Source organism: Tyto alba, unplaced genomic scaffold, assembly GCF_018691265.1.
Source record: "Tyto alba isolate M040663 unplaced genomic scaffold, T.alba_DEE_v4.0 Super-Scaffold_1, whole genome shotgun sequence".
Taxonomy (NCBI): domain Eukaryota; kingdom Metazoa; phylum Chordata; class Aves; order Strigiformes; family Tytonidae; genus Tyto; species Tyto alba.
In genome coordinates this window covers 21,352,788-21,604,376 of record NW_024881261.1, presented here as the reverse complement: position 1 = coordinate 21,604,376, position 251,589 = coordinate 21,352,788, and the positions used below count along the sequence as shown (strand labels likewise).

General features: G+C 41.2%; 8 protein-coding genes across 17 annotated transcripts; 2 read left to right on the top strand and 6 right to left on the bottom strand.

Moving 5' to 3' along the window:
• Window positions 1-5,696: 5,696 nt before the first annotated feature.
• ELOB (elongin B) lies at window positions 5,697-14,095 on the bottom strand. Its single transcript, XM_042807247.1, has 2 exons — window positions 14,071-14,095; window positions 5,697-6,079 (listed from the first exon to the last, which is right to left on the bottom strand). Exons 1-2 carry the CDS (start codon window positions 14,093-14,095, stop codon window positions 5,697-5,699), a joined length of 408 nt encoding a protein of 135 aa, XP_042663181.1.
• Window positions 14,096-19,058: 4,963 nt separating this feature from the next.
• Window positions 19,059-31,208, top strand: LOC104366786 (neuropeptide Y receptor type 4-2). 4 transcript variants are annotated; one of them, XM_032981964.2, is made up of 2 exons: window positions 19,059-19,222; window positions 26,274-31,208. In XM_032981964.2, exons 1-2 carry the CDS (start codon window positions 19,200-19,202, stop codon window positions 27,262-27,264), a joined length of 1,014 nt encoding a protein of 337 aa, XP_032837855.1. In that variant the 5' UTR covers window positions 19,059-19,199; the 3' UTR covers window positions 27,265-31,208. The 4 variants fall into 4 exon arrangements, with proteins under 4 accessions (XP_032837855.1, XP_032837853.1, XP_032837852.1 ...); XM_032981962.2 differs by having other exon boundaries at window positions 26,012-31,208; XM_032981961.2 differs by lacking the exon at window positions 19,059-19,222 and adding an exon at window positions 20,939-21,022 and having other exon boundaries at window positions 26,012-31,208.
• Window positions 31,209-54,463: 23,255 nt separating this feature from the next.
• On the bottom strand, window positions 54,464-69,019 carry ANXA8L1 (annexin A8 like 1). Of its 2 annotated transcripts, none has more exons than XM_009973768.3 (13): window positions 68,572-69,019; window positions 68,415-68,461; window positions 64,021-64,111; window positions 63,661-63,755; window positions 62,395-62,508; window positions 61,466-61,556; window positions 60,766-60,845; window positions 60,078-60,137; window positions 59,463-59,556; window positions 57,555-57,650; window positions 57,249-57,307; window positions 56,254-56,376; window positions 54,464-54,871 (listed from the first exon to the last, which is right to left on the bottom strand). In XM_009973768.3, exons 2-13 carry the CDS (start codon window positions 68,433-68,435, stop codon window positions 54,815-54,817), a joined length of 981 nt encoding a protein of 326 aa, XP_009972070.1. In that variant the 5' UTR covers window positions 68,436-68,461; window positions 68,572-69,019; the 3' UTR covers window positions 54,464-54,814. The 2 variants fall into 2 exon arrangements, with proteins under 2 accessions (XP_009972070.1, XP_032838066.1); XM_032982175.2 differs by having other exon boundaries at window positions 68,415-68,464; window positions 68,572-69,018.
• A 9,662-nt stretch (window positions 69,020-78,681) lies between these two features.
• Window positions 78,682-152,024, bottom strand: ANTXRL (ANTXR like). 2 transcript variants are annotated; one of them, XM_042788234.1, is made up of 18 exons: window positions 151,913-152,024; window positions 135,790-135,861; window positions 135,578-135,649; window positions 133,318-133,399; window positions 133,181-133,214; window positions 131,045-131,124; window positions 130,860-130,928; window positions 130,583-130,663; window positions 130,420-130,480; window positions 123,460-123,558; window positions 121,086-121,155; window positions 119,848-119,926; window positions 115,447-115,542; window positions 114,739-114,777; window positions 111,608-111,706; window positions 109,748-109,915; window positions 108,498-108,578; window positions 78,682-83,913 (listed from the first exon to the last, which is right to left on the bottom strand). In XM_042788234.1, exons 3-18 carry the CDS (start codon window positions 135,643-135,645, stop codon window positions 83,683-83,685), a joined length of 1,437 nt encoding a protein of 478 aa, XP_042644168.1. In that variant the 5' UTR covers window positions 135,646-135,649; window positions 135,790-135,861; window positions 151,913-152,024; the 3' UTR covers window positions 78,682-83,682. The 2 variants fall into 2 exon arrangements, with proteins under 2 accessions (XP_042644168.1, XP_042644163.1); XM_042788229.1 differs by lacking the exon at window positions 151,913-152,024 and adding an exon at window positions 147,847-148,562.
• Window positions 152,025-152,250: 226 nt separating this feature from the next.
• On the top strand, window positions 152,251-175,698 carry ZNF488 (zinc finger protein 488). 4 transcript variants are annotated; one of them, XM_042786858.1, is made up of 5 exons: window positions 152,251-152,376; window positions 152,999-153,044; window positions 165,335-165,557; window positions 169,675-169,903; window positions 171,536-175,698. In XM_042786858.1, the coding sequence occupies exons 3-5, from the start codon at window positions 165,339-165,341 to the stop codon at window positions 172,795-172,797; spliced, it is 1,710 nt and encodes a 569-aa protein (XP_042642792.1). In that variant the 5' UTR covers window positions 152,251-152,376; window positions 152,999-153,044; window positions 165,335-165,338; the 3' UTR covers window positions 172,798-175,698. The 4 variants fall into 4 exon arrangements, with proteins under 4 accessions (XP_042642792.1, XP_042642788.1, XP_032857641.2 ...); XM_042786854.1 differs by lacking the exon at window positions 152,999-153,044; XM_033001750.2 differs by lacking the exons at window positions 152,251-152,376; window positions 152,999-153,044 and adding an exon at window positions 152,409-152,559.
• Window positions 175,699-178,718: 3,020 nt separating this feature from the next.
• Window positions 178,719-195,947, bottom strand: RBP3 (retinol binding protein 3). Of its 2 annotated transcripts, none has more exons than XM_009969068.3 (4): window positions 192,778-195,947; window positions 185,173-185,363; window positions 182,270-182,412; window positions 178,719-180,416 (listed from the first exon to the last, which is right to left on the bottom strand). In XM_009969068.3, the coding sequence occupies exons 1-4, from the start codon at window positions 195,823-195,825 to the stop codon at window positions 180,088-180,090; spliced, it is 3,711 nt and encodes a 1,236-aa protein (XP_009967370.2). In that variant the 5' UTR covers window positions 195,826-195,947; the 3' UTR covers window positions 178,719-180,087. The 2 variants fall into 2 exon arrangements, with proteins under 2 accessions (XP_009967370.2, XP_032857639.1); XM_033001748.2 differs by lacking the exon at window positions 178,719-180,416 and adding an exon at window positions 180,423-180,883.
• A 10,148-nt stretch (window positions 195,948-206,095) lies between these two features.
• On the bottom strand, window positions 206,096-210,321 carry GDF2 (growth differentiation factor 2). The gene is made up of 2 exons (XM_009969069.2): window positions 208,979-210,321; window positions 206,096-207,275 (listed from the first exon to the last, which is right to left on the bottom strand). Exons 1-2 carry the CDS (start codon window positions 209,322-209,324, stop codon window positions 206,335-206,337), a joined length of 1,287 nt encoding a protein of 428 aa, XP_009967371.1. The 5' UTR covers window positions 209,325-210,321; the 3' UTR covers window positions 206,096-206,334.
• A 3,288-nt stretch (window positions 210,322-213,609) lies between these two features.
• On the bottom strand, window positions 213,610-227,694 carry GDF10 (growth differentiation factor 10). Its single transcript, XM_033001802.2, has 3 exons — window positions 227,142-227,694; window positions 220,714-221,621; window positions 213,610-215,299 (listed from the first exon to the last, which is right to left on the bottom strand). Exons 1-3 carry the CDS (start codon window positions 227,452-227,454, stop codon window positions 215,108-215,110), a joined length of 1,413 nt encoding a protein of 470 aa, XP_032857693.2. The 5' UTR covers window positions 227,455-227,694; the 3' UTR covers window positions 213,610-215,107.
• Window positions 227,695-251,589: the final 23,895 nt, after the last annotated feature.

The following is a 251,589-nucleotide window of genomic DNA, read 5'->3' as shown; positions in this document are numbered from 1 at the left end:
ACTGAAATCCACTGAAATCCATTTACTCCTGAGATTCTTGCTTTGTGCTTAAGTTTGCCAGTTTGAGTCCCATTAGGTCCTGTCTGAAAATTATCCAAAGACTGGGACCATTACAAATCCTGAGTTATGTCAGATGGACTCTACCCAAGCATCAAGGCCTTGAGAGGAAGTTTAAAAAAACCAGGGCATTATTCTACCTCATATCTTACAGGTACCATCCATGTACAAACAGGATTCATGTTTACAGACATGAATCTTGCTGTTTACAGCAGGTGGAACATTCAGATTCACAGCCTGTCCCAACAACTAACAGAGAGAAGTAAAAAAGTTTGCCTGCCAAGAGAAGAAGGTATTTGTGAGGCCATCCTGATTTGTTATAGCAGAATGGAGTGTGGACAGATAATTTTGAAGCTTGTGTAATAGTCTTTAGCCTTTTTTATACAGCATAAAGGAGATATTTTTCTCTGTTATTGACATCCTGGCAGCAAATGCAATTTGAGCCCCACCCACAAAGAGGAGCCTGTTTTCCTACTAGCTTTCTTCTTGCTGTAATAAGCTGCCTTTACCTCAGACTTCAGCTCCCTAATTGGTTTAAGCCAGTGCATGGTTTCCTGCTTGCCTCTAGATACTGCCTGCCTTATTCTAGCACCAAAATTTTGTTTTCCAGTGTTCTGGTCCAACTCATTGTTCTGGATGAACAGCCCCAGCTCCTTCAGCACCTGCCAAGGATGCTGAAGTTGAGGTAGAATCATTCTGAAAGTGCACCCACATACTGGCACATACAATCACGATTTACCTACCACAAAGCACATGTGTTTCTCGGGAAAACTGGCTGACAACGTGACTGTAAGCAGAAATTTTAGCTTGGCTCTTCTGTTTCTGTTTTCCACTCTCACCTGCTTGGAAAGCTCAAGACCTACTGCTCACAAAACTATCCATATTCAGTGACATTGCTTGGGAGACACTGTTGCCAACAACAGCTGGGCCATGAGGCTGTTTACATCCCTTTGCAAGCCTATGCTCAGACAAAGCATATTTGCAGGCATCTTCTAACGACACCATGCCTAGCACAAACTCCAACACTTTGAATTTGAGGCTAGAGGACTTGAAAATACTTTCTGAGAAACTACTGCATCATGGTGCATGGGACTTGTAGGGTTGCTATTTCTAGTTTCCATCAAAAGAGGTGACACAGGAAGATTAGCAACATGGATGGAGTAACACCTTTTACTAGGGCCTGTGGCAATAAGACAAGGGGTAACAGTTTTAATCTAAAAGAGGGTACATTCAGATTAGATATAAGGAAGAAATTATTTACTGTGAGGGCGGTGAGGCACTGGAACAGGTCACCCAGAGAAGTTATGGATGCCTCATTCCTGCAAGTGTTCAAGATTGGGTTGAACAGGGCCTTGAGCAACCTGATCTAGTGGAAGATGTACCTGCTCATAGCAGGGGCTGCAGAATTAAATGATCTTTAAGGGTCCCTTCCAACCCAAATCATTCTATGGATGTCTTTCTGACTGCAAGAGACTTCCAGGTTCAGTTGTAAGGCATGTCCATGGAGAAGACCAAGACTTCAGTAAGCTGTGACCAAAGGTTTACTTACCTTTTTAAGGCTGAGTAGACATATGCACTCAAATTACAGAAAAGCCAGCCCAAACCAGCACTCCTACATGATACAGACCTATTTAACCACATTTTAAATCCACCAAAACACCTTTCTCCAGCATCTGCCAAGTCTTGTTATGATACATGGATCTACCCTGTCTGCTATGAAGAAGTACGAAAGATTAATTTCACGTCTAATCCAAAAAGCCTCCAGGAAGCAGTCTGGTCACCTCTTGTTTGCTGCAATTTTCAACATGGAAACAGCTGATGTTACCTGTTACATCTAGTTTTGGAACACCAGAAGCACAGCAGGGACTTGGCTCCCTTCTGTAGCAAGGAATTTAGCTGTGGGAGGATGACAAAACCCTCAAAATTGAGAAAGATACAGAGCATACAAATCTCTTCTTTGCTCTTCCCACTTTTGCCAAGTGATGTTTTGTCTTGTCATTTCACTACTTCAACACACACACACCTACAACACTCATACAAAGAATACATCCCTCCACCCTCAAAGCTTTAGATCATAACACCACTAGCTCCACATAGTGGAAAGGAAACATTGGCAGAAGAGTTTCCTCAATTATCCTGACATGTTTAAAAGACTTTGCAGAAGCTTGGAAGGCAGCACAGCTCAGACAGAGCAGAAGTAGTTGTGTGCTCTCTTGTCTGCACACAACTACTTCCCTCTCTCCACCTGGTAGCACACAGCTCTCTTGTTAGTCCGGTTTGAAAGAGAGGCAGTTTTGGGTAGCTGGCCCTCTACTCCCAGTAATTCTTTTCAAGGAGAGTCTTTTGAGTACTTGAAAGGTGTTCTTGCACTGAAAATGAAATCTAGTGCTTAGCCTAGCAACTAACAAGTCTTCTAAACTAAACACAAGAACACATATAAATCTAATGGAAGTTTTCATATTAATCAGTGTTTATGAGCTAAAACTTAATGGTTTTGTACACATTCATGTTTTGTTTCCATTAAGATTTTCACCCCAATCTTAAAATCTAACTTAATCACAAACAAGGAAAGTGTATATCTCATTTACATTATGCATACCAAAGAAGCTAGAGATTCGCAGTTCACATTCTACTTTGTGCCAATTTAAAAAACTTAGATAAACTCAATTCATTACAATTTCACTTGTGCACTTTGCTCTTAGTTATCTCTTCTGTTGTTATGCAGGAAAGTGTACACTGGCACTTTTTGAAATCCTGAAAGTTTCTGTTCAAGTCTAATATTTTGTGCATGTTTCCCTGGGCCAAGCTATGGTTTATTTTAGGGCAAACTTACTGGCTTTATAACAGATAATTACATGAAACTCCATAACATACAAATCATATGACCATTCTAAAATACTCAGCAAGACCAGGTTACTTTCACACTCCTCCTCACTCCCCAAAATTCTGTTTTCACATTTCATTTCTTTCAGCGTGTAAGTCTAAACCATTGACCCATGCTTTTTACACTTCTCCAGGGCTTCAGTGACTTTGCATAGCCAATACTTCAAGTAGATCTCCATGAAGGAGCACTGATAAACTGCAGTCCTTTGCCACAACAATATAACCTCCTTCACAATATCCCAGTATTTTCTCTACTGTAATTCCAGAGGCTTCCATTGCTGCTCTGGCCTGCCAAACAAAGATGGGGCAAATATACAGAGACAGAAACAAGAAGTTTTGTTTAACAGCTAACTGTAACAGCTCAGAGACTGTGAAAGATTTAATTTCCTAAGCTGTATAACATCAAAGTCACTCAAGTCCACTGTATGGAGAACAGGGTAGCTGGACTGGGCTGAAATACCAGCTTGGGACTGTGAAGCTTCCCTAACATGCTATCCTGATCCAAGTTACAACCTTATTAGAGTACGGCTCCCTGAGGTGCTTTGCTTCCCTTTCTCAGTTCCTAGTTTGGGACTTGCTTGATCTCTCCTAACAGTCCTATCCCTTAGTCTCCCTGTCCTGCACATGGAGAAAGCATCCCAGGGGCTGCAAGAGTTTATTTTATTGGGGTTTCCCTGCTCCTGAACAAAGGGATGCTGTCCTGCACACCAAAGTTGATGGTCAAGGAGAACTGAGTAAGGGTCTGGCTTTGTATGGTGTTAACTAAAAATTCTTTAGACTCCTGAAGTCATAGACTGGATTATTTAACAAAAGTCTCTTTTTCCCAGCTCAGTCATTTGTTTCTATTTGTGGTATTTGGCTGTGTAAGGCAGACTGTTGAAAAAACTAATTCAAAGCTTAAGAGCATTGTCTTCTAATATTAACAGCAAATTATACAAATGGGTTAGGTAAGAGATCAACTCTGTAATAAGTTCAGCATCTGGTTTGGCTACATGGCTGGTCTCAGGCCTATGTTTTTAGGATACAGTTATTGTTAAGCAGCCAATATCCCTCATTAATGTCTCCACTTTCTTCTCAGTATCTCTTTTAAGTGAGGGACTCTTCCCTCTCTCTTCTGTAAGAAGGGATTCAAAAGTTAGAAGGATCAAAATTCTATCAGAAATGGAGACTGGCATGACAGTATTCTTTGCTTAGTGCTCACTGCCTGTCAAGATTGCTGTAACTACAGCCCAGCTACATTAGTACAGCTTATTTATGTACAGATACAACAGCTCTGGAACTTTCTTTTTCTGTTGTTGCTAAGGTTTTCATTTGTTCTTTTTTCCTCTTTCCTATAAACTCACTAGTCACTAGATGACATCCTAGTTCTATCACAGTGGTCCTGAGCTAGAAGGACTGCATGCATAAGTCAGAGCTACAGAGAACACAAAAATCTAGATCCTGATTCAGCTCAATTTCTGTTTGCTCCAGTGAGGTTTAAGAATATAAGTGGTATTTTAGAACTGTCTGTATATCTAGTCTATATCCAAGGAGGTATTGTGGATGGGGCGGAGTAGTTCTAAGAGTGTTTTTTGAACTTAGACATAGACTGGCCTACCCTTGATACAGAAGAAGGAAAACTTAGCAATAACACTACCTCTGAGTTTCATTCAGGGAACAGATGCACTAACTCTGATTGTTAGCAGAGAAAAAAAAACGACTTTCCCTTTGCAGCACAGCAGTATGAGTCTAGTCAGATGTGATGGCTTGTGAAAACATCACTGGGTATAAAAGGGAAAGTCTAATATTAATTCTGAAATAGGCTGGTTCATAGAAAAAAATAGTGTTGGGTTCAATTCTGTTTGGGAAGAAAAGTGACTTCATAAGCTTTCTTAGCAACAGAATAAATGATAGGACCAATCACATGCTTTAGAGCTTGTGGTAAGTAACTTCTTTCTTACAGAACTCTCAGACTGAAGCTTTATTATATTAGTTTCTGGCTATACTGCCCTTTTTAAATTGTATTTTTATTGCCTTTCAAGAATGGAGAAGGCAGATACCAGAAAGTAAATTCCTAATCCCTTGAAGAAAAACCTTTTCTCAGTTGATAGATGTTTTCAGCAGTCCATGTCAGTAACCATACTTAATGTCAGATTTACAAAGTCATTGATATGCATTATATTACTGCAGCATCCCTAACTTTGAAGGTAATAACCTCCATTTTCTAGCCTTAAATCTGCTCAGATCTTAAGGTTATAGTCTTCCTAAAGATTTTGCTACAGGCAGGACTAGAAGTTCCTTCTACACCCCTGTCCCTCAAGATTCCCAGCCAAATGCCTTAGAGGCACTACTGTCATGGGTCAACATGAAGACAGGGAAACAAATGCTTATATACCAAGTTAGTCTGTGCAACATTTCTTCACCACACCCCCACCCCCACCAAAAAAAAACCAAACCACCAAACAACAAAACAACCAAGCAGCTCAGAGCTGGGCATTGGCTAGAAGAAACACAAATGGCAGAACATGCATTTATAATTCAGGAGGTACACACATAACCAGCTGCTGCTACCATTCTCCTCCAGCACTAATTTGGGAGAAGGATCCCACAAAACAGTTCTCTTGGCTGTCTGGACACTACAGCACACTGACATCATGTAATTGAATTGCAATGCTTTATTGGTCAGATAGACACAGCTGTAAGAATGTTGATGGACGCAGGATACACAGACAAGACAAGCACCCTGTCTACAAGAGGAAAAACAGGAGATGCTGGTTTTAACACAAGGCTTGCTTACTAGAGCTTTTACCAGACGCACATGACTTCATGACATCAGGTAGCTCTGAGGTGCTTGGGAAGGGGTCAATGCACAGTGGTCCAAAGGTGCCATTGCCAGGTCTGAATAGAGCCAAGCCCACCGTGGCAGGAACATGAGGATGGCAGCTTTGGCTGCTTAAGCCACAGTCTAACAGAGTCCTATGATCATCATCCAGTAGCTGGTTATCTTTGTAGAGACACTGCTCCTCTGGTAGCTTCTTCAGTATTCCCTCCACCATCTTTTTCAGCTCATGCACAGTTGTTGTCTCTTTAGCCTCGGTGAATATTGTTGTCTTGTGGCGGTGAGTCATCAAGTAGATATCCGTCACTAGCCTAGTGATTCCTGCAGACCTCTCTCACTGGGAAACTTCAGACCTCTTAGTGAGAAACCTGTATTTTCAGGAGTAGCTGAAGTCAAGACAAAACTGTCATTAGATGAATGGATCCAATGGGGACAAGGAGGGCAAAAAAAACCCTACAGGGAGCTGCTCTCCTAGACAGACCAGGATCCTCATGCTCTACACAAACAGTGCTGTTAAGTACTTCATGACTTTTCTGTTTCTAGCTAGATATCATCTAGCAAGCAGCTTTTAACACTCTTAATGAATATTTGTATTACTTTAGCTTCTTGCCTGGAATTGTTTCATCCTCAGTTCACTTTGGGCCATGTGCATCTACCTGATATTTCAGGAGGAGCCAAGCATGCAGCTTTGAATGCATTCAGCACAGGAGAATGCAGCACACAAAATTATTATACTTTGTTGGCTTCTAGTCAGGCAAGAGGAAAGGACTTATCTGGCTCCTTCACATGTTCAGTAAAGACAAGAAAGCTGATAAATACAAAAGAATTGAGAGTTGTCAAACTAATGGACAGTGTTAAGATATTTTAGCCTCCTACTGCAGTTCCAGGAATTTAGTTGTCAAAATAGCTCGTTGCCTAGCACCAATACTGATAGTGAAGACTCAGCTTAGGAGTAACTCTTCTTCCTCAGAGTTTTGCTAGGGTGGAAGAGGATCACACAAGAGTGGAGTGGGAGGGGAAATTAGGGCTGGTAGCATTAGCTTAAAAGGGAGCTCTTTAAAGCCCAGCCATTTTAGGAGTACTTTATGGTAGTACCAGTGCAGTTGCTTGTCACATGTGGAACAAGTCACGCCCAAGAGGCTAAAGGCTCACTTCAGCTCTGAAATGCTCAAGAGGGTTAAGAACGTTTTTCCAGAGCTGCCATTACTAGTTACCACAGAGAAGTTCAGGGCCAACATGCAGCTGTCTACATCTGCACCCACAGACACCAAGCCCTAATCCCAGACCCCTTGAAGAATAGCTACACTTCAGGGATTTGGACTGCTCTTGCCTTCGGGATGGGAGGGGTAAGGTCCAGAGGTTCACGAGCAGTTACTCCTCCCCCAACTCCTAACTGGAACCCCCTCAATAAGTGGAGCAAGACACTCCTCTGGATGAAGGCAAGCAGTGGCAGTGGTCAGCTACCTGCAGGCCTGTACTGCTGAAAGAGAGAACTCTTGCTTGCTAGGACAATGAGAGGGGAAAAAATATTTAACCGTGTTTTTCTCTGCCATCTGCACTTTGATGTCACTGGCACATGCAAGCTTTTCATGATGGACCTAGGCTAGATTTAATGCCTCGTGTGGTCATTCAAGCTAGATTACACCAAAGATAGCAGCAGATGTAATAACTCTGTTCCTCCAGTATTTTTTTCCTGTCTAACAGGAAGACAGACAGAGGAAGAATTCCAGCCTGGCAGAGCCCAGTTCACCCATCCCTGAGCAGTGACCCAGGGGCACTGTCATCTAACTATGGCCATTAACTATCTCGTCATGCCAGCTCTGACATATCTGTTCTAGCTGAGGTTCCCTGTGCTTTGCAGTGTACTCTCCAGGAGAGGGAAGAAAGGAGTAGAGAGATGTCATGCGTGCAGCATAGACAATAAAACAAGAGGGAGCTGTTCTGGACTCACACTCAGGGCTTATGCAAGGACTAATTCCTGCTGAAGGCAAGGGGTACTTTGGGATCTAAATAAGTCTGTGGATTGAGATCAAAACTACCCCCTTCATAACCCTAGTACTGAAGGAAGGCAAAACCAATACTTACCTCTCAAAGGTAGTGGAGGTGTTACACTGCCTTTGCGTTATGCATTTCTGATGAACAGTTTAAAGAAAAAATTCAGGCTTTCTACATGAACAACAGTTAGAGAACTAATTTTTTGCTTCAGAGGGAGAGTGTTCATAGAGGCAAATCCAAGCTGGACAAAAGGAAGCATGCACATAGGCTAAACAACTTAAACTGCTTAAGTTTAAAATGAACAAACCCCCCACACATAAAAGAGACCCAGCTGCCATCAGCCCCAGACCAGTAAAGGTGTGAACTGATGGGGAAAGAAAGAGAGTTACAGAAATGTCTGTTTAAAACTTCCATTAGGGAAAGGATTTGGACAGGGTGCATTTCCATAACCTAAAAGCATCAGGAAGTCAATCCTGAATCCCTCCTGCAGAGGGAAGACAGTACCACCCACCACAACTGCTGGCCACACTGATGCTGCTGTACACCTGATAAGTAGCAAACTATATTCTCACTGACAAGGGCCAGGTCACACAGGTGGTACTTAAGCCCATTTGATTTCCTAACAGTTGCACACACATTAGTTAGGGTTCTGCCTAATGGCTCACTCAGGTGAGTTCAGCTAAAAATTGAGGCAATCAGTTGTCAGAGCCAGAAGAAACATTAGTTTCCCTTACTAGCTTCTCTAAAACAGATTGACATGAACCATTTGGAAGTCAGGTCAGATTTATTCATGTGCTTTAATCCAGTTTTGAAGCCCACCAGAATGTTTAGTAATTAAGCAGTATGTTGATGTAGTTTTGAATCAGGAAACACAAGGTGAAGCAATAAACATCCAGCAGATTATGTGTAAAGTCACTGAATGCTACTGAAGAAATATTTTCAATGTGAGCAAGTGTTAAACAAATTATGGAATTGATACTCTAGTCAGAGCCTTGGTCATCTAGAGCCACCATTCAGGCACCCCTCGGGTTCAAGGGAGGACAGCAGCCCATGCCCTTCAACTCCAGACATCTCCTCAGAAAATTCAGAATCCTTCTAATTGGCAAAAGCTTCCCAGGACAGAATTGCCTCCTTGGTTTAGCACAGAGTCACTATTTTATCTAAGCCCCTACATTATTTGACCAGTTTAGTTCGGCAGCTTCCCTGACAGACACAGAAGCTAGATAAAACAGGGCAAGGCAGTTCTGGATGTTCCTCTCATTGCTTCATGGACCTCAAGCTGAGGAGACCCATACATTAACTGCTGCCATACCCCCACACCCAGTGAAGGAAGTTGTTTGACTTAAGTCAGCATGTCTAGAGATGGTCTGCAAGCCCTTCCAGAACAATAGACCCCAAGGGAGAAGTTAGAGGGAAAGGCAGCAAGCAGTCATATTGTCCATATCTCAGAGGCAATCAACCTTCTCACCCATCACAACCATCAGCTAGGCAAGCTAGGCTAGGACAACTTAACCTTCCCTTAACAGAGGAACCCCCAGAGGACACTTGCTTAATACTGCAGCCCAGAAGGTAATTTAATTTACATCTGCACAGCAGAGAATCCTCTCTACTCCTTTGTTACCCATTTAACTTAGAAAACCTTGTTTGTCTCAAGAGGAAAGTTCCAAGCAGGTCAGCAGGAACATGAAGAGAGACAGGCCTCTGTTCTACTACAGATCCCATAGACAACTCACTCAATATTACAGACTTTCATAAACATTCTGAAGTCTGCAATCTAAGATGCCTTAAACTTCCCCCCCGCCCCACCTCCTTTTTAGGAAAAAATGCACACAACATGCTTTAATATACACTTCAGGTTAAGAAAGTAGAGCTACCAGGCATTTCTGGCTGCAGCAGCCTTGGTCACACTACACTTCAGTTTCCTATTTTATACATGTGTCTACCTGAGAATCAGCAATTGTAAGAAAGTTATTAATAGTTATTTTTCTCCAAGGAATAAAAGGATAACTAACTAATTAAGTAAACTAATCATCTTAAGTAAAAGAATAATTTAGAACCCACTGTGTCCTTCAAGTCAGAAGTTGCTTGTTACCTTTCCCCTTGCAACTATATTCTTATTAGAGATATTATATATTATAACACTTAATTCTCCTCAAGAGACAGCACAAGATTTGTCAAGTTACAGGAGGTACGGGGCAGAAGTGGCTCTGGCCTCTAATTATACTAGACCCTAATTAAATTGTCTCAATTAAAATAAAACCAAATTTACATGACATACTTAAAGGCTTAGTAGTGTAAGAGCTATGTTATACTTTCACCTTGTTGCTTCTAATCATTAATAAAGTAATTTTGAACAAATCATTTTCTTCAAATATAAATTAATTCATTTAAGGATTGCTAGAGGAAGAGTATTTTTCAAGGCACTTCATTAGATACTACAACTGTTTCCTGCAGCAAAACTACACACAGAGAGCATTATTTACCAAAATCACAAGATTAATACTAAACCCAACAGCTGCACTGTAAAGCTAAAAGAAAAGTACAACAAAAGCTCTAAAGCCTCTTGCTAAATACACACAAACAAACAAAAGGAACTTACATAAATCGGATCATCTGTCACAACAAACAACAACCACCTCCTTCCCAACTGTCCCTTTACTCTCAGTCCCTTAAGAGAGCACACTCATTCTGCCACTGCCCAGTGCAGCTTTGTTTCCTCTAGCTATTTGTCAATCAGTGGAAGCCAACAAGTTGTCTAATTAAACCCAGGTGTACTGAAAGAGCCAAGCTAATGGAATTAATGCAATTTACCATGCTGGAAATCCTCTGGTAACTTTTAAAACTTGTTATGTCTATGCTTCAATTCAGTAAAGCATTGAATTCCTACAGCCCCTGATGCAGCCACAGGGATCTGTGCTAGTTTTCCTGACTAGTTTTGAGATGCAGCCTCGATAACGTGTGTTGCAACAGTCTAATGGCATAAAGACCTGTACACATATGGCAAGATGTGCACTGAAAGAAGTGTCCTTATTTTACTGTGGCAGAAACAACGCTGCAGTTGATGTCCAATTCCAGCTGTGTTAGAGGCAAGGTATGCATATGGTGAAAGAAAACTATGACTTTTTCTTTCTTTGTCTGCCTCAATCTGTAGCATTCATGTTGTTGCTGTCAGGAAGTGAGCTATGAGTGACAATCATCCTCACTGTTATGTTTGTTTCTGGACTAAGACAATGCACATCTCATCTCACTTTTGCTGCCAATTGCTGCCAAAAAGGTGCTATCTGGTAGTGGTGATCTGCCTCTGTTCCCCAGGGCTGGCTTTGCTTCAGCAACTGAGAGATACAAAACTACAGCTAGTTCCTGCAGGTCACTAAATATGGGCAAAATAATGTGTCTCATATTAAATAATTGAAATTATAATAAATCAGCCTGAGAACAGTGGACTCTCCACACCACTGCACTGTATGAATGGCCTGTTCCATACCTGGGGGCGATGTTCTTGTAGCAGGTCAGCCGAACAATAGTGACCTGCTGCCTTGCTCAGCATGTGCCCTTTCCCCACTGTTCCTTGATGGCCTGCCAGTTCTGGATGCATAAGTTTCTGGGGGTCAGACTCTTCCACTGACACCAATACTAATGTGGAGTAACTAGTCTATCTACTGGAGTTTCTTCAGATTTACACCAGCACAATGGAGATCAAGATGCCAATATACCTCAGTGCACAAAACAAGCCTTTGCAAGACTTTTTGAGGTGCCACCTTCTGATCGATGATTGGAACAGGTTAGAGTGTCCATTGGCACCTAGGGTGCTTACATTTACATCATCTCTCTTTGCACTGACCATTGTTTCTTCACTGTATATAAAAACACACTACTCTCCATTATGAAATGTGAGCAGCCCACGCAAGTATGGTAAGTTAGCAGCTTATGGTGCGTGTGTGTGTGTTTATGTACACTGGAAGTATTTTTTAATCTGAGTTTATTGGGAATAATAGGACTCATCCTTAATTCTGTGCAAGTTAGTCTGCTAGACCTTTGAAAAAGCCACATAATTTTAAAGAAAGATTCTTGTTTCTTTTCTAGAAATTCTTGCTACTCTTTTGCCTGATCCTTCTCTTCTCAAGGACTCTGTGTGATGCTCGCTGTTACTTTAGACCAGCCAGCAAATATGGTAAGAATGACAAATATACTAGACATCCCTGAAGCATTAATTCAGAGATTCAAAGCCTTTTTTTTTCTTAGAAATGTTGGAATAGTGTAATACATTCTTTACTGAGGAATGATCCAAACAGCTGTGTACTCGGGAACCAACCTACCTGGAGACATCTCTGGACACACAGAGAGAGACTTTATCCTGTTCAACAGTTACCCTCTGGGCTGATATATAACTGAAGTCACTGCCCATGTGGCAAAACCCATGTACTTTTAAGCAGTGTTGACTAACCTGAGGCGTGTACCTGACAATAAAAACAAAGAAAAGATAACACAGCTGGTGTTTAAATTCAGTTTAGCAGAGCAAGTTGAAGTCTAATAAGAATTGGGGAGGAGGGAGAAATTAAAGTCTAGACCTGTACATTAAATATGAGAAAGGGAACCAAGATCCCACTGTAACCACAAGCAAAGGCATTTCTCAGATCCACTGCAATAGCAGGGTAATGCTTCTCTGGTATGTGACTGTTATCACTTTACCACTTTATCATGCCATGTCATACACTCATGTACACTTCAGGAGCAAAGACGTGGTATCTTTTCTGCAGAGCACTGGGTTAGATTCTTCCTTGGTGTCACTCTACAGAAATCAATGCTTTGATTGCTAGTCCACAAACATAAGATTGTGGTCTATATCTATTGTTATGTGTTCATATTGATCTAGTGACTATTATTTTCTGGTGTGTACGTGCAGGGTGCCTTTCAAACAGAAACCTCTATGTTTTTGGTGCGGTGTGGAAGACTGAAGATTGTTACCAATGCAGGTGTAAGATGACTGCAATGATTTGCTGCAGCTTGTAAGTTCACCCAAATTATTGTTTGCTTATTCAGGAACTGGTTGAAATGTTCAGACTAAAAAAACCTCACTGAAAACATGCACTGGAATTTCATACTCACATGAGCAAAATTCCTCTTCCTGTTTCCCAGTTAGCTCTAATCATAACCAAACAGAATAATCTGGCAATCACATAGACTTCTTTGGGAAGAAACAAAATGAAACAGTTAGGGTCTTTCCAGCACACAGCTCTTCCTCATCACCTAGTCCTCCTTTTGATTCTGACTGTAACTGGGTTTATGGTTCCCTTTAGCCTCTGTTTTCTTCCTCCTTCTATACAGCAGCTTGTCTCCAGATACCTAAACACCCCACAACACACATATGTGTGGGCTCCTGCAGCTCTGCGTCAGATCAGTGGCCTGCCTGCAAGAATCTAATCAGGCCAGAGCTGCTCCACATCCATCCCATGCTGCCAAGAGCCAACCCTTCCTGCTTATGAAAACAGGACACACATGCCCTGCTCTGATAATTTGCTTTCTACATCTTCCCATGTGTTGCTGTCTCATGGGTGGTAGGTGACACATCAAAGACAGCTGTGTCTTCCTGAATATAGTGGTGTGAACTGATTCTCTCCCCAGAAGGCTGGAAAAATCCTTTCTGAGGTGAGGGAGAGAGTCCTAAAAAGGGTCTGTGAGGAAGGATACAACCTAAGGAACTTTTGGTAGGAAATATTCCTGGTTGTCCTCAGCCATAACAGGGATGGAGTCAGCCCGTGCTGAGGCTCGGCTCGGCTGGGAAGTATTTAGGCTGGGGTGATTCAGCACTCTTTAAATAATTTGTTATTACCAAGGAGGTCTTAGTTTGAATGGGGAAGATGGAATTAATGACTATTTTGTGTCTGTGTGGGAATTTATAGCAATGCTTTACAGAATGACTAGTGAAAACTGCATTTAAACCAGAATAAACATTGTGAGATCACTTCATCTGTTAAAAGCCATGATCAGAGCCCTGTGCTCCTCCTACTATAAACCACAGTGCTTGTATTAATGGAATCCATGAGCCGAATCGATCCATGATGTAGCTTGCTCCAGGATGGCTGTTGCCCAGTAAGCATCCTTCTCAGTCCATGTCTTGGTTGATGGTTTTTACTTTGCCTTTCTAAATGACAGGGTTTTAATCCCCAAGAACTATGACCGGGTGAACTGTGTTGGCCTGTTCCACAAGAAAAGCTGTTCTATCCGAGTGGTGAAGAAGACTAATCCTGACATAAGCTGCAAAGTCTACAATGGAGTTGGTTAAGACCACATGATGTATTCTCCTCTTCCACACTTACCCCAGAAGTTGAACATGATCTTCATCTTTCCTTTAGAGGAAAGCAGCAAAGCAACATGGTTTCAGGAGAAATGGGTTCGTCTATTGACTTTCATAGCTCTACTTGTGCCACACCTATCTCACTTCTGACACTAGGTGGTTTGTCTTATAGCACACATTTGTAACCAAGCTTTACCACAAATAACTTTGTGACTTTTTTCCTGTTGGGATCCAGAATTAAATAAATTTTCATATACATCAAATCACTGCTTTTTCTTCTAAATAGTCACTGATTGGTCTTGTTGAAAACAGAAGAATTCATGGTGTCTGTAAATGTTTGTAAATCTAATTATTGATTTGGAAATGATCTAGCTTTTAGAGTAACAGGTATTACATAAATTGTTGCCAAACAAATGGATTCATTATGCCATTATGCTAATTGACATTCCCCCAAGAACACATATACTAGAAGAATGGGATGAAACAAAGCAGAAAACAGTCCTTTGAAATCCTCCTCCCACCCTGGTCCCTTGTGTGAGTCAATCCATAAACGCAGATGCACAAGGGAACATATTCTCCTGAAGGTGACTGGTATATGGCAGAAAAGGCAGGCCCATGCCCGAGACTCCAACCTACTGCAAAGAAATGCCATATGAATAGCTCAGTAGCCTTCCATACCATGGTAGGATTTCCTGCAATAATCTTTTTGGGATCAAAGTCCACTGACAAACAACCCCATGAAAGCTGTTTGTACAGAAAACCTGGACTATAAAACATGTTTAGCCAGTAGACTTCAGGCACTACACTGTGCCTGGTACAAAGTTCATGAAAGTAGTTTATATGAGAAATATTCTATAAAATATATTTAGACAATATTAAGAGCAATTATAACAAGAGCACTGTACAGCTTAAAAGGCCCAGATAAATCATTTGAGTATGTTCAGTTTATTCAACACTGACATCATGGGTGTTTTCTTTGTCTGCCTTTCCTCTACCTTGCTGAATGAAATATTTCAGCTGATGGAAACAACAACTTCTTTTTAGTATCCACTGTGGAAAATCACAGTCACATAGTCTATTTTCAAGTGCAGTGATGAGAGCATACAAGTAGAAAACCTACACACACTAAGGAAAACAGCTTACCAAAGGTTAGAAGAAAACCCATCCACAGTACTACCAAAAAGTCATTAAGGTGATTCCAGGAAGCAGGTAAAATGAGAAATGTAGTTTCTTAAATATTTGGCCCTCAGGATTAGTTAGAACTGGCTAGTAGCAGCTCCATTTGATGCTATCCTCCTGTGCCTTCTTGCGAGTAACGGAGTGGACATCACTGGAGCTGGCTATGACCCTTCTAAACTGTGAGTAGCAGACACTGGAGACACCCTCACTTTTCTACTTGCTGAGGGTGGATCAGAGGATTTCACCCAGTTATATATATATTAATAAGGAGATAAATATAGATATAGACATAGATAGAGATATAAAGGGATCATGCTATCAGCTTCCCAAATGCTAGTTACATTTATAAGAGCCTGCCTAGAGGGCCCTGAGTAACAGGGATACTTTTCTAAAGGTTTGAACATAATTTAAGTACTTTAGAAAAATCTTTGGGAAGATACATCAGTTTCATAGCTCCCCTCATGGAATTTGTGTTATGAACAAATTGGATAAGGCTGAAAATTGTTACAGTATAAATTCCACTTCAGAGAGAGGTAGAGATTCTGACAAAATAAAGGCAAACCAAACTTGTGCAAAATACCTACAAGGATACCATGTAGACCTGATAAGATTAGCATACATGTACTGTTCATGGTGCATTTTCTCTATATGCTTTCATCATCAAGTACCTAGTACTATTGCTTGTGGACACTGTTCCTTGTTTAACAGTGCCAAGAGAGAGCAGGACTTCAGATGTTGAACAGCAGTGAGATTTGTTAGATGCACTGTAGGAGAACTGGCCTCTGAAATTGGCCTCAGAGGAAAGAAAGAGACAGAACATTAGAGGTCCATTAATGAAGGCTGATATGGCTGAAGATTTGACACAAGAGCACTGGAGGAAACCCTCAAAGCATTCAGAGTGCAGCTGTAATACCACTGCTGTGACAATCCTGTCACTCCCAGGGAATTGCTTAATTGCACACAATGAACATTTGTTGGTAGAGGTCTTGCTGTCATCATAACCACATGCAGGAAGACATTATTTGGCCAGAGCAGAGAGGACTATTTCCCCATGCACCTGTACCCTCTTGAAATGCATTATTTCCATGGAGTCCAACTGTCTTATGTAATAAACTGCAGAGAAAACAGGACAGTTCCCCAGTGCCTTCACATAACAGGAGCACATGCTGAGAGCAGAGAATGAGAGCAAACCTTCTTATTGCTCTGTGGGTAGTAGAACAACCACATGTCATGCCAGCTACAGTTTCTTTACTTCATTCCCTATCAACAGTAAACAGGGGCTGGTCCACTGGTTGCTAGAATCAATGCAAACCTACTGATATGAACAGAAACAGCCAGTCTCACCAGCACATGACTAGCAATAATTGGGACTACAGTACTGCCACATTGCTTCCCAGCAGCAAGTGTCCTGCGTATAGAGGAATTTACACCCTTATTCAGACTCATTCAAGTACTGCTTGTGCATTTTGCAAAAGTCTGAATGTGTCAGGATCCTCACAGCAACTCTCCACAGATACCTGTCCAGGAGTCCCCACTGTATCATGAAATTAAACATGGCCAGATTCAAACCAGCCACCTCTGGGTACCAACATCCCTTTCAGCAAGGTGCTGAACCAAGTCTACAAGACCCACCTGGATGAGGAAAGAGGCATCTGCATCTTTGTCTTGCTGCTGTTCTCACTCCAAGCTAGCTCCAATATTGTCCCCCTCTATGCTATGGTCCAGACACCTACTAAATGGCAGCTCCAGCCCCACCACATCTCTTGGCTTACACTCACCAGTTGCAGTGTGCTTGTAAGTCCCAGCTACACAGATTAGTGCAGGGTTGGAATGACCCAAGTGCTGCTCTCACATGAACTTGTTAATAGTAAGCATTTTCACCCTGTAGTTTGGAGGCAATATGGAAAGGATATGTGTTACAAGGACTCTAATGCATCCCCATCCACCTCACCAAAAAATGGCCAGAACCTTGCTACAGCAGTTCATCCTAAAAATCTGTCAAAAAGAAATTCCCAGATGCCATAGCAAAACATTGGTGGTTAGGTCATTTCCTGACCCCTGGGCAGCAGAGCCGTGATCAGTCTTTCAGGAATAGTGCTACAGCTTTTTACTGTTGACTGTAAGAAGAGAGCAGATGCTAATTTCCTAGTTTGCAGGCTCTGTCCAAGTGTATGACTTAAGAGAATAAAAATGACACAGAATATTTTAAAATGTTTGGAAGGTGTGGAGATAAGTCTGGCTGATGAATGCTGCAAGCTGAGGGGGATAAGAACAGCTTCACAAATCAAAATACCCCTCAGTAAAAGGACTGTCTGTTTCCTAGTGGTTTTCCTCCCCTTTCTTTAATGTTTTGAACAGCAGAACAAATAGACATATGATAAATAAATTAAGGAAGAAACAGAAGTGAACAGAACAGCTAAATAAATCTCTTCAGCTTTTCTGGCTCCAGTAAGATAGGGAGTTTATACTTCCTAAGGAGCTGGCAAGAGGCTCGAGATCTGTGTGGGCTGATGCCTTCTCAGCTGAAGCACAAACTTCATGTACTTTTCCCTAACCAGATCAGAAAGGTTGCCTCCTTCTGAGGTGCCTGGGTAAAAGGGAAATGCTGGGATATGGGGTGCTGGTTCAAATTAGCTGGTAAATAAAGCTCCTGAAAAGGACGATGATAAAAACTAAGTAATACAAAATAAGAAGCAGCTCAAGCATGCCCTGAAGAAAGAATCAGTAACTAAGGACAAATCTTCAGTCTACACCATTCATTACAGATTCCAGTTTTATGCTTCTCAGTGTCATAAGAAATGCCAAAATACCCTAGAAAGACCTTAATTATTCCTGCTATGCTTTGATTATTTCTCTAATGACAGATAACAGCTAAGTTCTTGAAGTAGATGAGCACATCTGTAATAGCTGGTACCAGAAAAAATGAAAGAAAGAATACAGTACAAATGAAAAATTTTCATAGTTACTTTAGTTGCTAAGAGCTTGCACTTATTTTGATAATGAAATGTTTGATTTCTGTTAACATACTACATGCCTAAAAATGAAAACATGTATTTGCTATAACTATTTATCACACCTTTAGAAGAGCCTCAGAATAGCATTAGCCACTGGACTAGTTAAGTAGTTGACTATAGCTTAAAACCCACCTTAATCAAAGAACAAAATTTCTTTATTCTGATATAGCCCTTGGAAATATTATATTTGTGTATTTTCCCAATGCAAGAGAAAAATTTGCAACTCTGATTTCTGCCTTGGTTTTTCATGAGAAAGACCTGGGAAAAATCAAAGAAAACTGGCACTTCTGCAAATCCTTCTTTTCCTCTATTTCAAATTTTCTCAGTGCTCTTACATTTCTAAGCTCTTTGCCTAAGTTACTGTTTACGTCTACCCTTTTCACAATTTAAGAACTTGTAGACTGGATCCTTCTAAAATAAAATTTCAATATTAGTCTGTGTTGGAATGGAAAAATTGAGAAAGTAGATACTGGCAATCTTTTCATATGTATAATGCAAAATTCTCTTTGAGCCCTATGGAAATCTTGCCTCAGCAAGTAGAACAGGACTGGGCTCTGTTTCTGTATTTTGTCCCTTTGCTTTAGTGTACTTCTACCTGAATACACACTTATGTGCAGCATGGATGCATGCCGTGCTTCAGATAACTTCACAGCTCCTTGATGAAATTGCTGTTCCTCTCAAGTACCTGTAGAATTACTATATTTATATAACAGCAGAGGGAGCCAGAACTTCAAAGTCAGACCAGACCATAATCATAAAGCAGAATTCATTGGCTAAGCTGAAGGGAAGGAAGGAAGAAGAGGGGGAGAGAAAGGGGAAAGGGAGAGAGATGTCACCCAAATTACCTACAGAAACAGTGAGAAGAGCATCTCTTCTGGATTTTTAGGACACAGAAGACCTTACTTTGCTACTACAACATTCTTTTTTTCTTCCAAGATAGAAATGTGAAGCAACAACAATGACTTTCTCAATCAGTAACAGGTAAGAATTTTCTAAATTATCTATTTCAGTCTGATAACAACTCAGATCTCTTTATTAAAGTTATCACTTTTGATTATAAAAATTTATTCAACTTTCACTTGAGTGACTAACAGCTGATGCCATCATTGTTAATCCTCTTCCTGCTCAAATTTTCCTCTGCTTTGGATAATGACTGATTTCTAATTGGAAATTGTTAAATAAAGATTCACTGAAACTTAACCTAAGATCTAAGACAAGAGTTATATATCAGAATCTTTTAAGGAAGAGTTACTGAGTAGTTGCTATATTGATATAATTTAAAGAAACAAGTTTTAGAATAACATAATATTGATTACAAACAGTTCATTTATGATTCTTCATTCATTTAACTATTAGGGTAAACAAGAAATAATGAAAAGTATTCAATTAGCATTTAAATTCTAAAACTGATCCATTGATATTGACAGGGACATAAAATTTAAATTCAAGGGAAGCCATGGATTTAAAGGCTTTGTGCATATTCAATTCCTAAAAGTAAAGAATTCTTGCACTGTCCTTCAGCTCCATGAAAATGTAGATTTCTTTATGGTTTTAGAACAACACAGAAACAAGGGCAGAAATTTTAAGTGAACTTGATCCAAAGTCCACTATAATCAACACGCTCTGAATGTCACAAGGCAAGGAAAACAGCAAGAAATACCTTATTCTCTTTGTCTGCTTTTTAAGCTGTTATCCATCTCTGTCAAGTGACTTGTCTGCTCCTCTAGACCTGTACAGCACCAAGCACAAAAGGACCTGTTCTCAATTAGTTTTTTAATACCACCATAATAAACATTAATGTAATTATTAATGGTAATAATTTAGGAAGAAGGGTTATAAAAACAAGGGAGGCTTTTGTTGTTTACCATTCAGCTTTGATTAAGGCTGTGTAAACAGTTGCTTTTATCAGTCAGTGCCTGAACCAAAACATTAAATGTATAATTTTGAAAGACTGGATGTTTTTGAGGGAAAGAAGTCATTTTCATATGCAAAATAATAATTAAAAAAAGCCATTTTGGTATGAACACAACATTTTGCTTCATTGGAAACAAAATAATTGTAATCCTTTTCTGAGATTTTTTTGGTAAACTGAAGGGCTTGAACCACTGTACAGGAGATAATACCAAACCTGGTGTTTAATCCAGTGGATCCCAGTGGTTAGCTGGGTTCTTCCTCCTACATCTGATTCAGAAAAAGCATTTGAAGGGACATCTTTCAGCTTCACGAAATGTCCACAGGATATGGGTACACTGAATCAGCATTTTCTGCCAAAGTAGGTGACTATGTTTGACAAATGGATCCAGTCTGGCCTGTCATGAAAGACCCAACCCTTGTATCTACTGAGCAGAGCTTTTCAACCTTTCAGGGTGAAACAGGGAGATGGCAGCTTCTTTGGGGGATCTTTGCGGTTCAGGTGTGCTCCCTGCCACCTTGCAGTGTCACAGAGAGCCTTCCTGATTACCACTGGTCACTGGAAAACTCTTCTTACCTCCTAGTCCCTGAGACTTCTTGTTCCTCACCCAGCCTGTGCAGTTGCTGGCAGTACACATCATATCACTCTCCAGGTATCCTAACTGGCTGTCTGCTAAAATGCCCATTACAATGATTTATGGATTCTCCAACTCCCTTGGTAAAGATCACCTTTGTAAATTTTTTTTTTTTTCTTTTGGGTACAGGATAAGTCACAATGGCCTTTACTCATAAGGAATCAGGGACTACCATTCTCCAGTCTGCTGACCTGCTAGTCACATTTTACCTTTGTAAGCTGCCTCTGTGTCTTTGGTAAGGTTGTTAAGATTTTATCCAGAAAATAAGAAGTTAGAGTAGATGCTTTTGTAAAACTTCCTTGATTTCTGCAGGATCAGAGAAAGTTAACTCATAATGTAAGTTCATAACCCCTAAAATGTTTCCTTCTGAAAACTTGCAGATATGAGAGGGGGAAAAATATTAATTTTCCTGGGTATGTATATCATCTTCCCATGTTACAGATTTGTAACATATTAATACACACAATTTCTGCTGTACCCTCATTATGCAAGTTTTAGAAATCTTTAACATATATAGCTTTTTCAATGACTTAAGATAGTTGCCTCCAATATTTTTGCAACACAGAAACAAAAATGAAGAGCCCACCATTAATCTTCATTGTATCAAATCCCTTATGGATTTAACATTGCTGGGGGATGTCTGTGCATATTCAGTGCCAGGTTTCCTCTTCTAGTTATGTGTTGCCCTCCTTGGAACCTGTAATGATAACCAAACTATTTTTAACCTTTCTCTAAGATGTAAGGCTAAACAGGGAAAATCTATTTTACTGTGATAGTGTCATTGCCAGCAAAAAGGGGTTTCCACTACTCGTCAGTCACTACCACCTCAATTAATATCTGCATTATGAATTTCAGAGTTCTGTTAAACTGCTGCTTTGTTTCTAGTTTAGGAGATACAAATGATAGCTATTTTACTCTGGATAATTGCTGTAATTCTTTAAATAAGTAATATGATCACTTCATGTCTTTAGGAAACGCTTCTCTCGGGAGGTCTTATAGACTGAAAGCAGTAAACATGGCTTGAGCAACTAGTTAAGTTCTGAGCTAGATAAATAATTGATTCTAAGTACCAGATCATGAAGCCAAACACTGCAAATATTTTTTTTCTTTGATTTATGTCTGATGTGGAAATTGATACACACTGTCCATCACAACTATGAAGACTGGTTTTGATTACAGGGAGGGGATGATCATGATTAGCTTTGCAAGAATGACCCACCCTTTCCCAGTGAGCACATAGAGCACAGCATCAGTTGCACCCCTTGCTTTATTCTGCTTCCAGGAAAACAGTTTTATAGTGCTTTTCACAGTATGCCTTCAAGTCCAGAGGTCTCTCAGAAGAGCAGTCATACATTAACTGCTTGGGGCCACTTATTGTCTAGCAGTCTCCTTGAAACCCACTGAGGATTTAATTTTCTTCCCTGTCACGTTTCTAGAGAATTCCCTTTCCTTTGAGGATTTTTTCTGGGAAATACAGTATACACCCTGGGGCAAGGCTTTCAAGCTGACTAGTGATAGTTGGTTTCCTTTTTTTGAGACAAACTGAATGACATTTGTTAGTTTAGAAGGCTATGCTGTTCAGCAAGACAAACCCTTCAATCCTTGCCTGCTCTTCTTCCTTGCTCCCAACACAGATAACAGTGATGAAAGTTTATAAAAGATGTAAGTGGGGAAATTTAACTTACACTAGGATCAAAGCTGAAAGTTCCTTCTCTTTTCCCTTCTGTATACTGATAATATGGTACAGACTTTTGTGGCACTCACTTTTTAGATCTCATTATCTCATCCTGCATCAGAGAAGCAAGCACTTGCTTTTTGGGCATGTTAGCTTTTGTTACTGACCTCCTTCCTGAAGTTAATTAAGGATTCTGAACAGGATTACTCCTTCCTCTTTAAAAACAAGCAAGCAAGAAAAATCAATCCAACTTTTCTCCCCACTCCCTTGCAAACTGATTTATGAGGCATGCTTCTTACTCTGACAAGCCAAATAAGTATTGCTTCACTTTCTGGAGACAAAAGCTGGGTTTTTTTAGCCCATAAAGTTTTTGCTATATTTTACTTAGTAGTTGACAAACCTTCAATATGGTGAGGGGACTAACACCCTTGTTCCCACTGCATTGGTGATTCAGTATATTAGCTAACATTTGATTCAAATATCTAAGCAGAATATGTACATATTGCTTATTATTGGCTCTTAATTTATACCAAACTGAATGGCAGTCAGACACCTTGAGATAGCACAGCATTTGGCAGTGACTAAGCTTGAGAACCTGCTATTCAAGGATACCATAATAGGACACATAAGTATAAGGTCCTTGCAACATTTATTTTTCTATTTTTCTAGAATTGCTTTTACATTATGGTTGCCAGAATAAGAAATACAGAAAACTATGGGCCTAGCTGATAGAGGCTCTGACTTTTCCCAAGATCTCGGGTTGGCAGGCTGTTTTAAGTACTGCATAGTGCTGCACAGGTTCCCTTGAGACACTGGAAAACTCACATTTCACCTCCCTCTCTCAGTCCCCTTATCTGTGATAAGAGGGTGACAATTCCTTACTTACCTCTGGGCAGTATCATGAGAATGAGTGCCCAGGAAGTGCTTGACAGTCACCTTGTGGGAGACACTATGGAATGCAAGGTGTTAAAAGAGAGGTTGCTCCTAACCCAACAAAATGCATTACAGAGCCTTCAGATATACTCTTTATCCTCACCACGTTTGCCATCTGGGACAAACACACAGTCGCATCTGGCTTTGTCATTCCTCTTGGGAACGTGCCCTTTAAAGCTGTGGGATCTGGATTCTGCTCTTCAGGTGGCTTCACTACTTACTTTATTTGCTTCAACATTATTAGTTCTCACTGACACCATGGCATGTCCAGAAGTGTCTGGGACCCTTGAGAGGGCTTACTCAGTGGGACACAGATGCTTGTAATAACTCAGCACAAATTTTTCAAGCAACAAGAGAACACAATGTGTTTGTTGTTGAGGATACTGTAGCTAAGGACACTAGCCTGGGACTGTAGTAAGAAACTGATGTGTTCATTTACAGCAGAGTTTGTTTTTCCTGTCCAAATGCCAAGACTGAGCTCCTTTGACTGGTATCAAACAGTATTGCAGGCTGCCGATCCCTTTGCTGTTTCATCTGCATCACTTCCACTGGACAGTAATCAAAAGCTAAGGGGCTGGTTGATGGTTTTCATTCTATATCCATTTTCACACTGGAACAGACTATCCTACCCTCCCCATATGTGACCATGCAATCCATATATCTTCATTGCCTTTTCTTTTAGTTCCAGAAAAGAAATCAATCTGTTCATATGAGTTGAGTAACAACACAAAAGTGAGTGGACAGAAAGAGCCATACTTATATTCACAACTTGAAAAATTTCCTTTGCCCTTTTAATTAAGATTTAAATTACTGAGCAAATGAAAGAAACAGAAGAAAAGGTTACTATATTTTACTTGTGTGACTTTCTTGACTGTCTCAGACAGACAGATACAGATATCAAAGCAACAAAAGACTCGACTGTACTAATTTTTGCTGATCAAGCAGAACAATGATCTCAAAACTTCTTTTTATTTACTGTACGCTGTTGTTTTGTTAGTTCCTGAGAGGCAACATCTATAGAAGCATACAGTATCATTCATAACTAGAAAGACATGTCAAACAAAAAATTGTAGGATGGTGGGCACTTTTTTGTACATTACTGGTTACCTTTATGCATGCAGTTGTTCAGCAGTAAATGCTACTCCAAGTGGTAAACTCACTATACCGTTTTATTTATGTATTCACATCTTGACCGCTTGTTTTTCTGAAGCTCAGAAGTTTTTCACAACACCACAAACTTGTTTGAGTGGCATTTTATTGCTGAGGAAAGGGTCACGTAATGGGTAAATAGTGTTGTTCCCTAAGTATTTATTTATTTTTCACATTACAAGCCTTTGTACAGCATGAAACTGCCTCTGGCCTGAGGAGAACTTCCAGCAGAATCAGATTTTTTTTTTTTATTTGATTCCTGGACATAGAGGATTTGGCCTCTAGGGTCAGGATTACAAAGCAGGCTCTTCTATGGCAAATCACAACAGTCTCCCAGGAGCCATCTGGTAGAGTTCAGGCAGTCCTATGGCTGAGATTTCTAAAAGTGTGCAGCCCCAATTAACTCTGTGCGTTCAGCTACCTTGGATCCCATTGAAAATCCCAGCTCTGGGCTTACAGCAGTGTTTAAGAAGCAGACCCATCTGCCTGTGCAGGAACAGTATCCAGAAGGCATCACATACTATTACAACTCTTGAATTCTCTTGGTTAAAAAACAAACAAACAAACAAAATTATGCTGAGCGAGAATCGATAAGAAGCTTCTCATAAGGAATTAAGGGACTTGTCAAATTAAGAGATTTGTCAAAATCACCCACTCTTAAAGCCAAAACCAGGAGACTGGACTATATTTCTGATAAACCCTGTGATGCATGCATTAGTGACCCAGAGGGAGATATCAGTGCTTAATGGGCACTGGAGTTCATCCAGAATGGGGAAGCAGGACATTTGGCCTGCAGTTCCCATGACCTATCACAGCTGCATAGAAGCTGAAAAATGTTGAAATGATTTTGAATTATTTTAGACTTTTTCAAAATTGTCCCATCCTCCTGAAGATACGAGCCTGATTTTTTGCATGGTGATTGTCTGAAGCAAGTGTGGGTTCTGGCTGCAATCACAAATGCATTTCACAGATTAACTCACATAAAATATTGCAGTGTTGGCTTTATGCACCTAATATGACCTATTTTTCACACTGATGTTCAACTCAATTGAAGGTAAATGCAGCCCCACAATGTGTCTTCTGCTCAGTTTTGGATCAGAACCTTGCAAAACCAGAATTACAAACAATTTTTACATCTAGGTGTGTTTTGATCCAACTTTCTTGAATCAACACTCTACTGCATTAGTGATGTTCAAGATACTAAACTGAGTTAAGTAATTAAGATGTTCCTAAATCCATGGGACAACCTTACAATAAGCAAACACAGACATAATTCAATAGAGTTGCACAGACATCCATACCACATTTTAGCAAAGGGTTCCATTTTATGATCTAATAAACTATATAAAAGGGAGCTGCAGAATATACACATAATCCCTGGCATTTAGTTACGTGTCTCCCCCTCTAGCCTTCTGACTTATTTCTTGTAGCATAACTAAGCATATTTTTTTTTCCTTTGTTTTGCAGATATACCCAGATCTTCCACAGCCAAACAGAACAGATCAAACCTTTTTTTTAGGCTGGCTCTAGAAGACCCAGATTCTGTTTGACTATCACCTTTTTGGATAAATATTTTGGGGTTCAGGATGAATAAGACAAGGGCTATTAATGATGGTTTTCCTTTCCTGAACAGTAAGAACTGGAGCTCAAACAGAAGCTTCCCTGTGCACATTTCTAATCAGTGCAGGAACATCACTGACCTTACTGTCTTTCTGGCCACCTCTTACAGCTTGGAGACTGTCCTCGGCATTGTCGGAAACATCTGTCTGATTGCTGTCATTGCGAAGCAGAAGGAAAAGGCCAATGTCACCAACATTCTAATTTCCAACTTAATAATTTCAGACTTGTTTATGTGTCTTGTCTGTCTACCTTTCACCATTGTTTACACCATGATGGACTACTGGATATTTGGGGAAGTCATGTGCAAAATGACCTCTTTCACTCAGTGCACATCTGTGACTGTGTCAATTCTTTCCCTTGTCCTGATTGCTCTGGAAAGACACCAGCTCATCATAAACCCTACTGGCTGGAGGCCAAGTATCTCCCAAGCCTATTTAGGAATTGGAGTAATTTGGACTTTAGCATGTCTCATGTCTCTGCCCTTTTTGACCACATCCATCTTGTCTAATGATTTGTATGAGCAGCTCTCACACATCATGAATTTTTCCACTGACAAGGCCATATGCATTGACTCATGGCCTTCTGAGCAACACAGACTTATCTACACTACCACTTTACTGCTCTTGCAATATTGCATCCCACTGTTCTTCATTATACTTTGCTACCTGCGTATCTACTTACGTCTACAAAAGAGAAAGGACATGTTTGAGAAGAGTGAATATAGCAGTCGAGCACTTCAGCTGAGAAGGATAAATATTTTGTTAGCATCCATGGTTGCTGCTTTTGCTGTTTGCTGGTTACCACTGCATGTTTTCAACACCATTGTGGACTGGAATTACAAAATCATTTCACCTTGCTACCATAATCTGATCTTCTCATTGTGCCACCTGGTAGCTATGGCTTCCACCTGTGTCAACCCTGTTATCTATGGTTTCCTAAACAGCAACTTCAAAAAAGAAGTAAAGTCACTGATTCTGAGCTGCCAGCATAATTCAGTAACTGCATCAATGGAAGAATATAATCATTTGCCTTTATCCACCATGCAGACTGAAATTTCCAAAGGGTCACTGGTGTTGAACTGCAGACATAATTCTATTTAGCTAGAAGAGGGGTGCACTGACACCACACACAAATTATTAGCTGTTGGTATAAAAAGCAACTGGTGATTCCCTAGCTGGGATGTGAACAGGAACCCATTGCTGCCTGATTTTTGGAAGAACAGGCAAAGGAATGTTGTAAATGTATATAGTAGCTCCTATGGTACACAAGTTGTTCATGTCATTGAGATGGTACAGACATTGAGACTGGGCTGATGGATACACATCTGCTCTAACAAATCAATAATTAAGTGGTGGATGCACATAGACTGACATGGGTTTCATCAGCTAAGATCACATCGCTACCATGGCTGTAGTAGAAACCCAGACTTCCAGTTTCAGCACTGCAGGCTGCTAAAAGTTGTATTAGAGAAGACTCTTTTTCAGTATTAGTAAGATTTTTATGCACAGCTGACACACCAGTGGAACACAGATATGTAAATACATACATTTTTGTGCTTTACTAACTCTCACAGACCATTAGGTAACAGTAATCTTCCAGCAGATCTAGTTCACATCAAACAACTGGATGCTTGTATGAAACCTCTCTCTGTCATATACGCTTCGGAATAGCCATTGCCTCTGCAAGTAGGAACACAGAACAACGACCTTGGTATGTAAAGACATCAGTTACTTATTGAAGGATGGTGGCAAATGAAAATGTTACTCAAGGGATTAAACTCTTAAAACACATTGAGAAGGTGCTGAGCATTATTTTTAAGCAAACGAAAAACAGTTGTAGATCTACATGGAAATGAGTCTGGTTGACTTTGTAATTCCTGCTGCTATCAGTCACAAAGCTCTGCAATGCTAAAACTGCATGCCATGGTGGTACTAGACAGCTGGATTACTGGAGTTGTTCCACACCACTTGAAGATGTCACTTCTGCTTCAGAAGTTCCTTGGTACTTTAATTGCAAAGTATCTCATTCCCAAGGTCAGAACAGACAAAAAAAAACATGTTGTAGAAACCATGTCTTTTCAGAGTGGGTACTCTCCCAAAGAAATAAGCATATGCATGGAGGCTTTCAGTTTCTCGTTAAAAGAAAACCAGATGTCAGATACCAGTCCCACTTGCTGTCATCAGCAACAGAGATGGAGCTGAAATTTCATCCAATCAGTAGAAGGTCAATGAAAACACACATGGAATCCAGGTCAGGTTGAAGCCACGGTACATGTAAATAGGTAGTATTGTCAATTGCTCTGCTGAAGTGAGGGTCACGTCTTTTCACATCTGCAGTATCTTTAGTCTTTGTCCACAAAACCTACAAACCATAAACTCATTTTTAACCTCTGGAGCCAGAGACATTGCTCAGTGACTAGTGAGAAACCAAGAATTAGCTATGCCCAAAAAGCCTATAGTGAGCAATGGATTGAAAAACACAAAAGACAGCAAGTGTAAAAAGGAGAACTACCAGGTCAATGACAAAGAAATATGGAAGCATATTTTGTAGCAGGTTGTTAAACTGACCTTAGCAGAAGACTGGACTAGGTGACCATCTGAGGTAATTTCCAATCTGAATTATGCTATGATAAGCAGCCATTAGTCATAGTTGAGTTGAAGTAAAGTTATGTTGAAGCATAGCTGAAGTATAGTTACACCGACAGCTAGAAATCCCTTAGCTGGAAGCTCTCTGATTAGACAAATTGGTAAATAGTTAGGTGATGAAAAAATTCTTCCCATGTTGTGATCTGACAGGCAATATGGATGTTGGACAGAGTATTTAAAGACAAGAACAAAACTTCATGCTATTAGGTAGCAAGAGCTATCAACAAGCATGAAAACGTATCCTCAGCTGGCAAAAATGTGAGTTAATCCCTTGCCATGAGCTGGGTAAACAGAAATTGGTGGCAAAATTTAAGCTTGGACTCGAATTCTTATGTGCAAAGTCTTAAGGCAGAAGTTGTTTTGATGCAGTCACCCTTCTAATTCTGGGCAGAATCTGTATATCACAGTAAGAGTTCACATGCAATTACCTTTTGAATCTTCCTCAATTATCTGGCAAGACATTTTTACTTCTTTCAAATGGACCTCTGCTTTCTTTTTTTGTTATTTGCCACAGTAAGATGTGAAGTTGTTTCTCTTGATTTGCATGCAATGTAATTTCTAGACTGGATATTGAATCTGTTAGAAACAGAAAAAGAGGACTCATTTTATCTTAAATGCAGCTTGAAACTTGTTACTGTAGCTGAAACTAAAGCTGATACAACCATGCGATGCTGAGTAGTACAAAATACAGTAATTCCTCATCAAATTGATTTATACTGAAACTGTGTTGTATTATTTGAGGACTTAAATACTGCTTAAACTTTGTAGTGTTTTTGTAGTTAGGATCAATTTCATCCAATTAGCCTTGAGTAATTCTGCTTGTTTCCTGCACTTGTTATAATTCCAACATTTAATTAAGATGTGTGTCAAGCTATCATAAAAATACTCTGTTAAACATGAACATAGAAGATTATCTGATGATCTTACGTATACAACTTTCCAAGCACCAGTATCGTAAATGGAAACACAAATACCTTTAGAATTTGTACTTCCATGAACATCTTTGTTGCTAGTTGTAAGTGAAAACTTTTTGATAGAGCACTTACAGTATGTCAGAGACCTGCCACTAGAGATATGCATTGGCATTGTGCATCAGGTCCCAGTTCTTCCTGCAAAGGGTAGAAATACCAGTGGGGTCTGACTGTTTAACTGTAATTTGTGTGATCATTTGTATCCATGATTACAAGTAAATATGTAAAGCAAGCAGATCCAACTTCACAGTAACCCAGACAGACATAAGAGGATATAACTTCCTCTAGTGATTAAGGGAAGTGTCACATTTGAAGTCAAGTACTGTTTATTGCTAACAGACTTTGGACTAGATAAACTAAAGGATCTAAACACTAAAAGCTACCAAACCGCACCCATACATCTAACTGAAAACATGCAGATCCTCAAAACTCCCAACAAGATGCTGCCTGTCCATTTACTTACATCCCATTCTGAGGTACATGTTTTTCATCCTCTAAAATTCCCTAGGTAACTAAACAAACTTTAGAGTAAACTCATAAAAAAAAAAAAACAAAAAAACAAAAAAACAAAAAACAAAACCCAAAAAAACAAACCAAACCAAAACACCAAAACAAAAAACCAACCTAAATTCCAAAGGATTAAGCATCTATGCCATGTGTAACCCCTAATCTTTATTTTCATACTAGTTACCCTGCTGGCACAAATATCTATAACAAGAAAGGTGCTTTTATCACCACCTCTTCATTCTGTGTGAATATCAAGGCTTATGCAGCTGTTCACAAATGCAGTAGAGGATATTATGATGCTAGTTTTTAAGAACTCCTCTAGCAACTGTTCCTTGTTCTCTTTGAAGGCAAAGGTACAAAGCTGGGTGCAATTATACCTGCATGGTTGAAAGAGCTTTTTTGTTTGTCACTTTGAGGCTTTAATGCAACCAGGGTGGGCTATGTCTCTCTGATACCAGAGGGTAACCAAACCAGAATAGCTCACTTCTTAGATATGAACCTTATTTGTTATTTACAAATGGATAAGATGTATCGAGCATTTTTGTTTTCATTGTATACAGTGATGTTTTTGAGTCTGCTCTTTACAAAGTTCTGCTACTGAGTTACAAATACAATGTCGGGGAAATATGCAGGAGTTGTGCAAATCATGAGTTCATACAATTCTAAGATGTTACCTAGGTTTCTGGGTTTTATTTTTTTGTTGTTGTTGTTGTTTGGTTGGTTGGTTGGTTTTGTTGGTTTTTTTTGTTGTTGGTTTTTTTTTTTTTTCCTCAAGCTTTTAATAATCCTGATTGTTGTGATGTGTTGTAAGAAGATGGTAAGATTTTCAGATCAAGAAAACTACTTATTGCTGTGATATAAGTGGCACGCTTTAGGGACTTTAATAATAACAAATAAAGTAATATTGCCTGTGTTATTTCACTTCTCTGTGCCTGCTTCTGTAAAATGGCATAAAGTACATAAAAGTTAGTTGAGAACTAAATCTTATCAAGAGAAAATAAGTTATCCAGTATGATAAGAGCCATTGAAATATGAAGGATTAATAGCTTGATACATTATTCCAAAGAACAGACAATGGTGCAGCACAGCCAACCAAGGAGGAGATGACAGGCTAAGTATCAAAAATTCAACATAGTACATTGGAATCTTCTGATGCCAGAACTCCATTCATCTTCGCTAACTTCCCAGGTTTCACAGGAAACTGGGTCTTACTTGGCATACTGTCCTGAACCTTGACCAGACACACAACCAGAAGCCCAACCTGAAAGTAACCGAGACTGCTGAGATGAAAACTGATGTGGGACACTTATTGAAAAATTACTGAACCTCAGAAAAGCTTTGACTGAGTTTAAATAATTGCTAAATTTCTGACCTGGGTTATCTGCCTTGACAGAAAGTAAACTAAGGTACTAGAGATGACCATAGGTTGTGCTATAATCAGGTTATGTTTAGTACCTTTACACACAAAAGGAAAGAGTGCAATAGCAGCATATGCTACCTGCCTGGCATGTTGTTGTATGTCAAATGTATAATATAATCACCAGAAGCTGTTGGAAATGATGTTGTGTCAGCAGTCAGGCTCTACACCAGAGGTTTGCTATTTGCAAGTGCAGTGTACACACAGATATGAAACATGACAATATAAGAGAGCTTATCGTAAATTAAGACATCACATCCTAAGGACCTTTAAGGATTTCTTCTACTTTGACCTGTGTGTCTTCCTACAAGATCACCTGACATTGCTTTTAGAGTCCATTCTTTTCAAATTTCTAATTCATTAAATTCTGGCCCGATTTTCAGGCCAGTATTCATTTCAATGGAAATTGTTGTTGCTTAGCACCATGGGTACTCTGGGTTTACAATTTATGAGCATCAACATCCATGTAGCTTTTATGACCTTCCCTCACTTTCTCCGTTTGCTTTACAAAGTCACTTCTTTGAACTCAGGAAGTCATAAATAGAGTAAGCTTGAGATTTATACTTTCGTATAATGTCTTTTCCTGCCAGACAACACTCATTAGGCCTTAGTCAGAATTGTTTTGTTGTCCTTCCAATAAATGATTAGTAAACAAGAAATCCAGCAGCAGCATAGAGATTATATGATAGAAATCTGTGATGAAATTGAATTAGTGATTTTATTTTTTTTAGATCTTAAATTGATGAGACCCTACCAACCATTTGTAAAAAATACTCAGTTAAATAGTGCTATAGTATTCATCCCATATGATAGAAAATACTTTGTTCATTAGCAACTATAGTACACATTACTAGCCATAATATTTAAAAAATTTACTTATAGTACACAGAAAATAGAGCACTGCACATTTTTTTCTACCTATTGGCAAAATATGATGGGTTTTGTTAAACAGTGACGTAAGAATAATATGAACAAGTATATGAATAAGTATTTTTTTGTAGAATACCACAAATGCAAATACAGCCTAATTTTATTAGGCTCGAGATGCAACCTCTGGCAGTAGAAAGATTTTTATCAGTCAAAAAGCCATGATGACATACAGAAAATGAAACTTGCACTTTAGCTCTTAAAAACATGGCTAAGTTTTGCCCTTAAAGTCACAGATAAAAATTTTTGTCCTTTGAATATCAGAATATAGCTCATGAATTACTGTGCCCTTTAACCAGACTATAGCAATACAAAGTCTTCCCGTTGGCAGCTAGTGGGCAAATACATCATTCATACATATTTGTCTTGATCCCATTTTATTGCAAAGTGACCACATGTAAAATGCACTTGTCCTGTGTTATGCCTGCAGTAATGAGCATTGATTCATCTAGTTGATAGTCTAAAAGTAATTACATGTACCATGCATTTCTTTAATTTCAAGACAGATTGTAGAAAAGTTCCTGATGTCCTAAAGACCAATGTAGCCACTTTCTGAAACACACTGCATAAACAGCAGTGACACAGCTGAAAAACACTGGAAAGTCCTGGTCTCCTCAGCATGTACATTAAACTCACAGGAATCAGAGTCAAGCAGAGAGTTTTGTTTAAAGTAATGGCAAATACATGGACTGCTTCAGGAGCATAACATACACATGACCCAGGGCCTGTGTTTTGGGAGGTCTCACAGGATTCAAAGATAGCAGAAGCTGGCTGGCACCATGGTTAATACTTTTTAAAGCTGATGAAAACATCTAGTGACACCTGTTCTGTTTAAAATTCAGTGCATACTCAACTCCAATCATCAGAAATACAGCTATACCATTGCAAATTGTGAAGTGTCCTTTCATAATAACCCACATTTCCACAGAAGTCCACATGGCACATGATACAATGCACTTAAGCACGCATAACTTTACACCAAACAAGCTAATCTTCACTAGCAGACCAAGAGGTCTGCTATTAAATTTACAAACTGCTAATATAGTTCCACTCCCTCAGAAATTGTCTATGAAATATGGGTCTTAATAGGATTAATATATTCTCCATGCATTGCAAGGGAAAGCTTCATGACAGTGTAGTTGCATTCTGTGTCTGGGTGAGTTACAGTAGGGCAGAGAGGTTCTAAATAAGGAGTATCTTACTATTTGCGGGAAGGAAACAGGGAATTATTTGGATGAAACAAAAGGAAGTGTTTTACTGGTATTCAGAGCAACATGCAATATATCTGCAAACAAAACCCTGATCCCACACATGCTCAACTCTTTGCACTGCAAAATGAATATATTAATACCAGATTTGTGAAAGTTAAACTTAAAGTGAGGACAATATGAGGCTTTATGCTTTAAAACTTTTTTCACTGATTAGTTTTCCAGAAACCATAATTGGTTAGAATAACAGTATGCAAAGCAGTTTAGGATTAATATATACATAAAATGAATCATAAGCCCATATGATTTCTCAAGGTCTGAGCCATGGAACAAGTGTACAGTATACATTTTAAAAATCATTCATTAAGAAAATCCACTTTGCCAATTTTCAAGCAATGGTTTACAAGGATGAAAAACAGTCCCTTATTCTACAAACAGGTTGAATGCAGTAAAAAACTTGCTTATACTTGAAATTATTTTTGGAATAGAAGTAGCTTGGTTTTAGACTTCCTACTCTGCAGTACTTCCTAGATTAACACATTAGCCTCACTAGAAATAACAAAGAAATAGTAATGATAAACTCTGTGAAGCATGCTTGAATGGACTGTAAGTAAATGGTATGATGTGGTACAGTACAGAACAGCTAACAGCTTAAGTATAGTAAGAAGGAATGTGACTATTTCAGCCATCTCAATGCAGTATTACTTTTTACAGATAGAATTCACATGAGAGAGGTAGTAGCAGGTATCTGTAGGCACAGAGTTTATTTGAGCATAAGGAGCAGATTTAAGATACTAACCTTAACCCTCTTGTATCTAGGAGACTACACAAAGTCTTTATTAGTTTTTTTAGACCTGGAAAAAAATCAATTGAGGCTGTTGCTATGATTTAGCCATCAGCTGAACTGGCTGCATTCATTGTTGCCTCTGTAGTCTGTAATAGTTAGGGAATGAAAATAATCAGTCATGCTTATTTTAAGCATGCTTATCAGTGGCAATCTCCCATTTTATACTAAGAGCAAACGACATTTAATATTTCTTTTTATAACTAAATACAAATGAATAAGAGGTATGGGACCAATAAGTAGTATCATCTTCCAGGAACATTCATTCTTTTTTTTTTTTTTTTTTTTTTTTTTTTTTTTTTTTTTTAAATAACATTTATAATATCTATTCAGGAAAACATTGTCAACTGTTTTAACAGAAGTTTACCAATCACTGCCCTGTTAGGAAAGAGTATCTGTGTTGCATCCTCTGTTAACATGCATTAATTGTGAATAACTACTAGCAGCATCTCCAATGAGTTCCAGGTCTCCTAGTGCCATCATGGTACACAGAAAATAAACATAGGCAACTACAGAGAACTCAGTTTCCAGCTTCAGCAGCACACTGTCTTGGACACTACTGGGTGTTTTCCTACATGCCACAAGCACATGCATGGATATGCACATGCATTCAGTTCTGCAGACACAGCCACAGAACATGAGGCAGCAATGATGTGCAGATAATTAACTCCTGGGAACAGAATACACTAACAAATTAAATAGGTTTACTCCTTACCTTTCTCTTTTCAGAGCCCTGAAGATACAGGTGGATAATTTTGCTTATCTAACTGTGCTACAAATACAGTGCTCTGCTACTACAGAAGATGTGTAGGGAAGTGAAGGAGGGTCTCACATGCACTGCCCTAACACTGCCTCAGCTACTCAGCAGCCATATAGGAGTATAGGGGAAAAGTACTGGGTTTCCCAAGCTGCTGATGCACATGTAATGGAACAGATCTTTGGGGAAGCACAGACTGGGCCAAACCTGCTCTGCAGACAGCATCAGAAACTGGGAAGGTGAATGGCTCATCAGTGGTGATGAGACCAATGTGATTCTGGACATGACCACAGTGGGATTTCAAGTGGACCAGGGAAATGGCACAAAACAGAGATCTAAGGTTAGGAAATGCTTTGAGGATCTCACACTGGAATATAGGTGTCTAAGCCCCATATAAAACTAATAGTAAATTCATCTCCAAGATGACATGCTGAAGTCATACAGGGAGTTTTCACCTGAGCAGGTGTTGAACTTAGTCCTACACCAGTACACTAATCAATAATCCACATTGACCTTAACCAAACTCGAACCTCTGAAAACAGCAGCCCCAGCATCTTCAATCCAGAATAGACTCAGGGAACAAGAGCACTGAAGAGGAGATGGGGCTATACAAGGTGACCTGAATAAGAACGAACAGACACACAATTAGAACAAGTCCCCTTCTTGGGCAGTCACTTGATTTTATAATTAACTTAGTCTGAATGAGTTCATTTCTTGAAGGGTTTGTAGTACTAATGAGCCATCCAGCCCCTGAGGAACATGTAGCTGTGCAGAACTTGATGGATATACTTTCATGCAATTTTAATTCTTATTTGTTCAACTGTTATACTTCCTCACCTGCACCTAAAGAAAGCATACCTGTTTTATATGTTCTGCCTCTCTCCATGAGAAGAGTACCCAGGAGATATAGTCAGCTGAAGATAGAAGCCTAATTTCTTAAATTTATCATCAGATAACAGATATTCCTGCTTTCATCCAGAGACAGATTGAGTCAGTGTGCAATTATACAATATGCTGGATCCAGGCATCATACTGTTCTCTTCCCAGCTTTCTCCCCATCCACTTCATCATCCTATGTGCTGCAACAGTACATCCCAGCAGAGCTGGGAACTGGAGAGCTGAACTGACATGCATTTTAAAATAACACTCAAAAAATAAATTTTCTTTTTTTTTTTTAGAATGTTTGTTATTTTTAACCTTATCTTACCATTGATCCTGTTAATGCTGTGGGCCTATAAATAGTTGTATCACCACAAGTAAAGAGATAGTGACCATGTAGCATGGAAAAAAGCAGAGGAGGGGGAGTCCTGAGGACTGAGATTTCTTAAGTCATCTTCACCAAAGTCAACATTGTGCCTAACTAGACTCTCCGTCTCTGGATTTGTTCTTTACCCATACTGCAGGGAACATGGTCAGAACCTTCACAGAATCACGGAGCAGCTGAGCTTGGAAGGGATCTCTTGAGGTCATCTTGTCTAACGCTTGAGCTCAAGCAGGGTCACCAAACACAAGTTACCCAGGACCACATCCAGATAGGTTTTGAGTATCTCCATGGATGGAGATTCCACAACCTCTCTAGGCCATCTTGTTTCAGTGCTGCCATCATGCACAAGCAAATTTAACCCTCCTTCAATCTCACTGTCTTAAGCTACAGTTTAATCATATAAAGACCAGTATGTCTGCTCCAAATATGATGGGATGTCACAGATTTATATCAACTAGAAGTCTGTCCTGTAGTTTGTTTTCTTTCACTCCATGTTTCTCACTAGTATTTGAAATCGCAAATTCAGCCCTAGTTCAGCTGCAGGCTGATATTTCCCATCTGGGGTCATGTTAGCTCATAGACCAAGATGGAGTCTTAGGTTTGATCACAGAAGGTGGGCCTAAATTTCAATAAGAAGTTCAAAGACACCAACTTGCATGATTCTGTTTCTTTACAACAGCAGCTTTTGTTTGGTGGTGGCCTCTCATTGGGCAATACTGAATGTATAACCACAGTAACATTAACTTCAAAACCTAAGATATAACAAATATTTTTTTTTAATAATAAATAGATTACTTATTTTGAAGTATGAACAAAAGCTCAATGACACAGTTTTATGGGTAATTTGTTTGAACAACTCCCCCTTTAAGACCTGTTACTTGTTGCTTTATTTCATATCCTTGCAAATACCTTCATAATTAAAATGTTGTGGCATTTTTCTCTTTGCCAGTTATATTTGTCAGAGACCTTTTTTCCTGTTGGTTATAATATGAAGTTAATGGGTCTCATTTGCCAGGGTATTCTGGTGTAAGGACATGGCAGCTAACAGCAGGTGTGAAAGTCGTGTCTGATACTTTCACAACAGCAGGATCATCCTTGTCTTCTGTTACTTTAAAGAGATCATCCCTGCAGCTGTTTGAAAAGTGCTGCACTCTGAACCTTTAGGGAATGGACTGGATGCATCAGAACAGCAATTGTCAGATTATCTTTTCCTCTGCTGGGGTCTTATTTTTTAAAAGCAAGTTTTTTCCTAAGCTGCCCTGATTAGATAGTACTAATAACATTAAGATAAATTGGTTCCTTGGGAGATGTTCCAATTAAATGGCTATCCTAATTAAGCACATCCTGATTAAGCAGAAAATTCTATAATTATAATAATAGCATGTAATAAAAACTGGCCCATAGTTTTGTTCAGAGAGAAAGCATTTTGCAAGCCTTATTTACAGGAAGCACTTTATCCAGAATTGAAACATGACCAGCTCTTGGGTGAAATGCTACATCTGTTTAACAATGTTCAGTAGAACTAAACAGTCTTTCAGAGTAGGAAAAATTCTACACCATACTGACAATGTAGACCATGTTATGATAAGGCAGACGGTACTCCACATTTAATTTGCTTTAAATCTTTTAACTGCTCTTAGAATTGCTGCAGTATTTACAATTGCTGCAAATGATCACAGGTGTACTCAAAAGTGCATTTTATAGAAGCTTCTAACACAAAGATTTAAATTTCATACTAAATGGAGGAAAAGTACGTACCACGTGTTCAACTGTTTTAAGCGCTGAAAAAAACCTCATTCCTATATTAGCACCATGGACTTTTCCCAGCTTACAATATTGAGGAGAGTGCAGCACAAGAAGCCAGGTACAATATGGTAGAAGTACTAATGAGAATAAACTAGCAAGTCCATTTTCCCCAATTTAACTGTAAAGCTGACCCTCTGCAATTATTACAAAGGTATAGCATGTTTTTTTAAGTGCTACTGTGCCAGAGGGAATTCCTACTGTGTGTTTTGGATGCTGTTTGTGTTCCAGCTTGCATAATTGTATTTGGCTGGCTCAGTTCCTCTCTGGATCACAGTGAAATATGACAGCATCATTTTTTAGTTTGTCTTGCACAGCACTGTAGAGAAGATGTTAAGTAACTCTCAGTACGTAATGAGAGTTGGATAAACAAGTCTGAACAAACATGTTTAGTTATTTTTTTTTCCAATTCTTAGTGACCAAGGAACAGAAAAAAGCAGGCAACATGAAGCTCAAAAACTCAGAAGTGCAAGCTGTTGAAAAAAAAATAACAAAACCAAAAAAAACCCAGAAGAGTGAATGCATATATAAGCAGCCATGAGCTGGTAAATTACTATTGAACAGAAAAATTGGCAAAGTCCACCACAAATAATTATTCCAGGAGTGTGTATAATGACGCACTACATCTTTCGTAATTGTTCTGCCATTGTCACATCTGAGCACTTGAGTGCTATAGAAATACTGCAATATCTGTTTATTCAATATTAGTTTAATATTGTGTGAATGGGGAGTATTTAAGCTACACACCACAACCCTCAGGAACAGTCTGATCCCTGCACAGACTCAGGAATATTTATAATGGAAGTCCACATGGTGCACTGAGGTGCTGCTCTTCACAACATTAGTGTAGATGCCTGAATCCACCTTCTGAGGTACCATTATAAGATACTGTAGTGTCCTTTGGAAAAAGCTTTGGTTGCTGATGCTGCTAGATGACAACATAGTGCTAATCTTCCAGCATTACAGTGAGCTAATAACATGATGAGGCTGCTATGAGAAGCGCAAATGCAATCTGATGATGTGTAGAACAACATAATTGCAATACCTGACAAAAGTTTTGCTATGCAAGGACCTAATGTTGAATACAGAGACACACACTGAGGAAAGATCTACAGAAACCAGGACAAACTTCAAAGTATGATTACTAGTATCAGAGAAACAGCCAATCTATATACCAAAAATGACTAAGAGAACTTTGCTATTCAGGCTGCAATTGACATTTGTACCTACATGAGGCAAATTATATCAGAGAGAAAGAAAAGGCAGTTCAGGTAAAGGGGCAATATTATCGTGAAAACAAGATAATGCAGGTCTTGAAACTGAAATACTTTCATTGAGGTACCTCCTAACCGTATTATCTTTAAGAATAAAGCCTGGTTAGCCAGTAAACAAGCTTACCTGGTGCGGTAACATATGATGCTGTGGGCCAGCTCTTACAGTCCTGTGCTCTGCTGCCAGGTAGTTATAATATCAGATTGACCATTACAATCTCAGTGCCAGACTTGCTTAAAGTCTTCTTTGTTTATCCCAGCCTACCAAGTCGCTAACCTTTCAATGCCTCAATATGTCTTTCTGTGATGCACAGATAAAAAATTAGCAATTTTGCAGAAGCTACTTGTGGGCCAACTTCCCCAAGACAGCATTAGTTTTGGTTACACCCCTTTTTTAAGGAACTAGCATAAATCTTTTATCACTTTGCAGCAGCACAACAAGCATTCCTTATTCCCTTCAAGTAAGGACAGGGAATTTTTCTTTTTGGATAAAAACATACATTAAAGCTTCCAGATCACAAAACAATTTTTTCTGTAAGTAGCAAGGGTCTCAAAATAGAACACCTAAGAAACAACCAACAACAACAGAGAGCTTTTATTTACATCTTCAACAATCAGTACTTTATGGGGAAACACACCAGGTTTCATTAACAAATGCTATACTAGTTCCCTATCTCTTTTCATACCTTCCCCAGCATCTTACCTGAGAAGCCCATGTCCAGCCCCTTAAATACCATAAAGGAAGAGCAAGTCTTCTGGGCCCCTCCCTAGCAATTAACGCTCAATTAAATCTTAGAGTGGAATTATATGAAGTTTTATTTTCTCACCTCTCCATGCCCTGATGTCTCAGGTGGTGATTTTATACCCAGGTGTTCCCAGTAAACTGCAATCAGTGTGCTTTCTCATTTTATGACTTTTTTTCAGCATTAAAGATAGTAGAAGTGCATCATACTTAAAAAGCTATTTTCTGCAAAACATGGGGCAATTTTTTGCAAGCATTAATAAAGCCTCACAACAGTCTTGAAAGCTGGGCAAAGGTTATGATAGATGAACTGGCAGCTACCCCAATAGGGGAGGTTAGAAGAGTGTTTTATTTTAAAAAGCCTATTTCCAGGCTGTCAGGACTTGCCCAGCCTTTGGGAATTAACATCTCATTGAATTAAAACCAGATTTTAAACTGCTGTAAAGCAGCAGAACACCATGAGAGTCAGTGAAATGGGCTTCACTTGTGCGAATGGAAATGGCTTCTGCAACTCTATAAAGTCATTATCATAAGAGAAGCTGAGACAAAGCTCAGTCCCCATCCAGTTATAACCAATTTTGAACCATCCTGAAGTATACTTAGCAGGTTATTTCTTTCTTTGTTTCACTCATGCATCCTGAATTGGGAACTCAGGCGTGAATAAATGTGTTATTTTTTTCTACATATACATCATCAGGTGAATCTGTGTTACAAATTTCTTTTGTTCTGTCAAAATAGTGATCCTTTTCCATCTACTGTAAGTTAAGGTCTGCTCAGATTTCCATTCCTAAGTAATTCTGTCCTTAAATCTAAGTAATTTTGTCCTTAAATCAGGATTTTGTTTTCAGAGGAACCTTGTAATTTGGAAGTAACCTTAAAAACGCTGTCCACTATTCATGCGAACCTTCTATTTTTTTCTCCAAACAATATTTTTTCTTACAGTCTAAAGATCAAAGTTTGTTTGCTCCTAAGAGTACCACTTGCAGGATGGACAAAGGCTAATGTTCTGTTATCATATTACAGAAGACATTGTGAAGGCCCTGTTTTCTTCAACAGGCCTTCTGTTAAACTGAAAGAGCTTAAAAATTTAAGGTGAATTTTCCTGCCTGTCTTACACACATGTGGAAAATGGGGCCATGTTCCTCCACATGCCATGACAAAAAAAAAAAATAATAGTAGTATTAAGATGATGATGATTTTTATTATTATTATAGCAGTTGCCTTGGGAAGAGGCATGAAGGTCTAGAAGTTTTACTTCTGAATTAAAACCTCAGCCAGCATAAATTGGGCTTTCAATTTGTTTTCCAGTGACCTGGGTCCAGACTTTAGGAGGCCTGGTGCTAATCGCACTACAGATAGCAGTGTTCATGGTTCTGCTCTTCTGTTCATGCAGACTGAGTGACTGGGTGCTGCTTTAGTTGAACTGTCCTCAACACGTCATTTCTGTGGATCATATCTGCCAGGAGGAGTGACAGATACATGGAGTTTATGAACTAGTCACAGTATGTATGTTACCAGTATTACCAATCTCACAAATGGGACTCTAAAACACCCTTAATTATTATGCTGTTTTTTAAAAAAAATTTTTGGTGTACCCAGACAACACCAACAACATCTGATCACATTGCCTGGGCTGTGTCAGAGCTGAAGTAGAAGCAGAATTCATATTGCATAACTCTCCAGCCTCTGTCCTAAACAATAACACATGGGAATGACAAGCTGAGCTCTCTGAGTGTGGTCAAGACTGCAGAATGGGAAACCACCTTTAGGACTGTGTCTTGGTATTCACATGGAAATCATTTAGGCCTTTAGAAGTAGAAATCTTGTATATGTTTACAGGGCAGACATATAACAAAATCTATAGGAAAAGCAGGACCCAGATAGTGATCTGCCAGAGCTTGCACTGGCAGATCCTTTCAGATGGTCCCTTCACACTGTTGTGATTCAGCATCTTCTTCTGTCTATTTATTATGACAAGCATTTTATACACATATATATTTATTATTAGAGGTGCTTAGCCCCCACACCTCTTATTAAAGTAAATGGGAAAAGAAAGTTTTGTGCAGCTCTTTCTTCTGACCATGGGTCATGATCTTGAGAAGATGTTAACTGGGCCCCAGCAATCCAAGAGAACTTCAACAAAATCCATGGTGCTCAGTCCTAGTGTTGAATCTGTCCAGACAAATCAGCTACCAGGACTGGAGCCTAGACAATCTTAGATGTTAATAAATCCTTTTAAAGTGAGCCATTTCCGGGGTAAGGTTTCAATTTCCTTCTCACACAACATCAAGGTCTCATTGGTAGCCACATGCTAAAATTAACAAGAAATACAAGTGTGTTTTTTCAAATGGTTTACTCTAGAGGAAAATTATAAATATTTTAAGAGTTATGTTGCAACTTCAGCTCGAATGTCTTGACCTCTGGGATTATTTAACTTTAAGACTGGATGTAATAACTTCACCCTGCCCTCAAGACAGAAGTGTTATTGTGCCTGGTAAGATGTCTGTCTCAGCACAAACTTTTGAGACTTCAGAATATAATGTCTCCACTGATCATCAGGTGAGCGAAGTGTCATAACAAGTGTTACAACAATGATTAGTGGGACAACCTCCCTCATTAAACCTGCTCACAAACAAATATTTTAAAAAATAATTTTGGCTTCTCTTCAAAAGGCTGCTGTCCCTTGCAAAGTAGGACCTGTGGTGGTGGTAAACTCTCAGTTCCTTAGCTGGCAGCTCACAAAACCTACAGGATATATGCAGACATACAGCTATTTAACTGGTGTGGGAGGTCTTTCAGGTTATTTGTTACATTGCCACCTCATCAGTTAGCTTCACATGTCAGGTCCTTACAGGTCACCTTTGCATGGGAAGAAAAAGGTAAGCATAACTAACTTTATTTATACATTATACACAAGTCCTGGAAAAAGGTTGCTTACAAACACAGATGATTTGAGAGTTATGTGAAACAGACCAAATCTTAAAACTCAGTTCCCAGGGAGCAACAAGCCTCAAGAGCTGGTTCCAAGTAGACAGAAAGGCAAATCATGCCACGGCACTATCCAACAGGGTGGCAAGTTCCTTTAGAGCTCAAACTCCATTGCCTGATTCAGGGAGCATCAAAACCTAAATAAAGCTGTACCACATGGTGGATCTTGCCCTCTACGTTTCATAAAATTTCTTACCTTCTAATCGACTTGATGTCTGTCAAAACCTCCAGTTCTAGGAAGTGAGGATTTCAATTTACCCAGAATACAGAGAGCACAGGGACAGTGACAGTACAAACTCCCATTTTCCTGACATTGCTGCCATTCTTACTCTGGGAATGGGACACAGACCTACCTTTTCTTGGTCTCTTTGACACTCATGTCACCTTAGGATTGATTTTGATGGAAGTTGTTTAGATTAGAGTCTGCAAATATTTACCTGGATCCACAATAAAAGAAGGAGATGAAGTTGCCAGAGTACCAGCCTTGGATCTGGGAAGATGTGATTTTGTTCACTGCAGCCTCACAGGTTTCCTGTGTTACAACAGGCACAGCCAAGCCCTGCTGCAGGGAGTAGCAACAGTCCCCATATTCACTCAGTTCTAGACTCTGAAACAGAGGTGAAATTTAACAAGACTTTATGCATCAAAGGAAGTATTCAGATACCACAATAGAAGTGTTGTGTAAATACCTCCAAGTAACAGCAAGAGATGTTTGTTCCGCATGATTATCATCATGACATCCAAAACATACTGCATCAGATTTATTTGTCAGCAAAACACAATCACAAATACATGATGCCTTTCAAGCACTGTGACATTCACTTCCTGCAGATGTCTGGAAATGTTCTTAGATACAATATTTGCAATTAGCTTGCTGATGAAATTAGTGCTCTGAAATGGTTAGTTTTATATATGCCCATGTTGCTCCCTTTGTGGCTATTACTGCTTTAACCTCTTTGAGGCCGTGGCTGAGAGCACTTTGTCATGTCTGCTGTATTGAGAGTGCAGGTCAGAAAGAAACATAAACCAGTGCAAGCAGAGAGAAGTGGAGTCCCCAGGTGGGTGATTTTCCTGGAGCTCTGATGAGATGCATCCTAAGCCCTGCTCCACTGCTGATCCTGAACTGGTCATTCACCTCTGTTTCTGTCTCAGCAAAACAAGGACAGTGCTACTTACTGCCTTTCATCCCTTCTGTCCTTGGCAGAGGATATGCCATGGGAGAGCTCAGTCTCATCAGCGTTCCCAGTGGCCAGTTCTGGCACCTCCTTTTTGCATGAGAAATCAACATTCCTGACATGTGCTGCCCTGCCCCTCTCATTTATCCAGCCAGAGGGTTTGGGGCATGTGTTCAAAACATTCAGAAAAAATCCCTCCAACTACTGCCCCTGAATTCCCCCAGGAGAACCCTCCTGGTGCACAGACTGCTGAGGACACCTGCCCCTTGTCTGCAGACTGGAAGAACATCAGTGAGAGAAATGATCCATCAGGAATACAGGTACCTCATAGGTCACACCAGGGATCTCAGGGGGTCCCATACATCAAGGGCACAGTTGCTTCAATGCAGTTTGCCACTGTTTAATTGCTTTTTGCCGTTCGGATGTGTGAGAGCAGGGTCTCTTCCATAGGAAGCAACCAGGAAACTCTGAATTTAATTAAGCTTGTATTCTTACTCTCTTTGCACCTAAGCCCATCAGTGTCTTGGGCTGGTTTTCACCTGTCACTGACAATAAAGTAATTTGCTCATAACAAACAGCTTCTCATCTGAAAGAGGACTGGTATGAATCATAGCGGAGGCATGAATCAAAGAGGACTGGAATGAAAAGCCGATGCTCATTTTTGAACATTGAATTATTCCCTGATTAATTAATTGGCAGTGGCTTATGGCTCTATCAGTAGGACATGCTCCCTGGAAGAATGACACATTTCTGAGAAATTCTCAACAGACACAAGCATGTATTATCGATGAGCTAGGAGAAAATCATCTGGCTCTTGTTACAAACCCGAGGTATAAATCACTTTTGCTGGAAGGTCTGCCAGTCTTTCTGATTATGGCTTCACTCTGAAATAAATTTCTCCTGAGGCAAAGGATTCAGTTATGGCACTAGCCTACAGTGTATAAGAGATCTGTAATCTCTCTCCTTGAATTTGCTTCAGACACCATAGGTGATCTTAGACAAGACATGTTGAAAAAGGTTTCCCATGCCTGCTGAGCTGAAGTCCCATTTTTAAAAGCACCTATATGGGTGCAATATCAAAACCCAAGGAAGGCAATCCAGCGGGCTGACTAGCATGGCCCTCCCCTCCGTTCACCCCCCTGTCTCCCCTGTGGTGGTATTGGCAGTCTGATGATCTGATCAGGGCAGGGGTCTGAGCCAGCAGGAAAGGAAGGAGGCAGGTTTGTTGTTACTGAGCTGGAGAGCTCCCTGCTTGCCAAAGGGGATTTCTCCCTTGCATTGGCTATGATCTCAGGCTAAACTGATACAATTCCCTTCCTAGGCAAAGAAGTGCTAAGCTAGTTCTTTTGCTGTTAGGGCTGGCATGTGGTCGGACAAGGCCTGGGAGCAGTGATGGGCAAGAGTACATGGCTGGGAGCAGGGAAGGAGGAGCGAAACATCTTGTTTTCACCATCAGTGAGCTGTTCAGTTGATTCAGGCAACCCCTTAAAACAAATTTGCAGCCTCAGGCTACAAATACCAAGATAAGTTGTCTGCTGATTTGTCCCCAGAACCAGCTCATCACTGAGTCAGGTAAGTGCCAAAGAAGTACATCAGGTCTGGTAGGGCAGCAGGTAGCTAGCACAGCAGCTAACCTGTATCATTAAACCACATCCTAAACCATGTATTTTCCCCTTGGCTAGATCTACCACCTGTCCCATACATTGCATGATTTTTCTGTTTAAACTCAGCCTTGGAGCAGGAGCTTCCCCTCAACATGCACTTGTGCAATGCCCAGCACCATGGGGATCTGATCTTAATTGTATGCTTAGAGATTGTAAATACTCTTTAAGTAGACTCACCAAATAAGAAAAGCGTTCAATTGCTGTCAACAATCCTGGCTACCCAGTAGTGTTCCCCTTCACTGCAGTATTTGCAGACTTACTTTGGAGAACTTTTCCATCTTCTCCTGTTTCCTGCAAGGGTATTATCTGTGCTTGCAAGGATTCAATTAATGCCATTGATGTGGAATGTTGTTCCATTCATCACTGGCTACTGCATCTAATGAATAGGATAATCTAATTCTCCCCAAATAAATATGACACCAAATTAAAAGAGTTCATAAACAGCCTCCAAAATGGAGTGAGTTTGTTTCAATTTACTGCCTTTTAAATTGCACTGGATCCTTCAAGTACCAACCTAGCTATAAACAAGTTGGTGACTGAGTTTGAAAGTTTATTCTTACTAATGTTTGCCTTTATTTATACTAGAATTGAGTATTAGTATTAGCTGGAAAAACAGCAAAATGAAGGTCGTCCAAATGCCATAGTTTTCAACCACAATTTTCCTAAACTAGTGAGAGCGCTTTAAGGCACGATGTATTCTAGACGACTATTTTTTGCTGTGTTTACTGTCACTGAAACATTTAACAAAGTGGTTATGACCTATCATTAGAACCATGTGAAAAATTCACCAGGAAACGAGAAAAAAGTAGTAATGCATACTGGGTACTTGGCTAGTTCAAGAAGATATTTCTCTCCCTATCTTTCATCAAAACGAAACCAACAGTTCTTCCAACTTTTTGCCTGGTATCATTTTACTTGGCGTACAGCTCTTAGACAAATGATTACATATGTGAATACAGATGATCTTGTCAAGCTCTTTGAATTTAGCCTGGTTTTCAGTATCCTAGGCTGTCTGACCAGCCTTTCCAGTAAATTTGGCAGGAAAGAGATACTTAGTGTAGCTGTGGATTTCATACAGGATGATCTAGATGAAAGAAGAAGAGAAAGGAACTATAGACTTAGTGTGGTGCTTACAAAGTATATCATATTGGATCATCAGTTCAACTGTGGGCAGTATCTGGTACTTCAGAAGAAACTGATGTTGTGCTTTACTCCTTGAAAATTCTATTTATTTAACAGCTTCTATCGTGAAATCTGAAAATTTTCCTGAAATTAATCAAATTAGCCTCATTACAGACAGTCCTGGGAAGTAAAGATCTATCTCTACCTGGCTTTTACAGTTAGCACATTACTCATGGTAACATAGCTCTGGCTTAGAAATCCAGAGCTATCATGTTTGCAGAGCAGAAAACTACCTATTGCTGGGATTTTCTTTCCCTCCCACAAGCATGACAAGCAGTGAGGAATAAGTGGATTTATCACAGAATCATATAATAGTTTGGGTTGGAAGGGACCTTTAAAGGTCATCTAGTCCAACCCCCCTGCAATGAGTTTGGACATCTTTGGCTGGATCGGGTTGCTCAGAGTCCCATCCAGCTTGACCTTGAATGTTTCCAGGGATGGGTCATCTGCCACCTCTCTGTAAAACCTGTTCCATTGTTTCATCACCCGCATCATAAACAATTTCTTCCTTATATCTAGTCTAAATCTACCCTCTTTTAGTTTAAAACCATTAACCCTTGTCCTATCACAACGGGCCCTACTAAAGAGTTTGTCCCCATCTTTCTCTTAAGCCCCCTTTAATTATTGAAAGGCTGCAATAAGATCTCCCTGGAGCCTTCTCATTTATATAATGATTTTCAAAGATTGCAGGACATTTTTCATTTCAGCCCTAGACTCAGCCTTTAATACTCCATATGTGTGGCACAGAGTCTGAAACTTTTTTCTGCCCTGCCTGCAAGGAGAGAGCTAAGGCTGAGATGGTGACTGCGTGGGGATAACCATGAGATCCTGTTGTATTTAAGCAGTAATTTCTTGTATTAATATGAATGAATGACTTGATCTTAGGGAAAGCAGTAGCTCTGTTTATTTAGTAAAGCATCTTTTTTTGAGTCTAGGATACCAGAGTATTGAATTAATATTCTAGTATTTTAGGTTAGGGGAAAAGAATTCTAAATAGTTAATAAGTTTCTGAACAATAAGCTGTGTTTGAAATTGTTCAGCACAGAGTGTGAATAAGTTTCTGCATCTTCCTTTTGCTACCCTTCTGCTGCAAACTAGAAAGTTGACCATGACTTAGAATTTCTTACAAAAATATTTCGTGTTCATGGTTTATAGTTGCTACATAATAAAGTAATGAAGTAAGGTTGAGACCCTGGCAACTGTGGAAAGGGAAGGCTAAATGACTAGCACAGGAAGGTAGCAAAACTGTTGAGTGATTCTGGTATGCTTCGTAAGTCTTGAACAGGGATTTCCGACAAGGCTAGAAGTTGACGTCAGCTGTACTCTTCCTATTTCTTCTAGTCTAGATGTTTTGGGATCTATTTAAACTCAGAATTTAGTCCCACAACGTTGATCTTTTCTGTTGGAGAAGATTGCTAGTGCCATTTAAAGCAATGACTCTTCCCTCCCTTTTGAAAAACATCAGCTTTTATTATGGCTAAAATAAAGGATCTTTCAGCTCAGTGGCTAAACCAAGGAACTGAAGGGGAAACTGGTTCTTTGGCTTAAAAGAAAATAGAAATTTAGGAGATATTTCAGAAAGTAAAAAAAATATTCTGAGGAAAACTGAAATATTCAACTTTCTCCCCTGCAAAATGTCATGTTTCAGCTTCAGATTAATGAAACCTTTTAATAATTGTTTTTCAGCTTGAAACAGTTATAAAGTTGCCATTTTAAAATCAATACATGAAAATGTTGATTTTCATTTTCCCCCCTATTTTTCTGCCTGACATTAATTTATAAGCTCAGTTAAATGTCATTTATGTCCACCAAATTCCATTCTCCAGTGAATATACTACTGTCAATAACATTTTGCCCAGTGCTGACTATGATTCTATGCTTCCCTAGAACATTGCTACACATGACTCAGTTCCTGCTTGGACTGTAATTCAATTTCAGAGCTCACTGTCATCTATAACTCCAAAGAGCAATTTCAGCTGAAATACTAAATTGAATTACAGATTTGTACTGCATTGCTCACTATTTATTAACAATATTGTGCCTACAACATATCCTGTTCTTCATTACCACAGAGAGAATGGTACTGGTTCCTCTGTGTGATCCAGAGCTATTTATTTCTCCAAATGTTAGATCCCTGCATGTACACACATCTGTATTTCTTTTGTATTAAGTACTTTTATCTAGCCAGTAATGCAGAAAACATTCCTCCAGACTATAAAACCACTTGGATGCATTAATGTGATTTATATCTCACAGAAAAATATCACCATATGCATTCTTCTATTTTCAAATAAATACTAAGTATTATAGGATAAAGTCCCTGTGAGATTTGAACTCCCATACCAATGACAACCTTAAGCGTTGGGCATATAACTTTCAGTCAGAAATGTCAGTCCTAAGCCTCCAACAGACATGAGCAGTCCAAGGCATGATGCTGACGCACCATGGCTAATTGAGATTTGGAACAGGAAGGGTTATTGGGAAAACAGAAGCACAGCTTGAATAAATTATACTTTCCTCCAAACAGCCAGGAGCCCAGGTCCCCAGGGCTGACTGTTTCTATCATCTTCTGGGAGGACAGTCAGATATAAAACCTAAAGTATGAATCTTTTTCCTGCAGCCTAACATAAGGTTTTTAGTAAACAACAAATACTCTACCGATAATTTCTTGGAACCTCAGAGATGAGTCCTTTGGGTTCAAATGGATGACACCAGCAGACTGAACAACAATAATTTACAATATCAGTATTTGCAGCTCTGAGAGTGATGGAGAATTGAAGTGACTTTCTTGTTTACATGTAGTCTGAGGAGGAGAAGAGCTCACTGCACTGCATCAAACAAAACATCTCTATGCTGCTGTGGTATCCCAGGCATGGAATGTGCTGCACTTAGCAACCCCAACCACTAAAGAAGTGAAGAGTCTTTGGAGTCAGCTTGGACATCTGGGTTCAGGGCAGAAGTTGAAGGAAAGCCCGTTATGTCTTTGGCACAGTCCCATCTTAACATCTTGCAGTTTGGTGCTATCTTCCCTGCAAGGGAGATACCATCCAAAGATCCTGAGGAAGGTCTACAATTTCATCATCAGATGGCCAACTTGCCAGCAAAATGGGGTCCTTCAAGAAAGCCAGACAATAAGCCACAACTCTAGGAGATTCCATTATCCCATCTGGATACCTGTGGCAGGCAGAATTTCCTCACTGCAGCACATTACATTAATAAATAAACACTAACTTACCATTAATTTAAGAATAAAAAATAAACAGCAGCTTCCATTCAGAAAGTCCCCCATCTGCTCAGCAGTGAGGATGCTCCCCCCTCGAGCCTCCCTTCAGCCCACCACAGAGCAATTAATGGGTCCATCCATTCTAGCACAACCCACCTCCCCTTCCCACCTGGGCCACATGCCGTGCTGCCTTGTGTTTTGGCAAACATACCCTCTACTCTGAAGAGAAGTGCTGTCTGGACTGCCCCACAGATGCCCCAGTGCCAGCTCAGGCAAGGCTCTTTCCCTGCCCCACCTCAGCCCCAGGTCAACAGCCTACACCACCCAGGGGTGCCTCTCTGCACTGCTGGGGAAACTGCAGGCAACCAGGAAGTTTGAACATCCTTCTCAGATGATTTCCTACCCCTTAAAAAAGCATTTCTAAGAATAGGGAGATGAGAAATATCCAATCTAAGATTGGATATTAGAAAAAACTTCTTCACCAAAAGGGTTGTCAAGCATTAGAACAGGTTGCCCAGGGAAGTGGTGGAATCACCATCCCTGGAGCTATTTAAAAGATGTGTAGATGTGGTACGTAGGGACATGGTTTAATGGTGGACTTGATAATGATAGGTTAACAGTTGGACTCGATCTTAAAGGTCGTTTTCAACCTAAAAGATTCTATGAAAGAGATCTCCCACTTTGGCCAACTGAGATATTTGCTCTCCTCTTCTTCCACTTCCTGACAGGAGCAATGTTCTTTTTTAACCTCGGTTTGAACACTTTATTATATTTTATCAAAAAATTACTCCAAATGTTGCAAAATAGAAATACAAGTGAAGTCAGACCCATCCAATCTTTCCCTCTTCTCTTCAAAAGTCACAGTGATGAGATACCTCTTAAGCAAAGTCTTTGCTCGCCAGGGGCTGGCCACTGCCTGGGGATACTGTGGTCAGCCCTCGGTTTCCAGCCACATCTGCACTAGGATGCTAGGAAAATTAATTAACACTATAAAGTCAGCTTTCTCTGGAATGGGAGCCTTCAGAGATTAAACATGATCTGTGTGCACTGGTATCATATTTGGAATAGAAATTTTTCCTCCGGTGTCAGAAACAGAGCTAGTAGTTGGAGTCAACTATTCCTATGTGAATCTGGGTATGATTTGAGCAGAGAGTTAAAGTACCTACACCCCACCCTGCTTCTGGTTAGCACAGCTGCTGCCATATGTGAGCAGCCACCAAGGGAGGACCAGCAAGGTGGCATTAGTGCAGTCCCTGGAGACTCCCTGCACATACGTCTTTCTGCAGCACAGAAGGTAGAGAAAGGCTGACATACAGGCAGAAGAAAGTCTGCACTAGTCCTGGGAATTTTTTACATTGCCTCTGTTACCTCTTCCTTGCTGAGCTTTTATCTTGATTTTTGTGCAATAAAATCACGTTAATTAAACTGTGAATGAATAGAAAGGTCCTAAGTCAATATTTGCATTTAGAAAAGACTGGTTAGAATACCTTAGGAATTGATTCCGCTTTATTAAAGTACCTGTTCACCCAGGGAACATTTTAGCAGCAATCAATATGTAATTAAATCTTTATTGATGTTTTACAATTGTTTTGTTTCCCAGCAATTATGGTGATAAGATCAGCTTCCCTCAGTTGTTCCTCCTTCCCACCTTTACTACTGATCTTCTTTGAGCCTATTGGCAACTCACCTTACATTTCCCAAACTGTTATTAATTAATTGGGACCATAATCACACTGAAGCAGCTCTAATCCTAACCTACTGTGCTAAGCACAGGTCAATGAGAAAAGCCAACCTCTGACCTGAATAACCTGATGACACTAACAGGAGCTCTGAGATGATATAAGCACAAAAGTTTCAGCGAAATCAACAGACAGCTCTGAACTTCGAAGAGCTGAGCTTTCATTAGTCTTTTCTAGTCAGAATTTAAGTTCCTCAAAACTGGGATTACTTCTTACTTGCTGCCTGTCCAACCGCAGGAAATGCAAATTTTGTGGGGACAAACATATAAGCCATTCACGCTCCCTGCTTAGACAGTTACAAATTCCCATTTGGCCTTTCCAAAATAATACCCCAAACACAGGGGGAATGGATCATATTTTCACTGAAACCTCACAGGGATTTGGTCAGAGAAAAGCATTTCTGCAGAGTTTCTTAGCCATAACAGAGCTAATGGACTACAGGGTGAGAGTCCCTAATCTGGAATCATGAAGGGATCATCTGTCAGGAAAAGCACCCTTTCATTATGGATTTTAAAACAGTTGGGAGGGAAAGTGTGTGTCGTTTAAAGGCGAGCTAATCTCACCACCCCACGTCTGCTCTGCATGTCTCTGGGTGGAGCCCTGCCCTGTGACTGAGGCATTTGGGCACTACTCGGGGAGGCGAGGGACAGAGGATGACTGGGATGCTCACTCACCCACCCTCTGCAGTGGATGGGTCTCCAGGTCCTGCATGGGTCTGTGAGCTCCCTGCTGCAGTCTCGCCAGCCAGGCTGCACACAGGCTGTCACCCACAAGATGGTGGTGTAAGCACAGTTTTCTCTGCAGCAGGCATCCCATCCCAGGTCCTGGCATGCCTCTTGCTAGAAATCAGCGCCTGAACAGTTTCTTAAGAAAAACCAGGAGAAGGCTGGTCATCAATGTCAATGAGAACAAGTGGTTCTCCAAAAAATCAAGTAGGTACTCGTGAGCAGAAGGTACATGTGATTCCCTGTCCTTTGATGCCTGGAGCTGGCCCACATCCCCCTCAATACTGAGTAAAGAACCTCCCCTTGATGCTCAATCTAGAGATTTGTCTCCAACTCATTTTAGTCCAGGTGAGAAACAGGTATCACTGAAAACACAGGCTGTTAAAGGATCAGAGATTGAAAACTCCTCCTCTTCATGGTCATCCAAGGGATGCAGATACCCTAACCCCAGGTCTGGGTCCTAGACTCCCTAAGACTTTCTGAACTCACCATTCTCACTGCAATGCTTCCGGCTCGTTTCAGCAGTGCAAGGGAAGAACCATCCCTCTGCCAGAAAATTCACCCACTTGATCAGAAAAGCTACTCCTCTGAACACAATGGCTTTTGGTAATTACATATTTAAATTTGTTGCTTTAAGTGTGGAAAATCATTGGTCAAGGCAGACATAAGCTTCTCAAAGCCTTTCATCCTGTTCTATCTATATCGCTGTCCAAATCTGGGGCCTCACTCAGCAGGTGGTAGGTGCAATCATGGAAATGGGGGGAAACTTCCAAGGGAGACCACTGACTTCTGAAGTTACTGTGAAACTAGGAGCAGAAACAGGTCTGCTCCCAAGAGGAAGATATCCTATATTCACCAAAACTAAATCATCCACCCCAATTTTGATTTCCCCACAGTCTGACATTGATGTCAGACCCTGAATGTGCTGGTGTCCCCTGCAGACACTCACACAAGCAAGAGGGAAATCAGGCACACAGCTTTCACCTTTCACATGCTCACAGCCAGTTTGTCTCTGCCATTCCCTGCTCCTTAGGGAGCACCCACCAAAGTTATGTAGATAAGGCTGCTAAACCAGTCCCTCTCCTAGGGCTGAATTCTGAATTCTCCATTCTGACCCATGACCTAAAGCCTCATTAATATCTGGGACTCCTTCCAGAGCCACTCTGCTAGCATTGAAATGGTTGGTGCTGTACCAGCTTGTCCTAGTGAAGTTAGCAAGGCTTCAGAACAGCTCAGACTTTGTAGGGTTGTTCAGATTTTTGAAACACCCACAGAGGGTTTAAAAATAGCCTTTAATTTCATATCCAAGTGCCACTCTTCAAAGTGTGTTAAAAGAGAAAGGAAATTGCACAGAAAAAAATGAAAACAAAAAAGAAATTCCCAGTTGTGTGAAAACCTGCTAGGGAAGGGAATAGCTTTTAATGTGTAATGAGCTTCTACATCCTTCAGAGAGCTTAGGAAACCTTGACCATTAATTTGATCTTCTTTTTCTCTTTCCTTAAACCAATGGAAATATTTTCTGCATGTAGATTTTCAGGCTCTTGTTCACTGTTAATTTTCTCTCTGTATCCTTTTCAACATCTTCCTCCTAGATTTTGTCAGTCACTGCCACAGAGATTCAGCAAGGCTGTCTTGTAATCACCACTGGTGTCATCCTGACAGGAGAAAAAATTAAAAAAAAAATGGTGAATGTGGAAGTTTCTCTGCATGCTCTGAGTGCTGACTGTCAGTCCATGGAATATGCCCCCACAGGTAAAGGACTTTGGAAAAAGCAAGCCAGACTTCAGCAGAGTTACTGCCAGCTGACACACCATCAAAAGTGAAATGACAAATGAGGCCTGTAGCTGCCACCTGGAAAAACATTTATCAAGTCCGATTCTTTTCTTTGGAATCCAGGTGAACAATTGATCAAGGGTCCATCTTGCAGAGCAGCAGAGGCAAAATCAGCATGAGCGAGAGCAACTAAGCCTGTTGTGTTGAGATTTTTATGTCCCTGGGTATTTATGCAGTGTCTCTCCCCTACAGGAAGGGAAAGAGGGCAGTATAGCTAGCCCTGACACATGACATTTTTTAAAAAGCCACAAATATGGTCATCTTTGTCTAGAGGAGCACTACAGAGAACATCACTACATAAAAAATTTGTTCTCTGAATGTTTTGTGATGACAGGTGTAAAGCCAGTTCCATTTCTCAGAAGGAATGAATATTCTGTACAGATCCTTGAAGACTGATCATTAATCAACATGACAGACACTGACAGTGTCAATTAGAAGAAAAGGCCTTCATTACAGAACCAGACTTCCCATGAGGACTGCTAAGGATAGGGCTTCTGTGCCATTTGCACTGGGGAACATGAATATCTCAGAGTCCTTAGGACAAATGGTAAACCCCAGCATTTCAGCCCAAAATGGGGAGAGTCATTCGCTCAGAGCTGAGACTCAAACCTCAAAAGCTACAATAAGCTTTAATAAGGTTCAGTTTCTAAAACTATCTCACTACAGTATAGGCCAAGCCTTTATCTGGAATGTCAGCTACAAAAAAACCAAAACAAAACAAAACCAACCAACCAAACAAAAAAAACCAAACAACCAAAACCCAACAACCAACCAACAACAAAAAGAAAACAAAAACAAAAAAACCCCAGCACTGTTTTCACTTATATGGGACTGACTTGAGGCAGTTAAAGACAGCAGAGAGAGGAGAAAATGGCACAGCAGTGTGGGAAAGGTATAACAGGGAGAATTAGATGAATCTGGATTCATACAAGGGATCGTGAAGTGCATGGATAGAAAGTCTGGTCCATGAAAAACCTGGAGCAGTCTCTCCTTGGGTTTTGGCTTTGCCCAAATCACTTAACATACAATCTGACTCAAGGGTATATGTCTCTCAAGGAGATGATTATTAGTAAGCCTAATGAAGAGCAACTATGATCTTAGCAGAAATGACATTTTTACTGAAAACATGGAAACATTCCTAACCTATCCAGCAGTGTGGGATGCATATGATAGCTAAGAACCATCATATCAAGATGCTGCTTACCATAATCATACTGGAGAGAGATTTTCCTGCAATATGCTTGAATTCAACCTCTATAAGATTTAAGTCAACTTCACTTCGAGAAACAATCACCCTTATAAGAGTCCCATCATGGGTGCCAGTCCCCTGGAAAAACAGATATAACAGTCTGTGATGTTAGTGGTTGTTAAAGGGATAAGATGTTGCAAACTGGTCCAGGACAGGAAGAGTCAGGATTCAAACACTGCTTGGCACATGTTCTGCAGCACATTTTCTTCTCTTTCTGGAGGACCAACCCCCACCCCCCTTCCCAGGGGCCACTGTCAATATCTCAAACCCACACATGGAATTGTGCTATGTCTTTGCACATGTCAAATGCAAAAGTAAACACGCTACAGAGTTGGAAGGCGTCATTGAATACACAATGTCCTTCTGCAGCATCACTCATGCAACATTTGGCTTCAACCAATATTGTTTAATCACTCACAGAAAAATTAAGATCATGTTGATAACAAAAATAATCCATCATCCCAGCTTTCCAAAAATTTGGGAGAGTTGACATGTTTTACATGTCAGTTAGGAGTTACAGGTGCACTATCTGCAGATGCCTTATGTGTCCTCATTTGGAACTCTTTCAATTTTATATTGCCATTTAGAAAATTGCTTCCTAAGAAGAAAATACTGTGGTCCAGTCCATTAAGTTCACATTATGGGCAAAACTCCACCATGAACAACTTCCCAGAAAAGCCTCTTCCAGAACTTTTGACCATGTTCCAGTAAGTGGGACTGGGCTCCTTGCAGACTCCTACGACAGAAAAGCTGAAGTCCCATGGTGTCTCAAGGTTAAAGGGTACTTTTCTACCCTAGGTGTTTGAAAGGATTCTGCTATTACTTGCAACAATACCACTAAGCTTGCTGCATTTCACTAAAACCTTGGATCTTCTAGTTTGATCTGCTGGAAGCCAGGTTACAAATTAAGTCCAGTACGAAAACAAGTATGTTACAATGAAGAGTCCTACCTTTAAAGCATGGTACAGCCTCTCTGCAAAGTAGCAACGGATGTTCCTTGTGCATTTAACTAGGCATACAAAAAGGCTCAGTAAGAATCAGTGGTAATTCCAGTCCATGGCAACAAGTAACAGAGATTCAACATGTTTTCCATTAATTCAGCGTGCCCCTGGGATCTGAGTTTATCTTACCTAAGAAGTATCCTTTACTTCCTACCAGATACCTTTATTAAGTAGATTCATCTCATAACAGTCAACTGCTGCAGGAGAAAAAGCAGCAGACTCAGATAAAAGAAAGGGAAATGTAGCCACTCTTACCAATAGCCAGCATGGCATCCTCAAGTGAACCACGAGTTTCACTCTTGATAGAGTCTTCTATGCTTTTACCAGCTAGTTTCTGGTATTCTTCAAACACTGTTTGAAACACAAAAACCTTCAGTTTTTTACCAAGCAACTGTTCAGGCATTTTGTGCCCAATATTTACAGGTACTGCTTGTGTGGTGATGTGAAAACACAGATCACTTTAAAGCAAAGGCCACATTTGAATCAACTTCAGGAGGCTTTAGTCAAGCCCAGAAATCAGCTATGAAAATGTATGGCAACATTTAAAAAAACCCAATCCGTCCACAGGTCTTAATTCCCTGTCTTCATTTGAAAATGTAAATTCAGTCACCTCATATTCATTTGGAAATATGACCTTTCATTGCTGTCTTTAACCACAAAACTGCAGCTGACAACAGAAGATTAGGCACAACTCTACTGTTTGGTCTTGTGTTTGTTGATGTCACTAGCTTCAAGAACCAAAATAAAACCAAATTAAATCTAGGACTAAACTGCTTATGGCCCTTGGATTTTCAAATGGTTATAACAGTTTGGGAAAACTTATTATTTCAACCATAATTAAAACAAACAAACAAGCAAACAAAACCCAAACCAACTCGGAATATATGAGCAAAACACAAGTGCAGATTCCAAAATATCTGAACTCCACCACTAACAAAACTTGTTCACCTTATACATTCTGTATACTCTGGGGTTCAGAATTACAGACCTCAGTTTTGATTCTTAGCTTTCAGGCTAACAAAGAAGGAAAACTGATATGTAATGCAATGGACACCTTAATGAAGTTTGCTCAGCATTCAAGATCAGATACCTCAGCATTATCATTCAGATACTTCAGGGATAGGCAATTCCACACAATAAACAGATGGCTACATCCTTCTCAGCTCAGGCCTACTCTCCATATTATATTTAAAAAAAAAAAAATACTTAGCTGCAACAATTACACTCAAGTTCAAAAGATAAACAGTTACAGGTTGATATAGTATCCAGGAAATTACTTGCCTGGTGATACAGTAGGTCCCAAAGATTGATTGCATCCTGACAACAACTTGTTGAAATTCAGTTTTTAAAGGCAGACACAGCCAAAGACTAGAGAGCTCTGTTTTTTGTTTTGTTTTCTAAATGATACTGGGAGATTAAATTTGAAATACAAGGTGAAGCTGGCCTCCAGAACCTAGAAAACAGCCTCAGAAGACCTCAGCTTGAAAAAGCTCAGGCATACCTAATTTATCACCAGCTGAATTTACCAGTTTAGGCCCAGTTGATTTACACAGTACTTGACACGCTTTGATTCAGCTGACATAACAAATTCTGTTAGGTAGAGCCTTGGACTGCCTCAAAAGTCTTGAGATGACAAGGCCAGGTCTCTGCTGCTTGGGGCAGGTGGGGAGCTGAGGGCTCCCTCAACTGGAGCTGCATTAGTGAGTTTCCCCCCAGCAGCCTCTGACACCCTCAGAAGAATCTGGGGCAGAAACGCAGGGTGCACCCTGTGATTCTCAAGCACTGAATAACCAGATACTTTTTCGGTGATTTTTTTCCCAGAGGAACCCACATCCAAAGGGTCATGGGTCTGTTCTCTGCATGTTCCTACCTGGTTAGAAAGGGACTCTCTCTCCTTGGGTTTATAAAAACACCTATACCATCCAGCCATCACCACTGCATAAGGACCCCTAGATAAGCCACTTGATTTTCAGCAGCACTAAGTCTTCATAAGTTTTCATGAAAGCTGCTGGCAGCTTTTGGTCACTGAGTGACCCAGGATTAGGATAGTCTCACGTACTTTTTTCTGACCACCCATCTCTTCCATCTATAGCCCTGCCTCTTCTTTTTGGCTAGAGTGATCTCCCACTTCAGAAGGTTGGTAATGTGGGCTCTGCTCTATACCTTTAAGCAAGTGTGTGGCACTCCTTGTGCACAAGATGGTGATGAACTGTGTCTCATCAGTGCCCCGTATCTTCTCCCCAGCAGCATAGAGAGACTGTAATTTAACACACAATTGTTAGAGAGGTGTTCTGTGTGTGCAGCTGGTAAAGGAACAGAGTTTGGCTTAAGGCATTACTAGGATAAAGGGGTTTGAAGTAACCTAAAACACTATGTGAACAAGATTCTCCTAGAATGGCTGATTATGGAAACCCCTGACCATGTCTTCCAGTCAAACTGGAGCAGCCACTATCTTCACCCTTTCCATCACTCCTGCAGCAACTGGAGCAGCCAACAGGGCAGGATTCTACCCTATTCTTTGCTGTCCCATTCCACTACCCATATACTTTCACATATCAAAAGCAGCTGAGTCCAAGTCCAGCTCTTATCACTCCCCTCTTTGGAATAGCAAGGATCAGCAAGTGCAGGCAAAATTGAAGAACCCCAAGTTGCTTCTGCTTGAAGACCACCCCTCCCCCAACTGTTGTGGCTCCAACCCTCTGCTGACCACTGAGGCACTGTGAAGTTCAAGACAGGTGGGATGCAGGCATATCGCTGATCATAGGCATTTGAGAGTACCTCTGCATCCTGGACAGCCAGTGCTGTGTCCACATAGAGGGTGGCATTGTCCCTTTCACCCTATGAGAAGGAAAAGAAAGGTAACCATTTTGTCTCGTGAAACTTCTTCCATATATAGGGATCACAGTGTACATTCTGGGAAAAGATCAATTATCCTTGTTAGCTATCTATTTCTGCAGAGTACTCAAACAGTAATGTTTCAGACAGCACAAGTGCTAACTCCTTCTCCAAAAGGCACTGAAATCAGTATTATGAAGCAGAGTCAAACATTTTCTAAGTTATTCTGCTGCTAGGCAGGAAAATTTGGAAAAAGTGATAGGATAAATGCATCTGAATACACTCAGCTTTAAGGGCACAGGCCCTGAAAGAGTGATGAATCATAGTTGAGGGGCATTGGTTTCTAAGGCCCTTGTAGAATGCAATGGTTTTACGCATATGTAAAAGTGAGCTGTCTCCCTGCAGCAGAGCTGACTGTAAATTCCCAGTTCTCTTACTGCTGCTAAGGGAGGGAGGGCTCCCTGCTTCAGTCACACTGAAGCTGAAATACGGTCCCAGTCCAAGTAACGTTTGTCTGTGCAGTTTATCTTGTGATCATGACTCGATTGCCTCTTCTATTGCATGTCTTCTCCAAAAAGGAGGAGAAAAATCTGAAAATCTTTATACACTCATTTCTCTTCTCTAGCATTACCTGAAGAAGGCAAACCAGAATCTGTTCAAAGTAGCCACTTGTTTCCGATTTTATATCTTCTTCCAGATCAGAACCATATTCTACCCAAGAGAAAGAGAAGGACAAGGGAAGGTTTTGTTATTTGGGTGATATAGTCAGGATATTACCAGTCACCCAAGGACACACAATAGCCTGTCACTAGCCAAGAAGGTCGCTAGGGAAAAAAAACAGGGCTGAGATCAGGTCACACCCTCAGTGACACCCAGGTCGGCATTCGAATCAGACTGAGTCACTAGCTCCACTGATGTCCAAGATATAAACACAGGGATAATGTTAGAGATATAGTTTAAGGGACCAAAGAGATACCAAATATTTACAAGTACATATTTGATAAATTCCCATCTAGAGTGTATTTAATGGGTAAAAAAAGCCACGTGCATAGCTATAGTTTTGTTTGCATTTTGACAACAGCCTGTGTGGCCAAGCTGAACCAAATCTGTGATTTGCTGACCTTTTCCTGTAGCTGGATGGAGACCAGCTAGAAAGGGATTTTCAAATTCTCTCAGCACAGACGTGTTCTGTTTGCTAGGCTGAAAGAGTTAGGTTGCACCTTGCTTTTAAAAATCCCATTTTCCTGCTGACAGTGCTGGTTGGTCCTGCTGTGCAATCAGGCAGTCACACATTGCTCTGACCACACAAATCAGAGCCCCGGGCACTTTACCTTCTTTGTACGCTTTGATTATCTCTTTGATCTGTGCTTTTGTCCGGGATGCCAGGATCTCTATGATAACATCTTCACTTGTTCCCACACCCTTTAATACAAAACATAGTGGAGAAAGGCATCTAGTCATTGAGTGTGATTTATTGCTAGAGAAGTATAGTCAAGCGGGGAGTCAGATGGCAGCAAAGTGTTGTGCTGCGTGCTGAGCTGTGAGAAACTGTCATGATGAAAGCTGGAGACACAAAGCACATTTGATTTGAACATGGTTTCTTTTGCTGAGGTGCCTAATTCATAAAGGATGATTTTATGCAACCCTGCACTTCTGCAATGTATTTCTGGATTTGGATCTTTGATGACAGAGTGGAAGAGGGTTGTGGGGAGACCAATGCTTGTCTAGTCAGTCCATTTTTGTACCATTTTAATAAATCTCTCTGCACCTGAAACTTGAGAGGGTACCGTATCAATATGTAGGATCCCTGACAACCCCAGCCTGGCCCTCATGCCACCACTCCTTGATTTCTTAAAGGTCTCACATCTCAGGTGGGGCGTCAGGGCAGTAGTTTTTTGTCATTGAGCTCCATTCAGGAGAGGCACTGCAGAAAGCAACAGAGATGCTTAACTGAAAACCACAATCTGTGGATGCTCATTCCTTATCAAAGCTGAATTTAGTTTTGCTGTTGCCTTCCCCAGGCTCCGAGACATGTATGTACAGAAACTCTCATACAGCCTTAAGTAGTAAAGCAGCATTTTCCCCTAGAATATGCATTAATATTAAATATAAAATTAACTATTTCTCAAAGGCTACTGTTAATAACAAACTTAATCATGTAACAGTCCAGTTATTACCACTTGCATTAATAAAGCACAATTACAGGAAAGCAGCACTGCATCGGTGCTACTACTTAAATATCTGCATGCAATTCACATACCTTCATGGCATCATGAAGCTCCTTGGCATCATACTTGAATGGGGAGTACATGAGAGCTACAATGAGCCTCTCAAAGTTACCACTCAGTTCAGACTTCAGGCTCTCAATCAGATCCTGTTAAACATGCATCACACAGTTACATAAAAAGCCTCTCAGGATCTTTTTACTGCCCAGTGCTGTTTCTATCCTCATGGCCTACAGCAATGAAGCTGAATGACAGTATTGTCTTGATAGCTTATTAAAAAAGCTTCTGGGACTGAAAAAGGCACCTAACTCCAAAATGGGATTTATTTAGGTGCCTCCACATTCCCTGTTGCCCCAATACTCAAGCTACTTCAAGGTACTAATTAATTCTGCAGAAAAGTAGGAAAGATTAAAATCTTCCTCCACCCTGCTTTATAGAGTGAGCAGAACCAGGCAGCTGATGGCCTTGAATTGAGCAAGGGATACAGCTTCAGGCAGAGCTGATTCCCAAAGCCTGCACATAAATGTTCACCCAGGACTTCTGCACAATCAGGCATGCACTCTGTTTGAAGATAAACTTCAAACTTTCCTTTCACAACGCACGCTTCTTTCAGGGTATGACTCACCCTGTTTCAGTGGGATGCAAGCAGTCCATTGTCCCATACCTGCACCCCCCTACATTTGCTTCCCTTTCTGAGACCCTTGCATGGCAATCCCCTTTCCAGAAAGGGTCATTGGAGACTCCAGGGTAGGGCTGGTGGCAGAGTTTGCTGGTAGAAAAGTTTTCCCAATAAAAGTCAGATTTTATCAAATCAGAAGGATTTTTTTATCAAAACCAGAAAGATAGTCCCAGAAGAATATGGTTGTCAACAACCACAGTTTGTTTTAATTTTCAGAATTTCCAAACAAATGTAACTAAATAAATCTTTAAATTGAATTTCCTTTGGCATTTAAAAGGGGCTCAAACCAAACCAATATTTTACTCAAAATGCCACTTAGAAAGGTACCAATTTTTCTTACAGCTTCAAAAACAGTAAGAAGTTACATTTTAAGTTAAAATAGTTTTAAAATATTTTTGGTCAAAATGCATTTTACCAAAAAAAATGTAATCTTTGGGGGAAAATCAATTTTTCCAATCAAAAATTAATTTCACACATTCACACCAGGCCTTATACATACATATTAATCCACTCATTGCAGAAGACCTGCATATTGTTTGTATCATGCTTTCAGGATGAACTGTACACCCATTTACTACATGCAGTAAAACAGTGACTGAATATGGCATTGTTTTAGAAGAACCTTTCCAAACTGTCCTTTGAAGGATTTGGCAATCTGTTGACGCTGCATATTGCTCCTCTTGGTTAGGACGTCAATTATAGCTTGTTCATCAGTCCCTATGGAGAGCAACAATAAGCCATAAACATAGTGCACAGAATAAATTGAGACTAGTCCAAGATCTCAATTCAAATATTCAGACAACCTTCCCTAGTTCATTGCCTTCTTGTAGAAATTTAAGTATGTACTGAGGAAACTTTAATTTTTAATTTTCTACAGTAAATTAAGTGATATCTCTGGTTGCAATTTTCTTAAGGAATGGTTTTCAACTTGACAATTATAAACAGAACACAGAATTTACACATGTGGTTGGAGTCAACTCACCATGCCCTTTCATGGCCTTGTACAGAATCTGAGCATCAGGTGCAGGGTCAAAGTTTAAAGCACCTGTCACAGACCTGCCTTCTGCTTCACTCTGAAAGAAGAAAAACATGCGACTTCTCACCACCGCTTTTCATCAGCTGAAGAAAAAGTCATTTGAAAGTACATTAACATTACTCATTGCCTATGTGGGGGGAAGGCAAAGAAAAATGGAAGCATTTGTTCAAAGTCTCTCAGAAGAGCAGAGCTCCAAAGAGAACATAAGTTTCCTGCCTCCATCTGCCTATAGCAGGCTTTGGCTCCTGGCAGAATCATGAAGCACAAAGCATGACTGACATTTCTGCAATAGCCATTAGGTGCAGGCAGTCTGGCAGAGAAAGCTGAGCAGGCAGGCTAGATTTTCCTTCTCGTCCCTTAAACACAATGCTTCACAGCATGTATGCTACCATATCATACCACATTTCCTAGTGGATTGTTGCAGGGTAGTTTTTACATATAGGTTTTCAATTTCATGGAATATTCATGCTCTCACAGATCATTGTTCTACATAGCAGCTTTATTCTGCTGCTGCACAGCTGGTCTCAAGAAGGAAGCATCTCCACTGGAACAATTTGGGCCACAAGACTACTCTGAAGGAAGAGACACATCTGGAGGAGCACAGGTTTGATGTTCTCCTCTGAACCAAGGGCCAAATACATAGGAATCCTCCAGACAGACCCCTTAGGCTCTGCCAGAGCCAGAATCACAGGGCAGAAAGACACGGTGAGACTTATTCCAGTCACCACAAGGTAGCAGAACCATTAACCAGAATCCAGGCTTAAGAGTTTCAATTTAACAAAAACTATTAGTCAAGGGACTGGCTTGTATATATTGATGCATCTCTAACAATAACGTACTACCCTGTGGGTAGGACCTGAGGGGTTAGGCACGGAGTCATCACCACTTTATTCCAACAATGGGCACAGTTTTCTCTTTCTTAGCAGCAGAGAGATTTAAGTTCCCATAGGGAACTTCTATGTTTCATAAATTTACTTGCAGAGATAGGGTTAATATTGAACTAATGATATCAGTATGATCTGATGGATTTTTCAATGGGTGTGGCCTTACAGTCAGATTAAAAGCACCTTCAAATCAGAGTTTACAGACCAGAAGGAATCACTATGGCTTTCCCATCTGACTTGCATAACACAGACCACCAACTGCCACCCAGCAGCCTCCTGCTATGACGCAAATCCCTTCTGCCCTTATTTCTCATGTGAAAGAGGGTATTACTCCTCTTCTCCTAGAGTCCTTCCAGGTCATCCAAGTCCTCACCAGAGAAAGAAGCCTTCAAGTAATCCTTGCGAGGCAGAAAAGCTTGTAGAAATTTTCTTCAGGACCTGCACTCCTGTTTTTTAAATGAGAGGCTGGAAGATTAATGGCTGTGTGCTCAGGAGTGTCTGTCAATAAATGCCAGGTCTAGCCTAATGCTGCAGCTGAAGCTTGCCCACGCTGTGCTGCACAGATGCTTAGGCTAGATGTGGGCAAATCAGCTCAGATGTCCTTGTTGAGTGCTTTACCAGTAGATATAGCTGGCACATGTTTGCATGTTAGCCCCATTGCCAGCCAAGCTCTGGGAGCAGTGACAAGCAACCAAAAGGCAATGACAAATATTGAGAGAAGCAGTATGTTCAATCAATCAGCAAGATCTGGAGAAGTCTGCTTTACAGCCAGCACAGAGACAGACTCCTGGGCAACCACACCTTGCTCCCAGCAGAAAGAGCAGATGTGAAGCAAGTGGTGTCAATAGGAAACTTCTTAATAGATGCAGCTTTGAAACCCAATGATTTCTGAGCAGCAAGTTTAAGGCTGTGGTGAAGCTATCACTGCAGAAAGAGCAGTGACAGACAAAAGCATCGACACCCACAACTATTTGTCTTCAGCCTCAAACAGAGTTTGGCTGATCTGGCAGGACTATTGCAAGTGCTGCTTTTCTGGTCCTCTGTGAGGCACTGTATGCATCTACTCAACTTGCTGGTCACAGCCAGCACCATCACAATCGCCCTGGAAATCAGGTTACACTCACCCATCTGATTTTGCTCTGAAAAAAGATGGATAATACCAGCTGCATGCAAGGACCATGTGAAAGAAACACTCTGGACCAGTGCCTGGTGACTCAGTGAAAGAGGGAGTGCAAAGCTGAGCTTTAATTTGTTTCCACTGCCTCCAAATGAAACAGTGGTCTTTTTTGGTACCAATTCCAAGGAACATTAACAGTCCATCCTGACTCAAGTAGCACACTCATACACCTCATTCTCTGTGTATGTAATTATTCCAGCACAGTGAAATCACAACAGGTTTCCAGAGAAACCCTGTTCAGTTTGGTCTTGTTTTCGAGATGAATTGATCCTACAGTTACCTAACTGAAACTACTCAAGGCATCTGTGTAACTCACTTGAAGATGAATAATTGGCATGAAAGCAAGGGAATCAGTGTACCTCACAGCTAATGCTACGAAAAGTTTTACCTATAAATGAAGGGGAGAGGGATTAAAAGTTTTCCTACTAAAATATTTTCAAACCTCAACAGTAGTTTATTGAAAAGCTAGAATTTGGGGACAGGCAGGGTTACTGGGTTTTTTGGTTGGTTGTTTTTGGTTGCTTGTTGTTGTTTTTATTTGTTGGGTTTTTTCACCCCATGGAGAGTTTCTGAAAAAGTTTCAGATTTTTTTCACTCTTTTTGCTTTCAAACTGTATTTTCTGTGAAGGATTTAGAAAACCTAAACAATTTTTTACTATCCTTCCTTTGCCCTCTCATCTTCTCATGCCTCCACTCCCTACAACATTGACAGGTAAATGATTGCTGGAGCTTTCAAGGACTTTTCTCACTCTAAATTTAAAATTATTTTCAGCTTAGGGGGTAGTGGGGAAAAAAGCTGCAGAAAGGGAAAAAATAAAGTGAGAGGTACTCTAAGTTTTGGAAAAAAAATCCATTTTACTATACAAAACTTGCAAAAGGAGATAGGGAGGAAGAAGGAAATCAGAGCAGAAAGGAAGTATACAATTTTAATCTTTCTGGGGAAAAAAAAAAGAGATCATGATATGTTTTGAGATGAGGAAAGTTTCCTACCTGAAGCCTTCTGAAGGAAAGTAGGAAATAGCTTAGTATTCCCTACCCCACAAGGTGGTTTGTTTTGTTTTTTCCTTCAGTTCCTGCTGCTTGATTGCAAAATTGTAACTGAGAAGCTGAAAAATGGTCACATCCATGCAAAGTAGTTTCTCACTCTGTGATGAGGTATTGCACCTGAGGTAATATAATGCACTGCAAGACCGCTTTTCTACACCTTCTGGGTATCTTACTGGCAAGTGAGCAGAGGCTCCTTGCCTGCTGCTCAACCAGCAGTGCCAGGACTGCCCATGCTCCGGCTGGGAGAGGAGCAGCAGCACTGGGGCCTCAATGCAGGTTCACCCCTTGCACAGGCTTCTGAAACATGAAGCTGGCCTCACAACAAGAAGATGGGGGGACTCTGGGGCAAATCTTTCCACAAACGAGACAAAAGCAGTCCATAGAAATCTTGTGCTCTACTCGCAGTGGTTCTTGGGCAGGAGATGTGGCTGGGAAAGAAGACTCCTCTACCACTACTCCTCCATTGCATGTCTCCAGCAAGTCTCTTCTAGGCTTTGGCTTATAGTTGTCTGGGGGTAAACCTGGCCTTCCACAGAGGCTAATGGGAGACCTGCCATGGGTGACAGCAGAGCTGTGCACGTCACCAGAGCTGACTGCCACCTGGACTTAGCCGTATCCTGGAGGCTGCCTCAATGCACCCCATGAGCATCCCCCCATCCTGCCACATTCCTCCCAAAGCCACAAGAGTTTAAAAGAGAATATACACAGCATTTCTGGCTCCTATCAGACAGACAGGGTGTTCAAGTCCACATTGTCTTGCAATATTAAAAACCTAAAGAAAAAGACACTGTGGCTCATCCACATCTCCCTCTGTGACTACAGCCTGTCAGCACAACTGGAGACCAAAATGGGGACAGGCCAGTGCCCTAAACTCAATGCCACAAGAGAAGGGAGTGGACAAGAAGCCCACAGTTTACAGACCTCAGTGTGTAACTTCGCTGTTTCCTGGTACCATCTCCCCATGTACATAGGCACACAATCCCCTACACCACACTCAACTGAATGGCCAGGAAGAGTCTGCTTTTCTTAAAGCCAGCAGTCACGTTGACACAGTCCTTAATCAAGGTTTTTGAAGTGCTGAATGCTATTTTTATAGTCAGAAAACCAGTAAGTAGGTCTTGATGATTTTTAAAGGGAAACATCTATTTTCCACACAGTGCCTGATGCAACTTAAAGTTACACCCTACTGCGGTGCCAAAAAAATCAGGGTGTTCAATATTTCCTCTACTTACCCAGGCCTTCCACCATGCCATTGCAGTCTCAGTAGTGATACCTGGGTCTGCTGATGAAGAAAACCACACATATCACACCTCACAATTAGGGAATCTGAGATTTGAAAGGGGTGGAGGGAGAAGAGGAAGAAACAAAAGATCTTTTCGATAAACTTACCAGAAGAAAACTGGAATAACTGTACTCCTCAGAAGGCTTATTCCCTCTGGAAGCGGCAGAATGTAACTGGCCTCTCTGGTGGGAACATGCAGGTATAAACCATCCTTATCTACAAATTCCATGGGGCAACGCCTTCAGACATGGCTCAACCTGTTTTTCACATATGATCTCACAGGAAGAGATTAAGTTGCTTAATAAACAAGGCTTCTCTTGTGAGGAGCCCTATACTCAACCCCATTGACTAAATCCCATTTTAATTTTTCCACTGCTTCTCCCCACACACACCCTTCCCTGCTAACATTTTGGCCTCTGGCACAGACACAACATGCAAATTACACCAGGTATTTCTCAGCATAAAACTCCACTGACACTCAGTGAGTTCTGCTACAACAGAGCAAGCTACTCACTTATTATTACTGACTCTCTATCTCTACCAATCTGGAACACAGCAAAATGGGACTCTAGAAACCTAACAAACCCTCCTCTACCTCCCTTCATTCAAAAAAGCTTATTAAAAAACAAACCAAACCCAAAAACCAAACCCTCATCACAAACACAGCCACACCCCACACGTCCTACATCTTACAGTAAAGCTCAATAAATCAGCAGACTGTACAGAGACTTGAGAGGCGTACCCCTCATCAAATACCTAGACTTGCATGACATGAATCAAGAAGCATCTCTATGCTAACAGGACCAGCACATCTTAGTCTAACAACTTTCAGTAACAAACCCCAGCAAAGTTGTTATAGGGCTTACACTAGCTGCTGTGACATGTCAAGAAATGTTATTTTTTTTTCCTTTTTGTGTTTGCTTTAAAAGGAGCTGAACAGCTCTGTAAAATTTAATTTAGAGAAACATTTCCGTGAAATCAGCTGAAATATCTTACAGTTGTAGCAATATTTTCCTGTGTAGACTTTTGTCAGAATCCACCCGTGCCAGCATTTATTTATTTATTTTAAATGGAAAGCTGCCTTGATGGAAATGTTCTCACTGGCTATATCTTAACCCTTGCTATATAGGAGCTTTGTGCCCTCTCACATTTACAGACCCACATGGGATGCTGGGTAAACACCAAACTATGGGCCTCTCATTTCCTTCCCACACACTGCTGTTTCACTTAACCCAGCTGGGCCCAAAACGGCCTGGGAAACTGCCTTGTCTATTCCCAATAGAATAATCTGTGCCAGCTGCTCCTGCCTCAAACACATCCATCATGTGTCAAGGGCAAGGTGAAGCAGGAGGCATTGCTCTTGGCATAATAAGCATGCACTGCCTTGGATTCTACCCGTGTTTGAAAGGCAGACTCATCAACAGCACATAGCAAGGTGAGCTCATGAGTGGTCCTTCATTCCTCCTCATGGGGGTAAGGTAGATTCACAACCACTTGTTTTTGCTGGATCCCATGGCTGTGCCTGGCTGGCTACATATGCCTTGTCCCCATGTTGGGATTTACTTGGGTCAGCTTGCCGTGGAGGTCAGGTTTCTTGGACACTCCAAGGACAAAGAAGTCCTTCAAGACAGAAAATCACAGAGTTACAGCAAACAGCTGTAGGTCACAGAGGGGAGCAGAGACCAAACCACACAGAAAATGGGAAAAAGCGAAGGTGGTCATTCTTACCAGCGTGAACTAAAAAGGCTGCTAAGGGACACGACAAGGGACTTTAAGATAGAGAACCACTGGCCAGATTTTAGAGATCAACGTGGATGGTCTAGGAAAGGTCTGGAGAACCTGAACTGTTCAGCAAGGCTCAGAGCAGTGCTGCACCGTCTTAATACAGACCAGAGCAGTTGGCACTCACAGGACAGTAGTGCCTGGAAAATTTCAAGCCTGAAGCAGACTGCTTTGAAACATGAAAGTTTATAGAAAACAGGTTCTCAGCTGCTCAGCAATTTCACTTACTCCATGGCTTTCACTTCTAATAGAAGTTTTTCAAGCCTTACAAGAATAGCACAGTCCATTGGGAATTTCACCCTAGTTTGTATTTATTTGTCAGCTAGGAACTTCAAAATCAAGAGGAATCACTGTGGAAACAACAGACCAAACACACAGAGATACTTTTGTGCAAAGCAATAACCTGATAATTATATAATTTAACAACTTAAAATTGAGGAAATTACAGCATATCCCTCAGACCAAACAGGAGTGAGGTATTCTCTGAAGGCTAAAAAATTGATAGCTTTCTGCAGTGTAACCTGTAAGCAACACCATGTAGAACTGTAACTCTGGTAAGAACCCAGTTCAGCAAACTGCAGGATTTTTTTTTAATGAATAAAAGAAATCACCAGACTCATGCAGTACTACGCATTATAGGTCTGGACACAACCTCCTTACTCACAATTGTACCTTTTAGCTCTACACCCACTATTAACAATGTTTTGCCCTACCTTCCAGTGATTCATACCAGCCTCTTGCCCCAGCAGCTGCTATGTTTGCACTCTCTCACTGTGCAAACTACACTAGTTTCATCCTGCAGATTTTAAGCCACCATGTAAACAAGTCCAGAGACCAGGTACTACCTTCTTCTTCTACATCTACTCCTTTTTTTTTTTTTGTTCCTTCCCTTTTATCACTACTTAAATGGATACGATCAGCTGAATACCCTTACAGTTCTTAAAAGTAAATGCCCTTACATCTACTAATTAGCTCACCAGCACCTGATCAGATCATTATATGGGAGAGCTGTGTAAATTTGCCAGCAAGCCAATCCAAACAAAAAGTTATTGTCCATTTATGAAAGAGGTGCGAGCTGGGGAAAACAAGCAGATGGGGAAGGCAGCAATTTAGAGCAAGGAGAGCATCTGTAATGCAAAACTAAAGTCACTAAAGCCTATAAAAATTGAACTCACCTACCTGGCAGCTCCCTGCTCACCCTGCCCTTTCCTCTTGTGCCTTTGAACCATCTTTCACAGTGAAAATGACCCCAAAATAGAATTATTTCCACTTGAAGAACACTAGCACAGCTTAATTTTTCAAGTTGCCTTTATTACCACAAGCAGCTTTGTGCCAAGTATTGTAAGAGAAAATTCATGTCTATATGTTGTGGGAGGTGTTCAATCACAGAAGCAGCAATGGAGTAAAAACTCAGGGCTTGATTCCCCTCAGCACCTCAGTGGCTCAGAAGCCCTGGGGTCAGCAGGGTCAGCCAGTGCTGCACAGGGGTTTGTAGGGGCTAGTGAAAGGTGTGTTGACTTGGCCTTTCCAGAGCACCTTTGATGCACAGGGCCTTTCTGCCACCCGTGGGAGAGCCAGGGTGAGGCACTAACACAAACACAGCAGAGCACATCCCCTTGTCTTCCTTTGCCTCTGCTCTGCTCCTGACTCTGGCTGAGTTTTTTTTTGCTCATTCCTTTTTTTCGATAGTGTTGGTGCCAAGGAATTCCTCCCAGTTTCCCTAACAACTGTTCCTCACACAAAGCAGGCAATTCCTGCTCTTGTTTAACCCCAAAGGCTAACAAAGAAAGCACCCTCTGAATCAAACTGGGCAAAGCCAGCTCACTTGGGTCTGACAGTGACATGTCAGATGCCAGGAGTTCACATGCCAGCAGAGGGTGGTAGGCAGCATTTTGGAAGTCTTTGGATGCTTGCGTGTGAAATATTTTGTGCATGTCCTTACCTAACTCTCTGGGGACCGTTTTTTGTTTAGTTGATGGAATAAGTGCAGGTGTCTGTACACAATTAAAGACAGTGCTGCTGCTTGAAATGACTCTGCGGTGGAGATGGACCTAAACTGAGTAGCCTAAGGGAGACACAAAAAAGTCCCTGGATGCGTCTGAATTCCACCTGTTTCTAGCAAGGCAGCAACATACCCTTTACTCTTTGCATTATTTGGCATGTCGGACAGGTTTTCTTGGTAAGATATGCTTTTCTCCAGCTTTTACACACCTAGTAGTAGTGGTGGAGACATAAAGTACCAAGGGCCTGAAACACCTCAGATCATGGCCCTGTTGAGTCTGAAGAAGTAGGGAGCCAAAGAGCAATCGCTGCTTTAAAGAGGACACAAGACTATTAGGGCACAATGTTATCACAACATTGTTGTCAAAAGAAACAGGTACAGTGTTGATACATGAGGAAGAACTTTTCCATCTGGTACAGATGTTTCTGTGTGCTCCTCTGTCACCTGTAAAACCAGCGGAAAGTCTCCCAATGATTTCAGTAAGCACTGAGCCAGTCCCATGGGCTTTTGGTTGACTTTAGTTCCCCTCCCACTGCTGCAGAATTGCAGTGACACTACTGAAGTCAGGGTGGCCATGCCAGTTACACCAGTAACACTGCAGTTGGTATCCAGACCTCTATCTGTGTACATTCAGATGTCGTGGTGGACATAGCAGAGGCATTTGTGTCTCAAAATCTTGACAAAGGAAAACAAGGAAAACAGGCAAAGAGACATTAAGTATTGCTTGCCTTTCTTGGGGACATGGCTTTCAGTCTCTATTCAAGTGTCTATGATCTTCATCACCTAAGCAGACCACTGAAGACACTTTATGTGAGCACCCACTTGTGCTCATGAGCACGAGCAAGGCTTTGATAAATGGGTCTGTCTGTGCCAGTTTGTCATTCTAGGTATAGACAGGTTGCCAAGCCAGATCTCACAACAATATGGACACTTATACATCCTCTCTCTCCCCCAGATGCCAGCTTCTAGGACCCACTGAAGAATTCACAGCTACTGGGAATATGTGAAAGGAAATTGTTTGGTTTTGTATTTTATTGTGTGCTTACATGACAGCTGTTGCTTTCTAAGAGAAAACAACATATTTCACAAATTGTTTTTGTAGTAACAAGAACAGAAAATGGGGCAAATAATCTTATAACAGAGAAGACTTTTGCATTAGAGACACTAAAAATAGCAAAAGCGCTGCAAAAAGAGTTAGCTCTCTTTAAGTTGAGGGTTGTGGTCTAGCTGTGTTGAAAATCATCCAAGTGTTCAAGTTTTTTCTTGGAGACCTCTGCCAGGTATGGGTGGGTAATCTAAGACCAGCCCCTCTGTGATAATGAGTAGATTAAAACCCACTGGGTCAAACCAGAGAGGATGTGTTCAGGGTCATGGAGAGAGCAAGAAATCAAAACAAGCTCTTCCAAGAGCCAGACTCACAGTGTCACAGTGTCTCAATTGCAGAATGGCACGAAGTATTCATTCATGCCTCAACAGACTACCTTGTGTCCCAAACTGTGGGCTATTTTCAGCACCAGTTTTTGTCACAAAGGTGGTAAATGAGGGCTGAACATTTCAGACATGGAGTCAGTGTCACCAGCTCAGTTAGGTGCAAGAACAGAGAACTGAACCTTAGTGGCAGTCTTTAGCCATCAGACCATTTTTAATTGCAGAGAGCTAGTTTGGTACAAGATGTATAATAATAGATGCTGCTGGCTTAGGAAACAGTCATCTTCTCCAATGTTGGGCATTAGGGAAAGCATCACGTTGCTGCAGCAGCTGTGTGATGTCTGGAGGATTGATTTTATTAGGTCAATATGTCCGGCTCTGGTCCTGTGAATTTCTGGGAATCTCAGTAGAGACTTGTGCAATTCCTGTATGAGCAGCAAAAGTACTGCATTTCATCCCAAATTAATGGTAACTGGGAAACAAATGGAAACGCTTATCTCAATGGACTTTTACAATTCCTATTTCCAATTTCCATTTCTATCAAAAGGCAGTTCTCTCTCCTGATGTGAGTGTGCGCATGTGTGTCGTCGTGAAGCAGTTCAATCTCAAAGATAATACATCTGCATAAACTCCCTTCTAAGATTACAGGCATGCAGCACTGCAGACAGAAGCAACATGATCTACCAGGGCAAGCACATATTTCCAGCAGAAAGCTGCTCCCTGAATAATAACTGTGCAAGCTCCAGCTGAGCATGTGGACCTCATGCTTGCAGTGGCTCAGATGGATGCCGGTCCGTGGTGAAGGTGAGGGGGAGCAGAGAGGGCATGGCAGCAACATGGCCTACAGGTTTTTACAGCCAGGGTGTTGTTCCTTGGTAGGACAGGCAAACAGAGGGCAGCTGGACAGCACATGCACTTTGTGAGCAGTAGAAGAGGCTGTTGCTGGAGCTGGAACTGCTGGTTTAAGCAGGGTTTCCAACAGAAAACCGGCTTGAAACAGATTTGTTTTGTTTTAAAGCAATGCCGATTTCCCACTCTGCTCTGGAGAAGTCCGAGTGGGCTGCTCTGCTGTGGGAGATAGGCTGTCGAGTCCTGCCCTCCAGCGGCAGTCCAGCCAGGCCTGCCTCCCTGACCACCCTGGCCACCATTCAGATCCTGGCAGAGAGGCATCACACACTTTGCTTGGCTGCAAACACACCGACCGGCTATTTTTACACTTATTTCCTGCTGTTGAGCTGGGGCTGCTCCTGAACTACCAAAAATACTGGAATGCCAGACATGAGTCATGTGCATGGCCAACACCAGGAGCCTTTCCCACCTCTTCCCTCTGCCCCAGGGGGAGCTGCGAAGGTAACTAGAGAGGAAACCTGGCAGCTGCTGAGTTTGAGAGGAGCCACCATAGCTACAGCTGCAGAAACTGCCTGGCCAGGAGTGCTGAGCTGTACAGTTCAAACAGCCAGAGCTGGACTCTGTCCTTACAGCAAGGGAAACTGAGGCACAAAACAGAGAGCAGAGAAACAACAGGCCTGATTTGCCAGCAGTAGCATCACAGGAGGGAAGGAAAGTCTTAATGCTGGCTGTGCCACCCACAAAACTGACTGCAGAACTGGTGAACCCAGGAGCACTTCATCAACTCCTCAAAGCCCCTCTTGGCACCAGCCGGCTGCAACTCAGGCCCCCTGGGAGCAGACAACCACTGGCTGTGCAGAGCCGCTGCCTGAGGCCACCTGGGAAGCATCCTGCCTGCTCTTCCCCGGGGCTGGGACCTGGTGGCCTGGGTTAGAGGCAGACCTGCTCCTTCACTCCTGCATGTGGCTGGGAGGAAAATGAGCTATTTCCTATTTTGACCCATGAGTCACTTCAGCGATGCAAACCATTAGAATTGGAAAAAATAGACAGAGGGCTGGGAAACACCAGAGCCTGCAGAGAGCTAGTTTTTCTCTGCCCATTTTTTCCCCTAGAGAAGGACAAGTGCTGTGAGGCCATACCTGCTAGCTTGGGAAGAGACAGACCCTATCAGGGTCTCTGTGACTGTCCTGGTGGACAAGCCATCACTCATGGTGTCTCAGACAGGGAGTGTGTTCATTCCTAGAGCAGGTGGCTCCTGGTGACCCACAGTAGACCCAAGTCTACCATCATGATGATGATGGTTTGTAAGGGTTATTAACTACCTTCTGAAGGCACCTGACTGCTGAGGACATTGCAACGTTTCTCAGTTGGAACCACTCCCAACAGTTTCACTGTTGTATTGACATCTCCTTACCACTGAAGATCCCAACACACCTTACACAGGTGGATCACAAATCCAGAAAAGAATAGGAAAAACACCTAAAGGTGTCCAGGACTAACCCCTACTTCTATGCATGTTCACTTTTAACTAAGCTATTCCTGATGCACAAGGAAAGAGAGGCACAAAGCAGCTACTGTTGTATTTTTGAAAGAGGATAAGCTGACACATATGCTTGCCATATTTTCCTACTGGTTTTGGTTGTCCAAATATGCCTTTGATGATGAAGGGGAATCTTGGGACTCCTGTTTTCAAGCTCAAAACCTCTTCTTATGTACTGAGAAAATGGAGACTAGAAAATATCTGAGGGAATTTAGTATTTTTCTTTAACAGTACATGAGCCATGATCAATAAGGAAATAATTGCTTTATTTAGTAACCTGTGTCAAATGTATGTGTGTTTATTACATGTGAATATGTCTGGACTGCTACATTCCTCTGTGCCCTCTGAGAAGACTCATATTCTAAATCCACATCCCTCTGTCATAAGACAGAAAAGTGTGTACATCCAGTGTAGGGTGTTGTGGGTCACAGGACCTAGGACATTTCTGCAGGGACCCTATTTCTGTCATGAAGAAACAGACAGTCTGAACCAAAGAATCATGGCCCAGAGGCTCAGCAGGATGCAGGAGGACACCATCATGAATGAAGGACAACTCAGCTGCTACATGGCAGTGATAGGCTAGCATGAGTAGAGCTCACTTCGGTGAACTCCGTGACAGAGGCACAGATGGGGTTATCTAAGGATCTTCAGTGAAGTAGTTATCCATGCATGACAACCCTGCATCTCTGAAAACTTAAAAGGAAACATTTATCAATCTATGTCACAGGCAAAACCTTTCAGCAAGGTGTTCGCTTTATTTCAGGGAACTCTTTCATCTCATCATCCCACAGGTTTCCTGAGCTGCAGTCAGAAATCAGAGTAATACCTGGCTAGGAAACTTCCAGCGTACCCTCTCTTGCAGTGTAAAGAGGGGTCCTCAATGTGCTGGAAGAGGGGAACTTTGGTGCAGAAACCAGTGAAGATTGAGATAAGCTCTAACCCAAAGGGCAAAGCACATTCACGGAGTAAAGATCAGACAACTTTCAGTGCAGGCAATATGCTCTGCGTGTGGTTTCTTAAGGAATGGGAGGATAGCGGGAAAGGGCACTTTTTCAGTTCCTGGCTCAGATTGCCAAAGCCAGTAAAATTCTTGCTGCTGAATTCTACACAGCCAAACAGGGTATGCTGGTGTACGTTCACATGTAAATGCCACTCCTGGGACTCTGAAGTATGTTTGATGAAAGATGCTAAATCAGCACTAGAGGCTACTTATAGTCAAGTCCGTAACCAAAGCCCTGGATCCGCACATTCCCAGTCTCCTGGGAAGTTCAGGTCAAATCTGAATTTTGTTGTCTCAGGCATGCATAAACCTAACCAGCCACAGCTGCAGCCAGTGTTGGGTTTTTGCTAATGCAGAACAAAAATGCCCAGAGCCTTGGCTGCAGGGCTGCTTTTGTTTATCTCAACTCTTTCCAGAGCCCGAGCCTGCTTTTTGCATAAGAAGCAGATGGAGGAACAAAAAAGGAGCGAAGGCCACAAAACCATTCTGGCAGAGTATTGTCTTGTCAGCCTGGGGGAGCAGTGAGAGCAAGCCAGGCTTTTTGTCAGAGCTCCTCACTGCACAAGGAGGAGCACAACTCCAAGCAAAGGATTTCAGCTCCCGTTAGCAGCACAGCCAGTTGGAGCTGCCAAGAGGGAGGGGGGTGCCCAGCTCAGCCACCATGCAGCTCCAACCTGCTTTGTCAAGATGACTTCATGTGGCTACCAGACCACCAAAAATCAGTGCCCACCATTTTTGCAGATGAGGCTTACATGGGCTCAGGGGACTGCGTGTGTGCAAGGACTCACTTCCTTTCCCATTGCACATGGGGCTGTGGCTGCCATGCTGGGCAGACTGAGTCCATAGCACAGCTCAGCAGCTTTGTAGCAGTCTTGATTACCCATAATTGCAGCTTGCAGGGTTTGGAGATTTTTGTGGCTTACCCCTGTTGACCTTCTTGCCTGTCTTATGTTTCCACCAGCTCCCCTCTTCTTTCCCCCCTTCCATCTTCAATGCGGCTTAAAGAGACACTGAGGAAGCATTAGAAGCAGGGAGGGAAGAAAAACTAGCTTCGGAGACAATGAGGGAGAAGGGATCTTACGGTCCAGTCCTGCATCCTTCAGGCAAGACTTCTTAATATCAGTAGTGTGTTTGAAGCCTGGTTACTCCAGTGTTTTCATAGGTGCAGGATTTGCCACGGAATTTCTTTTTGCTAAAGACTTGAGCTCTAGCATCTTATCTTGCGTAGCTTTTACTTTGTTTCTATTCATTGGACAGCTTCTCTTCAAGATGGCAGTGGTAAGTTTAGATCCTGACCCACGTGTTAATCAATGTTTGAGCACCAACTCCAGTGGAATTTACTCAGCATTTCTACCCTGCTAGGTGAGATCTAAAAGGGTTTCCAACAAACAATGGCTTGCCTTTGAATTATGCAAAGACTGAAATTCTCACACTAGAAACAGGAAACTGAGGCACAGATCATACCCTTGTCTCTACTCAAATAATGAATCAGTAGCAACTTGGTGATGGGGATTCTGACAGTCCAACCCCACATTCTCCTTCTGGCTGTGCTGATTAGAAACCAGGTACAGACAAGCTTATCCCCTCTTAAAATGACCCTGCAATGAAATTCTCTGTAGTGTTTAACCAGTAAGCACTTTTATTGTTGGTTCTGAATCCATTAAGACTACATTATGTTGGATTATAAGACTTGGGCTACATCTCCCACATTTGCATGCAGGCATTATATTTGCAAGGTTTTGTCAGAAAAATGGAGCAGGCGCATAAAATGCATAAAGGTTATATGATTATAACATGGAAGCAGCATGTCAGTTACAGAAATTTGTACCACATGTACCAGTAACAAACCCACACCTCCATGTAAAACTTCTTTGTCCTTCAAAAATCCAACTGCTGCCTCTGTCCCTCATCTCCATGCCCTGGCTATTTATCAGCCTACATCCCCACTGTTTCTAAAACTACACATATTTTTCTAAAAAGAGTTTAGTACAGTACATTTTTTCCCTTAAAAGCTAGAACATTTCTCCTTCATTACCCCCCCCCCCCCCCCAATGAAAAAACTATCATAATCTACACATCTGTTCAAGCACTGCTATATGTTAGGAATCTCTATTGCATTATTCAAAAGTATCAGATCAGTAACAAACTTTCAGTCAAACTAGGATGACCCAAAAATTCCCCTTCCCCCAAACTACAGAGAACTGAAAATGCTATACTGCATTATCACACTTGCATGCATGTATCCTGAGCCACCTGTATTTATTCACCTTAAGCCCCTTTTAATAAATAACTGTCCAGCAGTAACATCCAGAAGTGTGCTGTCTCCTCCAAATTAAACTCTATATATTTACAGAAGTAGGGCTGTTTTCTCAGTGAAATTTGTTTTTTTTTTTTTTTTTAAAAAAAAAACAAACCAAAACAAAATAACAACAATAAAACCAGCAAACAAAGAGAGAAAGCATATTACTGATCGTGTTGTCTAAAGAACAACAGGAGTAAAAAGCATTAGGAGCACCAGGTGCACATGCATTTGAACTGGTACAGTTCATGAAATAACGTCATTCATTGTTCTGCTTGCTCATTCAGATGAGGAGCTGATTCTTTTCCTTTCTTTTTTTTTCCTTTTTACATTTAGGACCGTCTGCTCTGCAGGCTACTCCCACAGATGGCAATACATGCACTGAGGTTGAAAGATGGACATAAATATGCTTTGATCAATGTGGTTCTGTATCAGTTTTAAACACATGAGGTTTCCCTCCCCACTGCTTTGCACCTTGTGTCATTTCACATCTGTGCTAAGTGTGAGCCAAAGGTCCCTCAAATCCACATTTTCTTCTTGGACTTGGGGAAGCATTAGATACTTACTTTTTGCAAGTTTCAAATTATGCTCTATGCTGGAAAATACAGGGGAATCATCCCACATGAGAACATTTCTGAACAGTGTAACTACTGTAATCACAACTGACATATAAGCATAGTGAAACAAACATTGAAATATCAAGCCAGTTAGAGGGATTTTGTCCCTTCATTTATTTTGAGCCAGTTCTCAGCTGATAGATACCGGTATTACTGCCTTGATTTTAGTTGGCCTGTGTTGATTTACACCAGGTAAGAACCAAGCTCAACAGACGGTAAAATAGCAACCAGTTTCTCCTACTGCATTGTTATAGTGCCTGAGATCACTGCAAATGGGTACATTTCCACACAACCAAAAGGCCTTTCTGTAGCATATTCACTGCCCTCATCTTTGCAAAGGCAATTTAGTTCAGGTTCCCTTTCTCCCTGCTTTACTGGCAAACTAAGCCTGCAGTGCTCCCATCACAGAAGCTGCAGCCAAAACTTGAGTTATACACCAAATGCTTTATTTTTTATAGTGAAAATGTTGAGAACTCCATTTATGCTGAATCTAATTTTCAAATTCATGGTGTCTCCTGCTTTATCATAATTTTCAAATTCATGGTGTCTCCTGCTTATCTAATAACCTGGAAGACCAAACCACTCTTCTCCTCGCTGCATTTGCAAGTTATGCAGAAATTGTTGGTATCTGTTATCTTCACAAGACCGGCTATTCTAGAAAAGAAGAATATTGCCCTCAACTGCAAACAACAGGCATGCTGGATTTTTGATTGTGAGAAGCCCTCCCTAAGCCAACACCTCCATTCTTACTGGAAGTGAGTAAAATTTTACCAACATTAACATCAATGCAAATCTGCAACAACTCTACTGACCCTTCTCATGGTCTGCACAGGTGAAAAACAATATAAAATCTGGCTCACAGACTTTTTCATTAGCTAAAATCTACTCCTGACTCATCAATTCAACCTTATTAGCAGATACTAATTCTTTAAGCAAATTTTTCCTTTTATTATTACATCATTTGTGAGCTCCACTATTGTTTCAATCTCATCACTTCCTGCTAAGAGACTTGGCATCTACATAGCAGTGGTCTGCCCCACTCCCAGAAGCTAAACCTCAAATGCCATGTTTTGTCCTGGGAGGGGAATTGGTTTTATTACCTTCTGCCCTTTCAATGCCTGGTTAGCATTTGTTGGCTAATTATTCTTAGGCAGCCAACATGAGAGGCTCTTAGGTTCAACATCACAACTGGTCCTAGGTCCAGCAAGTTTATTTCACATAGGCTTCCATACGACCAAAACAATGTCAGCCAACGATCTCTGCATGTCAGCCAACGATCTCTGCTTGTAATGCATCTTCCCCCACATCCAGCTCCCTATCCTCTCACTGCAGTCATCCAGTTCCTTGCACTGGTGTCAAAAGTGGAGCTTCACCAGAACTGCACTGGAAAATTAGACATGTTTTACTTTCATCTTTCAACAGAAAGAAATGGAGATAAGTGATGACTGTGTCACACTGGCTGCAAAAGGCCTTTCCATTCATAGGAGTGCTACTTGCCAAGCAGTATTTGTAAAGGAAGAGAAACTAACCAAAACCCCACACAGTTCCCACACACAAACACAGACACACACACACACACACACGTATACACACTTCTTGCTCCTCCAAACAGAAATCCATTCTTATGGACCAAGTTATGCAGACCCTATTAAAGTGACTAAAAAGAAGGAGGATAGGGTTGAGTGCATCCCAATTCTCCTTTCCGATCACAATGAAGTCACAGGTCAGCAAAGTACTTGGGCATAAGGATGTTTCTCTTGACTTGCAGGACATTTTAATGCATGCAGAAGTGCTTTGCTGGCTCAGTTCTACATTAGGAACAACTCCAAGGCCAGCTGGCACCCATGACTGTGATTCCACTACCTGCACCAATATACATGAGGTAAGAGCATAACTCAAGAGAGCAGAGCAGTGCAAGAGGAGAAGGAGGCTCTGTGGTTCTTCTGAGTTTATATTTGACAGCCACAGCTGCATACACACGGCATGTCACAGTGATCAGCATAGACTGACGAGAGCTTGGTATGGTGTTCTGCAAGTGGGACTTCCACTGGAAATAGTAAGCCTGCTTTCTATTTGTACCAGTGCAACTTTATATGCCTGTAACAACTGCATGAAGAGGCCTTCAGTCTGGAGTAACTGCATGATACAGTTAAGTGTTTTATCTTAGACTTATGTGCCAATAACTCCTGTGATGTGCTACACACCCACACCTACATACAGATGGAGAGATAGGTATATGCTGTGTCATATGCAACATAAACCTTATTTCTACAACTATCCTTACTAACACAACCAGTGCCAAAGCGAACCAGCATAGGGATTTGCAGCCAACCTCTCCAATACAGTATGATAGGCAGTGGTGGAGAAAAAGCAAGCTCAGGTGTTATTTTGATTCACTAGGGAATGATCTGGACACAACCCACTCAGGTATTGCTTAGTGAACACTGTTCATGGGCTGTCCCACAGTCCCGCGTCATAGATTCCTACCTCAGTGTGGGTGCTCACATCACTGTCTGATGACACACAAAATTGAGGTCATGAATGAGCACTCACAATGCTTGGGAAATCCTTTAGCCAAACATTAAATAAAACAGGGCTAAAAGCTCATACTGACTCTTCACATCATGCCTCTCAATCACAGGTAGACTGCGAAGTTACATATTAGTGGGATCTGGGTTGACTAAAGAGAGCGCTACTCATAGAGGAATTCATGGTTGAATCATAAGAGGATGTAGTTCCGTCTGGCAGTAAGATCAAAAGGAAATTTATCTAATTAAATAGCAATGGAATCAATCCCTCAATGCTGCTGATATAAATAACACATGCTGTTTGTGTATTACAGCATTCACGCTCAAATTGCATGTGTATTTGCTCCATTTTTGGACCATGTTTTCTTTAAATGAAAACTAAACACCTAGACAAAATGTTTTTCTCAAAATTCCTCTGAACTCTGGACAAATCTGAACCCAGTTCTTGTTCAAGGTTTGGATTTCTAGAGCCAACATCTGGCCTTCAGTGGCCATCCTATGCAACCAAGTCTAAACATATGCAGAGATGGCAGGCTCAAAACTGATTTTCTCAGGAACAGAAGATCTCTTCTGTGATAGACTAACTTTGCTAGATTATTGGCACATAGTTTCATCTTGCTTCATTATTGTTATAGCCTTCTTATAAACTTTCATGGAAATTCCACCTGCATAACCAAAGGCAGAAAGTTATTGTTACAATTATTGTTACATATCAGCATCTGGATGCAGTACTGTTGGGGAAAAGAAAGCAAATTCCTCAATGGACTATGTTTAACCAACTTGCAGGTGGCAGCTATCAAAACAACTGATGCACATGTACTGGCTAAAGTTATCAATGAATGATATGACATACCAAGTCAGACAAATGTCATAAGTAAATAGATCTTCAAATGTATACATACAAAAGCTGCTAATGTATCTAGATGATCATTTTGGTTTGTTTCTATACCCCATAGCTCTGAATGTATCCACTGCATGTTTACTCAGCACGTGTGGTATAAATATATTCATACACTAAAATTGACACTTGGCAATTTTTCTTTTTTTTTTTTTTTTCTTCTTTTTTTGCTGACCAGCAACAAATTCTGATATCTTTAACTGTAAACCAATACTCAATAAATATGCTGTGTTCAGCAAAGAGACATGTTGTGTTGATCAGGGTTTTGATGCATTCTAAGCCATGGGCTGCGGGGGTGGGCGTGAAGGAGGAGGTCCAGGAGGGGCTCGGGATGGGGGTGGTCCAGGAGGTGGCTGCCTGGAAGGGGGCTGCAGAGACACAGGAAGAGAAGGATTCCTTGAAGCATTGTTGAGAGGGACATCGTTGTGCTGTGGCAGCTTTGGTGGTGGGCTGTAAGGGGCAGAGGTTCCATCTGATTTCACCCGAGTGAAGTTTATGCATCTTCCCTAGAGGTAAAGAGAAATTAGTTATTCATAAAAAGCAGGTGTTTTGACTCATCATCAGCTAGCCAAAGGGACTATAAGCAGAGGGGCCAGGCTGCACTTAAAGATCTTCATCCAATATAATTTTCTGTGTCCTAGACATGACATTCAGACCATGCTGTACAAAAGGTCAGCACTAGAAACCAATGCTTTCCTTTGGTTTCAGAGCTCCTGCCTACAGAGAACAGCCTAGGACTGGTTTAAACCAAAAGGGATCCCAGTGTCACTTTGCTCACATGTGCCCTCTGCTCTGCTACTAGAGCCATGCAGAACATGCCTAAAGCCACAGCTACTCCAAAGTCATGCCTGCCTTGTTGAGATCTCTGAGCCACAAAGCTGTGCTTGAAAAAAAACTCATAGCAGAGACAGGATTATACCAGAAGAACAACCTTAGCAAAGACACAGTCTGTAACTTTCCTTTTCACAGTGATGCTGGCCTAGCTGGTGTCCATGCTTTGAACACTACACTGACATAGTACATCTATCTTCTGTGCTCCACTGTAGATGTGGCTTCCCTCACAAACACCAACATGTGGGACTTGCACAAAATGATCTTCAGTGAGTGTGTTTTCAGAATGTATGTGGGATGCAGGCAGGCAGGACCTGATAGGAGAACTGTAGATGGAGATTTTAAAACAAGAGTAGCTTGGGTTTGAAAAAACACCAGGCACTGGGGATGCCCTAGCCAACCAGGGGCTAAATGCAAATGCATCAGGGTTTCATTTGGCCAAAATAAAGCTCTGCATAGGTTCCCACTAACCAAGTTCCAGACAGGAAGAGAGAGACAGACCCCAAAGACCACTTAGCCCTTACTGTGGGGAACAGCCAGAGGTTCCTGTGCACTTCAAAACATGCTTGGCAACCTCAGTCAGACACAAAGATCTCTGCTGCCTGCTGTACTTGTTCCTCCTCACACCCCCTACATTTTGTTACAAACTGCCCCACTACTTCTGTAGAGCTCTCATGAAATCCTGCAGACACAACATTGTACGAGGAGATATAACACTTGGCATCACTGTCTCCACCTCCTCACCTAGGGAAGTGGGAGGAGATGCTTATGCAAGAACCCAGATGCCACAAATTTGGCAAAAGCCTGCGCCTGGAAGTCAGAAAGGTGTTTCATCATCATGTACAGAAGCTTGTGATGAACAGTGACTTAAAATGCAGGAGTGATACTGCCAACAGACCATTTACAGGAGCTGGGATGTGGTTTCCAAATAAGTAACTGTGGGCTGGAAAGTACCCATCCCATCAGTGATGAACTCCATTTGCCAGCACCTTTTCCTTTGTGCAGCAGGCCTGTTTTGTTCCATGTAGAAATCATCCCAATGAAACTGGCCTCTACAGTTTAGCACGGGAGGGGGAGAACATTATCTGTTTCTCTCTTTTCAAGGCAAACACTAGCTGGCGGAAAAGATGGTTTGGTTTTTTTAGAAAATATCTGTGCCAGAACGTATCTTCCCTCCATTTTTTTGAAAGACCTACAGAGCCATGATAGTGATGACAGCCACAGGTTTAGGTTGCACGCTGGAATCAACAAACCATATTCAGCTCAAGGTTATGCCAACATACCCCAAGCAAAATTCAGGAGGACATCAGAATTAGAGAAGCTTATCTAAGAGCTAAGAAGCTGTAGGTCATGACATGAACAGCTACCAATGGCTGTGATAACAGGGGAATACAAAAACCCACACCAGTGACTGATCACTGCTAACTTGGTGCTGCCTGGCATGAGGAAACTCTGAAGGTGTTTAGGGAATGGGCTGAGTTTATGTAGCAACTCCACAAGCAACAATTTTCCCCTGGAATCCAGGCAAAAGCCATCACAGCTGAACCACAACTATCTGTTTTGTTAGTTGACTTCCGATGCCTGCACCTTTGTTCACGAAAAATATTTCTTTAAAAAGAAGGGAATCAATGCTACAGCTTCTCTGAAGAAAAGCAAGAGTATCAAGAGAAGCTTGTGTAAGCTCCAGAGATCTCAGAAAATTATTTAACAAATGTACTAATGCCCAAATGGTACCACACTACCACTTACTTGGATTAGATGGGTCAAGGCTTCTAGAGCTCAGCTGCAGCCACCAAGTGTTTGAATGGGCATGTTGTTGCCTATACATGAGACTCAGTCCTGTTGACTGTACATGAACTCTGTAGTTATCAGTCTCAGCTTTCACCATCACAGTTCACCACTACACTTAAACAACAGCATCAATAGATCGGATAAAATCCCCCTTTTAAAAGTCCAGGCTTGTTACAGAAGGTTTTGGTTATGAACCAGGTTCAGGGCAATGCTATACTGGGGCCAGAGCCTTTGCATGGAGACAAAGGGCAAAAGCCAAGGTCTTGGTTACTTCTGCAACAAGGATAAACTACTGGATCAAAAAAAAAAAGTGGATGCTTTGCTACTCTATTGCAGAACTTGAGTCCTCACCAGCACTGCAGCTAGGAGCACTCCTTGTCAGCTATTTGTCTTCTGCTATGCTCCATTGTATTCAGAGCACACTTGGAAATTCAGCAATATTTACTGCCATGCAATGAATGTTACAGATATATTTAACAGCTGTACTGCAAATACATTTAAGAAAACCTAGCCTTGGTATTTATAAAGTTATGAATTTAGAGCAGCTAAATAATCACCCAGGACAAAACAAAAAAAAAAAACAACCCCAAAAAAACAAACACCCCTCCCCATCCCCCCACCCCCCCCACCAAAAAAAAAAAAACACAACCCAAACAAAAACAACCCAAACAAAAAGGCCAAAAAAAGTCAGAGGTATTCAGTTGAGATGCACCATACAGGGAGGTAAAAAATTAAGGACAGAACAATCTCCCTCACAGCGAATGCAAAGCTGCAAACCCAACACTAGTGCTTTTGCCCACAAGCCCTTCCTGCCTCTCTGTTCTGTCTCTCTCCCAAACATCAATTCCAAATATATTCATAGTCTATAATCAAAGGGGATCCCATAAATCTGTTTGCATTACTTTCACTTCACTTAAAGTGATAGGCGACGTCAAACTGCTGCCAGTTTCTGCCACACTCACTGATTTGTCAGACAGATGGGTAATTTAAAGGCCATGTGCCGCATTGTGTCATGAAAAATACGGTTGGGTTGGGAGAGTCTGACAGATAGAGGCTTGGATGATCGATGTATGCATTGTGACACTTCCTCACAAAAGATTATCAGTGTTAGTTTACAATCTCATATTTCAAAGACTTCTGGTGAATACTGGAGCAAATCCTCCTGAGCCCTTCAAGCACCCATTGATAAAATGAGGCTGAAGGGAAAGGGAGGAACAAATGATAATAAATTGTAAATCATAGTTTGGACATATCAAGCATATTTCATGAAAGTATTTCTAGGTTGAAGAATTAAGCCCTTCAAGTGCCACAGTTATTCTACCTAACATGCACATCCCTCTGGGAGTAGCTTACAAAAACAACCATGATGTTTCTCAAATAAACATGTAACCACAGTTTGAAATGATTAAATAATTTAATCTCCAAAGGCATACAAACACTTTTAAACCATAAAGGACATGAACAGAAATCAGGTGTCCTGCACACTCATCTGTGCTCTCCCTGCACAGGGGATTAACAGGGATTAAGAACCATCACCAATTTAGTAGTGGTAACAGTATTTTTTTTCCCTGAAGCATGGTATACGCTAAGTGTTTTAGGGAAGGTCAGAGTTACATGGTACAGTAATACCATGATGATCTCAGGCACAACAGCTGTCAGTAGCTGCTTTATTGTTTTCTAGGAAGCTGACTATCTGTGTAAATCCAGTTCTGTCTGGTTTAAGGCTCACTCCCAGTACAGCATCCCTCAGATGGTGCGACCCACACTGCATACTGTCATTCAGGCACCAACTGAAGGTCAGCAATGTGCCATATGGAGTTACGCCCTTATTTCAGTTCTCATCTGCACAGACTTCCTAATGCACAATTATTTTGCCTCCCCATATGTTCATGCACTTGTTAGGCTCTTGTTATGCTGCTTGCCATACTGGCTTTTCAAAAAGTACAAATACTGAAGCAGCAGGATCTGCTGTTGTCCCAACTCCAGCTTTTATCCCAGTGTAACAATCACATGTGCAATTCAGGCACTTTGTACTTCTATGTACTCCTATGCCTCCTTGACCACCTAGGATGTGTTTTTCTGTGTGGTTTAAGGGGGGGGGAAGGAAGGGAGGAACCTCTTGAAAGCCATGGCATCTTATTTCTGGGCTACTTTTATCATAGCACTCAGTACACCATTCCCCAGCAAGTGCTTGTTCCCCCAAAATCTTTAGCTACTACTCAGCAAGTTTTCAATGGAAAGGAACAACTGTTGAAAGGATCCAGGCAATTCAAAGAGTGCCATGGGCAAGCCTCTTCACCCATGATACTAAGAGCACTTCAGCAAAAAGAATTTAAAAAATCTGCCCCATCTGCCAGTAGCCACCCCTTTACTCTGTTCATTTTACTACACACTTTGGTGTTTATTTAACAGAAATCAAATCCAGTTTAATTCTGTGCATGCCAGAGTGTTTGTGTACACAAAAGTATGTCTGTTTCTCATTTTAGCTACATTAGTTCACCTAATAAAAGATATTCTTCCTGTTACAAAATTTGCTCAAGTTTTCATTCACCCTTGGTTTTGCTTATAAAGTCCCAGTGCAGCAATTCTGACTAGCAGAGGAGAGTATCTGACCGAGGAATAGTTGGCTTTACTTAAATGTTTATTGGAATTTGTTGGTCTTTGACTTCATAAGAATAACGTACTTGCCTTTACATTTTAGCACAGATTAAAATAAAATCATTCATTTCAAGTCTGAGTCCAAATCACTGGACCACCAAATTTAAAAACATAAAGTAGCTCCCAATCAAAAGTATTATATTTATGATGCTAAAATCTGAAATGAACATAATATCCTTGGGCTCAAATGAGTAGTCACCTTTGTCCCCAGTTTTGTTTATGGATGTCACTGGGATGACTCTGCCAGCTTGTTATGGACATGGTTTGTCAGCATGTAGCTTCATTTCCTAAATATCTATCAACAGTTCAGTGTAAAAGTGGAGCTCTCAAACTCAAAAGAATAGATTCAGGTTTTTATGCTACCTACAAAGCCGTAAGAGTGAGCATCTACAAAAAGTCAGAATCACTTTAGCAAAGTGAAGCTTTTGATCTACACACCCAGAAACCAATGGGATATATACCTTTAAGATCAGTGACTTCTGCAAAAGTTGAATCTTGGAAAAATAAAGAATAAAAGCGTTTTAGCAGAAACACTTACACTGAGTATCCTAAAATAGCAACAGTAAGGGAAACTTGTTTAGCAAATGTATTTATGAATGAGGTAGAATATGGACACAATAATTTTACAGAGAAAGAGCTGAACTGAGGTGGTACTGAGGTCCCACTATTTGAGTTCCCTGGGCAAGTGTCAGGATTAGCAGCTGGGTCCTCAGGAGCCAGGATCTATACACATCAGCCTTTGCCAAAAGCTTCCTCACAGTGCACAGCTTCATGCTGACTGTGAGCTGAACATGTCACGGCTCATTAAAACCTTCACAGATTTCCTGGAAATTGCACTGATTACTCTGCAGCATACAGGCTTGAAATTAGTGAGCTGCTGAAACAGTTTGTCACATAAAACCTAAGACTGCCTGGTTTTCAGGCATATACAAGTAACTTTTACTAACTCCTACTCTTAAATTTGGGACTCAGATACTGTTTTTGTGTTAAAAAATAAAGTACTGGAAATGTCAGAAATTCCCATATCAGCCATTTGGTGGCTGATAAAACTTTCAGGTCAGTAAATATGTAATTTATAATTAATTTATAATTATATTATTTAAGAACTAAATTTTAGTAATCAACATTAATTATACAGTGGTTATTGCATTAATCATAATTAATTTATTAACCTGTAATTAATTTTTATATGTAGCCATTTTAAGTTATTAGGTCTCAAATCAAAACATTAAATATCATCAACATAAAATATTTGTTTTCATGAGAACATAAATCTTTAAAGATCTTCCAGTTTAATAAATCCTCTCTTCTCAATAACAATTTTCTGGGAATCTATCTCACCAATCAGCATTGGTGCATAAAATGATGGTAATCCAAAACTATGAAAAGATAAGAGAAAATAGGGTTGATTGAAGAGAGGAGGATTTTAAAAGTAAGGTCTGGTAAAGTGGCAGTGTCCAACAATAAGAATATAATTATTACTTTCTTTAGTGCTGCTTTTAAAAAGGAGAATCTGTTCAACCCATTCTTTATCCTGTTGTTGTGGTTTGGCCCTGATCAGCAACCAACCACCGCAGCTAATCACCCTCCCTTCCCCCTCCCCACCTGGGAATGGGGGAGGCGATTAGAGGGGTGAAGGGAGACTCACAGGCTGAGATAAGAACAGTTTAATAATGGCAATAAAACTAGAACAATAACGATGATAGGGGGAAAACAAAAAGAAATATATAAACAGGCAATGTACAGCGTAATTGCTCACCACCTGCTAACCAATACCCAGCCCGTTCCCGGCCAGCGACCCCGAGATACCAAGATCCCGCAATTGCAATCCCGGAAGCGAGAGAGAGCTCCTTCTCAACCACCCCTCCTTTATATAGTGAGCATGACGTTCCATGATATGGAATATTTCACTGGCCAGTTAGGGTCAGGTGCTGTGGCCGTGCTCCCTCCCTGCTCCCTGTGCCCTTGCGCACGGGCAGGACATGGAGAGTCGGAGAGTCCTTGAAGTCTCGGTAGCAGCTGAAAACATCAGTGTGCTATCAGCATTCTTCTCATATCAAACCCAAAGCTAAATCCAAAACACAGCACTCATCTAGTCCCTGAAAAGGAATATTAACTCTATTTCAGCCCAAACTAAGACAATATCCACCCCTTATTTCATATCATTTACGTTATGCTCAAGTTCCATATTAGCCAGTACAGTCTAATTGATTGTTGTCCTTTCTCCTGGGTTTTAGGCATGTGCACACAGACATCATTCCCTCAGTCACTGGGCCATCACTGCAGAATGTATCATAAGTTCATTTGGTTTATAACTTTGCATTCCATATGTCATAATAGTCTTTTAAAGCAGGAAGGGTGATTCTTGCTCAGTAGGGAATAGGTGACCAGGTGACCTTGCAGAAGGAAGGCATGCAGTCCCTGTTACAGTTGGAGCGGGTGGCTGATGCATCCGACACCGTCTGTATTCATGGTCTATGGGAGTCATTGGGCATCGGTTGCTGAAGCCAATTCTTACTTTGAGTTCATGTGTTCCTTCATGAATACAATGCCATTATATAATATGTGTTAATCATAGTGATGCATTGATAGGGCTGTTTGGTGACTGACCTAATACAGTTCAATTTATTGGCTATTTTCACCTAACATTAAGTCCCCTTGAGGCACACATCTGACTTCCCCATTTTCCTGCATTACCCACCAAGTGCACCCAGGTCCTTGTGCAAAGTTAATTCCACGTATGGGCTTACCTTTACCTGAAGTGGGAATAACCCAGACAGTCTTTCCTAGCATGTTGTTAAGGTGTACTACTGGGACTTTATCCCCATCTACAGTATGCAGAAGGTTGGACTGGGCAGGGCCAGCCTGGTTGGTAGATCCTCTAGTATTGACTAACCAGGTAGCCTTTGCTAAATGTGTGTCCCAGTGTTTAAAAGTCCCACCTCCCATTGCTCTCAGCACAGTCTTTAGTAGCCCATTATACCGTTTGATTTTCCCAGAGGCTGGTGCGTGATAGGGAATGTGATATATCCACTCAATGCCATGTTCTCTTGCCCAGGTGTTTATGAGATTATTTCGAAAATGAGTGCCATTATCTGACTCATTTCTTTCCGGGGTACCATGTCGCCACAGGACTTGTCTTTCAAGTCCCAGAATAGTGTTCCGGGCAGTGGCATGGGGCACAGCATATGTTTCCAGCCATCCAGTAGTTGCTTCTACCATTGTAAGCACGTAACGTTTGCCATGTCGAGTTTGTGGAAGTGTGATATAATCAATCTTCCAGGACTCCCCGTATCTATACTTTAACCATCGCCCTCCATACCAAAGAGGTTTCAACCTCTTAGCTTGCTTGATGGCAGCACAGGTCTCACATTCATGGATAACCTATGATATAACGTCCATAGTTAAGTCCACCCCTCGGTCACGAGCCCATCTATATGTTGCATCTCTTCCTTGATGGCCTGAGGTGTCATGGGCCCATCGAGCCATAAACTTTTCGCCCTTATGTTGCCAGTCCAGATCCACTTAAGCTACCTTAATTTTAGCAGCTTGTTCTACTTGATGGTTGTTTCGATGTTCTTCGGTCGCTCGATTTTTGGGTACATGAGCATCTACATGACATACTCTCACAAACAAGTTCTCTACCCGAGCAGCAATATCTTGCCATAAGTTGGCAGCCCAGATGGGTTTGCCTCTACGCTGCCAGCCACTTTGTTTCCACTGCTGCAGCCACCCCCACAGAGCATTTGCCACCATCCATGAGTCAGTGTAGAGGTAAAGGACTGGCCATTTTTCTTGCTCAGCAGTATCTAGGGCCAGCTGGATGGCTTTCACTTCTGCAAATTGACTGGATTCACCCTCTCCTTCAGCAGCTTCTGCGACCCGTCGTGTGGGGCTCCACACAGCAGCCTTCCACTTCCAATGTTTCCCTACAATGCGGCAGGACCCATCAGTAAACAGAGCATATCTCTTCTCATTATCTGGTAGTTCATTATATGGTGATGCCTCCTCAGCACGGGTCACCTCTTCCTCTGGTGACATTTTAAAATCTTTGTTTTCTGGCCAATTTGTGACTACTTCTAATATTCCTGGGTGGCTGGGGCTTCCTATTCGAGCCCGCTGTGTGATGAGTGCGATCCACTTACTCCACGTAGCATCAGTCGCATGATGTGTCGAGGGGACCTTCCCTTTGAACATCCAACCCAGTACTGGCAGTCGAGGTGACAAGAGAAGCTGTGCTTCTGTACCAATCACTTCTGAAGCAGCTCGAACCCCTTCATATGCTGCCAGTATCTCTTTTTCAGTTGGAATATAACGGGCTTCAGATCCTCTATATCCTCGACTCCAGAATCCCAGGGGTCGACCCCGAGTCTTGCCTGGTGCTCTCTGCCAAAGACTCCAGGTAGGGCCATTGTCCCCGGCTGCAGTGTAGAGCACGTTTTTAACATCTTGTCCTGCCCGAACCGGCCCAAGGCTTACTGCATGAACTATTTCGTGTTTAATTTGTTCAAAGGCCTGCTGCTGCTCAGGGCCCATAAAAAATCATTTTTCTTCCGGGTCACTTGATAGAAAGGGCTTACAATCTGACTGTAATTTGGAATATGCATTCTCCAGAAACCCACAACACCTAGAAAAGCTTGTGTTTCCTTTCTGCTAGTTGGTGGAGACATAGCCGTTATTTTATTAATCACATCGGAATCTGACGACATCCATCTTGCCATTTAATTCCTAAAAACTGAATCTCCTGTGCAGGGCCCTTGACTTTACACCGCTTTATGGCAAAGCCAGCTTTCAAAAAAATTTGCACTATTTTCTCTCCCTTCTCAAAAACCTCTTCTGCTGTATTCCCCCATACAATGATGTCATCAATGTATTGTATGTGTTCCGGAGCTTCACCCTGTTCAAGTGCAGTATGGATCAGTCCATGGCAAATAGTGGGACTGTGTTTCCACCCCTGAGGCAACCGATTCCAGGTGTATTGGACACCCCTCCAGGTGAAAGCAAACTGTGGCCTGGACTCTGGTGCTAAAGGGATTGAGAAGAAGGCATTGGCAATATCAATTGTGGCGTACCACTTGGCTGCCTTTGACTTGAGTTCATACTGAAGCTGTAGCATGTCTGGCACAGCAGCACTTAGCGGTGGTGTGACTTCATTCAGGCCCCGATAGTCCACTGTCAGTCTCCACTCTCCATCAGACTTCCGCACTGGCCATATGGGGCTGTTAAAGGGTGAATGAGTCTTGATAATCACTCCTTGGCTCTCAAGTTGACGAATCAGTTGGTGAATGGAAATTACAGAGTCTCTGTTGGTGCGATATTGCCGTCGGTGCACAGCTGTAGTAGCAACTGGCACCTGTTGTTCTTCAACTCTCAGCAGCCCCACAGTGGAAGGATCCTCCGACAGACCGGGCAGAGTGGACAGTTGTTTGATTTCCTCTGTCTCCAAGGCAGCTATACCAAAAGCCCACCGGTAGCCTTTTGGGTCCTTGAAATACCCTCTCCTGAGGTAATCTATGCCAAGAATACATGGGGCTTCTGGGCCAGTCACAATGGGATGTTTTTGCCACTCATTCCCAGTTAGGCTCACTTCAGCCTCCAACACAGTCAGCTGTTGGGACCCCGCTGTCACTCCTGAAATACAAATAGGCTCTGTTCCTTTAAAATTAGATGGCATTAGGGTGTGCTGGGCACCAGTGTCCACCAGAGCCTTGTACTCCTGGGGGTCAGATGTGCCAGGCCATCGAATCCACACAGTCCAGTAAACCCGGTTGTCCCTCTCCTCCACCTGGCTGAAGGCAGGGCCCCTCTAGTATCCATTATCAATGAAGGGGTTAGTGTAGTCTGTGCGGGTCTCAGTCTCATCTTGGTTACTTACTTCTTGTAAGTACGAACCAGGAGTCCTCCTCATAGGATCGGCAGCCACGTCAACCCTCCTGCTTGGTCTGGGCAACTGATTACTGGAGACTGGAGCAGCGTTTCTCCTGAAAAAACCTTGATTTTTAGCCATTCTTCCTTCTAACTCTTGAACTCGCTCTCTTAGAAGGTAGGTAGGTTTCCTATCCCATTTCCTCATGTCCTCTCCATGGTCGCGCAGGTAATACCATAGGTCTCTCCGTGGTGTACATTGTCTCTCTTGAGCAGGGAACCGTCTGCTCCTGATAGCTGAGACTTTAGTCCATGCAGGCGGAGAATAAGACATATCCTCTTTGAGTTGGCGGGATAGTTCCTTTAGTTCCTTCATGGCTGCAATGATGGAGGGAGAGAGACTTTCATCATAGTTCCGGAGTCGACGCACCAGCTCATCCACAGTTGGTCCGTCTTTGTCTCGCCAGTCTATTACTGCTAATACATTGGCATGTGATGATGGCGCGCTCCGTACCAACTTCCGCCACATGGGCCGGGTGCATTGGACTTCATCTAGGTCTGTGGGTAGCCATGCATCATCTGGGTCAAAATAAACCATTTCCCGCACAGCTAGTTCCCTCAAGTATTGGATGCCTCTCTCCATGGTTGTCCACTTGCTTGAATGACATACAAGATCTTCCTTGAAGGGATATCTGTCCCTTATGCCTGACAGAAGTCGCCTCCAAAGACTGAGGGTCTGTGTCTTTCTTCCAATTGCATTGTCAATGCCTGCTTCCTTAGACAGGGATCCAAGCTGCCTGGCCTCCTTCCCCTCTAATTCCACACTGTTGGCCCCGCTATCCCAGCATCGGAGCAGCCAAGTAAGGAGATGCTCACCTGGATGGCGGCTGAAATCCTTCCGCATGTCTCGCAACTCACTCAGGGATAGTGATCGGGTGACTACCACTGGTTCTGCCTCCTCCTCCTGTTCTCGTGATGGCCTTGGTTCATCCTCATCCTTTACAAGGTGGGGTGTTTTCTTTGTATATGTCTTCTTCTGTACAGGAGCAACTGACACAGTCATGGGTTGGTTCTCTGGTTCACTCGCAGTACCTGTTGTAGGGGTCGGATTAGCTGCAGTGTCTGTTTCCAGAGTTTGAGTGGCTGCAGTATCTGTTGCCAGAGTTTGAGTAGCTACAGTGTCTGTTGCCGGAGTTTGAGTGGCTGCAGTGCCTGGTGGGGGTGTCGGAGCGGCTGCAGTGCCTGGTGGGGGTGTCGGAGCAGCTGCAGTGCCTGGTGGGGGTGTCGGAGCAGCTGCAGTGCCTGGTGGGGGTGTCGGAGCAGCTGCAGTGTCCGGTGGGGATGTTGGAGCGGCTGCAGTGTCCAGTGGGGATGTCAGAGCGGCTGCAGTGCTTGTTGTTTTGTTCTCTGATCCAGAGACCTCTTTTTTTTGAGGGCACTGTATACTGGTGAGCATGGCTCGGTAGGCATGGGCCAGTCCCCAGCATGTTGCCGTGATCCGTGTCTCTCTTGAGTTATCAGGATGACAGCATATCTTTTCTAAATATTTTACTAGCTTCTCAGGATCCTGCACTTGTTCAGGGGTGAAGTTCCAGGACACCGGGGGTGCCAACTGTCCTAAGTACTTGCCCATGCTATCCCACACCCCCAGCCACTCATAACCCTCCAATCTTGGGGGGGATCTCCGAGTGATGTTCAGAAATGGTTGCTTAATCCTTATCCTAAACACAACCCAAACAGCCTTCAGGAACATGACGGCTCCCAGCAGTGAGACAGCAACATTAGTGTGAATATCCCACGGAATTTCAAAACTCCCAACATACTCAAACACATTTGTGAATAGCCTGCTGAAGAAGGAAATGGAAGACGATATCTCCTCTATGGTCTGGCTCTCCATGGAGAAAAGGGAGAGAGTGTAATTGTTAACCCATTCCACTAGATGACCTCCCACATGCACAAATGATAACCATGCTGAGTACAAATACCAGACTAATCTCAGGACTGACAACCTTATCGTGCCATAAATCAGTATTACATAGTACAGCAAAGCAACAATCTGAATCCAACTCCCACGGGTGATAAGCAGCAGCATGGGGAATATATATGGCAAGTAAGGTGACATATAACACAACTGTAACAAGAAAGACCACGATTCCAGGAACCATTCGATCGACATTATAGCAGGATAAGCAGTCGACATTTTAACAAATTCAGAAGAGCACACAAATCAACCTGTTGTTATGTTGTTATCTCAATCCTTCGTGCCCCACGTTGGGTACCAAAAACTGTTGTGGTTTGGGCCTGATCAGCAACCAACCACCGCAGCTAATCACCCTCCCTTCCCCCTCCCCACCTGGGAATGGGGGAGGCGATTAGAGGGGTGAAGGGAGACTCACAGGCTGAGATAAGAACAGTTTAATAATGGCAATAAAACGAGAACAATAACGATGATAGGGGGAAAACAAAAAGAAATATATAAACAGGCAATGTACAGCGTAATTGCTCACCACCTGCTAACCAATACCCAGCCCGTTCCCGGCCAGCGACCCCAAGATACCAAGATCCCGCAATTGCAATCCCGGAAGCGAGAGAGAGCTCCTTCTCAACCACCCCTCCTTTATATAGTGAGCATGACGTTCCATGATATGGAATATTTCACTGGCCAGTTAGGGTCAGGTGCTGTGGCCGTGCTCCCTCCCTGCTCCCTGTGCCCTTGCGCACGGGCAGGACATGGAGAGTCGGAGAGTCCTTGAAGTCTCGGTAGCAGCTGAAAACATCAGTGTGCTATCAGCATTTTTCCCATACCAAACCCAAAGCTAAATCCAAAACACAGCACTCATCTAGTCCCTGAAAAGGAATATTAACTCTATTTCAGCCCAAACTAAGACACCTGTATACTATCTGGCCTCTTTATAAGTAAACGCATATCACTTCTGCTCCCTCCTTTTATGATGGAGTTATTGGAGGAAATCACTGCATTGTGGACTGTGAATCACTCATACTGTAACACTGAGGACCCTATAATAGCCTTAGGTACATCAGATAAATTCAGATTGAAAATTACAAAATAATGAATGCAAAAGCACAAGGATGATCCAAGCAACAGCAGCAAACTCTGTTTACAGCACAGGATGAGCGAGGTAGTGCTGCCAAGAGGTGTAACCTACTGGGCTCACTCCCTGTGCTTCACACCACCAAAGGAATTAGACTGAGCTTTAATATGTGGGAGGTAGCACAACTCTAAATAGAGTTCCTGCCCCAGGAAGGGGCAGTGATATTTAAAAGCAATTGAGGCATGTGCGAATCCTTCACACAGTCCACAAAGACAAACTCATAAGCAAATTTTGTGCCTTTTCTCTTACTTTTTAGCAATCAAACTAAACCACCCACAAGCCCCAGTCACTGGCTCACTGGTGCAGCACCAGAGAGACTCAGCACAAAAAGTTAATCCTTGCTTCAGAAACTCTGACACCCGAGTCACAAATAAGAAAATAGCTGCGCATAGGCTGGGAGCAGAGCACACGGTGACAGTGAGATACAGGTAAGTAATGCCTTGGGCTACTGACACATTCAGAGTAAAACCCGTTGGCTTAGCCAAGGCACACTGATGCCCAGGAAGCTCAGGCAAGAGTCAAGATGCCTGAGCCCCTCTCACAGGGAACCAGCCTTGCTTTGTAAAGTGTCTGGGAGAAGAACTCCTTCAGAAGCCCAGTATGGCCTCAGACACCCTGGCTATGGAAGCCAAATGGCTGAGAAAGTAGGATTGATGGAGTGGGGACGGGAGAAGAGAGCACAGGAGCTCTTCTTTTGACACCAAATGTGTGATAACCCTGTCCAGGGGATCTCCCAGGGGCTGAAGGAGGTAGGTTGCCAGGGCAAAATCAAAAACAGGCTCATGGCATGCCCCGCACATAACAGCGGCAGTAGAAGTAATCTTTTGGGTCACTTGCTGACCAAGGGAAAAGTCATCAAACACCAAAAGTCTTCATTCACTTTTCAGGTAAAAGAAATATGTCAAAATAAGTTTTACCTGGGTTTGAAACACATACGTTGTTCAACTCAAAATACCTTTTCTTTGAGTTTCGGACAGAAAAAGTGCTTCAAAACAAACATTGATAATATTGAGACTTTTTCAACAGTATTTTTTCCTCTTCAGCTAATTCCACTAACATGAAAAAATATTTACAGACCATCTAAAGAAGCAGTTTTTAGCCAAAACAAAGCAAGTCACATGGAAAACGGTGTCCAGATCTACTAGGGAATTAAGATAGAAACTGTTCTGTAGTAAGATTAATCGCTGCAGTATCTCAGACTACTGTAGCTTCTTTAATCAGAATACAGTGTTGAATACAAACACTGATAGGTTCTCAAGACACACACATCTGCAGACACTACTCCCCAGTTCAGTCCCAGTTGTGCATGGCACCACTTGAAACTAGGGGTGGGTCCTCTGGGAGCAGTCTATTCAGTTAGTTTGAAGAGCAGTGCAGGAATACACTGAAGAGAAGTGGACGACTTCCAGTCTACCCCTGAAGAAACCAGCCGATAATGAGGAACCTGAGAGAGGTTCAGCCAGGGAAACTGGCCTTTTAAGCTAGGACCAGGACCCTTCAGCAAAATAAACTTTGTGCTGAACACATTCCCATGATCCAGCTCTCACATGCCTGACACTTTTCCACCTCTAGGCACACAAAGGAAAGTGACATGGAATACCCATCTCAGTATTGAAGATAGGTCTATTCAAATAACTTGTATCACACTCCATTCAGCCGGGAGCTGCATGTTGTTTCCAGCCCTGCCTTAGCAGGAAAACACAGAAATGGACTACAGATACCTCATGAAAGAATGGCCAGAGTCACAAGATATCTTGCAGGAATGCAAAAAACATCACGTCTTGGACCTTGCTGAGGTTGTGGCTGTTAGATCTGCACACTGCAGATCTGTAACAAAGCCTGTTGATTCTGAGGCCTAAAAAAGCTGAAGTGGCAAAAGGAACAGAAAAGGATAACACTGGGCATAATCAAAGTTAAGGTCTATAAGGCATTCTTGATATTCAGTTTATCTCAAAGTATAGTCATGCCAGACCAAATCCCACCCAAACCTAAGAGAAATATCTTAACCTAAACCTGCACTCATAATGCATGATTTACTGCCTTCCTCTTTTCTGACAAGTTTTATGGATGAGGCTTCCAGAGTGGAGGAAGTGAGGAGAGCCACTGTCAGGTCATGTCATCTACCCAAGGTTATACAGCAGCTTCGGGAAAAAAAAATGGTATTTACAAGTTCAGGACTCGTGACTCACATCCCTTGTTCTAACCACAGCACCACACATTTCCACACTTGAATGCTGACCAGACTAGAATGTGGTTCAAGAAAAAAACAACAGTGGTTGGTTTGCAAAAGATTTTTCTTTTTCCTTTGGTGTTTTCAGGGAAAAGGAGATTGCATTTGTCCATCACCTAGAATGGGGAGGACTTTGGAACATAGCAACAGAAGCAACAAACATTTGTTGGGTGCACCAGACTCAGCCTTGAGGTATTGGCGGCTTGCTGGGAGGAGCAAATTAGGCCACAAAGGACCATAACTGGTATTGCTCAAACTGTAATTAAGTGTCATTGTGCTTTCCAGGGTGAATTATTTGATCTTCAGGAGCAAGCTGGAATTATGGCGTGCACAGAGGAAGAACACAATACTCTCTACCTGCCTTGGCTATAGGACAATGCTGGAGAGTCGGGAGAGCTTTCTGTTGAAAATGGTTATTATTTTTCCTTGCCTCAGCCAAAAATGTAAGATCCTGGCCCACCACAGAGACAAGCTGCCTCTTTGTTTAGAGTCTGGAAGCAGATACAAGTATCCCCAACCCATCTGGGGGTAACTGGCCCTTAAATGGCTCTGCTGCTACCTAGAGCAAGCAGATGGTAAACCCACAGTTCCCACATTCCTCTGTGTTTATTTCACAAGGATTTTCTTCTCCTGGGATGAGACTCATACAGTTCGTTACTGGTTCTGGCATATTTACAAAGCACAGAAAACCTCTCCTCCCCCAAAGACTCCTATGCTAAATTGGATGGAACAGCTACTTGGGACACAACCACCTTCTTATTTCTAGGAATGAACACACCAGGGAAGCAACTCAGGTATCAAAGTCCTGACTCCTTCCCATTTCAGGTATGCTATAGAGACCTAACACTCCATTCAAATATATCTATGCCATGTTTCCTCAATGCAGCTTGATCAGTCTATCAATTACCAGCTCTGCATTTTGAAGTTATGCTTTTCCATGAGTACCCCATTGCCACCTCTCTCATACAAACCGTTATACACCCTGGTCTCTACTTACCAGAGACAGTCACCTGTCCCCCTGCAGCAAAAAAAAACAGGTACACCTCCTCTTATTTTTCAAAGCTTTGCTCCACTCACAGTGCCTGGCTTTTAGTATTGCAAGAAGGGACACTGCTCTTGATATGCTTTGCTTCAAAGTTTCTGTATATCCCACTCCTTAAAGTTATTAGCTAGTGAAGACTGAGGTGTCTACTTAGGTAATTACATTCCCTAGAAGAAAAAAAAGGCAGAAATATCTTAAAACGCTGCAGAAACCATCACTGTTGCTGCAAAGAGCACTCGAGACCCTTACAGCTGCTCCCAGGGCATCACCCACAGGTGCTGCCAAGAAACAAATAAGCATATTGCCTGCAACACGTCTGCTTATTTGCATGTGCAAATCATGGATATGTACATGCAGTCCTAGTAAGCAATTGCATGTGCATTTGTGCACTTGTCTTCTCAAAAAAGATGTACCTTCACTTGTGGCCCTCCTCCTAAGCCCCAAGATAGTCACCTGACTCCAAGCCAGGCCTGAATAACTTAACTGCACTGTACATGAAGGATGATTGTGGAACATCAATAAAGCGCTACCTAGAAAACTGCGGTAACAATGCGCAAGAGCCTATTCGCCCAAAGCAGACATGTCAGAGTTGCAGCTAGCAAGGGACTAAGTCACCAGTTCTTATCCCAAAGTCATGTTTCCTATAAAAAACCCTGAGAATCAGACCTGATAAACCCATACCTTTACCATAAATATCAAGGAAATATCAAAGTGGTACAGATGCTTTAAGAGTACCAGAAGAGCCCTCCTCCTACCTAAGAGACTCCATCTATGAAGTGCTCTAAGTGCTGTTAGGAACATGGTATTTCCCTCCTAGAATTTACTGTTCATCTCATTCATTACTGTGGAACTGCAGCACAACAGAAGTGAAGTAACTTACATCAGCTACAGCCAGGGTCTCCAGTCACATCTCAGTGTCTTAACCACAAGGCCAAACCTTCTTAATCCTGTTGTGCACTAAGTGGCACCAGTCCTGGGATTTGTACCCATCCTTCAGAAGAGCCTCTTGTGGTTGCTGTTACTGAGAGTGCTTCTGCCTCCCAGAGGCATGGACAGACTGCTAGTTCCACCCAAGAGCAAACAGGCAGCATCTATCCCCAAAGCCTATTTGTGAATTCTTCTTCCACATCAGAAATAACAGGATCCTGGTAGAAGTGAGATGTAATGCCAGTATGTGGGCTACTTACAGGACAGGCAATTCATTAGTCACCAATTACACATTTCCAGCTGCAGTGTTCAGCACATCCTGGGAACTGTGTATTAGAACATTGGTTCCACACCACGGAGCTTTTTATCCCTATGCCATGCCTGCTGCAGAAGGAATGAACCTTACAGATACTGGTGGTCCTTTGAAAATTCAGAAAAAAAAAAGTAAAATGGGAGCTATATGTTCTATATGTTCACATTTTCCATTGAAAGTGACAAAGTGAGATCACCTACTGTGGCAAGTGATGTCCTTGTCTCTTGGCTCCAGAAAGATTAAGCAAAGGAAGAAAAGCCCCAGAACCAGGCAGCAGTTGCTGATGAATACAGTCTGAAGGAGCTCAGTGCTGCTTTTCCAGCATCCACTGTAGCTCTGCCAATTACTACCTGGGTGATTATAACACATCTCCAAGCAAGTAGCAGGGAAGTCTAAAGGCCATTACTTGGTTTTGAAAAGAAGTAATTAGAATGAGCTCCAAATAGCGCTGGTATGTGGGCAGCTAGCAAGGAGTGACAGGCAGGTGCTGCCATCCCCATGGGCAGCATTCAAACTGATGACCACCTGCAGGTAGCAGCCAGAAAGTACTAGTCATTAATAATCCACAGGTTTGGTGTCCCACCATTCATGTGAGGAGTCACAAGTGCCTGGCAGGACTTAACCAAACCTCACAGCTGTAAGGAAGGTAAATACTGTGTTCTCATCATTTTGCAGTTGGGAAAACTAAGACACATAGATGTCATGGTCAACATTACAAGGAATCGAAATTTGAGGGTAACCAGACCTTCTAAGCTTTAACAAACCTATCAGGTTAAGAGTGATCACTTTGAAAGGGACACACAGAATAAGGAACCCAAATACTCCTGTTCTTATTTCCCAGTCTGGTATTTAAAATTCCAGCTGCTGTGCCTTGTTCAAAGTCACACAGTAGCTCGATAGAGAGAACTTGAAAGGACCCAGAAGTCCTGGCTTCCAAAATGACCAGCAGCTAATTGTGAAGTTTTTGGCTGCACAGCGGCGTTTTTACCTTCAGTTTTATGGAACAAAGAAGGAAAAAAGGCTTTCAGATTTTTGTACAACAGACTGCTTCTAGTCCCCTTCCCCAGAAAAGGGCTTTGCATGTGCAAACCACAGGGTAGTACTGTTAAAGCACTGCTTTTTTCTAAGTAAAGTCCCATGAATATACAAGGGTGATAGTGACAGCAAAATCCAGTCTACGCTCTCCCTCGTTGTTGCAGGTAATTTTCAGTGACAAAAATGAGATCACTTTCTAAAGATTTAAAGTAAACAAGAGCAATTCTGCCTGGGGCGAAAAATGTCTTCTTTTTCAGTTGAGGTTTTTGGTAAACCGAGCTTCTGAGAATTTCCTGTGACAGTATGTGCTGAAATGCAAAATGGAATGGATTTGCTGAAAGCAGCAACTAAGCAGATCATTTGAAAGAAGCATCTCACCTTCTCTGCACATACTGGGGCTTTTAATGTGTACTTGCTGGTGTTGGTAACAGCCCCGCTTTTGATCCATGAGGCCAAGGGGAAGAGCTTGAAAGTTCCCTTTTGCAGAGACTACTGACAGCCTGCTCTACCAGTTACAGTGGTTTCTATGAGATACTTCACAATAGCCAGACATTAATATTTCCCAAACTCCAGTCTTCATCACACCCTCCTGCAAGCTCAGAACCAAGCCCAGGAGGACACCAACACAGTGACGGGGAAATCCTCAAGGCAGCCTGAGTATCTTGAGCAACACATAGCTGCTCACCAGGCCATGTGGCCACTCTGACATGCTCCTTGTTGCTGGATGAGCAATGTCCCTCCCTCAGAGCTGTCAATCCCTTTCTTGGGCCAAAAGAGTGACTGCTGGACCTCTAAACCCCATATTTTGGGGGTGAGGAGGGGAAGAATAGCAGCCTAGCTCTAAGGGATCCATTGCTGCAGCAGTAACACAAACGCTTGTGAAGTCTTCACCTTTGTACATTACTGCAAGGAAGAAAGCCCAGCAATCTGCAGCAGAGCCACTAGCCCTCTTCATCTTTTCACTCTTCTGCTGATGATGTCTGAGAGCTCAGCAAAAAGCCATGCCACAAATAGCAGCCTATCTGCTAATGATGGGGTAGAGCTAAGCGTGTTTATCCCTTGCTGTCCCGTCGTGGTGGAACAGAAGGTCCTGCTAGGGGTGACCTGCAGAAGTTGAGTGAACAGGGTCCTGTCACCCTTAACTGAGGTACTTGCCAAACTAATAACCAATTTCAGCAGCGGTGCCATGACACGATCTTGAATGCAGACCAAGACGAGGAGCTGTCTGCAGAGACAAGCCAAACACTGTGGGCACAGCTCCCAGGAGAATGGGCATCAGAGCTTGTGCTTGGCTAGTTTTCTTTAAATATGCAGTTCCAAAAAGCACCTGTGATTTTCACAGCCAGTCCTATTAATACAATCCTGCCTAATACTGGTGGGTCATCCATCCTGAGATCCTTTTCTTGATCAGTCCATGGAAGGCATGAGCCAGGGGAGGGGAGCTCTAAGGAGCCTTAGCCAGCTCTGCAGCAAAGCCATAACCCAGGGCATACTGCTACCAGCAGCTCAGTTCCTGCAGCGTGAGAGGAATGGGGGAAGGAGGCTGGTCACCAGCCCATTGCTCCCAGAGGGCAGGGCTGCAGGGCACCAGTCTGTATCATCAAGGAGAGGTGTAGCCAAACAAGGATGGAGAGAGACAGCAAGGAGAGGATGAAACCACAGAAGGAAATGGAAGGGCATGTCTAGGGCAGGAGTCCAAGGTGGGCACAGTTAAGGAAGAGAGTAAGTAGTTTGGGAAAGGCAATGGAATCATGATGAAGGAAGAAATGAGGGTAGATGGACAGCAGCCCTGGCCACACAGAGCAAAGGACAACAGAAAGTCCCTTGAAGCAGTCAGCCCTGTTCCCTGAATTTCCACTGCAAGGCTCTCAACACAACCTCTGAAATGGGCTTCACCACATGAAGACTTAAACATAAACAGTGCCATTTTTAACTTCACTTCATGATGGGAGTGGGGGAGAAGTCATGATTTGAAAACCTGGGGTAGCAATACTGCCTTCACTGTATGGTTTGCAGAGCCAAAGAGAAGAGGGCTGTGGGGGAAATGCTGAACAGCTCTGAAAAATGTCTAGCAGACTTTTGCTTCTCTGTGACAAAACCAGATACATTGGTGAATATATGAAAAAATCAACATATTTTGTCTTCCACCAAAACTATCACAGAAAGAGTTTTTCTACAAGCATTTTTCAGATTTACTGGGGAGGAAAGCTCCAAAACCACAGTACTCATATTCAAATGATGAAAGAAATCACACTTTAAAAGATTCTTTAAAAACTCTTGCAATGTCAAAAAATTCTCCTTTGCCATCTTCCCTCTGTCCCAAAAGCCTTGTGAAAAATATTTTTCTCCCTGTACTGTGGATGTTCTCTTCTCTATAATTAGTATTTTCATTATGGAGAAAAAAGTGCTTTGCTATAGTTTTTCCCAACTGCTGCAAAAAGCAAACATATGCCCAACTGAAGCAATAAAAATGGAAAATTAAAACTTTTTTTTTCTCTCAATGGAGGTAAACTATGAAACAGAAATTTGGAAAGTGTAACTTAGTGAGTTATCTTGTTCCAGTGGGAAACAGCTTATATCTCTGATAATCCCTGAAAATGTAAGAATAATCATTTGACTGATTCTGGAAAATCCAGAAATACGAATTTTCTGAGTTATGAATCCAAATGCCACTCCCAAAACAGAGTTAAATTGTGTTCCTTTTGCTTTCTGAGCTCTAAGTTTTCCTGAACAACCAAGACAACCGTGAAATTACTTTAAAAATCAAACAAAAAAATGGCAAACTAAAAACCCAAATAACTCTTCCCCCTACCCCCCCCCCCCCCCCCCAAATCCCTCAACCCTCAACACAGCAAAGTAATCCCTCTGTCCAAGATCATCACACAGTCACTGGTGTCTTGATGGCACAGTCTGGAAGGACACCGAGGCATGTCAGGCTGTATTTTCATGCCTACCCAACAGTAAACCAAAATCCAGACTGCTGTCAGTACACCTGTAGAGGAGTGACCTTGTCCCCACCTCTGCAGGATGAAGCAGAGCTGTGGGCTTGCTCCTGGGGCTGCCGGGCTCCTCCAGCTCTGCACAGCCAGAGCTCCTGACTCTCTACTCTACCAGTCACTCATAGCACTGACTTGTTCTCCCTATTCTTCAGCCATAAAGTAAGTGTGTGTATGTGTGAGCATACTCATATATACTTATGTGTACATACATGTATACATATATACTCCCTCCACCAAAAGCCTAACTCACAAGGAACCAATTCACCACTGAGGGGTTGCTACCAAAAAAGTCAACCAAACAATAAATAACCTTCTTCTGTGCTAGCTTTCTCCATGACATGCAGCTGAAACACAGGCCTGTGGTGTCCTTTATTTTGTTATTTTAATTTCCTGGGTTTGGGCTGTTTTGTTTTTCTTTTTTTTTTTTTTTTCTTAACAGCAGAAGGATGACTAGTTATTTTCTTGTTTTGCGTTCAATATTCATCAGCTTTAGTTAATTTCACAGGCCAGAGAACAGAGATGATCCTATTCTTCCACCGAATCTGTCTCAATAGGATTCTTTCCACCCTATTTCCCAGATGTATGTTTGATTTTTTCATGTTCTCCCTGATACAATAATCCTTCAGCTTGCTCTGTTTTACATTGCCTCTTTTGAGCCCCTCATCCTCCCCACAGCAGAGCTGGAAGGCAAGGAACTGAGGATCCCTGTTTGAAGCCAGCCCCCTGCATGTTTCTTGACCATGCAGGCTAACAGAGGCTCTGTTGTGCTCCACACTGTTAGAAATGTACCAACCAAGGGAGTGAAAGGCAGAGGATAGATTCGTATTATACAATGTTAGTGCTATCAAAATACAGCTGGGCCTGAAGACCCTATTCAGAAGCTCTGGATCGTGCTTAAAAAGTAAATAAGGTGTCTCAAGCACAGCTGCTATGAAAATTAAGCTTAGTGAAACAGTTAAGACCATTTTACAAAGCAGCATAGGAAGCTGAGTTTGTTCTCTTAGTTTCCTTATGCACTATAAGAAAAATGGAAGAAGTTCAATACTGAAGCTGCATGTTTGGTTAATAACTAGACAAATGCCATAACAGTATTTTGCCAAAAGCCAGAGGGATGCAATTTATTTGTCCTAGATTATGCAAATTAGGGCTACTTTTAAAGTCTGTTATTAGGTGTGAAAGTCACCCAGGCAAACAAGCCCAGCAGAAAGACCTCTGTACCACTCCTACCCTAGAAAAGCACTTTATGGCCCCTACTGCTGAACTCTATAACCCCTTCACCTCAGAGGAAAAGTGATTAAATGTATGGACTCTAGCCAGAGAAGGCCCACAGAGGGAAGAAAGATGCTGTGGTCTCTGCTCAATCCTCATGTTTTGAAGCACCACCACAGAAAGCCAAATCTGAAGGTGCAACAGCCCAAAGCAGCAGCACTCAATTCTTATGGAGTTGTCCCCGAGAATAACAAGATAGAGACAACCATAATGGTTCCAGGCTCACAGGTAAATTGTGAGAGCTCTGAACTAAGCTGTCATAAGTGACCCAAGGGCAGCACACAGACATCTCTGTGGCTCTGAAAGGCACAAACTCCCTGCTTTCTCCCAGCAGAAATCTACTTTTGACCTATCTTTGGCCAACTGACTTTATCAAAGCAGGAGGTACTCTCTGTCTACACATAGGATATGACCAAGAAATGTGTCTTTGCACAGAATTCTACAGAAAAATTATTTTCCATTAACTTTGCTATAATTTGTTCATCACCTGCACAGTTCATGATTTCTCTCATTAATCATTTAACTCTATTATTAAAACTGAGAAGCGTTTTTATAAAGTTGGGTAGGAAGGATAATTACTGTTGTAGAATGACTACTGCATATTAAATTCAAAATGAGTAGTCCCCCAGAACCCACAATCAAAGAACCTTTCCTTTGACTTCAACCTGTGTGCCCAAAAAAAAGGCTAAGAACTTATAGGGCCGAAAAAGGTCTCATATACTACTGTGGCTGGCCAGCATCTTCCTCAATCTGCTCAAATCATCACAGTGGAGACACTGCTGTTAACCTTTTGGGGCAATACTTTTAAGTAGATACCATGGCAAACATTGTAGCTCATTTTGAAATCTCTGGTTCTTGTGACAAATTTTTAGCCTTAGGGTAATGTGAAAAGAGGTGAGCTGACAAAAAAAAAAAAATAAAAAAAGAGTGAAAAAAAAAGATGGGATGGGTTGGGAACGAAAAGCATCGCTGCTGCTAACGGAGAAGTGACTTGCCAGTGTGTTTGTGACACCTTACCTTATCCCCTGGCTGTGGTCTCATAAGAGAGACTTGATCATAGCCTCGTCGAACCAAAGCCCACAGTGCATCAAGTTTACCCTGGAATAAAAAAATAATAATAAAAAAAAAAATGACGTGACCAAGAACTTTGGGGAAAACAGCATGAGATTAAACTACAGGTGAGTTGATCCAGCCTTTCTGTATTAAACTGTGCAAACATTGCTCCTGTGCCCTTGCCCTCTGTATGCTGCTTATCTAGACAGCCAGAAAAGATACCTCAGCAGGGTAATATGTACTTGATATGCAATGGGCCAAACTGAGCCTGCTCAAAACTCACACAGAGGATGACTGTAGTTTATTGTGAACAACTCCCCTAAGAGGCACAATTAGACAGGTGTTACACTAACAAAAAGCAGAATAAAGTACTGTGCTGATGGGAGGTGAACTGGAACATGGATAAACAGCCACAAGACTGCCTACCCTAGGCAGGCTTTGAAATTCACAGGTACTTTCCAGTTAATAAATTCAGGCACTGTTAAAATGATCTATGAGCATGGTGGAGAGGGGGGACCTCATCCCACAAAGCACTGGTTTGGGACATGGCCACAGGTTTCTGGGATCAGCATGGTATGATGCTCAGCCTGCATTAGCCCTCCAGCCTCCTTCTCTGTAAATGGAGATAACAGATCTGCCCTGCCTCAAGGGTTGTGTGAGGATACATACATTAAAAGACAGGGAGATACCAGATACTATAATGACGTGGGATAAATGGGGATGAAAGGTCTGGAGAGACTGAATGACTTGCCCAAAATCAAACATTACGTCTTGTGGCTGAATTAGAGGGGAACAGAGCTAAAATCCTAACCCAAGGCCTTAGCCACACTGCAGTCAAAGCAAGGACAGTACACCTTATCTGACCCACTTTGTATACTGCCTTGAGATGGCACAAAACAGCATCTGCCCTTCCTAAGAGTTGAGGTATCTGGTGTTGCAAGCAAGGCTGTGCAAAAGTACCTGAAAAGAAGGTGTGAGCTGAGGGAGGAAAGATCTCTGCTCATCTGCTCCAACACCCTCCACGCTTCCTCAAAAAACTATGGCAACACAATGCCAGGTGAAATGCATGTTCCAAGAAATCAGCAAAGTTTAAGGTTACTGGCCATTTTTCTAAATAGCCAGCTCTGCTGTAAGAAAGGCTGCACTAAGGAAGTGGGATGTAGTAACATGCATGACATAAGAGACTTGGTAAAACTGAGGGACAGACACATTACCTTAATCGGAGTGTACCATTTCCGCTGGGAAGGTGGTTTTCTCACATGGGGCTTTTTTGGCTTGGGTTCCCATGGTTCATACTCCTGTTCTGGCAACTTAATAATAGCATTTTTGGGCTTTTCCAATTTTGCTCCTTCCTCTGTTGACCCTTTGTCTCCCCATCGCACCTGAAATCAGGAGAGCACACTGTAAGCAGAGACACTTCAGCAGTCCCCACCAACTGGTGGTTTTCACTGACATTAATCTAGTTCCCATCAGATGACCCAATGCCATCAGACATGAAGCCAGATTTATGAAGGCACCAAACTCCCACTGTAATCACAAATACACATTTAACAGTCAAATAGCCTCACTCAAAACTTGCTTGAACTACTAGCCTTTGCACCTTCCAGTAACCTAAGGTGATGAGGGAATTCACAGCATCCAGAGATTAACCCACTTCCAAGTGAAAACTGAAGCACTCTGCCCGGCTCTGCCAGGACATGGGTGTAATATACTTCCCATTGCCTCACGTGAAAAGCAGGCAGCAGCACCAGCTGAAGGTAGACAGTCTTTACAGCTGGCTTTAAGCAGCTCCTGTTGTTCAGTACAAAAGTGAAAAAAGGGTCAGTGGACAAGTACATGAATGGTTTAAGAGCATCAGACCTCAAACTTGTGCAGCTGCTACTAAAAACAGGTCTTCCAAAGATGACCTTGCACAGTCACAACGGAGGTCAGTAACTTTATTTTCACATACTATACACTACTAATTTCAAGCTAAAATTCCTGTTTTGTTGTCTGACTTCCCTCAAACAGAAATGGGACCCTGTGTTCAAGGGCAATATATGATCCACAGGGTTACATAGCATCAAGGATAAAATTCTCCCAAGGAAAATGGTTAAGGATATTAAAACGCAATACTTCAACTGCAGACTTGCAAGGACTTGCTGAGAAGTCACTGCCTTCATTCTGTTAGCCCTAGTTTGGTCTAGACCCTCAGGTGGCTTACATTAGCCCACTTCCCTCAGCTATCAATTATACTTAGTGGGAGTTTTTGGTGTGACATCCCTAAAACTCATCACTAGGCCCTCAACTGATACATGTGACTGACAATTCCCTGTCTTATATTATCCATGGTTAGGAATATTGAATTGATTTTACTAACATGGTTATTTACAGGAGTTAGTAGCTGATCACAGCAATACCCACTGACTCCTTGGAATGTACATGTCGTAGGACAGTACAAGGCAAATTTCTTTCACAGTAACAGCTCACTTTACGTATCAGGACTGGCTTGTGCATGAATCCCAGGGCAGGATTTGATTCGTTGGTCAATTTCAACATAGATGTGCTTTTGTGCATTAGGAGTTAATGCTTAACTGGGAAAAAAACAAAAAACAAAACCAAAAACAAACAAAAAAACCCCAAAACCACAAAAAAACCCAAACTCAAAACAAGTGAAAAGAAAAGAAACAAGAAAAAGAAAAATCACTGGTTTAAATTCACCAAAGCAACTGCTTCCCACTAGCCAGGCACAGTGTAGAGATGGCACCCTCAAATGCTCAAAACCAGTGTAACTCTGCCTGAGACAACAGAACTGGACACAACTACACTGAAGGGTTTAATTCAGTAAATTAAAACTATCTTTGGTGCATATCCCATTTCTTAACCTGCAAATTATCTATGTCTCATAATGCTTGATCAATGTAAATGATGGCAGCTTGATGTCTGTTAATTGGACAGCAGGTGCAATCAGGTGGACAAGCCCTAATCCCAGATTCTAGTCCACCAAGGTTGCTTTTTAAAAATCACATAAAAACATATTGCTACAATTTTTAATTAAATAAACTGATTTTTACGCTAGAGAACAAGTCAAATACCTCCATCCTCTTAATCCCACCAACACCTCGACCTCCATAATAAGATGCATCCACAGTTGGCCACTTTTTCTTTGGCAATCCATCTTCATCATCTGATTCCTATGGGAAAGACAGGGACATATTACCGGTGCCCTCAGATAAACAGCATAAACTATGGAAAACAACTGAACATCCTATGGTTCAATCATTGGATATCTGGCTTTGTGTGTTATACTTATTTGCTGACAAAAAAACAAAGGTCTATTGTCTCTGCAGCTGCAGTTTTAACTAGGGAAGCCAAAGAGGATTGCCTATTCCTCTCTCCAGGCAGCTTTTATTTAGTCAAATATGCACTGAGCTTCAAAATCACAACTGACTTGTAAGGGAAAGCAAAGTAAAGATGAATCGTACATTATACTGGCTTGCCACTATGCTATGCAGAAAATGCAGCCATCAGTTAGGCCAAAGAAATCATTTATTAATTGTGCTTTTAGAACTTAATGTCACCTAACAGGGGAAAAAAGATACCACTGTGAGTTTTCTAACACGTGCATCAGACCCTTTTCTCATGGCAGCTGTAACTAGTTATTCTATGCTGCTTGATTCTTTGTAGAGTCTGGCTCAAGCTACAGTTTGGAATCAGGACTCAGACTGGAGCATCTCCAAATTGTCAGGGAACTCAGATCCAGAGTTTTTGACCTGCATTTATCAAGACTGCAGATTATTCTTCTAGAACATGGAAGAGTCTGAATCAGGGTTTTACTTCAGGTTCATTGTTCTGTTCTTACTCAGTTAAAAGCTGGCAAATGTTTCTGCTTCAACAACCCTGGGAACACATCTCCAGCTCTATCACCTTGAGCTGACAGAAGTCACTGGGATTTCTCAGACTCCCTATCCTTATGCTGAGCCGAGGCAGCTGAAAGTCATACCAAGACCCTCTCCAAGTGCATGCATAATTGAAGAAAGGGCCCAACAAGCCTCCTACAATACCATCTTCATTGCTCACACTCTTTAATAAAGACAAATAACTACACCTCATGCCGATATGCAGATGTGCGTGCTGCTCTTGGATGGACCATGCACAGTGCTCTCTGATAATTTTCATCAGTACGTTTCTAGAAACGCTGCCTGCATTTAGTTTTTACTAAAAAAATAAAAAATAAAGTGAAATCCAAACACTAGAGAAGGACACAAGTTATTGTCAGATTATTAGGTGACATTTTCTCAAAATTGCCCTTCATGTTTCTGTTGGAATGTAAAAGGAACAGAGAGTCCAAAAGCCAGTAATAGCTTTTAAAAAACATGCCTTAATTTTTGTTTGTTCATATTTAACCCTTATGTTATGCCTTGGAATAGCATATTTCTATCAGTTATTCAGTGACACCTGATGTCTCAGATACGGTTCCTCCATACAAACTCTTTAGTATGGCCGGGCTTGACTGGAGTTGACAATTCCATTAACTAGTAAGGGGGTTTGGTTTTCATATTTTTTGTTTTGTTTTTTTGGTTGAGGTTTGGTTTTTTTTTGTTATTGTTTTGTTTTTATCCTAAGTCAGGGAAATAAATATACAAGAAAGGCACTGTGGTTTGATGTTGGGTTTTGTTGGTGGTTTTGTTTTGTTTTTATTTAAGAGTATAACAAATACACAAATTTTGTGCCACATCTAAAACAGTACCCAGTGAACTACATCAGCAGTTTTAATTCATTTATATTTAATTTAATTGTGAACTTGAGTACTATATATGAACATCTTGCCTCTTCCATGGGATGTAACACAGATTTCAAGTCTTCATGTCTAACAACCCTTATTGCTGACAAGGCCGATAGTAGCAGGACACAGTGATTGCCAATACTTTTCCAGCTGATAAAGGGTTTATACCAAATATCCCCTACGTTGAACACATATCAAAGCAGCATCAACAGCTACCACACACATTTTGAAAAGTAATGGAAATCTAATGCTTGTAATTTGGAACAAGTTCTAGATAACTACATTCAGTTTAACAGCAGCAATACCAGACTACATCATCTAAAGGTAAATATAACAAAACAACAATCCATACTAGATAAAGACAAGGCCAAGTAAAGGGGTAGATAGCATCTGTATTCTGTGTTACTCCTGGAGGCATACATTAGCTCACAGTCTCTTTGCATTTAAAATCTCTGATGATCAGAATAATTGCAAAGAATCTGGGAGCTCTGATGCAGGGCTGCGATGCTGACACCTCCTTCAAACACAGCATGGCTGCAATCACCATAAAACCAGCATGATTTTTGGTGTGCATTCTAAAGTTAAATTGTCCTGCTGCCCAGGACAAAGCAACAGGATCACATACACAGTAATGGTGGCCTCTGGCAACCTCAAAACAGCAGCTGTGGTTGCCTCCTGATACTCATGCCAAGTTACGGCAAACTGTAAGCTTCTCTTGTGGATTAGGCAAGTATTTTTCCATCTTAATTGTCTATGCCTAGGAAATAAATAAAGGAGGGCATGAGTTTTCTCTGGAGGTACTTTTATTTGTTACTATTATTTTCATTAAATTAGTACAGTGAAACTAAGCTGAGGTTAGGGTCAGTATGTTACTGTCCCAAGAAGAGCTAATTACAACCTCGCCTCAAACAACTCATAACCTAAATGAAGAAAGGCTAAATGTCCTTCCAAAGTCACTTTGCAGCAGAGTCACAGCTGGGGCAGACTCTTGTCTCCCTCTCCTATATCAAAGCCACAAGAACGTGATCTTTGCTGTCCTTTCTTCCAGGTGCCAAACTTTGTACCTTACTGCCAATCTGGGCCAAACTCCTGCTGAGAACAGTGGCAGCTTTACTGAAGGAGGGACAGCTTTCAGCACAACTTGAAAAGGAAAGATTTGCCTATATGCCCGTTTGGTATGCAACAGAAGGAACAAAATACCATAGGAGCTGTTGGTCTGTGGACCTTTGAGTTATGCAACGATGTTCTCTGTGGATTGAAATAATCTTGCTGCATGTATATAATGAGGCCAGAAGGCAGAATTAATTGTCCTGACCCAACAGACTTCCTCTCACAGCCTTCAAGGTGTCATTAAGACACCTACAGGGCTGATGCTCCTGGACAGCACAGTATGTTACAGTGGCTGCACACAGAGCAACAGCTCAAAAATAGCATACTTACAGGCTCTGGAGGTGGTGGTGGCGGTGGCTCCTTGATCACCTGGAATATACAAACAATGGAAGAAATCTGAGATAATGGGAGGGTACATTCATCTCTCTGCTTTCTTGCTCATAACACAGATGGGCTGCCCTGCTCCACTCCCCCACATTCAATATTCTCAATAGCTCCATTGCTTTTCAGCTGTCATGAAATAAATGTAGATAAGAAGCTAAATCCATCACATTGAACTATCTGATTAGTGAGGAAGTGACCTGTTAAGTAACTCATAATACAAGTCCATATTCTGGTAGTTCTGCCTTAAAAATGTCATATAGTTACTGAGCTAGTGCAAAATATTCACTCAGAATCTGCAGCTCCTACAAATAAAAAAGAAAGCCTAACTCTTGTCTTTAACCAGAACAGCTTATGCACGTTAGTAAAGCAGTTCCGCTACACTTTTCTGCAGCAGGTTTCAGATCTTGTTCTAAGGAGGTCTCAATCCCTACAGAAACTCAGGCCATGTCCATGAGCTCACTTAAACTTCTTATTCAGTATCAAAATCACGTAGGCCTTGAAACATTCAAAAATCCAGACCAGAGTGACTTAAACATTTTAAGCGATTTGTTGAATCAGGGACTTACAAACTTGGAAGCATTCTCTTGAAGTTAATCACCTACTCCAACACTTTAATTCTGAAACCAAGTCAAAAGAAAAATAACCTGTACTTACCACCGTGCAGCAAAGGGGCCAGAACCACCACAGAAAAGCCAGAGCCAGCAGCAGAAAGAGAATCAGGAGAGCAATGAAAAGGATGGTCCCAGTGAGCTGCAAACAAGATGATTACTCCCGAGTTATCTGTGCATGTCACAAACAAAGCAGGAGCCCTGAAGTTACCTATTTAGACTGGGCAAAATGACCTCACTATGAGGTCTTGGGTAGATTGTGCAGTCAATCACTATTATCGTTAGGGTCACATCAGTATTTGGTGTGACAAATCTGTTTCTGAAGCCATGATTCAGGGAAGCACCTTCTGCTTGTGGTGTGTACAACACGTATGAATTTATGGTATGTTCATAGCCCACTAGATTCAAGACTGTTAAACCTGCATATAAACCATTCCCAGATCTGTGCTGACAAGTCCCTTAATATCGCTAGAGGGACATTGCAAACTATATGACCACAGGCTCTCAGGTGTGCAGAGTAACCTTTCATCACTAGAGATGCAGTATATGCAAATGCTGATATTCAAAGAATGAGAATATTGGAGCTAAGAGTTCATGGATAACTGTTCACATGTCAACATCACCAAACAGAGCACAACTTACTCACTCAGCCCCATCAGCTCCCAAGCCTACCTGCAGTGCCTCTTGACTCAAACTGCATGCAAAACCCCAGCCTGAGTGATTATGCAGACTAGTCCTTAATGGTGCTGGTCCTTGGTATGCTTCCTAGAGCTAATTTGACTATTTTTAATGAGATACTGTATTTGTCATCTTAAGCATTTCTGATTCTTATATTCCATATTTCTCTGAAGACAATGGTGGGACTCTGGGGCTGGATAGCTAAGGGCCTACATTCAAAATCAAAGTTAAATTTTCTTTAAAATTACTGGAATCCAAACAAAATTAAAGTGTTAACATTTTAAATTAGCTTTTCCAAACAGCCAGGCAACCAAAAAGAATAACAACTCTGTTTTTCCTGGGTAAATCTTGATGGATTCTTTGCACTTGGAGCATTTCACATCTGTGTATTCAGAAGAGGTATTAACTCTGTGTATTGTTCTGATCACTACAGGAAAGCAGGTCTTCATAAGATGCTTGGCCTCTGTAGAATGCACAGAGCATGTGGATTTTTGGAAATTAAAACATTTGTTGCAGACTAGCAGTGGCATGCTGGGACATGCCATTTCCTTGGACTGCACTGGGATCTGGGATGAGGTTAAGTTTAGCTTTGGTGCTCCAGCCAATTCTTTTATTCTGGGAAAGGAAACATCTTCAATGGTAGATTTTCTGAGTTTGAGAAGTGGCTCAATTCACCAGCAACAGGGGTATCAGAGAACAGGCAAAACCTGGTAGCAAATGAGAGAATGTGGGACTTGAGAGATTTGAAGAGAGCTTGAAGAAAGGTTTGTGAATCGGGCTGAGGGAATAGAAGCTGACTAGAAAGGAACCTGTAAGAGATTTTCAAAGAAGGATAGATGGGAGGATAAATGGAAAGAAAAATTCCAAAGATTTATGGAGGATAAAGTCTGTGAGATTCAGCTTATTAAATCTGAAACTACTTACTAAATTCTCATGACACCAGAAACGGATGTTTAGCCCCTTCTTACAACAGGGGTTCCCTTCACTGTTCCAAGTGGCTTTGTTTTCCACTCCAACAATGAAAAGGCTGAGGATGGGACAGAAACTACCAGCTGATAAGGGCTTTGCGAAGTCTGGGTGAGATCCCGAGTGGGTGCTTTGGGTGGTACCTAGCTCCTTCTCAGGCCAAATCCTAGAGCTGTCAGGACTGACATGCTCAAGATAGGACTAACACAAACACGGCTCCCACTCCATGCTTTTAGGCAGGTAGCCCAGTATCCCGTGTCTGTGTCACAGCATCACCATCCCTCCGCTGCTCTGTAGCTTCTTGTTATAGGTGTAACAAACTGACCTGGTTTGGGATACGCTATTTAGCTCACCTCATTCATTTGGTCAGAGAGCAGCTGAAAGCCAAGGTGGAGTCCTGCGACATGTGCCAGACCCCCTGCTCAAAGGTGTCTTGTTAGAAGACACACTACCCAGCTGCAGTTCGGTGCTGCAGACCTCCTCTCTGGCCCTCCTATGGCCCCTGTAGCATTAATGCATCTGGAAAGCAGACACTTGAGAAGCATGAATTCCAGTGAAATCAGCTTGCTGAGAAAAGGATGAATAAAAGTCAAGCATAACTTTAAGAGGTATTGCTGCACTCCTTAAAAACAAATCCAAGCACAGCACCAATGCAACACATGAGCCACAGATGCACATACCACTGCTACTGTTACTCCAAGCACACATTACCTCCTTGGTTTGTAGCTTTGTTTCCCAGGCATTGCTTTTCTCATGCTAAGTGGTCATATAAATAGCCAAGACATTTGCCAGCAGCAGCTCAGAAGCTGCTGGCAACAAGAAGCTAAAGAGTCCTCTTTTAATGATAAAATATACAAAGCACTGTAGTGAAGCTGGACTTTGAAAAGGAAATATCAGACTTCATGCAGCTGAACAGAAATAAGCACAAGGATCACACAGAGGCTTTAGGAGTAAAGTGAAGATACTTACTGTACAGAAAAGACAGAAGGGCCAGCTGGGAAGGAGAGCTGAGTAGGCCAGCTGACTGCCACCCACAGAAAAGGAAATGGGAGAGGAAAGGAAACGGAGGGAGTCTCTAAAATGAGAAGAGTGAAATGCATGAAATTAAGACAAAGTTGGAAACTGAACCGCCAACCTCTCTGCTTGCTTAGGGGATGTAACTGGAGTGAGACAGTTTTTTTTTGTTTTGGTTTGGGTTTTTTTTTTTTTTTTTTTTTTTTTGTACCAGCTGAGAATCAGGCTCCCTGCCTCCTTCACATTCAATCTGTAAGAGGCTGGTCAAAAATTGTCAGATTGAAAGGACTGAAGATTGGATTCCTTTCTTTATCCTAAGGCTACTTAGAGGAAAGCTTCCTCTGTCCATGTTCTGGTGTGAAGGAAGCCCAGCTAGGACTAAGACTTCAGTCTTCATCAGAAATAAACTACATATGGGTAACTAAATGCAACAGTTAACACTAGTGTTTCACTGCAGATTCAAAAGGTTTTATTGTACTTGAGGTAGAAGAGAGGAATAAAGTGTGAAAATATCAGTCTTCAGTGTAGAAAATTTGGAGGAAAGTTTTGGCAAAATAAAAATAATCAGGTGAAGCAGCAAACACATCTCTGCTAAATTCTGAGTTCCTGCACCCCACACTGTTGCTGCAATCTGGTGTGAGATTTCCCAGCTTCATTGCTGAAAACATGAGAAATTCAGATTTGCAAGTTCCAGTCACTGCCTCTATCTTCATTCCTGCCCTTCTGTCCTGCAGCTGTCAAAAAGTCCAACAATGGTTACAAACCAATATGACAGCATTTGGCATAGGCGATAAAAGTCCTTTTGACACCAATATCAATAAAGCTCAACTTTGTATCGAAGTGTTTGCTATCAGGTACTTCAGCAAAGTTTGTTTAGTCTACAAGCACAAGGCCAAATCTGTAGCTACCGTACTTGCTTGCATCAGCTACAGGCACTGGCTATTTTTACTCCAATGCAAGGAAGAAGATTTATCTAGTAGTCAGCATCTTAACTTTGATTGTTTGATTCTAAAATCAGATTTTGATAAAGGATCACTTCTAAATGTTGGTCCCTGACAGTCCACTTGGGGATAGGTGGTCTTTTTGACCAGGAGGTGCTCATATCACAGCCATCGCTGTCCCGCAGCAGCACATTCTCCCTTGGCTGGGCTGAGCAGCAGCCTCTTATCAAGAAGCTTATCCCAGGATCTGAGGCTGCTATCTCTTTCTGGTCATCCCTCATATGACATCAAGAGAAAAGCAACCAGCTCCTTCCACTAAAACTGTAAAAACACCTTAGCAAATCCTGAACTAGTAAAGGCAAATTGTGATGGTGTAAGAACAAATGTTGTAAGCTCCAACCAAAAAATAACCAAGTAAATTTAGAGGACCTTCCATGCTGTGGCCCTTCCAGATCCAAGTCCTGGCAGTTGCACCTTTCACTCAAGATCCCATAAGGGATCCCAAAGCTCAGCAGGATGTTGCTTCCTGATGCTCCTTCCCTTATTCTCCCAGATTCCCTTCTAGTCAGATCCTAGATTTAAGGATCTCTTTCCTGGGACAGGAACGGGTAGGGTGCCTTTTGTTGTAATTTTTTATTCAGTAAATCTATCATGATCTATGCCTTATCAATAACCATTTAATCTTAACTAGCCCTGGTTTTTTCAAAGAACTGCTGGGATCCAGTCAATAACTGTGATGCAGAAGCTGTACAGAGCTCATGCTCACTCAAGAAAGCTTTGCCTGAAGAGCCACCATCTCCTTCTAAGATCTCCTGGTTTCTCTGTCAAGTCCCATTGAAATTACTTACACACTGTGTGCTGGTGATGCTGACAGAGCTGGAGATGAATGTTAGCCCGTTGTTCATGCTGACTTGTAGGAAAACCACCCTAAAGCACAAAACAGATACACTTATTTTTAGTGTCATCTTTATGCCCATTGTTCCCTTTATTCTGGCTGTGTTTTAGCCGTTGACTCATGAACACACATGGATAAAATATCCTGCTGAGTCAAGGCATTTTCATGGCTTCAGGTGCTTACCTGCATTTGTGTCTCTGCTTGCCCAGGGGCTACACTTTTTATGTTGGCTTGAGTTGGGGCATATGCTCTTTATTAAAAAAAACTCCATCCCACCTGGGGCAAAGGGCACTAGGACAGTGAGTCATAACATAAAGTCTCAGACATCTGCAATACCACCCTAGATAGCACAAGAAACTTTAAGGCTTTTTTTTTTTTTTTTCTAACACCTTCTGCAGCTTAAAAAGACAGAATGTATTTTCTTTTATATCCAAGTAAATCCAGAATACCTGCACTGAGGTCAAGGGGTAAAAACACTGAAATGACAGGGAAATTAAAGAAGAATCTAGCCCTTGCCATTCTCCAATATCAGAGAAAGGGTCCAAGAAAAAAACAAAACAAACAAACAATGAAACAAAAAAACCCCACAGAAAACACAAAGAACTTTCCCTCACCCACAAATAGGAAAGGGAGGGAGGCATTCCCCCTCACCCCTAGTACAGAATTTAAGCACCCAGAAGATCACCCAGGGAGAAGGCAGGGTCTTGTGTCATGTCTCCCAGGAACCTGCAGGATTACAACAGCTAAAAAACACCAACGCTAGCCAGAGCAGGGCAAAACACAGGCAGCAACATCTACAACAGCAGCAAAGGAATTAAAATCAAGCATCTCTTTTCAAACAAAATGAGAAGTTTGCCTAGAATTCAATTACCTTTTGGTCTGAAAAAAAAAAGGATATAGGAACAGAGGAGAAATCACTGTTCTACAATTCTGTGATACATGACCATGGTTCAACAAGGCCTTTGGTTAGGCTGTGCTAAAGACCCGATATTGAATAGAGTTATGCTTGCTCATGCTAGGATAAGATTTGGCACAAAGGGAATGGAGGTAATCCTGCCACACACACACACACACACACACACAGAATTATTAGCTTGGCACTTCAGCAAAATTGTGAATCCTTGTCTCATTAATGACATCCTCATCCAGGAGCCCCCTCTCTCTTGACACATGCTGGAAAGCAATACTTACTGTCCAGCATCTTCTATCACTGGGGCAGGACAAAGTAAGTAAGTATCATGAACAAGGGTCGGCTTTTCATCTGAAAAGAAATGAATATAGCTGTCAGAGATGAAAAAATGAAATTTCTCCAGGCAGGCCACCCCCTGGAGAAGCACTGACACCCATGAGAGCTACAGACAAATTCAGTATATAGGCAAATACCAATATTCCCCAGTAGTACTGATTACAAAGCCAAGTACTACGATGACCATTCTTGTTGATGCCAATGTAACGTCTAGAGATACCACTGCTAAGAAATTAACTACATCTCTGCTTCTGACAACAGTGATCAGCCGTCCTGAAGACAGCTTTGAGCAATATTCATCTTGTCTATTTGACAAGTTCCTGCAAACTCTATTCATACTGAATGCTCTGACCCCAAAGTTAGTCAAGGGGTCAAAAGTATAGGGTGAAATTTTTGCCTACCCACTTCCAAACGCATACACAGAGGAGAAGCCAAGGCTGCACTATCTGAACCCAGGTAAAAGGAAGAACAGAGATGAAGTGGACCAAAGTTAGCTGAAGTGGGCAGAGATAAAAAAACCCCATGGTTGGTCACATATGGGAGACAGACAAAGAGGGCCCATGACTGATGCTACTGTGAGGGCCCGTCCTGCAGTAGCTGCTGCTTTTCCTGTCCCCAGACTTGCCTCTATGGCAGCATTGTACAGAAACAGCCCATGTTTATAGGGGTCTGGTGCAGGCACAGTCAAAAGTAAGGCCATGGGTGTCTTCCTGCCTCCCTGCACTCTGCTGCTCTGAGTCAAGAGTGCTCCTCCTGTTGCTTTCAAAAGCCACATCCAGAAAGCCAAGTCCCATGAACACAGAAAGGAGACCCAGCAGTAGCCCTGCAATGCCATTCCACTGGAAGTGCATAAACCGAGGCACAAGAGCAGATGAGTCACTGTTATAACTGCACCTTAGCAAATGGTCCAAAGCAGCTAAGGTGCTAGTCCAGAGAAAGACTGGTTCACAGAAGTCCAACCCAAGTGAATTAGGGGCTGGTAAAAGCTGCCAGCTTATTTAAACCTTAGAGGCTTGGTTACTCTTTCTACCTAGGAAAAAAAAAAATTAACTCGAGCAACAGCAGATAGGAGAGTTATCTCATGCTTCACCCACCCCAAGCACACCCGAAGACAAAGCTCATTTCCTTGTTTTGGCAGAGATGAGATCATAAAAATCATAGTGATATGTTTTAGGGCCAGCCTGAGGGGGAAAAAAGACAGCAAGCATAGACCAGTGTCTCATCACAACATCTGTGGTAGACCCAACCCAAAGAGAACACACCACAGAGGAGATGTGCAATTAGGGTAGTTTTCCTCCTGTGTACTTCCAGGCCCAGGTCAGCACTCGCTGTGTGAAGTCCAGTCAAGGTGCCAGTACGTTAGGGACAAGGAAGAAAAGAAAAAAATATCTGTCTACCTGGCAAACCACAAGAAACAAAACCTTAGCAAAGGGCATCTGTAACTGGAATGAGAGCGAGACCACAAGAGTTTATTTAATGAAGCCTCCACATAGGCAACTAGGATGGGAAATGAAGGAGCAATTCATGCATAATTGTACACTCCCTCTTGTAAGTGAATTCATTGCTAGGGAAGGCACCAGTCTGACCACGACAGGATATGAAAGCCTCTACTGTGCTCAGCCAACAAGGGTAGCATATACAGAAAAGGAGCAAATCTCCCCTCCCCATGCCGTGCTTTACCCTGCCAGACATACACAGCTTCTCAGGACTAAGAAAGGACTGCTGAGAAACTGAACACTCAATCTTTTTTGGCCATTCAGTCTTTTGCCTGGCTGCCGAGACAGCAAACAAAAGATCCTGTTTAGCACTGCGATGACAGGGAATTTCCGCGTTACATGTTCACTGCGATGAGATGAGACCAGCAACTGGCGTCGGAGGAATGGAGCAGGCCTGCGAAGGCCTTACTTTATGGTGAGTGTCTCCTAAATTGGGGAATAAAGAGTCTGAAGACACCACTAGGGGATGCAGATAGCATTGTTTCTTTTTACTGGTGATGAACAAGGGAGTAGGGAGCAATTTTATTTCTCCGTCTTAAAAACCTGATACCCAGTCCTCACTGGCTGTATGCACCAGCCATGTGCATCATTACAATGATGCTGAAATTCATTGTGCAGCAGCACATCTGATTTAAGCCCACATGATACAATGATACAGGTCACATGACTGAATAAACATGCATTTCAAGATTTTGTTAGGTGTAGATCCCTATTCAGCTCCCCCCACATCCACTGCAAGGACTCCCTCCACATGGACCAGTGGTGAGCTGTATCACCTGTCATTCACAAGGTGACACAGCCAAAGGGGGCACTACAAACTTACTGATAGTAAGGCTGTCATTGAGCCTGAAGCTGCAGAGTACCTGGTCAATATTTCTTGCATGATAAAAGCCGTTCCCTCTTACCACAACTTGAAATGATTCTGCAAGTAAAAATACAAAAGTAATGAAAAATAGCTCAAATAGTGTTTCCTTCCAGAGTGACTTGAATTACAACATGACAGTGACTGCTCTGCCCTATGCCTGAAAAGAAACATCCACACTGACGCTCAATATTCAGCAGCAATGGTCAAGAGTGCTATAATAGCACCTGCGCTTCACAGAGCAACATTCATCTCAAGGTTGCTCCTGCAGGCATCCCATTGACTCCCAATGTCTTAATCAAAGGTGCCTCAGTAGTACTGTGAACATGACATGGCTGATGTCATCTCATGGTTCCTCCATGGCTTTTGGGCCAGACACTTTTGCTAGCCATAAGCACCAGTCCTTCCTCCTATTCTCCACAGCACCCACAAGATCACAGCAGATGGCACTTGGCTTTCAGCAGCAGCTCTGTTGAGACAGATGCAGACAAACAGGATTCTCCTCATAACCCCCCTGTGAATCAGAGGTGAAACTCTGCATCTGGTACAAGTCCTGGAAAAATACAATCTTTCAGTCCACGTAAGAACTGAGCCTGTGCATTGCCCTGTTAGTCTCTGCTGTGTATATGAACAACTGAAGACCCAGGTGCTGCAATTTTCTTTGTGCTCTTCCTCCACACCCCTGTCCCAGCAGCAGAAACCACCAGTGGCACGAGAAGAGACCTGCCACATCAGACACACTGTCTGCTGGCCAGAGCAGGTGCTCCTAAACCTGCTCTTCAGCTGCTTTCAACTTATGTTGCTTCAGTCCTGATGGGGGGGACACAACACAGAGGGGAATGGGACACCTGTGATTTTTGTCAGTACTGTGGTAAGTAATTGTGATTTGTTCATTTAAGCAGAAAAAGCATTGCCAGTTTTTTCAGCCAACATTTCAATGGTCTTTTTACTTATGGAGCACGTTCACATCTGAGTAAAGCCAACCTAGGAGAGCTGCTGCCAGAAGTCAGATCCCAGCTGCACATGCCCTCTTCTGTTGGCACCACTGATCACGTTGCAGTGCACTGTGCTTGCTCACACACCTGAAAAATAACACTCTTTTTGTTGCCAGAGAGATCAGTAAGGGAACCTGCCTGGCTGATCATCTGCTGGGAATAGGAATGTGCAAGAGAAGGGAAGGGACAGAAAAGTCATGGTAGCACCAGGTGAGTTTATGTCTATTGTGAAACCCTTCCAAGTCAGTGCACCCAGGACAGCTAGGAACAGGAAAGGTAATTTGAGGAAGAAGACATTAGGAAGCCTGGTTTGGTTTCTCAGCTTCTCCACAGCAAGCTTTTAAAACTATTTCTTCGTGACCTGTATGGGTAACACTCCTCGGAGCTCTGATAACAGCACAACACAACTGTTTGCTGCTCTTCCTTCTCTTTTACTTTGCACAGGTGGAGCCTGACACAAAGCCACAGTCTCCTATCTCTTGGGGCCAGCCCGAATTGTTAAACTAGGCACAAGATGCACCAAGAGGGGAAGTGGCAAGGGAAACTTCCCTCTAGGTCACAAAATGCATTGTAGCTGCTACACTGACCACAAAGGTAACATCTTTAACACAAGCAGGTGGAGAGATGTTACAAATTGTTCTGTGCCAAAAGTATTTTTGAAACTCTCTTTGTACATGGCGTCAAGAAGCCAGCTGACAGCTGAGATCCACAGCACACAGCAAGGGAAAGCACAGAAATTGCACTTTCAGACATAAACCTCCTGCTTTAGCAGAGTCCTCCACAGCTCACTTATACCAGCTGCTGAGCAGCATTTGAGACCAGCCCAATACCAGGGGAGTACCAGCACAGAACCAATTAATCTTCAAGGTACACATAGAAAAATAGGAATAAACTGCATAGAAGTTCTCCACTAGCAGCAAGTAAAACCATGAATAAATCCAGATGCATTATCAATTATATTTTGACCAACTTACTAAAAATGAGAGGAAAACAATGTTGATAGGATTGAGGGGAGCAGCACCTAATTTTTAGTTATATGAGATCTGGCTTTTGGTAACATTTTATATGGTGCACTTCCATGCTTTTTGTATGCTTTGGATGAATGATTTGTTATTGGATAACACTATATGAGCCCCAAATGTGGCTGAAATATATATTCAGCCTAGCCTGCCTGCTCTTCACTATCAAGTTACTGCAAGGCAAGCTAGCACGAGGATGTGGAGTGCTTTAAATTTCCCGTACAAACAGCCTGTTCTTGCCAAAAACACTTTCTCACTACATTGAGGTCTAATGCAACTGTGGGTGAAATGGACAAGGACATGCACAAGTTACGATCAAGAACTGGAAACCCACACTGTGGTTTTCCTTATGGTAACTTTCCCTTAGAACCGTGCTCTGAACTGACACAGGCTGCAAGGAACATGGGAATCGGAGAAGATATTTTAGGAGGGGAAAAATAAAATACATACTGGAGTGCATACTAAAATGAATCACACACTTTTGATCATTTTTCTTCAGCAAAGTGTCAATTTGAGACCCCACTGAGCACATAAAGAGCCAAATGCACAAAGCCAGCATTAGAATTTGGCCTCTTTTTTAAGGGAAGGGTTATTCCTCCTTGTTCCCGTTGGGGGTGGAGAGCACTTCTTTAAATCAATAAAAATGGACTGCAGGGCAGATTCAGCTGCTTACTTCAGTAAGAATCTGGAGCTCCTCTAAGTCTGACTCATACCTTGAGCCATTCCACATCTAATCCATCTGATATGCTCAGAGTTATTTTGACGAGCATCCCTGTTTTTTTGCCAGCAGAGCTGAGCGTCATGGCAGCCTGAAGGGCAGCCGGGCCTCTGCCCACCTACCAGAACTACCTGCCTGGGACCAGACTTGCTTGTAGCCAGCCCACTTCACAGTGACTTGAACATCCAGCTAAGATGAAAATTTCTTTTTTTCCCCTCTCAATTTTGTAAAGTAGCTTGATGAAATAAAATTGCACTTTTTTTTTTTCCCCCCTCGCTCCTGAACTGATGGTCTTCAAAGGCAGCTATCACAAAGGCTTAATTGATAGCTATTTCAGTGGCTTTAAAAAGATGCAGCAAGTAAGACACTTTTGACACAAAACAAAGGTAAAAGCTACATCTGGAAGTTTAGTCTTGTCAAGACAGTTTCTCTCTCCTGCCCTTCTTTCCACAATCACTGCCACTCTGCACATTCAGTTGTGAACAGCTGACTGGGTAGTAACCTGTCCACCCACACAAGCTGACAACAAAAGTTTCAATACCAGACTTGCATAGAAATGTAAACAGCTGGTACTGGATTTTGTTGTTGCCTTCAGATGCTTTGGAGCATTTGCTGCCCCTTCAGATGCTTTGGAGAATTAACATGCTCTGGATGATTGCCTGTTGAAATGGCTAATTCCATTTCATTTTGCACCCTGGCTCTGGCTGCGTCCTTTTCTTCCTTAGTTACTGTCAGATTGTAGATTGTAGCTTTTGACAAGACAGCGAAGGGAAAAAGGTCAGCACTGAAATAACCAGGCGGCGCTGGCAGCGAGATGGTATGTCGAAGCTGGTGTGCACTGGCTGTGCTGTCGGCTTTGCATCCGAGACTCTGATGAGAAGCTGACGACTTGCATCCACACCTGGTAGTTGATGTGGCCACATCCAACAAAACCTTTCAATCACATCTGCATACCATAAGCATAATCAAAGCAATGATGCTGTCAAACAGGATATGAGGCACCTCCAATGCTGCACTGATAGCCTGTTTACAGGCTGCATGCCCTGGTCACTTCAAATCAGAGGGAACAGGAAGGACCCAACTACATTGCTCCACATTGGGGATGATGAATTTTCAGGGTCAAAAAGCATTAAACATCAGATAGCTGTCATAACGTGGCAAGACCAATTTGTAAATGGACTTGCCAGATAGCTCTGTCACAGAGAGCCAGAGTCCCAACTGGAATTATCACCACATGGAAATAGTTTCATCAGCATTTTACTAAACCTCTGCCAATTCACAAATGAAGCCAAGATCACCAGTATCACCAGCACAGTGGTAATTATGAGTTGCAAGAACAGTTATAAGGAGGAGGTCAGCCTGTTCTAAGCCCTGATCACAACTGGCTTCCACTGAACAACACAAAGCCCTCATGATCTTGTATCAGATTCTAAAATTTAGTAATAACACTAAATAAAAGCCAAACTGATTATCACCTCCTCCCTCAGGTAAGTTTCATACAAAAAGCATGGACAGAGCCACATCTCAAGGCTGTAAACAAGCAAGCTTCTCTGCTGGAGAATGTGATAATACATTGTACTCTTTCAAAAGTTCTATTATTTTTTGATCAAAATTCTGAAATGAAAATATCAATTATGTATTTTTTTTTTTAGAAAACAAAATTCCTAACTTAGAAAAAATGGGAGGAATGTGGCTTTTCTAGAAAATCTTATGTTCTAATTTTCAGCCAGTTCTAAATGCAGGTGTGTGTATATAAATATATTTATATAGGATTCAATGGCTATATGTCTTACCTATACATTATGACTAAACTATGTTAGTTATTACCTAAATTTAAAATGCATTACAATTTTGAGATGACTTCATAGGCTTCAGTATTTTTTGCACTGAAGTCCAAAGAAAGTACATTAAAATATAAATCACATTACATATAGAGTAGAACTGTATCTGACTGTCCAGTGAACTGGAGTCAGGATCTGGATTCCCACTACTATGAAAAAAGTTGTTCAATCCCAGGAGATTCCCTCCAGAAGACAGTGGTACACACAGCTATAAAGATGAACCTCTGGCTATGTTGGAGTGGTATAATAAAGGATAATAAATCCAAACACAAGTGTAAATATTTGCAGCTTCACACTTTAAAACCTCTTGCAGGAGTTAGTTTCAGATAAGGCTTTCAGGACTAGACTCATAATAAAAGCTACTACAGGCCTGATTTCTGGTTCTAAAGACCATCTAACCCACAATGACAATATGCATCATTTGTAGCTGCAGTTCTGGCTTCCTCCTATTTTCAAGCTCCCTGATGCTATTAAGCAAAACATCAAGCATGAGAGATCCAAGTCTTCACACCCTGGTGATGCAGCACTACACTTCACTGTGTGCCAGCCTGTGCGATGGCTTTCTCAACAGGGACAGAACAAACCTCAGAACTTAAGTGAAACAAGTGCTGGTGTTCTGCTGAATCAGCAGCAATACACAGAAACTGCTTCTGCCTGATTTATATTGGTCTGATTTGAAAGTCACAAAGACACTGAAAAACTTTTACAGATGCAAGTAATGCAACAACTTTTTTTTTTTTTTTTTTTTTTTTTTTTTTTTAAGGTGGACAAACTATTTTTAAGTGTACTTGCATATTTTTAATCACATTTGTGATAAACTAGTTACCTAGCAAGCTTGGCTAAAAATGATGTGGTTTGAACTCATGAATCAGGAATCAAACTGATTCCTTTTGACATACAGAAATTTTACTTTTTGCTGAAATATATCAATTTTTGAAAGGCAAAACTTTTCTTGAAATTTTTTTTTCCCCAAATATTTTAAAAAAATATTTTCAAATTTCCATTTAAAAAAAAAGGATTAAAATTCAACTTTAAAATATTCTTAACACTGTTCCAAACAATTACAAGAATACTACTGAAATTGGAACACTCACATTTTCATGTAGCTAAATGCAATTTTTGGTGAACAGGAAAGCTTTCAATACGCTGTTGCACAAAAAAAAAAAAAAAACCAAAAACACCACCCTGGTACACAACAGGCAAGCAAAAAAGGAAGAATTTATCACTATGAAATAAAAAAAAGCTTTTAAAAGGCAAAGCTTTAAAACTGCTTTTTATCAACTCCACGAGTAGATTTTTAAAAGCAAAATAATTCCTTTTTATAAATCTTGTCTGTAGAAAAATTATCACAAATGTCTAGTCCACAACTATATATTTAGGCATAATTCAAAAGACACAAAGATATTTCATTTTAATTTGAAATATTCAGGGCAAGATTATATTATAATAGACATGTAGAAATGAACAGTAAACAATTTCTCTTTGTGATATTTATTAGATATATCCTGAGTTTCCTATTTTTATCTGTTTTCAAGGGTAGCTTTCATGCATCATTGCATCACTGCTATTTTATGTGCTCATTTTTACAGTGTATAAGGAAATGAACACAAAACAGTAAACAACATATCTAAATAACCATGCTGTAAACTGTACTTTCCAGCAAACTTACAATGTCACTCTTTCTCTGCTGCAATAGCCTCTTAAGTAGACAAAAACACAGCAAGTGAATTGCTAATGTAAACCAGAATAAATCCAAGTTAAATATACTAGACATGAAAAGCATGAAATTATCAACAGCTCCTCTGGGGATTCTTCACATTTACCATACACACTAATGGTTCTTTCATTGTGAATAAGTAAAACGTTAGTATTTTGGAAAACACATCAGGTACCTTGGCCTATGCAGTTAATTATATCCTGTTCAATAAACCTGAAATTTCTGCAAATGTTTTGCAAAATCTTGTTCTAACTGCTCACAAGTTCTAGCAGATCCCAGGAATGCAGTCTTTTCAGAAATTTGAGAGACGCCACCTCTAGATCCTAAAGCACCTCTGGCAGTCTGGCTTTACATCACTTCTATCTTCTCCTTCTCTTGGATATTTTAAAAAGCAGAATCCCCAATTCCCCAACTGCTACTCAGTCAACTCTAAACAGGTATTCAGCCACAGAGGCTACGTGTTTATTGGCACATTTTTTTTCCCCAAGTGAGAAGGAACACAGGACTTTAGCTATGGCCCGAGGGGATGCTCTAACACATCCATGGGCTTCAGTTCCAATACCACATTAGTTACTGACATTTCATCATTGTCATTCATTTGCCTTATCACATTGTTCTTGTTGAAACTTACCTCCTGCACAAACACTCGATGGTTCAGCTGCTAGGATCTCAATGCAAGACTTCTTGAGAATCTAAAAGATTTAGACAACAGCATATTTGGCAATCATTTTTATCTATGCTTTATTAATACAGGAAAGGGTACCCTTTTCTGCGTTTCAGAATACCCAACTTACTGAATCAATGGTTCCTCTCAGGGCGTAAAAGCCTCCCGTAACTGGAAAAACATGATCGATGCTGTCAGCAATTGTTGACAGCTGCAAAGAAAGACAATCATAAATCATGAGGGAAACAAAATTATAGTGAACAAAACTGGGCCCTTTCATACTTGCTAAAAGACATCATACTGACACGAAATGATTTATGCCTCAAGTAATTAAATGCCTTCATCTGATGCTGTTACTTGTGTACTAGTATAACAAAAAAATAAAAGGAGCAAGAAAGCAAAGTTACCTGAGTTTCATTGAAATCTTTCACACCTACACAATAAACAATAGCGCCAAAGCTTCTAGCTCTATTGGCCTAAAAAAAAAAAAAAAATATGCCATTAAGTGCAAAGCCATATAATCAGTGGAGCCAGCAGTAGATGTCTATAGGTTTGACATAAGCTAGCTTGGGTGAATGTGAAGGTGACTTACTTCTTGTTCTGCATAATAAAACTGAACATCTTGCAATTCTCCGTCCGTCAGAGCAATAATGACACTAGCGGTCCGAACTCCTACATGGAAGATAGTTAACAGACTGAGTATGTATGACACAAGATTTAGCAATGAAAAGAGAGTTTGAAGTGAGGTATTCCTTTTTGCTGACAAATAAGCACAAAACTGTACGGCCAGACTCTCAGCCTGATTTCTATGGACTTTATTGGAGATACACCAGCTGAAGGTCAGATGTATAATAGCATGCAGTAAGTCAAAACCTGTGCCTCACTTCCTTCACAAGCCTCACTGAAGGAAGGGGGAGTACTGTTCTAACACAGTCCATGCACAAATGTCTTTGTTCTGAGTAAAATATAGCACCCGCTGAGATTACAACTAGACCCTTCATGTGGAGAAGTGGAAAAATGGATCTACAGAGACAAAGAGGTTTTCTCTCTTCTCTTGACAAGCATGTCTCTACACAAACCTTGTGCAGATTGCGGTAGGAGATACCACCACCAAAGGAGCCATCCTGCCTTCCCCTCCATCAGTCTTTCAAGGAGCAATCCCACTGAACATAGCATGAAAAGGGCTTCTATAGGGGGGTTCAGTCCTACGCCTCTTGAGAAACAAGAGCAGTCAATGAAGTTCATAGGAATTTTGAGCATGTGAAAACCTTAAGATCAGGTCCATTGGAGAAAACTCATGTTTTCTGATAAGACATTTCATATCCCACCTAAGTGAAAAGGTTGCTTGGACTTTGTATCGCTATATAATTAATGCAGTATAGAATACAATACTACCTAGAAAAATGCAACACGTTAACAAAATTAAACCAAATTAATATGCAAACTATGGTTCAGTCAACCATTCTGCCTCAATAGTTCTTAAGCAAAGTAATTAGTACACATATATGTTACTTTCAGGGAAGTATTTGTTATTTTTCCACAATAATCTGTTACAATTTCAAGTGTCTTTCCCCATACTGTCTGAAATTAAAGACTGATTAGTTCTGACAAGTTTCTTATGCCATGCAGTTCTTTCCATGTCATGTCAGAGAGACATAAATCTTAAAAAAAAAAAAATGACCTGCAACTTGGAGGGAAAAATCGCTTAGATTCCCCATTTGTTTTCTTCCCAGAATATTTGTTAGAGACTGAAAAATTGGAGAACTTGATTTCTTTCAAACATTTGTTTCTTCCCTAATATAGAAAGCTTTTGAGAAGCAAGGGACCTTGCTTCATTCTGTATTTTATGAGCTGACTGTAAGAATAATTTTGGAATGAGTTTTACAGTAATTGCATTAGTTTTTCTTTCTCATTAATGATTAAAATCCAGATCTCATCTACTCCTTTTTCCTTCCTAATCAACTTACAAAACAGTTGATCAGCTCTTAGTTATATATTATGAAGAAGTAAAATAATTTCCAGTTAGATTCCTCAAGACTCTTGATTTCACTGGCAGAAGTGCCTGAGAAGCCACCCAGGGTTGCTACTGAAGACTTTACACTCAGCCTGTTTCATTAAAAAGGCACTGACCCATTTCTCCATCTTCCAAAAAGGCCATCAGCCCACAAATTAGAACAACTTCACACCAGGGTACAGACCAGACAAGAAGTGTTCAGCTTAACTAATTAAGCCTTCTTTCGGCACAGACAGAAAGCACAAATATTTCCCTCTCTAAATTTAGTGAAAATTTACATTTTAGGAACTCAAAAATCCCAAATCACTGACACTGATGCCAAAAATTCAGCTGATTGCATTCACGCCCGCACTAATGAGAACAAGGACTTGAGCACACAAAGCAGACAGGGCTGAGTGCATCAGGACAGAAGGGTGCAGGAAAACCTGGGTATTCCTGTCCCCTGGGTACAGGACAGGCAATTCTGGCTGTCATGCTTTGGTCTGTATTCTGCACTGGGTCAGATCTGTGATCATACCGGTCTTCTCTGGTCTTAATAAACCATGAATCACGCATTTAAAAGTAGGGCTGTAGTCAAAATGGAATGTAGTGATTGTGTAACACCAATTCCTTCTCCAATGCTTCTTTTGGCAGGTTTACTGGAGGTCATATATAGAACTATCATCCCTGTCTTTTCAATGCAGATATATAACATGAGTGGTATACAATACATACCTCCATAGGTTTCGTGGTAAATCTGCTCATTTGCCTGCAATGAAGTGTAGAACATTGTTAGCTCTTAAGTACACCAGCAGAAAGCAAAGGAAAGTTTATATGTATAAATCAAGGAAAAAAGGTACTGTGATGTTTACCCTTTTAAATCCTTCATGCATGAAGGTGTCTCCTCCAGGCACTTCATACTGAAGAATGTCAAGCCCTCGTCTTATGGCTTCCCTTTGGATAAAAAAAAAAGAAAAAAAATAGTTAAAAAAAAACCACAAGAGAAAATGTTATTAAAAGTTCTTTTTTATTCTGTTGAGATATCCCTGTACCACAGCTACATTATGCACCCTGTCAATACATTGCACAGAGTGCATACACATCAGCTAAAACACTGGTATAATCAAGATTTTTCAAAACCATAATTTTTCAGTCAAACACCTACGGGAGCACAAAACCAGACACATGGAAATGTGTTAACTGTAACATTGTATAAGGGTGCAATTCTGTCCCTGCTCCCTCACTCTGGTATACTGGCAGTCAGGATAGGACTGAACTAAAGCAAATGCCAGCAGTGAAACTGACAAACTGCAGACAGAATGAGATTTTTAAATGCTTATGACACTGTCACAAAAATGGGACAAATAAAAACTTTGTATTCAATCAATCATTAGGACAGTTGGAATTAGGACTTTTCCATTATAAACACAGAGGCCAAAGGATAAAAGAACAGGATGGGAATGATGAGTTCCCTATCCTAGACCAGGGACTGATCAACCTTCCTGGGATACATACTGTCCCCTGGTAAGAGAGGGACTTTGATACCATGACCCCTGTTGCACAGCTTCTTACTCCACAAATAGCTGTTAACCAAGAGGATCGCTCAGGGAAATTAATAATTTAATTGATCTGTGATCACTAAAAGACTCTGATCCTCGACAAGTTTTCATTATATTAACTGAACACAAATAAGGCACAAATATTCAACAGGCAAGATGTAGGCAGTCCAAACATCAGCTCTAGATGCTATGTGGCATCCTTTTTTTAAAAAGATAGCAAGAGTCTCAACTCCATTTTGCAACAGGGCATTTTAAGCAGCTCAACCCCAATTACAGAGAAAACAGGAGTCTATATGGGAGGAAGGTGAAATCAGGAGCTGGAATGGGGCATGTCCTTAGGGCAAGAAAAGCACATTTTTACCCTTTCAAAGTATAAAATGAGCTAAAAAGGCACACATGGTGATCAATACAGAGAACAGGAGTTTAGGAGAGGGAAAATTCTAATACCATGTTCAACATACTGCCACAGGGTTCCTGTCCACTTTCCAACTTTAAAAGAGCAAATCTACCTGCGAGAAGTAAACAAGTTTGAGCTCTGTCACCAAAGTACAAGATGGAGACCTGAGTCAAAACTCAGTGGAGAAATGCAAGACCCCTCCCCTGCAGGGTATATGGCTCTAGATGAGGTTCTGGTGTATAAAACAGAGAGGAGAGAAGGTGGGAAGGGTATTGTTATTTCAGGACTGCTCCAGTGCCCCCTTTATTTATAGGGTGCACTGTACTACTGAGGCCCTCTCACACAGACAGAAGCAGTAGCAAAAGAAAGGGCTTTGAACTGAAATGAAAGAAAATACTTAGAAACACCTCCATGACAAGGATTTCCATGCATGAGGCAATGATTTTTTGGGGTGGGGCTGGGTTTTCTGGGTTTTGGTTTTGTTTCTTTTTTTTTTTTTTCCCCTAAAAAAAAAACAAAAAACAAAAAACAAAAACACAAACAAACCAAACAAACAAAAAAACAACAACAAAAAAAAGACATGAGGATTTTGTTGTGAAGGCAGCAAGAATTTTGCTCCAGCCTCAGACTCCCTTCTTCAGAAGCCTGTCACTTGGCTTTGCAAACCATCTCTGGCAAGGGTGTTGTCTGAAGGCAGCCCAGGAGAGGGGTGTAATAGCCTGGTGAGGTAGTGCTCCAGCAGTGGGTATGACTGGCTGCTGGCGTAACGTTCAGGGCTTTGGGTCACTCTGAAGGGCACTGTGGGACTTCCATACAGTCTTTTGCTCATCAGCTCAGAGTCTGAGATCTCTTACACAAAAACTGCCCTTATTTGGATAGTTGGGGATAGTGAAGATGTACATGAATCCTCAACTGGAAACACAGTTTCTCCCTGAAATACTGCGATAAAGAATAGACAGCGCAGTGCTGCCTTTCTCATGTAAGACTGGAAACAAAATGGTAATGGACATCCAAATGCCTTCTAAGCCCTCTTCCAGTTGGGAATGGTGGAAGGGATTTCAGTTGGTGCCACACCAAGGACTGAGACAGACCTCCAAATTCTGGTTTTGGGGCCACTTGCTGCTTGAGAGAAGGCATGGAGGGTATTTCTGGGTGAAAGCTGTGGGGATTACTTGCCTGTTTTCTGTTAGTTTCATGACTGTAGTGCCTCGTGAAGAAAAAACAATGAAAGACATCCGCAACATTGGACTGAAACAGAAAAACAAACCAGATCCATGTCACACACACACATTACTTCAGTAGATTTTCATTTGTTAAGAAACAGTGAATGGAAAAATAAATATATATATATATATAAAATTAAAATTATCATCTTAAGAAAACTCTACCTTATGAACTTTTCGGCTAGGCTTTCCACAAAAGAGTAAATCTCAGTCCAATGATTTCTGACACTTCCAGACCTGCATACAAAACAGAATTGATTACATTAATCTTGTTTCGAAGTGAAATTCCTTGTTCCACTCTGAATTTTAAGCCTGGGCTACTCTAAAGTTGGTTAAGGACACAAATTACATAGAGATCTATGAAGATAAGGCAGCTAACTCTGTTCTGGCTTCTACAGCAGTTGTGTTGGAAGCTTTAACAGGAACCATCATGACAAAACCCACTGACTCAGAGAGAAATAGAAATAGGTCTGATATGGTTTATCATACCATTTTGAAAAAAAAAAAATCAATAACTCTTCCATCTGCCTTTTTTCCTTTTATAGCATAAAGTATAAATATTTTCTTCTCATTTAATGTTGTTTGACTTCACTAAATCATCTGCTAGCAGATTATTTACTTTCCTAGAGCACAGCTCTGCCCTTGCAGCCACACAGAAAGTCTTGACTGATCTTCTATTCTCCCAGAATATGTGGGAGAATGTTTGCATGAATTACTGTTTGTTTCAAAAGAGAAAGCTTTTGAAGTAATGCAGAAGGGAAAGACAGTACTTGTAGCTAATTCGCTGGACTAGCATTCTGGACAGTCAAGCCCTGGCTCTGTTATAGAAGTCTTGTGAAAACTTGGGCAACTTAGTTACATGCACAAACTTACACATTTATGCTGCTATTCCCAATATATAAAACTGCATGACTGGCATTCCCTGGCTTTTTTTCTGCTTAGTCTTACATTCTCAGGGACCTCCACAGTGTGGTGGGACTCAGACCTCAAACAAAGCCTTACATGCAGTAACTCTACAGTAAATGATAGATGATTTCTATCATGTGGATCTAGGTCATATACTTTCAAGCCATCAAAAAGGCTATAAAGCATGAGAAGTCACTGGTTTTAAAAGCCCTTCCTACAACTGTGGTGTCAGCTCATTTGCATGTATCAGCTGTCTTATGCAGAAAGATAAATGAAACAGCAGCACATACAGAAGGAACACAAGGACTTAGACACAGAACTAAGAAGTTTCTGAACTTTAGCTACTGTAAGGCAGTAGGTTTCCTCTAACTTCTGTTAGACATTTTTCTGTGTAAATGTATAAAAAAAATGAAAAAATGATCCCATATTACAATTCTTGGTTCTATTATGGACTTTCCAAGTGACCCTATGCCAGTCACTCCTGCCCTTGTACGTCAGGTACAGATCAGCATACAGAACCCCACATGTGCAATATAATATGGTACTGCCTGCCCTGCAACAGTGCTGGTGGGGTATAGGAGAAGAGCAAAGATAAAGAGACAATGAGAACTAGTGATTCATTCGCAGAACAAACTGGTTATCGAAGAATGAAGAAATTACCAGGTGCTGAGGGAGGGCAACAAAGGACCAGAGACCACTCAAACCAAGGGTGTGGATCCTCTGCTGTCTCCAATTTCTATGCGTTATGCAACAACATGTTTATGTATTTGTGAACAGCACCAACGAAAAGCGATGGCACTATTAGCGAATGAGCCCTTTTCTCATCATTAGCTGAAATCAGAGAGATTTTCCTTGAATCTATGCAAAATATATTTACAGCTCCCAACTTTTTTTTTTTTTTTCCTCCTCCTCCATTCTCTCCCCCCTAGAGTTGATACTTTCAGTTTCATTCTAAGCTTGCAATTCCATTTAAATCCAATCCCTGCAATTTCTAGCGGAGTCACTTCCCTACATAGAATAGCCCCAGTTTCTTACTTGGAAAAGACTGACCTATTTTGGATGAGGTATCAAATTTCTACTGCCAGCTGCAGAGGCACTGATGCAATCCAAAAAAGAAAGTAGCAATTAATTTTCTTTATAACAGCAACAAATCATAATTTCCAGTGTCTCCTTAGGATCGTCAGAATTGCCTTTTTTTTTTTTTTCTTCCCCTTTTTCTCTAATCTACCTCTCAGGCAAAGAACAGCTTGGTAAAACAGCCTAGACACTGAAAATTCAAGAAAATCATAAGCCACTAATGGTAGTAAAACATGAAGACTTCCAAAGTGAAAACGCACAGATAACCTTAATACTGTGCATTTCCATGTGCTCTGACTACAATGAAACACACTTTATTGGAAAGGGCAGAACCAGTGAGACTAGGAATCGGCTGTAATAAATCTATCGATGTGCACCTCTGCAACGTTAAGGTGGTCTCTGCCATGGGCTAGTCCTTATGGGAAACTTAATGTGCTCTCAGAGTGCCTGATCTACACTACTGAGCTACAACCCTGTTATGCAGAAATACTTCAGCATGGCAGCGGGTCTCCTTCTCCCCTAGGAGGAATTCTTCACCACATATTTCTGGAAAGTGACCAGACCTATCAACTGGGAAGTGTCAATGCCAGACTGAAATACTCACAAAAGAGTGTTACTGTTTCAAAATCCTATATAAAGAGTACCAGTAAAGTGGTCAGCACTTTACCACTTCCCCCCCAAACACTACTCCAAGCCCACGTGTGATATCTCTCACTGCAAATGATCCCTAAATGCCACCAATGCTGATTATGTCAAACCCCTCATGAACACCAGTGGGGGTGGCCTGGCTTATAGAATAACCTGATTTCTCCTCCCTTATGCCCAAGCTCAACTCAAAATATCCCTGTTTGCAAAGTATTTTTATTTGCTGTTTCATATATATATATATATATGTGTGTGCATGTGTGTGTGTATGTTTGGAAGGCTTCTAAGGTTTGTCCTGATAGTTTCATCTGTTGCTCCAGAGGCCTGACCTCACACTACCAGCAACAGCAATTTTAATGACAAATCAGACAAAAAAATTACAACAATAAAATATTTGGTAAACTATATACTAAGTTGCCAGATGCTGTCAAATATTAGTCCCAACACTGACAAACAGAAGCTGCCCAACACTACTGAAAATACTGAGGCATTTCACTGCTTTTGGGATCTTATCTTTCACACTGCAGAATCACTTTTGCTGGCAGCATAAACTAACTTGCTGCTCTTTATAGCTGGATCAAACTAGGAGGTTTTTTACTTGGTTTCCCATGGTAAGTGGGAGGCTCCAAGTATATTCTAATCTCTTGTGTGATCATGGCCAATGCTTGAAAACCCATACTAATTTTTAACTCGTTATCAAGCCCAGAGAAAGCACAGGGTCTTTCACTGATGCTCTACACTACAGGTTATTCTTCAACACCCCCACAGCATGATTTTTACAGCAGTTTCAGTGCTTTTGTTGTTTCCCACTGAACCTTACAGTAACTAAGAACAAACTCCTGTTAATCAGAGTACCTGTGATAATAGGAGCCTTGGACAGAGTTGGCATGTTGTCCCAAAGTGCCACCAGTAAATAACCTCAAACAGATTCCTTGCCCGGCCTGTCTGGCCACCAAATGATACATTCCTGTAAGATTTCAGAGGAACTGTGAAGAGTTCTGAATAACGAGGAAAGAATAAATGAAGCAAGGAAAAGATCAGAGCTGTGCAACACACTCATCCACTCTGACCAGTAAGTAGGAGGCCATAGGGAAGTGATACAGCTATGTATCCTGCTGTGGAGGTTTGTGCCAGTGTATCCACTGAGCCAGCACTGTGGCTGTCTGCAAAGTCTATGTTACAGCCAGACCTATCTTGTTAGCTGACACCTTAGGGATTTCCTGCTTTCAGTCATCAGGTACCTCGTTCAGCTCCTCCCATCAATCAAAATGGCACCATCATCCAGCTGAGCCCTGGTCTTCCTCCCTGCACTCTCCTCGCTGAAGAAGCCCAGTGAGCCTGACATTCTTGGCAAAGCACCAAGCCCCACAAGCCAAAGACCTCGGTGGATAGCGACCCACAGATTAGAAGCAGTTCATGTGCCTTTCAGAGTCAAGCAGGATGGTGAAGTTTCAGCCCTCAGAGGTTACATAGTTTTCATGGCGGAGGAAAATGCAAAGCAATAAACCGCTCCGGTGGGCAGCCAGAGCGCCGCAGAAAGTATTTCAGGGCCTGTTTCTGCTGCTGGTTCCACTGGGGTGAACCTGGAGCGGGTCCAGAGAAATAGCAGAATTTCCCCAGGTTCATACCTATGTAAATGGCATCAGAAATAAGCCCCAGTGAAGCAAAACACACCCACAGGAACCATTCGTTGCGAGCATGCTCCCGGCTCCGCGAGCTCTGTTCTCATGACACACGAGACAAAGAAAAGAGTCAGCAAACCACAACATAGGAAAGAATGTGCTCCCAGCCTCATCGGGACTCGGCTTGGAGGAGCAGCTGCTGCAGCTCCTGCTGCTGCTGTTTTCCTGAATTTCACATTGCTACCGCTTGATGGGAGGGGAAAAGAGGAGGTCAGCGAGTATTTCTGGGGGTGGAAGGAAGTGATGTGATTGCAAGGCTTGGTTCTGCTCCTGCTCACTTTGGAGTGACTCCTCCTATCTTAGTTGAGTTCTATGCCAGTATAAAAACAGTGAGCACGTTAGAGTCATGCCTACCCCAGTCTGAGGTATTCACTGCTGTTTCTGAAGACAACGAAGTGTGAGATGGACTGGAGATCCCTTCTTTCCTGACAGGCTCTCAGAGGCGCTGGAAGCTGGAGCCCAGAGAAATCAAGCAGCACAACCCTGGCATACGGGGTGCCACTCCCTGTCCAGTTACTTCAGCAAGCAAAAACCAGGAGGGTTACTCGTAAGGTGTCTGTCCTAGGGCACGTGCGATTCAGTTACAGCTAAACTCAATGTCAGAAGCCTATAAAGATGAACCTCAAGCAATATACATCCGATCTGCAGCTTAGCAGTGAAAGTTAAAACTCCTGGCACTACCCAAGCAGTAGATATTTTTATTACCACATGTACACAGAGAAGGCAGCAGAACCCAAAGCCTTTCCTCCCTGATGAAAGTGGAAAAGTGAAACCCCTTAAAGGTACAGAGCTGTCTCTCGTCCTACTGCCTGCCCCCTCCCCCCCCCCACCCCGTGCACATTTGCCTCTGTTACACATTAGCTGAAGGCAGAAATTCCACAGATCCTGGAGGAAGAAACAGACCCATATTTACTGATGCTAGGCTCAGTCTGAGCATGGTGTCAGGGGAGTACAACACCCATCAAGCTTGCAGGTCCCTGTAAGTCTCCAGCTCCTCCAGCCAATGGTGACCCTGTATACAGCCCATTGCTCAGAAATGTGGCACTTTGTTGTTGTTATTTAGAGAGCTCTTTGTGGCCACAACCACACTGTAGACAACAGAATTCTTGCACATGGTTAATAATGGCTCTGCAATAAGAGCAAACCCTGGGGGATCTAATTTGCTTTGGTTTCAAACACACACGTGCGTGTTCATCCACCCCCTGCTCCCTTTTGAGACCGCCGAGCAGTCAAAGTGACAAGATCCTCCTCTCCCAAACAATGCTTCTTGCAAGCATAGAAGGGATCTTGACTGGGTGATTCACCCAGGCAAGGAGGGACTAGTTTATATTATCTGCTCCAGAGGCAATTAAGAACACTGGCAGAGACAACCATTCCGAGACAGTCCTTGCTTCAGAGTACTTGTAACATTAATGGACAAGACAAGTGCTGGAATGGGGAAGGGAAGATGCAGAGAAGCATCTGGAAAACAGATTTTAGTCCTAGGCTAGCACTCCAAGCACAGGACCGAAGTACCAAAAGGTTTCACGACCAAACCATTAATTTTATAGATAGATTTTCTCCTATAAAACTACTGACAAAGTCGGCAGCAACATTACAGGCTTCTGTAAGTCACGGCCTCAAAACATTGCCCTTCGCTCCTGCAGTAATCCATCTGATCCACAAATCCTGTCCACCTGGCACTACAACTCTTGCTACATTCCCCCAGCCAACAATAGAGCACAAAGTAAAATTCAGAAGCCATGCTCAGACTGCATCCAACCATTTCAGATCTCCTTGTAAAGCTCCCGAGCTGCTCTGAGCAGCACCAAGGCTGGAAGACCTGCTCTCAGCATCTCAGTCCTCTTCAGCACAACATGGGGAGCAAAGCAGGCCACTCAATCCCAGTCATGCTGCATCACTCCTAACAAGGTGAAAATTATAGCCAGGAGCAGGGAGATGCAACCCTTGAGCTGTGAATAACTCACATGAGTCAATTCATCTCCTCTGCGTTTGAGATTAAAAGCTTCAGTCCTACTATGCCTCATACAAACTCACAATTCACACCGGCATTTGGCCTGCAAGCTCAGAAGTTCTCAGTCACTCACTGCACACAAACAAAAATCCTAGGTCAGTGGGAATCTTACTGTTTACATCCTTGGCTCAAGCCCCAAATAAATCAGATTTAGTTACATGCATAAATAGACTGCAAATGACAAGCTGCCATGGCTTTTTCTTCCCATTAACTGTACACGTTTTATGTCAAACAACCCCTACCCGTTAGCTTTGCCTTATGTTTTGTAAAGAATTTTTTTCTTGGGGCAGAAGGAAGGAGAACTGGTTTTCCTGAATTTTTTTTCCTGCCAAAAGGCAAATCTGGCAGAATAATATCAGACAAAATACAAACAAATAAAACCTGTTTCCAATAACACAGGTATGTCTGAAGCTGAATAAAAATTTGCTTCAGAACATTCCAAGAAATTATACCTGGTTGTAAGAAAATCACAGCACTGGCTGCAATATAACCACAACAAAGAAAGATGCAAAGGCAAAATACCAACAGATTATGTAGTGAAAACAGTAAAGAATATTGCTTACAGGCTGTTGGAGAGTATGAGAGGTGTCATGTAGATCATGTGGTTACATTATAAAGAGGGGAAAAAAAAAACACCAAACAGCAAAGGAGGAAGACATATAGACATGACCATTTTTAAATATACATACATAGAAATCAAAGGAACAGAGCCAATACTTTTGTTCAGACAGCAACTCCTTTCAATCCCAATAGGCAGCTGACCTGCATCAGGTCCTATATCTTACAATGAACTGAAGTCTTGCTGCAGTAGGTAGATATTCTTGGTCACAGGAAAGGGAGTTCAGCAGTGGTTTAAGACAGTCAATACAAGATTTTCAAATGCAATTAAATTAGGTGACAGAACATGTGTTCAGGCACCAATCTTTGCCAGCAGTCTGATCTCCAACCACAACAATGTGGTTAGCCACACTCTTCCCCTCCTCACGCACTGCATAAAACCAGCACAGTGAACGGCATCAGATCGAGATAGCGTGGAGAGAGAAGCACAGGTCCAGCTCCCTCCCAACACTCTTGGGCTGGGACTGTGTGGGCAAGGGAGGAAAGGCCAAGGGCTACAGTGAGAGCCTAAGGCCAAAAATACTTGCTCTCACTAGTACTTGTAATTCACGAGTACTAAATTCATTCAAAGGAAATGGGGGGAGGGGCGGTGCCATAAAAAGTGTTTACTGAACTCTCTTTGTTTGCTTTAAATATGGCATATTCTGAAAAAAACAAAAACAAAACAAGGTATGTGGGGATCTGCAATTCCCTGTAGTTGCCTTAAAATCATTAAGGCTGTCCCAGAATAGCAGCTCCTGAAATGCCTTTCATTCTGATGGCTTTTTGGCTTGCCTGAAGTGACTTTGGAAGTACCAACCTCTATCCCTCCTGACACCTCGCTCCCCCCCAGAACTGGATTTTCAAGGGGAAGCTGGGGAGGGGGGACACAGACCCAAAAATCAAAACCAGGAAGGAGATAGAAGAGAGTATCTAATTTCCCATCTAATCAGAGGTTGTATTTTTCCCCACCAGCTCCTTACCAGGGACTTTCACCTCTGGAGCGAGGCTTACCAAGTTTAAAGAGAAGCAGCTGGAAAATGGATTGCAAGTGAGAGGCTGGCCACATTCTACTGATGGCTTTACCAAAATTGCTGTTGACAGGGATGCTCTTGGGAGCACATGAGATGAAGCAAAACTGATGTGAAAGGCAATATTGTTATGGGCCCAGAAGACAGGAGTACCATGAAGAGAGACTACCCTGAAGTTCAGGGGGACGATGAGGATTTGAGAAAGGGTAGTTAGGCCAGCTTCCCCCCAACAAAAAAAGAGTTATAAACACTGCTGTAAAAATCAGTAAGGGCCTTACTGAATACGTTTTTGCTGCCATGGTCTGTGCTGTGGAAAAAGAAAACATTTTCCCCAGACTATGCAGCTCATTTTTTCTAAAAATCCAAACAAATTCTCAGCAAACATCCCAGCAGGAAAAATTAGAAAATGCTTTTGACTATCTCACATTCTTCCCTCACCCCCATTTCCCATCTGTCTTACAGTCAAAAAATAATCAAAGAAATTTCTTCATATTTGATAAATATAAAATACAGACAGCTCTGCAGCTCATATCTGTCACATCAAGCATCGCCAGCAGCAGATATTCATGGCACTTAAAAGTCCTTACTTTAAATGGGTTTCTATTTGTTGCGCTAATAAACAATCATAATGATGCTGCCAGGCACTGATATAATTAGAAAACACTAGAGGTCAGTCATCCTCTCTGCTGTGCAAGTGCATTTCAATATGATTACAAACAACAGCTGGATGTTAACAGCAAGGCCGGGATGAAGGGGAGTTATTTACATACTCAAGCACAAGGATGTCACTACAAGACCTGATAGCCAAGCAATCAAACCCCTTAGAGGACCTGTCCTCTGCAGTTTGGGATGAGACTGAAACAAGGTCTTCATGCACCTGGACAACCAAAGCAAATGAAGCAATCATAGCAAGTGAGAACTACTCAGCTGTCCATTATGTTGGGCTTAAGAGCTATGCTTGTTTAAAGGCAAATAGGAGATCTTTGCTATCACATGTGACTTGATCTTACCACATGCCACAGGAGAGACGGGTATGCCAACTGCACAACTTACCTCATGCAGAGACAGCAAGTCAGCTGCAAACAGTAAAACTTCTGCTTCTTTAGTATAATACTTCCACTACATATAAAGTCTTCCACTACATCTCCAAATAAGATCAAGTCTGCATAACTCAAAGTACGACATACAGACAGCACAGGATTACAGATTCTAGGCAGCCGCCTCTGCAGCAAGCAAATGTCCAGTTCTCATAGCTTCAAAACATTTGGTCATTTAAGCATCCCCAGAGACAAGGCAGTCCTAATGTGGCTCTGGCATGGTCAGACAATCCTAGGGAGGATGGTGGCAGGTCTCCCTCCCACACATCCTGCTTTTCCCTTTCACCGTGCCAACTTCTCAGGCATCCAAGGCTTAGTTCCACTGCTCTGATCTTGCCTATCCCATGGAGTTGACATAAAGGGCTGCAATCGACTGAAGGCAGAGAAAAACTGTAAGAAATCAGGGAGTTTCTTTTTCTAATTGGCAGCATATATATTATACCAATAACTTCATCAGCAGATGATCTTTTCCATCTGATGGTTGTTGCCTGCAGGATTAAATCCCCACAGACTTTGCCTGGCAGAATGAAAAGGAAAAATCATGCCCCAGTAAAGTCATTGCAGTAACACGTAGTGCTTACATGCATAAGGAGAAAGGTTTGTTGTCTTCTTCCGATTTGCCTCCTACTGATGTGAGATTACATCTTTCCATGAGGAAGCAAAGTAAAGCAGATTTAAAGTAGTTTTTGGTTCACCCAGGCTGACTTTAGAGCCAGTGCCTGTCACTCAGCTAAAGAATGCGCTACAGGGTCACAGGATTAAAGCCTGGAGTTTTCACAGAGCCAATCCTTCAGTGCCATTGTTAGACATCTAATTAAGACTGAATGCATCTAACTCCAGACTGGCAAGGCACCAATGGAGGGAGGCAATCCCCAGGCCACATGGGGATACTCTGTGGTATATAGGGCTTGGTTTTTCTGGGGATTCTCCCATTAGAAATTAGAGCCAGAATTCTTCCTGGATATGTATCAGCCTGGATCTAACTCTAAAGAAAAAAAGAAAATGTGTCCACCGCATTTTCAGACTTGACCAGCTGCTTCTGACTGGCTTCCTGCCTTCTCCCTACCAGGAATACCCTGACCCTTCTCAACACTAATGGATTATGTAGTTCCTTCCTGATGAACTGTCCCAAGATCCAGAGTCTGTCCACTCAGTCAATCATCCCTGCCTCCATAAAGCTCATTGTGCTGTGCCAGATGTCACAGAATACAGCCATGACTAAATACACCCTCAGTCAGCATGAGACCTATGGCTTCTAAGATCTGGCACTAATATTATCCATATGGATTGTAATGCAATCTCATTGAGGCCAAAATCAACATTGCCACAGACTTGGTAGGAGCAGAGATGGATTCTAAAATCACTCAGGGGCTCAAGTAACTTTTACAACGGCTTTTTACCAAAGAAGAACACTTTGGTATAACTCTCAAAGGTTATAAAGGCTCGGTTTGCAACTGAAGCCAAAGAGAATTTTCCCACTGAAACTGAAGTGCGTGACTTTTACTTCAACCATAATCAGATCTGGTTTCCAGTGGACCACTGTACTGAGTGAGTAACACCTGAGCCAGGGTACAAAACCTGTGGCCTGCTAAAAGGAAATGTGTGATTTTATGTCTAAAATACTGAAGAGGAACTTTCTTCCACAACCAACCTCCTCTATTACTTGACATATCAGTAACTGAGCAAATCACTCTCTCCTCTGCCTTAATTTCGCCAAACACAACAAGAGTGATAACGGCAATCACCCCAGTAAGTGCTTTCAGCTCTATGGATGAAAAGCAGCATAGGAACCCAGTGTGGTGATTGCTAGGGATACATAGTACCATTGTAAACAAGAAAACAGCAGCACAGAAGACAGATATGTCACAGAGAGAACCCCTACTGCAACCACCAACATCTGTTGTTACACAGAATTCAATACAGGAAGTGAACATAACAAGAGTACCAGTCACTTCTTGAAAGACTAGCAAGAGTGATTTGAGAACCAACACCAGCACCCCACAGAGCTCTTTCTAGACATGAAGGTTTCTTTCACTAAGAACTTGTTCCTGAAGTAAACAAAAACAGTGACCACATGGTGTGTTAGCACATCTTTTAGAAAGGCAAAATGCCTTTGGTCTTCAGATCCTTTTGCTCTAAAAAATAGAATCACTACTTAATGATACTTTTCTTCCTTGTTCTTGAATATGGGAATATACTGGCTTCTGAGTAGTAGCGGCTTTTTGCCTCACGCAGGCTGTGCAGAAGGCCTGATGGACTAAACAGTTCCCCCAACCAAGAAACAGCCCAATGCAGACTTCATACCTGGCTTGTGGGTAAAAACACAAAGAAAAGGCTTCAGTCTTTCATAATACCATGTCACATATGTAACCCAGTATGTATTAGATAACACTGCCATCACACCGAGTATATGTGGAAGGCTAGCAATTTACTCCTAGAGTTTAACCTTTGGCTGTCAAGCTGGAGCAGTGCACCGTGAGAAATAGAAATTTGTGCCTTCTGAAAAACAGCTGTGGGTGTACCAGTTTACCACTCACTTTGCTAGCACTTGCTGTAACTTGTCTATAAATGTAAGCTTAAGCATATCCTCTGGCTGTTCCTAAATTGGACTGACATAGCATTAAGCAAAATCTTTGCCAACCTGTTTCAATAGATGTAACTCAAACACAGGTTTAGACAATTCCAAAGATGGTGAGCAGAAACAAGTTTTATAAAACATTACAGTAAATCTGTAAAAAAAGCCCACTACAAACAAGCAGTCTAGTCTTAACTTTAGGTAGGTCTGCACAACCCTGGCGCTGTTAAATCCCACAGGTGACATCTCAGGGTTTAGACCAAGTTTTGACACCAAACTCCAGGAGTGCAGGGGGCACTTAGCAACACCCTCTCAAATCCAGAGCTCCCAGCCCATGCACCACACGCTACAACCTGAAGGCAACCATGTGTGCATGGGCAACCAACCCAGGAAAAAGCACGGTGTTCCCCTAAATGCTCTGCTTGGGAAACATGCGGGGTTTTGGGGAGCAAAAATAAGGACCCTGCCCCACATATCATGTTTCACAGCAGGGAAGGGGGGGGGAAGGCACCCGGGGAAACCGGGGAAACAACATCCCTGCTGCTGCAAGGAGGCACTGAAGGGTGAATAAACATTTTTAAATGCGACTGTCACTTACTTATCCAGGACGAAGTAGAGATCAAAGGCACCGTGACAAGAGCGCTGCTCTTCTTGCTCTTCCTCCTCCTCTAGGCGGGCGCAGGAGGTTAGGCTCCCAAATGCCAGCAAGAAGCAGCACAAAAACGCTGCTTTTTCCACTCTGCTCCTGCCACTCGCCATCTTTTCCCTTTCTTAACTCTTCCTCCTCCCTCAGTCTCTCTCTCGTTGCAGACCTTACAGGCTCCTCGGAAGCACCGAGGGCAGAGGTGAAAAAAAAAAAAAAAAAAAAAAAAAAAATCACTAACTTCAGGATCTCAGCTCCAGCCTGAGGGTTCAAGGCAGCCCTGCCCGTCGGGCACCAGACCGCTGGCTCAGGGCTGGGGGCTGAGTCCGGCCGGATGGACCCCGAAGCCCCGTCCCCATGCCCCGGCGGCTGCCCAGAGCGGCTCAGCCCCGTCCCGCGCAGAGAGCAGCGGCTCCTCTCGCCAGGGCCGGCGGCAGGAAGGGGCAGAGGGAGGGGAGCGGGGGAGGGAGACAGGATCTTATGGGGGAAAGCTGAACCGGGACTTTCCTGTTCCGGGATAACGAGGTGGGAAAGGCTGCTGCGAGCGGGGGACCGAGGTTAGGGGCCGCGGCGCTCCAGCCCCTCCGCCACCCCCCGCGGGCACAGGGCGGGCGTCCGCCACTCTTTCCCTCTCGGGCTGCCCGCGGGGCGCTCGGCAGCCGCAGCGCGGAGGGGAGCGCGGAGGGGAGCGCGGAGGGGAGCGCAGCCGTGCGCGCCGCTCCGCGCCGGCGGCCGTCGGGGCGGGGCAGGGCAGGGGCAGCCCGGCACGGCACCGCTGCGCGTCCTGCTCTGCCTCGCCCGCAGACTCGGGGAGCGGCGGGGGGTCCTGGGGTGACTGGGGCTGCGAGGGGCCAGCCGCCGGGGCGGAAAGCTGTTGCTGCGGGAGGTGGGCGTCATTGCAAAAACCTGTGACAAGCCGGGAGGGGGGGAGAAGGGAGCGGGGGCGCGAGAGGGCACTTGTGAAAAATTTAGTTGCAGGAGATGAGTGCAATTAAAAAGCTTATTGCCTGAGGGCAGGAGTATGGGCAGGTTTTCACGACCCTCTCATGCCAGAGCAAATTGTTTCTCTTCCGTAGCAAAACTTCGTTTACTCACGCTGGAGCCTGCACACATCCTGCAGGCAATAAGTAATGATGAAACGAAATCTCTTAATGGAGACTTTGCACAGTAGCGTAATCACTTCCATCTGATACACACAGGTGACAAAGCACTGCCCTAAAGAGCTGACCCAGCTCATCTGGATGCTGTCTCCAAAGTTTGAATAATTAGTGGCTTCCAGGCGCTTCCCTCTCCCTCGCACCCTTTGCAGCCCCTAATTAAAGAAAAGAGCTAGGGGGAGGGATGTGACCAGAGTCACTTTGCGTGATAGAGCTAGGATTAGACGTCCCCCTCTCTCTCCCTCCCTCCCTCTCTCGGGAAGTCGAGCGGTAACGCTCCGGTCCGGAGCTGCTTCTACAGCAAAAAGTGACACCTCCTCCTCCTGACAAAGTCGGTTCCCGAGGGGGCGCACGGCCCACCCGGGCGGGGCTCGGCCCGCTGCCCTGCGGGTATGGGTGGGAGCGTGTGGGGTGTTCCCCGCAGCACACGGCAGCTCTGTCCTGCGCCCTCTCGGCTCCGCGATAGGCGTGTGGCTCCACGGGGAGGCGGCGGGGTGCCCCCACGCAGCCGGCAGGCCCTCTCCCTCTGTGCCCGACGAGAACATGCGTGGACGCGGCAGGCTTTCCCCTGTCGAGCACAGCCCCGTCCCTGTGGGGCCTGGTGGTCCCTCCAGCAGCCCTTCGCGTGTTTTGTGCGGTGTAGGTTGCCGCCCGCAAGTCTGAAATAAAGTTTGCACTTCGGGGAAAGCATCTCGCTTTCAGCTCCCTGATTCTGTGCTGGACCGAGTTCAGACACATCCAACCGCGGCGGCGGTCGAGGACTTATCAAGGAAAGATTAGAGGGTCCAGCAGTTTTCAGTTGCTCGCCCAGTTTTAACTATGCACAGATAGAAGCTGAACGCACTGCTTAAGCTAACCACTTTAAAGGTTTTTTTGTGCGCTGGCCAGTGGAGACCCAGCGATTACTTAGATCATGGAGAAATACAAGAAACCCACATCCTCCCTGGTGACATGCACAAAAAATGAGCAAGCGGCTGCTGGGCAGCAGGAATCCCCCTTCCTCCCACTCCGCCGGGCTTCGGCCTCGACGGTGCCCACTAGCGTCCGCAGCCGGCACGGTCGCCGGGAGCCGCTGCCCCGGCCCCGCGTCCCGGCCGCCCTCGCTACCCCCTGCCCGAAGCGGCCGTCCTCCCCTGCAGCCACTGCGGCCTCTCAAAACAAAATAAAAATGCTAATAGCTTCGGATTCCCTCGGTGCTTTCTGAAGATCATATTGTTTCATAAATTAACGCGGCAGACTTCAAGGGAGTCTCCAAAAATAAAGCACTACGAAGTAAATAAAACTTGGCTATATCTGTTTTCTGATAATGTGCATTGCCCATCTCTGATCACTACTCTGGTCATCTTACTCTGCAAGGAGAGCAGGCTGCCTGACCTGCCTTCTCCAAAGCATATGCGCTCCTGGCGAGGGCGACATGATTTAAGGCTCGTTGGACGTACGCCAAAGCAGCGATACCACCGCGACTAGCGCTGGCTAGCGACTGCCGCGCTCGGTGCCGAACAGAAAAAAATCCGGGTGAATGTGAGGCTCTCGGTTTGCCAGAGCCCCTTCCCTGCTCGCCCAGCCCCTGCGAGGAGGGCCGGGCACGGCGGGGCTGCCGCTGAAGAGCCGCCTCCCGACGCCACCGCCTCCGATTCTCAACCAAACAGGTTTTCCGATCTGCTTAAGACCCTCCAGTGGCTGTCACATACACCGGGCAAGCCCGACAGGTGCGAAACCGGAGCGAGGTGTGTGAGGGAGTTAAGTGCTTTTGTGCAAGGGAGGGGAGCGGGGAGGCAGGGCGGGCCGGGCCGGGCCGGGGTCGCAGCCCCTGGACGGCCGGTGGCCCGGGCACCCGGGATCATTTTCTCGGGTATTGCTCGACGGAAAATCAAACCAACCATCAGCTGAGCTGACTGTAAGATGCCAATCTTACCCTGGGACACAGGTTCCCTCAGCGCACTCACAGCGATTCAAGCTCCATAAGGCATGAGGCAACGTCTACTTATCCCTCCCCTATGCTTTCTGTAGCTATCTGCACAAAGGCTGCAAAAATATAAACTCTTGCGGTGGGAATTGTTCATCTCGGTTTGCTGGCATCTGCACCCCAAATCAGAAAGTGTTTCCTAAGGAAAGAGGTGGCACCGGCACATAAACCCGTCACTGGGAGGGTGGTAGGATGCGGATGTCACCACAGCGGCAGGTCAGCTACCAACCCCCGTTACGCTCTATAACGCTGTTCGTTCTGCCTGAGCTGATTTTAAAAAGAAAACACAAACTTAGACTTCGTCCTCTTTAATCCCTGTAGCACAGGACACACAGAGCGTGATTCACTCTCTTCACTGGTGTAAGATTAGTCTTTAATTGCAGCGAAAACCCATCCTTTAAAAAGCATTAAGGGTTGACGTTTCTTTTCCCAATACCAGCCAATATTCAGATTACATGGACACTAATCAAATAACCCGGGTTATTTCATTTGTCAACATGTTCATAAGAATTTTCTACCAGGCGTTAAAGGCATTTATATGGAACGACATATTTCAAAAGCAATGTTGCTAGTCTAGATTTAGGGAATATTTGATTGTGACAAGAGGTTTGACCGTTTTATTTTATATACCAGCTGTGCCACAAATAGTTTCATACCTCAAACACCTTCCTAATCTTCTACCCTGCGAGTACTTTCTACGAAGCAGTAATTTTCATTTTAAGCCATTCTTTGCAATACCGGCAGCTCCCAGAATAGCCCTATATTCAAAAGTGTTGCAGTGTTGCCAGACGCTCTAAAGGACAACTGGCAAGAAGGCTTTGGAGGTGTTTTTGTTTAGTTTGTTTGTTTCTTTTTTTTTTCCCCCCAACTTTAAAAGAAATTCCTCTTTTTAAAGTACCGTCATAAGAAGGGATCCCGTCCACCTTCTGAGACCCCCCGCTGCGGTCTGCAGCCGCTCCCGGGATGGCTTCTGCCTGGGGACGGGCTCCGCGTCCCCGCGGGCGGCGGTGGCAGCGGGTCCCGGGGGAGAGGGACGTCTCGGTGCCGGCGGGGGGGCCGGGGGGCCGGCGCTGCGGTAGGCGTTTCCCGGGGTCTGCTCTGGGCGGGGAACCGTCGCGGGGTTTTGGGGGCGGGGGGGAATGCCGCCGTGCTGGGGCGGTGCGGCGGCGGCGGGGCGGGGGGCTGCCGGCGCAGCTCTTGGGGGGCCGGGCGGCCCCGGCGGTGGGGTGAGGGCTCCGCGGGGACGCGGCCGTAGCGGGGTCCTGGGCGAGGGCTGCGCCCTGCGCGCTGGACAGGGGGCACGGCGGGGCCCCCGGAGCCGGAGAGCCCCCGGCCGCGGAGAGCCTGCAGCGGGACCCCCAGGTGGGCAGGGCCGGGGCAGAGGGGACCGCCGTGGCCCGGGGGGCGGGCCCGGCGGGGCGGTGCGGAGCGGCCGCCCCAGCGCCGGCAGAACGCGGGCAGCCCGCGGCGAAGCGGGCAGCGCCGCGCCGTCCCTCCCGCCCGGACTGCGCGGCCGCGGAGCGCCGCGCTGCCCTCCCGGAGCGGGTAAGGGCGGCGGCGAGGGGCCGCGGCGTTTCGGGCCGTGCCGGCGGCCGGTGCGCACCGAGGGGGCGGCGGGGGCGGCGAGGCGGCCCGAGGGGGTCCCCGGCCAGCCCGGGCGCTGCCGCAGCGCCGGGACCCGCCGTGCCTGGGGGGTTGCCGGGGAGCAGGCGAGGGTACGGGGGTCCCCCTTGGTGACTAGTGTTTAACCCCGACCTTGTCACCGCCCGCTTCAGTGCGGCAGCGAGGGGCCCCGAGGAGAGTCCCCTTGGGCGTCGGGTACGGTCCCTGGGCTGCCGGGAGGGGATGGGGAGGCGGCTCAGGGCGGGGGGGACGGTGGCCCCCCCTCGGCAACCCCTAAGGTGGTAGCCCTTCTCCTCCCCCCCGGCTCCTCTTCTCTCGCCGAGACCTCTCGAGCATCAGTTGTCCGTTTTCTTGGTTACAGCTCTCCTCATCCTTCCAACTTCGACAGGTGATCGTGGCGGTTTTAGGTACTTACTTGGGGTCTAATTGCTTTTAAGAAACTGAGGAACTTTATTTGGAATACCTCACATTGTTATTCTCTATTTGTATCTAATATAAGGATATCCATGTTCCTTAACATAAATTTCCTACTGGTTAAGTAAGTTAGAAGCTGCTATTGTCGTCATTTTAAAATGTCACCTTGCTCTTTACATGTGCAAATTCTTCCATGAAAAGGTTGCTGTAGGAATTCAGTCCACTAGAAATGTTTGAAGCATTTTAATGACTTTATTCTGTGATCCGACAGGTACTAGTTGGAAGAAATGTCAATAAAAACTTGATGGAATACATTAAGTTTGAATAGTTTCATATTTTAATATAGTTGCTCTTAAATAAAAAGAAGTTGCACTCATGCATGAAATGCAGAATTTAATGATAAATTGCTGCTCAGGAGCTACCCCCTATTTTTGGTTTTTAAAAATGCAAAATTTAGTGCTTGACAGCTCTTGTTACCTTTTATTAAATATAATTGGTACTGGAGAGAGGGATTTAGTTAGGCAATAGGAAGACTGGGAGACTGAATTGAAGATTTATGTCTTTTAATGTGTAAAACTACACCAAAGCATAAGCTGCTCTTTGAGAAAGCAAATTTATTCAGTATTTCAAAGCAAAGTAGAGCTGCCTTATAGAACTCTATAGAGATATCATATTATAGAAAAAAAAATGGCTTTATAGCCATAGAAATACTAATGTAAAGTCAAAGTATTACTTTAAATTCTATTATCTGAACATAACATAACCAGATGAGAAAGTACAAAAATAAATTCTGTGCAATGAATTATAGATTGTACAGAAGATTTTGTAGAAGAAATTACTTGGCTAAATCCTACTATGTTATATGTGGATATTTCCATGTCTGTAATGCTGTGACACAGTTAATATAATTTTCCTACAGCACAGTCATATGTTACTTGCAAATGCTCTTAAGAAACACCAGGTCAAAGAAAAAAGCATTTGTTGGGAAACAAGTTAGTTTAGGTCAGACCTATTTTAATTTACAAAGTTCACCTTCCATTAAAATGTTTCTTTGCTTCATTGTAGTATAAAATAAGTTGTTTATATCATTCCTCACAATTTTACACTACATAGTGTTCTTCAGCTCAGTTATGTGCTGTTATTGGAGTTTACATTATGTAGCAAGTTTAGCATTAATGTAAATAAGATTAATGTAAGTTAATGTTACTTAGTACAGTTGAAGAGATCTCCAGTATTAACTGTGTGAAAGTGACTGCTCCTAGTTTTAAAATATTTCTCATCAAATACAGATGATGAACATGCAAAATCACAAAAGATTATATAGGTGTATGTATAGATAGATGCATAGTTGTGAATGCATATGTGTATATATATGTGTACATATACACACCAATATATTAGTTTTCTGTACGAAAGAAACATTTGAACCGAATAACACTTTAAAAAAAATTGAGAGCTACCAAAAATATATAGTGGGACTGTTAAACAATAACGTACCTTGTATATCTCAAACATCAATCAGATAATGTATTTTATTTTCATTTGTGAAAAGGAGACATGAATGTGAACTGTATGAGGAGAGAGCAAAAATGATTTGTGACTGTTTTCACAAGATACACATTTTGGTGCAGTGTGTGTTTGGTTCGGTCTGTTTATGTTTGGATTGTGTTGGCTGGTTGGTTGTTTCTCCATTTTCTGTGGCTACACATAGGGAATGGTGGTTTTATCCTCCTGGGTGATGGAATAAACGCACAAATCTGTGTGAGAACAACTGTGTTAGCACAAATTGCCGTGGTTGTGACTCCTAGTTATGTGAATCAAACAAGGATTTTGCTGAAAGTGGATACACACATCTGTGTGACAAGTGACTTTCTTATACTATGTTGACAGATGAATTGTTGCCTTCTCTGTTCCCCTTCCCATGGAATAACTTTGTTGCTTTAAAACTCATGTTTGTTGTCTGCTTTTTTGCATGTGAGAAAAGTAGAGGCATTTTTATATTTGCTTTCTCTCCCTTCCTGGTTGTCCCTTGTAAAATTCAAAACTCCTGTGACATTTTGGGGCATTTTGTCTATTGCTGAATGGTGAACAATGCCAGAGCAGTGGGAGCAGAAACCAGACCAAGTCTCTGAGGTGACCACTAGCACAATTCAGGTCTGGAATATGAAACACTGTGTGCTCTGAACTGAAATATATCCATATAGTTTACTGCATGGACTATGCTGCTGAAATTATGCTAATTCATAACATTTACAGTCTGATAAGCTTCAGTACTGGCTGAAAAGTTAAAACATGCTCCCTTTATCCTACAGGAACCCTGTTTTTTGGGTCTTAGGCCCTGAAACCACAAGAGCAAAGTGGTGGATAAAGGTAATGCTTCCATTAGAGAGAATAGCTGTAGTCCAGTGAAGAGTCAGCCCTTCAGTACAGTGCCCTGCACAGACAAATTAGGTCTTTGAAAGCCAACAGACTACAGAGCTGTAGTCAATTCCTCTTTACTCACAGGTGGATTGTCTGATTTATGAATGACTTCTACAAGCCAGTACCATCCACCAGTGTCCATTTGATCAGATGCAGTGCCAGACAGAAGCACTAATTCTGCCTCTGGGACCAACCCAACTGGAACTGAGTATTGGCATTTTATGCGTCATGGGGCCAAACTCCTAGACCCAGTCTGCCTGAACCACTGTGATAGCAGAAAATAAGCATATTTCATCCTTTCTAATTAGGGCATCATGGTATTACTGTTGCTCATTGTCCAGCATGAAACGTCAAGAGCCCTCCCAGTGACTGCACTGCATTTCTTCTGTTCAAGCATTGGGAGGTGTGGAACAGAGACCTCAGTGACTGTCGCTCACGTTCCATAAGATCGAAACCCTCCAGTTTACTACAAGATCTGCTCAAAGAAGGCTTCACATGGAGCTGTGCAGATCCTGTTGCATCACATGTCCCAGCAAATCAGTATTAACCAGGCTTTCCTGCTATGTGGGATAGTCCATTTCTCACCTGTCTACCACATTTGCTGCCATGAAAGATGGCAGCAGTAGAAATAGGGATTCAGTGTGGAAATTTCCTAAGAACATAAGGAAGTTTGGTGCTGAGCTACCATTTGAAAGTGAGCAGGGCTAGGGTACATGACTTTACTGGGACTTGTTCAAATCTCAGTTTTTTTCTCATCAGGCTAGATATGATGCTCAATCTCAGGCATTTTGTTCCTGGGCTTCAGGTGAAGAGTGGAAATTGCATCATTGTGGTGGTCTTGGAGAAGTGATTCAACATGCATCTAATTTGGAGAGGCAGCTCTGCATGTCTGTGGGACAGCTACTATGCATCAGGAGAGAGCCCACTTCAACTTCCCCTATCCTCAGAGAAAATAAGAAGGAACTTGAAAGTTTTTCTTTTAATCTGCACTTCCAAATGGTTCCTGTATTTCACAAGAATTGCTTAAGGCTGATGTGGAGCTTGAGGTATTTACTAATTTCCAAGAAGGGATTTTAGCTCTGTCTTCTTCATTATTCCCACTGAAGTTTGAGAGATTGTTCGTAATAAAAAGATTTGGCAGATTCATGAGTCACTAGGCTGGGTATCCAGCCAAGATGTAATGATGGTTCATCAAGAGCTGTCAGCTTACATTGCATGTATTGGGGATTTCAGGTGATGGAAGACAGTCTGAAGACCACAGGGCCTTAAAATAGTAAGAATTGGAGAACTGCTCCCTGAAGATATCATGATGATACAGCAACAAAATTGTGAACGCCCCCTAAACTTGGAGGTCTCTGATTCACAAAAACCCCTCCAGATTGAACTCACACTCCAGAAGGGTCCACTTTCTGGAAGCTCAAAGTAGACCCCAGGCTCTTCACTCCAAGCTGCCTCATCATCTTTTCAGGGGATGCTAGTCAGTGAGTTTCCCTGTTTCTACCCATTATTTTTAGGGGCTTGTCTGGTCAGAGTTGTGCAGCTGCTGTACAGAAATGTATGATGAAAGAAATCTGGGGATGCCTGGAATGCCAGTGGGAAGCCATTTTCATGCATCAGGCTAGTCCAGTACCAGTTTTATTCTACTCTCTTTAGATTCAGTTCATCTCTGCAGTCAGTAAATTCCTAATTGGTGTTTAACTGTATTTCCTTCTGCTTCTTCCCAGATGCCTAGCTCAGGCTGCAGGGACTGAGTCATCCCAGGAGTACAGGGGAAATGTTCAGAGCAGCAGTACCTCAAGGGCTATGAGGAACTGAGAAGAAAGGTACTCACAGTATGTCCCAGTCCAGACAGCAAAAAAATTCCAACCTCCACAGGTTCTGTTATTATTATTTCAGTTACTTTATCAGTGCTAATTGGATTGTTAGTACACTGATGGAAGATGGCTCACCAGCAGGAAGGGCCCTCTTTAGATCAGCTGCCCCTTCCTTCTATGCAGAAGCATTGCTGGGCTCCAAATTTGCCACCAGTGAAATTGGGAGGATGAAATAGCATACTCAGAGCTCAGAATTTCAAGGAGTATTGTCTATGGGCTGTTTCTCAAAGGTGGACAGGTTGCTAAACTTAAGATTCAGAAATAAGTGAAACATGGACCAGTTCTCTTAAAATCAACAGCATTTCTTTATTTTCTAAGGTAATCCAAGACTTTTGTATACTGTGCGTGGGATATAGTGGCTGTCTGAGGGGTACTAAACCCACAGCTGGCTTTGTTCTTCTGAAACAGGCTGGGAATGCCAGCACATAGCTGTATCTGCCTCTCCTCTCCATGTACACTTGTACATTTTTCTTCACATACATGGGATTTTCAACAGTAAATGTATGAAGGAACCACTTCATACCCAAAAGGAAACAGCCCACAGACCTACACCCAAGCTGAAGCACAGAAGCTCTGTCTTGCAGTGGCAGTGAGCTAAAAGAAAAGACTTGTTTAGACGTCATGCTTTAAAAAGACCTTCTCAAGCTGTAATTTAATAGATTCAGGAAACAGGTTGCGGTTTCTTTCAGAATTTATTTTGTGAGTTCTGGAATTAGCTGTTTTATCTTTTAAAACAAGAATTCTCAATTCCTTTGATTTACTGACAGTTTCCTTAAGTTTTAGTTTTGATTCTTCTCCTTTGCAGTTCACAACTTGAGTAAAAAGGGAAGAAAACCTTGCACAGAAGGAAAGCAAATGTGTAAAACACAAGAAGTGGATTTTCTCACGTTTCCATCTCTGATTGCCTTGGAATTCCCTTCATGTGTTAAGAATCCTCAGTTCCTTATAACAGCAGTGAATAATAAATGCTGCAGACAGAAGCACTCTGTCTGCATCAGCTCAATTCATTTAATGTCTATAGTTTATTGTACTTGACATTGCATATCTGATCATGGATTCCTCAGACTGACAGACCTCCTATGGAAATCAAAGGCAGTTTTGGCAGTCACCACAGGAGTGCATTGGCACAAAGTCACAGGTTATGCACTTCAGGGAAAACACCATCACACTTTTGATTAGAGAGGAGTAAGTTAAAAGGTGAAGGAAATGATGGTTCCAGTTTTTTTTTTTGTTTTTTTTTTTTTTTTTTTTCCTTTCAGTTTTGTTGACATGTAAAATGCAGAGCTATGTTGTTTACATTAATCCCTGCTCTGGAGAAGGTCTAGAGCAGATGTAAAAATGGTTGGAGAGGCTGGGATGATGCTTTCCAGGATCAAACACTTGTTTTTTTGAGTGACTTCTGTAATGTGGGTTTTTTCCAACTAAGCTAATTGCTTTGAAAGTGATATCAATATATGCAAATTAATCCACAGTTAAAATGGAATGTAAAGCTGAAATAGAAGAAGCTATTGACATTTTAAAAAATCAATTTAATTTAAAAGAAAGTATTTTTATTATCCCCTTCCATTTATGATTTTGAAGAGCTGAAGTAGCTAATTATGTTATGGATGAAAAAGTTCCCCTCTTGCAAAAGTGATTTGTTTCCTTCACACTAGCAAAGACAATCATAATATTAAGCAAGGGTACCAGTGCCTTTATAACCCCTAGGAAACTTCAAGTGATGACACAGTTCAACACTGTTACTGTGGCAAGGATAATCAGGCCAAATCCTATGAAAATAGGAAGCAGAGGAGTCCTTCCTCAAATTGGTCTTTCTACATTTGGACATTTCAGGCTATTTCTTAAAAGAGCTTGCAGTGACATCTGAAGGCCATGTAGTAGAAAATCAGGGATCTGAAAATTAGTGCAGAACTGTTTCTATCTCCCTCTTTCATGTGCACTCTGGAAAGATGTTTTTCTCATGAGGTGGGGTAGCTATGTAAAAATTTTTCAGGAGGGCTGAAGTTGCAACCCTAGTTAGTTAATGGGATGCTTTGCAAGTGCTAGGCAATGGGGAGAGAGGAGGAGAAAGCTACCTTCAGGGTTCTGGCTTGGAAGAGCATTCGGGAAATGAAAAGATGGCCAGCAATTTGTATTCTGGAAACAAGCAGGCTGTTAGAAGTTGCTGTGAGCACCATCTATTTCGTGTGCTCATTGATGGAACATCCAGGGTTGCATAATCCATAGGGAGTTGCCTGCCCATAGGTACTTTTTGTTTGACAGATCTGTCACACTTCTCAGAAATCAAGATGCAAAATCCATCACTCAGGGACATGGTATATGTGTATCAGATACTCTTGGAGGGATGAAGAGTTCATTAAACAGCAAGTCCCTAAACTCATCCATATGAAGAATTCACATCTGTGACAGATAGAATATGGAGAGTACCCATCGTCTAACAGGTGATCTGACTCTAATGTGCTACTAAAGCACTATAAATATTAATTTTATTTCACTCTTTCAGACATGTAAGTGGGTGAGCCTGGAGGGATAGGAACTGCTTATGCAGAACATGAACAAGAACAGCAGGATTATATTGTGTGAGAGGGATCATGTCTCTGGGAGGCACTGGCAGTTTGAGGCAAGCATATCATTGCCTGCATGATACAAGCTGAAGATATGACCTTCACAATGAGGCTTATGGCAGGGTCCTCTGAACTTTGCTGTATAATAGAAGACTGAATTAGGCAGATGTACAACAGCTAGAAAATCTGTAAGAAATGAGGGCACAGGAGAATTATTGCTCCTTAAAGGAGGTAGCCAAAATGTGGAAATCAATAGCATAAGACAAGTAATCGGCTAGGTGAAATCTTGGAGAATTCTGTTAATTTTCTCTGTCCTTTGCTCACTATGAAGAATGTGAGCAATTCACCTACTTCAGCCCATAGCAGAAAAATGCCAGGCATTTTAGAATACCTTCTCCATTTCTCATTATGACTCCATTTGTAGATTCTTAGTAAGCATGATTTTCCTTAGACTATGAAGATTATTGGCAAAGATATGAGATTTGCATTGGGACTAGATTTAGAATTAAACAAGAACTTAAGTACTGGGTTCATGGATTGGTGCAGAATTCTCATTCAGATTCAAGTCTGAAGTTCCTGAAAACTTTTTTTTTTTTTTTTTTTTCAGAAAACAAGCATTATTGTTTGTGGCTAAAGTTTTGGTTTTAGATTATAACCAAGTGAAAAACATGTAGAGTTAGTCTAGATCCAAATCAAACATCCATCCAAATTGAGAGGTATTTGAGATTTATATTCTGGCCTCCTTACATGTGATCTTACTTCATTGTAGCTCATTTCTGTCACCTGTTTTAAGCACTGCAAGTGGTGCTGCTGTATTTCAGCAATGCTAATCTATCTGCGGGTGCTCTCAAGCTATGAGGTTGCATTGACTGTTACACAGCAAGCCTTCTGCACTGCATGCTGCCATAGTGTAGCCACACATCTGCTGATGCCCTCAGAGAATCCTGCAGATACCCCTTCTGGCAGCAGTTGGACCTGACCTTGCACACAGTTGTTCCTCAGATATCTCTGGGTTTGCAATGAGTGGTGGGAGGGCTGAAAAGAGAAGCGCTGTTTAGGGCCCTGGGCAATCCTATGCCCATACCCTGTTGAGATTATTTACTTCTGTGTAGTGTCAATGAGTATTTTACTGGACTTACTAGGGAAAGAGCACTGGATGGATTTAGTATTGAGATACTGCTAAACTTGCCTGAGCTTTGCTGAAAAGGCAGCTCCGTGTGCATTTTCCAGACACTACCATCCTCAAACACTTGACACAAAGATAAAATCTATGTTAGTAAACTTTCTTAAGAAGTGCCATGCAGCCTGATAAGTTTCTTTAACAGTAACAACCATTAAAATGGGATTTTAAAAAGTGTGCAATGTAGAAGCACATTGCCTAGGTTGTCTGCATGTGTGTGGGGGTACCCTCCCTTATGCTGCAGCTGCTGAGTTGCACAATCCAACCAAAATATTGCAGTGACACCTGTAAAGCTTTTACAGAGACTTAGCTCCCCTTCACCTCCTACTCCTGTTGTCCATGGTCCTTTTATCTCCCTTCAGCAAATCTGTTTTGTTTCCTTTGCTCCACAAAAGTGCTCAGAAATTAAATCAATTTCTCTCTCCTTTCAAGTCATGTTTCAAGACTCAGTCTTTACTTTTGAGGAGGTCAGTATTTCAGTTCTCCAAGATAAGGGCTGCGGCTATCAGAGAAACCCCTCACCTGTGCAGGAGGCAAGACTTGTTCCAATACTGTCTGGTGGATGAATTTATGCTTTGCAATGGAGACTTCTGAGTGAGTGCTGGTCCACATCAGAAATCCCACAGGATATGGCACATCCCTTTGCAGAGGTAGCAGTGTATTTCTGAAAGCAGTACAGTCATGCTTGCTCACTGTTCTGCCTGAGATGATGAACTTGCTTCTGTAATGCAAGCTGAAGGCTTGTCCATGCAGAGTGAAGAGCTTTCTCATGTTATTTGAATACTATAGAAGAAAGATTAATCCTTTTTCTTCTAAAGATGTTGTAGAATATCACCACTTTCCACTCCAACTACGAGCAGCACATCTTCAGCTAACCTTCTCTGCTTCAAAAAGAGAATGCTGTAAATTTCAATTACAATACCTACCTGACATAACCCTGACCAGACCCTATAAAACCCAGTACCTGTGGAGGCACCTAGCCTCCTGTTTGAGCAGAGGGTGGCAGAGAGAATGACCCACTCGTGAGAGAAGCGATTCATGCCTGACAGGGTGCTCAGAAGCTGTGGTGACGCAACACGCTAATGACACCAGGGAGTCAGGGATGTCCTGCTGTCGCTTTGTCTTGGGACACTGTGTTATATTGAGAATTTAAACTAGGTGGTGCATTCGACAAATTATTTGAATTATTTATCTTATCTTCCCATGCTGAAAGCTCTTGGTGCAAGGCTGACCATAACAAGCCCATTTGCTGTGTACACACAGTACATAATTTTCTTAACTTTTCACGAAGTTGACACTTTTGTACAAGAGTTAAATGCCACAACAGATGCCAGGAGAGCAGTTTGAGGCTTTGGCATTTATGCCTATAGGTTTGGGGGATTTTTTTCGCCCAGCATAGATCTTTGACTAATTCACAAGTCACTTAGAAACAAGGAAACTGTAATGGCATATTGAGTTTGAGGGGTGCTTGAGTCTGGATAGAGGAAAGATAGAGAAAGTATCTGATACTCCTTATTAACCTGAATTTCCCCATATCTCATCAATCTAGGTGAATTAAATGGAACTGAAGATGTGCACATATCAATTTATTTGCTGGAGAATATACATTGATTTATTTGCCCCATGGCCAGCTACCATTGCTGTAGAGCAGTGCTTCTAGTGAGGAGTGATGGCTTCCCTTCCCCTGCCTAGAAGGGAGGATTAGCCTGCAGGAGGGCCTGTGGGATAGTGTGTACAGGCAGGACTCCTACGCCCAGGGGAATAGTTCCTGCCCTTCCTTTTGGGTGTGTGGAAGCCCTTCTGTATTCAGGATTTGGGGCAGGGGAGTAGGCAGCACAACAAGCAGCATGTACATTGCTGGGAACTGTTGACATCTTCATCAAGGAGCTCAGAAGAGCTGTTCGGGTTGGAGGTGCAGGCTGTGGGGTGTGCTCTGGGAACTGATGGTTGCAGACCCATCTTGCAGGTAACAGTCCTAAAGCGTGTCCTGCCCCTTTGTATCTTTCTTTGGGACGTATGCTATGGCAGAAATCACTAGGTGGTGCTGTTAGACATAAATCGTACAGTTTTTCTTGGTATCCACACATTTTCAGTCTTTGGAGAAATGATTCTTGTTAGGGTTGGGTTTACGGTACCTCTTTGAAATGCTGCTGAAATAGAGAAAAGCAGCAGCCAGCAGTAGCTAGCTGGAAGGGAGTGTAGGTTCTTCAGACCCTCATATCTATGCTTGGGCTGATATTTCTGGAGAAAGAGCCTGACCATACACAGGTAGTACCCATCCTCTTCCTAGGAGAAGTCTGTGTGCTCAAATCCAGCATCCTTCCCTACTGAAAACTCAGCTTTGAGGGCCCTGAATTTCTGTTTCCTCTGGAGTGACATCAGTCAGTGTGCCAAAGCACAGCACTCTCTTAGTTTACATAGAGAAATTCAGATTAATTTCATAGAAAGGGAAATCTTAATAAGAGGAATTGCCTTCTAAGGTCATAAGTGGATAAGTAAAATAATGTCAGAAGAGACTAGGAATTTCCTGGAGGTGAATTCTTTAGAAAAGGAACTGTCTCAGTTTATAATTTATTTCTAAACTTCTTATTGAGAGAGACTTTTATGCATTTTAGATCTCAAATTTATTTTCTGATTGGTTTGGAACTTTTATTTTTAGTATTATTTAAAATAAATATGCCTTGACAGTTTCCATTTATAAAAATCGGTATAGTTTAAATGGAGACACACACATACATATGAATATGTTGTATTTATTTAGGTAGATTCTATATATTGTACAAATGTACACATAGATCCCATCATTCTCACACCAATAGTAAATTTAGGATATTATTGGGAAACCAGGCAATGAAACTCATCAGAAAAAGCAGAAACCCAGTCTGTCCTTCTTCTGGTGACTAATCTCTGTCAAGCCATCTGACCTTTTTTTTTTACCTTTTATGTCTCACTCTTTGCCTTAGTTGTCTGGTTTAGGCCTTCATCCTTCAGATGTTTACTACTTACTGCATATGTAACCATGTATTTTAATATTTTAAGGGTAAGGCCTTAGACCTTGCGTACAAGGAAGAAATGATACTGCATTAACTATACTGATTTAGAAATTTATTTAGTTAAATCACTCTCCTGAGCACTTTACATCACTTCAGTTTAAGTCATGAGTCAGTGACTAAAAAATCAATTCTGTTGGTATAGAATGAGAAAGATTAGACTGGATCTTTAGCCCTTATATCTCAGTATTTATTAGGCTAAAACCTCTTTAGGTCTCGTTGCTATTCTCTTTAATTTTCTCTGCCTAATGGACCTGATCCAGATCTTGATGGTATAAATGAGGGTTTTTCCATGACCTCCAGCTGGGAGCTGGCGAAGGAAATATTTTCATGAAAAATCTAGAGAAGCTTAGCTTAGAGTGACAAATAACTCAAACATGCCTCCTCACTGCATACAGAGTTTTCAGATTGTGGTTCACGTCGCAGAAATTATCTCTGCTCCGAAAAATGTAGTATTCTACATTCAGGACAGGAAAATTCATCCTCTGAAGACAGCAATCTCTACTAAGATTATGATGAGAGTATCACCATACAAAGAGTCATTATCTGATCTTATTTTCCCAACAACAGCAGATAATTAAGATCTCACATATAGTTTGAGATGGGATGAAAATAATTTTTTTGTCGACCTCCACAGATTTTGTGCATTCAGGTTGGATAGACTCAGGACTCAGGTTATTCCTAGTTTTGTACTGGCTTAACCAGAAACTAGACTGATGTTGTACTCCCAAATCAAAAACCACAGCTTTTTCAAAATGCATTTCAAAAAGCGTTTGCTTTTTTTTTGTTGTTGTTATTCTTCCCTACCTTTCTTCACATTTTACAAACTATCAATAGTAAATAAGAAGGATATTTGAGAATATGCTGAACAGGATTATGTTGAGTTCCACTCACTGAAAATTTTGCTTCTTATTCCTGGCTGTAGCGTAGCAGGAGTTGAACTCTTCGAGTGTCTGCCTATTCCAGAGAAGAGTAACTCACTTGTTTACAAACCTAAGATTTTTGTTTAGTGCAAAGCCATTTTTTTGTCTTTCTGAACTGGTCGTTAATAAAGCTGTAAACTCTGTAACCAACAATGTCTTAGCATGCTCTTAAAATTCACCTACAGCTCCTGGAAGTCTTTATATTATAAGTAGTGATTCCCCCTTCCCTTTCTATCTCTATTCCAAATGTGATTTCTTGTTTATTTTGCAGGTTTATGATGGAACTTACATCTTTGCCTAAATTCCTTTGGACAAATGACAACAAACTGCTGCATCACCATTTTCCGGACATATTGGCTACTGTTCACACCACACAAGACATTCCTGAAGAAGTTGTTTTTGGACCATGCATGCTCCAGAACACCCTGCTGGACACTGTAGCTTTTATTGCTCTCAAGTGTTCTGATAGACGGAACATCCACTATGTGTTTAAGGTAGAAGAAAGCAGCATTTAATGTTAGTCATATCAAAAAGGGTTACACCATCCCTGAGAAAGTAACTTTGCCAAGGGGTAGATTTTTGTTTTGTTCAGCACAACTAACAGCTCCTTCAGAGGGGAGAAGTAGCCAGTGAATTTCTGATTTATGAGCTGGAAGAAATATTCTTGAAGGAAGAATACCAAGCCCCATTTCTGTGCTGACAATTGATGACCTGCTTCAGCACTGACTGGGAATAGGAGGAAAGAGTGACAAATAGTTTAGAAACTTCATGCTCAGGTTTCATCCTTACAAAAGACAAAGGAGGCTTATCTGGAGGTGTGACAGCCCTGTAAGAGGAGAGGGGGAAGACTGTGGCATTGCACTAATTCATGCAGGTCGTACATTCACAGCATTTATTGACAAGTCTGAGCAAATGTTAACCCAGTTTACTCACTTATCCCTAAAAGTAAAATCACAACATCAGTGCTGTCAGCACAGGCTGTATGAATTGTAGAAGATATCAGCCAGGCAATTAGTCCACACCATCTTCAGGCAGCGACAACTTATAGCTATTAGTACATGGTCCTCCTAAAGTTATCTTAGATATGTCTATCTGTGTTACAGCTGCACTTTTCAATCACTGTAGAGAAGCCACAAAGACATATCTGTGAAACAAAAGGGACTATCATGTAGGGAAAGTCAGAAACCCCAGGACTGTGGTGGAGTGTTAACTCTCCATCTCTATTTCCCATTTTTTTTTTTGTTTCCTAGCCACTGTTTATCATAACATTTTCATATGGACAATGTGTATTTCTCATGCTGTCTTCTTACCTTGGCTTTCTGGGTCTTAGAGTGCATTTCAGTTATCATTGGTATAGATGAAGACAGGGAGGTAGTGTTTTAAAATATGAGTCAAGCAAATTTCCTACATGCTATGCCATGGATGTACCTGGGAGAGATCCAGATTCTCCTAAGATTTCTGTGCTCTGAGGAGAGAAATCCCAGGGAGTATGTGTAGTATGGAAGATGCAGCTGTTGGGAGATACCTGTTTGACACTTTTGCTTTAAAAAAATTAAGAAAGAGAGAGGCTTCAGGGTTTTTCTGACTATTTGTTTGAGTCTCTGGCACAAGTTTGCTTTCTTGGACAGTGTTATTAGTACTCCAGGAGAACTATAAGGTCTTTGGAGAAAGATGAGGTTTTATTTATGGAATATTTCTGTATTTCTCCTGGGAGTTTTGGAATGACTGTAGACTCAAGAAAGAGCCTCAAAGGGTTTCTACATTATAAGAGCCCTCCAGAAGGATAGCTCTAGTGTTCTGCGACATTTGAGCTAGGTAATTGTTATGCAGCCATGAAATTGGATTGATTTGGTTCAGATCTCTGTCTTTTGGCAGTAAATACATCAAATTCTGTGCAAGTGGATGTTTCAGATACAATTGGTGGCCCCATATCCTGTTAGCTACTCATAATTAAAAGTAAACATTCCAGAAACCAGGAACTATTGTTAAGCTCCTACCTCTGTATGTAGTCAATTAATTAACAATTCAGTCATGATGCTATATTGTTATCATGGCACTGAGGCACAATACAAGATATGGGTTTTGATTTGCTGTCTACGGTACAAACAGAAAACACACAGGAATAATTTAGCAAGGTGGATTCTTCGCAGCTGAGGTCATATTCATCATAGTTCGGCAGCACTTCTGCAAGACTTTGGGGAATATTATTTCTAACAAGGGTTTCCTCATTTTGGGTTTTTACATTTAATCCAAAAGGGAGCTTTATGTTTTTTCTCTCATCCTCTTGGAGAACTTAAATTGAGCTCCTTAGGCCAATTTGTATGCTTGAGCAAAGAAAATGCCTTGGCAATCATTGGCACAGGTGGTTCTTTCCAGCCAATCATTCACCCCAGCAAAGCAAATGGGCCCCTTACAAAACCATCTGTCCTACTGAGTTCCTCTGCCCCTTACAGCTTCTTGGGGGTTCCAAGGAAGAGTCTTATTCTCTCCCTTCTCCTGCAGCCTCTATCAAGGAAACCACATTGCCTCCATAGCCCAGCTGTGATTGAGCTTGTTGGACTGCGAAGCCTTTACCTCATATAGGGGTGTAAAGGATTCATCTGAGAGACTGCCATCTGAAGAGAGTGGACTTGCAGGATTTGTAGTGTCTCTAAACACATGGAAAAAATAAAGCTGCTTCTAGTTGACAGCACCCAGATCTTACGTTCTGTCCTTTACTTCTCCCCACCTTCTTTAAGCTCTCTCAGCTCTGCCCCTGGAATCCTGGTTCTTGGAGCAGCTGTGTTCCCTTTGACTTTGCTTAGAGCACCGGGTGGATGCTTGGTATTTCTGAAAACACAGAAACTAAGAAACAACAGCCTTTGCCATAGCTAGTAGTTACAACCACTGTGTGGGTGGGTGTGCTTGTGTCGCTGTTAGACTTCCGTATTTCTCAATCACTGTTAATTACTATGGCATTTAGAGAGAACCAGTTACAGAGCATGCTAATTTATTTTCTCCCTTATACTAATTAAGTCTTATCCTAATGGTCCCTTAATGTTTCATTCTTGCATTCAAGATACTGATGTGGTCATACTTTTCATGGTAGGTAATAGTCAGAGAGAGTTAAAAACAGAGAAAGAAATAGCCAAAATACTGTTTCTAGTACCTAACACCAATGAATATTTGCCCCACAATTAGTGGAAAACAAAGAGCTATACGTTGCTTGGGGTGAAATTTAGATCATACTTGTCATTAGACATTTTTCATTTCCAAACTTCTTCCTTTCTAAATAATGACTTAGTGCTTCAAAAATTAGTTGAAGCTTTTTATGCACGTAAATGTTGCTCTTGATCATCCTGTGTTTCAGCCTCCAATCTTTGAAAATCTTCCCCATCTTTCAAATACTTCAGAGGACATAGATCTGCTGTGGTAAACACCAAGTTAAAACTATGAAGAAATAAATAATTCCCTATTCCAAGCAAATGCAATAAAGTGACTAGGATGGGAGCCACACACTGAATGAGAAAGACAAAGCCAAATGTTTTATAGTTGTATTATTTCCAGAGCATGATCAACCTGTGACTACATGACTCGAGTCCTGTGGAGAAAGGAGTATATGTGACTGAGGACTATGCTGTAATATGCACACAGAAGGGAAATTTAATTTGAGCAGTAGAGTTAATACTATTTTTTTAACTTCTGAGTGCCTGACCTTGGAACCTAAGCAACACTTTTAAACTTAATCTGTTCGATATTTCTGAATGCACACATACTGAAAGTATCAACCCCTCACAACTCTCAGAAATAATTTAATGAAAAATGTTAATCTGATGAGTTTTTATTTGGTTATATACCTTGAAATGAATTTAACCAATTTATTGAAGGCATAAATAGAAATATATAATTTTATTTCTGAAAAAGGAAAGAGACCATATAAGTGCTTCTTAATTGTATTTATTAAAAACTAATTTTTATGTAATCTTGCCAAACAGTTATACAGATGTTGTCTCCTTGGGGTGCTGAATCAAATAAACAAGAATATTTTTACACCTCTCAATCCATATCCTCTTATGTCAGTGAAAAACTCCACATGCAACTGCCCAGAGTGTGTGTTCATTCCTGGGTTCACACTGCACTAATCCAGGTGTCTGCATATCTCACACCCCCCAGACCTCAGCACTCACACCTCTCCTGACTCATATCCCATTTTCCCATGGGATTGAGACCCCTACTTACAGAGGAGCACACCTTCTGTACCTTATGACCCACATTTGACACAGTCCCATGGGACAACCTGCATCGGACAGAGGACATCATCCTTGCCATGAGTGGGCTAGAGATTGACCAATATACCATCCCTGGCATTGCCATAAGAGGTTATATGTGAACACCGATGTCTCCTTTTCCTCCACGTACAGCTGTATTCCCAGAGCTCTCAGCAGTCATACTGGGGCAGCCTTTTCCCTATGGTGACTTTGGATTTGGTGATACTGATGTATGAATGGGGCTCACAGCTTTGGTATACTGGCCCTGTGTGAGGCAGAAAACAGGCTTTGTTCTTGAATTTGATGGAAATCTATTTTGGGTCCCAAGACCTGAAACTTTCCTTTTTTGTGTCCTGTCTCACAGGTAGACATTACGTCTGTGCACAGTCCCACAGGACTGCCTTGGATGAGACTTGTACAAGCAGCTGCCGATAGCAAGGAGCAGAACTTGGAAGCTTACTTAGAAAACAGTCAGTTATATTATCGCTCCACCAGGAAAATCAACAAAAATGAGGAGCTGCTTGTCTGGTATGATGAGGAGCTTTCCAGTCTCTTGGGTTTCAATGAGATAAAAGCTCAGAGTCCCCAGAATGGTAAGTACAAAACTGCTGACTGCAGGGGTCACTGAGGATTGAAGTGAGTCTGCAACTTCTTTAGTATGTGGTTATACAGGAAATAAAACCTGTCCGAATCCTTTGCCAGTCAGCTAAGAAAAAAGACCTGCTTTGGGGATTGAGCTAGAGGCATAGAGCAAGAACAAATTTTCAGTTCTCAATGGCATTTTCATTGATACTTTCCAGCAGAGGATGATGCACTTGGGATTAATGGTGAAATTTTTGAGCTGTGTAATGGAAGTCTATGCACCTGACTACCTTGGAATCCTAAAAGCGTAAAATATCAATTGGAAATATGCCTTTTTTAGCTTATGAAGGAATCAGGTATAGGCTAGTGTTCAGCTTTAATCCTGTAAATGATCAGGGCATACAGCACAGTCTTCCTATTTAGTGTGGGATACAGTGGGAACAAGGGAAAGGGCATGATTTTAATTCTGAGATGTTGCTTGAAATTTATTGCTCTAAAATAAATTCGCTTGCCAATTGTTGAAAAAATAAATATTTTTTAAAACTGTTTTCAGTGTATTCTGTTAGCTTCTGTGTAGACACACACTGTCAGCCCTTTGAATTTACCAGGCCAAAGTGTTATCTACACAAGAAATACCATATCTAGACTTAAGACTTTAAACTAGCAGGTATAATGTTCCACCCAAATCAGCAGCCTTATTTTCTTATAAGAAGTTCAGTTTTTGTAGTTTGGGAAGTGATCTAAGCTCTGCTGAGCCTACATATTAGGAGTCTGTAGTTCTACTCAGACAATGTATGAACTTTCCTATGTATCTCAGGCCTCAGGTGCTGTCTGGCATCTTTTGCATTTAAAAACTGCTGTGTGTTGTGAAATAACATAGTACAGATCCAGTTTACAAAGGTTAAGATGTGCCATACATGTCTTGGTTGCTGAATTATGTGCCGTCTATTCATGGGCAATCAATCATCCCAATGAACCAGAGATGCAGTACATCCAAAGGCCAGAAGGAAACAGTGCTCTTCATTCCTCCCACTCATCACTGGCATTGTTTCACTTTGGATATTACTTTTTGTGCCACAGGCCTCTGTGCCTTAAGGCATACAGCAGTTTGCCAAAGGAGCATAAGTAAGGGCTTCAGGCATTGTTGTCAGATGATATGTGAAAGGTATTAAACTTCCAGAGTATCCTATGCAGAAAATAGAGGCTCATGTCAAAATCTTTGAGTCCAGGTATAAACCACATTATTACTTGGGTATATAGAATTTAACACTCAGCCTGTATTAAAGCCAGTGACTTATTTAGGAAATGTAGACCCAAATCTGGGTTCAGACTTCAAATTGTCATGAAGTCCATATGGTTTTATCTAGACCATTTTGTACTGGCCATTTTACATAATACAAACTTGGCTTGAGAATCTAAATGAAAGCATTTCTGCAAGTACACATAGAGGCAAATACGAGTGAACCATTTTTCACAGCATCAAGGGACCTGATTCTGCATTGGCATTAGCTTTACCATGTGTAATCTTGTATGATACATGAGATGTTTCTGGGTTTTTGTTTGTGTCAATGACAGGGCCAGAATCTGCATCCATTCGTGATTCTACCTTTGCAAAACTCATCATCTGTTGTCTGTTTCTGCAGAGTTGAGATGCCAAGAATGCGACCAAGTCTTTAAATGTGACCATTCCTATCTCTCCCATGTCCGCTTCCTATGTGTCCCAGAGAAGAGCGCCTTGCTATGGAGAAACTTCCAGAACCCTAAGACTGAAAAGAGCAGCTTAGCTGAGCAGACCACAAATTTCCACAGCCTGGCAAGGGATCTAGAGTTCAAAATGTCAGCTTATAAAGATGATGCCCATGGTCTCACAGGAGAAAGGAGAGCAAAATCTGAAGAGGCGGAGAACAACAGGAGCAGGAAAACAGTGTTGTTGGAGAAAACCAATAATCTGAGTGAGGAACATAACTGTGGGGGCAAGGAAGAGGTTGGGGGAGAGCATGCATTGGTTGGTTCTTTCTGGAAACTTAGTTCAGGGAGGCAGCCAGCTTGGAAGGATTCTTTAGAACAGAAGCAGAGTGCTTTCACTGAGGTCAGGAGGATGAAGGAGAAGCTGAGGAATGAGAGACCAAAGGAGCCAGAACAGGAGGATACCATGATCCCATTTAGTAAAGAGCAGGTATCAAAGGAAGTGATGCTGAACTCTTCCGGTAGTGCATTCTCCTTTGTGTGGCCCACCAGAGCCGGAGGAGAACAGAAGAGTGCTTTTAGCAAACCCAGTAAGTGTCTAACAGAAAGAGCTGCAATAAATTCTCATCCCATGAGTGAGTCACCAAAGAGCCTGGGGGAACTGTCTGGCTTCATTGCCACCACAGACATCATGTGCTGCAGCACTCTTCTCAATTCCAAGTTCTTTGTCAGTGATTTGTGTAATGCTCAGATGTTGCAGACAAGTATCACTCGGAGCAATGTTTTCCCATATACCTCAGAACAGTGGCCCAAACAAGCAGGAGGACAGTTACAAAACACAACCACCACTTCCTCCTTGCCCTCCTCCTCCTCGTCCTCCTCCTCTTCCTCCTCCTCCTCCTCATCCTCTTCCTCCTCCTCCTCCTTCTCCTCTTCCTCCTCCTCCACCTCCTCTTCCTCCTCCTCTTCCTTGACTCTACTTCCCCCCACCTTCACGTCCTTTGGAGTGGCTGCCCAGAACTGGTGTGCCAAATGCAACCTGTCCTTTCGCATGACATCTGATTTAGTCTTCCACATGCGGTCACATCACAAAAAAGAATACTCCTCAACTGAATCCCAGTGCAAGAGGAGACGAGAGGAGAAGCTAACATGTCCCATTTGTCATGAGTACTTCCGAGAACGCCATCATTTATCCCGGCACATGACTTCTCATAATTAGAGCTGTGCAGACAGATCTCACCAAGGGTCTGGGCAGGTTGGGTAAAGAAGGGGAACATAGTTTACTTACATCCATTTCCTTTTGAGTTTAATTTCTTACAGGAAATCACTGTTTACAATAATTTAAAATAGATGCTTTGCAAAAAATATAAAATGTTTACAAGAGTCTGAGTGGGTTGTAAGTTTTGAAAATTCAACCTAGCCCTTTTCAATCTATTTCTGAGGAAATAAAATAGTGAAATGGGTGCACATGCAGTATTAATTTGCAGAGTTAGGAACAAAATTACTGTTTTGCAAAGTTTTCTTTGCTTGTATTTGATTTGCTGGTGTCTGTGCAGTACAATGTAAATACAGAAGTAACAACCACCTCATTAAATGAGGAATCTTTAAACACAAAAAAATTCAGAGCTTATATGCTAAAAGAAAAGAAGTTAGTGTTTCTAGCAGCTTTGGTGGACTCTTAATCCTTTATGTTAACTGAATCAGCTCTCTTATCATATTTGTGAGTCTGAGTAAAAATCTTGTATCGCACTGTCTCCTTGGCTTTGAAAGGGACTTAAAGCTAAGACTCTCTGAAATTTGTGATCATGAACAACTGACTGGTAGACTGCCAAAGAGGATGTGGCTTGTTGATTGCTATATCTGAGTTCTGTTCTAGGCTCTGCCACTTTTGAAGTACCATTTACAAATTCAAATCAACCTGGATCTGTATCAAAATGTGACCTGTTGTCAACATTATTGTGTAGACAGGTAGCACAAATTCTGTCCTGATGTGTGCTTGCAAGATCTGTGTGACTTTAGTAGGTGTACAGATCTGAGAGGGGTGGCTTTCAGGTTTTGAATATACTAAAGGAAGCAATTAGAGTATTTGAGTTACTATTAGCTACTGATAGGTAGAATCTTCACACTTTAATTGTGGATGATAGGCTCTGTTCTGCTAACAGATACAAAAGGAATGTCGTTCACAAAACAACACAGGTATACACGCACTGTATTGTGTTAGACCAGCTTGTCTATCTGGTTTCTAAAAGGACCAATTCCATCTTTTTTTAAAAGAAAGCACCAAATTCTCTCTATAGCCTGTCCACGAGACATTTTTTTCTTGCCTATTTTGGTTTGCACTCTGCTTAGACTCAGAAACAGATGAGTTTATACTGCTCTGAGCATGTGTGGGGAAGCAACAATCCTGTCTATTGTTACTGCAGCTCATCTCATTAGCCTTTCATTACTTTTAAAATCCATTCAGGGGATTAAATGCTCTTGATAGTTTATGACAATGTGGTGTTCAAGTGAGCATTTATCTCTCTCGTAGAGTATTTTTTCAGGTTGTCTGATGTTTCTGTGGCCTGTCTCTGAGCCTCATCTGCTATTAATCCCTTTCAGAGAGAGAATGACCAGCAACCACTAATATCCTAGCTAAGAGTAAAGGACATTGCAATATGCTCATTATTTTCCACCATACTGATGATATAGTCCAGTGTTTGTCTGCTGCACATTGGATTGAAGTTTTCTTTGAGTTCCCATGATGATGTCTAGGCTGATAATGCAAGTATCAGCAAGTAAACACATCTGAGTGATAAAAGACACCCTGAGAGTCTTAGGCAGTCTGTTGGCATCAACATATGACACTCATTGTTATCTCTTGGGAGATTTCTGTAAGGAGACTGTATTCTTCCCAATATATTGCTGTTGAACATTAATACATGGCAGTTTCCTATTAACATAAAGATTTTACTTATTGCAGACCAACCACTGGCTGCTCACCCCAGCTTTATTTTCCCAACACAAAGTGATTAAACTGTTACATTATGCCCCGGAGTTCAGAAGACATAAATTGAAACTGAAGGTCTGGCTGGATTGTAACACAGCTTTCCAAGGTCAGTGGTGGAAGGTCTTTCACTGGAGTCATTAAAAACCAAAATGAACAAAAGCTTTGAAACATGGAGCACAGGGAACAACCTTGCATTGAGTAGGGGATGATGTGGTTTCCTTCTAATCTTTCCATCTCTATTTTGTGTCCAATAACATTTACTGTGTAAGGAATATATTTATGGTAAGTTTTAATGGGCCAAATTTCACTCCATCTGGTTTTATCTGGGTGCCAGCCAGTTTACTGTGAAGTCAGTGTCCATAAAGTGTAATGAAGGACTCCATGGTGTAACTGCATTCATATGTGGTTAGGGTTATAGTTCCCATTTATAGTTTAGGCCAGATTGTGATCTCATTTATTCCAGTGCAAATCCAGAATAATTCCATGTTGCTACTCCTGATTTACATCACTTACTTTAAGATTGGCCTGGCCCAGTATAAATAAGACTAAAGATTTCTTGGTGCCATTGCTACAAAATGTTCTCTTCTGTACTTACTGAGAGATGCCATGTTTTCTTAACAGTTTTATCGTTAGAAGCCTAACTTCAGATTTCTTCTGGAAAAAGACAAGTCCCACTGTGTAATGCTCCCTAGTATTATGTTGGCACATCGCTTCAACATTACCCTGATCCAAGGGCCTGTTTTTCCAGTGCCCTGTACCTGGTGTATCGTTTAGATCAGAGTGAAGGAGTACCAAATCTAACTGGTTACATGTTTTCACTGATTTTGTTTTGGTGTAAGTGATCTTGAGAAAGTGTGGAAAACCAACCACTGATAAACAGCTGTTGAATCTCATAACCTCTTCCAATGATGTGTTAGACTGACATCATTAGAGGACTCACCAGTAATCAAACTTCTTCACTCTGCTTATAGTATGAGGCTTAAGCAAGCAGCAAGGCTACAGGGAGACATATCTTTCCTTTATGTCATCAAGTTATTTTCTTTGGGGGAAAAAAAAAAAAGTAAGAACTCTTACCCAGTTTCTTTGTGAGTATGTCTCAGCCACAGCAATTTACATACTGTAATGACAAGCTATGTATAAATGCCTTCTATGCGCAGAAAGGCAAGAGAACCAGTTATGAAAAGTGGCAGAGCTGATTCCAAATGTGAAAATGAAGAGGAGAGGTTTTTTTTAATCAGCTTTATTTCTGCTAGTGTCCTCACCTCCTCCAGCTGCAGGGGCCATGCAGTTTGGTCCTAGCATGTAAAGATTAGGGATTTTTCTCTTGTAACATGGAAATCACACTGCAGGCAAATGTGTGCAATACTGTCATTGCTCCTTTGTAGGTGGCTGCTGGCATAAAATCTGAGTGAACAAATTGCTTCTTATACCTGACTGAAGTGTTTTGTGAACTAAGACTTGTTTACACACACAGCTGACCAATATGACATCTTGTTGTCTGCTACACCTGTGCTGACATCAGAGCAAAACAGCACAAATGCCAACAGAACCAGAACTTGATTCCCCATGTGTAAAACAAGCTCTTCTGTAAAGCCCCCTATGCAGGCAGAGGGAATGTCTTTTATGTGTCTCAGGTTTAACTGAGTGTCTCATCCAAGCTGGGTTACATAAACCAAGGGGTTTATCCAAAATTTTTGAAGATTTTATTTCTTGAAATGGAAATATTCATATTAAAGCTGAGTGAACCAAATATTGCACAGGCAGAAGGAAGCCTAACAAGACGAAGAAAAACAAACTTCCTATAATTGAGTCATGCTGGTAACTTTTTTCCCCTTATGTCTAGAAGTCTGAACATTTAAACTAGTGCAGATCAAAGAAAATCCTGCAGGAGGAAAGGCACTGCACTAGAGCAGGGGGTTCATGAAGAAACGGAAGGACTTAAGGAATTCATGAAGGACTGCATTCTGTCCCAGTGCACTACTGTGATTTTACAGCAGGGATCTATGTCTTTTTTACAAGTAGAAATGCTTGGGAGAAAAAGACATCTAAGATTTGGGGTTTTTAAAACAGGAGGAGACAATTTGAAGTCAGCTGACTTGTTCTTTTCCTGTCTTTGTTAGCAACTGCCTGTGTCATTTTGATCAAACCACTGTTTCTCACAACATCTGTTTCTGGATCAGTGAAAAGGGACGTAACAATGCTGACAAGCTTAGATATTCAGGCTGTGTTTCTGCAGTGGGTTCTGAGTTTACTGATAGAGAATGCCAGATTAGGATATTTGTTTATTCATTGATCCCTGAACTTTTTCCAATGAAGACATGTTTCTCCATAAAAATGTCACTCAGATATGCTTTTGAAGAATGTATATTTACTTGCTTTTCTTGGGGTATTTTTTCACTAATCAAAACAGTCTATGGGCTCCCATTGGTCTAAACCAAATCATACAGTTTAAAAATCACTGGACTAAGGCATCTTTTGTGGTATGATCAGGGAAGACTAAATTAGAAGCACTCTCCAGAGAGCAAGAATGCATCGTTTTGTAGAAAAAAAATGAATAAGCTGGCTGCCATTTCTTGGTCAGAGTTCTGTGAATGCTAAAAGGAAAATTATCATACTGATAGAAGGCCTGATAGAGCAACTCCTTTCTTCCTGCCTTTAAAGGGGAATGTGATTAGGATTAGACTTCAGGAAGCTATTCTAGGTGGGATGGTAAGGAAATGGTGCTATAAACTTGAATGTCCATGCTAGCTCTGAAACAGAAGAGAGAAGGATGGCAGTTTCAACATATTTCCTGTTGTCTTGTGGTAGGGAACTTCCAAAACTGCTTGTTCCTTCCTATGAAAACTTCTGTCTAACTTTCTCATTTAAACCACAAACCGTAGGTTTTCCATAAATAACTTCCATTCATAGTTTTGTGATGTTCAAACCTTTCACTGCAGTGTAATTTTCTATACAATTCCTGTCTGTAGTTTTGTGCGCTCTGTTGATGACACTGTGCTGTGGTCATGGTTTGGTTTGAGCTCACAGTTTTAGTAGTGAAACATCAGAAATGCCAGGTGGAGCCAAACTTGGGGGACATACATACAAAGTGGGACATACAGCTCAGGATCTATGTCTTCCTTGATGTGGTAGAAGGAGGTGGAAGATCCATGTAGAAAGCATCTGTGGGAAAAAAATAAAGTTCTTGACCGCACAGATGATAGAGATCTGCTTTAGTTCTGAATTTACAGGTTTAGGTTTTAGGGAAAGTTCTGTTACCTATCATAATTCTAGATGTTCTAGAAGTGTTTGCTATCTATAAACAGTAAAATCTCACTAGGTTTAGTACCACTTGCCTCAGTGAGTCCTGAAGGCTCTGCCTTTACAGGTATTTCCTTTTTGTCAGTTCTGAATTTACCTCCTTTCAACTTCATTGTATTAAAGTGAAATAAGATAGGATATAGTTCAACTATGCTACTTGTTATCTCTCCACTCTGAGACAAAAAAGCCAGTCTTTTCAGTGTCTTCAAACCAGATATTTTCTGTGATGCTACCTTGAGCAAGAAGTACAATCTAACACAATTTACAGTACACCATGTTCAGGTTCTAAGCTCATTGAGATGTGAATAAATATGACATAGCAATTTGCAAAGACGGGAAAAAATTGTTTTTTAACACATAGGCTTTTGTTAAGCCTGATAGTTTCAATGCCAATTAGCCAGCAGATGACCTACAAAATAGTAAATAATATTTTGTCAATTAATAAAATTTGTCAAGATTGCACATTAATTTTCCAGTGAAATTGATCACTTCAGTGAACTAAGAGCACCACTGATTTCAGATGGACTCACCAGCAAATGGATCTTCATTGTTTTCCCAACAGGATTCCAATTTCTAGACATATTTATTATTTATAAGTACTTACCATATTACTATGGGAGGAAATTATTTGCTCTTTGTGACCATATGGTAGAGCTTCTGGTCCTTGAACGGCTGGCTAAAGTTTTTAAATGTTGGATTTAACAACTACTATTGTTTGTACATGACAGCACAACTGCCTGTGTTTAGGAAAACAAAGCAGTTTATCTGGATCATTTAGATATTAAAGAGGTTTAAAAGACATTAGAAGAAATGCAATAGTGTTGTTTACTCATTCATTGACTACTCCAGTCTTTTCCATATTAAGAATCTTTAATATTTTTCATACATACATCACTTTACACAAAATTCTGTATGAGTTTTAATTCATTTAAATATTTTCCACAACACTGAGAAGTTCAACAGCTAGCTAGTGCATAAAAATCAGAACACAAAAATGACTCAAAAGAGTTCAGGTTAATGATTGTACTGAGTGTAGTTGGTAAGACAAACAAGTAGTAAAAAAGATGGAAATTCTATCTGATTGTTAAAATTCTTTTCCTGTAAATACTGAAAGAGTTTCTCTGCAGTCAGATGTTTAAATGCAATTAATAAAAAAATGGCAATAACTTACAAATGAGCAAGCAAACAGCAATACGTAACTACTCTAGACTCTAACCGACTAAATTTCAGGACACCATTTTCCTAACTTAATTACCTTACAGCTGGCATTTCATACAGATGAGAAATTTTGAGATCTAGATTAGATTTACATGTATTTCTAAATAATTACAAAGACAGATGGTTAGATAAGAACTGTAAGAAAGACAAGGAATGTTGTGCATCGATTAAGATCATGTTAATAACTGTTAGTTGCCTTGGAATACACCACTGCTTGTTAGCAGGGTGCAAAAGATATTTCTATGCTTTCTTCTTATCTTTGGGGCAGGACATAGAGCAATCTGGTTTTAGCCTTAAGTAAAAATGTATTATTCTTTTCCCTGAGTCTGTTGATCTGAGCACTGGATGAAAGAGTAAATGTACTGCCTTTCTCCTGTTTATTCCCCGTTCCTCTGCCAGATACTAGGGGGGAAGCAGACACGTACCTAAGAAATACCAGGAGTCTGGGCAACCCTGACAGACTGGGAATGGTTATGTACATCTAAATTATGAAATGGAGAAGACACTTGATTTAGCTCTTGTAGTTTGGAAAACACTCTCCCAACAACTGTTAATTCTTCTTTAAGATGTATAAATAGGAATGTACACAATTTCCAAAGGAGTAGAGGTGCCTTTTCTGTGTTTGCATAAACGCTTTGAGGTGGTTCACATGCCTTCAGTACTGACAGCTGGGATATTCTAAATGATCAAAGGAAATATGTGATTTGGAGCTAAATCTTACAAAAGAGACACTGCAACAATTTGGACATTTGACCACAGGAGAGGAATCCAAAAAACCAAGTGATTTATCCAAATATCTCAACCATGCCCAGAAAGACCTGGGTTCCACAGAATGGGGGTAAAAAAGTCAGTATGTTGAGAAGGAGGACACTTTGAGCTATGTACAGGGAACAAACCACTGACTGTAGAGATTGAAATGAAGTTCCCACTCCTTTCTAGGGTTTACATTTGGGGAGGTAGCTTGCTTTCCCTAAGAACTAGGGGTACATTCCTCCCACTGGGCTATCTAGAGCTGTGCAGGTGAGCACTGAGCATTTCCTTTGCTTTGATGAGTGCTGTTTCAGCTGGTGTTTCTGTGTGAGGATGCACCCCTTTCCCTTCCCAAGAAGTGCTGTCTGCAGAGGTGACTGATCTGGATGTGGGGATGGTGATGTAGAAGTTGGTATCATCTACTTGGTATGTCTGTGGGGAATGGGAGCCACCACTGGTCTGTTCCCCAACGATGACAGCTCTGCCCAGTCTCTTCATTATGTATACAAACTCTTCAGCAGCCCCAGCTGTCACAGCACTGGTGAGGATTATTAGCCCCTTCTGAGAACCATACCTCTCACCTGCCGGATAGGACAAAAAGGGTCAGAAATGCATCCATTTTCAGAGATTAATTTGCATAATGAAGAAAGAGAAGCCAAGATACAACACAGTTCATTTCCCACCCACTATTAACAATCAAAGAAGTTTGGAAATTTACTTTGTACCTATGATGGTATCAAAGCACTTTTTACACTAGACCAGCCTCTATACGCTAAAAAAGACTGTCACCCTATGTGGTGCTCTTGTCCCATCAGTTTCTGGTTATGAGCTCCAGCAGCTTGGGAGGCTAGGTCATGGTTACTACTTCTGGCTCTTCCGTGGCTTTGACTTCTTCAGGAGCTCTAGATCCCATCAGAGAAGTAGGATAGACAGGTGAGGGAAGTGCCATTTTTCACTGCTCCAGCAGGAATACCCAAAACTCAGCTAGCAGCATCTTCAGTTTCACTCTCATCCCTTTTCAAGGAACAAAGCTGTCATGGAGCTTGGCCTACAAATTATGCAGGCAGAATTTCATGAAATTATAATTATAGCAGTTACCCACAGGCTTTTTATAGTCTATAAATGGAAGCTGTTGCATGGCCTTTGTCCCAAACCCTTCAACAAATATCCTTTTATTATTAGGATCTGAGCCAAGTTATCTCATTTACTTACATAAACCAGCTGACAGGAGTAGGAGGGTTTTTGCACCTTATTTTCAATATATCTGAACACACTAGGTACTTTTTGAGAGGTTAGATCCTTTGAAAATGTAACCAGTGTGTCATAACTAGGACCTGATAACTTGAAAACTACTCTAAACTGCTCTAAAAATGTCATTCTTTAAGTTACAGTATGACATATAATTCTCATACTAAGCTGTAAGAGAGAGATCAATAGCATGGTAATTAATTTTCACACCATCTTTGCTCTTCTCATTTCACTATAGATGTAATATCCATTAGAAGACCCGTTTCACAGTAGATATATATAATACAGGACCAGATCCAGCTCCTTTGAAGTTAATATGAGTCTGTCTGTTCTCTTTGATGGGAACTGGAATGTGTCCACAGTAATCATATTCCTTAGCACAGCCCACCTCTGACTGCCTGGGAAAATAGATGAACTCTGCAGCCGGTGACAAAGTTGAACCATTTCAGCATACTTCAAGCCAATAATTGTAGACACCATTTTGACACCTTTTTCGGTAATGTCTTAGCTTTAAAGGGGAAAAGAATTAAAATCATTGTTGAAGGCTTCTTAGCACTCTAACTGCACTTTATGAGCACTGAAGAGCTCTGTTTCTGTGTGTTGCAGTGTCCTTTCAACTTCCACAAACAGTGGGGCAGGGTGTGTGTGGGGTGTGTGTGATACATTGCCAAATGCTCCAAACTCACTTAGATGTGCAAAAGTTAGCACTTTTCTTTCTCTCTTGCATTCTCTGGACAAACTGGGCTATTGTGGGTATTTTCACCTCCTGAAACAGTGGAATACACAGGTAGAAAGTGAGGAGCTACATATAAAACTATGTATGAGTATTGGAAGAGATATTACTAGAGATCTAGGCAGCACAGGATTTCTTTTTAATTTTGGCAACTTTTAAAAGCAACAAGTCACAACTGCTGAACACAGTATTCAGCTAAACCTCTGGGGACCAGTTTACAAACCTCCATGCCTAACATATCCCATTCCTAGGAGCGATAAACTGTTAATTATGGATGGCATTGAAGGACATGGCTGAAATGCACATTTTTGTTTTTACATTCTCTGCATAGCTTGAGCTAAACATGGCAGTACTTTCACCAGCTGAGTTATGGTGTCCAATAGCTCACTTCAAAATACACAAGGAGGGACATCTGAAATGCAAAGCTACTCTAAAAAGAAATTGTCATTCTACCTTTGAGCTGTGGCTGGGTCCATATTTCCTTTATTGAGTCACTGGGTCTGTTGTAAACTTTGTCCAAGAGAATTTGCTGCCCTTCATCAAAGAAGTATGAGCATAGGATTGCTATGGAAGTGGTGGAGCCTCCAATATTGTACCTTTTCAAAAATTAAAAATATTATGGAAACAATTGAAAATTTGTGTTAGACAGTGAATCTCCCTTCCAAGTACTGTTCCTTAACATCAGTACTGAAAGGGTTTAAGGCTACATTTTGATACATTTACATTAATTCTCCCTTATCAGCATTTGCACACTTATCAGAGAAACACAATCATGCCTAAGTGTCTTGGACTGTTATTGCCCACAACTGACTTTAAAAAGCAAACATAAAACTGAATGATCTATATATATATATATTTTTTTTTTATTCAACCTGGAAAAAATTCAGAAAGTAAGCAAAGACTCTTGTTATTTTTCTACTCTGAATAACCCATGCTGTTACTGACATAGGCAGCATGAGTAAATACCTAAACCATAATATATAAATATCGATCCCAATTTAAGCAACCTATGTTTGTAGAACTGTCATGTTCTTATTTCCTGCTGCACACAATGAGAATACTTGGTGTTTGGCACCTTATAAGATTAGGTCATTTCTTTTTGTGCCTAAAGATTACATTAGCTGCTTCATTTAGGACAGTCATGTTTCAAAACTTAGGTTGTAGTTTAATTTCATACCAGTCTCTGAAGATTAAATTCACTGAAGAGCCCAAGGGTCACTGGAGAACCCCTGCTATGAATACACACAATGGAATACCAGATTTTTTTTTGTTTCTCACTTTTGACTAATACTAGAGCACGTGCAGCACTGGTAATGCTTGTACTTTGCTCACTCGTAGGAGATAGATACAGTGTTTTCCTGTAGTTGATATTAAGAGTGCCTAGCACAGACATTCCAGCAAAAACCTGCTAGAAAATGAGTTTTGTTCAGTCCAGTTCATAACTAAGTTTTTTTTTACCTCCAGAAAAGGATTAGACAATCCATGAGGCCTCTGTCCCAAAGAGTGAAGCCACCTCTTTATTTTACAGCATTTGGGAGGTGTATGCTGGATCCACATTGTGACTGGCTAGAACTGAAATAAGCCTCTTCTGTGTGTCCTGGATAGTGCCGTGCTGCCAGGAGGTCCTGCTGCTGCTGCATGGCACAGGAGGCAGCTAGATCTAGCACAGCCCAGTTTTCCATGGCCTAGTTTTCCACAGCTGCCATCATGGCTGAAGTGAGTGGTAAGCAGGCAGCTAGGGCAATGCTGGAGAGCTCTTTCTCTGGGACTCTTGCAGGCAGTGAAACTGTGGAAATGTTAGTCAGTAAACATGACTGAGCACTTGCTAGAGTTTTAGCTTAACTTTTAGAGGCCAAGTACTTCCTTCGTTACAGACTTCTTGCATGACATTAGGGAAGCTGTTTAGTTTATCTCTTCTCAACGCTATTAAGGTTAAAAAATATGAAGTTCATAAGTGGCACAGCTGTTCCACAAAGGGGAACTATTAAGGTGAGAGGCATCATGCATTATGGTTGATCCCATGCAAAATGGAAATTATCAACCTTGCCTTAAAATCATAAGATTGGTTTAGGAGGATATCAAAAGGTAAAAAGTTTGGGGTTCTCTTTTATATGCCTTCAGAGACTGGGTCTTTTGTGTGCACTCAAAGAGCTGGAAATACCTTAAATATAAAAAACCCAAAACAACCCAAGAAAAGAACTATAATGAGACCATTTGGTATCTGGGACATAATTTCACTTTGCTGTCTTATTGACCCTGACCGTGATACAAGTTTTAGCTTGGGAGAAAACCAGGGCAAGAAAGGGGAAAGTCCTAGTCCTGTCTTAAGCCTATTGGAAGATGGTGGTGCCTTTGCTGAATTTGAATTCATTCATGGATGTGTTTCATTGGTTGCTGCCCTGCCTCCTGTGTGCTTACACCATGAGATCTCTCCTGCTGCTTTCGTTGTCATGTTCATCTTTTCCTGCACATGTTGCAAATCCCATAGATAATATTAAGATGATTACCAAATATTGAGAGCCCCATGATAGCAATGAACATAAGTGGTTCTAGTATTAAAAATGAGTTCTTACAAAAGTCTTCTTTTCTTTAGTTGATATTTGCAATGTTCTGGGGTCACAAACATTAGGTCTAAACCAAAACAGGGAAAGGATTTACCTAAATATTGTATGGGAGATACATACTTGTGATATTCATCTGCTTTGCTATCTGGCAACAAATGGATGCCATCTTCTGGTTTGTAAGGTTTGGAACATTGTTGACACACTGGAGTGTCCAACAGAATCCTAAATTGAGAGTGGGCATATGATGCTGTAGCTTGTTGAATCAGGGTCTAGGAGTGCTACAGTACATTTAAGCCATCTTTGTGCTTAAGGGTCATTCTGTACAGGGCTGACTGCCCAGGATAATTTAGCACTGCAGATATGGCAAAGCAGATGTTGTAATACAGCCTTATGCATGGTCTGTTTTTTTTGCTGTTCAATCACTTGACCACTGCCTGCAGTAAAAGATCTAATTAGGCCATATATATAAATATGTAATTAATACAAGGCACACGCAGAGCTAGATTAGAAAGAAATCAGAGAAAGAAAACAGATGTGACATTCAGGACTGCATTCTGCAACAATATTCCCTAAATTTTCCCATTTAGTTCTAAACATACCAAGTGATGGTACAATTTATCTTGAGATATACTTCTAGACTGTTATTGTTTTCCTTGGCTGTTTTCCTTTTCTCATTTAATCCCAGCAATTTTAGCCTGTAAACAGGACAGTAAGCCATGTAAAGCTAATTCACTGTTACAAATAAAATGCTGTTTTGAAAGAGTTTTGGTTATTTGCCATTCAAAGGTTTACCTCATGTCTATGATTAATGCATCTGTGTGAGCAATTTTCTTCCAAACATGCTCTACCAGTAGGTCAGACACCTGGGTTAGAAGTTCAGAGTCTCCAAACATATCGAATCTCAAATAGCCGATGTTGTTTTCAAATACATTTGTGTGGAATGAAAATTTAATCAGATCTTCAAATACTTCTGGGGAAGGGATCTGAAAGAGTTTGGAAAAATAAAACAAATCATTTGCTGGCACTGATAGCTTGGCACAAGATTTAAGAAGAATTATGTGGGTGAAGTTTAGTCCTGGTGGGACATATGTGAGGAATGTGACCGAGTTTGAAGAACATAATGAATGACATTAAGATTTTTGCATATTAAACACAGGTTAGCATTGGCTGCTGCATTGTTCGCCCAGTACAGGGTACATCAACAGCATGCTCAGAATCTGGATCAGGTGCCTATTTGTCAGGGGTCAATTTATTTTTCAAAATACAGGAATTTCCTTGGACCAAAGAGGCTGAGAAGGCTACAAGAACCATTCCCCAACCTGGAGCATAGGCCACTATCCCATGCCTGTTACCCAAGCCCACTCGTTTCCTTTAGCAGTTCTTTCTAAATAAGGTGCTTGGGACTTTTATAATCTCTTGATTGGCCTCAGCTGACAAACAGCTCCTAGCTATAGGTGAGGTTGGCCCCAGCCCCTCTTAATGAGCCAGTCCCTGTGACAGTGAAGAACCTGATGTGTTGGGCATGTGCTGGGATACTCATGAGGTAGACGTGTTAAATCTCTTACATGGTGGCCATGTGCCTGGAGTTTCACGTGTTAGGCTGTGATTAATTTCATTTTGTTTATCTTATGTTATTAAACAGCAGTCATTTTTTAAATAGCAACGTGTAGCCAACTAATAAAGTTATCCTGGTAACCCCTACATGCTTTGAGACATAGCCTGCTCCTGTTGCCAAACTTCTGTTTTGCATGCATGTGTCTGAAAATGGAAGACAGACTCTCCTTCAACTTAAGGAGATAAGGCTTTGGGATATATATGACTTATATGACCTTCCGCAATTTGGCCATTTCTCCTCAGGGTTGCCATGAAAATGATTTTATACTTGCTTTTTAATCAGTTGCTCTCTGTCATAGCTCAGCCCCAGACAATCCATACCTTTATGCTCAAAAGAACAAGGAGTCAGCAGTGAGCCATGTGCTAAAAGGTGCTCTCCCAACCTGCAATATGCTGTAGAATTTGGGAGGCATTTGGGGTTTCTGAAACTGTAGAGGCATCAGGCAATCTCCCTCCCTACGTGTAATGCTCCGGCCTGGGGTTGCTCTCCTGCCAAAAGCAGGTCTGCCACAGCAGAAAGAGGGTTTCCAAGGTGTGTGAATGCAGCTGTATTTAACACAGCTCAAGGACTTTGCCTTTACCTGGGGGGAAATTACCCATCGTATTATACTTCAGGCTGCCCCGGGCATCTTCATCGTTAGGTGCCTTCTATATGCCAAAAATGGCAAAATTTCAAACATTAATTTAAAAGCTGAGTTGGTCAGTAGTTGTTGATCTGATGGTAAAAGGAAAATCTACTGAGCCCTTTTCTGTACCATTCTTTCTCATTGTACCTTGTGAACCATTGTATCTGGATTGTAAACAGTCCAGCACTACTGAGTTTGTCATTTCCAATCCACCTCCCAGTGACAGCAATGCTACTTGTTCTGCCCACTGTACTGTGATTAACAAATCACAGTTTTGAAAAATATATCCAGCATGCATTGCATTGTTCTGACCAAGCTTATATCTAGTTCAGAGGTACCGGTCCCTCCCAGGAGAAAAAAGTCACTATTCATTGGTAACACCTACAAATAAAATTGATGTGTTACTCTCAGCCACTTACCAATGACATTTTAACGGAGCACACAGTTTTCTCAGCTCTGTCTCCAACAATAATTGCTAGATGCATACCCTTAAGCATGTTGATTCAGAATAACCTCTCTTTCTATGTCTGGTAATTTTTTTTTCTGCTTGTTCTTTTGTTGTGCTGCATCACATCTGTTCACTGAGGACTTTAGTACTTGCTAGCAGTGTTGCTAACTCTTGGAAATTCATTACAGATTTCAAGGTGAGCAGATTGCTCTTAAAGCCTCAGGTCTCATGGGATAAAATGAATACGCAAGGATCTCAAAGAAACTCTTCTTCATCTTCATGGCTGCAGGAAAAGGTACGAAAATATGTCTACTCTAAAGGCTCTAAGACAAGAAGTGAGATGAAAAACATGCAGAATGTAATTTTGGTGGAGTGGGGAAAGCCTCCTAATTTTTAAGCAAAAGAGGGGAGGAGTCTGGGACTGACAGTAGAGAGTTACTGTCATGGAAAACTGCAGGTTCATGACACTGGCACATGAGACATATGCTGCTGGTACCTAAGGAGGTAAGTCTAGCTTCAGAGAGCAACAGCGCATTTTTCTTTGGAAGGCAGGGCTCTGTTTGCAGACCAAGAACAAGCTGGGACAGGATGCAGCTGAAAGATCCTGCTGCTCAGTCAGGCAGTGTTTACATACAAATGACTTGATGTTAAATATAAACCCTCAGGTGCCTTAGTAAGAACACTATAAGCAATGTGGCTTGACTAATGGACCTCTAAGCTAACACCACTTAAGCCAAGGAAGATTGGTTTTTGTTAACTATATACGGTCTCCAGCCCTATTCTGCAGCCTCCTTCTGCAAGTAAGTGGCCTAACTGGAACAAGTGATGTGACACAAAATAGGACCTAGAATGCTGCCCTGGGACTCGTGTGGATTTTCATCCCTGGTTCTGCTACTGGCACGTACCTCAGCCATGGGCAAACTACTTTTCCAGCTGTGCCACTCTTCCCTCTTTTCTCCCATTGCACCTCTCCCCTAAGTTGTTCTATTTAGATGAAAACTATTTTCATAGCTGATTTTGTGCTGACCATTGCAATGTAACTCTCATTTCCATTAAGGCTGCTAGTGCCGTCAACTGCCAGCTGTTAAAATATTATCAGTCAACACCCTTGTTACATTGCAAACTCTGAGATTAGTTTAAGAACCATGAGATCTTGGGGGCTGGGTGGTGGGGTTGTGTCTTTCTTTCTTAGAATAACATTTGGGTTCCTTGTGTACCTTAACAGGCTGGAATGGAACCGTCCATCCTAGTAGGTCCCCCAGCTCAAGGACTGAGCAGGATCAGCTATATCCCTAACAGCTGATTCTCACTTGCTCTTAAACACCCATATCACTGGGTTATTTCCAGGCAATCCAGTCTAATACGTCACTAGCCTTACTACTACAAAGATGTTTTTAACATCTAGTGTAAACAGTGTAAATTCACTACTTTCTACAGTTTAAGTGCATTACTTCTTGGCCTATTTACCATGGACAAGGGAACAGATTATTGTCTTCATATTTGAAACAGCCTCTTATATGTCTGAAGACTGTTTTCATGTCTCCTCTCAGTTTTCTTCTCTCTGGAATAAACAACTCAAAACTTTTAAACTTTTTCAAGATGACTCTTGTTCAGTCTTCTCTTTACTCCTGTTACTCTTTTCTGCTGTCTCCCCACTTGAGTCACATCTTTACAGAAAAGCAGTGCCAAAGACTGTGCATCATATACTCTAGATGACTTTTCTTTAGAGCTGTTTTCCTCCCAGACTTCACCCTAGAAACTGTGTAAGAACCCTGCACGTGTTATTATTTAACCTCATCCTGCTTTTCACAGATCATTTCTCTGTTTTTTCCAGAACTGTAGCTTTGAATTCTAATCCTCCCCTCTATTGCACCAAGACAGCCAGGATGGGGGGTTTACCATAAGAAAAGGCTGAAACCCTCTGGGATGATGCTCTGGAAAGGATTAAAATATGTTATTTAAGGTTCTCAGTCTCCATTGAAGGAGTGCAGGGCAGAATGAGAAGCTGTACTTTCACCCCACAAAGGGTGGCACTGCACAGCGGTGTGTAAGCCTGCTCCGACAATACACAGCTTGTAATACTCATTGCAAGCCAGTGAACAGTTATTTTCTAGTCAATGCCCTGGACTATTACATTTGAAAGCAAAATTTGAAAATGCGATTCATGACTAAATTTTGATTTTCATCCAAAACCCACTAAAAATCCTTTAATGGACAAATCTACTGTAACATTAATGACAATGGAAAAAAAATAGTGCAAACGGATCTCTTTGGTGGAATTGTAATTGCAAATGTAGCTGCACTGAGCTTGAATATCATGATCAGAAGATGAAAGGTACTAGAAAAAGAACAAAAGTAATTAACAAAATGTCATATTATTTTCTGCACCAAATACAAGAAGCAAGCATGAATTGCAAAAGGTGATGAGTCAATGAGAATTAAACATGAGACAATTTTTTGGCTTGCATAAACTTGTATAGTTCCACCTAATTTACTGTGGTTATGTTGATATAAACCAGCATTTTATGTGTCCACAACATTTTTTTTCCACCTGCTAGCAATTGTTGTAGCAATGTGATTATCTAATTTGGCACTTTGAGGCTGAGCATTTTGATTTCACTTATTAATGAAGTATGAATTTCACTTATTCATGAAGTAATGAAATAAGTAAACTATAGTCCTTTCTGGTAAAACATCTGTAACTATTGCCTCCTTCAGCAACTACAATACTGTGCTATAAATATATATTATTTATCTGGGAAAAGGAGGACTTCAAAAGCAGGAACAATTTCTCCTTGCAAAGGATTCCTTTTCGTCTTCTACTCTGATCATCATTTTCAACTGCTTATCTAAAACATTAATACAAAAATTCTCTTAGGTGTGAAGACTGGATTAAAAGTATTTGGGCATTAACAAGGGGCCAAAAGAGTCACTCAGGGAGATTCTTGTAATTTAAAATTGACATAACATATTTGCCAAAATCAGGCATCAGTTCTTCCATGGGTAGTCTACAATACTCAGATGTTCATGAACACAAATGTTTCAGTATGGAAAGGAAGGTATGACTTGAGGGAGAGACAAACAGAAGAATAGGAAGTAGGGATTATTGAACGGCGCATCAGCAAGTTTACAGAGCTCTGACATATAAGCAAAATGCTATTTTCTGAATCACAAACATTATATACAATATTTGCCTCTGGGAAATCTGACTTTGTAAAGTGGCATTTATGCAGCAGACAACTCCAGCTAGCACTGACCTTCCTGCTGTCATAGAGGAGACTTATTCACTACCCTATATTATGCTTCACCAGCTATTCCAGTGTAGCAGATGCAAAGGTCTACATGCACTTCACTTGTCTGTCTCCTATGTCCCATCCCATTCCTCCTGCAGTTATTCATCATCACTCCCATTTAATTGTGTTGGATCTGCTTCATTGTCAAGGTCATTATCAAGAAAATCCCACTGTCAAGGGAAAGGGTGGCTTGGAAGGTAGGTAGCACAAGAATAAAACTAGCTCTTAGGTTTTTGAGGAATAAATGTGATACAGATTAAAAGACCTACTATGTCCATGTATAGGACTGTCAAAAAAAATTAATAATTTACAAATGCAATTAGTGCCATCACGTAAACTTCACTATAATCTTAAGGCATTTGCTCTCTTGCGTATTGGTGTGGGGCATTCCTGAAATGTTTCACAGAAAGCACCCCTCTTGACCCTACAAAAGCAATGCAGGATTGAAGATACTCTTGCTGTCCCATGCTCTGTGGAATACGTGAAGTTTCTTTTACCTCTATCACAAGGAAAAGTCTTTAATTCAATGACCTCAGTGTCTTCGTTTTCTTACCCTCTTTGGCCTTAAAATGTCTTAACACTGCTCTTGTCTGTCTGCATCCCAATTTCCTCAAGCACTATGAGGGGATGCGTATGCCTTTGGAAACTATTTTAGCCTCATAAGAGACCTGTGTTTCCCCACTGTTACTTATACATTATTTCCCCTTGAAGAAATCTCACATTTGTCCTTATTTTCATCCACACTGATGTTATTTCCTTCTTACGGATGTATCCCTCACCTCTTCCAATCGTTCTGTTTGACAAAGAACTAAGGTAAACAGAGGCATTAATTAGTATAATGGCATTTCCTCACTAGTTCTGTCAGGATCAGAATTTCACGTCATGAGACAAATAAGATATTTGTCCTGTACATGCTGTTCTCAACATTCAAGGTCTGAATAAAGTAAGTAATGTTTGAACAAGTAAAAATAGACAACAATATCCATTAACAGCTTTCAGTGAAAACAGTGACTAATTTGCAATATGTGCCCACTTTGTAGAATGGGGAGAAACTATGATGTATCACTATGGGTATGTTGCTAATAATTTAGCAGGCAGCTCTGTCAAAAACATCTTTAGAGTGAAGTTTTCTACACCCAACAAATGTAGGTGGGAAAGAGAGTGATGGAATAGAAAAATCATTTAATTAATTATTTCCATTTGAGCTTGAAGGCAAAAACGGGTCCAGCATTTCTTGGTTAACAAACTTGAAAAAAATGTCTTCCCCTGGCAATGCTTAGACTTTGTCCTTGAACTTAGCGTTGGAGATAATACCGCAAAGGTCATGCCCACTTTAAATCATGCATGCCAAAAACTTCAGAGGGTGGAAGCCCACAGATTTCCTCCCCCAGGGAAACATTTAACAGTTACCTGACACTCTGTATACTCTGGTTCATTGCAAAGGCAAATGTATTTTCTTCAAAAAGTAATTTTATGAGTCCCTGGAGAAAAGACGTCTCTGATAGCCATGCTAGAGCAGTAGCCAGAAAGGAGCTAACTCCATCCAAGAAAGGGATCAGGTTATCCTATCCCTCCCTTTAATTTGAAGATGGAATTTTAACAAGCACTCCTGGGAGCTCCCTCCAGCACAACAATGAACAAGAAAGATTGCCAAGGCAGACCAGTGTATAAATACCCAGGCTCAGAACAAAGCACAGACTGTTATGCAAACCACACAGCAAGGGCAAAAGTAGATTATTAAAAATCAATTTTTCCCTGGGGTCACCGAACTTCCTCCCAGATACTTCTTCCAAAGTATTTCTAGGTCACTGGGAAACTGTCTGATGCTGTGCATGAGATACAATCAGAACAACTTTCCGCTGTCACTACCAAAGGAGTTGCTTGTTACTCTGGTGTAATAGAAGTCAGGTATAGCAATTTTATATTGAAAAATCCATTAAAGAGTATGTGGTTGCATGTTTTGTGGGTGTATACATTTATTCTGGTCCAACCAAATTTTTCTTAAATTACAAACTCAGTTTGTAACCAGTGGGTTTCTGCATTAATTTATTACATCTTGAAGAGCCATAGTACTGAAAGAGAGGGGGTCACAGAGACAATGAGATATCTTCCATCTAACCATGAAGTCCTGCATATTTGCTTGGGGCAGATGGTATCTGAAAGAGATTCACAGCCTGAAGGTTGTTCCCAAAATGCATGCATCCAGAACTACCATCTAATACCACAAGCTACTACCCTGACTTGCCTTAGTGTCAGAGAGATCTCAGCCTCCAAAACCCACTCAGGCACTGGCCTCTCTTCTTTGTACAGGTAAATCCTGATGGGTTTATGATATGAGATAGAAAAAAGATAAGATATCTGGTTCAGTGCTCCCATTCTAGCTGGCATCAGTAATCTGGTAACAAGAGAACTGTACCTGTTTTGGCATGATCCCTGGAATGCTGTCCTTGGCATGTTCAGGGACGTAGAGTAATTTCAGGTGCTCATCATCAGAAAGAGCTTGCAAGTCGGCAGTCACCTTCCTAGCCAGCTCTTCTTCTGTGTTAATCCTTTTATAACTGTCTTTGTTGATGTTCTTGGTAAGGTTGGATGCTATCACTGTCCCAGTGTCCACAAAGGCATAATAATCTGCCACAAGCTTGCCTACAGTTTGCAGTGTCTGTGGCACCTGGGCACGCAGGCTGGCAATGTGCTGAGCTACAGCCATGGCTTCATTGGCCTGGATGGAGATGTGTGGCTCCACCCCAGACACACTCCATACTTTGCCAGTGACTGGGCTGAGCACCACTTGGCTGGGGATGGAGGCATAGAGAGAACTGTTACCAACACGATAAATGCCCACTGAGAGGGAACCACCTACTGTGGGCTCACCAATAACTGTGGCCCGGTGTAGATCCTTCATAGAGCGAGTGAAAGCTTCAGCTGCTGAGCCACTCATATGGCTTGTTAGGATGTAGATGTCCTTGAGGGAGCCGTATCTCTTGCCGGTGACCTGAGGGAAAGTCCATACCTCTGTGCTGCGGGAGGTACTACGATCGAAGACAGTGTAGAGGTGTTGACGAGGCTCAGGCTCAAAGAAGTAGGAACAAAGTATTGGGATAGCAGTGGAGTAGCCACCTGTGTTGTACCTCATGTCAATAATCATGGCATCTGTGTCCACTAGCTTGTTCCATACCATCTGCACTAGCTGGGGCCCAATGGCTTTCACTGTTTCTGCCTCAGCCATCATATCAAAGCGAAGGTAGCCCAGGTTACCTGGCAATACCTCAATTTTGAAGAGTGCCTCAATGATGTAGCTTAGCTCCTCAGGGCTGGGAATCATGTTTGGAAGCTGTTCTTCTGGTGTTGGTTCCACATGGCTGTAGAAGACATGAAGCCGATGGTCCCCCGAGGCCTCCTGCAAGTCACTGGTAAGGTGGGAAGCCAATGTCTCAAAGTCTACAGCTGATCGATAACCTCCTTGGGCACGTTTGGAGCTGAGCATAGCACTGGCTTTACCAGCCACTTCTGGAATGGCATAGTGAGCCTCTAGGAGTTGCCCAGTACCATCCAAAAGTACTCCCATGTTCTTGTGGAAAGCTAGCACCTCTTCAGCTTTCTCCAGTGCGTCCTCAGCCAACACTATGGCATCAGGCACAACTCCTCCGCCCATCCAGCTTTCCCCATGGTTGTCAATGAAGGTGATAACAGGAACTGTGATAGTTAGGCCACAAGTTATTCCCAGCTGAGGCTGCAGCAGAGGGAAGGTACGGGTGTGTGAGAGGCTTCCTGCTGTGATCTCACCAATCAGTGTGGCACGGCCCAGGGACTGCATGAGGTAAGCAAACTCCTCGGCAGCTGTAGCAGTGTGGTGGCTGGTGAGCAGGTAGATGCCACGCTGAGCCCCATAGGGCTGGCCCAGCAGTTCTGCCTGGCTGTTGTACTCCTGTGTGTGGTTGGTGCGTCTGTCATAGGTTGTGAAGAGATGGACAGGACCTGCGGCAGGATCTTGGAAATAGGAGAGTAGCACAGGCACAGCAGAGGAGGAAGGGCCCCCAGAGTTGTAACGTAGGTCCATGATCAAGTTCTCTGTATTTTGGAGGGGCTCCCACACTTTCTGGACAATGTAAGGTCCCAGTTTAGCAAGCACAGAGGCATCTGCAAACTCATCAAAGCGTATGTAGCCAACATTGCCTGGCAACACTGACACCTTGAAGACAGTATCCACCAAGGCATGCAGCAGTTCCTCACTGTCAGGCAAGTTGGCTGCCACAGCAATTGGCTTCTCATCAGGAGGGGCAGCAGCTTCATCTGGCATCATGACTCGGACGAACAGGCGAGGGTCTTCAGATAAGGTCTGCATTTCAGTGTTGAGTTTGGTGGCCAGGTCCTCTGCTGACTGCACAGAAGAGAAGTCAGAGGTGACGAGGTGCTGCAGCAGTGCTGGCACCCGCTCCACTAAGCTGTAATAGTCCTTTAATATGTTTGTGAGTTGGCTTAGAGTGCCAGGCACTGCTCTGCGCACTGCCAGGATGTCCAGTGATTTCTGCAAGGCTTGCTCGGCCTCAGTAGCAACACATGGCATCACCCCACTCACCTCCCAGCTCTGTCCACCACCACTCAAGGGGCTCACAGATCGTGACACGGGAACCATCATATAGAAATCGGAGGGGCCAATACGCAGCTTCTGGATGTCCAGTGAACCCCCAGCTGTCTTCTCCCCAACAGTGATAGCTCTGTTCATGTGCTTGAGGATGTAAGCCACATCTTCAGCCACTCCTGTGGTGTGGTGGCTGATCAAAACAATGACATCCTTGTCTTTGCTGTACCTCTCTCCCAACACTTTTGGCAGTGTCCATATCTCTGTGGTGGTGTTGGAGGGCCGATTGTATACAGTCTCAACATGCAGCATCTTGTCTTCTTCATGCAAGTATGAGATGATGAAGGGGAGACCAGAAATCTGTCCCCCCATGCTGTGACGAAGATCTATCACCAGGGCAGATGTCTCTATTAGTGTCTTCCACACCTTTTCCACCAGAAAATCTCCAACTTTCTGCACAACTTCCTTTCCTATGATATAATCGATCCTCAGGTAGCCAACATTGCCCTCCAGCTTGTTATATGTGACCACATGCTCAATAAGACTCAGGAGCTGTTCATGGGTAGGGGAAGCCTCATCTTCTTGTTTGGGAGCTGCATGCGGTGGTGGTTCATAGGAAATCACCAGTCTTGGGTCATTCAGAGCACCCTGCACTCCAGCTGTCAAGACACTGGCCAGCATTTCTGGATCAGAGATGTCCAGGATCTCCCCGCTTTTGATTGCTTGTTCAATGGCTTCTTGCATTCCCACTAGGTTTTCGGGATAGCAGTAGTTATCCAGAAGGACTTTAGCCATGTCCAGCACTAGAGTTGGTTGAAAGATTTCCTCAGCAGGTATGCTGCCCATGATCAGTGCTGAAAACAGGAAGAAATGTGTTCTGATCATTTTGTCTTTGTAAGGAATAGAAAAGAAGGAAAGAAGTCAGAAGCTCTTATTGATCAAGATGAATGTAGCTCTCCAATGACTCCGTGAATCACACTGAAATCCCTGTGTTGAATCCAGGTGCACTGAACAGATAAAAATCTTTTATCTGCATTAAATCTTTAATCTCATTAAAATGGCGTGCATCATCCCAAGTGCACCAATAGATGAAATTCACCTCCTTACTATTTCACAGCCCTCTTATGAAACAGTAATAAACTTCAATCACCAAGGAAGATCTTTCTTGCAGTTAATAGTTTCCAAAAGGTAATGAATGGCCTGTTATAAACTGGTCCTGGCTTATCCTGACAGTGGATTGCTTACATGCAAAACTTTGATTTTAACCACAATTAGAACAGCAGTAATCCAGTCTTTTACCATTATTTATGAAAAGCTTATACCAGAAGATTCTTCAGTGACATAGTTGTATCAAGATTTAATATTTTTTTCAAAAGTTGTTGACAATACATTGTCTTTGGTGTTTTTCAGGCTGAGTTGCAAAGGACTGTTCTTACATTCTATGACTAAGGGCTCCAAACAAGGAGCTCCAGACATTTAGAACAGCTCATAAAATCCAAGGTAATGACAGCCTGTTAATTTCTGTGCTGAGAATTGCCAGCATTTTAAACAAGACTTTGAAATACATTTGCCTCAACATAAGACAGCTAAATCTGAGGTGACTTTAATCTTCATAATTTGCACTCAATTAGGATTTACTTGTAATACCGTTGAGTAGCATATGGTCATGTCTGATGACAGCTCTCAGCCAATAGACTTTAGGCTCAACATACCAAAATAGAATGTGGGGGGTTGTTTTCTTCTGCTCACAATGTATTCGAGACCCTATTGTATTAAGAGTTTGAAAGACGATCAGAATATGAGGGATGCAGCTGCAGGCTGTACCCATGTGAGTTGTCAACATTCAGAGCTCCAGTGTGACATGCCAAAGACATGCAAGAACAGATTCTTGGCTTTAAATCTGAAATGAGTTGCTACCCCATCCATTCTGCTTGCTGGAGGTAGCTGCAAGAATAGACTAGGGAAACTGGGAAGAGCATGCTTTTGTATTGCTTTCAAAATGTCACTTGTTGCTAGGTACGAATACATGTGGAGGGAAGAGTCTAAAGGTGGTCTACCCTGTCTGGGTGCACTCTGTTGGTGTCATGTGTGAGTGTCATGAGTGAGGTCTGCCACTCAACATGAACAAAGTTTAGTGCAGCCCTCTTTCTGGGTCATTCAATTGTAGGAGTTTTGTGAAGTTCCTTCCTTTAACATGTCCGTATAGGAATAGCCTCATCTATATATGCAGGTACTATTTCATCCCATGGTTGATTTGTATCTGTGTGTATGTAAATGTACAAATGTAAATCCATCAAAGGGAATGATTAATTTGTTATGAGTCCATTAGAGGAAGGACTGCTCTATGGCAAAAGCTGTAAAACTTGATGTTATAGTGACAGGTATCTCTGGCAGCCAGGCTGTTTTATATTGTGACAATGTGTGACATCCATCACAGACCTAACTCCAAGGCATTATCACCAGTTTGAATTGCTCTTCTTGCTTTCTTCCTGAAAAGAATGATGCAGTACTCTAGGGCAAAGGTAGCTGGAAAAAAGCTCTCCAGCACTGACCAGAAACTGACTTTTGAGCTACAGGGTTTATTGCCAGAGCTGCATTAATTACTCCCGTGGCTAATACAGTGTACAGGATCCTGAGCAAATAGATTTCTATTGCTTTTCTAACCCACGGCTCTTCTGTCTGTCTAGCTTGGAAAGTTTTGTGGGCAAAGGATCTTTTTTGCTACATTAATGTCTACCACATATCGTACCTTTACTTCCAACCTTTGATAGTGTCTCTAAATGCTATTACCACAGGAATAATTGCATACACTGTCGTGTACTTTAAGACAATCAATTCAATAGACAAGATACTGTACTTCATAAATCCCCAACTTAATTCTTTATCACCATGTGCTCTGTGCACTGACTAAGGCAGGGGACTTCTAAAATAAAAACATTATGAGCTGTGAATCTGTAATTAATGCATACAATCAAGAGGGGGATGACACATAGATAATATGAATTCTAACGTTTCATACTTTGGAAACAGCAACATTTTAATGTTACTTGCAATTTTTGTGTCTTCCAATGCCTTTCAATTAACTTGAAAGGGAAGCTATCGACTAACTAATTTTGTTATGATGGAAACAGAGTATAACGATAAAGAAAACATCTGTATGATCTAAAACAATTAAGTAAAAATGTGTAAACATGGAAGGGTTAGATATTTCGCCTGCTGGGCTAGGGGGTTGGGTTGTTCAATGGGTCCCCTTTTTTGTTTCTTATTTCTTTCTCCCTTTCACTCATGCTGGGTGCTGGAGGAGGGCATGCCCAGGAGCCAAGAAGCGTTACAAAATGGATCCATTGTGACAGGAACTGGGACAAAAAGTAAAATAATCTATGTCCCTGAGAATATGTCAGGATGGATCTATATTTCTGTCTGTCTGTACAGTAGCTTTAAGCATGCAGCTTTCTATCCTGGAAAAAAGAATGACATTGCATGTTTATGGAGTTTACATAGTACTTTCTTTTTCAATCCTTCAGTACATAGTACATAATGGACACATATTTATATGAAACTATTCACCAAGTATGGGATACTGGTGGAAATAAGGTTAAATTATATACCATAATCATTAGAGAAATTAATATTTCCTGAATTTCTCGAATGTAATTTAATTCTGCAGTTTAAATCACAGCAAATCTTAAGAAACCCCAAACTTATTTTTTAGAAGGACTTTATTTTTCACTGTATTCTTCTCTGCCACTTTCTGCTTTTAGAATAGAAATTAATATAACTTGAAATGACAAAGCATTATTCAAATTACCTCAGTTTCAAATTGCTAAGCAAAGGGTGTTAATGGGGTGTTACAGTTGTTATATACGAGCTTTCATCAGTCACCTCATCTTACTCTGAATGTAACAGACATAGATGGATTGCCATGAAGATCATACTCAGAAAGGAGACAGTAATAGGCAGTAACTGAACATTTTTAATCAGGGTATGTGCCAGATAATTACCTTCCATATCTAAAGCAGTTCTATATATCCACTGCTAAACTCATTATATGATAATTTTTTTCCTAGAAGTATTTCCACAGATTCACAATATTCTTCTCCAGTGAAGGCTTATCTAGAGATTAAAAATCATGAAATGGCACTTTCCAGCCAGTGATTGTTGTAAAATCGTAAGATTAGAAAAAGGATTTTTCTCTGTTTCTCTAACATATATTGTCCATTGCATCATGTTCTAAAAATCATATCAGAAGGGCTAGAAACTGTAGCTGAGGTTTTTATGAAGCTAGGGTTTTGAGAAACATATACAGGATTGTGATTAGTTTTACCCAGTAAAGGCCAAGATATGGCAACACTCCACAGCTCAATTTATTCCTCAAGTTCAGATACATATTATTCCTCATCCACTAGCATGCAGAAACAAAACTAGCTTCACAATGTACATGAAAAATAAATGCTTTTTCCCAACATGCATGACTTAAAAATCTGGGACAGTGGAAAAAAGTATTTTTCTGCACTGGATCTGTTCATTGATCTACTTCTTTTGCCTTGCATTCAACATGACATGTATCACTCACTGCTACCGTGGTAATTCTGGGTAAATGGTGTTATAAGGTAAGAATCCTTCCTTGTGTGCTGTGGATCTTTCAAGCTTCGGAGAAGGGCTATTTGCTTATTCATTTCTTGATACATATAGTTTAAATTTTTATCAGATATGTTGTTTAATGCAAGTCTGTTCATTGAACTCTGAATACTTAGATCCAAAATATAACTCTACCATCAATTCTAATTTCTAATATAACCCAAGCCAAATTCCTATTCTGATTTTAGTTTTGAGCTGAACTCAATAGCTCAGGCCTAGCTGTAGCTTTTATAACTCATAAAACTTTATGATCCTTTAAAATCCGTCCACAAGTATTTAATTTTCTGACTTCCTGTGAGTATGAACTTCCCACATACTCTAAGAAGAGGTCTTTTCTTTTATCTGTCCCAGAGTAGTCTGCATGCACGGTCTGCATCACTCAGATCACATACTAAAAAGCCTCCACAAGAGTGAGATTAAAAGTATTGCTATATATTTTTTGCTTTATACATTTTGCTCCAATACTCCCTGGTTGTCATCTGCAGCAGATATCAGCACCTTCTCATCAGGCCGATATAGACCATTTGCTCACTGATAAACTGCAGTAGCAGGAGGCTCATCTGAAGGTGGCAGCAAGAGCAGTTTTTTCACTACCAGAAATGCCAACAAGATAAACTTGAAATTTGGAAATAAACTACTTTTGGTTTTAGTGGAGCCTTCCAATACAACTATATTTTAAATTATATGCATGAATTATAATTAATGTAAAGGTGATATTGGGCTTCTAAATACTGAGAGGCAGGATTTATTAGCTCAAGCACAGGACTATGCTAATGAAATATTTAATGCTTCCAGGCCTTGGTAAGTATTTCTAGACAAGCCTCCACTGCCTTTTATAGATGTTCAAGTCTGGGTCAGTGCTACTTCATGGCTGTCTGCAACAGGCATGACTGGATTGCATAGGTATGGTCTAAGACTGTCTTTTCTGTTCTGTTTTTGTACTGTTTGGTATAAAGGAAACCTTGTCCCTGAGTAAGCTTTCTAGGTCCCTTACTAATACAAATAATGAATACTATCATCCTTAGATTCCTTTATAATTCCCATGCCAAAAGAAGTAATGTTAGGTTTCTATCCCTAAATTTTTCAGTTCTTATGCTGTACAAACCTATATAGATTAAAATTAAAGTTCTCTTTCATATTTTTTTAGTGTTGAAAGCTTTCCACTTTATGAAAATGGAAATAGTGTTTCAAGTGAGTTCTTTAGTGATTATGTTTGTAATAAGAAAAATTTGAATCCAAAATGTGTTGAATTTTTGTGTTCTTCTGTTAATATTCCTTTTCCCTTCCCTCTTTTTACAGTGACCAAGAAAGAGAAAAGCAAAAAAAAAAAAAAAAAAAAAAAAAAAAAGAGAAGACAATTTATATTTTTATTGAAAGGCTGTGGTAGGGTAGAAAATGTATATATTCCCATTTTGAAACCTCTCTAATTTCAATCAGGAGCAGGTGGAGAGTCGCAGACACCACAGCTCACAGAGCACAGCTGTGATAAACTCACATTGACCAACTGCTGAACAGATGAACTGCTATATTCTCAGTAAGCAGAAAATTCTGGAAGGCTTCAGGAAAATGCATTGCAGCTATCCAACCTGAACTAGCTCAGGAACATAGTTTTGAATTCTGGCAAGTAATTTTTCAACAAAAAGGGAAAATTGATGTGCATTCCTTAGAGAATTGGTATATCATGTGCTAGCATTATATTGTCTGTATCCTCTATAGCCTACATTTTTGATAGATTTACACGTTTGTTCACCATGGTGCACCAGAGTTAGCCAATAATAAATAGTGAATATTAAATACTGCATCAAGAGCCCTACTAGCCTGAGGTTATTATTTGAAACAGTGAGAACTCCAGTCATCCATGTTAGTCTTTGTTTAGTGGCCTGGCACTGCGAATGGCTACCACCAAACCCTTCTGATTCCTACAGACTGTGCTGCTGAGGGGCCAGACGCCTCTGATGACAGGTCAAACACGTGCTGGCACTGTTGCTCACCATGCTGACATAGGATGGAAGTGCCTAGCATGTCCTGACAGACCAGCTGTTGGCATCTTAAGCTATCTAGTTTGTTGTAAAGAACTAGGTTTCTCCCCTGTTGCTGGATCAGAAGTTTTGGTTGCTGGCTCAGTACCAAGGTCCAGGCTGACAGGACATTGCTCACTCAGATCTTCTGGCGTGCTGGGCCAGTGTCAAGGCTTTTGTGAGGGCTAACGGCAGGTCCGCCAGGCTCCAACCAAACCATACACCTTGGTGAGGGGACTGACTCAGGGCATCCCATTTTCCAGGGCTACACTGAAGCTATTCTGCTGTGAGGTTTTTAGCCAAATTATGACTAATGGTCCAGCAGAAGCTTTAAGGGAGAGGAGGAAACAGAAACAGGAGCAGCTCTGGGGCAGCTTGGAGGGTTGACATGTTCCTGAGGCAGCCTGGATGCAGCAGCCAGTGGGGCAGCTCGGAGTCATGGAGAGTGCAAAAAAGGCTATGGGCAATCCAGAGGGAGACGGCAGGAGACACCTTTAAACTAAGAGATTTTAAGCTACTATGTGAGCAAGAGTAAGAAAATGTGTGAAGACGGCTCGGGAGTAACGAACAGAGCTGCCGCAGAAGCACCATGCAGCCTGAAGATGGCGCCGAGGCAGCACGGAGGCCTCTCACAGCCCTGAGAGGGTGCGGCGGGGGCAGCTTGGAGGCCGCTCAGCAGCCCGGCGGTGGCACCGGAGGAGCGTGGAGGGAAGAGAAGGGCTTAGAGAAAGCGCTGAAGGCTGAAGAGCGGCCCAAGATGCTTCTGAGGTGGTTTGTAGGGCGCAGTCAGACCCGGGGTCACACGGAGGAGGTTTGCACCTCAGACACCTGCAGTTAGAGCATCCAACCTTGCAGGTGGATGGGCCCTTGCTCTCTAGAGACTGTGGAGGGACCTGCCCTGTTTTTGTCTCTGCTAAACACACAACAAATGGTACGTTGGGGAGTTAACACGGGGAGAAGGGAGTCAGTGGTTAGTAGTTAGATGTGATGTCATATTAACTGTTAAGAGCAGCTGGAGGGGATGTGGAGCTGTTATGCTGTTTGGGGATAGGGTCTTGTCTCACAGGGCTTTGCCACCTTGTTCTTTGTTCCCATCTGTACCCTTCAGCTCTTCTTTGCAGTAACAAACTTTGATTCAGTGCTGCCTATGAGGAGCTACAGCAAGATGCTGATACCTCCTGAAGCTCACAGTGCATGCCTATGTGGACTTACATGGTGTGTGGCCATGCCCCTGCGTGCATTACCTACGTGGCCAGGGTCTGAGAAGGCTGGAGGGAAGAATCAGCTGTGGCCTGGGAGCAGCATTAGTTGTGTTAGAGCACAATTTTGTCTGAAAAAGATAAGCCTCTTTGAGAGGCAGTCCAAAACCTATTATTCTGAATATCAGGAATTGGCAATTTTAGCTTGACATTTCTGTATTGTCAGGATCTTTCCAGTATAAAGGTGTCTGAACAGATACCAGCTGAACATCTCCAGATTCCCATGAGGCCATTGCCTCTTCACCTGTAGAAAATAATTGTGGAAATTTAGATATTTTTGACTTTTAGTGATTGCTGGTGCTGTGTTGTTAAGTGGTAAGTTGCATCAGCTGTTCTGTGTTGGGACATGACACAGAGGAGTGGATGAGATCGGGGGATGTTGTGCCTGCTATGCACAGAGACAAGGTGGGAAGTTCAGTAAAAATAGCAACAGCTATATCTCTTGACCAGCTTCCACCAGCTTACCATGTTTATCTATTAAGACTGAAGTGCTATAGGGTAGTCTTAAAATTGGCTGTGGAGTCAGCTGGTGATTCTGATGTTGCACAGATAGCTAATGGGTCTGAGGAGGCCATACTGCAGCCTCTTGTTTGTGTTAAATAAGTTTTAATTTTAATTTGCATCTTCTGGACAGTGCACAAGCCCCAGCCTGCTCCTCAGTAGCAGCAAAATGCTGATCAATGTTCAGAATCCAGTGATAAGAGGGGGTTTTCAGTGTCCATTGGGGCCTAACTTTGAGGCAGGGGGCAAGGTGCTTTGCCTGCTCTTTGCAACCTGTATACTGTCTAGCATATCTTAGCCACCTGGCTGATTCATTGCATCCCAAAACAGTTGAAATGCAAGGGAACTCAAGCAATTGTTTAAAATTGAATGTTCATAACTACATAAGTCAAGCTGCTAAATTTATGATGTAAAACCAAGCATCAATTTGACACACTATTCAGCCATGCTATAGGTAGCATCTGTAGTCACTTCTGGGTTCTCTCATTTCTTCTTGACCCTGATCACCACCCTATGGAGAGGTTAATGTTTTATTTTTCTACCATAACAACCAAAATGTTAAACCTATGGGAATGTGATTATTAAAGCTGGCTGGAAGAGCAGTTGCTTTTATTTTTGGTTGAAACACAAAAGTGACTTGAAATCCAGTTTTGAGATGCTATCTGTAGAGCTTCTCTGGAATTCTGAAAACATGGCTAGGATCTGAGATTCCAAGCCAAAAAGAATCTCAGGATCTGAGAGTCTGAGCTTTGGGACTTTTTTTTTTTTTTCTCCAAGTAATCTTTGGAAATGAAGATCAACATTTTATTTCAGAATGTGGAAAAAAAAAAAAAAAAAGGATTATTGAGAATTTATCTCTGTGAGCATGTGGGAACTGGTCTTTCCCCTTCTCTACTTTTTCATTTAATTATGGACAAAGTCCTCTATTCAGAACTAGGACCTTGTGTTTAGATGACTTGAGGGCACACAGCTACAGTTACCTTGACAGATGGGTGACTAACTTTTCTAATACGATCACACCAAGTGCCTGTTTGGTGGCTTCTTTTACTTGATTAAGAGAAGTTGTGGAAAATGTCATGAGCTTAGGAGAAATGAACAAAACAGTGATAGAATACAGGGGGTTCTGAAAGAAGGAAGACATAACAATAACTGTAAGATGACAGAAGCCAGTGGAGAATGGTAAAATGAGAGGATTGCCACAGGAAGCTTAAGAGGTTAATGACATGCGTCTGTGGATGCATGGAGTTTGCATGGGCCCAGATTTCAGATCTGATCCAACTGCAGCTCAGTTCTAAAGGAAAAGCCTATAAATCAGTCTGAAGATTATGGTGAATTGTGCTGTGTGCTCATGGTTTGTGATGTAACCAGCAGTTCTTGATGGAATTACAACTGCCCTGCTCACACTCACCTGCTATTTGCTCTGTATTAAGTTAACAATAGTAAATAAACTGTGTATTAGATTTCAAGCTGACCTGTTCATGGCAAATGAATTCATCTTGCCCACAGGCTGCCCTAATTTAAAACATATGTATTGATTTAAATCCTCTTGCTTCCATACATTAAGCTACTGTTTAGATTTTTGCCTCATCAATATTCTTCACCATTTTGAACAGATGTGTAGTTTGCTGTGGGTTTGGATCAAAAGTGTTCTCTAATAGATTTATTTTGTGTGTGTGTGTGGCAGGTGGTGGAGGAGTAGAAGTGAGGTGGACTATGGTGGCACTGTACAGTACTTACACCTATCACCTGAAACCAACAGAATACACTTTTTCTGTTCTTGTACAGGCAAAACCTTAATGAGAATCAAATGAAGTTTACTTTTATTGCAAGAAAGATGGGGTACTTCTTTAGTGAAAATACAACTGAAGTCAGGAGAACTATTGTATGATAGTATATTTCTCATACAGCAGTATAAGTCTCATAGAACGCAGATGGAATTTCTTAGTTTCTCCCTGACCTCTAAAGGATGAAAGAATTTTGAATGTAAAATAGAGTTTCTCCTAAGAAGAATTTTTTTAAAAATCTGAGCCTAATGTCAGACTCCAAATAACATATTTAGGCTTCTAAATAAGTTGCCTGGGCTTTTTACAAGTACTGAGCTCTGCCAACCCCTGCTGCTCTTAGGATACAGCTTCTAAGGCTGAACATCGTTTGATTGCATTTTCTTGCAAAGAAATACTAAGAATATGCAGTAGGTCAAAGTGGCTCCTTATCTTTGTGCGTAGATAAGGACTGCTGTTCCTCCTAGGAAACAGTGTCTTAGAAGCGGAAGGCTGCACTTCTTATCATTCAAGTATGTGCCATAAAGGGGTAAAAATAGGGACATTCAGGATAAGAAAGCTGAAACCAAGGCACCTGCTACCCAGAGAAGGAAACTTGGGAATGAAATAAGACTGTGAGTCTCTTCTGTTTTGAATAGTGCAAATCTTCACTTACAGGAGTAAATAATTTGCCTGTAAAGGCCTCTGAGATTACTGATATGAGAAAAGGCTTGAAGGATTTAGACTCCTGACTTTACCATGCGGACTAAATTCCATTTACTGAGTTTTACAGAAGTTGAAAAATGTTAGAGTTGGCTGAGAGAATTAGATTTCAATGCCTATTAAATATTTACAGGACATCCTAAATCCCTATTGAAATTCCTCCAGTTTATGACCTAAACAGAATCGATTAAACAGAAAAGTTGAAATAAGGTTTTCAAATTGTATCACTGTTGCCAAATAATGCATAGTTCATTCCATCTCACAATATTTTAATCCAGTATTCACTTTGCCATGATACATAATGCAGGCTATTTACAATGATTGCCATTCTTTAAATGCCAGTTTTCTTTTAAAACAAGCAGCAACAACAACAACCAGTCCCATACCCTGCTCCAAACCTTGTTTGCAAGGATTTTCATTCTCATCACTAATGTGCAGATTTACAAAGAGCAGAAAAAGGGGGTATTCTTATTCTTGGAGATTCTGCCTTGTATACTACCTGCAACCACATTCTGCTACTTTCATCCCTTCGTAGTTATATATCAAAGTGGGCACACCAGCATCATCCTTATAAAGAATGGAGATTGAATCCAATTTTGTTGGAACACAGCAGGCCTTGGAAGCTTTCTTTGGGTTTTGGAGATGCACCAGAGTTTGGACAATAGCATGTTTTGTTGGTGTAACATTATCTGTCAGAGGGAAGAAGCAACCTCCTTTACACTCAAAAGCCTCATAATCTTTTGGTGCAATGATCCAGGAATCCCAGCCAATCTCTTCAAAATTCACATGGAGGGAAGTTCTCCGGCAGTGGTTGGCTCCGATGCTTCTCTTGCTTCTGGAGAAATGCCGGTGGGGCCCAGTGATGGCCTTTTCCTCTCCCTGTTCTTCCTCTTCAGATGAAGTGTTGTTCTTTCCTAATTTCTTTAGCACACTTTCTTGTTCATGAACAATCATCTCCCGGAGCTCCACTTTGGTCTCTTTTGTCCCATTGCTGCGGTCATTGGAGAACACTATTAACAGGGGCAGATTTTTAGTGTCAGGGGTAACACTGATATCCAGCTTCCCACAAGTGAAACCACCCAGAGCCTTACTCTGTATAACAACTTCTAGCTTATTTTTAGCCTTCATTTTGTCTGCCCTGACCCATCTTTTCACAGCGCTGGACACTTCAAACATCTCCCAGCCACACTCCTGGATATTGTGGGAGACAAGGAAAGATTTGGTACTTTCCGGGTTTTCCCAGTGGTCACCATCTAGAACATCATAAATGACCATGTTGCCGTCCAGCCTAGAGAGAGACCCAACTTCCCTGTGGCAGGAGATATAAATTCTCAGTTCAGCTCTGGTGATTTCCTCATATCGTGGAATAGAGATGTTGAAGAGCAAAATGTGTTTCTGAAATGGATTTTCTTCTGGTGAAGCTAAAGAAACAACATCTGCAATAGGAAATTAAAACACGTGGTTACAGTGCTTCTGACTGTCCAATTAACTTGCTTTTAAAAGACTCGGGGTGTATTTTGGGGGGTAAAATAAGAGCATGGCTACCCAGCATTAAAAAAAAATTTAAAATACCATCTTCTGACCAAGTTTCAAGTGCAAGGAGTGAAAAGAGGAAATGAAGGCCCCTGGTGTTGGTAATATTTTCACCAACATTGCATGTTCAGGTGAGTGTGTGGAGGGGAGCTTAAAGAGTCTGCCTAGAACAAGCTGTGATTGATGCTAGTCAGTATTAAGTACATGAATAAGGAGTCTGGGGAGTGTTCAGATTTAGCAATTTCCTAGAGCTTTTTACACAAAGAATTCCTAAAAAAGCCCTATGAATTTCCTGTGTTTGTCATCATGCAATGGGATGAACTGCCCTCCTAATATAGAGAAGTATACTATGTATTTAAGTGTCTCTAAGAACTAGCTGCGCTGAGGCTTTTGTTGTTGTCTTCAGATAACTTTGAAAGCAGCTTGGATTACTGGGAGTTTGGGGAAGTGGAAAAGTTTTTGAAAATCCTAAATTGAAACTTGAGGATCTGTCTAAATTGGGACTTGGTGATAAACAGCCTTTCATGCCCAGGTCCCAGTCCATTCTGGGCTCGACTCACTGAGCTTCGGAGGATTTTGTTTGTGTGTTTCTTTTTTTTCTGGAAAGGTATGTGCAGTACAGCAGCTCTTCCTTGGGAGGGGCAGGTATTTGGCTGGAAGGTCAGATTGGTAGTGTTTAAAAGTCATCACTGACTGATGGCTATTTAATGGTCAATGTAGGATAATTACTCAATCATGATTGGATTTTAGGGCAATTTTAAGTGACTAATGTTGACAGTTCACAGTGTTTACCCACTAAAGTAGTTGGAAAGTGAGATATGGAAACCATAATAATCTAGCTCATACTGTTAAGTTTTCTTTCCATTTCAGGACTGGGGTCACTAATTTGGGAATTTGGAGTTCTCCATAGTGCTATTACCTGTGTATGTCTATTTTTTCATATAAACAAAGCTTTGATTCTCCCTTTCTCATTTTTATAACAGATGGCATTTACTTTAAACTTTTTTACTGCTTCTTTTGATGGATCTTTTAAAAGTTTGTTTAATGTTGCATGGACAGGGGTCTTGAATTTTTTAGTTGAGACAAGCTTGACTATCCTTTTGCATATAAATCTGTCCAGCTAATCCAGAATTTTGGGGTAACACTGCCATTCCTTGCTTGGATCCAGAGACAAATTTCTCAGTTGGCTGCTGTGTTTTTTAAGAATGCAAAGAGCCCACCTGAAAGAAGAGCTCTCTAATATGGATGTCTCAATTATAGGTGATCAAAAGTTTGCTTTCTAACATTAAAACTCAGTTCCAAATCTCTAGCTTTGAGAAACGTGATTCATATAAACCCTGCTATTAAGTGCATTGTCTCACTTGACGCATTTGAGAAGAGAATATTGTACACTGAAAATATCAAAGAAGAAATCTAAAGATAATTGTCTTTTTTAAAGATTGGAAGAATCTACAGAGCAAGACAACAAAATTTTAATCTGTTTTGTTTCTAAAGAATCTGTGGAAGTCAGGCACTCAGTTCCCGCTGAATTTCAAAACAATCCTAGTACATACTGTTCATGTACTACTTTAAAAATTCTAGTCCACGTATTTAGGACTTCTCCTACCTTCAGTACTGAAGCTCCTTACAATATTGGATGCAGGGATGGAGGACTTGTCTGCAGCATATCTGTTGTATAAATCGATCATGAACTGTGGTGGTTCTTCTTTGGTCTTCACTTGTGAGGGGACTCTTGACAAATTCAAACTCCTTAGTAAATCCATCTTCATATTCTCCAGGAAAGATTTAAAGTCGAAATGGGTCTCATCTTCCACTTCCTCAGGATTATGAAAGTGTGCATCAGACTTTCCCATAGCTGATAACTTGTCCCAATCTTCCAAAGGCTTGCCTCTTGTCAAACAGGCAATGATGTTGAAAACAGACAATGCAGCTAATACTCCGAAATAATGCATTTCTTCTATATTTACTTTCTGGTGGAGAGACAAGAGGACAAAGGTATTTTAGCTAATTAAAAGGCTTGTTTTATTACAGACAGAGGAAAGGAGATGGAAGGCAAATAACTGGAATGCCCTTTGCAAATCACTTTCTTGTGTTCTTTTTGCAGTCTGCTTCAAACCCCAGCCTCTTGTCAGTTGTCAAGCAGATTGGTTGTACACTTGCCCTTATCAGAGTCATTGATGCCATGCTTCAGCTTCTGTTATCTAGCAAAGCTCTTAGTTAATGAAGATTCTGTAAACATCTGACAAACACATGTGGCTGGTGGGAAGGACAGTGTATATTGTAAAGAATCCACATTTCACTTTAGGGTCATCATTGCTTAATTATGCTCTTCTATCATTTCCTTGCCAGCACAGAGAGAAGCGTTCTTAGGGACGTAGGAGATTGCACTGTTTTCATCAAGACTAGAAAATAGAGATCTAGAATAAAATCAGTCTACTAGCTATTAGTAAATAACATCTCACAGTTCTTTCTTACAGTCCCTTCACAAGCCATCAGAAAATCCCCGTTCATTTAATGGAGACCTGTGATTCTGCAAGACGTGTTCTCATCACAATACAAACAACCTTAAAACTTCTTTCTGTTTATCAGCCAAGAGCTATTGTTTGTACACAGTGAAATATCTGTTTTGTCTCAAGTTTGCTTCATGTTGTTTTCAGGCTTGTCCGTTTTCAGTTTGATTCCTTTGGTGTATGGGAATTTAGTCTTGTTTTTATAGTATCTTATGTAATATATTTCATAGATTCTCGATGGTCAGTCCAGTACAAGAATAAGCAGTCATTATTTCAGTGACCTCAAAATGAAGACAGAACTAGGCCTTATAAGGCCACGTGGAAAGTAAAAGGTCTCTGAAGATACGGAAGATTATCTATGAAGATACTGTTATCCATGAGAAGATTGGGCCAAGGCAAAAATACAAGATTGATGATAGAATTTCTCATGATACAGAAGAAAAAAAAGCTAGTTTATAGACAAAAATATCACTTGCTGTTTATCTTAATGAATTCATTATGGTTTAATCTAATGATATGTGTTCTTTCTGTATTATTAATGTATCATTTTTTCTAAGAACAACTCAATTGATACTGTCATAAAGTCTGAATATTATTATGAGTTTTTACATTAGAAAAAATCTAATTTCAAATATGCGGACAAGATTTTGTTCTTTCTGGCCATTCTTCTCCAGTTTTCTAGCAGTGTATACACAGCATTTAGAGTGATCCCAGACTTCTCAAATACTCACTTATGTGCCTGTTCAAGTGACAACTGGGATCCAAGATCCTGGTTAATAATGTTCCTATGGTGTAAAGTCAGAAAGGATTATTTGGCACTGATCCTTGTCTCCTGCATAGCAAAACTGTTATGCTTTACTCAAGGCCTTTGTGTTTCCTACCTGTGTGCAGAGCCCAATTACGTGTGTTTGGCTAAAACATAACTTTTTAAGGGTCTCCAGAATTTAGCTGAAGATGTCAAAGAATCGAAGATTTCTTCAAATTTATAGCACTTACTCTAAAAGATTATCACTTACACGTAAAAACCCACAGTGCTTCATTTATTATTTCATTTACACAGTTTCACCTTCTAGACAGGAGTTCTTGTAACTTTCTGGCTGGCTTAAGGAGCCCCATAGCGCTGGCATTTTTTCTATGTCAAAGTACTTGTACAGCGTAATCAAGTTACTTCTCAGTTTGCTTTCTGATAAAATAAACAGATTGTGCTTTTTAGTCACATGTTACAGGACATTTTCTCTAACTGTTTTTGTGCATTTTTCAGAATTTGAATGTCTTTTTGAAAAGGTGAACACTGGGGCTATACATAGTTTTCTAGTGACGGTCCACCAGTGCCATATGCAGAAATCAAATCTCCTTTCCTTATGTGGTTCACTACTCCTGTGTGTATCTTTTCAAAGCCTGCAATAGCCTTCTGTACATAACATCACCCTGTATGCTCATACTGTGCCGTAAATCCATGATATCCACAAAAATTATTTTAAGAGTTATGGCTTTCAAGGGTGCAGTCTTTTACTCAGTAGGAGCAGCCTCCTTTCCTTGTGCCTAGGTACTAAGTTCTACATCTGTCTACCTTAAATTGAATTTTGATTACATAAAGTGCAGCTAGATCAGGTGATCTATATAAATACCTCTCTTAAACACTGTCTTCAGCAAATGCTGTGGGGGTTGTTACATACAGGCTTCCAGTTTATATATAAAGATATCCAATAGCATCAGGCCAAGTGTCAGCTTTGCAGAAACTTTACAATGAACAGTTTCATTCAGTGAAACTGAATGAAGTGGCAATTCCTTTTGAAAGCTGCTCTTTGAGGTTTGGTGTGAAACAATTGTTAACTCAAGTGATACACAAATATATTAATGTTGTCCTTTTGTTTCTTTTAATTACCCAGCCTTGTGCAAGTGAATTGAAATACTCCACAAAAACCTAGGTACATTCTAGCTGTTGCTGGTACCTCTGGCAATTAAACTCTGGCCTTCAAGAATGAAATCGAATTTGTTTTAGAAAAAAATGTCTGTAACACTTTGCTGGCTAGTATCAACTGTTTTCCTGTTTTGTCTGTCTTCAATCATCCCATATTAATATATCCTCAATTCTTTTAGGATTAGTTAGTGGAATTATCTTGACCTGCTTTTATATATGTTTGTCAATAGTAACTTTCCCTAGAAACTTAAACACTGAGTGGGATGGTTTATAGGATGTTCATAGAAGTCAAAAGATCTGTTGGAACCAGGAGAGTAAGGGTATCAGTGTCTTCCAGCAGCAGCTGACTGCATTTGTGCCATTTCAAATGCAAAGTTTCCCTTTCTAGAGGAATATTAGACATCCAAATACCATACACCTGGAAAGTAGTAGCTTAAACCACTAAACAATTAGTGGTTTAATACCTTGTTCGAATTCACCAGTACAGCTAAAGTCCAAATGAAATAAACTTTATTTGTAAGAGAATTGTATTACTTGTGTTGTAAGGGTATGCCTTGAGAACTATGCCACTTACAGGTATAATTTTGTTTTGCCAATCTTAAATAACATAGTTTTGCCAACAAAACTTTAAATGCAGACTAAACCTGTCAGGGTCTTATAGGTATACTAAGGAGTATAGGAGTAGAATTTTCCCTTATGTCCTATAGACATAACAGATCATAGAATGGTATCTCTTTCCTAATTGTTTGCATCAGCACATCTTGGAGGGAAAGTTTGTACCCAGGACTAATTCAAGATATAGAAAGGATTCTTTAAGGAAAGCAAAATGCAATAGATGAGAACATAAGCATACTAGGCTAATACATCATGCTGTTCAGAGCTGGTGCTAAATGGGAGCAAGACTAGACCTACAGAAAAGGATAGATTTTCATAGAGAACATGAATGACAATGATTTAAGATACTTTGAAATGTTTTATGCTTATGGCTGTTCCACAGGAATAAATGAGGAATTTCTGAGAACTTTTACATTTTTCTTTATTCATTAGCATTACTTTGTCAACTGTAGTTGAGTTTCTCATGATTTATAAAAACACAAGACCCTACATTTTCAAGGGAGATCTTTAACGGCAACAGTAGACAAAGGTTTGACCCAGTAGTTCCACTGTAAATCACTGTAGTACTTTGGGAGATGAATAAATGCCTAGTTGGATCCATGATCTTTCAGCAATCATAAATGGCAGTCACTGAAACTTATTGAGAGCTGTTTAGGAGGAACGAGGAAGAACTGCTGTGAGAGTAACCTTGCGGAGACTATCATATGAACTGAATCTTGCTTTTATTTAGATTAATAGGAAGTACCACATTTACACACCTCTGTTGCCTGAGAATCTGCACCACATGGATATGGAATATTGGTGGCAGAAGTTACCTAGCATCTTAGCACGATAGGAGCCTTTCAGTTAGTCATTAATCAGAAGGTAGTGTGTGTAGTATCCTTCCCCTGCACAATATGACTCTTAACAGGACAAGATAGGGAAGAAGGTTACACTGCCTCTAGAGGAGGAAACACTCCCTATCTTGCACTCTGTGCTACCCCACAGACTTCAGAAGTTTGTTCCACTCCTGGTCTGCCTATGCTATTGTACAGCGGGTGGGTGAAAAATTAATATGTGCAAGTGTGTCCTGGCATGTAGGGGCACTGAGAAAGAGGATCGACAAGCACGATGATGGAACATCAGCTCTTAAAGGAGTGCTGCAGTTACAAGGGCTACCATAAATATATCAACAAAGGATTGTACAGAAGCTAGAGGGATGCAGAGACTTTATTTCTGTAAAGACTTCCAGTGGAACCACTGCCAAATCTTGTGTGCCATTTTGATGTTCATTGTTGGAAAAGAAAGTTAATGAAAGTTCTGGAAAGAGTTCAAAAAAGGGCTGTGAGAAATTGTTTTGAGGCTTATAATAAGAAAACAAAGTATCTATTTAAATCCTAGCCAAAATGTAATTTGACACTGCTATATATACTAAAAATACACAGTGAAAGTATTTTGGATAATAGATAAAAGGGATCTAATAAAATAGGTTACAGTAAATTCCAGTGAATTGAAGCTAAAGATCAGCAAATTCAGACTAGGATTAAGCCACTTCGTATGAACAAAAAGCACTAATTTTTGGAACAACTACTTGTAGTCCAGCATCTATTCTATCACATGAAATCTTTAAAGCCAAATTTATGCATGTTTTTCAAAGATATTCCCAAGTTCAAAACAAGTTCCATAATGCATGGTGCAGAATGTACTGGGCAAGGTTCTTTGATCTGTGCTATGCAGGAGGTCAGTCTAGATGGTCATAGTATTCTGTCTTTAATCTATTGAGGTGCATTATGACAAGCTTAACATGTATTTACATGTTTCCATCTAATTAAGAGAATGTAACAGAGTGCATTTATAGAAAGACCATTAAACTATTTTTAGATACTACTGTACCTTTAATTTATTAGCTTTTGTTAAAAGCATGTAACAATCTAGAGGATATAAAGTATAATTTACAAAAATATAAATCTTGGTTATTTTATTTTTAGTATTTCAACATATTACTATATAGTATGTGTTACTCAGAGAATATGTTTAACAACCTGAAATTATCCAGCAAACCAAAAGTGTGGGATATTATGTATGTCTTTTGTAGGACAAATTATATATTAGGGGAGGGTAACCAAAAATGGCTATATTAACATATGTTTATATGAAAGCTTATGCAGTGCACTATACTTGCATCCTGAAGAAAATATACATTTTAAGCCCTTTATTACAGCATTTTTTCAGTATAAATATGCAGATTAAGCCTCTGAGTGTTTTAGGCAAAAAGTTTTGATTTGTGTACATAGGTGATATTCTAAAATAAGCCTGCCTTTGCAAGTTCACTTCCCATCTTCTTGGTTAACTGAAGAGATAAAATAGTCAGAAAAATAGCATATAAAAATGTATTTTAATCCTTTGATTATGGAAAACCTTACACTTAAATTTCTCACTAAACACCAGGTGTCTTGGCTAGGTGGGTTAGCAAGATATTTGTAAAAGTATAGAATTCCTGGAAGATGAATATGAAAGACAAATGATGACAGTAAGACATATCCTTCCAGGTGAGCATGTGTATTGTTTAAGTCTCTCCGCATGCTTTCTGTAGAGGAATTGTAGGCTTGCATTCATTCATCAACACAAGTGGATTCATTTCCCATTTACAACTTTCCCAGTGTAGTCGGGCAGGATGTGTGGGTCTTGTTAAAGATGAATTTGTATGAATTTATCGGCAGGCACAAGTTTCAACCGACATGTTGGGATATACCTTTAAAACAACGTTTTTGTTCTCATCTAAGAACAGGACACTGAGTGAGCTCATTTTGTCAGGAACACAGCAGGGTTCTGGGATGCCAGGAATGATTCCTACTGCTTTTACGATGCTCTGGATTGTAGCATGATTTGATGGCCGGACAATCTGGAACAGAGAAGGAAATAGTTATCACTTTATTTATGAGCAGTCACTTTCCCAGATGGACTGGGAAAAGGATAACAATTATGTTTCTTTGTTTTCAAAAAAGTGAGTATATTGATTGAGTCACAGGACCATGCAGCGTAATCAGGCACTCACACTTCCAGCTTTCTTGCACAGGGTGTATCCAACAGATACTTTGTGCTCCTTATGCTGCCTTCATAAATACCAGAGGAGGGCACTGGTGGCATAGACAGCCCTCAGTAGCCTGAAGAAAGAATGTCCCTGACTGCACCTACTAGATGCCGGAGGCAGGCATGAAGGAGAAAAGGTCTAAGGTGGGGTACACTTCTCAGTACTAAATTGTTATCTTTTCTTAACCTCTTGTCTGACTTGGAAAATTGGCTACTGTAAGTATTTCCAAAATAACTATCCCTGTGTTCCAGTAGTATTTCTCCTCATGCATGCTAACCTGGAATTAGTTACTTTTTCCTGGAGTAATTACTTTTAAAAGAGCAGAGTGCTCCAGAGTACTGTCCACAGGGGGGAGTTAGTCTAGAATAATCAAAGAACCTGACAGAGCCTTTCTGATTACAACCCCATGACAAACAAGTACTTCATACCTGCTTCCCTCTGCCTTCCTCATCATGCTTTCCCTGCTCACCCCCCACGCTAGCCTCAAAGTGAGAGAAGAAAACAAAAGGCTGGAAGGGCAGGAAAAGTATGAAGTGAGGTTTCACAGCAGCTTTACATCTATATACTGTTCAGGGTACTGACCCACAATTTTATTTCTGTTATTGATTTTTGGATGCAGTAAACAACACATTAAAAAGTATTTGAGAAGAGGAGGCAGCCATTAGGCATAACAGCAGCGAGAACAAGAAAAGAAAAAAGTTAAGATACGTAAATAGAATACTGATAAGTCGTTATATGTAACACTTTTTTTTCTTTAGCCTTTATTCACAAGTTGCACTTGACCCTTGTAGTCTGAGCAACTGAATAGTACTGAACAGTTTTCACCAGTTCTGTTGCTTGAGGTACATACAGCCAAGCACAGGTCTACTGGTGATGGAGTGATAGCCTTTCTTTGTCATTGCGTCAGGATAGCAAGGAATACATGTGCTCCAGTTACACAAGGGAATAGTATGACATGCAACACACCACTGAGGCTGAAGCTTCAGTGACTCCTGTTCATCTGTCGTACTTGAATACTGTCCCAGCAAATAAGTATAGTAACAGTAGGAAAATTGTGTTAGTCATATCAGGCTTTTGTATACACGGCACATGAAATCTTTCATCACTATTGGTACATAGTTGTACCATGTGGAAAATTACATTTGTGGGACAACAAATAGGAACTTTGCACACTGCCACATGGAAGCAGATACTTCAAGTGAGAAGAATTAATGTCTCCTCTATATTTTCTGTTTTTCAAATAATAACTGAATATATGCAAAACATGATTTTTCATTTCAACATGAAAAGTTATGCAGTTGATTAGTATAACAAAAGAGATATTTTTAGGGTAATTCAGTTTTGATACATTTGCTTTAACTGTAACCTATCAGCAAATCATATCCAAACCTTAATTACTATTAAGACTTTCAGATGTTCCTTAACTAAAGTGACCTCATTTGAGCCGTTACAAGGAACTATGAAATCCATCCTTGATCCTTCAGGGCTTCAAGACAGCATCCCTATCGCCAAGTCCCAATGAGTGACCAATCCTGGAAAGCGCCTTTCTGTAATTAGTATATGTTGGCATAATTAGCAATAGCTTGCTCTCTCATGCCACCCTTCATCTTTAGATTTCAGTGCTGTCCACAGACAAGCAGCAGTGACTTAGCCTCACAGCTGCTATGTGAAGTAGAAATAAGCTTCGTACCTGCATTGACCATGTCAACAAATCTGTACAGTGAGAGAGAGACAGAAGTAGCTTTTGTGTTTTTAAACAACTGCAGAGTTTAGAAATTCAAAGAACTAGAGCTTCTAGAATCAAGTTCTTACTTTCACCTTTATGAAAAACCTCCTGAAGTGTTCCTAGTACATTTATTATTTCATACAGTTATTTGAAACAGTCACAGATCCTAATGGGCTACTGAAACAGAATTTGTTGGCCCCATGCAGTGGATAGCCATCATTGCCCTCAGTGCCAGTTACTGACTTACGGGATTCCTGGACATGAACCTGCAGAAGATCCTACTAGGATCTTCTCCAGCTGTGCAGTCTTTAATATCTGCAAGGAAGAAATAGATGTGAGCTAAGTCTAGCATGAGCAGCTGTCTACTGAGACAACAGCACTAATTAGGTTTCTAATGCCTGCAAGTATATACACTATGCACAAAAATGCTTATAGAGAAAAAAGCTTGTTATGGACTGTTACTCTGTACAGAATCTGGCTGCCTGAGCCCTACATCCACATCAAAGCCAGACAGCACACCCATCCCGCATCCAGCCACGGTCCGTATTTTCCAGCCTTTCTGGAAACCTGGGATGGGTGTTCAGTGATCATGGGCTAGGCTTCACATTAGCCTTTGTACTGATGTGCTAAAGTGGAAAGCTTGAAATAATGATTTGAATGCCCAGTAGTGATGGCACTGAGGAAATGCTGATTTTTAAATGCTGGCTACTAAGTTATATACATTATCCCAGGTTCTGCTCTTGCTTAACCTCTAGGACAATCCTAGCTAAGGAACATTTTGGGCCTCAGAAAATAGGATGGTGATGCAGCCAAAAAGCTATTGAACAGCAGGTTTGAATTACTTTAGACCCTCCCCTTCTTCTTGGCTTACATCCCTTTTAAAGTCTGTTTTATCATGGATTTGCCCCTCAAAAACCACACAAACACTCCCCCCCCCCCCCATCCACCCCCTCCCACCCTCCCCTTGTTAGCTTCAGGAAAGTTTTGTTTTCAGGTTTGAATTCACCTCTCAAAATTAAACTCATGAACTGATACACTTGCAAGGATGAAATTAAGAGACTTCTAATTACTGTAGACCAGAGAAAGGATATGTTCCCACCTACTTCTACCACACATAGGACTAGACTTTATTTGAGAAATGCAGCAGTGCAGCCAGCCATTAATTACCATATAAGCTAATCTTCCCCCTCACAGTTCAGGGAGTGAGAACTTCAGCAGTAAGGTTGGTGAGCTTGCTATGACAAGATTTGTGCCAGAGCTGTTTTGTATCTAGATCAAGAATTGTAGTTATTAAAGTAGATGTGCAGAGTGGTATACTGATACTTTAAAAAAAAAAATAGCCATACAGTGTGATGATTCTCAGCATGCCAGGTATATCATTCTATCTCCACAGTTCTAAAAGAGTACCTTGGAAATAAGGTATCTGTTGTCCATTACAGATTGACTGTATAGACCAAGTCTTCATGAATAGCCTTAATTTGGATTTTAATTTAGGAGTGAAAAGTTCATATGCATGCTTTCTTGACTTGGGTATACATTCAAGAACAAAAGCTATTTCTGCCATCATAATATTTATCAATTCTTATGCTCTGACCTGAAGCTTCATTCATGATGATGTCCTAGTTATCTCTGTTCATTTGGAAATAGTAATTTACAAAAGTTACAACTGTGAATCTGCCTCTGTTTTTTTCCCCTCTTAAAAATACAAAGCTAACAAAAAGTAGATCTCTTCCAGATCAAACCCAATCAAAGAGTGTGTCAAACCCCAAATCCCCAAATCTATGTATCTGTGATTTAGTTTTACATATCTCTGTTTTTTGGTTTGGTTCGTTTTTTGGTTTGGTTCGTTTTTTTTGGCACCAAGATGCTAGCCCAGCCATATTAATTTATCTAGAAAATACGTATCAAATGAGAACTAAAGTAAGTGGTTTTGATTTACAAGGGAATCTTTTAGCAAGTAATATTTCTAGATATGACATTATATGTCAGCAATATAAACTTATTTAACTATTCTAGGTATAAACAGATCCACTCTCTTTTGGTTCTGCCAGCTTTTGTGTCATGCTGTTTTGCTCACAAGAAACCAGATATGTTAAATGTATTTTTTGTTGTTGTCATTTTTGCTTTGGTATGTATGAATGGTGCTTTAAGACTGTGGGTCTACGGCAGAGGACCCATATTCTCAGCCTGTATTTTGTTTTGGATAAATTAAAAGGGATTATGTTGCACAATCTCTTTATATTACAACAAAAAAAGTGAATTTGTATGTGAGCCTGTGCAAGCTTTAATTATTACCAGACCATGTATCAATTTATGTATACATGGTTCAGCATCGGCCAGCTGCACAAGAACATGTGGTCAGATTTGTACACCCTACCATGATGTCTGGATTTCCACTGTTTCTGGACTCAAACTAGCCTGCATATCTGTTCTTCCTGAAATCATACTACTTATTTCAACACAAACATACATCAATCTCCTTGTAAGTAAAGTAGGGCAGATTCCTGTCTCAGAGCTTTGAAATTCTCTGCTGTAAAACCATCCATTATTTATGTGCTGAGTGACCACATGCAAAAATATCAGTAGAATAAATAATCAGGCCATTTGTATGTAGAATTGCAAAATAATTACAGTTTCTAAACATGCAGGTTATGCAGTGCTTCAATTTTCCCCTCCCCCGTTACTTGAAAGCCCTATAAAATACGAATAATTCCCATGCTACATAGGATTGCCAAATTTTCTACTTTTTCTGTAGAGCAAGTGAGTGGGAATGGGCCAAATCAAAATTCCACATGGAGCAGGCATTCATGTTTACCTCTCTATTAGCAAATTTCACACTTCTTCTATAGGAGGAATTCAGTATGCTAACTTTAGAATGTTATAGACAGCTATGTGGCATTTCAAGCCACATAAAGTAAATAAATTTTTTTGTTCCATCAGGATTATTTTAAGAATTTAGTAAATTAAAAAAGCAGCAGAGAATTTTGAGACAGAAACATCAGCTTAACCAGCATTCTCATTTCCAAAGTGACAAGCAGTTTCTCAAAAATACCTCAGTGTCACTACTCTGCATTTTTCTCCTAAGGTATTACCAGTTGAATTCAGAAATACTCTGATACAGTACCTTGTTTTATTATTAGCATGTAGTACTTCATATTTTTGCCTGCACAACAGAGTGGTTTGATGATTTAGTGTGTGTAACCATATTTTAATAAGCAGCACAAGTCTTTATGTTATGGTTTCAAGATATGAGAAATTGTAAGATAAACCCGAGACATTTTTCTTAAGGTTACATTTAAAGATAACTTGGAATCTTTTTGCACTCTGATAAATAAGCTGATGGAAACAATACTGCTTAAATTATATAGGCTGAACAAGACAACAGAACACAATGAAAAAGGTAAAAATCTAGAGGAAAATCTAACTGAAGAAGTAGTTGGATAGGCAGAACAGTAGATCTGCTGTTTGCAAGCTAACAACAACAAAAAAGGCATACTACCTTGGGCATTGGAAATTCGCATGCCCCTGCACAGTAGTAGGCATCAAATGATTTGGGAGATATGATCCATTCATTCCAGCCAATATCAGCAAAGTCAACTTTCATGTATCTTCTTGAACAAATCCTTGGCTCATTCCATTGTTTTCGTCTTGCTTTCTTCATTGTTTTCTCATCAAAGTTTAGCACCTGAGACTTTGTGAGTGTTTCTGTATTTTCATGCCCTTTTCTCCTACGGTCTTTGCGTGAGGCTTTTGGTTTCAAGGACTTGTAGGCATTCTCCCATATGTCATGTTTGTTGTATTTATTGTTGTTATAATCTACCTCTGGCAACTCGTTGTTCTGAATAGAGCTAGAAAGGTATGTATCCCTTCTCACTCGGGTATCAGCAGAAGCATTAGGGGATAGATTTGGGTCCCCATCATTGGAAGGGAATGGATCATAACGCTGTAGGGTGACTGCCACACTGTTAGGTTCAGAGATTGCAAGATCATTAGCATAAACTAGTATGTAGGGTAAATGACTGGCGACCTGTTCAGGGAAACCCTGGTGTTTCTCCCCAGAATCAAGCTCAGCACAGAGAATGAGCTCTCCTGCCCGTTTTGATTCTTTTATGATGTGTGAAATGTCTTTTGCATGCCAAGCCCCTCGCCTTTGAAGAAACACAGTGATGTTCCCTTTAACTAGTCCATAGGCAGAATTCTGGTGAATGCTTTGGAAAATGAGGTTGAGCCGCAGGATTGGAGGCAGGTGAAGGAGGCGGCAGGATGAGTTCTTGGACCGCTTACAAAATACTTCCCTGTGCCGAGGGCGTTTGTCAACATAGAAGTGAAAAGTGGCAGCAAGGATCATCTCTGAATCCTGCATGGATGTCAAATTGAAGCAGTACAAGGGCTTCTGGGCCAAGAATTCTGCAAGAGAGCAAGGAAACATGGATAAATATCTGAAATCAAAAATGGTAGTCAAACCCTTATTCTTACATAAGTGGATTAACAAATTTTGCTTTTCACTTACCTACTTCAAATCAGTTAGTATAGTGAATTTGTCACTTCAGCTTGAAACTATGGTGAATTAGAGGAGGAAAAAACCCTAACAATATTTAATAGCAATATTACAAGAGCATTGTGACTGACCAATACACTGGGCTCCTTTTGTATACATGAGGGATAAAACTCTTCCCAGAGATTTTCAGTTTCAGACTACCTTTCATTCCTGGCCGGCAAGAAAAGCAATAAAGCAGTCCTTGCTTCTATTTCATTTATAACAAAGTCAAGCTCGGAGAAGCTATCGATTTTGCCCCAGAATGGTACCTTATTCAGTATCCTAGCTGAAAACCAGTTTTACAGTTAATATTCAAGATGGTCTAATCTAAAGCTGACTTCAAGGATTCCTGAAAGATCTCTAGATACTAACTCTGTGGGCAACAATATGAAGTTCATCATCCATTAATTCTGCACAAGAGACATTTCACAAGGGAGCTGGAAGTAAGCAGTGCAACACATTTTGGGGGCTGTTACTCTTATGAGCAATCCTCCTTTCCAGTATACATCATGTAGGGTCTTCATTTAAAGCACTGTGAAACTCACTTGGTTTCTAAGACTTGTGTTTTGATCTGCTTGAAGTTAGTGAAAACTACTGTTGAATAGGAGCTGACTCTTAAAATTCAAACTCCATTTGATATAGCTTCTTTTTAGCTAGTTTAACAATTTGTGCTCAGGTTACGTCTTTACCCTCATCTCAAGGAAGATGAGCAATTTTCCACTAATAACTACTTACACCACATTTTTTTAAACAGCAGAAACCTCTTTTAGTGTGGTAAAATGTAATCCCAGAATCAAAAGACCATGTCTTCACATGTGAAAAGTTGCTTTTTTTTTTTTTTTATTTTCCACTAGATCAAGCGTATATGGGAAAGTGGTGTCAGAAGTGATTCCTGTTCTCCCAAGATCAGGCTGGTACTTAGAATACATCAAATGATTACAGGTGGGTAAGTTTGCATCTTTAGTTAACCCAAGTTCACAAACCCTCTGGCGCCCTTTTTGAACATACCTGGAAATTCTCTGGCATCAGGTAGAAAAAAAAAAATCAAAAAAAAACCAAAAACCAAAACCAAATAGAAAACAACAAACACAACAGCCAGTCTTCCCAGAAACACTTATGTTTCTTTTTCAATGGACTGTGGATGATAAGCCACAGAAATTTTGGCAACAACAGAAAGGCAGTACTGTTAACTGCCATCTATCAGGATGTTCTTTTTAAGCATAGTTTCATTTGATAGATGGAAATCAATAGTGCTACATCTCACTATATTGGTGCTTGCTGTCTTCTAGTTCATGCTGGGTAGAACCATCATTTGGACTAAACCACAGCAGGCTGGGATGTTCATTAATCCCATGCCCATGTAGACAGTCTGAAAGTACAAATGTTCAAGTATGCAAATTCCATCTACACCATCTTTTTTTTTTTTTTTTTTTTCATGATGCAGTGAAGTGGAACATTTTGTATTGATGCCCACATAATAGTTTAATTGATGGCAGAGAAGCTAACAGAAACAGTATTCTGTGATGAGAACGTATTTGTTCTGTGAGTTCAGGACAGGATTCCTATCAGTAAACTTCTAATCAGCACTACTCTTATGCACAGGTGCTCATACAATGAAAAAACTTAACAGTTTAGATTATATTCAAGTCTTTGAAGCACAGACATTTCACAAGGCTGCTAGCCTTATTTTTCAGGCCAAGGAAGATAATAACTGTAGTACTTCCTTTAGAACCCCAGGCTGTTGTTAATGTTTGTTAATTTCAGAAGGCATATTTTCTGAAAAAGAAGTCTATCCACTGCCTCTCTCCACCTGAGCTGTGTACAGTTGAAGCTTTTAATATTTTTTTTTAGTAGTAGGATGCTCCTAACACCATTAGCTCTATAGATATGACTATGAAGCATAGGCATTGCTTAGATAAAGGCGTTTCAAACACTAGAGTCCCAGGGTTTCAGATGGGAAGGTAAATTGTAATGGTAGCTCAGAGAAAGGAAGTTTTAATTCATCTAAATTAATTCTGCATTCTGAAGTGAAACAAACCCTTCAATGGTCAAAATTCTTTGTAGAACAGAATAACAGTCTGTGACTTTTCAGCTACTGAAAAGCAGGAAACCTGGAATTACAGGATTTTTAGGAATTGATGAGATTTGAGTTTTGGATGGAGCGTAGTCATATTGCATATTCATCATATTGCATCAGATTGCTCAGGCTTTTACCAGCCTGTCAACTAATCATTGTTATGCTTTCCAGGTCTACTCAGAGTTGAACTGCACTAGCTGTATACATTATAGCTGGTAGTATTTTGCTGATCCACATCTGATCACTAGGCAGCTTCAGGTTAGGAATACAGGCAAGATGGGTGGAAGATACACACAAGAGATTGGTAGAGAAAAAAAAAGCAGGTGGCCAAGGAAAGAAAATATTAGCCTTCAGTATGTAATCCACTTAGGAGAATGTTGTATTGCAGTAAGTGAAGATTAGCAAAACAGATTTACATGGTAGAACCTAATTTAAAATGTTTTAAACTATGAAATTACGTTAAAATAAGACTCTAGATGCCAGAATTATAGTTCCCTGGGTAATCTTGATTTGGTTTTCTTGCACATATGCATTCTGATATAGTCTTAATTAAACAGCTGCTATCTTCTACTATTCACCAAGGTCTTTGCTTTGTTTAGCACAGAGGATGGATGGTGATCAGGGAATGATCTTGAGCTGCAAGAATCAATTTATGGCAAGTTTCATGGCTCAGGCAGTAGATTGCTGCTATGAAGACTAATTCCTCTCAATCTCAGCAACCCAGGTGAAGTTGGACAATAACTTAATATTTCACATTTGGTCACAAACCACTTGCAACATGACTGTCTAACTAACTTCAGTCAATTGGTGCTGTTTTCTAAAGCTACAAAGTTCCCTGAAAACTGGAAAGCACCTAAAGAAAAAGTAATTTGATAAATTAGCTCATAGACTGGCTCTCAGCTCCTTATCAGAGAAGAGATGAACTCTTACGAACACGTGTGGAGGTGAGCTGAGAGAAGGTGATCAGATGTTTGTGAAGCACTCCTCCTGAAGTGATAAGTACTGCTAGAGGAACATGAAGAAATTGCATTTGGAATGTGCATATAGATAGCAAGTACCTCATACTGAATATGGAGAAATATTACATATTCAGTAACCCAGTCAACACCACCTATACCCTGTAAGGGATACATAGTATAGCAATACAACTGTGGAGTTGAGGAGACCTCAATAATGCATATGACAAAGGAGCAAACTAAGCCTGGCCAAGATTTTGTGGTTCTGGAGCTCTCATCTTGACAACTGTAACACTGATGCTAACAAACAACTTTAAGCTGCAGTGTAGAAACAGGAGGTTACAGATTTTCTGAAAGGTACGTGTATAAGAAAAAAAAAAGTCTATTGCATGGGATAATGAAAAGGAAATTATTGTAGGTGTAGTCTGTTTTGTTTATCTCAATAGGATTAGAATTATCATCTGTATTTTATAAAGAACAGACAATCCATATCTTGTTAGAAAAACATGCCAATTTCTTATTTCAGAAGAAAACACTATAATTTCATGGTGGAGATAAAGAAAAACATACTGCCAGATAAGACTCTTCTCCCCTTTCTCACCTTGTGTCATTCTATGGTTCATTTCAGACTGTTCATCACTAGGTTGATGAATTACAATGAAATACAATTTGTTGTTATAATGAAGGAAAACATTGCAGAAGAGCTTCTGCTTTCATGCCATGTTACTGGGGAGAAATGGGATCCAGTAGAGAAGGTACACAGATGGGACACAGGAGACAGGAGTTTGGACATAGGTGTGCTTTATTTCCATTGCCTCGAAAGACGAGTTACTTCCAGGCATCTCTGCCTTGGTTTCATGATCTGACAGATGAGCAAAATAATGCTGATTTGTAATTGGTCAGTACAGTTTATCTGTGACTAGAAAATGCTGCTATTTCAGTGTTTTAAACCAGAATTTAAACCACTTAGATACAAGTAACTTGTTCAGCAGATTAATTGGAAAATGAAGGAAAAGAATATAGAGCAATTCTTGCATTCTTCCCAAATCACACTTGTGGTCCAGGGCCTTACTTGGGTAGCAACCAGTATCAGCTGCTCAGTTCACAGAAAAATAGGATAGCAGGAGGTCATGCAATAACCATCCACAGTGGAAGTTCCTTCCTAACCGCTATTAGGGTCTGCTAGCTAATGATCTAGAGAATGACAATTTATTTCTCTCCCCAGTCTCTGCAATTGCTTTACATCTTAACTCCTAGATCTCTAGACATTTTTATTAGCCACTTATACTCCCACGGGATCTCCTCCTTAAATATGATTGCTTTTTAATATTATATTTGACATCAGATAGAAGTTGTTGGGGTGCACTAGAGAATATGAATTATTGTGCAATATTATAGTAACCATTCCCTAAAATTCTGTATGCTGCTTTGTATTCTATACATGAGACTTAAATGTAGGAGCAGTAGTTTGAAACTCACAAAAGCAAATTTTGAATTAATCTGTCAAAATGTGCCTATAAAAATGAATATTTCTAAGGTAATGAAAATTATAGAAACGAATGAAATGTAATGAAAATTATATTATAGAAATGTAATGAAAATTATATTATAGAAATTGATACTAGTTCTTATTTTAAGAGCTAAGATCTTTGGTTAACTGTTACAGACTATAACTAAGAAGGAAGATATTTTCCAGAAAAGATAGTTCAGGTTTCCTTGGCAAAGGATAATGAATTTCAAGAGTATAAAAGAGGAGGTTTGCACAGTTACTATTCTGAAGACTGGGATAGTGAAAATGTAGTTTTGACACAGTATATACACTCTTCTACCCTCCTATCAAGCCAGGTAAATCTGGGAAGAGGGAGGTCAGACGTCTGTCTTCTCAGGTTTAGGCAGTGCAACAAGTTTTAAGATCCCGAGCAGTTTTAGGCGGTCCCGTAGGCGGCACTCTTCCTAAGAGAAACTCGTGAGCCTGCGAGAGAAGCCGGAGGAGAGGACCTGCGGCCGAAGTTTTATCCTCCAAGTATCTCGGAAAAGATCCTTCAACCGAGTGCGATGTGCACTGGGGACAGCACCTTTTTTTGCCGGTGGTTTGCATCCACAGCAACGGAGGCTTTCTGAAGGGAGATACCTTGTTGGAGATACTCTCGGGGGAGGGAAGGCACCGGGGGAGGTGGGAAGCCTCCGCAGAGCGGAGGGGAGACGCCGCGTCCGTGCAGTTAGCAAGGGTCCCCCCAGTATTCACCCAGCGTGACACCCCCCGCTGTCACTGACAACCTCGGCGCAAACCCGTCAGTTTAAAGCGAAAGAGGAACGAGGGGGCTCCGGCGGTGCCCCCCGCCCCCGGCCCGTCTTACCCGGTCTGGCTTTGAAGCTGCGGACCGTGTTGCCGTCGCCGGGCCGGCTCCCCTCCCGGTTGTACTTCTCGTAGAGCTTAAGCATGTGGACAGCAACCATGTCCTGAGCGATGCTGCCCAGCGCGGTGCTGCTCAGCGCGGAGGGCGGCGAAGAGCCCCCGCGGGGGTCGCGGCCGGGGGAGGACGAGTCCCGGGCGGCCGGCGGCTGGACGGGGCAGGCGGGCTGGCTGCCGGCGCCCTCCCCCGCCGGTGAGCGGCAGCTCCCATGGCCCAAGGCCCACAGCAGGAGGCAGCAGGTCAGGCGGCCGGCCATCGGCGGGGTGCTGCGGGGCGGCCGGGCGCGGAGCGGCGGCGGCTCGGTCGCTGCCTGCGTCTGGGTCTCCCGGTTGGCCCTGCCGCACCGGGGCGAGGGGGCGGCGGGGCCGGGGAGGGAGGAGGGAGGGTGGGGGCGGCCCCCCCCGCCGCCGCTGATGCCGCCTCCGCCGGGCCAATCCCCGGGCCCGGGGGTGAGGAGCTGCGGCCCGGGGGCGGCGGAGCGGTGCTGCGGCGGGGAGAGGGGGCAGCGCCGGGGGTCCGGGTGCGGGGGGGGGGGGGGGACACTGCGTTCCTGCAGCGTGGGGCTTCCCCGCTCTTTAAAGCGTAGCGGGGAAAGGATCTAAATTAATTAGCGCACAGCCGCTGATTGGAGACACATGTCATCGCCGCCGCGGTGGCAGCGAGCGCTCTGGCAGGACGGCACCTTGGCTGCCTGCGCCAGCGGGGAGGGGGGGGGCATGAAAATAATTTCTGAAAAAGAGAAGCAAATAGATAATAAGCGGGCAGGAAGGCGGTGGGAAAGCACGGGAGGGCGGGTGGATGGCAGGGACAGCATGAGAAGGAAAGGGTGCGCACATACGTGCAGAAAGAAGTGGAAGTGTCTTTTCGATCGGCAGAGCTGACAGCGCTGTCTTGGAAAGGCAACACTGTAAAGAGTGTTTGTTTCAAGGATCCCAGAGAAAAGAGAAGTCTCTGGTGGGTCCACAGTCTGGAAGACCCAGTGTGAACTAGCCCAGAGTGCAACAAGGGTCACTGATAATTCCAAGCAGATACTTAAATAGTAGGGGTTAAAGGGGCTGTGCATGGGTAAACTTTCATCATTGGGCTATTTCTACGTGTGATCTAAAGGAAGAGAATACTGGTGTGAATTTCTGAAGGATTTACATGGCTTAGGTCGGGGCCGGGGGGGAGGGGGTTGATTTAAAAGTGAATGGTGCATGTTGCGCTTATTCATCATGTGACACAGGTAGTTCTGAATCATAGTTTATAGTCACCCAGCGGGTATAAATGCTACTATAATGAATAGCAGTTTTAAAGACAACCTAGAAGGAGAGTGGTATATTTGAAGGGAATTTGTTCATTCTGTCTCCTTTTTTTAAAGCTTGTCCTCCAGTAGCCAAGACAGTTACTTTTCTTGGAGAGTATACAATGCAATAATTGAAAAATTGTTGGAAAAAGCTACTGTTGCTGTGTATAACACAACTCTTTTGTGATTTTTTAACCTTGGAGTGTCAAATCTGAGCAGATGCTATTGAAAATTTCTGAACCACAAGTCTGTAGTTTTTGGATCGTGGCAAATAAAGGTTTGATTCATTTTAAAAATTAACACCAGGCCACATTGCTCTGTGCCCCTTGAATGTAGGAAATGAACAATTTGCAAATACAAATTTGCCCAAAATGTAAGTTGCTAAAGTATCAAACCTCCTATTAATTAATCTTTGCTTATAAATAAGCCAAACCATCCTTTGATGCTTTTTTTTTTTTTTTTTTTTTTTTTTTTTTTTCTCCATGGTAGCATGCTCATGACCTCCACTGGGGGTGTGAGCGAACCTTTTGTTGTTTGTGGTTTTTGTCTGTACTGTTTCTATACAATCAAGGTCCTGTGAAAAGGAGGAAGAGTCAGCAGGAGGTGGGAACAAGCTGGGCTATTTTGGACCAATGTCCCATTAAAATGTTCTCTCTCTCCTTAACTCACTCCAAACTTCTATTCAGGCATACACTTTGTATCAGTCTTTAACCTGCACTAAAACCTGTAGGACACTGATACTTTGACATTGTTGGGAAAGAATTAAAGAATCAACCAGGGATGGCTAATATTTCTTGCCTTATTTTATTGCAGAACAGCAGGAATTCAAAGTCTTTAAAGCTCCAGTACTTTGACTCTTTTATGCAGCTGAGATGATGAAATAAAAATGTGTTTGGTAAAGGAATTCAAATTAGCACTGGGTCACATAATTCCCCAGTTCTGAATATGGCCAATCAATGGCATCTCTAAGGCATCTAGAGGCAAGAGCTATGCAATTTCTGCTCATGCAGAATAATATTCCTAGCGTGGAAATTTCTGCTAATTAAAGCTCTTGCCAAGTAGAGTCTTTTTTTTTCTTCTTCTTCTTCTTAAATAGCTCAAGTCAAAGCTGTGCAAGCCAGGACTTAGAGAAGCCTCCCTATATTTAGAGAAATACATTCATGATTTTATACTGCAGATCTAAGCTTCCTACTAAAGTCATTGTGATACAAATAGTGTTACACATCCTTAATAGCAGCATATATATGAAAAAAAAATGTTTTTTATGGAATTAGAGACATCTATATAAAGTAACTATTGTGATCTGTGCTTATGTTTTGTTGTAGAACATAATGGAGGAAATACATAGGAAATATATATGAGGGAATATAGGGCTCCAGGAGTAGTATCTATTATTTTTGTTCTACAGTATAATAACCTATTAACTCCCTTTAGGGTTAGATCTATCTATATTAATATATTTTTGCCTGATTCTTTATTTTTAATAATAAAGTCAGTAGCAGAAATAATGAAGGTTAAAACTCCAGGAAAGTTAATGAAACATAAATTATTACTGAATTTGGGCTTCAGTTCAAATTTCTGGTTGCTACGTATTGTAGGATAGCTCATTCATTTTTCACTCACAGAAATACCTTGCTATGTATAATGCTACATAATTATCTTGGACCAAAGAAGATTATTCAAGTATATAACTTTTTAATTAGGAATTAACTGAACAAAATGTAGTGAGATGCAGGTTCTCATAGAAAATGATGGCAGAACTCTAAAACCTGTTTTCACATTCCATCCAAAATCACGTGTTGTGACAAGAATGATATATGGTCAGTAAAGAAGGCCTTTGTGTTTTGTTCAGTTTTCCTGAACAATAGCGATATTATCTTAATACCCAAAAAAGAACAAAGAATCATCATGATGTTTAGGTATTAGAGCAAGCAGAATGCTCAGAGACGATCCAGAACCCTGAAAGGCTTTTAAAGTTGAGAGAAGAGTTTGGGTGCATCAGGCAGTGCCTATCATTGACAGGGAAAGCTTTGCCTCTTGAGAAGCAACACTCACTGTCCCAGTTCATCCCACCAGCTCAAGAACAAGCTCTCACCTTGGATTTCCATTCTGGATCCACACTCTCTCATATTCCAGTCTGCAGCAAGAATAGCCTTTCCCCCTGTCGGGCTCCCCATCCTTCATCTTTAGTGACAAAAGTTCATTTTGTCTATCTTGCTAAGAAGCAAGAATTGCCTCTGTTTGCATCCTACCAAACCATCAGTGGTGCATAATTACAAAAAGTAAGGAACTAGGAACCAAGATGCACAGACTCTGTTCAGTTTAGCATAATTTGTCCCATCCTACTGTAGATGTCCAAAACTGTTTGTATGGTCTGTGCTCTAGGGGTGCCTGTTGCTTTCAATTGGCTATAAAAGAAGTCTGTATCAGCTCACTGAGATGTGCAGAAGATTAATTGAATTCTAAGGGGATGGTTGTGTGAGGTAGAGACCACCTTCCTCTTCCATTAGTTTCTCTGGCACATGATAGCACATGCACTGTTCAGCCTCAGGTTTAGTGTTTTGCAAGACTGGATTTAACTTTAGTTTCTTTTTACACAATTGGCATGTAACAGGTATAGGCATATTAATCCCCTATCTCCATCAGTAATAAAAAAGTCATGAGCTTCAATTGCTTTTCCAGTTTTATTTCAGTGAGAGTTCAGGATTTATTCTTCCATATTTGAATACTTTCAAAACATCTGTTTATGACAGGTCTGTCTATTTTGGGCCAGAGACTTGTTTCTCTACCTCGAGGTCACCATTTATTCTTGTGATGATGATGGCATAGACGATTATCAGACAAGCATCTCCCATTCTGTTGCTACGCAGAAGCTTCCAGCCTCTACTGGAGGCTGAAATACTGAAATGAAGACCATGGGTTTTTTTTTGTTTTGTTTTGTTGTGTTGTTGTTTTTTTTTGTTTGTTTGTTTGCTTTTTGTTTGTTGTGGGTTTTTTTGTTTTGTTTTGTTTAGTTTTTTACAGCAGGCACTTTCAACTTTTCAGTGACCCATGCACCACCATATAGAGTCATTTAGTAAGAAAAAAGGCTAGATATTTTTTTCCATTAAGAAAGGGAAGCAAACTTTTCCAGTGGAAATTCCAGTGGTAACTCATTGAAAATGTGGTTCATCCAGGTTGGTAATGCTGTCTTGGAACTCACCTGAACTGCAGTAGCTCCTGTCATTATTTGAGAGATGTCTACTTAGTGTGAGAGGATGTATCACAAGAGCTTGGCCATCGCGCCTCCTGGGATACATACCCTTTTCTTCCATGTGAGAGGGAAGCTACAGACCATGCAGGAAAATGAGAACGCAAGGCAATCAAACCACTCGGATTGTGGCTGAAGAAAAGTAGACAGCTTTAGAGAGGAAAGGGGGGTGGGGTGGGGGGGTGTTAAATCCAATTTCCTGTTCAAAAGCAATTTTAAGAAAGTATTTCAAGCAGCCTTAGGCACCAGTCTTTAAGTTCTAGCCAGCAACCTATAGGGCTTTGAATTCCCTGTCCTTTTACTCAGCTTGTTTCCTAGGCAGCAAAGACTCTTACTGAGGTCAGTGTTCAAGTTCAGAGCTCAGTCTGATGCACTTAACAGGCAAGATCAATACCTGCTGAGCAACAGTTTCCAGTGTAAACACTAGTGCTTTTCAAGAGAACAAGTGGGAATGGGAGATGGGTTAGACAGGCTTGGTGAGGCTGCAGCGTACCTTTATACACCCTGCATCAGTGCTAAGATGACCAGCTGTAATATGCATCTTCAGACTCCTGTTTACAAGTGGAATTTGAAGGCTGTAGAAAGAGGGTGGGGGAAAGGCAGCAGCAGCTGGAAACCATCCGTGACCACAGCTGGTTTTGCAAAGATCTTCTTGCAAATTGGGTTGGGATGTCTCCGGGATTTTCTTGGTCTGAGTAATGCTGCAAATGGGAGGAGGATGTACTGTGCTGATAGTACAGAAGGATTTCTGCACATGGTGGACTAGATTAGACAAATATTGGGGAAGTATTTTAGAAGATTGATGAGCAGCTGCTGACCAGTAGGTGGCAAGCGCGCCCCTAAGTCAAGGCTAACCCATTGCTCTCTTGTGTATGGGACACTGTCATGTCCTTAGGGTGACAGTTGGGATCACTTCTGATCCTGCAGCATTTTCGCAGCAAGAAGTTCTGTCAGGCAGCCTCAGTGTTTCCAGCTTACATATTCATAGCCTTCTAAGCCTTACGATGGCTTTGGATGACCTTGTGGGAAAACCTGGCCCAGTGAGGTATGTGAGATGCTCACAGCTCTCCCATGAGCTCTAACAGCTGTATTAAGGATCCATGCTTTCTTAATTTCAAGTGACAGAGAACTCACAACAAGAATTATAGTTTCATTAATATTTAAGATTTACATGTTATTTTTATTTCAAGTTTGTTGGGTTTTAGTTCCCCTGCAGATGTGGTTACAGTTCTTTTTTTCTTTGAATTGCAGTGTGGTTTCTATGCAAGAATGAGTGGTTCTTATGCTCTTCCCGGAAGGGGCAGCATTGCAGTAATTAATAAAGTCAACTGTGAACATATTAAACCTGACTCGGATTAGTGGCATCTCTTCCATGGATGTAATTGGATGTTGGTTGAGACTCGGAGTGTATTAAGTATTGTAGGATGGAAGATGCTACAGATATTTAAGCAGAGTTGATCCTGCCTTGAGGTAGGGTGAAGAACAAAATGATCTTCTGGAGAGCTTTAGTTCCTAAAAATTCTGGAGTTCTATTAATGGAAAGGATGATAATTTATACTAGTAAAAAGAAATTTAATACTAAGCATAGCAGATATGCTAGGGCATTTCCTCCCTGTGAAAACTTATCAAGTATCTATGTTTGACCCAAATACACTAAATCTATATTGCATCTTAAGCTTCTCTTAGTCTATATGAGATGCAGGAGCATTTTCTTGCCTAGATCTACTTCTCATCTTTCTGGAGCATGTACTCTTTGTTCCATCACCAGAGACATGAGTGTGTGGTCTTACTATTATAACTGTCTGGATCCATGCTGACATCCTCCCCTCAACCCTGCAAATATTGTAAAATACATACTTCTAGATGCATTCTTTCCCTGAACAGGTATTCTGAATGTGAAGGTGACTTCTTTAGGAGAGATGAAAACAAAGAGATTGAGAGGTTTTGACATTGAGAGGTTTTCCAAGCATACTTTTTTTTTTTTTTTTTTAAATATAAACTTCTACAGGAAACATGTTGTTCAGTGCAAAAGAGTAAATGCATGTACATGTTATTTTGACCACACCCCTCTTGGATTTTTTTGGTGGTAGATCAGAACGCTTTTAGGAGTACATGATCCTTTTGTGGCTTTGCTCTGAATCAGTGGTAGTCATGTACTGGCCATGATGGTCAGTCAAAGGAAGATTTGAGGGTAGAGATAATATTTTGTATTAGATAACTAGCATAGGGAGGCTGGAAGTTTTTCTGAATTTTCCAGCCATACTTCTTGGTCTAATGAGAGCTATTGACTCTATCTGCCTTGCTTCTGAGTCCCTGAAGCCTCTTCTAAGCGTTTACCTTCCTCTTCAGTCATTTCAACAATTCAGCAGAATTTATTTCTTCAGATATATCCCTTTCTCCATATTTCCTTGAACCATATGTCTATTTCTCATTTTCTCAGATTCAACATTTTTGAAGGGAGATACCAACATCTATCACCTCTTTCTGAGGAAATCCTATTCTGTCCTCCAGCCCTCCGCAGAAATGTGCATGAGTGGGTGAGTGCAGGACACTAGGTTTCCTGAGGATTTCACCATTCAGCAAATGAAAGAGTCATTCAGGTTATAATCCCATATTGTATTCAATATGCTTAAAAAACTCAACCACCAACACAGAGGGTGACCAGAGATCAAAGTGGAGTTTTTATTCTGATTTCCATAGGCAGAATCCCTGATAGTAAACAGTATGCACACATTATGTATAAGTTGACTTCACAGATCACTGCGTAGTTTGGGTCCCCGTGGGTATTTTGCTTGTTGTAAGAGAATACTAAGGGGATGTTTTCTGTTTTACTGTTACACTAAGTTGTGGGCCAGAATGTAACGTCACTACATTGACTTTGGAGTTGTACTCAAGATGAATTTGGCCCTGTCAGTTGTTAAATTCTTGTTATGATTGATCTCAGCTTGCTCAGAAAGGAATCATGCCAGACTAGCAACCACAGAAATCATCAGTTGAAACTCCACCAAAATTCTCATTCCCTGTAAATTGAAAAATGAAGCTTTGAAATAAAATGCTTTGTTCTTCAATCTCACACTAACTTTTCATTAACATTATATAACTCTCAAGTTATTAGGAATATGCCAATTAAAACAGAATGGGTTGAAGTATTAGAGTGGAGGAACATAATTCTAAATGAGGTATGGTTGTAGTCCTTGGTATCTTGTGGCATCTTATCTCTGATATATTCAGTTGTAAATTTCATTGCCACCCACCCCCATTTATCATAGATGTACATAGATATAAGTAAAGTAAGGCCTATCCTTGGCATATATATTTTATGAATTCAAAACCACTCATCATCTGCATGAATGACACAATATGAACAGTTTCCCAGCTCTTTTTCCCAAACGCGATGCAGAGGGATTTTTTCCACAGAAAGAAGGAATACCAGAAATTCCATAAGGCTCAGTTGGAATTGCTTTACAGCAAATTAATGAAAAAAGATTGTAGATAAATACTGGAGTAGAAATGAAGCTAACACTAGATTTTTTTTTTTTTTTTTCAGTACTTAGAGGTATAATTGCATGTGACTTCAATACATTTCCACTCTGAAAAGTTGTTCTTCTAATATAACTTTTTAGATTATCAGCTCATCAGTGGAACAAAAGGAACAATCAGATACTAAAAAGTCTGCCATAAGTAATTGATGGGTTAGTCAGCATTGGATTAAAAGGACCACTGATCCAATGGTACGGCAGTCCCTTTATGCACCCATAATGGCATTGTACATTCATGGTTTTATACATGGTAGTGATTTCCACATCAGATAGCTCTTTGCACTTTATGCATCAACACTGGTAAGTTTCTGCAAGCTAGCTTGAATTCCCTGGGCCAGCTATACTGAATTCTTGGTGGGCATGTGTAGGACATGAAAATTCAAAAATACGGGTAATCAGCTTGTGAATAGGACACAGTAAACTATCATACTGATGCTCAGATATGTATAAACTCTATACTCCTAACACATATAGATATAAAATGAGTAAATGTTCATTTTTTCTATCCCTAATATCAGAAAATAAGAAATGCAGGGAGTAAGTTATTTTACTTGAAATTACTACTTTTGAGAAGGGAAAAGTAGGTTGAAACTACTTGCATGCATTAATAATGTTCAGCATTTTAATTTATTTTCCCCCATATTCCATGGTTTATTATGTTCAAAAGAATGCCTGTGCAATTTCATAAATACGTTTGCAGAAGCAGCGCAGAATAGCTGTGTCAAATCTGCTAGATTTCCTGTCACTGAGTAGTCTAACAGAACCTTTTATACTGAAGGACCCTGAAGCACTAGAAGAGACGTGTACTATTAGAGGCTGGATTTTTTTATGGACATGAAAGACAAACAGCTATGTTGAACAGTTAGGTGGAATTGAAGCTGCTGTGGGACAGGAGAATGGAATGGATGACCCTCTGATGTTCTTCCCAGCCCTATTTCCTAGGTACCATTTGCAAATGGAAAATATTACTCTTATCCAGCCTTGAATTTATAAAGCGATGGGGTGATATGTACCAGTCCAGGTAGTGAACTTGACAAAGCTGCGTGCAAAGAAGTAAATCTGCAAAGTAAATTCCTGTTTCATCATTTATTAATATAATAAGATGGTCGCAGCAGCAAGTGTAGACACTAAATGTGTGGTGCAATTGTGCCCAACAGAGCCACATTAATGCCTTGTAAATTCTAGATGTTCAGTCAGATCTGTATCTTCTGTTGCAGAGTTACCAGTGTCGTAGTTTAAGAAAGATCTCAGCAGCTGTGCAGATCAAATAAAATGTTAAATCTGATTTCAGTTCTTCATCTGGCTTGATCTATCATCATGATCTACTTCAGAAGGATTCTGAAATGCAGAACAAGTTGCCCATGGCTTGCATGAAAATAAGGTATCTCAAAACTGCTAAATTAATTAGCAGTTGCTAAGTAAATTAAGTACCTTGTTAGATGAGTAATTGCTGATTGTTAGTGATAGTCTTATGGATGCTTTCTTCACACCTTCCCATCAGATGGATATTTGACTTGCCTGATTAGTTCAAAAACAGTTCAATAAAGCATTCAGCTGCAGTTCTTTGTCAGCACATCGCCTTTTGGGGATTTCAGGAGATGGAGGTTTCTTCAGGGCTACCTGAAACAGTAGAAAGAACTCTCTGTGTAACTAAGGGCTACTGAAACCCTCACTGGCTTTTGCTATGAATGCAAGATGCATTTCCAAGGCATAGTGCACTTTCTTTTACATAAATAAAAACCTACATGTATTGGCTTGTTGTTTTCTTATATATAAACTCCAAACAAATAAAAAACTTCCATACCCAGAGAAATAATTTAATTTCTTCATTCATGCTTCCCTTCTTGAAGAGATACTGTAAAAGCAAACAGAAGATGTATCCGATCTCTGTTGCTCAGTATAATATTGGATGGCATCCTGATGCTGAGGTGATATAGCACAACCTGCATAGGTTAGAACAGATATTCTAGGCCTTTGTTGCCTGCATCTTAGTACCTCCTGGAGGCCCACTAGGCAGATAGGCATGATCTAATAAAGTAGTCCAAGTGAGATGGGCAAAGATTGCATAGTAGACTTCTGGCTCCACCAAGGTCTAACTTCTGTGGTTCTGCTCAGTGAGACAGACAGCTGTGAAGCAATGAAGCAATGTGTTCTAAAATTGGAAAGGGCTGCAGCAGGCAGTAAAAGTTTGTAGTCAAACAAAGCTCTAAGCCTCTACTTTGTGTTTTTGGTGGGTCAGGCTCCATCCATAGAAGCTGAAAGCAGCCGCGGTGCCGCCATGTCCCAGAGCTGGGAGTCAGGGAGCTAGTAAAGTGGCTCAGCAGGGTTGTGCTGGAGCAACGGCAGCTTCCAGAGGCCCTGTCTTTAGTGAGGAGTGTCAAGTTTTTATGAGCATCGTTACATTTTTATAGCTTAATGGGTTTGACTATTAAAGAATAACAAAGCACGTTAAAAACTCGCCATGGCTCATTTCCGCACTCAGTAGCAAGTCCTTGCTATGTGTAGCATGGGTCCCTAGGAAATACTAAATAACAAAGGCCAGCTTAATACAGTGCTTTTCACATCTTCCTTATCCGCTTCAATCATCTCGGTCCCTTTCTATTTAATAGCAGTCTTGATTTGAGATATATTTTATTCAGTTTCAAAGCTCCCAGCACAGTGGCTGGTCTGGAATTCACACCTATGTGTTGACTTCTTCAGGAAAAAGATGGTGTAAAGACTGCAGATGGGAAGAGAGATCATTAGAAAACATGTCATAGAAACTAAGGAGCACTGGATTAAAGAATAGGGTGAGGAATTTCATTAAAGAAGCAGTAAAGAAAAGCATTCAGTAAAGAAAGCAGCTATGACTAGTTGCCAACACTGAAAGTTTGACAGATTGGAGAGTGGTGTATTAGTTTTAAACAGTGGTGCTGGCATCTTCAGTTACAAGAACATGGAGGTGGATCCAGGCTGCAATCCAAGGGAAGTTTAGTGTAGCAGCAATTGAGAATTTTCTCTAGCTACAGCCCATGAGATCTATAAATCACTAAATAGTGTTAAATTGAAATAGGCACTACTCCCAAGGATGGCAGTGTTGCAGAGAACATGGTAGGGCACTGAGGTATTTAAAGCTGTCAGGGACTCCAATACTGGACCTAGACAGAGAAACAAGTACATCAAGGACAGTGGAAAATATGGTGCAGAGTATGAAAAGCAGTCCTTGGGGTAGGCAAGGGGAAGCACTGATTTCTTGGTGCTTGTGGATGTAAGATAGAGTGCTCTGCGGGGATGTTTCTTTATGTCTTTTTCTGTATTTACAGAGAAAAGTTAGAAAGTATGATAATTCAGTTCAAATATTGTAGGGAGAATTTTAAATGTCTTCTATTTCTAACAGGCAGCTTCAGGAAATAGATGAACAGAATACTTAAAGCTTACATTTGATTTTGGTTTGCTATTTCAGTAGGGTCTTTGAAAAATAGAGTTTTTAAGGTTTCTATTAAACTGAAATCTGTAAAGCAACTTAAATGTAGTGGAGCACCTATACATGTACTGTTTTTTAAAAAGACATTTAGGTGTCTTAAGATGCAGATGTATATGTACCTAGTGGCATTTTCAGAAGGAAGCTGGTATCTATATTAGGAATTTTGGAAAATCTTACTAGGTGCCAACTGATAGTTTAATGCCTAAATATGATTATAACTGGTTTCCTCGTGAGCTTTAGGATCAAAGTGCTTTGGAAATGTAAAGTATTTTATAATTATTTACTGCCTTCACTTAATTTGCTTATATGTTTTATAAGCTTTTGAGAGCCATTGCAGAGTTATGGCAACACGATCCAAACCTGGAATAAGCCCACTGATGATGATACATTCAGAAGGGATGTATTTACAAGGCATTCCATTTCTTGTCAGCTGTGCCCAGTCCCCAAAGATCATTTGTTACTACATTCAGCTTCCTGGTAACAGTCTGCATTTAATACCACTTACACTCATCAGTCAGAGAACACAAGTTCATCATGAGGTTACTCATCATTGCCAAAGAAACTTCACTCAATCTTTTCTCCTTATTCCCAGAAAGGAAATAAGGATTCTATCAAACTCTTCCAAAGGGAGCTGGTAAATTCAGGGATTCTGCTTCATGACCTACGTGTTATAGGATCTTTTACAGCAGAAGGGAGTTATAATAAATGTCACTGAAAACATATTGCAGATCACTGTTAAATAATCCCTGCTTTATTGCACTGAAAAGTGATTCAACAGTACAATGATGAATGTCGAAGAAAATTCTAGTGACAGGACATAGGATCCTTTTAAGGTTCTCAAATGGTAGCTGATCTTCCATGGAAAGACAAATAAGCACAGGTGACAAGGATCCCAGCTGGCAGATTTTAAAAGCTTTCAGCTTGGGAAAGAAGGAGCGGCGTTAATTACGTAGAGGGTTTCTCAAAGAAAGGTGTCCCTGTGTGATGGGAAAGGGGAGAAGATAGACTATTCTTTTGTTTAACAGAAATAAAAGATTGATTCTGAGATTTCACACCATAGTAACAATACTATTTTATTATTACTAATAGGAGTTATGAGCTGCTTAAGTATACATGTTGGTCAAGTGGCAAAACTGAGTAGACATCAGAAGAAGTTAAAGAAAAACCTCACAGAAATGTTACCATGTTGTCTGTTCACTTGGTTTATTCAGTGCTCCTGAACAGTTTTGTCTTCTCTTTTCCCCCTTCCAGATAGTAAGTACTGCTAGCTGCTATATGTATGAACTGTGGTTTTACAAAGAAATGTAGAGAGTAATATGGGCGTGACTGTATCTTTATATGGGGTCTCTTCATGTGGCAGTGGATGAGGTGTGAATAGGAAAAATGTCCTTTCTGACCTTGGAAAGGTCATCTGCTAACAGTGGTATTTTTGTTGATCTCTCAGCCTCAAACACTTCTCCAAAAGGTTTCAAAGTCCCATTGAAAATATTTGAATTGTCACAGTGAAAAGAGATTTGAATTTTCATGGAGACCTAGTTCCCCAAATACTCTTTCCAACTTCTCCATCATATATTCTTTCCAACTTCACCATACATTCTTTACAAGATTTCCACCAGAATCTGTGGGGAGAAGATTTGGTAGTTTCTGTTAGATTTGGGTAAAGTTTTTGGTAGAGCTGAATTATCTAATGCTTCTGCTTATTTTTAGCATGAAAAGTTTTAATCTTTTAATTTAATTCCTACAACCAATGTAGAATTGTCCATGCAATATAACCTACTTTTATTCCAGTCAAATTGGAAGCTTTTACTTCATATGCCTAACAACAAAGGACTAATGTGAGTAAGGATTCATTCCTCTTTTTGTTGTACTGTGCATGCCAAGGAATTATTTTAGTATGATTGGTTTCTGCAGAATCTGAATGTGGCTGGTGGTGACCCCCAAAGATTGGAAAGATGAGGCATTTGACTTTTACACATGCAGCATTGTGTGAGGTGGATTCCAACACACAGATAGATAAGTTAGATGACTAAAACTGGATCCTGTGAATTTCCCTAAGGGTGGGGAACTGTAACTATCTAAAAGTAATATGTTAGTGACCATTCCACTTCTATTTTCACTGGCTAAATGGAGACACTGAAAGTGGGATTGAAGCTGAACATGATGAAACTCATATGCTAACAATGCAAGTACCATCAATGTATCGGGTATTGTGATCTTCCCATGACATGTATTGCATGATTTGGTGTGCATTACATCTATCAGCTGCCTACAGTCTGTTTACTATCAGTTGCCAGGCGGCTAACACATCAATACCTTTTACTGGTTGTGCCCTATATTAACACACTAACATAAAATTACTGTATAACACAAAATTACTGAGGAGATTTCATTCACTTGTAAAACAAACCGGTGAATTATTTCCATTGACTACTTCCACCCTTTGGACAGGAAGTACTGTTTGTGCTGTCTGCATATATGCAAAGTGATTTCCCATCTTACTGGTATTAAAAACTGTTTCAGTACAGAAAATACTCTTGTACACATACACAACCATACTTTCATACCTGTATCATACATTTTACATAGCAATGTTTGTCAAAAAAAAAAAAAGTCTCTGTGTTTCTTTTCATATTCACTTTAAAATGAAATGGAAAAAAGCTGCCTTTGCAAGGAATTTTTATTGGCAAAGCATATAATTTACTTTGGCTCTATAAATCAAAGTGCAGTCATGCTGCAAAATATGGGTAGCCCATTTAGAAATATTCCATCAGGAGGTATAGAGGTACAGTATATTATACCTGCTGTTTCAAATAAATAGCATTCTCAATTTCTGTTCATCTGTATATGATATCTTTTATTGCAATGTAGTGCTTTCCATCAAGTTAGTTAATTTTGTTCCTGCAATTCAAGATGTAATTGATCACTACAGTACTTGCCCTTGGGACAAAGTATCTTTTTACCCAGTGTGTTTCAACTTTTCACCATTCTTTAAAAAATATTCTATATGAAATATCATAACCTGTGCAATAAGTTTTATAGTTCTTTGTTTTATTATTTTTTTCTATCTTCAGCATGCATATGTAGCCTGTAATATGAACTACATACATCCTTCTCTACTTGGATTCTGTTTTGCAAAAAGATGCATTTCAACATCATTTGCATGAAGCTTGTGGATGATTTTAGTTAGCTTTAAATCACAAGGCTTCAGTTCAACAAATTAATTTGATGGTTAATCTCTTGTCATTTTTATAGAGCTACTCAAATAGAGAGCAATGCAGAGCTGGGTCTTCAATTTCAATATATTATAATTAATTTTATTTATAAACTATTTTGAAATAGTTGCAGTGTTTTTCTGTTGGACTTCTAACATCTTGTAAATGTTTTATGTGTTAACATGATTTTGTTTTGAAAGTAATTCAGAATGAGAAAGTCATGAGAAGGCTGTGTCAGACTTTATAACTAAGATGAGTCTATAGACCGAAGTAAGATAAGAAATATCTCAGGAGGGACAGAGGTGTGTATTTTTTGGTAAACTGCTAAAAGAAGTATTGACTCACTTGCTTAATCTAAATAAGTCATAATGTCTGAAGAGTGGTGATATATTTCAGACAAAACTGTAATGGATCAGAAGTGTAGTTATCTTGCACTTCAACTGTAAACACTTTGGGGCAGGGACTGTGTGTGTAGTAGGTCCTCTAAGGTACCCACTGTCTGGAGTGGCCAGCAATTGGTCAAAGGAGACTGAATACTTGTCTGACGCTTGTCATTAGGGGGTGTGCCTGTAAAACAGCAGGTGATATGATTGGAAGATCTGAATAAGAGCAATTTACATGGTTAGGTGTGTTCTGTGGATTGAAAATTCTAACTCTATACATCTAATCTATATTGGAAAGAAATTTTTTAAAAATTAGTTTTTTCTAAGGAATTCCATCGAAATTTTAAACAGGAATGAAAAAAAAATAAAACAAGTATGTGTTTGCTACTTTTGAATTAATTTTTGCCCAAATGGTTGAAGTAAAGTAATTGGAGGGAGTTATATGGGTATATATTAAAATTTTACTGCACAATGCATTTTAATTTAGAGATAATCCAAATTTTTATTGCTGTACCAAAATGAAGAGAAGAGCTTTCTCCTTAAAAATAAAATTATATACAAATATTTTAGTACTAGGATTGTGAATTACTTCAGAAATATGAGTTAACTAACCATTCTAATGCACATATGGATCACTAGTACAGCCAACAGATAATGGTGGAAATTCCAGATATAGTTTTTAAGCATTAGAATTGAGACTTAATTGAGGTGTAGTCTGTGTATTTTTATGTTTGGCTTTTGTTAGGATTTCTAGCAATTGAGCTATTGGAAAGAATATTAATATATCAAGAAGTTAGTTGAAAATAGTTACTTTATATGCATCTGCATCCAGCTTCTAATTTTGAATGGATAGTGTTTCTGATTGGGGTGGTCAGTCATTTCTGATGCCCAAAATCTGTGTTTTGAAGCAACTGGAACGTAATTAGTTCAGCATGAATTGCAATAACAGATCTTCAGTAGAAAATGAAATATACTGTTAATAGTAATGAAAACAAAATTATATTACATTCTGAACAATTCTATTTCCAGTATAATTTCAAGGGTAAAGAAAAATGGCTATGTAGTAGTAGGAAAACTTGTATGGTTTAATAGTAGCATATGAGCAGGAAAAGTTTCAAAAAAATGTTCCAGAGTAAACATAAGTAATTTCCCTTTTGAAAAACCCTAATAGAACAGCCTGAATATTTCTTTAAATGTCATTGGTGCAGCTTAGCCAGCAACACTTTCTCCATTGAACCACATACTTAGCACTGGAAGTTTCTTGCCAGTGTAACTGTACTGGCTGGCTATAATTGCCTTATGAGCTATAATGCATTGCATACACCTCCATTCCTTCAGTGAGACTGATGAGTGGAAGACTGGGAAAAAACTTGTTATCAGGTGACTACAAGTGTGTACTTAGAGCACTAAACTCTAGGCCTGGCATACTCAAAACTGGCATTGATTTTGAAAAATTCTGAGTTATTCAAAGAGTACTGAAGCCTCAGACTAGCCCATGGAAGTGTATTAATTAAAAAAATGTTATAGCACTTATCCAACACCTTTAAGACTCTTTAGGAGTATTTATTTTCAGCAAATACTGGGTTGGGCTATGTGCTTACAGTTACTGACAGCACTTGGAAGTCATTATTCAGCTATGTGTATAGGATAAGCTATGGACTGTATTTATGTATTCTTACTTTGGCATTTGATTTTGCTTCTGTAGATAAGATTTATGGGTTACTTTGCTCTTACTTGTTGTGGTTTCCTGTCTTTTCATTATGTTTGTGAGGTGAAGCTCTAGTGATCTCTTCAGGATGTTTTCCTGACTATTCTGTCTGCGGTTACAGAACTGATGATTCCTTTTCTATCTTCCTCTCATCAGGTAGTACACAGTGTGCATCCATAAACATTGCTTGTTGGCTGATGTCACAATTTTACCAGCACCCATATATAGAATTTTCATCATTCAACAAAAATATGTTGCCAGCAAGAATTAACAGAGTTTAGGGATTGGGAAATATTACTTAATTTTTTAACAAAATGTTTCAGGAATATACCTTGTTGTTATGTGTCTTATACCACTTCATAAATATCCATTACTGTTTGAACATACCATCATATAGTTAGGCCATTGCTTTTCACATGGTCTCTTGAGTAATTTTTACTTCTCCCGAGATTCTAAAATAGACAAGTTCTGTCTGTCCTTCGGATCTTGAACTGCTTACAATAAGAATAGTAGAAATCTACTTCTAGTCTTATGTTCTTGAAAATTGCCTGTTGTTATGGTTGTCAAACATTGAACATTGTAAGCATGTTTTGCACATTAACAATGGAGGCAGAAGTGATATGACTTGAAAATTGTTTAGATATTTTGGGAAAAAGAAGGGAATAGATATATGTGGGTATGTGACTGAAGGATGCCAAAAGCTGAAGGAACTTGCATTAACAGTTCTGGTGCTGATGCTGTGGCTAGTTTGGAAAGAGAAGAGCTGGAGAGCTAGTAAAAGCTGGAAATGGCTCAAAACTGAATTTGAGATCAGAATAAAGAACTAGGCAAGGTGCGTCAGTCCAGGATATAGAGAGACTGCAGAGGGAATTCTGCAGTAATGAGACCTGCTGGATTAAGGATCCAGAGGACTTTCATTTTATAACCATCTGCCTCGTTCTCTAAAAAGCAACCAGCTTTTTCCAGAAACGAGGCAGAAGACTCCTTTGCCATGCAGCCTTCCTAGAGCAGGTGTGACTTGAGCACTGAATTAATCAGAAATCTACAGATGTGATTCTAGATTATTTTAGCAGATATACGTACACAGAGTCATAATTTGGGATGAGCAAGCAATCTGAGTTTTAGTTTGACTTTTGCAACTTTAATAATACTTTTGAAAATTATTATTTTTTTTTTTTTTTCAGTATATACTAAAAGCATAGGGTACACAGGACACATATCCATTCACATTGACAAATATGCATGTTCAGGTATACACAGACTATACAAACAGACATGCCAGTGGAAGTATATGCATATAGGCACAGACATACTCACAAAATCAGGAGGGTATAGGACCATGCATGCACATGTGCACGTACAGAAGCAAATTCACATATAAGTGGGAGGCATATAACCATGACCAGCATTGCATGAATACACACATAGATACCTACACACCACAGCTCCCTTCACAGCTATAGGAAGTGACAGAAAGGCCTGGAGCTGTGCAAACATCGTTAAAAGACACCCACACAGCCATGACTCTCTCAGGCTGAAAAAAAGGGAATACTGAATATTACTGTCTGGGAGAACAAAACAGGAGAGTCAACCCATCAAATGTCTGGAACTAAAATAATGCCAGAGAGTATACACCGGCCAAAAGCACTGCCAGCAACTAAGTTAGTCACACAGCAAGAGCAGTCATCCACACATACATATGCTGCAAGAAAAATATCCACCACCTGCCAACTGGCTACTAGCAACCGTGACCTGTGTGTGTGTGTGTGGCCAGCTTGTTGGCACCAGTGTTGGAAGAGGAAGAGGAGTGGAAAGAAAGGAAACAGCAATAGGAAATCAGAGACAACAGAGGTGAAATGGAATCAGTGCTCCCAGTCAAAACATTTGTTTAATAGAAGCAGAAGTCTGGACTGTGTGCAATTTATGTCTTAAACAGTGAAAGGTTCTGGTCATGTGTGAAACTTCAGCCTTCTTGAGTAGTAGGAGGTCCTGTATGTGTGAAGCACATTGCTCCACTTAGCACACATCAGATGTCTTGAAAATGCCAAACAATGAAACAGGTGGCTAATTGGCTTCCATCCTTTCAGTTCATACAAGAAATTTGGTCAAGTGGTGAGAATAGGGTGCTTAGTCAGGTCTCCTGGCTGGTGTTCTAGGCTCTCTCACTGAAGTGCTGTGTGATGTTCAGTGACTCATTCATGTTCTTTGTGTCTAAGTGCTATGCATAAAATAAGGACAGTAATGCTTCTTTACCTCTTAGGGGTACAGGAAGATTTAAAGAATGGATGTAAAACTCCTTAAGATTCATGAAAGATATCAAGTAGAGGAAAGTTGAATTGTAAATTAAATTCCTGAACTGTTTCTGAGTCAGACACAGTGTTGCATCATAGATTTGAGTGACACCAGCATTTCATGGCAGTCAAATTCCATTTTCATGCTGATTCTACATCTGTATCTTCTGTATTTTGTTAGGATAGTTGTCAGTATGACACAATTTTTTGTCCCAGTGTGATACTATTACTCGGTGGCATATCTACACCTAGATTGTACTTCAAAAAAACCCCAAGCAATTGAAAAAGCAAATTTGAGCTCCTTAATTTCAGTATTTTCGTACTTGCTCTGAATAGCTAATAGCCAGTTTTGCTCTATTGTTCTTACCTATTGCCTTCTGAACACTTTTCTTTACAAGCCTAAACCCTGAAGAAAAATCATCCAATAAGTTATCAGCTTATGTATTGCTCCCTAGGGAATAAACTGTAAATGGGGAGCTCATCTATTCTTATTTAAGGTAATATGAGTTTTGGGATTAATTTGATTTAATGCTGTGTTGTCTTCAGTATCAGCTCATAAGGAGCTGTTACAGACCACCGTAGAGGGAATCCTTTTAGCCATGCCAGGCTATATGCCTTGGCTTCTCCTATGTCATGAGACATAACTTTAAGTTGGTCGAGTCACTTATCCATCCAGACAGCCACCCAGATGAATGTGGTTTTGGCCAGGAATTCAGTCCAAGATTTAAGAACATAGACACATTTTTGTTGAAATAGTACACACAGTAAAGTTTTGCTTCCAAGACATTCACATATTTTTAAGAAAAAAACATTTTGTTGAAAAGTTGCACACCAGCAATATACCAATGTTTTACCATGGGAATTCACCTCATGGACTAAATGTAGATCTAGATCTACTCAGAATTTCTCCATGAGACATTTTCTCATTAACGAGTGTCGTTCCAGAAAACTAAATATATGCAGGTTGTTGTTGATTTTGACAATCTAAATTTAAGAAAATAAAGAGGATGAAGCGCTTTAGTGGAGCGGAATGTTGTTTGGCATAACTGTATTTTATGCTGAAAGGTATTTTGTCTTGATTTTTTTTGTCTTCATATGGTATTTACAGCCCATTTTAAAACTGTGAGTGATTCTTCTGAGGAGGTGCTTTACTGGGTAAGTGAAGGCAGCTGTGCATCTGCTTTGCCCATGTTTTGAGGCTGCCAGATAAGAGAAGTCCAATTCAGAAGCCATGGTCTGAAAAGCAAGATATATTAGCTCAGGCTTGATGCCATGTTCATACGATTACATGGCTTTGGATAGAGCTGTCTGCCATCTGGCCTGTGTGAAATAAGGTAGAGTAAAAACCCAACTGTCTGTACCTATTCATCTGGACATACCCAACATCTGGTTAGAGAAACAAGTTGTAATTCACTGCTTAGCAAACGTGCTTCAGGATTTTTCAGTTTCACATCTAACTTGTGTATTAGCAGGTTATATCCTGCATTTACACAGTATCTTCATCACTACAGTGCCTTCTGTATCTCATGCCTGTTATGAAGGTACCTAAAACACTGTGCAAATAAATAAAAACTGCACAGCTGCTCAAGATTCCTTCATTAAATTCTCAGAATAAAAACTGGCTTTACATCCAGTTGAAAATATTAATGAAAAAATGCTGGTTTAATTATAAAAGATTTTAAGTGAAGAGTCATAAACCAGAAGCTGTAACACTCCCCAAAATAGTTATTCAGGAGAAATTTTTTTTGGAAAAGCTTGGATGTCTGATTTTGCTTTATATGTATTTATACATATAAAAATATATATATTTTTCTATGTGGATTTTCAGTAAAGTAAATAAAATGCCCAAGGGAAAAAAAAAATCCTCTAAATTCTTGCTGGTCAAAACCTGATCACTAAAATAACTATATTAGATGGAAAATACTTGGAGAAGCTGCAGATTACTATGAAATTTACAGTTTTTGTCTCTTTATCAGTTTATAATACTTGGGTCCATTTAGGGAGAATGTGTAAAGCTGGGCTGAAGATAAACATTGTAAATTGCTTTAAGTCCAAGAGCATCTGCATGACTTTTAAGGCATTTGAGCCTGGAAGAAAGTATACTGGTTAAAGACCTTGGTATGCTTTATCAATGATTTGCTTTTGTTCTGAGGTTATAAACTTATCAGTCCATTCACCAGTTTGTCAAGCAAGCCGGGTAGGATGATCTGCGATCCTTACATTCTGTTTTTTGACAAAGATTTTCCCTCTCTTGCACTGAGCCCTGGATCATGATTTGTCTCTCTGAAGTCAAAACATTTTCTCCTGGATAAAGGGACTTTTGAAAGAGGAGATTTCAGACTCCTTTTGGACATAATCTCCTATTTCTGAAGTTAAAGAACTTAGTATTTGTGCAAGTTAAAGGCAAATGGTCCTAGAATGCAGCATACAGGAATGAGACTGTATCACTGGTGACTAGTGGAGGCTATAATACATTACTATACAAAACTGTGTGCTGATAAGGAGCTAAAGATCGAGTCCTGCAGCATATTTCCCAACAGATCCAGGTCCCTGAAGCTGCTCTGTCAGGTGGTAAAGGCAGTTTCAATAAGTCATCAAAGCTGCTTCCTGCAGAAAATGCCAGAAGTACTTTTATCTGAGTGTAACTGGCAGACAGCAGGAGAATTGCCAGTTTTGCTTTGGAAGTAAACGTCTTGGGCTAAGTTCTGCTTCTGACTTTCAGACATGGCTGCTTCCCAGCTGGAGACATCCCCCATTAATCATCTTGGCCTGAGTGTACAAGATGACATTTTAAAAGGCTAGTTCAGTGCTTCCCATCTTTCCAGAGTAGGCATGGGGATTTTGTTGGCAAGACAGGAGGGGGAAACAGAAATATAGTACCTAGCACAGGGAAGTCACTGGGGCCCTTATGCACTGCTACAGTATAAATAATAGCTGTCTTAGTACCAGCATAATTGATTCAGTAGTATGTATGGTTTAATTTTAACTAAGTTATCAACAATTCATCTTGAACTACCTTCCCACTCCTCGTGAGGATTGTGCTAAAGACAGAATACTCATCTGGTACCACATGGTGACAGAAGGAGTCTTTGTTCTGTAACAAAAGCCAGATCAGTTCCAGTCCATTCAATTCCAGATATCACTTCCAGACTGTTGTAACCATGATAGTGGTGAATTTGAAAGGCAGAAAGAGCTGAGCGTCCTGCTTGGAGATTCCTGGAGGCTAAGAAAGGATTGAATCATAAATTCTAAGATTTTCCAGAATTATGGCTTCTCCTGTTCATAGCACAGACTCAGATAATTACCTGGTGATGGTTATGGTGGAAAGCCAGTTTAGGATGAAATAAAGACCCATTCCCTGGTATCAAAAGCTGTGAACCAAATCTTAACTCTGAGAGTGTTCATGCTGAAAAAAACATTGAGATAAGTGTATTTCTTACTATGGCTCATTTTTTTGCTGGGAGAAGTATCATTGGTCCCTGCAAAAACTAAGATTTCCTCTGATCATGTTTGTTAAAATTTTCTAAACATTTGTTAAACATAGCCGTGGATAGCATGTCTAAGGCATGAACAATTGAAGCTTGGATGAAAAAGTCTGAGACAGAACGTAAAACATCCAAGCCCAGGGAGACAGCTTACCCTGAGGTTCATATTTCAGTCCACTTTACCACCAAATACAAGCTTTGGAAAGCAGGTGAATATTCAAAGTGCACAATTCCATTTTCCTGTGTCCTGTCCTGCAAGTGAATGGGAGATACAGAACAATTAATTGAAGCATTGTGATTGCCTCCGTCTGTGAAGTTCAGCATTTGTTTAAATAGTCTGAGACACTGGGTCCATGCATGCTGGTGGACAAACTAAAGCTGAAGTGATTACTTCTATTCCTTGAATGAATTGGAAAAATCAAAAGAATCTGATTTCATTCAGAGCAGATATCTCTTCCTCACACCTAGCGAAAATATATCATGCAAACAAGATATGAGTGAATGCAGTTTCAGGGGGAAGGCTGGTCATTCCCTTCCTGTTCCTGGTATGATGCATCCAGTTCTCATAAGGACGTTAAACAAGACTGTATTGTTTCAAGTTCTGCCATATATTCAATGTGTAAACTCGGAAGTCATTTAATCTCTTAATTCTTTGGTTCTCCAGTCATTGAATCCTTTCTTTGCTCACTGAGATTACAAACTCTGGGGAGTAGCAATAGTTTCTGCTTAGTGCCAAATACACCATGAGTTTCTGGGTGCCAGAGTAATAAAATTGTAATCTGTTCTTCTGAACAGCTTGTAGATGGAGGATATAGTTTCATTTGGTGCTCTAACTTATGCGATTTCTTTCCCTCTGTGGGGAGCTTTATTCTTTCATTGGCTATAGAGAGCCTGAGAATATGAGTTGACTAATTTAGCCTGAAGTTTGTTTTTGTTCATACCTCCTGTAGTTCTTATGAAGTCTGAAAAGTCAGTTGTACTCAATGTATTTTACTCAGTGTTGCAAAGACTTGCCTCTCCACCTTTGCTCATTTTTGCTCATATGCTTGCTTCACTTGATCAGTGACAACCCGCCTCTGTTTGAATTTTCAAGGTGAATGATTGAATTGAATCTTACTATATAGTCTTTCCAACATGGACCACCCACTTATCCTGGGCCCTTTAAAACAAACAGACAAAACATATAAGTTCTTTGTTCACCCTCAACTTCACTGGTATTATTTTACAAGCATAATCGTGTTTAATACTTGATAATTAGTGGTAATAGCTTTTTTAACTTCTGCAGCTGTCAAAACCACACATCTCTAGCAAAAGCTTAAAGAATATTAGGTATCCAGGCAGTAGGCTACATTATCCCTCCAGTTTGTCTCAGCTAAGAAAAATACCTCCATGATGTAACTCACATAACTTTGGTTCTTGTTACTGATCAAATTCATTCTGATTCTTTTAAAAATGATCTCATCTAGAATCATCTAACAAAGGCATCAAGGCAGACAGCTTCATAAAGGAAAAGGACACTTCTCTGCATTGTGCCTTTTCTTTTAAAGAAGATCCAAGGAGGGCAGAAAAAACTGTACAGCAGTCCCCACTAGAAACATGACACATAGCCTTTATTTTACTGTCCTGTTTGTCACATGCCAATACTCAGAATGTGGGATGTTATAAAGATCTTGGAAACAGGCTGCAAACCCTACAGCTATTGTACCATTTTAAATATCCGCCCCCACAGCTGGACCCCAGATCATAATAGAACAAAAGCCCTTTCCACATATTCA

Bases quoted from the DNA above. Each gene is read 5' to 3' on its own strand.
- ELOB (XM_042807247.1), bottom strand. From the start codon at position 14,095: ATGAAGATCATGTTCAACTTCTGGG. The intron at 6,080-14,070 runs GTAAGTGTGGAA...AGAGGTCTGCAG, and splicing joins GATCATGTTCAACTTCTGGG to GAATCACTAGGCTAGTGACG.
- LOC104366786 (XM_032981962.2), top strand. From the start codon at position 26,131: ATGAATAAGACAAGGGCTATTAATGATGGTTTTCCTTTCCTGAACAGT.
- ANXA8L1 (XM_009973768.3), bottom strand. From the start codon at position 68,435: ATGGCATGGTGGAAGGCCTGG. The intron at 62,509-63,660 runs GTTCTTCTAAAA...CATGTTTAACAG, and splicing joins TCAAAGGACAGTTTGGAAAG to GATCTGATTGAGAGCCTGAA. The intron at 60,846-61,465 runs GTAAAGTGCCCG...TCTCTTGGGTAG, and splicing joins AATCAAAGCGTACAAAGAAG to AATATGGTTCTGATCTGGAA.
- ANTXRL (XM_042788229.1), bottom strand. From the start codon at position 148,007: ATGGCGAGTGGCAGGAGCAGAGTGGAAAAAGCAGCGTTTTTGTGCTGC. The intron at 114,778-115,446 runs GTAAGTACAGGT...TGTATATTCCAG, and splicing joins GGCCCCTTTGCTGCACGGTG to GTGATCAAGGAGCCACCGCC. The intron at 109,916-111,607 runs GTATTTGACTTG...TCCTGATTTCAG, and splicing joins GTGGGATTAAGAGGATGGAG to GTGCGATGGGGAGACAAAGG.
- ZNF488 (XM_042786854.1), top strand. From the start codon at position 165,339: ATGATGGAACTTACATCTTTGCCTAAATTCCTTTGGACAAATGACAAC. The intron at 165,558-169,674 runs GTAGAAGAAAGC...CCTGTCTCACAG, and splicing joins ACATCCACTATGTGTTTAAG to GTAGACATTACGTCTGTGCA. The intron at 169,904-171,535 runs GTAAGTACAAAA...CTGTTTCTGCAG, and splicing joins AGCTCAGAGTCCCCAGAATG to AGTTGAGATGCCAAGAATGC.
- RBP3 (XM_009969068.3), bottom strand. From the start codon at position 195,825: ATGATCAGAACACATTTCTTCCTGTTTTCAGCACTGATCATGGGCAGC. The intron at 185,364-192,777 runs GTACAGTTCTCT...AAACTCTTTCAG, and splicing joins CAGGGATCATGCCAAAACAG to ATCCCTTCCCCAGAAGTATT. The intron at 182,413-185,172 runs GTAAACCTTTGA...ATTTTTGAAAAG, and splicing joins GCATTAATCATAGACATGAG to GTACAATATTGGAGGCTCCA.
- GDF2 (XM_009969069.2), bottom strand. From the start codon at position 209,324: ATGCATTATTTCGGAGTATTAGCTGCATTGTCTGTTTTCAACATCATT. The intron at 207,276-208,978 runs GTAGGAGAAGTC...TTCCTATTGCAG, and splicing joins AAGGAGCTTCAGTACTGAAG to ATGTTGTTTCTTTAGCTTCA.
- GDF10 (XM_033001802.2), bottom strand. From the start codon at position 227,454: ATGGCCGGCCGCCTGACCTGCTGCCTCCTGCTGTGGGCCTTGGGCCAT. The intron at 221,622-227,141 runs GTAAGACGGGCC...GCTCTCTTGCAG, and splicing joins CAGCTTCAAAGCCAGACCGG to AATTCTTGGCCCAGAAGCCC. The intron at 215,300-220,713 runs GTAGTATGCCTT...TCTCTGTTCCAG, and splicing joins GCGAATTTCCAATGCCCAAG to ATTGTCCGGCCATCAAATCA.